The sequence below is a fragment of the Moschus berezovskii genome, chromosome 15 (genome assembly GCF_049115385.1).
Source record: "Moschus berezovskii isolate FMDL1 chromosome 15, NW_MosBer_1.0, whole genome shotgun sequence".
Taxonomy (NCBI): domain Eukaryota; kingdom Metazoa; phylum Chordata; class Mammalia; order Artiodactyla; family Moschidae; genus Moschus; species Moschus berezovskii.
Genome location: NC_142474.1, coordinates 85,951,796 through 86,239,850, shown reverse-complemented (window position 1 = coordinate 86,239,850; position 288,055 = coordinate 85,951,796). Strand labels below are relative to the sequence as shown.

General features: G+C 42.7%; 1 protein-coding gene, 3 long non-coding RNA genes and 1 pseudogene across 4 annotated transcripts; 2 read left to right on the top strand and 3 right to left on the bottom strand.

Moving 5' to 3' along the window:
• Positions 1-37,967: 37,967 nt before the first annotated feature.
• On the top strand, positions 37,968-51,835 carry LOC148775507 (uncharacterized). The gene is made up of 3 exons (XR_016039250.1): positions 37,968-38,104; positions 51,091-51,187; positions 51,807-51,835. It is a non-coding gene; the product is annotated as an uncharacterized LOC148775507 (long non-coding RNA).
• Positions 51,836-74,241: 22,406 nt separating this feature from the next.
• On the bottom strand, positions 74,242-254,364 carry LOC148775505 (ankyrin repeat domain-containing protein 26-like; annotated as a pseudogene).
• LOC129544163 (uncharacterized) lies at positions 151,716-184,056 on the top strand. Its single transcript, XR_016039220.1, has 3 exons — positions 151,716-151,964; positions 157,447-157,519; positions 183,932-184,056. It is a non-coding gene; the product is annotated as an uncharacterized LOC129544163 (long non-coding RNA).
• On the bottom strand, positions 190,990-195,542 carry LOC148775506 (uncharacterized). The gene is made up of 3 exons (XR_016039218.1): positions 195,405-195,542; positions 194,161-194,375; positions 190,990-192,918 (listed from the first exon to the last, which is right to left on the bottom strand). It is a non-coding gene; the product is annotated as an uncharacterized LOC148775506 (long non-coding RNA).
• A 749-nt stretch (positions 254,365-255,113) lies between the features above and the next one.
• LOC148775504 (ninein-like protein) lies at positions 255,114-263,909 on the bottom strand. Its single transcript, XM_088843671.1, has 6 exons — positions 263,835-263,909; positions 262,334-262,492; positions 261,551-261,664; positions 258,429-258,599; positions 257,124-257,237; positions 255,114-255,364 (listed from the first exon to the last, which is right to left on the bottom strand). The coding sequence occupies exons 1-6, from the start codon at positions 263,907-263,909 to the stop codon at positions 255,266-255,268; spliced, it is 732 nt and encodes a 243-aa protein (XP_088699797.1). The 3' UTR covers positions 255,114-255,265.
• Positions 263,910-288,055: the final 24,146 nt, after the last annotated feature.

Genomic DNA, 288,055 nt, shown 5'->3' with positions numbered 1-288,055 from the left:
CAAATGAGTGCCAACTAATGATAACCCCCAAAATTAAGATTCTGGGGATAAGATTTCTCAGGATAGATCTAAAGAGCCAACACTGCTTGGCAGGGGTTGTACTCCAAAATAGACAGAAGATAGACCCCTGAACAAGAAGAGACTTGAATCTCATCTTGAATGAGATGTGTTGTTTCTGGCAAATATCTCCAGATAAGATAAAGAACGGAATGCTGGGCTGGAAGAAGCACAACCTGGAATCAAGATTGCTGGGGAAAATATCAATAACCTCAGATATGCAGATGACACCACCCTTATGGCAGAAAGTGAAGATGAAATAAAAAGCCTCTTGAGGAGAGTGAAAAGGTTGGCTTGAAGCTCAACATTCAGAAAACGAAGATCATGGCATCTGGTCCCATCACTTCATGGGAAATAGATGGGGAAACAGTGGAAGCAGTATCAGACTTACTTTTTGGGGGCTCTAAAATCACTGCGTATGCTCATTGTAGCCATGAAATTAAATGACATTTACTCCTTGGAAAGAAAGTTATGACCAACCGAGATAGCATATTAAAAAGCAGAGACATGACTTTGCCAACCAAGGTCCGTCTACTTAAGGTTATGGTTTTTCCCGTGGTCATGTATGGATGTGAGAGTTGGATTGTGAAGAAAGCTGATCGCCGAAGAATTGATACTTTTGAACTGCGGTGCTGGAGAAGACTCTTGAGAGTCCCTTGGACTGCAAGGAGATCCAACCAGTCCATTCTAGAGGAGATCAATCCTGTGTGTTCATTGGAAGGACTGATGCTGAAACTGAAACTCCATTACTTTGGCCACCTCATGTGATGAGTTGACTCACTGCAAAAGACTTTGATGCTGGGAGGGATTGGGGTCGGGGGGAGACGGGGACGACAGAGAATGAGATGGATGGATGGCATCACCAACTAGATGGACATGAGTTTGAGTGAATTCCGGGAGTTAGTGATGGACAGGGAGGCCTGGTGTGCTGTGATTCATGGGGTCGCAAAGAGTCGGACACGACTGAGGGACTGAACTGACTGACTGACTGAAGTTAAAGAAAGTCTCACAGTCCTCCAGAAAAAACATACAGGATCTCAACGAACGAGCTGCAGAATTCTTGGGGTAGCTGCAATCTCTCTTTGGGGGCTCTTCTCCTGGCAATGGGGAATTTGGATTTGGCTAATGATCTGATAGATAGAGTGCCTGATGAACTATGGATGGAGGTTCGTGACATTGTACAGGAGACAGGGTCCAAGACCATCCCCATGGAAAGAAGCACAAAAAAGCAAAATGGCTGTCTGAGGAGGCCTTACAAATAGCTGTAAAAGAAGAGAAGTGAAAAGCAAACGAGAAAAGGAAAGATATAAGCATCTGAATGCAGAATTCCAAAGAATAGCAAGAGGAAAACAACAGAATACGAAAGGCAAGAGATCTCTTTAGAGCTACCAAGGGAATATTTCATGCAAAGATGGGCTCCATAAAGGACAGAAATGGTATGGACCTAACAGAAGGAGAAGATATTAAGAAGAGGTGGCAAGAATACACAGAAGAACTGTACAAAAAAGATCTTCACGACCAAGATAATCACAATTGTGTGATCACTCACCTAGAGCCAGACATCTTGGAATGTGAAGTCAAGTGGGCCTTAGAAAGCATCACTATGACAAAACTAGTGGAGGTGATGGAATTGCAGTTGAGCTATTTCAAATCCTGAAAAATGATGCTGTTAAACTTTTGCACTCAATATGCCAGCAAATTTGGAAAACTCAGCAGTGGCCACAGCACTGGAAAAGGTCAGTCTTCATTCCAATCCCAAAGAAAGGCAATGCCAAAGAATGCTCAAACTACCGCACAATTGGACTCATCTCACACGCCAGTAAAGTCATTCTCCAAATTCTCCAAGCCAGGCTTCAGCAGTATGTAAACCGTGAACTCCCAGATGTTCAAGCAGATTTTAGAAAAGGCAGAGGCACCAGAGATCAAATTGCCAACATCCGCTGGATCATGGAGAAAGCAAGAGACTTCCAGAAAAACATCTATTTCTGCTTCATTGACTATGCCAAAGCCTTTGACTGTGTGGATCACAGTAAACTGTGGAACATTCTGAAAGAGATGAGAATACCACACCACCTGACCTGCCTCCTTAGAAACCTGTATGCAGGTCAAGAATCAACAGTTAGAATTGTACATGGAACAATGGACTGGTTCCAAATAGGAAAAGGAGTACATCAAGGTTGTATATTGTCACCCTGCTTATTTAACTCATATGAAGAGTACATCATGAGGAATGCTGGCTGGAAGAAGCACAGGCTGGTCAAGATTGCTGGGAGAAATATCAATAACCTCAGATATTCAGATGACAACACCCTTATGGCAGAAAGTGAAGAGGAACTAAAAAGCGTCTTGATGAAAGTGAAAGAGCAGAGTGAAAAGGTTCGCTTGAAGCTCAACATTCAGAAAACAAAGATCATGGCATCTGGTCCCATCACTTCATGGGAAATAGATGGGGAAACAGTGGAAACAGTGTCAGACTTTATTTGTTTGGGCTCCAAAATCACTGCAGATGCTGATTGCAGCCATGAAATTAAAAGATGCTTACTCCTTGGAAGGAGAGTTATGACCAACCTAGATAGCATATTAAAAAGCAGAAACATTACTTTGCCAACCAAGGTCCGTCTAATCAAGGCAGTGGTTTTTCCCGTGGTCATGTATGGATGTGCGAGTTGGACTGTGAAGAGAGCTGATTGCCGAAGAATTGATGCTTTTGAACTGTGGTGTTGGAGAAGACTCTTGAGGGTCCCTTGTACCGCAAGGAGATCCAACCAGTCTATTCTAAAGGAGGTTGGTCCTGGGTGTTCATTGGAAGGACTGATGCTAAAGCTGAAACTCCAATACTTTGGCCACCTCATGCGACGAGTTGACTCACTGGAAAAGACTCTGATGCTGGGAGGGTTGGGGCCAGGGAAAGGGGATGACAGAGTATGAGATGGCTGGATGGCACCACCGACTCGATGGACATGAGTTTGAGTGTACTCCGGGAGTTGGAGATGGACAGGGAGGCCTGGCGTGCTGCGATTCATGGGGTCGCAAAGAGTCGGACACGACTGAGCGACTGAACTGAACTGAACTGAATGCCCCTACTAATCCCTGTTATCACCATATTAACACTGCCTATAATTGCTCCATGTATTATTGATTATTTAACCCTTTTTGTCTCTGCCCAGGTCAACAAACTGCAACATGCAGTGCCAGTTCTACAAGGATATATAAAACTACACCCAACCATGGAAAACATCACTCACTCTTAGATGGACACCACTATTAGGACTCTGAGGCTTCAGACTAGCAAGAGAGGAAGGCCCATTGCCCCTCACCATCCCAACTCATCAGGAAGTAGCCAGAGAGAGCTTGATGCCTTTATTCCCAAAGAAATGGGCCTCCCATCTCTTGAGGTAGGAATGTTAGTTAGAATAGGAAAAAGGAGTCCAAAATGGTGGTGGCTAAAAGACAAAATAAGGAAAAAGCACACAAAAATGGAACAAAAATAATCTGAGGACCAGAGTAAGAACCTCAGGTGAAACAAACAGCCCCCCTGGCTAGCCCAATTTCCTAGGGCAGGCTTAGGGGCAAGAGACAAATGACTAACAAGAGGAAACCAAGATGGATCGAGGCCTCCCCTTTGGGGTGGGCCCACTCTCACACCTCGAGGGTGTATATTCCTTTGCTTGCTGAATAAAACTCTGAGCTGTAAGCGTGCTGTAACACTCGTCCACTGTGTTTCAAATCTTTGCTGTGGAAAGACAGAACCGAGGAAATTACAGACATATCTATACATTATATCTATTACCACAATAAAAAATTTTTTAGAGTTTTCTAATAAAACTGTTTTACCTGTAGCATGATACAATTGCAAATAATATGATTAGAAGTTATGCCAAGTGAAACAAGGGGACCATTGTCATAGAATTTGCCTCAAATTCCAGTTGTCTAGAAAGTGATATAGAGGACCTTCCACAAAAATATATTCAGGTAAAGACCTTTCAATTTTGATATTGTGTGTCTTACATGTGATATTGAAACACTACAGCTTATTGATTTAAACATTAAAATTCAGTAAAAAAAAATCAATAATATGGATTATGATTTTAGAATAAGAGGGTAATGAAGATTTGCTGCTTCCCACAAATCTCTGGCATGTTTTTCAAACTTTCTTTCAAAAATCTAAAGTTTAAAACTCCTGAATATACAAACTCTGAATCTTACACGAAACTGTGAAAGCATTAATAACTGTGACGTTATGACTTTTTCTAAACTTCTATCAGGTTTGTTATGTGTTACTGTTCTCATTGCCCAAACAACATTTCAGAAAGGCTTGAGTATTAAAAGGCTTTTTTTCCAGAATGTGTCTTCTCACTTTCACCAGGTTTATTCAGAGTATTAGGTTTGCCAGCCAAAAAATTACTGAAGAGATAATATGTGCCTGGCACTATGCTATAATTTACTTTTAAAATGTTCATCTTTCTTTCTCAAAAACATCACGAAAATTTTGTTTAAAGTTTTGTTTTTTTAATTCCAATGAACTCCAAACAAAGTTTAGAGGGCTCCCAGAAACAGCAAAGGCTTACTGGAGGTAAGAATTTCAGGCTAATTTGACCAGAAAACTAAACCTGAAGATCAACGTCTGTACTGAACGGACCTCCAGTGAGAATGTACGACTTGTTTTTAACCAGCATATTCCGTCCGTCCGTCCGTTCCATCGCTCAGTCGTGTCCGACTCTATGCAACCCCGTGGACTGTAGCCTACCAGGCTTCTCTGTCCATGGGATTCTCAAGGCAAGAATACTGGAGTGGGTTACCATTTCCTTCTCCAGGGGATCTTCCCAACCCAGGGATCGAACCCGGGTCTCCCGCATTGGAGGTAGACACTTTAACCTCTGAGCCACCAGGGAAGCCTGCATATTACCAAGGATTTAAGATTTGTGGCATTCTTTTTTTTTTTTTTCACATCTTATCTCTTTTTACTTAAAAAAAAAATTATTGTAGTATAGCTGCTTCACAATGTTGTGTTAGTTTCACGTGTGCAGCAAAGTGAATCGGTGATACACATATCCATTCTTTTTTAGAATCTATTGTGGCTTTCTTCAGTGTGCTATTTTAAGAAAGTTGGATTAAGGATCAAATAAAGCAGAGCACACCTAGCTTCCAGTTGAGGACTCTATCTGATAATCTTGGAGTGCTGCTGCTCTGGTCCTTGGAACAAGTCTTCTTATCCTTCCCACCTTCTCCTGGCCTCCTTATTAACCCCAGCCACTAGGTACCTTGATCTTCTTCAAGGCCAGACTCTTTTCAAGGCTGCCAACCTTCATCAGGAAATGGTCATCCACACCTTGCTATGTTCATTTTCATCTCCTTCACCTGTCTTCAGGTAGTACTGCAGCCACAGGGCTTCGGCCTGGAAGAGTAACTAGCTCAAACCCATACTCTCGCCTAAGACAGTTCTACCTAGGACGTTGGCCAGGTAGACGATCTGGCCGGCTAGGCTGTAGATGGGAAAGGTGATGGTTTTCAGGTTGAGGCCCCTGTTCCTTTTCCAGGCGAACAATAATGTGTTGGGGAGACACCAGAGCTGGTTCTTAGTGCACACCTTACTGTAGGGGATCTGGGTTCTGCTGTCCTGTGTCACAGTCAAAGCCTGCACCGCGCCTTCCACCTTGCTAATTTCTCCTAAGATTTCCGGCTCCAGTGGTGCCTCGGTGTTGGAGACCACTAGGATGGAGGCATAATTGACCTCGGTGCTCTTCCTGGAGATGGAGAAGATGAGAGAGTCATTGGCAGTGAAATGTTCCTGCACAAAGCATTGCTCAGCCTTGGCAGGGCTCCCTACTGGGGGTGTACTGCTCTTCGAGGTTTTCTTCATCCTGGTAAATCAGGCCAGAGCCAAGAATGGCCATTAACACCATGGACAGCAGCAGGAAGATCCATGGGTGTGAACCCAACTTCCAGCCCAACTGCCTGAAGTTCCCAAGACAGCGGTGCCTCCAGGCAGTCTGTATAGCAGCGGGGCTGCTGGGCCAGTTGGTTCTCAGACTGAGACACTGGTGGAGGTAGTGGAGCCTCGGCCGCAACTCGGGAGGGGCTCTGTGCTCTGCCCCACCACCCAGCCAAGCCCGGTTCCCAGTTTTGACCCAAAGCTGAGTGCGGCTCAGGCTCTAAGCCAGGCCCTGTGCGGGAACAAATCTCTCTCTCCAGGTCAGGTCCCGACTCTGATCTGGGTCCCTGGGACTCGGGCATAGGCTCTTTCCCTGCCTCCCGCTCTGCCTCTGGTGCAACCTTGAGGGATTAAAGCTCATTTCCAAGAATAAAGACCACGTTCTCAAACAGCACAGAAGATCAGAAAGGAACTGTTGGACAGAGCGCCCCTCTCCACCACCCAACAGTTTCCTGGAGAAGTTCCAAGCGAGTCTGTTTGAACCCAGGCTGCTTCAGCCCGAATGCCAGAGCGTCCTTGGTGATCACGTGGTAGCCTCAGTTCAGTTCAGTTGCTCAGTCATGTCTGACTCTTTGCGACCCCATGGATTGCAGCACGACAGGCTTCCCTGTCCTTCACCAACTCCCTGAGCTTGCTAAAACTCATGTCCATTGAGACAATGATGCCTTCCAACCATCTCATCCTCTGTCATCCCCTTCTCCTCCCACCTTCAATCTTTCACAGCATCAGGGTCTTTTCAAATGAATGAGTTCTTCACATCAGGTGGCCAAAGTATTGGAGTTTCAGCTTCAGCATCAGTCCTTCCAATGAATATTTAGGACTGATTTCCTTTAGGATGGACTGGTTGGATCTCCTGGCAGTCCAAGGGACTCTCAAGAGTCTTCTCCAACACCACAGTTCAAAACCATCAATTTTTCAACACTCAGCTTTCTTTATAGTCCAACTCTCACATCCATACATGACTACTGGAAAAACCATAGCTTTGACTGGACAGACCTTTGTTGGCAAAGTAATGGCTCTGCTTTTGAATATGCTTTCTAGGTTGGTCACAGCTTTTCTTCCAAGGAGCAAGTGTCTTTTAGTTTCATGGCTGCAATCAACATCTGCAGTACTCTCACTGTTTTCATCGTTTTCCCATCTATTTGCCATAAAGTGATGGGACCAGATGCCATGCTCTAACTAGCCCCAAATTTGTCCCTGGCACCCATCCTCTCAGGATTTAGTTAATACAAGAAGCACTTCTTAAAGGCAAATGAAATGAGTGCTTACGTGACTCACAATTGACTGGGAGAATCAGACTTGTTCACAGACACACACACACACACACACACACACACACACCCGCACACAAAAGGCACAGATTTTTCCTGTGTTTTAAGTGGCAGATTTTACCTTTGAGGGGATCATCCAGAAGCATGGTTCTCATGTAAGGGTTTGGTGAACCTGGTACACCTCATTTAGTTAATTTTATTCTTTACAGACATAATGCTCTCCTTGTAAAAATTTCGAAGTAAGTGCATAAAATAAAAAGTGGGAATAGAAGAACCCAAAATGCAGTCATAAAACTTCCTTCTATAACGTTCCTCTTCTTAATGGAAGTGTTAAAAAAAAATGGGAGTTCATCCTTAAAAGCTGTTTTCTTTGCATTTGCAAGCATGTCCAGATATATGCAAGGGTATCATTTACATAAATATTATTGCATTATCTGTGTATGTGAGATCTGGGTTCAATCCCTGGGTTGGGAATATCCCCTGGAAAAGGGAACGGCTACCCACTCCAGTATTCTGACCTGCAGAATTCCCTGGGCTGTATAGTCCATCCAGTGTCAAAGAGTCAGACGGGACTGAGGGAAGAAGAAAAAAATAATAATCTCTGTATACAAATTACATTTTTCACCAAATACATCAAAGGATCATAACATGTGACTCTATATAGATCTATCTTATTCTTTTTAATAGCTTTGTTTAGCCATAATGCTATTCAGAGATCTGTAGTTTTTTTATTACCTAAGTAATTTGCCTAGGATCACACTCCCATTGTTTTTTTTTTTTTTTTTAGCCATGTGGCACACTGCATTTTGCACACTGATTAATTTCCATTGTCTCCAAAAGACAAACTTTTGCCTCCCTTTTTAGAATCCGTGTTTCATGGTGGAATAAGATCAAATATCACGGTGCATAGATTATGGCCTCACATAATGTTCTCATCCTATGGAGTCCTGTTTCTATGGTATCAATACTTCCAAATCCTCATTCCTATAAACTAAGCTAAGGACTCTAAAGTCAAATGCTCCTCCATTCATCCAAGAACTAGTTCTTGATCTTCACCTATGTGCATCTTTGTATTTTAGGGCCCTTCACACAGAGAGGGAGAAAATTTTAATTTTCCCCTGCTGCTGCTGCTGCTGCTGCTAAGTCACTTCAGTAGTGTCCGACTCTGTGCGACCCCTTAGATGGAAGCCCACCAGGCTCCCCCGTCCCTGGGATTCTCCAGACAAGAACACTGGAGTGAGTTGCCATTTCCTTCTCCAATGCATGAAAGTGAAAAGTGAAAGTGAAGTCGCTCAGTTGTGTCCGACTCCCAGCGACCCCATGGACGGCAGCCTACCAGGCTCCTCCATCCATGGGATTTTCCAGGCAAGAATACTGGAGTGGGGTGCCATTGCCTTCTCCGTGGTTTTCCCTACAAAATATATATCTCCTTAGAGATCAGATAAATATCACCCTTTCTAATCAGATCTACAACTGCTTACTGGGTATGGTGTTTCTTTGGTAAGATGAAGAGTTCTGGAGAAGGTGATGGTGGTGATGGCTCTATGACACGATGAATGTTTTGAATACACTCAATGGTATGTGTACTCAGTCACTCAGTTGTGTCCGACTCTTCTTGATTCTGTAGACTGTAGCCTGCCAGTCTCATCTGTCCATGGTGTTTTACAGGCAAGAAAAATGGGGTGAGTTGCCATTTCCTTCTCCAGGGAATCTTCCTGCCCCAGGGATAGAACCTGCATCTTAATTAACCATCATGAGGAACGCTGGGCTGGAAGAAGCACAAGCTGGTATCAAGATTGCTGGGAGAAATATCAATAACCTCAGCTATGAAGATGACACTACCCTTATGGCAGAAAGTGAAGAGGAACTAAAAGGCCTCTTGATGAAAGTGAAAGAGCAGAGTGAAAAGGTTCGCTTGAAACTCAACATTCAGAAAACAAAGATCATGGCATCTGGTCCCATCACTTCATGGGAAATTGATGGGGAAACAGTGGAAACAGTGTCAGACTTTATTTTTCGGGCTCCAAAATCACTGCAGATGCTGATTGCAGACCTGAAATTAAAAGACGCTTACTCTTTGGAAGGAAAGTTATGACCAACATAGATAGAATGTTAAAAAGCAGAGACATTACTTTGCCAACAAAGGTCCATCTAGTCAAGGCTATGGTTTTTCACGTGGTCATGTATGGATGTGAGAGTTGGACTGTGAACAAAGCTGATCACTGAAGAATTAATGCTTTTGAACTGTGATGTTGGAGAAGACTCTTGAGAGTCCCTTGGACTGCAAGGAGATCCAATCAGTCCATTCTAGGGGAGATCAACCTTGGGTGTTCGTTAGAAGGACTGATGCTAAACCTGAAACTCCAATATTTTGGCCACCTCATGCGAAGAGTTGACTCACCAGAAAAGACTCTAATGCTGGGAGGTATTGGGGGCAGGAGGAGACGGGGACAACAGAGAATTTGATGGCTGGATGGCATCACCGACTCGATGGACATGAGTTTGAGTGAACTCCGAGAGTTGGTGATAGACAGGGAGGCCTGGCGTGCTATGATTCATGGGGTCGCAAAGAGTCGGACACGAATGAGCGACTGAACTGAACTGAACTGAACCACAATTGGAAAAAAAAAAAAAGAAAACAAAATCAGGTGTAAAGAATTAATAAGTATGTATTGTGGAGTTTTAAAAGGAAACAGTTGAATACAAAATGTATGTCCCTGCTCGAGGCCCTGAAAATAGAGGCAAAATATATGTCCCATGTCTTCTAGATCTGTACCATGTAGAGATATACATGGGCTATATACATAGATGTACCAAGCCTCCTAGATCTATTCTGGATACTTCTGCCACTCTACAAACGTTACATTTATTCTCCACACTGCTTATAATGTGCTGTTGATTATCATGAAATAGCACAAATAAAATATACCAAACTTAACATCAAAGTTCTTCATTAAGTACACAAGAACTTCCTTAAAAAAGTCACATTTCCATGTGAGCAATTAAATAAGAATAGATTTCTTCTGACAAAGGATTTTAACCAGAAACTGGTAATAGTGACTGCCCTGCCCAGAAGCCAACTAGGAGGCCAGGGCACAGAATTTTGGGTCCTGAATTTCCCCATGGTACAAATACAGGAAAATCATTCCCTTACTGGACCAAGGCCTGTTCAGTCACCTCCTAAAAAGGTGTGTAAACTGCTCTCCTTTCCCCTAGCCTGGCTCATCCCTCTTGTCACCTGTATGACCACCAGCCTCCCACTCGATCCCACCATCTACTACCCACAAGGGGTCAGGGTGGTCAGAACACAAACATGCCACCACCAGCCCAACATGCTCAGAAATCTCCCTTGGTGTCGCCCTCGGCCTACTCACTAACTTCCAGCCACACTGGCCTTCGGGAATGACCAGGTCCCTGGGCATCCCACCATCTTTCAAGACTCAGGGCCTTTGCACATGCTGTTTCCTCCAACAAGAATGCTCTCTGCCCACAGTTACTTCCTCGCTAAAACCCACTTCCTCAGGCTCCAGCTGAAGAGTCTCTTCCTCGGAGAGAATTTCCAGTATTTCTCAATCTACCAATATTTTCAGTGCATGACTCTCTCTCCCAGTGTGGTGTTTTCCTTCACAGCAGGTACTCTGGCCTGGTTTACCTGCATTTAACATCTGCCTTCTGCATGACACTCTTGAGGGCCACAGGGGCAAACCTCTTGATTCTGCTGTTTACAATTGGAACAATAGTGCCCTTTATCAGATCATAACTGCTGAGTGCATATCTGTTGCATGAAGAAATGAAGGACTTGGGAACCTGAGTGCAGGACTTTCCATTTCCCTTACATTCACTGCAGACCTCTTGCAGATAAGTTACTCATTCATCAGTATCTATCCTTAAACACAGTAGCTGCAAAGTGTTCCTACTGTTCTGTGTACTCCACCAACCCTAACAGCACACTACTGATTTCTATGTCCAACTAACTGATGAAAACACTGCCTAACAAGGCCAGGCACGAAACCTCAAGTTGCAGATATATTTCTCTCCAGGATGAGCTCTCAATAACTCAATTTTCCTCCAGCAGTCAGGAGTCTTATGTCTTGTTCTTCACCCAATCACAGCTTCCTCTGAAGTCTGTCATTCAGCTCAAATTCTCCTCTGTGCCAACTACCATGCTAGGCTCTAAACAGTCTGCAAATCCAGAACCCTCTAGCCTACCAAGCTGTAGTGTTCCACAGCACGAGTTCCCAGCCAACTTCACTCGAGCTTTCAGAAGTCACTGCTACTCCTGCTAAATTTGCAAACTGCCTGTTCTCCTTTTAAACCCACTAAGGCCTCACCTGATGAAAACAAGCAGCGGAAACAACACACTTCACTCGTTATTTATGTTACTTGCTCCTGTTTCATCTCTTTTGCGTCCACCCTAATTCCTTTCAAGTCATACCAGTCAAACAAGAAGTATTTATCGAACACCTACCATGTGTCAAGAACAATTTTATCCCTAGAGACCTAACATTCATTAACACAAATCCTTCTAGTTTTGTATAGGTAGGGTATGATCAGGCTCACAGAGAGTTAAAAAAAAATCATATCTAAAAACTAATGTTAAGATGATCTGACATCAGTATCTTATTTCTTAAACTGTTTTAAAATATCAACTTACCAACTTACACATGAGGTAGGTTTTGCTTGTATAAACCTTTCATCTCCTCCAAAACTTGCCTCAGTCCATCCTCCTGGAACATATAAAATTATACTCATAATGCCCCCACCAAGTTTGTAGCAATACTCTATGCTTATGTAACTCGTAAAAACCAGTAGTCATTCCACACCTACTAAGATGGCTATAATGACAAGTGTTGGAGGGGGTGGGGAGAAACTGGAACCTTTGTCTAATGCAGGGAGGAACGTAAAATGGTACAGCCCTATAGAAAACAGCCTTGTGGGTCCACAAAAAGTCAGATTTTGAAGTCCCGTATTATCCAGCAATTCCTCTTCTAGGGATACACTCAAGAGAACGGAAAAACCTATGTTCATACAAAGTATGTATATTCAATGGAATATTACTCAGTCAAAAAAAGTGCTGATACATACAACAACATGAACTTTGAAAACACTGCTTAATGAAACAAGCCAGACACAAAAGTGCAAATATTGTATGATGCCACTCATCTGAAATGTCTAGAATAGGCAAACTCACAGAAACAAAGCAGATTAGAGGCTACCAGCCTGAGAGGGGAGAAGGGTGGGTAGTTACTGCTTAAAAGCCATACAGTTTATCTGGGGCTATAAAAAAGCTTTGGAAACAGGGGTGATGGTTGCACAACAATGGGAATATAATTAATGCCACTGAAGTGAACACAGAAGAATGGTTAGAAATGTCAACGTTTACGTTTTGTATCATTTACCACAATTTAAAAAAATAAAAAATGAATTACTAACAAAACACACAGTCAACATAGTCATTAAGCATAATCCTAAAGAAACTCCATTACTTTGGCCACCTCATGCGACGAGTTGACTCACTGGAAAAGAGTCTGATGCTAGGAAGGATTGGGGGTGGGAGGAGACAGGGACAACAGAGAATGAGATGGCTGGATGGCATCACCGACTCGATGGTCATGAGTTTGAGTGAACTCCAGGAGTTGGTGATGGACAGGGAGGCCTGGTGTGCTGTGATTCATGGTGTCGCAAAGAGTCGGACACGAATGAGCGACTGAACTGAACTGAACTGAAAGACGCTGTATTGAGAAGTCAGACAGAAAGGAGTACACACTCTATACTTCTAATTGGCCCTGTACAGAAAAGTTTGCAATTGCTGGTATGCTGACTCCAGAAATACAACAAAAAAGACAAATATAATCCTTAGGGGAAAGAAAATCCTTGGCTGCCTAAGGCTGCATTCCACGGTCCAGCCTCGGCAGAGTCCAGGGGTACCCTCTGGATGAGCGGCGTTGGCAAGAAGAGAAAGAAAAGAACAGCGAGTCAAGTCTTGGTTGAGTGTAGAGTCAAGACTGCTTTATTTTTCTACATCAGTGCTTATATACCCTAAAACCAACAATTCTAAAAAGGGAGGAGGAATTGTCTTGATAAAATTGTGCCAGAAATGCAGTCATAAACCATCTTCCAGAACAGTCAGTACCTTCCTGCATAACTCTTAAACAACGGACTCTTAAGACAGCAAGGCCACAAGGCATGAAAAAATGGCTTTATTTGTGTATCAGTTAGTCAACTCTAAAAACTATTAGAAAGCCTTATCTTGGGAGCCTCAGTTCTGGGCAGACTTTGTGACTCCCTAAGTAGTATGGTATCTGTTTTGGGGCTCGACCCCCACACATCTGCAGAGACAATTTTTTACACTAATGCTATATGGTTATTCATTTTGTTATCAACCTCTATCTCTGTGTTTTCTTCTAGTGTACTCCCAGGCACACCATAGACAGGGGACAATGAGACATACCAACAAGCACTGTTATGTGACCTTGATGGCCAAGAGTCTCACGAGCTCCCTACAGATCTCACCCTAAGGGGCCCTTCTAAACTCATGAAAGGTTCCAAATCTATTTTGCTTGTGGAGTGTTTAGGCCTACTGTTAGCAGACTTAGTTTTATGCCAGTGGCGCTTTGTGCAGTCCTGAGCATTCCAAATTCTAAATTGACATTTATAACCCTAACAGGGCCAGAAGGGGTAGGATGTTCTGTTTAAAAATATTTTCTTCATTCCTGGCCTGTTTATAGGGCCTAGGGGCTTCCCTGGTGGCTCAGAAGTTAACACATCTGCCTCCAATGTGGGAGACCCGGGTTCGATCCCTGGGTCGGGAAGATCCCGTGGAGAAGGAAATGGTAACCTACTCCAGTATTCTTGCCTGGAGAATCCCATGGATGGAGAAGCCTGATAGGCTACAGTCCATGGGGTCGCAAAGAGTCGGACATGACTGAGCGACTGAACAGAACAAAACAGAACAGAACACCCTCAGGGACAGTATTCCTGCCATGCAAAGGCTTCAAGGGGGATATTTGAGCAGGAGTCAGAAGAATTCTTAGAAAGCACAGAGGACTACCAAGCCTCAGAAGAAGGAAAGACAGAGGCCCGGGAGTGGACGATGGGGCGGCCCCGAGAAATCCCCGGAGGTCTGGATGGCCTTGCGTGCCAGCTCTTCGAACCAAGACCTTGTCATGGGCGGGGTCTCTCTTGCCGGCTCCCGACAGCTGCAGATGGGAGGTAGCCAGTGTCACAGAAGAGAAAAGGGAATCCTTGGGATAGCAGAAATCTTGGTTGGGTCTCTGGTTACAAGGACTGTATCAGTTCAATTCAGTTCAGTTCAGGCTTTCAGTCGTGTCCGACTCTTTGTGACCCCAGCACGCCAGGCCTCCCTGTCCATCACCAACTCCCGGAGTTCACTCAAACTCATGTCCATCGAGTCGTTGATGTAAGGTCGGACCTCAGTGGCCGTTGTTGGACTTCTCCTCCCCCTCTTCCCTTTCCCACCGGTGGGAAAATGTCCCGCCGGACTCTGACTATTGTGCTCTATTCTCTCTTTCCCTCCCCCACTACTGGAGTGTCCTGGTAGAAATCAACCCTCTCCTAACCTCCCCCTCCTAACCTCCTGTCCAGAAACAGCATTCTGCTCAGAAACAGCAAGAACTATTCCTCTGTGTCAGCACAACCTTGAGCAGACCAGGAAACCAACCCAATCTTGCTCCCTGGCTAACTGACCTATGAGAGACAACCACTCCAAATCTTGCCTAAAGTTATATAAGTTGCCTCTTGCCTTTGTTTGCTGCGGACTTTCCTGACCTCACTCTGTTAGGTCCGGGAATCCCGCCCGGGGGCACCTAGCCATTAAAGCCTGTTACATTATCTATTTGGTGTCTGGGTTCTTTTATTTAACATCATTGGGCCATTTTGACCTTACATTTGGGGCCCAATGTGGGGCTCGAGTTGAAAGCCCATTCCACTGGCTGCGGGGTCTGTGGCTCCCTCGGGTCCGACCTGTGCCCCGGGCTGATTCATCACCTCGATAGGACTGCTCAACCGTCTGGCAGCATACGGAGTAAGTCCCTCATTTTGGGTCTTGGGGCAGGCCTCCCCTTTGGCGATAAGTCCTAGGGGTTCTGGTATTCCTTGCAGGCCAGACCCGCCCCAAAATCGCGGCCACGTCCAGGTCCCTCCTCCCGCAGGCCAGGACTGCTCCTTGGCTCCAGTCAATTCGGAGAGGTCCGTCTTGACTGTGGCAGCCCTTCTGTTCCTCGCTGGGGTGTTGATTCATCTGGGGACGCCTGACTGACTCAACTCCATAGTCTTTTCCCATTCGCCATGGGGACCACCACCTCCAAAGCTGACCAATCCTGGTCAACCCCATTAGAGTGTCTCCTTGCCATCCTCAAAGCCCTACGCCTTTCTCGAGAAATCCACTGTAAGCGATTGACCTCTCTGTGCTCTGAGGCTTGACCTCAATATTCTCTTGACAATGGCTCACAGTGGCCACCAATGGGGACATTCGATTTTAATATCCTCCGTGATTAAAAGACGGAAAAGTGGTCTGAGGTACAGGCTTTTTGGCTGCTGTGCTTCTGCCCCTCCCCCTATACTTTCTTCCCCCACCTCACCCCTCCTTATCGACTCCCCCTTCCCCCGCTTCCCTAACCCCTCCTTCATTAACCCCTTCGATGCCTTCTCCACAGCCATCCCGCTGGAGAGATAGATCCCCAGAAATTCACTTGGAGGCTTCCTCAGTCTGGTCGCTATATTCGCCCCTCCCTAAACTTCTTTGTCCTTCCCCTTCTGGCCCCTCTCTGTCAGCCAAAACATCGTCCACACAGACCGAAGTAAACTCCGCCCCCAGCTCCATGCAAGCAGCTGCAGAAGCCCTCTGCTCGCACAGCTTGGCGCAGCGCCAGCAGCTGACCGAGGAAAATTCCGCTGTCATGGTTCCTCCAGAAGACTCATCTGCTCCTGCTATTCCCTCAACTCCCTCTTCCCCAGCTTCCCTAACCCCTCCTTCATTAACACTTTCAGTGCCTTCTCTGCAGCCTTCTCACTCAAGAGATGGCTCCCCGGAGGCGCCACCGGGGGGCTCCCTCTGTTCTGTCACTCTACCCACCCCAGAAGAGAGGCAGGCCATCTGGGCGGCAGCCAAAATGGTAGCTGACCAGCGACAACTGGCAAATCCGGCAGATCCTGCCCAACCCCCTGGGGCAGCTGCCATCCCAGATGTTGATCCAGGCGGAGACTAACAGGAGGGGCAACGGGGGAGGGCCAATATCCAATACATGCTGGAATGTTTGCTGGAGGGTACAGAAAATACTTCTCTCAAGATTGTTAACATGCTAAAACTAGATAAAGTAACCCAGAGCCCTGATGAAAACCCTGCAGCCTTCCTCAATAGGCTGACCGAGGCTCTCACCTGCATCACCCCCGACTGTCCAGAAGGCGTCAGCACCCTGGCTAATCGGTTTATATCTCAGTCAACTCCAGACATCAGGAAAAAGCTGTCCAAGGCTGAGGACGGACCTCAGATCCCATGCCGAGACCTGATAAAAATGGCCTTTAAAGTATATAATGACAGAAGACATAGCCGAAGCCAGTTATAAGGCAATTCAGTTCAGTTCAGTCGCTCAGTCGTGTCCGACACTTTGCGACCCCATGAATCACAGCACGCCAGGCCTCCCTGTCCATCACCAACTCCCGGAGTTCACTCAAACTCATGTCCATCGAGTCGGTGATGCCATCCAGCCATCTCATTCTCTGTCGTCCGCATCTTCTCCCACCCCCAATCCCTCCTAGCATCAGACTCTTTTCCAGTGAGTTAACTCGTCGCATGAGGTGGCCAGAGTATTGGAGTTTCAGCTTTAGCATCAGTCCTTCCAATGAACACCCAGGACCGATCTCCTTTAGAATGGACTGGTTGGATCTCCTTGCAGTCCAAGGGACTCTCAAGAGTCTCCTCCAGCTCTACAGTTCAAAAGCATCAATTCTTCGGTGATCAGCCTTCTTCACAGTCCAACTCTCACATCCATACATGACCATGGGAAAAACCATAGCCTTGACTAGACGAACCTTGGTTGGCAAAGTCATGTCTCTGCTTTTTAATATGCTATCTCTGTTGGTCATAACTTTCCTTCCAAGGAGTAAGCGTCTTTTAATTTCATGGCTGCAATCAGCATCTGCAGTGATTTTGGAGCTCAAACGAATAAAGTCTGACACTGCTTCCACTGTTTCCCCATCTATTTCCCATGAAGTAGATGCCATGATCTTTGTTTTCTGAATGTTGAGCTTCAAGCCAACTTTTTCACTCTCCTCTTTCACTTGCTTAAACAAAAGGCCAAACTGCAGGCCAACCTCCTTGAGAGACACACCCAGACACTAGTAGCATCCCTGCGACCAGCCATGGGACAAAAGGTGGGTCCCCAGAAGCCACCACCGGGAGCCTGTTTCAAATGCGGCTGTGAAGGTCATTGGACCCGTCAAAGCACAAATCCCCGACCTCAAACTAGGCCATGCCCTCGCCGCAGGCAGAGGGGACATTGGGCGAGCAACTGTCCCCGGGCAGCTCAGGCCTCAACCTCATCCGGCAGGGACTTGGGTTCCCAAAAGGTTGCCCCGCCCTTGTCTCCTGCCTTGGAACTCCTCTCCTTCGACGCAGATTGATGGCACCCAGACTCGGGGACCCCCATAACCCAAGCTAAGCCCAGGGTAATGCTTCAAGTGGTGGGTAAGTCTATCAATTTCTTGATAGATACGGGGCTACTTACTCTATTCTTCCCTCTTACGGGGGCACTCTACTCCCTTCCCAGGTCTCGGTGGTGGGTATAGATGGCAAACCCTCACACCCCCTACAGACTGGACCACAGCCTTGTCAGCTCGACCATCACCTATTCACCCACTCCTTCCTAATACTTCTTTCATGCCCCACTCTTCTATTAGGACGAGACATTCTAACTAAGCTCAAAGCCACCATACATCTGCCCTTCTCACGCCCTTAATACCCCACACTACTGCTACTCCTTTGTGCCTCTGAATCTTCTGTTATAGACCCCACAATATGGGACACCGAGACCCCACTTAAGGGAAGTAAGATGTGTATGTTCAGTAAAGAATGTATGAGGAATAAAGTTACATTATATGGAGGGAAAAGGAGGTAGGTCTGACTTACAGGTGACTGTTCCAGGATGGGAAAACAAATGGGTACAGAAAGTGATAAGAAGGTCTGATGGCAAACCACTTCAGTATACTTGCCTTGAGAACCCCATGAACAGTGTCAAAAGGTAAAATGATAGGATAGTGAATGAGGAATTCCCCAAGTTTGTGGGTGCCCAGTATGCTACTGAAGATCAGTGGAGAAATAACTCCAGAAAGAATGAAGGGTTGGAGCCAAAGCAAAACAAATACCCAGTTGTGGAAGTGACTGGTGACTGAAGCAAGGTCCGATGCTGTAAAGAGCAATATTGCATAGGAACCTGGACTGTTAGGTTCATGAATCAAGGCAAATTGGAAGTTATCAAACAGGAGATGACAAGAGTGAACGTAGACATTCTAAGAATCAGTGAACTAAAATGGACTGGAATGGGTGAATTTAACTCAGATGACCATTATATATACTACTGTGGGCAGGAATCCCTTAGAAGAAATGGAGCAGCCATCATGGTCAACAAAAGAGTCTGAAATGCCGTACTTTGATGCAATCTTAAAAACCACTCAGTATTACAGTAATCCAAGCCTATGCCCCAACCAGTAATGCTGAAGAAGCCGAAGTTGAATGGTTCTATGAAGACCTACAAGACCTTTTAGAACTAACACCCAAAAAAGATGTCCTTTTCATTGTAGGGGACTGGAATGCAAAAGTAGGAAGTCAAGAAACACCTGGAGTAACAGGCAAATTTGGCCTTGAAGCACAGAATGAAGCAGGGCAAAGGCTAATAGAGTTTTGCCAAGAGAACTCACTGGTCATAGCAAACAGCCTCTTCCAACAACACAAGAGAAGACTCGACACATGGACATCACCAGATGGTCAACACCGAAATCAGATTGATTATATTCTTTGCAGCCAAAGATGGAGAAGCTCTATACAGTTAGCAAAAACAAGGCCAGGAGCTGACTGTGGCTCAGATCATGAACTCCTTATTGCCAAATTCAGACTTAAATTGAAGAAAGTAGGGAAAACCACTAGACCATTCAGATATGACCTCAATCAAATCCCTTATGATTATACAGTGGAAGTGAGAAATAGATTTAAGGCACTAGATCTGATAGATAGAGTGCCTGATGAACTCTGGACGGAGGTTTGTGACATTGTACAGGAGTCAGGGACCAAGACCATCCCCATGGAAAAGAAATGCAAAAAATCAAAATGGCTGTCTGAGGAGGCCTTACAAATAGCTATGAAAAGAAGAGAAGCGAAAAGCAAAGGAGAAAAGGAAAGATATAAACATCTGAATGCAGAGTTCCAAAGAATAGCAAGGAGAGATAAGAAAGCCTTCCTCAGCAATCAAGCAAAGAAATAGAGGAAAACAACAGAAACGAAAAACAAGAGATCTCTTCAAGAAAATTAGAGCTATCAAGGGAACATTTCATGCAAAGATGGGCTCGATAAAGGACAGAAATGGTATGGACCTAACAGAAGCAGAAGATATTAAGAAGACGTGGCAGGAATACACAGAAGAACTGTACAGAAAAAGATCTTCATGACCAAGATAATCACGATGGCGTGATCATTAACCTGGAGTCAAACATCTTGGACTGTGAAGTCAAGTGGGCCATAGAGAGCATCACTACAAACAAAACTAATGGAGGTGATGGAATTCCAGTTGAGCTATTTCAAATCCTGAAAGATGATGCTGTGAAAGTGCTGCATTCAATATGGCAGCAAATTTGGAAAACTCAGCAGTGGCCATAGGACTGGAAAAGGTCAGTCTTCATTCCAATCCCAAAAAAAGGCAATGCCAAAGAATGCTCAAACTACCGCACAATTACACTCATCTCACACGCTAGTAAAGACATGCTCAAAATTCTCCAAGCAAGGCTTCAGCAACATGTGAACCATGAACTTCCAGATGTTCAAGCAGGTTTTAGAAAAGGCAGAGGCACCAGAGATCAAATTGCCAACATTCGCTGGATCATGGAGAAAGCAAGAGAGTTCCAGAAAGACATGAATTTCTGCTTCATTGACTATGCCAAAGCGTTTGACTGTGTGGATTACAACAAACTGTGGAAAATTCTGAAAGAGATGGGAATACCAGACCACCTGACCTGCCTCTTGAGAAACCTGTATGCAGGTCAGGAAGCAACAGTTAGAACTGGACATGGAACAACAGACTGTTTCCAAATAGGAAAAGGAGTAAGTCAAGGTTGTATATTGTCACCCTGCTTATTTAACTTCTATGCAGAGTACATCATGAGGAACCCTGGGCTTGTTGAAGCACAAGCTGGAATCAAGAGTGCCGGGAAAAATATCAATAACCTCGGATATGCAGATGACAGTACCCTTATGGCAGAAAGTGAAGAGGAACTCAAGAGCCTCATGATGAAAGTGAAAGAGGTGAGTGAAAAGGTTGACTTGAAGCTCAACATTCAGAAAACAAAGATCATGGTATCTGGTCCCATCAGTTCATGGGAAATAGATGGGGAAACAGTGGAAACAGTGTCAGACTTTATTTTGGGGGGTTCCAAAATCACTGCAGATGCTGATTGCAGCCATGAAATTAAAAGACGCTTACTCCTTGGAAGGAAAGTTATGACAAACCTAGATAGTGTATTAAAAATCAGAGACATGACTTTGTCAACAAAGGTCCGTCTAGTCAAGGCTATGGTTTTTCCCGTGGTCATGTATGGTTGTGAGAGTTGGACTGTGAAGAAGGCTGATCGCAGAAGAATTGATGCTTTTGAACTGTGTTGTTGGAGAAAACTCTTGAGAGTCCCTTGGACTGCAAGGAGATCCAACCAGTCCATTCTAGGGGAGATCAATCCTGGGTGTTCATTGGAAGGACTGATACTAAAGCTGAAACTCTAATACTTTGGCCACCTCATGCAACGAGTTGACTCACTGGAAAAAAGTCTGATGCTAGGAGGGATTGGGGGTGGGAGGAGACGGGGATGACAGAGAATGAGATGGCTGGATGGCATCACCGACTAGATGGACATGAGTTTGAGTGAACTCCGGGAGTTGGTGATGGACACGGAGGTCTGGCATGCTGCAATTCATGGGGTCGCAAAGAGTCGGACACGACTGAGCGACTGAACTGAAATGAAACCATAAGGAAAGAGTTTTTATGTATATATAAAAGTTTTCTTGAAATATTGAACTGCAATTGATAATGGATTTTAAGTTTCTTTACATCTGGAGTGATCTGTTCTATGTTTACCTTTGAAATCTTCTTTGTTACTTTGACTAAGTGAATATATTATTTCACAGTATCTACATGATTCTCTCTGACTGAGTGTTATAAACCCTTTTGATATTTATTGACAAAACTGCCTAAATAGCTACACTTCTACCTGACTTTGGGATGCTTCAGATGGCCCCAGAGACATCACAGAGAGCTATTAAACTACCTGAGTTCATCTGACATGTTAAATTGCATGGGAAATATTGTTGGAGTTGTGATGAGTCTTCTCAAGATACTCCGTGGGTAATGATACTTATATAGATACACTTGAAATTATGTGAGATGAGTGCAATTGTGCAGTAGTTTGAGCATTCTTTGGCATTGCCTTTCTTTGGGATTGGAATGAAGACTGACCTCTTCCAGTCCTGTGGCCACTGCTGAGTTTTCCAAATCTGCTGGCATATTGAGTGCAGCATTTTCACAGCATCATCTTTCAAGACTTGAAATAGCTCAACTGGAATTCCATCACCTCCACTAGCTTTGCTAGTAGTGATGCTTTCTAAGGCCCACTTGACTTCACATTCCAAGATGTCTGGCTCTAGGTCAGTGATCACGTTATCGTGACTATCTTGGTCGTGAAGATCTTTTTTGTACAGTTCTTCTGTGTATTCCTGCCACCTCTTCTTAATATCTTCTGCTTCTGTTAGGTCCATACCATTTCTGTCCTTTATCGAGCCCATCTTTGCATGAAATGTTCCCTTGGAATCTCTAATTTTCTTGAAGAGGTCTCTTGTTTTTCCTATTCTGTTGTTTTCCTCTATTTCTTTGCATTGATCACTGAGAAAGTCTTTCTTATCTCTCCTTGCTATTCCTTGGAACTCTGCATTCAGATGCTTATATCTTTCCCTTTCTCCTTTTCTTTTCGCCTCTCTTCTTTTCACAGCTATTTGTAAGGCCTCCTCAGACAGCCATTTCGCTCTTTTGCATCTCTTTTCCATGGGGATGGTCTTGGTCCCTGTCTCCTGTACAATGTCACGAACCTCCGTCCAGAGGTTCATCAGGCACTCTATCAATCAGATCTAGTCCCTTAAATCTATTTCTCACTTCCACTGTATAATCATAAGGGATTTGATTGAGGTCATATCTGAATGGTCTAGGGGTCTTCCCTACTTTCTTCAAGTCTGAATTTTGCAATAAAGAGTTCATGATCTGAGCCACAGTCAGCTCCTGGTCTTGTTTTCGCTAACTGTATACAGCTTCTCCATCTTTGGTTGCAAAGAATATAATCAATCTGATTTCGGTGTTGACCATCTGGTGATGTCCACGTGTAGAGTCTTCTCTTGTGTTGTTGGAAGAGGGTGTTTTCTATGACCAGTGAATTCTCTTGACAAAACTCTATTAGCCTTTGCCCTGCTTCATTCCGTGCTCCAAGGCCAAATTTGCCAATTACTCCAGGTGTTTCTTGACTTCCTACTTTTGCATTCCATTCCCCTATAATGAAAAGGACATCTTTTTTGGGTGTTAGTTCTAAAAGGTCTTGTAGGTCTTCATAGAACCGATTAACTTCGGCTTCTTCAGCATTACTGGTTGGGGCATAGGCCTGGATTACTGTAATATTGAATGGTTTGCCTTGGGAACAAAGAGAAATCATTCTGTGATTTTTAAGATTTCATCCAAGTACTGCATCTCGGACTCTTTTGTTGACATAATTGCGCTCATCTCACATGCTAGAAAGGTCATGCTCAAAATTCTCCAAGCCAGGCTTCAGCAGTATGTAAACCGTGAACTCCCAGATGTTCAAGCAGGTTTTAGAAAAGGCAGAGGCACCAGAGATCAAATTGCCAACATCCGCTGGATCATAAAGAAAGCAAGAGTTTCAGAAAAATATCTATTTCTGCTCCGTTAACTATGCCAAAGCCTTTGACTGTGTCGATCACAATAAACTGTGGAACATTCTGAAAGAGATGGGAATACCAGGCCACCTAACCTGCCTCTTGAGAAACCTGTATGCATGTCAGGAGACAACAGTTAGAACTGGACATGGAACAACAGACTGGTTCCAAATAGGAAAAGGTGTACGTCAAGGTTGTATAATGTCACCTTGCTTATTTAACTTCTATGCAGAGTACATCATGAGGAACGCTGGGCTGGAAGAAGCACAAGCTGGAATCAAGATTGCCGGGAGAAATATCAATAACCTCAGATATGCAGATGACACCACCATTATGGCAGAAAGTGAAGAGGAACTCAAAAGCCTCTTGATGAAAGTGAAAGAGGAGAGTGAAAAGGTTGGCTTGAAGCTCAACATTCAGAAAACAAAGATCAGGGCATCTGGTCCCATCACTTCTTGGGAAATAGATGGAAAAACAGTGGAAACAGTGTCAGACTTTATTTTTTGGGGGCTCCAAAATCACTGCGGATGCTGATTGCAGCCATGAAATTAAAAGACGCTTGCTCCTTCGAAGGAAAGTGATGGCCAACCTTGATAGTATATTAAAAAGCAGAGACATTTCTTTGCCAACCAAGGTCCGTCTAGTCAAGGCAATGGTTTTTCCCGTGGTCATGTATGGATGTGAGAGTTGAACTGTGAAGAAACCTGATTGCCGAAGAATCGATGCTTTTGAACTGTGGTGTTGGGTAAGACTCTTGAGAGTCCCTTATACTGCAAGGAGATCCAACCAGTCTATTCTAAAGGAGATCGATCCTGGATGTTCATTGGAGGGACTGATGCTAAAGCTGAAACTGGAATATTTTGGCCACCTCATGTGACGAGTTGACTCACTGGAAAAGACTCTGATGCTGCGAAAGGTTGGGGGCGGGAAGAGAAGGGGAGGACGGAGAATGAAATGGCTGGATGGCATCACCGACTCTGTCGACGTGGGTTTGAGTGTACTCCGGGAGTTGGTGATGGACAGGGAGGCCTGGAGTGCTGTGATTCATGGGGTCGCGGAGAGTGGGACACGACTGAGTGACTGAACTGAACTGTACTGAGAAATTATGTGAAATTCATGAAAATCTGATATGTCCTGGTAAAGTGTTGTCAGTTATAATTCTAGTTATCATGTTAAAGTGTTACAAGTCACAGCAATGACAAGGTTAATTTGTAAATTATAATTTAATTAGATTTTAAACATGCCTTGTATGGTTTCGCTCTCATGCCTGTTGAAAAATACTGCTAGTTCTTCAAGATTTATGGGAAAGACTTTTCTAAGGTTAACTGATAAATTTTGTTTGTTGGCTATCTGGGAAATTGGTAACAGACTGGAATTTAGTCTACTCTCTGTGTTAAGAGAACAAAGTTTTCTTAGAATGAATCTTTCAATAACAGATTATGAATTTCTTTTCCTTTAAGTAATTCATATTTGTTTTTAAAATCTTGTGTTACTTTAGTAAATTAAATGAACGTTATTTAAGATTATGGTACATTTAAAAGCTCATTCTGCTTATAATATAAGCTCTGTTAGACTTGTGCTATCCTAATGTCCTTAAACCATGACAACAGCCTACTCCTAAATTGGGGAATTAAAAATGGGTGAACAATAACTGAAAATCAGAGTCAGGGTTATGGGAAATCCAAGACGGCCACCTGGCTTTTCCCAGCTCTCTGACAAACCTCATTTTTATTTGATGGGTTAAAGCCTTCCTGGCTACAGGATTAATGCCTCCATAATTGAAGAGGAACTGAAAAGCCTCTTGATGAAAGTGAAAGAGGAGAGTGAAAAGGTTGGCTTGAAGCTCAACATTCAGAAAACAAAGATTATGGCATAGGGTCCCACCACTTCATGGGAAATAGATGGGGAAACAGTGGAAACAGTGTCAGACTTTATTTTGGGGGGCTCCAAAATCACTGCGGATGCTGATTGCAGCCATGAAATGAAAAGACACTTACTCCTTGGAAGGAAAGTTTTGACCAACCTAGATAGCATATTAAAAAGCAGAGACATTACTTTGCCAACAAAGGTCCGTCTAGTCAAGGCTATGGTTTTTCCCATGGTCATGTATGGATGTGAGAGTTGGACTGTGAAGAAAGTTGATCGCCGAAGAATTGATGCTTTTGAACTGTGGTGTTGGAGAAGACTCTTGAGAGTCCCTTGGACTGCAAGGAGATCCAACCAGTCCATTCTAAAGGAGATCGGTCCTGGGTGTTCATTGGAAGGACTGATGCTAAAGCTGAAACTCCAAGACTTTGGCCACCTCATGCGACGAGTTGACTCACTGGAAAAGAGTCTGATGCTAGGAGGGATTGGGAGTGGGAGGAGATGGGGACGATAGAGAATGAGATGGCTGGATGGCATCACCGACTCGATGGACATGAGTTTGAGTGAACTCCGGGAGTTGATGATGGACAGGGAGGCCTGGCGTGCTGTGATTCATGGGGTCGCAAAGAATCAGACACGACTGAGTGACTGAACAGAACTGAACTGAATGAAAAATCACTGAATATTAAGTTTTGTAAATTTTTAAACTAAGTTTCTAGTTTTGTTAATTAAAGTCTAGTGTTTACTTAGACTCACTGCTGAGACAGTTCCTTGTTACGTGATATTGCTAAAAGATTTAATTAAGTTATTAAAAAGGACACTCTAAGTTTGTTTCTAAGGCTTATCTCAGTAACCAATCTTCAGATAAAGATCAGATGCTCCATAATGTACAACCAGGAGATTGAATCCCAGGGACAGTGGAGCCTGGTTGGATGTCGTCTATGGGGTCACGCAGAGTCGGGCATGACTGAAGGGACTTAGCAGCAGGAGCAGCATAGTCATTTAACAAATGAAGTCAGATGACTTGGGGTATGCCAGGCTTTACCTAATGAAAGTTCTTGACTTATAATTCTTACTTATGACTTTACTAATAACTGCTAGCTATGGCTGTATTATTTTCTATGTCACTTGTTTCAGAAGATTATTTCTTACTTTAACAAATGTGTGACTGAGCCTGTCATATAATGCTGATATGCAGTTCCATATGAGATCAATGATTGTAATAATGTAACTCTAGATATGGGAAGAAGCAAAAAGAGGGAATATTTTCCTGGACCAAGAGGCTAGTAAGACAGTGGTCCAGAGACTTTTGCTACTTACAAGGCCTGGTCCAATTTTAGCACACTGAGTGGCCCATCGATGGAATCTTCCCTAGACCTGTGAGTGAGCCTTCCAAGCAACGTGGGACACAATGGCCATGAAATGACCCCCAAACATGGTCAAATACGTGGCTATGAAGGGACCCTGCTGACTGGAAGTTGGTACTTGCCAGCTACCTCTACAAAGATTACATCATGACCACTGCAAGCTGCTGACCTTCAACACCCCCTGAAAGTAGTTTAGGGTGGAGATCAGAAAAAATGTACTCAGTGCTCGGGGAAAAACCCAGGAGAACAAGCCTTCAGACAGTCAGATATTTTCAGGTAAAGATTTTATGAGCCCACATTCTTGCATCTTCTCATACCTAGAGAAACATTAACGTCATGAACGTCTGGTCCTGGTTCTCCTGGTAGCCCCTGAGCAGCTTTTCTACTTCTATTAATTGCTGGGCCACGTACATTTAACTTTCTTGTTAAGTTTGTTTCTTCCAGGATGCAACAAATCTCCAAGTGGTATTATGACAAGAATATTCCCTGACCAACACCTAGACAATGCTGAAACTAGTCACCTTATCATTCCAAGGACTCTCATCTCCCTCTGTAAGTGCACCCTGGCAGAGAGCAGGCAAAGGGAACCCAGAACTCCACGACGTCCCTTTTTCAGCAGGAAGTAGTCAGAGACGACAATGTCGCCCCCTATCCTATCAAAAGTGTCGGAATGTAAGGTTGGACTTCAGTGGCCATTGTTGGACTTCTCTTACCCCTCTTCCCTTTCCCGCTAGAGGGGAAAATGTCCCGCCAGACGCTGACTATTCTGCTCTATTCTCTCATTCCCTCCCCTACTACTGAAGTGTCCTGGTAGAAATCAACCCTCTCCTAACCTCCCCTGGCTAAGTGACCTGTAAGAGACCATCACTCCAAATCTTGCCTAAAGTTATATAAGTTGAATCTTGCCTTTGTTCAGCGTGAACTTCCCCGACCTCGCTCTGTTAGGTCTGGGAATCCTGCCCAGGGGCGCCTAGCCATTAAAGCCTGTTACATTATCTATTTGGCATCTGGGTTCTTTTATGTAATATCATTGGGCCATTTTGACCTTACAGTTGATGCCATCCAGCCATCTCATTCTCTGTCGTCCCCGTCTCCTCCTGCTCCCAATCCCTCCCAGCATCAGAGTCTTTTCCAGTGAGTCAACTCATCGCATGAGGTGGCCAAAGTCTTGGAGTTTCAGCTTTAGCATCAGTCCTTCCAATGAACACCCAGGATTGATCTCCTTTAGAATGGACTGGTTGGATCTCCTTGCAGTCCAAGGGACTCTCAAGAGTCTTCTCCAGCACCACAGTTCAAAAGCATCAATTTTCGGTGATCAGCTTTCTTCACAGTCCAACTCTCACATCCATACATGACCATGGGATAAACCATAGCCTTGACTAGACGAACCTTGGTTGGCAAAGTAATGTCTCTGCTTTTTAATACACTGTCTAGGTTGGTCATAACTTTCCTTCCAAGGAGTAAACGTCTTTTCATTTCATGGCTGCAATCAGCATCCGCAGTGATTTTGGATCCCAAAAAAATAAAGTCTGACACTGTTTCCCCATTTATTTCCCATGAAATGATGGGACCAGATGCCATGATCTTTGTTTTCTGAATGTTGAGCTTCAAGCCAACCTTTTCACTCTCCTCTTTCACTTTCATAAAGAGGCTCTTTAGTTCCCCTTCACTTTGTGCCATAAAGGTGGTGTCATCTGCATATCTGAGGTTATTGATATTTCTCCTGGAAATCTTGATTCCAGCTTTTGCTTCTTCCAGCCCAGCGTTCCTCATGATGTACTCTGCATAGGAGTTAAATAAGCAGGGTGACAATATACAACCTTGAAGTCCTCCTTTTCCTATTTGGAACCAGTCTGTTGTTCCATGTCCAGTCCTAACTGTTGCTTCCTGACCTACATACAGTTTCTCAAGAAGCAGGTCAGGTGGTCTGGTATTCCCATCTCTTTCAGAATTTTCCACAGTTTGTTGTGAAACACAGTCAAAGGCTTAGGCATAGTCACTGGTAGTTAGAATAGGAAAAGGGATTCCAGAATGGCCGTGGATAAAAGACAAGGAAGAGCAGAGCCCGCAAGGATAGAACAAAGGAAGGTCCGAGGACCTCAGAGGACCTCAGATAGAACAAACAGCACTCCTGGCTAGCCCAGTTTACATGAGCAAGCCCAGGGGGAGGAAAAAAATATATATAAAAAGAGAAGCCAAAGGGCCGGGGGTCTCTCTCCCATGCGTGTGCGCTCTGTCTCTGTCTCTCTCTCTTCCTCTCTTCTCTTTGGGTCTTTTGGGTCAGCACGTCCAAACATCCAGGATGTATTTTCCAAATTCAACTGAGCTGTAACACGGAGCTGTAACACTGTCTGAGAGCTGTGATGCGCCAAGTGCTTTAATGTCCATTGTTTCAAATTTTTGCTGTGACAAGACAGAACTGAGGAAATTACACACTCCCCTGACAACCTTAGTAGATAAAGAAAAGGTGCATATTGGAGTGGTGTTTCTGACAGCGAACTACATGCTCCATCAGCTGTGCAAGTCTCAGCTGCCAGAAAACAGAGAAAGCAAACATGGTAGAGAAGAAGCCCAGAGCACTCAGCCCTGGGCCACCTGGGCACTGACATTTCCAAAATTAGATGTTGTGGCAAAATCTACCGTGTGCTGACTCCTTTTCTGCCACCTACAACCAAACAGTATTTCTCAGAAAGGTGTGTGCATTCTTCCTCTGACCATAGTAAGACGATACATGACAAAGAGACTTCGGAGAAAGTAAATTTCCTTAGGCTAGCATGTAGCACAACTGAGAGTGGGTTGCAGGAGTAAATTTAGGATTTTGCTTCTAGTTGGGAGACCCAGGTAGACATCTAGAGATTGCCTTCTCAGAATGTGGCTTCCTAGCTATATTTTCCCATAGCTCTGAATTCTTAAGTATTCGTTATAATATATATTCAGTATGACTGCAAGAGTCCCTTTGAAGCCAGATGCTAAAATATTTCTTGTGTTTTCTATGACTTTATATATTTTAGAATTGGCTAAATTCTATCCCAGTGATAATGGGAGTCATAGGAAATTTGCTACATAGTACCTCCTCAGTTGCATCGGTCTAATATATCAACTTGTTTTATTTTTTGTAATGAATTAATAATTTAGAAGGAATGTTGGTTTTAAGGAGTGCTGTATCATTTAAAAGCAGTATATAGAAAAGCAATTCTTATTCTATTGGGATGCCCAGTCTATTGAGTAACCACATCAAATATGTGTTGTCCATAAATACCAGTTAAGTTAGTGCCTTCAATCAGTCATACGATCAGGGCTATAGTAAGAAATCATACGCTGCTTCTTTTTTCACTCCTATCGTGTTTTTTGTTTTTTTTTTTTTACTTTTCTTTCCTCACCTGTAGAAGTTACCTTTGCATTTACAAAAGATTCTCCGTTATCTCCTAGAATAGTGACTACAAGCTATAAACTCAAAGTGGTTTTTTTTTTGTGTGTGTGTGTTTCACACCTCTACAAGTGACTTGTTTGCTCTTGTTTCTCAATGAGCTTGGTAGGTCCAAGAGGCAGAAATTCAACTAAAACACCTACACGAATCCTTTCAACACTGGAAGATGTGACATAGGAAAACCACCAAATAAATAGAAGCAACTTCAGACAGTTCATGCAGATCATTTCTCTTCTCAGTTGATAGAAGAACCGGCAGAGTCTACTCCTTCAGGGTCCCAGGGTTTGTACATGTACTGATTTCATAAAGATTTATTCTGTACTCAACCCAGAAAGTTTTATATCCTAAATATTTCTGGAAACACTCCCCTAGTTCAGGCCGGCATCCCCCCCCCTTTTTTTTTTCCATTATTAATGCTTTCATATTTTTCTCCCTCCATTTATTTGTATGCCCTTCAAATTCCATCTCCTGTAGTGTTTCGAGTCACCTGTCTCAAAAGCACATGTGACCATGAACCACTCATCCAATCATATTAATATCTAGACATCGAAAAGTGATGCATGATGCTTTCATAATCTGACTTCTGCCTGACTCTCCACCTCTCATCCTTTCTGTCCTTTGCTCTGGAATCCTGAACTACTGCTGATGCCCTCCTCACCTGTCCCTGTACTCTGGACAAATATTTATCTTCTCGTGTGTGTGCCTCTCTCCCCGTCTTGCTGCAGGCTTCCGTGTTCTCCCTCACCTTCCCTCTCTTCCCTTGAAATGCCTAAGTCTGCGCTCGGGCAGTATCTCTAGAAAAACCATCCCTGACACATTTATTTACATTTTTGCTTAAACTCCAGTGTCTTGTACTGAGCAGGAACCCAAAAAATAATTATTGAGTAAAAGAACTGAAGACTTATGTATACCAGGGTGATTTTTTAAGAGTTTGTCCTCTGCAGTCTAAGAGTCAAGAAGGTAGACATGTGAAGAAATAATTTACATTCAAGTGATGAAGATACACCTGAAAAATCTATAAAATCCTCAGGTAGCTACAAGGAAAGAGATACCTGTTTATCTGGGGAAAGACAGCTGTCATCAAGGACAACTTTACAAAGCAGGCTGAGACTTAAAAGGTGAAAAGTAGTTTGTTGGGAAAGAAGCATTTCAATTTAAGAAATTGAGAAAAGGAAAAAAAAGTAACAGGAATTTTGTAAACCATGAATAGTGCTGCAGCTGAAGCTTGGCGTGTTGTTATAAAAGGTCCTGTTATGAAGTAGAGAAGAGAAGATATTGTGGCCTTATATGTCTGTCCTGTGTTTTGAAATTTTGTTTGGTTTCTGATTGTTTTTTTCACTGCTGTTTGGATGAATTTGTAAATGAATCCTTGAGATGTTTGTGTGCCTGTAACCTGATGAATTCTGGTATTTCCCAAAAGGTTTCTTGAAGTTTTAGATCATTGGAAGTATTTCTTAAAGAAGTAAATATTCAGCTGAAGATTAAGATTGATATCAGCTGTCATTTGATACAATGTTTTAAATCTATGTTTTGAATATTCTGTCTTTTATCTAAATATTCTAAGTAATTTTAACAAAACTTACAGATTTGTCAGCGGAACTGGACTTAGAAATGACATGAGAGGAAGAACAAGAAAAATGTGATGGAGATGAAAAGAAACATTCACAGGTATGTAAAAACGTAAATTTAAATTTCTGGTTTAATATTGCTTTCTATTCTTTAACAACATAATACAGTTTGCAGCAGAGTTCATAACAAATAAAATTACCTTTCAAAAGTAGCCTTTTAGATTCAACAGATGATCGCTTAAGTTTTTATATCACGTCAATGAGAAAACTTAAAATATTGTTAGAATCCATTATAATTTATAGCTTGTCTTTGGAATTGAAGCAAAAAACTCTCCTGACTGTTGTTTTCTTCTTCCATTTTTGTAATTTCTTTACATGATGAAGAAGGTGAGATCAAATACTGAATCATATAAGATTAAAGAGTTGAATTTATGAACAATAGAAAAATGATAGTCCCTGACCTAGATACATGTAAAGAGAAATCACTGCCACTGGTCAAGGTTTTCTGTTGAAATTGCCAGTCACTGATGCCAAGACCAAAGATTCATTCTGTCTGATATCTTGGCATAGTTGACTTCAGTTCAGTTCAGTCGCTCAGTCGTGTCCGACTCTTTGTTACCCCATGGACTGCAGCATGCCAGGCCTCCCTGTGTGGCACCAATTCTCGGAGTTTACCCAAACTCATGTCCATTGAGTCAGTGATGCCATCCAACCGTGTCATCCTCTGTCGTCCCCTTCTTCTCCCGCCTTCAGTCTTTCCCAGCATCAGGGTCTTTTCAAATGGGTCAGCTCTTCGCATCAAGTGGCCAAAGTATTGGAGTTTCAGCTCCAACATCAGTCCTTCCAATGAACACTCAGAACTGAGCTCCTTTAGGATGGACTTAGGGATGAACATTCAGCTACAGAGTAGGTCATAGAATCAGCCCAACTGCCTATTAAAAGAAATGAACCTTCCGGACTGGACCTTTGTTGTTAGGGTACAAACAATAACTTTATAACTTATTTCCTTTCCAGGTGGGAAATCAGTGAATATTATTTAAAATGCTTTATCCACTCTCATCTGTGGCTGTTAGGATTTAATCTAACTGAATGTAGGGGCTTCCCAGGCAGCTCAGCTGGTAAAGAATCCACCTTCAGGGCAGGAGACACTGGTTCAATTCCTGGGTCAGGAAGTTCCCCTGGTGAAAATGATAGGATACCCAGTCCAGTATTGTTGGGAGACCTGGGTTCAATCCCTGGGTTGGGAAGATCCCCTGAAGGAGGTTGTGGCAACCCACTCCATGTTCTTGCCTGGAGAGGCCCCATGGACAGAGGATCCGGGCAGACTACAGTCCTAGGGGATGCAAAGAGTCACAGACAGGACTGAGCACACACGTAACTGAATGTCAGCAGGTAATATGTATCGATGTGTAACATTATCATAATATATAATTTGCATTAATTTACAAATTGGTTCCTCTTTCTGATTGGTGTTAATAGATTTTGGCTCCTAGTAATATAAAGTTTGTCTGTTCTCCAGATTTTATCCTTAGAAAAGAAAAAATAAAAAGCTTTCAAATGTGCTGTAGGGACTCCCTGATCAAGATATAGTGAGGGGAAATATTTTTAAGGGGAGCCAGCCTTTATAGCATTAAAAATCATTTCCTAATTCACTTTTGGTAGATGTGATATACATGATTTAATTCAAACATGCAGGGACAAAATTGGGTTTTAAGTTCATGTTTTTCTCCTATTTTAGGGTAAGGCAAGTTATTTTTTACTTAACCGGGAAAGGGTAAGGTGAGGACGAGTGCCTTTGGCCAGAAATCATTTCAACGATTTGGAAGCGGAACTGTAGCGAATACACGTAAACAGCTCCATAGGCGCAATTTCCTGGGACAGGCAATGGAGAACTGGATGCTAACTGAAGAAGAATGGGGAGTTCAAAGGAGTTTCTTGTTTTATATTCAGAGGGTAGCTATTAGCGTGTATATGCTGTTGGGAATGAGCCAGCAGAGGACGTGTTTATTGAGTTGAATCTTGTTTCCATTTCCAATACTAGAAAGCTTATTGACTCTGTGGCATTATCTTTAAACTATTACAGTAAACTAATTGTACATAATACCTCTGTTCATGTATAGTTTTATGGTAAGGACTTGTTCATTGGTTCTGAAGTGTAATATTCTTATGTAATTGAATATGCAGATGATTACTTCAATTAATTCTATCATACATAGATTTTTAAAAATTATAGAATCATGAATATACAAATACTTTGGCTACACTAAATAGGATTGAATCATTCCTTGATGATTCTGGATGATCGTATCATCGTGAGTAGCTACGGTTTTGTAAGGTACTCTGAAACATCACAGCATATTAACTTCATGTTGTTTATAGATTCCTGGAAAAGGGAGAAATTTTTGCTTATATTCAGTAGAAAAACCTATTGACAATCTTTCATTAATTATTATTTTTGGATCATACAGTTCTAAATGACTAAAACCATCCTTTCCACACTCAGAGTGTCGTTAACACATTTTGTCTGCTCAACAAGTGCATGTCAGATGCATGAAGAAACAGAAGGATGGTTCCATGAATGTCTGTTGATGAATTTCTTTACAAAAAGGGAGTCCTTATTGCGAGTAGATATCCAATATTGCCTCCATGGAAAGATGTTTGATTTTTTTAGAAATATGTTAAGATTCGGAAGTTATTATTTATAGTTATTGGTAGACATGGAATAATAATATAGATTCATCTGTTATCATATTACTTAGAAAGATTTATTTAAATCTTACTTTCTCAGTATGTTTTGGCACCGCAGTGTTGAGGCCAGATTGCCTGGGTTTGAATTCTGTGTCTGTTGGTGACCTGCTGTGTGGGCGTGGGCAAGATCCTCAGCCTTTCCGTGCTCCATTTCTCCCTAAGTAGAGGGCCTAATGCATTGCCTATCTCCGAGAATTACTGTGAGGATTAAAAATGCCTTAAGACATGTCAAGTGCTTATAATAATGCATAGCAGTTGCCTAGGAAGTCCTCAGAAGGCTAATATCATGGTTACTATGGTTTTCTTAAAAATGGATTTCTTTCTTATAAAGAATGAAGGAATACATCCTAGATAAGTTTTATTGCCATAAAAGGTAGTTCTTATTGAAAATGGCAACAGCCAAAAACCCTGGTATACTGCTTCCTATCAAATAACACAGGTAACGTTATGTTTTTCCTTTTCGTTTGATCTAAATTCAATGCTTTATGAGTATTATTCATATATTTTCTTTGTCCATTAATGCTACTCTTATTTATTATTTAACTCTTCAGTAAAAAATTACTTCCCAGTGCAAAGGTTTTATGTAAAAAGGCAAAGTTTAGGTATTGTTTGTATTTTTAAGTATTTAATATTAGCCTGAAAAGAATCATTTGTCATTTTAGGGCTGTATAAGAAAACATCTAATGAGAACACGGTATAATACAAAAGTTAATTATAAAAAATATTCTCCTAGGAAAAAATATTTTGTAAAAGAAATAGTGGCAAAGCAGAAAATCTTCATTTGTTGTAGAGACATACACTTTGAGAACTTAATTTAGAAACACTCTTGATCAAATTATCCTTTTGATAAAAATCTGTCCTTTTAAGAAGTGTCTGTTTTTCATTTAATGACCAGCAATTTATCACCTTTGTAGTTAGTATATTTTATAAATAGGTTAAGGACACTGGGAAACAGGATTATTTATGTGTAGGTCAAAGCACAGATTAATGCCGTGAGCTACCTGAATGACTTCACTCAGTCATCTGAAAGTGCTTCCCAGGATGGTGATGTCTTTACTCTAAGAATTCCACGTTGCAAGTGGAACCATTTGGCTTGAGGTGTAAAGCTAGGACCGTGGTGTGAATATCAATATGGAGCCTGTTTGTGTATAGTGTAGTAATGCATGCTCACCTTGTCTAGCACTGCTCTAGAGCTACGGATATATTACGGTGCTGTGCATCTTGGAAATATGTTTTGTGTTGAAAGAGTGACAGAGAGTGTATCCGCTGAGCCTCTGATTGTCCTTGCTGTACCTGAATTTATAATGATTATATGTACATGTTTGTGATTATTTTATTTGTCTTTCTCTTCTGCTAGACTGCAAGCCAAACAAGAGCCAGGGTCGTCTGTTTTATCTGGAGAGCTTCCAAAACTGTCTTCCACGAGGTCGACACTCAGTCTTTGCTCAGTGTATGGAGGCGTGACCATGAAAGGCGCATCGTTTATGCTCAGAGATTGCTCACATCAGTGGGTTGCTATTTCTGTGTGTTTTCTTCTTGTTGCAGATTGTGTTAGCTTGTGGAAAATTCGGGATGCAATTCTTTGGTGTGAAAGATAAATGGAACTTTAAAAAAGCCACTGTGAACTACTCAGAGGAGAAATTAAAAAACTGGAGAATAAGGTTGGCGAGCTTCAGAAAGAACCGTCCCAAAGAAAAGAGGTGAGTCACAGTTAGGGATCAGAAAGTGGAGTGGCAACGAGGACTCGGCAGCTGGAGGTACTGCACATTCTTAGTTTTAATGATATATTTGAACTGTTATTTACTTTGATACTGCAGAGACGTAGCTGTGTTATAATTTTTAACTTACTTTCTGGGATTTTACAGGGGAGAACACGTTGTTAGTATTGTGGAGTGTGAAATACATGGAATTAATGTAAGTTCTTAACAGTGAATGCTTCTCATGACTTAATGTATATTATTCCAAATCCTCATTTTCGTGATCATACAGAAGTCCACCATAAGGGAAACCTCATTCATGATTCAACAGATTGACTTTCGGTTGCTTTTCACTTTTCTGTCTTATGTTTAATAGTACAAGGAACATCTTTTCTACAGATTCATTTCTACGTTTCTAATGATTTTGAATTCATTTTCTTTAGTTATAGTGTATTATTTGTTAAAGTATGAGAACGTTTGGAAACAGTCTTTGATCCATATTTCTAAACTATTCTTAAGAGAGTTTAGATTGCTTTTCATTCCCACCCACAGAAGTATGAAGTAGCCATTTTTCTCAAGACAGAAAACAAAAATTTATGCTGTTTTATTCTTAACCCTCTGCATGAAAACAGTGATCATTCTTAAGTGTTCTTCATTGTATTTCCACCCATTTTACTATTTTAAACATTACGAAGAGGGAATGAAAGTTACTGCAGCAGCGAATAGTCTCATGTTTTTTTAAGAAGAGCTCTAAATTTTGCAGACTGACCTTCAAGCAAGAAGAAGAGAATAGAAGCAATGCTGATATGTTATATGAAAATATTAGGGAGCAGTTAGGAAGAAAGGAAGGCCGATATAGTAAAGAAGTTGAAATGAAACAGCAACTTGAACTCACTCTCAGAGCACTAGATGGAACTGAAGACGGAGAAATGATCTGAATCAGGTAGAGTAATCGTTGGTGAAACTTTCAAATTTCTGACACTATTTCATCTATATTATTTATACTATCCCTTTTATTTAATATGTATTATTTAGATTTCAAACAAAATGTTATCTCAACCTAGGTATGAACTGTGACATTCAGAGTTTAAGTGATTAGATTCTTGCCATTCTTGGCTTCCAGTAGATGCTCTGTATGTGTTTTCCGAGTGGAGGAATGGATGTGCTGCTGAAGCTAAGTCGCTTCAGTCGTGTCCGACTCTGTGCAACCCCAGCCCAGCAGGCTCCGCAGTCCCTGGGATTCTCCAGGCAAGAACACTGGAGTGGGTTGCCATTTTCTTCTCCAATGCATGAAAGTGAAAAGTGAAAGTGGAGTCTCTCAGTCATGTCCGACTCTTAGCGACCCCATGGACTGCAGCCTACCAGGCTCCTCCGCCCATGGGATTTTCCAGGCAAGAGTACTGGAGTGGGTTGCCATTGCCTTCTCCGAGGAATGGGTGTAACTTGAGCTTAATTATTAACATAATGATTGGCACTTTTGATCCCTTAGACAAAGTAATCTTCTTAATTCCAATCCATGTATTAATTTTGGCTTTTTTAATGTTAAAAGAGGCTAACTTGCCTTGAGACTGTGAAGGAACTAGTTAAATGCTTTGTAAAGAAATTTCCTTTCACAGTACTATATCTGCATGGTTTTGCTCTGTGATAAATTTATCTGACATTTAAATTAAGATCCAAGTTAATCACATGGGATAAAGATCCCTGTGCTTTAAAAGGCTACTTCCTTTATTCAGTTTTATTTCATTGTATATTCTAAGCTTTTAACTGTTTTCTCTTTTTCTTTTAATGGTATGGGCCCAAAAACTTCATATAGTGCCTCTCCAGGTTATGGAAGAGTGACATATGACACTGAGAAGCAGCTTTCTGGAGAACGGAATGCAAGAATCTTACAGGAGGGAATCCTGGCCAATCAGCTTGCCAAACAGAAGCAGAAAGAAATGGCTAATAAGGAAATGAACTCTGAGGTATTTTCTGTAGTCATGTACGTGTGTGTATGTATCTGTGTATGTATGTATGTTATAAACGAAGAGTATGTACCATAGAAAGTATAGAGGCTTGCGAAAGCCCATACATCTATATTTTGAGGAGGGATGACATTTTTCATGTGTCAGATAAAGTAACATTTGTAATTCTGATCGATTTGTCTACAGCGGTCAGGTAGGGACATACGATGAGCTCATCCAAGGAGAGGCCTTTAATATTTTTCGTAAGAATTGATCTCAAAATTCTTGCAACTATATCGGAGGAGCCGGCACCCTCCTCCAATTGCACTTTAGTCCAGGAAGACGGCGTGTGCTCCCCCCCCCCCCATCGACTGCGCTACACACCCAAGTCCCTCTGCTTTGCAGTGAGCGTGTGCATCACTCCGTGCACGTCCTCACCTTCAGTGTCTAACCCAGTGTCCGTTCTTGGCTCCACTGTCATTTCTTTAACTGATGCCCTGTCAATGACCTTTGCACATCATTTACAGTTTTCCAATTTGTAAAAACTGCAAGATCAGTTGTAAAAGCATTTTTGAACACTAAAAAGTAACTTCTTCAGAATAAACTTATACAAGTCCCGCCTCCTCTGCTCCCCGCCAAGGAAAACCACGCCTCTTGCTCCTAGCAATAGATACTTAGTTTTTGGCAGTGATTTCCTTCCTTGATGGATCATTGGGGTGTTTTGTAAGTCTTGCTGATGGTGAGGAGGGAGCGTCTGGGTGGTTCAGAGGCTGTGCTGTGGATCCCGTTCTCATGAGAAAAGCAGCACTGTGCTCTCTGTCATGTCCTATTTCAGTGCAAGGGACTTTTGGAAACAGTGATGGATGCGACATAATATGTATTTAGTGACAAGTAGTAAGTGTTTTTCGTTGTCTTTCGCCCTATCTTACTATTGTAAACATTATGAAAAAGTATTGAAAGTTATGGCAGCAGCAAATAATCTCATGCTTGTCTAGGAAGTGCTCTCTAAATTTTACCCATCTCCCATGAGTGTCTGCACCGTGAGTGAAGGTGGAGGCTTATTTTGGATTGATATATTTGTTCTAGAGAAGTGAGTGTGGTTTGATGCAAGAGGACTAGTAGAGTCAGAAGACCTGGTGAAAAGCCTGCAGCTCACTTATATTTCTAACTTCTTCCTTTCCGGACTCATTATAACTAATGAGTTAATTGATGTTTGTAGAAGTGCTTAGGGCAACTATCAATAGGTATAATTCTTGTAGTGGACTATTACAATGTTAGAAAGGTAGCATATTCTCAAGAAAAAATTTTTTTACAAAATTTAATCCGTTTAGATATGTACAGACATGGGGTCGCAAAGAGTCGGACACGACTAAGCGACTGAACTAAATTGAACTGAACTGAAGCCTCTTTTTTGGGGTAGCTGTATAGGTTAGGTATCAGATGTATTTTTTTTAAAGCTAAGAAGCAAGTGATGATGTTTATTGCAGGTATTTGTCATATTTCTTGGGATAATTTTTTTTTTCTTCATGTCAATTTAATTTGGGAAATATTTCAGCCTTGAATCATTTATTCTTATGGCCTGTCAACTGTTTAAAGGCATCTACTTGTCATTCACTCATAATTAGGGTCTCAAGTGGTGAGCTTTACAAAAACACTTCTTGATTTACTCTTCCATCTGCTATTTATGATTTACTTAGAACATTTTTGCAAACAATTTGCTCATAATTGTGATTTTCAATTCAATCACTTCAGTTCAGTTCAGTCACTCAGTCGTATCCGACTCTTTATGACCCCATGGACTGCAGCACACCAGGCCTCGCTGTCTGGCACCAACATTTGGAGTTTACTCAAACTCATATCCATTGAGTTGGTGATGCTGTCCAACCATCTCATCCTGTGTCGTCCCTTTCTCCTCCTACCCTCAATCTTTCCCAACGTCAGTTCAGTTCGGTTCAGTAACTCAGTCGTTTCTGACTCTTAGCAACCCCATGAACCGCAGCACGCCAGGCCTCCCTGGCCATCACCAACTCCCGCTGTCTGCCCAGACCCAGGTCCGTCGAGTCGATGATGCCATTCAACCATCTCATCCTCTGTCATCCGCTTCACCTCCCACCCTCAATCTTATCAAGCATCAGCGTCTTTTCCAATGAGTCAGCTCTTCGTGTCAGGTGGCCAAAGTGTTGGAGTTTCAGCTTCAGCATCAGTCCTTCCAATGAATATTCAGGACTGATTTCCTTTAGGATGGACTGGTTGGATCTCCTTGCAGTCCAAGGGACTCTCAGGAGTCTTCTCCAACACTACAGTCCCAAAGCATCAATTCATCTGCGCTTAGCTTTCTTATAGTCCAACTCTCACATCCATATATGACTACTGGAAAAACCATAGTCTTGACTAGGACAGTGTAATGTCTCTGCTTTTTAATATGCTGTCTAGGTTGGTCATAACTTTCCTTCCAAGGAGTAAGCGTCTTTTCATTTCATGGCTAGAGTCACCACCTGCAGTGATTTTGGAGCCCAAGAAAATAAAGTCAGCCACTGTTTCCCCATCTATTTGCCATAAAGTGATGGGACTGGATGCCATGATCTTAGTTTTCTGAATGTTGAGTTTGAAGCCAACTTTTTCACTCTCCTGTTTCACTTTCCTCTACAGGATCTTTAGTTCTTCTTCACTTTCTGCCATAAGGCTGGTGTCATCTGCATATCTGAGGTTATTAATATTTCTTCTGGCAATCTTGATTCCAGCTTGTGCTTCCTCCAGCCCAGCATTTCTAATGATGTACTCTGCATATAAGTTAAATAAGCAGGGTGACAGTATGCAGCCTTGATGTACTCCTCTCCCAATTTGAACCAGTCTGTTGTTCCATGTCCAGTTCTAACTGTTGCTTCCTGACTGCATGCAGATTTCTCAGGAGGCAGGTCAGGTGGTCTGGTATTCCCATCTCTTTAAGAATTTTCCACAGTTTGTGGTGATCCACACAGTCAAAGGATTTATCATAGTCAATAAATCAGAAGTAGATGTTTTTCTGGAACTCTCTTGCTTTTTCAGTGATCCAGAGGATGTTGGCAATTTGATCTCTGGTTCCTCTGCCTTTTCTAAAGCCAGCTTAAACATCTGGAAGTTCACGTTTCACGTAGTTTGAAACCTGGCTTGGAGAATTCTCATTTGAAGGATGAATAACTATCGTTTGGATACTCGCATGTCCACTAAGACTGAAGGGTGGCAGGATTTGAGAGCAGCAGGGATGGAGTGAGTCAGGGAGTCAGCTGTAGGGGCTGCGGTCCAGAGGGAGGTGGAGGCCAGGTTATCGAGGCTCCTTGAAGACCATGGGAGAAACCTCATTTTTTAAATTTCATTTTTCTTTTATGTTAGAATGTACTTGATTTGCAATTTTGTGTTAGTTTCTGATGTACAGCAAGTTGATTCAGTTATATGTATACATATATCTCATCTTTTTAAGATCCTTTTTCCCATGTAGGTGAGCACAGAATATTGAGTAGAGTTCCCTGTGCTATGCTGGTCCTTGTGGTTATCCAAGGGCAAAGGTGGGGAGGAGGGATAGATTATGAGTCTGGGATTAACATAGGCACACCACTAGTTATAAAATAGATAAGCCACAAGGGAATGTCCTCATTTTTTCATGGAGATAGGAATCTATTGGAAAGATTTGAGCACTGGATAGAATATATGACTATCTCTGAAGTTTATCAAATCTCTAATAAGAAGGGCAAAATGTTCCACAGTGTGGAATTTTCCACCACTTGTCCAACTCTCACATCCGTACATGACTACTGGAGAAACCATAGCTTTGACTAGATGGACCTTTGTCGATAAAGTAATGTCTCTGCTTTTTAATAATGCTGTCTAGGTTTGTCATAGTTTGCTTGGAAGAACCAAGCGTCTTAATTTCATGGCTGTCGTCACCATCTGCATTGACTTGGAGCCCAAGAAAATCAAGTCTGTCACTCTTTTCAATGTTTCCCCATCTATTTGCCATGAAGTGATGGGACCGGATGCCATGATCTTAGTTTTTTCAATGTTGAGTTGCAAGCCAGCTTTTTCACTCTCTTCTTTCCCTTTCATCAAGAGGCTCTTTTGTTCCTCTTTGCTTTCTGCCCTAAGGGTGTTGTCATCTGCATATCTGAGGTTACTGATATTTCTCCCCAAAATCTTGATTTCTGCTTGTGCTTCCTCCAACCCGGCTTTGGCATGATGTCCTCTGATCTAAGTTAAATAAGCGTGGTGACAACATACAGACTTGATGTACTCTTTTCCCAGTTTGGAACCAGTCTGTTGTTCCATGTCTAGTTCTAACTGTTGCTTCTTGATCTGCATACAGATTTTTCTGGAGGCAGGTATGGTGATCTAGTATTCCCATCTCTTGAAGAATTTTCCACACTTTGTTGTAATTCACAGAGTCAAAGGGTTTGACACAGTCAATAAAGCAGAAGTAGATGTTCTCCTGGAACTCTCTTGCTTTTTCTATGATCCAGTGGATGTTGGAAATTTGATCTCTGGCTCCTCTGCCTTTTCTCAATCCATCTTGAACATTTGGAAGGTCTCGGTTCACGTACTGTTGAAGCCTGGCTTGGAGAATTTTGAGCGTCACTTTGCTAGCGTGTTAGATGAGATCAAAGTACATATGTTGGCGTTGTGTATTATTAACATCACATAATAGTAAAGTGATTTATAAACTCAGTGACAGAGCATCTTATTAGGCAGTTGTGAGACAACTCTGACAAGAACTGGCTGACACCCTAAGAAAGCAGCTATTTTGGGGGCTTCACTTTAGGTCACGTCACGTTACTGTCCTAACTTAGAAGTTGAGGCACAGGGTTTAAGGAACAGCTGACTTCAACTCACAAGTCAGGTAGGTGTGAAATTTGATGTGTCAGCGGTCAACACATAGGATAAAGGGTTTTAAGACACTGATTTTCTTTGTATTTTCATTACAAGTAATTTACTACACTTTCATTATCTTTAAATGCACTGTTTCTTAAACTCTGACTTTCATCCTGCCGTTTGCGCTATATCTTTTTTTCTTATATTACATACCCTTAGAAAAGTTGGGAATTGTGCCTCATTCTTCACAGAAGTTGATAGACGTTTTTTAGTGATAGCCATATTACCGTGATAAAGCAAGCCAGATAAAATCAGAGGATAATGTTTAATGAAATGTTCCAGAAAATTGTCATTTTGCATCTTTACTGTTGTGAAGGCTGTAGAATTCTGTATATATTTATTTTGTGCAATTAAGAATAACTTGTGCAGAAAAGGTATTAAGCAAATCAGTTGAAGTCAGGCATTGCCTTCTTTTCTTTTCATTTTATAAATATTATAAAGGCATGGAGGTACTCAGATGGTGTATAGTATGTTCATCCAAACTGGAGAATTAAGAAGATTATCTAGATCCTTCCACTGAAGTGTTTTAAAAAGCTGTTGAGATATAATTCAGGTATCGTGGAATTCACCCCCTCATCATGTGTAGTTCAGTATCTCTTAGTCTAGTTGGGTGTCACCTGTGACCACAGTCAATTTTAGAGCATTTCCCTCAGCCCCCATCAGAAACCCTGCATCCCATAGCCACCACCTATGCCCCGCCCCATCTTCCTCAGTCCCAGGCAACCCCCAGGCTATCATCCGTCTCTGGAGACGAGCCTGTTCTGGATATTTTGTGTAAATGGAATCATACAGTCTGTGCTCCTTTGGGATTATCTTTTGTCATTTGGCGTCATGTTTTCGAGGTTCATCCATCGTGATGAACTCCTGGGGACCCCTGGATGGGTTCTCCAACTAGTTTTGCATTTTCCAGAATGTCATATGAATAGAATCTTGTATCTTGCTTTTTGTTTTTTTAAATATTGTCATCCTTTATATAGATTTTGTTTCTCTCAGGTAAATACCTTGGATGGGTTTCTTCAATCGTAAGTTAAGGGTCTATTTGCCTTTATAAGATAATGCAAAACTGTTTTCCAAGGTGACTCTACCCTTTTGCATTTGCATTAGCCTTGTGTGAGGTGTCCAGTTGTTCTTCATGCTCATCTGTACTCGGTATTGTCAGTTTTAAAACAAGTGGATATTCTAATCTGTGTGCGGTGCAGTCTCAGTGTGGGCTTAGAAATGCTTCTAAATCTGAGTGCGACCGGACAGTCTTTGTCTTTTCTTGACTCATATCACTAAACGCAATGTTGTCAGGGTTCATATGTGTTGTCACAAATGCAGAATTTCCTTCTTTCCTGTGGCTGAATAATATTCCATTCTGTGTATTAATACATATGCCATATTTTTCTTCATTTGCTGATGGATACAGGTTGTTTCCATGTCTTGGCTTTTTTGATTCATGATTCAGTGAACATGGTACTGATTTCTTAGAGGACTTGATGTCATTTTACTTCTGTATATACTCAGAAGAGGGTTTTCTGGATGGTAGTTCCGTTTTTAATTTTTTGAGGGTCCTGCATTTGGACTGTTGCCCATAATGGCTCCCAGTTGCCATTCACACCAATGATGCACAAGTGTTCTCTTTTCTCCAGATCTTGCTAACACATATTTTCTTTCATTTATTGGATCACAGCCATAGTAACAGGCTTCCCTGGTAGTTCAGACAGTAAAGAATCTACCTGCAATGGAGGAGACCTGGATTTGACCCCTGGGTCCCAGAGATCCCCTGGAGAAGGGTATAGCTACTGACTCCAGTATTCTTGGCTGGAGAATTCCAGGGAGAGAGGAACCTAGTGGGCTACAGTCCATGCGGACACAAAGTCAGACAGGACTGAGTGACTACCACAGTCATACAGCCATAGTAACAGGCAGGAGGTGCTATCCGATTACGGCTTTGGTTTGCATTTCCTTGATGGTGAGCTGGTAATTTTGTATGTCTGTTCAGAAGCTTCACCTGTTTTTCAACAGTCAGGTTGTTTTGCTGTTTACTTGTATGAGTTTCCTATATATTTTGGACCAGATTGATGGCTTGCAAATTATTTCCTCCCAGGCCATAGGTTGCCCTTTCATTTTATTGCTTCCTGTTATGACTACCTAGACAGCATATTAAAAAGCCGAGACATTACTTTGGCAAAAAAGGTCCATCTCGTCAAGGCTATGGTTTTTCCAGTGGTCATGTATGGATGTGAGAGTTGGACTGTAAAGAAGGCTGAGAGCTGGAGAATTGATGCTTTTGAACTGTGGTGCTGGAGAAGACCCTTGAGAGTCCCTTGGACTGCAAGGAGATCCAGCCAGTCCATCCTAAAGGAGATCAGTCCTGGGTGTTCCTGGGTGTTCACTGGCCACCGGATGCGAGGAGCTAACTCTTTTGAAAAGACCCTGATGCTGGGAAAGATTGAGGGAAAGTGGAGAAGGGGGTGACAGAGGATGAGATGGTTAGATGGCATCACCCATTCAGTGGACATGAGTTTGAGTAAGCTCCAGGAGTTGGTGATGGACAGGGAGGCCTGGTGTGCTGCAGTCCATGCAGTCGCAAAAAGTCGGACACGACTGAGCGACTGAACTAAAGTTGCTGCAAAGAAGCTTTCTATTCTAGTGTAATCCAATTTACCAGTTTTTCTTTTGTTGCCTGTCTTTCTAGAGTCCTGTCTAGAAAATAATTGCCCACACCAGTGTCAAGTTCTTTGTCTGTTTTTTCTGTTTTCTAGATTTAGGTCTTACCTAAAATCTTTCCTTTGAGTTAGCTTTTGTATATGGTGTGAAATAGGGTCATTTTCGTTCATCTGCATGTGAATACAGTTTTCCTAGCATAATTTGTTAAACTAATCTTCCCCATTGTATGCTCTTGGAAGCTTTAGTGGAGATTATTTGAATATAAAAGTGTGTATTTATTTCTGGAATCTCGATTCTGCACCACTGGTCATTGGTTTTCATGTCTGTACCATGCTGTTTTCATTACTATACCTTTTAATATAATTTGAAATCACGCACAGTGATGCCTCCAGCGTTGTTCTTTTTTGGAGGTTCTTTGGCTATTCGGCATCTTTTGCAGTTCCACACAAAGTAGATATTTTTTTCCATTTCTGTGAAAAACACCACTGAAATTTTGATAACAATTGTTCTGAATTTCTAGATCACTGTAGGTAATGTGGGCATTTTTAACAGTATTAGTTCTTCCAGTCCATGGATGTGGATATCTCGCCATTGATCTTTGTCTTTCTCATCAATCTCATAAAGTTTTGAGTGCATAGATTGTTCACTTCCTTGGTTGAATTTGTTCCTCGGTATTGTGTTCTTTTAGGTGCTATTAGAGATCAGATTGTTTTCCTCATTTCCTTTCCAGATAGATTGTTGGTGGTGTAAACGAATACAACTGCTTTTTTTGCGTTTTTTGGCATGTGGATTTGTATCTTGCAACTTGATTGGATTCATGTATCCTAATCCTTTTGTGTGTGAAGTCTTCAGGGTGTTTTATGTATAGGATCATGACATCTGCAAACAGAGATAGTTTTACTTCCTTTGTTCCGATTTAAATGTCTTTATGCCTTTTTTTTTTTTTGCTAGGACTTCTAGTACTGTGTTTAATACAGTTGACAAGTAGCAAAGCTTTCAGTTTTCCCCATTGATTATGATGTTAGCCATGGGCTTTCATGATCTTAGCCTTGGGGGCCTCCCTGTTAGCTCAGTTGGTAAAGAATCCACCTGCAATGAAGGAGACCCCAGTTCGATTCCTGGGTTCGGAAGATCCACTGGAGAAGGGATCGGCTACCCACTCCAATATTCTTGAGATTCCTTGGTGCTCAGCTGGTAAAGAATCTGCCTGCAGCGCGAGAGACCTAGGTTCTATCTCTGGGTTGCGAAGATCCCCTGGAGAAGGGAAAGGCTACCCACTCCAATATTCTGACCTAGATTATTCCATGGACTGTATAGTCCATGGCATAACAAAGAGTCAGACACGACTGAGCGACTGTCACTTTCACTTTTCGTTCTTTTCATAAGTGGTCTTTACTATATTGAAGAAATTTCTTTTCTATTTTATTGAATTTTTTTTTAAATGATGAATGGGTTTTGAATTTTGTCAAGTGTTTTCTCTGCATAGTCTTACTTTTAATTTTTACATGAATTTTGGTAGAATTGAGCTTTGAATCCATTTGGTCCTAAGATGGAACGCTGGGCTGGAAGAAGCACAGGCTGGAATCAAGATTGCCGGGAGAAATATCAATAATATCAGATATGCAGATGACACCACCCTTATGGCAGAGAGTGAAGAGGAACTAAAAAGCCTCTTGATGAAAATGAAAGAGGAGAGTGAAAAAGTTGGCTTAAAGCTAAACATTCAGAAAACTAAGATCATGGGATCTGGTCCCATAACTTCATGGGAAATAGATGGGGAAACAGTGGAAACAGTGTCAGACTTTAATTTGGAGGCTCCAAAATCACTGCAGATGCTGATTGCAGCCATGCTTACTCCTTGGAAGGAAAGTTCTGACCAACCTAGATAGCATATTAAAAAGCAGAGACATTACTTTGCCAAGAAAGATCCATCTAGTCACGGCTGTGGTTTTTCCAGTGGCCATGTATGGGTGTGAGAGTTGGACTGTGAAGAGAGCTTATCGCCGAAGAATTGATGCTTTTGAACTGTGGTGTTGGAGAAGACTCTTGGTCCCTTGGACTGCAAGGAGATCCAACCAGTCCATTCTAAATGAGATCAGTCCTGGGTGTTCATTGGAAGGACTGATGCTAAAGCTGAAACTCCAATACTTTGACCACCTCATGCAAAGAGTTGACTCACTGGAAAAGACTCTGATATTGGGAGGGATTGGGGGCAGGAGGAGAAGAGGACGACAGAGAAGGAGATGGCTGGATGGCATCACCGACTCGATGGACGTGAGTCTGAGTGAACTCTGGGAGACGTTGATGGACCGGGATGCCTGGCGTGCTGTGATTCATGGGGTCGCAAAGAGTCAGACACGACTGAACAAGTGAACCGTACTGAACTGAAGCTAGTTGTGTTGTTGGTTTTTTTAAATTAATATTTAAATCTCCTTATTTGTTACTGGAATGTTGAGTTTTTCTTTTTTTCTTGTTTTAGTCTTTACAGGGTGTATGTTTCTCAGAATTTATCTATTTCCTCTAAGTTTTCCAATTTGTAATTGTTCATCAGTAATAATGGTTTCTTATGATTATGCTTCTTTATTTCGAAGGTATCTGTTGTAATGTCGCTTTCCTTTCTGTGTTTATTTCAGTTTCCTCTCTTTCCTTCTTACCTTAGGTAAGGATTTATTGATATTGTTTGTTTCTTTTGAAAAATGCACTTCCAGTTCTTGCACATGCACACCAGGTATTCTGGCCCATGGGCAATGTGTTTAGAGGTGTCGCTTAGCAACGATCATTCTGGGATGAACGATTCCAAACCATTGAACTTCCCAGCTGGGAGGTTGTGGCGGGCCGGCTCTGGCTTACCTGTAGGGTTTAGGGGACTGTGAAGAGCCGAGGGGGAGGTGAGGTGTGTTGGAGCCCATAGGCTCTGCGATGAGGAAGATTTGGGGCTACAGGAGTGAGAAGAGCATATCGACCTTCAGTTCCTCCATCAGCCCAAGGAGAGACAGAGGTCATCCTATGTACAAACCATTTTGCATTGTTTAAGTAGCAATGGGGCTTCCCTGGTGGCTCAGATGGTAAAGCGTCTGCCTACAACATATTAGACCAAGGTTCAATCCCTGGGTCAGGAAGATCCCCTGGAAAAGGAAATGGCAACCCACTCCAGTACTCTTGCCTGGAAAATCCCATGGATGGAGGAGCTAGACAGGCTACAGTCCTTGGGGTCGCAAAGAGTAGGACACGACAAAGCGACTAAACTGAAGTAGCAGAGCAGAGTGCCTTTATGGCAGCCGTACTTGAGGTAACAGAAAGTAACGATGCCCTGTTTGAAGGTGGAAGCTATGGAAGGAGATAGGAAGGGCCTGATGTCTTCGTTGCTGGCAGCCACTGCCTGGTGATCCAGCAGTGTATGAAGTCAGCATCCAGGTTCTGTGGATGCTGTGAGATCTTGGCAAAACCTGTCTTAACTGGGTTAAATGTAGGCAGTTTTTAAAAGTAGGGTATTTTCTTAAGAAGACATTAGGAAAGCTTCATGGAACTCACTATTCATTTTAACAGAGTATCTCTGAGTGCATTCCACAGAAGTTTGTGGATCATTTATCTGGAGATCAAAGAGGAAAAAATATATTAAATGGACAAGTAGACAGTAAGAACTGTATTTTATAGAAAAGTTATTTGACAGAACATTGATTTAAAATGGGAATATTTTAACAGGCAATAAAGACAAAAAACAAGAAGCACCTGTCACATGTGTAGTGAGGCAAAAGACGAGAAAAGGAGGGAAATTGTGTATCTCATAGGGGTCAGCCACAGATTAAATTGAGAATCCAGTTTAAGGAGCTAAGTTGTTCGTTCCTGGACTTCTTCGATGTCCACTTGTTAAGACTGTCCAGTGCAGGGGTGTAGGTTTGATCCCTGGTCAGGGAACTAAGATTCCATGTGGCACATGGACAAAAGAAACAATTATTAGTTCTGTTTCAAGATACTCTACAACCAAAAGAAGGCCGAGAAATAAGAGGAAAGAGGAAATGAACGATGAGAGAGGCAGAGGACACAGGGAGGAAATGAAGGAAAAGGAAGGCCATAAGAGAGGTCTTTAGAAAAAGGGAGCATATTTGACACGGACGGTGAATATGAGGTGAGCTTCCAGCACCAAAACGTGTCAGAGAAGAATAGCAAAGATCCCCCCTCTTCTTGTTGACTCGTTATTAGGAAGACATTCAGAACTACGGTCCCCGGGCCTGCAGAGCGGTGTGTCATCCTCTGGGGGAGTGTGGGTGTAGGTGCTCAGCTGTAATGTGTACAAGTTGGTGTCACATGAAGTGTTGCTGCTTTCCAGGATGGGGTCACATGGGACAAAACAAGAGAGCTGGAAAGAAGGAGAATGCAGGGGGTGTGATGGGGAGACCAAGGCACCCACAGCCTCATAGAAAGTCCACTGAAAGGTTTCCAACTTCTAATGCCATTTCAGTTTGGGGGGATGTGTTCGTGTGAGAAAATGGAGGCTGAATTTCAGAAGAATGAATTAAGTGGAAGTCATGTAGAAGCAGACTCCGTATAGACCAGAGTTTCTCAAATTTTAAATAGTCTGGGGACCTTGTGGGAAATGCACATGCTGAGCAGGAGGTCTGAGAGTTTGCATTTCTAAAAAGCTGTATGAGTAGCAAGGGTGTAGCCTTGCGTTTAGAGAAATCTGGAAGAAGAGCATTGGCTAGTGCAGGCCTAACAGGATCAAGGAAAAGCATTGTTTTGTGTTTCTTTCAGAGCATGTCTATAGCCAGAGGGAAGCAAAGAATTGAAGTAGCATTATAGGCGTGAGCTACCATCCCTAAGCAGAGAGGGAGAAAGCAGTGGTGGGGATGATCCACAGGATAAGTGTAAAGGGGAAGAATTCAGACCACGGAACCAGAGATTCCACTTCACAGAGAAAGGATCTAATGAAAGGAAAAAGGTGGGAAGCAAGGCCTCAGGTGAGTTTGGAGTTGATGAGGAACCTTGAGAAAACTTCCAGAGGCTTCCGTGTATTTGCACTGAAAAGAGATAAGATCACTGTTGCTCCTGACAATACTACGGGAGGCAGGAGGGGGTGCTAGAAGTAGGGTCAACCCCAGCTACTCCAAGTAACTATAGACATCAAAGATGTATGTTGTACTGGTATTTGTGATTCAAATTAGATTAATTTGAATATGGAGGGATTGACTTTTTTTAAGATAACTGATTTTTTGACAGTTGTTTCACAGAAATCCTTTTAAGCATTAGCGTGATGTACCCAACCAAACTAAGTTTTGAAACAAAACAGATTGATAGGGTTCATTCCCTAAATGCTAGAATTGCTATTTTCAATAAATACCTACACTGATTTTAAAACATGCAATATTTTTAACATCTAATAATTCTGTGGCAATTGATTGCTTCCTTTTTGATCATTGTATTTCAATGTTGAGAATTTATTGTACATTATTTCGTAGGTGTGTCTTATGTCTTCTTGCATGAGTGGATCGAGAAACGTTAAGATGGCTAAACTAGAGGAGCCAAGACATGCAGGCATACCAGTAGCCCACATGGGTATGGAAAAAAAAATGAATATTTTTTTGAACCGTTTTTCTACAAGTGTATATGCGAGCTACTCAGTTCATTACTCTTTCTCTGATGAGAAATGAATTATACATTGAGCTGAAATGTCATCCCAACTGTGCACTTCTTAAATGACTGGACAGATTGAAGAACATGTTAAATCCCTGTAGTATAATGGTGTAAATGGTACTGCTGTGTTGCATTCAAGATACACTGTTGCATTTTGCCATCAGCTTTCACATTTGTCTTCTTGGGGTCATGGTTTGCTCCTCTGATTAAGATCCATTTTCTCCTCATCAGTCAGCATGTTCACATCGGTCTGTGTGCTCTTTGATATTTTCTAAAGTCATTGAAAACATGATGTTACTTTTGAAATCTTATTGCCTGTTTTGGTAAACCTGTATTCCTAATTTTTCTTCACTATCTATAATGGATTCATAGGTCTGTCTTGCCGGTGTCCTAACATCCCCCTAAAAGCAAGACACTGAAACCAAATGCATTCAATGTCAAGGCTGAGCATGAGGATTCTGCTCGGTACTAACTCTGCATGAATGTACAGGTTGCTTTCATATTTACATGTAATTAACTCTATGTCCCTTTTGCCTTTTAGATTCTCCTGAGAAATGTCTTAATGTGAAGGTAAAAACGTTTATGCTTTTATCTTGAATTGTGAACTGTGGATTGTATCATATGTACATTATTTATTAATCAACTTGTTTCCAAACCCATTCAGCTCGCAGTCGGAGTGAAAGATTCTGTTCATAATAAAACAGTCGGAATGAAGGATTAAGAAACATCTCCTTCAGGTAAATTTTGCGATACACACTTAACTCTGGCTCCTGCATTGCAGGCAGATGCTTTACCATTGAGCTATCAGGGAAGTCCCTTCTGAAAGAGGGACACGGAAATATTTGAAATGCTAGCACTTTGTACTCCTAACTTCTTTTTGCAAATTTAATTAAAGAATTGGACATACATAAGGCAAATGTAATCACAGAAAACTAGTCCATCTGATCACCTGGACCACAGCCGAATGTGGTCCACTGGAGAAGGGAATGGCAAGCCACTTCAGTATACTTGCCTTGAGAACCCCATGAACAGTATCAAAAGGCAAAATGATAGGATACTGAATGAGGATTCCCCCAGGTCGGTAGGTGCCCAGTATGCTACTGGACTGCAAGGAGATCCAACCAGTCCATTCTAAAGGAGATCAATCCTGGGTGTTCATTGGAAGGACTGATGCTAAAGCTGAAACTCCAATACTTTGGCCACCTCATGCGAGGAGTTGACTCACTGGAAAAGACTCTGATGCTGGGAGCGATTGGGGGCGGGAGGAGAAGTGGACGACAGAGAATGAGATGGCTGGATGGCATCACTGACTCGATGGACAGGAGTTTGAGTGAACTCCGGGAGTTGGTGATGGACAGGGAGGCCTGGCGTGCTGTGATTCATGGGGTCACAAAGAGTCAGACACGACTGAGAGACTGAACTGAACTGAACTGAAGGGAAATGTTATCGTTGGTATCCATGTTTTGCAAGAAAAGATATTTGCAAGCATATGAAAAAGAAATTTTTAAAATGTAAGCTTGAACTCCAGATGTTTTGGTATATGATTCGATACCCTTACGTGCTCAGTTTGGAATCTCTATTCTCTCAGGAATTTTCAGAGATTAATTATTAGATCCTGAGAGTTTTCCAGTGTCCAAAAATTCTTATTTGAACTCTGACCTTTACTTCGATTAAAGCTTGACTTGCTAACGTGTCAGCTGTATTTCAACTTATAATAATTTGATTTTAGTGTTGTTACACAGATGAATCTAGGCCAATCAGATGTTTTGATTAGCAGACTCTGTGTGTGTGTGTGTGTGTGTGTGTGTGTGTGTGGTGTCTTTGATTATTAGAAGTAGGAGAAGTAATCATACTTTAGATTCGATAGACATAATCTTTTAAAACAGTGATTCTGAAAGTTGTTGGCTTTAGGATGCTTTTATACTTCTAAAAATTATTGAGCATTCCAAGGAACTTTGTTTAAGTCTATTGTTGTTCACTGTATTGGAAAATAAAAATGAAAAACTTAAAATCCAAGCACACACAATCATAGTTGCTAATTCCATTAGTCCTCAGTGATGTGATAGCACATATCGTGTCTCTGAAGTATTCCACTGTGCTCTCAGAACAGAATGAGAATGGAAGGAATGTTTAGTGTTGTTGTGAAAATAGTTCTGACCTCTTGGACCCCCGACCCTATGGGTCTCTGGACTTCAGCGATTCTGAGGGGACACTTGAGAACCATTGTTTTAAACCATTGAAATGATTGGATGTGACATGATAAAGGGGCCCTTGTGTTGACACAGGGTTTTGAGTTTCCCTTTTACACTTCTTGCTTGTTCCTTTGACTTCTCAAGAATTTTAGATCTGACAGTTTTAGTTTTTTGTGGTGTATTCATTCCTGTCTCATGGCCTTCTGTGCTCTTTGGATCCAGTGTGGTCTTAGACTTACCTATTTTCACACGAAATAATTAGTCACACACCGGGCTATCATTTCTTATATAAGTTTATGACGTTTTTGTTTAGTCGCTAAGTCATGTTCGACCACTGCGACCTCATGGACTGTAGCCCGCCAGGATCCTCGGTCCAAGAGATTTTCCAGGCAAGAGGCAAGAATGCTGGAGTGGGTTGCCATTTCCTTCTCCAGGTTATGATGTTTATCCAAGGCTTTAAAAATGAGTGAAGACATTTGTCCATTGAGGAAGGACCGTCTCAGTGAAATTAAAATGGTTGTTGGTGGTGGTGGTGCTCAGTCGCTGAGCCATGCCCGACTCTCTGTGATGCCATGGACTGCAGCCAGGCCTCTCTGTTCCTCACCAGTTCCCGGAGTTTGCCCACGTTCCTGTCCATTGAATCAGTGATGCTGTCCAACCGTCTCATCCTCTGCCGCCCCCTTCTCTTCTTGCCCTCCCCTTCTCATCGTGCCCTCAGTCTTTCCCAGCATCAGGTGCTTTTCCAGTAAGCCAGCTGTTCGCATCAGGTGCACCAAGTATTGAAGGTTTAGCGTCAGCATCAGTCCTTCCAATGACTATTCAGGGTGGATCTCCCTTAGGATTGACTGGTTTGATCTCTTTGCTGTCTAGGGGACAGGGGACTCTCAAGGGTCTCTCCAGCACCACAACTTGAAAGCATCAATTCTTTGCTGCTCAATCTTCATCATGGTCCAACTCTTACATGTGACTACTGAAAAAACCAGAGCTTTGCCTGTACGGACCTTTGTTAGCAAAGAGATGTCTTTGCTTTTTAATATGTTGTCTAGGTTTCTACGATTAGTTAAAGTAGTACTACTCATTAAAAGTGTTTTTAAAACCATGGTCTCTAGAACACACAATATTGTAATGGAAAATTAAATGTAAAATAAATTAGAGATGAATTTTGTTAATAAAATATTTTTGTGTTGTAGGAAAATAATAAGTTCTAATGAAATACAGAGTATGTAATAAAAATTGAGTGAATCAAAGTAATACTAGAAAATAAAACATAGAACAAATGAGACACGCTAGTTAACATTTCTTCATGAATGACAGTGACATGTGAGATGGAGTAACCTCTGAAGGAGTAGTGAGTTTGAGGGGAAGGAGGACGTGGAACTGATTCTCTGAAGAAAGACTTTGTACGAGGTAGTCAGTGTTGTATTCTTACTCAGATCCTGATACATGGAGACTTTGTTTTCACATTTTTCAGATTGAGATTCGACTAGTTCGAGCTTCAATAGTGAGACTTGTCAAAGAGCCGGCATTTGAAAGTTGATGATCAGCGTCTGCTGGTGTCCCAATCACTGACCAAAAATCAGTCAGCACCCACAGAACTCGGACAGAAGACCGTAACACATAAAGAAAAGATGAAAAAGTCAGCGGTGTTTCTGGTAGAGAATTCCATGCCCCGTTACCCGTGCCAGTCTCTGCTGCCAGAAAACAGAGAAAGCAAAGAAGGTAATGCAGAAGCCCAGGGCACTCAGCCATGCGACACCTGGGCTTGGCCTTAATGTCCTTCTGACGGTTCCGGATTAGATTTGTGGCAAAACCTACCTTGTGCTGACTCCTTTTATGCAACCTGCAGCCAAGCAATACCTCTTAGCAAGGTGTTTGCATTCTCCGTCTGACCAGAGTAATATAATAAATAACAAAGAGAGTTTGGAGGAAGCAAGTTCTTTTAGGGTAGTATTTAGCATACATCTGAGAGTGGGTAGCTGGATTATATTTAGAACTCTGGGACTCTTTGTGAGTCCTCGGTAGACAAGTAATTATTGAAAAAAATAAAGAATATTTATACTAAGGTGATTTTTAACAGCTTGTCCTCTGCAGTCTTGAACCCAAGAGGATTGACATGTGAAGAAATAATTTACACTTCAGGTGTATATCTATCCCTGGAGAAGTCTATAAAGATACCCTAGAAAAATCTACAAAGTACTCAGGTAGCTACAGGAAAGGGACAGCTGTTTATCTGGGGAAACATAGCTGTAATCAAGGGCAACGTCACAAAGCAGGTTGAGTCTTAAAAGATGAAGAGTAATTTGTCTGAAGAGTACAGGGAAGCATTTCAGATGAAGGAACTGAAGAAAGCATAAAAAGTAAGCAGAATTTTGTAACTAAGAATAATAATGCAGTTGAAGCTTGGCGTATTGTTCAAAAGGTACTGTGATGAAGTAGAGAAGAGAATATACTGTGACTTTATCTGTCTGTCCTGCATTTTGAAATTTTGTTTGGTTTCTGATTGTTTTTTTCACAAATGCATGGATGAATTCATGAATGAATCTTTCAGGTGTTTCTGTGCCTGTATCCTGGTGACATCTGGTATTTCCCAAATGGTTTGTTGAAGTTTTTGATCATCGGGAGTATTTCTTAAAGAAGTAAATATTCATCTGAAGACAAAGATGAACTTAAGCTGTCCTTTGATACAATCATTTAAGTCGGTGTTTTAAATAAAGATTATGGCTTTTATCTAAATATAATAAGTTCAGTTCAGTTCAGTCACTCAGTCGCGTCTGACTCTTAGCGACCCCATGAACCACAGCACGCCAGGCCTCCCTGTCCATCACCAGTTTCCGGAGTTCACTCAATCTCATGTCCATTGAGTCGGTGATGCCATCCAGCCATCTCATTCTCTGTCGTCCCCGTCTCCTCCTACCCCCAATCGCTCCCAGCATCAGAGTCTTTTCCAGTGAGTCAACTCGTTGCATGAGGTGGCCAAAGTATTGGAGTTTCAGCTTTAGCATCAGTCCTTCCAATGAACACCCAGGATTGATCTCCTTTAGAATGGACTGGTTGGATCTCCTTGCAGTCCAGTAGCATACTGGGCACCTACCGACCTGGGGGAATCCTCATTCAGTATCCTATCATTTTGCCTTTTGATACTGTTCATGGGGTTCTCAAGGCAAGTATACTGAAGTGGCTTGCCATTCCCTTCTCCAGTGGACCACATTCGGCTGTGGTCCAGGTGATCAGATGGACTAGTTTTCTGTGATTACATTTGCCTTATGTATGTCCAATTCTTTAATTAAATTTGCAAAAAGAAGTTAGGAGTACAAAGAGCTAGCATTTCAAATATTTCCGTGTCCCTCTTTCAGAAGGGACTTCCCTGATAGCTCAATGGTAAAGCATCTGCCTGCAATGCAGGAGCCAGAGTTAAGTGTGTATCGCAAAATTTACCTGAAGGAGATGTTTCTTAATCCTTCATTCCGACTGTTTTATTATGAACAGAATCTTTCACTCTGACTGTGAGCTGACTGGGTTTGGAAACAAGTTGATTAATAAATAATGTACATATGATACAATCCACAGTTCACAATTCAAGATAAAAGCATAATGTTTCCTCAGAAACAGTCTCAGAAGACTGAGTTAAGTCATCCAGGCTGTTCACGTAATTAATTTGTTTTTTGAACTACACAGAAATAATACTGTCTCACAATGTCCTTAAAATATATGTAAAATATATTAAGTGTACAGAGATGATAAATCTCTTTCTCAAAGCAAAAACAGACACTTCTTTAAAGAACAGATTTTTATCAAAAGGATAACTTTATCAGTAGTGTTTCTAAATGATATATTCAAAGTAAAGTTTTCTACAACAAAGGAAGATTTTCTATTTTGCCACTATTCCTTTTACAAAGTATTTTTCACTAGGATAATATTTTTTGAAGTTCATTTTTCTTTTCTTTTTTTTTTTTACTATACCTTCTTCTTTTCATACGGTGTTTTTCTCGCAGGCCTAAAAAACAAATGATTCTTTTCAGGCTAATAGTAAATACTCAAAAATACAAACAATACCTAAACTTTTCTTTTTTAGATAAGCTCTTTGCATTGGTAAGTAATTCTCTATAAAAGGATGCAACAATTAGTAAGAGGAGCATTAAACGACAAAGAAAATATATCAGCAATAGTAATAAAGCATTAAATTTAGATCTAATGAAAAACATAACGTTACTTGCGTTATGTGATAGAAAGCAGTATACCAGGGTTTTTCACACCTGTCATTTCCAATAAGAACTAACCTTTATGGCAAAAAAACCTATCTGGGAGATATTCCTTAAGTCCTTCTAAGAAATAAACCCATTTTGAATAAACATAATATTAGCTTTTTAAGGACTTCCTAGGCAACTGCTATGCATTATTATAAGCACTTGACATGTCTTAAAGGCATTTTAATCCTCACAGTCATTCTGGGAGATAGGTATAAGAAGAAACGGAGCACAGAAAGGCTGAGTAAGTTGCCCAAGCCCACACAGCACATCACCAAGAGACCCAGGATTCAAACCCAGGAAATCTGGCTTCAAAACTGCTCTTCCAAAATATGCTGAGAAAGTAATATTGAAACTCTTTTTAAGTAACAGGATGGCGAATGAATCTATAGCATTATTCCAGGTCCAGCTATAACTATAAACAATAATTTCTGGATCTTAAAACGTATTTCTCAAAAAATAAAAAGACTTCAGATGTAGGCAAGACTGGAAATCTACTTTCAATAAATATTTGTTTTTCATAAAGAAATTCATCAATAGGCATCCATTCACCCATTCTGCTGTTTCTTCACGCATCTGACATCCACTTACAGAGCACACAATATGTGTTAATCACACTCTTAGTACAGGAAGCATGGTTTTTTGTCATTTAATCTTTATCATCCAAAAGGAATAATCTGTGAAAGATTGCGATCAATTTTTTTTCTATTTTATATAAACAAAATCGTCCCCTTTTCCCTGGAATCTATAAATAACAATGAAGTTAATATGATGTAATGTTTCACAGTACCTTACAAAATCGTAGGTACTCACGAAGTTACTATCAACTATAATCATCAAGGAATGATCAAATCCTCTTCAGAATAGCCTGTTTGTAAATTCACAATTATGTGATTATTGAAAATCTATGTCTGATAGAATTAACTTAAGTAGTCATCTGCATATTCAATTATATAGGAATATTACACTTCAGAACCAATGAACAAGCCCTTCCCATAAAACTACATATGAGCACAAGTATTATGTACAATTAGTTTACTGTAATAGTTTAAAGATAATGTCATACATTCAATAAGCTTTCTACTATTGGAAATGCAAACAAGATTAAATAAACACGTCCTCTGCTGGCTCATTTCCAAGAGCATACACAATCTAGAAGCTCCCCTCTTAACATAAAACAAGAAACTCCTTTCAACTCCACGTTCCTCTTCAATTACCATCCAGTTCTTCATTGCCTGTCCCAATAATATTCCCTATGGAGCTGCTTACATGTATTCATTACAGTCCAGCTTCCAAGTGGGCTATTTACTGAAACGACTTCCGGTCGAAAGCACAGGTCCTCTCCATAACCTTTCTGTGGTGTTTATCCAGTAGAGTTGAGGATTCTCTTCTCTTGGCCTGTATACTATATTATGCTGCTCTATTTCCAGAAGAAGTATTCAGTGCTAATATTTCTTCCCTTAGAAATAAAGAATCTGTCCGTGTTACCTGCCATCATCTTGATCCACTTTCCTCAAAATGCTGTCATCATTCACATGCAGCAGACCACCAGTCAGTGAATTGGTCTTTCCAAATATTGGTGCAATCACACATTCTTTTTGTGTCCATTTGCCATTGTTCTTTTTCTCTATTTCCTTCCTGGGCACGCCAGGATCGCTACTTTAAAAAATCCACAAAAAAGCCAATGTTTTCAAATAGTTCAACTAATAAAGAATAACAAAACAATTCTTGTAAAATTCCAAATCTTACCCATCTTAAGTCATTGATTAATTCACAAAACAGTTATGAAGTACCAACCATATGCAAGAAAACAAATTCTTCCTTCAAACAGATATACAATTATGATACAATATGATATGTAAGAGTTGACATATGAAAGTGATAAGTGAAATAAGGAAGGATTCACAGAAGAAGTGAAGAGAGGAGGCCAAAAGGAAGAGAAAAGCGAGAAATCATTCCACTGGGAGCTTAGAATGTGAGCACACAGGTCAGGCACAGGGCATCTAGGTTGTTTCCTAGGAACCTGGAAGGAAAAGTACAAAACACATGAAAGAAAGTAGAGAGAAGCATCTGGAAAGACATTGGGAAGAACCTCAAGGGCTACACTGAAAACCTGGAGTCCACTGGCTAAACACAATGATTCTTAGACGTAGGAGCCAAAATTAGATTTACACTGTATTTTTTGTTTTGCTTTTAAATACAGTTAGAAAAACCAAGACCAGGAGCTGACTGTGAATCAGATCACGAACCCCTTATTGCCAAATTCAGACTTAAATTGAAGAAAGTAGGGAAAAACACTAGACCATTCAGGTATGACCTAAATCAAATCCCTTATGTTTCTACAGTGAAAGTGAGAAATAGATTTAAGGGACTAGATCTGATAGAGTGCCTGATGAACTATGGACGGAGGTTCCTGGCATTGTACAGGAGATAGGGATCAAGACCATCCCCATGAAAAAGAAATGCAAAAAAGCAAAATGGCTGCCTGGGGAGGCCTTACAAATAGCTATGAAAAGAAGAGAAGCAAAAAGCAAAGGAGAAAAGGAAAGACATAAGCATCTGAATGAAGAGTTCCAAAGAACAGCAAGGAGAGATAAGAAAGTCTTCCTCGGCGATCAATGCAGAGAAATAGAGGAAAACAACAGAATAGGAAAGATAAGAGTTCTCTTCAAGAAAATTAGAGATACCAAGGGAACATTTAATGCAAAGACGGGCTCGATAAAGGACAGAAATGGTATGGACCTAACAGAAGCAGAAGATATTAAGAAGAGATGGCAAGAATACACAGAAGAATTAAAAAAAAAAAAAAAAAGATCTTGACGACCAAGATAATCACGATGGTGTGATCACTCACCTAGAGCCAGACATCTTGGACTGTGAAGTCAAGTGGGCCTTAGAAAGCATCACGACGAACAAAGCTAGTGGAGGTGATGGAATTACAGTAGAGCTATTTCAAATCCTGAAAGGTGATGTTGTGCAAGTGCTGCACTCAATATGCCAGCAAATTTGGAAAACTCAGCAGTGGCCACAGGACTGGAAAAGGGGAGTTATCATTCCAATCCTAAAGAAAGGCAATGCCAAAGAATGCTCAAACTACCAAACTATTGCACTCATCTCACACGCTAGTAAAGTCATGCTCCAAATTCTGTAAGCCAGGCCTCAGCAATACGTGAACCGTGAACTTCCAGATGTTCAAGCTGGTTTTGCCATTCTCCCAAATCAACCCACCCTTGCCCTCTCCCACAGTGTCCAAAAGACTGTTCTATACATCTGTGTCTCTTTTGCTGTCTCGTCAAGACAGCAAAAGGTTGTTGAGTGTTATTGTTATCATCTTTCTAAATCCCATATATATGCATTACTATACTGTATTGGTGTTTTTCTCTCTGGCTTACTTCACTCTGTATAATAGACTCCAGTTTCATCCACCTCATTAGAATTGATTCAAATGTATTCTTTTTAATTGCTGAGTACTACTCCATGGTGTATATGTACCACAGCTTTCTTATCCTTTCGTCTGCAGATGGACATCTGCAAGCTGGTTTTAGAAAAGGCAGAGGAACCAGAGATAAAATTGCCAACATCCTTTGGATCATGGAAAAAGCAAGAGAGTTCCAGAAAAACATCTATTTCTGCTTGATTGATTATGCCTATGCATTTGATTGTGTGGATACAATAAAGTATGGAAAATTCTGAAAGAAATGGGAATACAAGACCACCTGAGCTGACTCTTGAGAAAACTATATGCAGGTCAGGGAGCAACAGTTAGAACTGGACATGGAACAACAGACTGATTCCAATAGGAAAAGGAGTACGCCAAGGCTGTATATTATCACCCTGCTCATTTAACTTCTATGCAGAGTACATCATGAGGAACGCTGGGCTGGAAGAAGCACAAGCTGGAATCAAGATTGCCGGGAGAAATATCAATAATCTCAAATATGCAGATGACACCACCCTTATGGCAGAAAGTGAAGAGGACCTAAAAAACCTCTTGATGAAAGTGAAAGAGGACATTGAAAAAGTTGGCTTAAAGCTCAACATTCAGAAAGCTAAGATCATGGCATCTGGTCCCATCACTTCATAGGAAATAGATGGGGAAACAGTGTCATACTTTAATTTTGGGGGCTCCAAAATCACTGCCGATGTTGACTGCAGCCATGAAATTACAGGACGCTTACTCCTTGGAAGCAAAGTTATGACCAACCTAGATAATATATTTAAAAGTAGAGACATTACTTTGCCCACAAACGTCTGAGTCAAGGCTATGGTTTTTCCAGTGGTCAGGTATGGATGTGAGAGTTGGACTGTGAAGAAAGCTGATCGCCGAAGAATTGATGCTTTTGAACTGTGGTGCTGGAGAAGACTCTTGAGAGTCCCTTGAACTGCAAGGGGATCCACCCAGTCCATTCTAAAGCAGATCAATCCTGCGTATTCACTGGAAGGACTGATGCTAAAGCTGAAACTCCAATACGGTGGCCACCTCATGTGAAGAATTGACTCATTGGAAAAGTCTATGATGCAGGGAGGGATTGGGGACAGGAGGAGAAGTGGATGACAGAATACATAATTAAAGTGCTATAAAAACTATTAAGTTATTATCTAGCAATTCTAAAAGGGTAATTTTGAAAGTCATTTTACTTGTTATGGACACTGTTACACACTGCATTGTGCTGCTAAAGCAGAGAAAATGGTATTAAACCAGTAATTTCAATTTATACTTTTACTTACCTGTGAATGGTTCCTTTCATCTCCTTCAACTTTTTCTTGTTCTTCCTCTAATATCACTTCCAAGTTTAGTTCTCCTGACAAATCTGCATGTTTAGGTAAAATTACATTGTACAGGAGACAGGGACCAAGACCATCCCGATGGAAAAGAAATGCAAAAAAGCAAAATGGCTGTCTGAGGAGGCCTTACAAATAGCTGTGAAAAGAAGAGAAGCGAAAAGCAAAGGAGGAAAGGAAAGATATAAGCATCTGAATGCAGAGTTCCAAAGAATAGCAAGGAGAGATAAGAAAGACTTCCTCAGTGATCAATGCAAAGAAATAGAGGAAAACAACAGAATAGGAAAATCAAGAGATATTTTCAAGAAAATTAGAGATATCAAGGGAACATTTAATGCAAAGACGGGCTCGATAAAGGACAGAAATGGTATGGACCTAACAGAAGCAGAAGATTTTAAGAAGAGGTGGCAAGAATACACAGAAGAACTGTACAAAAAAGATCTTCACGACGAAGATAATCACGATGGCGTGATCACTCGCCTGGAACCTGACATCTTGGTATGTGAAGTCAAGTGGACCTTAGAGAGCATCACGACGAACAAAGCTAGTGGAGGTGATGGAATTCCAATTGAGCTATTTCAAATCCTGAAAGATGATGCTTTGAAAGTGCTACACTCAATATGCCAGCAAATTTGGAAAACTCAGCAATGGCCACAGGACTGGAAAAGGTCAGTCTTCATTCCAATCCCAAAGAAAGGCAATGCCAAAGAATGCTCAAACTACCGCACAATTGCACTCATCTCACACGCTAGTAAAGTCATGCTCAAAATTCTCCAAGCTAGGCTTCAGCAATACGTGAACCGTGAACTTCCAGATGTTCAAGCAGGTTTTAGAAAAGGCAGAGGCACCAGAGGTCAAATTGCCAACATCTGCTGGATTATGGAAAAAGCAAGAGAGTTCCAGAAAAACATCTATTTCTGCTTGATTGACTATGCCAAGGCCTTTGACTGTGTGGATCGCAATAAACTGTGGAACATTCTGAAAGAGATGGGACTCCCAGACCAACTGACCTGCCTCTTGAGAAACCTGTATGCAGGTCAGGAAGCAACAGTTAGAAGTGGACATGGAACAACAGACTGGTTCCAAATAGGAAAAGGTGTACGTCAAGGTTGTATATTGTCACCTTGCTTATTTAACTTCTATGCAGAGTACATCGTGAGGAACGCTGGGCTGGAAGAAGCACAAGCTGGAATCAAGATTGCCAGGAGAAATATTAATAACCTCAAATATGCAGATGACACCACCCTTAGGGCAGAAAGTGAAGAGGAACTCAAAAGCCTCTTGATGAAAGTGAGAGAGGAGAGTGAAAAAGTTGGCTTGAAGCTCAACATTCAGAAAACAAAGATCATGGCATCTGGTCCTATCAGTTCATGGGAAATAGATGGGAAAACAGTGGAAACATTGTCAGACTTAATTTTTCTGGGCTCCAAAATCACTGTAGATGCTGATTGCAGCCATGAAATTAAAAGACACTTGCTCCTTGGAAGGAAAGTTATGACCAACCTTGATAGTATCTTAAAAAGCAGAGACATTTCTTTGCCAACCAAGGTCCGTCTAGTCAAGGCAATGGTTTTTCCCGTGGTCATGTATGGATGTGAGAGTTGGACTGTGAAGAAGGCTGATCGCCCAAGAATCGATGCTTTTGAACTGTGGTGTTGGAGAAGACTCTTGAGAGTCCCTTATACTGAAAGGAGATCCAACCAGTCCATTCTAAAGGAGATCAATCCTGGGTGTTCATTGGAAGGACTGATGCTGAAGCTGAAACTGCAATACTTTGGCCACCTCATGCGACGAGTAGACTCACTGGAAAAGACTCTGATGCTGGGAAAGGTTGGGGGCGGGAGGAGAAGGGGACGACGGAGAATGAGATGGCTGGATGGCATCACCGACTCTGTGGACATGAGTTTGAGTGTACTCCGGGAGTTGGTGATGGACAGTGAGTCCTGGCGTGCTGTGGTTCATGGGGTCGCGGAGAGTCGGACACGACTGAGCGACTGAACTGAACTGAACTGAACTGATCGTTTTATTCTTGAAGACTGATGATTTTCCAGAAGAGCTGGAAACTGTAACTTCAAAATGTCTGCACCTGGATTCAAAAAATCAAGTTTTTCAACAGGAGTTATTATCTATGAAACTAATGCAAAAGAAATGTAAAAAACTAGAGAGAAGAAAAAGAAGTTGGAGCAAGAAGTTGTGACACTCACCAGTCATATAGAAATGAGTGTGATAGAACACCGTCAAGTAGAGCAGTATCAACAGGAGATTGAAGAGAGAGCGAGACAGGATCTCGTAGAGAAATTAAAAGAAGTCAACCTATTTTTCAGGTTAATTCGTTGATCTGTCATGTGCTTGAAATCAGTTTCACTGTACATTACATTTTAGATGTATACAGTTTATGTGTTTCCTCTACCTCCCTTACAGCAGTTAGTTTTGTAGATTTCTGGAAGGAAGGGGCACTTGTTTTCCCTTTAAATATTTCAGTTTCCATCACAGTTAACACTAAATTGACCTATCAGAATGATTCTCACTAGAGAATCCTTTTACTTATAAGACCAATTGGTATCAAACAAGACAGTTAGGAAGAAAAGAAAACACTGTGGTTTAGGACTAGTACCATCCTCTTGAATCATTCTTAAGTTGTGTTGTTCAGTGTTTACAATTTTAAGTTGATCCTCTTATTCTTTGAATTGTCAGGTTATATAAGTACTACTATGACAACGATTCCGCTTTAACTTTATAATTCAGATTTAATTCACTTCACATTGACGATAATTGCTTTAAACTCCCGCTCTTTTTTTTTTTTTTTTTACCTTTAAACCCACTCTCTGAATCACTGACTCAAAACTAAAGCGAACAAGTATAATTTTCCAGGTTAATGATTATTTTAAAAATTTTATCTTTTTCATTTTGCCTTAGACACAAGCTAGATCTCAACAGATGGAACTCAGAATTAAAGACTTGGAATCTGAACTCTCCAAAATGAAAACTTTGCAAGAAGATTCTAATAAAGAAGAGTTCAAAAAATATAAGCAACTCTACCTAGTAGAATGTGAAGTCAGAAAGTCATTGCAAGATAAACTAGACAAGTAAGTCAAAACACAGAATCACAGAAACTAAATTTAGTTCATTAATTTGTCTCTAAAGCCTAATTTTTATAGAGTAGGGTACATGATATTAGTAGGAAGTGAAAGCTAACTAGATGGTCTCTGCTAAGGGGGCGCCTGAAAACAAACTATTCGTACTGTATCAAGTTTTTCCACACTATGTAAAGGCATACTTATGAAATAGGGGGAAATTAACACATGGATTAAAGGCAGGGTAAATCAGAAAGTGGCTAAAGATAATGTAGTGACCTGACTGAGGGGAGGTGTGGAGGACGGAAAGGGCAGATCCCACCTGCAGTGCCTAGTCCAGGTGTCCCCACTGTCTGAAAGCAGAGCATTCCTAGAAAGCCTAAGCCAAAACAGCATACAGCAAAGAAGCAGGTACCCGAGGACACGTGGTGCTAGTCGATGCCTAAAATAAGTGTACACATGGGCAGCACAGGTACTCAGAGAGGGTTCAGAGCTGTGGAAACTTGATGCTGGGACGTGGACTGTGACTTCCGGGAAAGGAGCTTGGTGGGGCTGGTCTCCCTGCTTGGGGAGCGTGAGGCCTCTCACTGTAAAATGTACACTGAATGCTGCTTAGAGTTTTGGTTTTTAAATGAGACCAGAAATCGTCTTCAGATTTTTTTTTTTTTTTCCGATCATCAAAAACAGGTACTGACTGACATAGGCCCTTTGTAGAAGTGAAGTAACATAAAGTGAACTTTGGAAAAGCAGGGGATACTTGTCATTGTTCCTGGGGCTGTTTTAGCCCTTTTGTCACCCATTGACTTCCTGTCCTCCCCTCGAGATTGTGGCTCTAGGTGATTCCTCAGAGCCAAATGCTTAATTTCTCCGAGAGAAACGTATATACAAGGGTAGTGAAAGGAAGCACTTGAGAATGGCTTTGTGGGATGGCGTGTTTCTTCATCCCTTAACTGTTTCCTGGAGGCAAGTGTGTCCCAGAGGCAGCAGGTGTCACTGTGAGGCCACCTCCCTTTCTCTCTGATACCCTTTCTCTCCTCTCACAACTGTGACTTGTTACTTGAGGACCCCAGATACATGTGTACTTCTTGAGAACAAGATTACAACTGTTATTGTTTACAGTAGGTCTGCTCTGTGTTTTCGGTGTTCAAACCGTTTAATGGGAATTCCATTTACTATATGGCAACTTAAAAAATGTAAGTCATTTAGGGAAGTATGAATGACATTGGTGATTTCCATTTTCCCCAGGACTCATGACAGGCTGGCAGAGATGAGCACCAAACTTGAGGTGGAGAAACAGCAGAACAGACCTTTACTCAGCACTCTTAGAAGGAGGCCAGTCCTCGAGCCTTCTTTGGTTGGAAATTTCAATCCTACTTCAGGGTTCAATGCAAATCTTATTTTAGGAGCAAACGTAGGGTTTTCTACCTCAATTCAAAGCCCTTCAAATGACAGCATGGAGACTTACTTGACCAAGGTTAGTTCTATTCTGTTTTTTTCATTGGGTTTCAGATTTCTGATATAAATGATCCTTGTTCTTTTTTTTTTTTATTGGAAGCTAACTACTTTACAATATTATATTGGTTGGTTTTGCCATACATTCACATGAATCTGCCCCAGGTGTACATGCGTTCCCCATCTTGAACCCCCCTCCCACCTCCCTCCCCATGCCATCCTTCTGGTTCATCCCAGTGCACTAGCCCCGTGCATCCTGTATCATGCATCAAGCCTGGACTGGTGATTCGTTTCACATATGATAATATACATGTTTCAATGCCATTCTCCCAAATCATCCCACCCTCACCTTCTCCCACAGAGTCCCAAAGACTGTTCTATACACCTGTGTCTCTTTTGCTGTCTTGTATACATGGTTAAGGTTACCATATTTCTAAATTCCATATATATGTGTTAGTATACTATATTGGGTGCTTTTCTTTCTGGCTTACTTCACTCTGTATAATAGGCTCCAGTTTCATCCACCTCATTAGAACTGATTCAAACGCATTCTTTTTGATGGCTGAATAATACTTCATTGTGTATATGTGCCAAAGCTTTCTTATCCATTCGTCTGCAGATGGACATCTAGGTTTCTTCCATGTCCTGGCTATTATAAACAGTGCTGCAATGAACATTGGAGTACATGCGTCTCTTTCAATTCTGGTTTCCTCGGTGTGTATGCCCAGGAATGTGATTGCTGGGTCATATGGCAGTTCTATTTCCAGGAATCCAGTTCTATTTAAGGAATCTCCACACTGTTCTCCATAATGGCTATACTAGTTTGCATTCCCACCAACAGTGTAAGAGGGTTCCCTTTTCTCCACACCCTCTCCAGCATTTATTGCATATAGACTTTTGGAGAGCAGCCATTCTGACTGGTGTGAAATGGTATCTCATTGTGGTTTTGATTTGCATCTCTCTGATTATGAGGGATGTTGAGCATTTTTTCATGTGTTTGTTAGCCATCTGTATGTCTTCTTTGGAGAAATGTCTGTTTAGTTCTTTGGCCCATTTTTTGATTGGGTCGTTTATTTTTCTAGCCGAAGCAATCTTGAGGAAGAAGAATGGAACTGGGGGAATTAATCTGCCGGACTCCAGGCTCTACTACAAAACCACAGTAATCAAGATGGTATGGTACTGGCATAAAGACAGAAATATAGATCAATGGAGCAAAACAGAAAGCCCAGAGATAAATCCACACACCTATGGACACCTTATCTTTGACAAAGGAGGCGAGAATATAAAATGGAGAAAAGACAGTCTCTTTAACAAGTGGTGCTGGGAAAACTGGTCAGCCACTTGTAAAAGAATGAAACTAGATCACTTCCGAACACCATACACAAAAATAAACTCAAAATGGATTAAAGATCTAAATGTAAAACCAGAAACTATAAAACTCCTAGAGGAGAACATAGGCAAAGCATTCTCCGACATAAATCACAGCAGGATCCTCCATGACCCACCTCCCAAAATATTGGAAATAAAAGCAAAAATAAACAAATGGGACCTAATTAAAATTAAAAGCTCCTGCACAGCAAAGGAAACTATAAGCAAGGTGAAAAGACAGCCTTCAGAATGGGAGAAAATAATAACAAATGAAGCAACTGATAAAGGATTAATCTCCAAAATATACAAGCAGCTCCTACAGCTCAATTCCAGAAAAATAAATGACGCAATCAAAAAATTATCCTTGTTCTTAATGTGGTGAACTTCTGAGTTGTTTTTTTGACTTATGCACACTAAGTAAAACCATAATCAACTGTGATCATCAAGGAGACATTTAATGATTTTTTTTTTTTGTCCTAGATGTTTTGTTTTTAGGAGATATTTCTTAAATTCTTAAATTTCTTGAAAAGCTGCATTGAAATTCTACTTTAGAAATGAAATCTTATTCTCTAGTAACCGAAAGTGTACTTTCAGAAGTTTGATTGACTTTCCAATTGGTTTCATTTAGTAGTGGTTCATAATCATTTCCAGGCTCTGCTGCTCCCACCGCAGTTTTTCTCCCCCTAAGCATAAGTGACTGACTGGCACCTAAACACTAACGACATATGGATGTTTTTTATTTGAAGGAATCCTAGATAAATACTTTTTTATACATTAAACAAACTTGTAATACTTAATCAAAAGATTAATGTCTGGTTTTTGGTTAACATTTTTTGTTATTTTCTTATACATAAGTACATCTTTAATTGCTATTTTACTCACAGAATTTTGATTTAAATTTCTAAAACATATCTTGCTGAGCAGTTGTAGAATGTTTCTAAGTTTGTAGTTAAAACAAATATTTAACACTTGTAAATGAAGCTCACTTTTGTCTCCGTCTTGACATCACCTGGATGAATGATGACTGAGATAGCAATGATGGGGAGTCTTTAAATTGCAGCTAGTTTTCATTGTGATTAAAATATCCATTTCAGTCAGTGCACACGGGTTTATGGTTTTGATGGTGTTTTTATGATGTTGGTCATGCAGAGAAAAGTAGCCCTTGTTCAATGCAGTCTCAGCCTGTTTTCTCATTTGGCTTCTTGCCATCACAGAAGAGCAACCTGAGGTTTCTTTGACAGCACTGCGGCTATGTTGGGTCTTAGTTCTTGAGAACCATGAACCTGGAGGACATGCTTTAGCTGTGCAGTCACAGTGGGCCTCCAAACACTTCATCCCAAGTCAGACACTTCCGCATGCAGGCCTAAGAGGAGGAAGCAAATGCTTGATCCTCGTCCCTGGGTCAGGCTGCCTATTGCAGACCCAAGTTCACGGTGCTGTTGGCACATACATCTTTTCAAAGAGGAGATTGGGAACCAAGCAAGCACTTCGTTCCTTCTCCCAAACTCACCCGTTAGGTAAATCTCTCTTCTCATGAGGAGGTTAGGAGTATAAGTCCTCCCCTTGAAACTTCAGGCTAAGGAAATGAAGTTCAACTGCAATTTCTGACCAGATTTAGATTATAGTTGAGATTACGCTCATGCTTTTTGTATATACCAACTAATGATGAGAGCTTGGATAGAAATATGCTAAATAGTAAAGAGAGATCTGTTGTGTGTTTTAAATTTTGTCCTCAATAACCCAAAATGTGAATAATTCATTGTTGAGTTATTTTAGCAAGCCAGATTTTATCTAGAGGAATTGAACATCCTTCTAAGGTTGAATCTCTTCATTTTTAGCCTGCTTGATTCCACTAAAGATTCTCTCCTTCAAGTTCCCTACCCTGTGTTTAAAAAATATGTATGCTTTCTAAATTAACTATATCGACTGCCACAAATAGGAATTTGATATTGATTTATTCTTCATGTATTTCAAACACATAGTTTGCTTAGAAAGTCATGTCACACCACAAGCATTATTCAACTGAATAACAAGGTTTTGCATGTTCATTTTGTCTATGTTATAGTTAAAACTCTATGTGTTTCTTTCTTAATCTGAGAAAGTAGCTGGCCTAGAACTCTGGACTCACTCAGTAAGAAGGACATGGCCTTTGATACTTCTTTTGTCGAATTAGGAACTTGGACTGAATCAATGACTCTCATACCTTTAAAAAAAGTTTGTTTTTTTTCCCAAAGAAAAGAACCTTTCTCTGAAAAAAAAACTTCTGCAGGGAACCGTGTTATATAAAACGGAGACAAGTATAGAGCCTTTTGGCTGAAGAGTGGCCAGAGGCCCTGCAGCTGTGACTTCTCTGTTCCTCAGCCCTGCTGTGACCCCTGTGGGATCCTCCCCTTCTGTGGGGTGTAGTTCAGAAACTAACACTTAGGAGAGACTCCCTCTCACTAAACACCTTCAGAACTGAAACTTGTAGGACACTGTTTCTTGTGTGTAAATTTTCTCACCTCTCTGTCCTTTTGTTAAATGGAAAAGTTTAAAGGAAATCATAGATGTGTTCTCCTTCTTAACATTCGACTTCAGACTACTTCCACAGTTTGAACAGGACCCTCACCTAGAAATCAAAATAAAGGTTTCAGAAATACATATTTAGGGCAGGAGCTATTAGGGGAGAAGATAGTGATCTTGTGGGTCATTCTTAGGATTATGGGTCATTCCGTAATTCTTTCAAATTATGTGTACTCGATAGCCTGATGTTTATTGTGCTTTTTATCAGATTAATCGAAATAGCATTCCATAAATATGCTCTATTATCTATAAGCAGAATAAGTAGGAATTCATTTTCTTTTATTTATGTGATTTTTTTTCTACTGAAGTAATCTTGAACTTAGGTCTAGTCTCTAAAAGTACTATAAAAGTCACATTTAGTAAGTTTTATGTCATTCCTATGATAGTATCCCTTGTTTATCTTAAACATAAATAATATTTGAGTTATTTCAGATGCGGCGGGAGTTGGAAAGTATATAGTTTACAGTTTACAGCTCGGCAGTTTACAGCAGTTGCCACAACCTCTCAGCTGGGAAGCTCAACGGTTTAGAACCTTTCATCCAAGGATGATCGCTTGCTAAAGCAACAGCTGGAAACACATTGCTCATGCACATAGGGGCTTGGCGAGCCAGCCTGACAAGTGTGCATGTCCAAGGGTCGATGCATGTTACAGGATGCTCGGGGCTGGTATGTGGGCATGACCCAGAAGGAGGATAAGGGGAGGAGGGAGGGGGGAGGGGGGTTCAGGATGGGGAACTCATGTACACCCGGGGCGGATTCATGTCAATGTATGGCAAAACCAACCAATATAATATTGTAAAATAATTAGCCTCCAATAAAAATAAAAATTAAAAAAAAAAATAAAGGTGACACAAAGATGAATATAAAAAAAAAAAAAAGTAAGTTCATTTTCTGAAAGAAACAAACAATATCAATAAACCCTTACCTAAACGAAGAAGGAAAGACAGGAAACGGAAATAAACACAAAAATCAAAGCAGCATTAAAACTATATAACTGTCAAAATAACTGTACTACCCAAAGCAATCTACAGATTCAGTGCAATTTCTATCCAATTGCCAATGGCATTTTTCATAGAACTAGAACGAAAAATTTTACAGTGTGTATGCAAACAGAAGACCCCAAATAGCAAAGCCAAAGCAATTGTCAAAGCACTCTGGAAAAAGAAAAGCAAGAGTTGACAGAATCAGGTACCCGGACCTCAGCCTACTCTGCAAGCTTCAGTAATCACAACACTGGTCCCAGCACAAAAACAGAAATATACTGAATGATCAATGGAACAAGACAGAAAGTTCAGAGAGAAACCTAAGCACCTATGGTCAATTAACCTAGGATAAAGGAGGCAAGACTGTACAAAGGAACAAAGACAGCCTCTTCAATAAGTGGTGCTGGGAAAACTCAACAGCTACAGGTGTAAGAAGGAAATCAGAACACTCCCTAACATCATACACAAAAATAAACTCAAAATGGACTAAAGACCTAAATATAAGGACAGGCCCTATAAAACTCTTAGAGGAGAATATAGGCACAACACTCTCTGACCTAAATTACAGCACTATCTTTTTTCATTCACCTCTTAGAATAATGAAAATTAAAAACGGAAAGCAGCAAATGGGATCTAATTAAACTTAAAAGCTTTGGAACAGTGCAGGGAATCATAAACAAGACAGACGACAACCCACATAATGGGCAACACTATTTGCAAATGATGCAACTGACACGGGAGTAATCTCCAACATATTCAAACAGCTCAAAGAGCTCAATATCAAAAACAAACAACCCCATCACAAAATGAGTGTAGGCTCTAAATAAACATTTCTGTAAGCAACACCCACAGATGATCAAAAAGCACATGAAAGGATGCTCCTCGTCACTAATTATTAGAGAAATGCAGCAATACTACAGTGAGGTATCATTTCACACCAGTCAGAATAGCCACCATCAAAAAATCTATGAACAATAAATGCTGGAGAGAGTGAGGAGAAAAGGGAACCCTCCTACATGGCTTATGGAATGTAGCTAGTACACCCACTGTAGAGAACTCGATGAGGTTTCTTTAAAAACTAACTATAAACTTGCCATATGATTCAGCAATCCCAGTCCTGGGCATATATCTGGAGAAAACCATAATTCAAATAGGTACATGCACCCCAATATTCACTGCAGAACTACTGACAATAGCCAAGAAGTGGAAGCAACTTAAGCATGGATAAAGAAGATGCAGTGTATACACACACACACACCCCACACACAAAATTGAATATAACTCAGCTATAAAAAGAATGAAATAATGCCATTTGCAGCAACACAGAAAGATCTCGAAATTCCAATACTAAGTGAAGTAACTCAGAGAGAAAAAAACATCACATCACTTACGTGTGGAATCTAATCAAAATAAGCTTATTTACAAAACAAAAACCAACTCACAGATCTCAAAATCAAATTGTGGTTATGAAAGAGCAAACATGAAGGGAGGGATAAATTAGGAGATGGGGGTTAAAACACAGACACTATATTCCAATAGTGATGTACGGATATATGAGAGTTGGACCATAAAGAAGACTGATGGCTGAAGAATTGATGCTTTTAAACTGTGGTGTTGGAGGAGACTCACGAGAGTCCTTGGACTACAAAGAGATTAAACCAGTCTATCCTAAAGGAAATCAATCCTGAATATTCATTGGAAGGACCGATGCTGAGGCTGAAGCTCCAATACTTCAGCCACCTGATGTGAAGAGCCAACTCATCAGAGAAGACCCTCATGCTGGGAAAGATTGAAGGCATCTATAGATGACAGAAAACAAAATACAACATTACAATTATATAATCAGCCCAGCGTCCCACATGTGGCTGAGTATCAGAGTTTCTGGTTTTCTCATTCTTCATTCATTTACTCAATAACTATCTGCTAAGGTGCTGTGATTCATGCGGTCGTGGAGAGTCAGACACGACTGAGCGACTGAACTGAACTGAACTGAACTGAAGGTGCTGTGACAAACACTGGAATTACAAGATGAAGGTGACCCAGTCTACCCTGAGAAATGATAATGCCATAAACTGGAAAAACAGATGAACAGACAATTTCCACAGGAGTCATAAATACTAAGATAGGTATACAAGACAGCACAAGGAACATTGAGAAGGGACCGCCGGCTTTGTGTCAATCCTGCCAGCTTCTTGGTGGAGGTGCTGTGGAAGCAGATATCTGAAGGACAGGAGAAAGCACAGGAGATGGAGGGGAGAAGCACGGACAAAGACCGGCAGTGAGGAAGCGCACCTATGGGATCCCACACAGTCTGGTTGGTTAGATGCAGAGCTGAGGGGCAGAGGAGGGTGGTAAAGAGATAAGGCCGCCTACTTTGGCAGGACCCAAATTGATGCTGGTATTTGGAGCTTTTCCTGTGGGCAAGAGATAAACTAGTGACAAAGTCAATGACACAGAAATTATCAAGTCACCCACCGAGTGACAGCTACACAAACATGACTGCTTGAGTCTGGGTGTTCTAGCCTTAACCACTACCAGACACTTGAGACATTGATGAACTCCATGCATTCTGAGAACGGTGTCAGGGTGCAGATGACAGCTCCATAGCGATGGCAATAGTAAAGAAATGATACAGCCAGAAATAAATAGAAATACATAGACTTTTTGAGATTATGTTAAAACTATGGAACATGATGAATAAATGAAGAAGAAGAAGATTTGTCACTATGACTGCTAATGCTTCCACGTTTTTCACTAGCTATGTATAAGAAAAAATATTTAACATAGCATCTGTTATCCAAACAATGGAAAGAGATGCCATTTATTGTTTAAAGTGTATTTCAGAAATCAATGTCTAAATTTAATTCATACATTTTGGCAACATACCTTCTCTTAGTTCTCTAGTTATACTCCTGGCCAACTCCTGCTGCATCTGAAATAAATAAAATATTATTTATCTTTAAGTTAAGCAAGAGATATTATCATAGGAATGTTATACAGCTTACTAAATGTGACATTTAAATAATACTTTTAGAGACTAGACCTAACTTGAAGATTACTTAAGTAGAAAAATAATACATAAATAAAAGAAAATGAATTCCCACTTTTTCCGCTTATAGATAACAGAGAACATGTGTATGGAACATTATTTAATCTGATAAAAAGTACAATAAATACAAGTCTATCGAGTACACATAATCTCGGAGAATTATAGAATGACCCATAATCCTCGGAATGACCCACAAGATTACTATCTTCTCCCCACTAACAGCTCCTGCCATAAATACATACTTCTGAAACCTTTATTTTGATTTCTAGGTGAGGATCCTGTTCACATGGGGGAAGTAGTTTGAGTCGAATGTTAATAAGGAGAACACATATGCACTTTTCTTTAAACTTGTCCGTTTAACAAAAACACAGAAAGGTGAGAAAATTATACACAAGAAAAAAATGTACCAGCAAGTTTTTATTCTAAAGGTGTTTAGTGAGAAGGATTATCTCATAACTGTTAGTTTCCAAACTATGTCCCATAGAAGGGGAAGGTCCCACAGGGGTCACTGCAGGGTTGAGGGACAGAGAAGTCACAAGTGCAGGACCTCTGGCCACTCCTTTGGCTAAAAGGCTTTATACTTGTCTCCGTTTTATATAATATGATTCCACACAAAAATTTGGTTTTTTTTTAAAGAAAGGGTGTTTTCTTTGAAAAAAGAAAAAAACTACTTTTTTTAAGGTATGAGAGTCAAGATTTAGGCAAAGTTCATAATTCTACAAAAGAAGTAACAAGGCAATGACTTTCTTACTGAGTCCAGAGTCCTATGCCAACCACTTCCTCAGATTAAGAAAAAACACATAGATTTTTAACTATAACATAGAGAAAATGAATATGTAAAATCTTCTTACATAGTTCAATAATGCTTGTGGCATGACATGACGTAGTAGCTTTCCAACTAAATCATGTTTTAAAGGCAAGAACAAGAATAAATTATTGTCAAACTCTTATATGTAGCAGTCAGTTGATATAGTTAATTTATAAAGTATAAATTTTTTAAAAACACATGACAGGGAACTTGAAGGAGAAAAGGTTCAAGGTGAGGACTTCTACTCCTACCCTCCTTATGAGAGGTGAGGAGATTTACCTAACGGGTGACTTTGGGAGTTCTCCCAAAGTGCTTGGTTAGTTCCAAATCTCTTCTTTGAAAACATGTGTGTGCCCACAGCACCGTGAACTTGGGTGTGCAGTAGGCAACCTGCCCCTGGGATGGGGTCAAGCATTTGCTTCTTTCTCTTAGGCCTGCGTGGGGAAATATCTAACCTGGGTTGAAGTGTTCAGAGGCCTGTTGTGACTGCATAGCTAAAGCACGTCCTCCAGTTTCACAGCTCTCAATACTAAGACCCAACGTAGCCACGGTACTGTGGAAGAAATCTTAGATTGCTATTCTATGATGGAGAGAAGTCAAATGAGAAAACAGGTTGAGACTGCATTTAACAAGGGCTACTTTTCTGCGCATCACAAACATCAGGAAAACACCGTCAAAACCATAAACCTGTGTGCACTGACTGAAATGGATATTTTAATCACAATGATTAAACAGTAAAAACTGGTTGCAATTTAAAGACTCCCCATCATTGCTATCTTAGATATCATTCATCCAGGTGATGTCAAGATAAAGTGAGCTTCATATATAGTTTTCAAATGTTTGAATTAACTACAAATCTAGAAATAGTCTACAAATGCTCAGCAAGATTTTTTTTAAATTTTAAATAAAAATGCTATAGGTAAAACAGCAATTAAAGAAAATGACAAAAATGTTATTTTTGTAAGAAATGACAAAACTTATGTAGGAAAATGACAAAAAAGGTTAAGCTAAAACTAGAAATTAATTTTTTGGTTTAGTATTATAAGCTTAATTCATAAAAAGGATTTATCTAGGATTACTTCAAACAAAAAGCACCCATATGTGGTTAGTGTTTAGATGCCAGTGATTCACTTATGCTTAGAGGTAGAAAAACTTCACTGGGTACAGTAGAACTTGGAAATGATTATGAACCATTGCCAACTGAAATCAATTAGAAAGGAAATGAAACATCTGAAAGAATACTTTTGGATACTAGCCAATAAGATTTCATTTCTAAAGTGGAATTTAAACGCAGCCTTTCAAGAAATTTAATAATTTAGTCAGTATTTCTTAAAATCAAGAACTCTGGGGAAAAAAAATCATAAAACTTCTGTCTCCTTTATTAGCACAGCTAATTATGACTTTTACTTAGTGTGCATTAAGTCAAATAAACAACTCAGAAGTACACCAAATTAAAAACAAGGATCAATCACATCAGAAATCTGAAACCCAGTGGAGAAAACATAATAGAACTAACCTCGGTCAAGTAAGTCTCCATGCTTTTATTCGAAGGGTGTGGAATTGAGGTAGAAAGCCCTACGTTTGCTTTTGGAGTAATATTTCCATTGAGCACTAAAGGATTATTGAAATTTCCAACACAAGGGGGCTCCAGGACTGGCCTTGTACTAAGAGTGCTGAGTAAAGATTTGTTCTGTTCTTTCTCCACTTCAAGTTTGGTGCTGATCACTGCCAGCCTCCCATGAGTCCTGGGGAAGATGCAAAACACAGACTTTATTCGTATTTCCCAAAATGATTTGCATTTTTAAAGTTGCCATATAGTAAATGAAATTCCCAATACACTGTTTGAACACTGAAAGCACAGAGCAAACCTCCTGTAAACAATGATAGCTGTATCCTTGTTCTAAAGAAGCACACATGCGTCTGGGGCTCCTCACGTAACAAGTCACAGTTGGGAGAGGAGAGAAAGGGCGTCAGAGAGAAAGGGAGTTGGCCTCACATTGACACCTGCTGCCTCTGGGACACACCTGCCTCCAGGAAACAGTTCAAGGATGAAGAGACACGCCATCCCACAAAGTCACGTTCAAGTGTTTCTTGTCACCACCCTTGTACATACGTTTCACTCATGACCTCGGACAAATTAAGCTTTTGACTCTGAGGAATCATCTAGAGCCACAATCTCAAGGGGAGGACGAGACAGTGAATGGGTTAGACTGAAAAGAGTGAAAACAGCCCAGGAACAATGACAAGCATCCCCTGCTTTTCCAAAGTGCACTTTATGTTACTTCACTTATAGGAAAGGCCTGTTTTTGATAATAAAAAAAAAAATTTTTTTTTTTGAAGAGACTTTTTGGTTTCATAGAAAAAGGTTCAGTGTACGTTCTACAGCGAGAAGCCTCGTGCTCCCCAAGCAGGGAGACTGGCCGCACCGAGCTCCTTCTCCGGAAGTCACAGGCCACATTCCAGCATTAAGACTTCACAGCCCTGAACCCTCTCTGAGCACCTGTGCTCCCCGTGTGCACACTTATTTTAGGCATCGACTAGCAGCATGTGTCCTCGGGTACCTGCTCCTTTGCTGTATGCTATTTTGGCTTATGAAAGGCTTCCTAGGAATGCTCTGCTTTCAGACAGTGGGGAAACCTGGACTCGGCACTGCAGGTGGGATCTGCCCTTTCCATCCTCCACACCCCACCCCCCCAGTCAGGTCACCATACTATTTCTAGCCACTCTGTGAATTATCCTGCCTTTCACCCCTGTGTTAATTGCCCCCAATGTCACAAGCATGCCTTTATGTGGTGTAGAAAAACGTAAAAGGACACAGTATTAATAGTTTGTCTTAGGGCACCCTCTAGCAGTGACCATCTAGTTAGCGTTCACTTCCTACTAAGCTCATGAACTGTGCTCTATAAAAATTAGGCTTTAGAGACAAATTAACCAACTAAATTTACTTTCTGTGATTCTGTGTTTTGACTTACTTGTCTAGTTTACCTTCCAATGACTTTCTAACTTCTAGTTCTACTAGGTAGAGTTGCTTATATTTTTCTAACTCTGCCTTATGAGAATCTTCTTGCAAAGTTTTCACCTTGGAGAGTTCAGATTCCAAGTCTTTAATTCTGAGTTCCAGCTGACTTCTTATGGAAGCATTATTCTTCTCTTGTAACTGCTCTAAGTTCTCCTGAGACGCTGCTTGTATCTAAGGGAAATTTAAAAAGATAGCATTTTAAAAATAAACATTAACCTGGAAAATGATATTTGCTCCCTTTAGTTTTGAGTCAGTGATTCAGAAAGCTATTTTAAAGATTAAAAAAAAAAAAAAGAGCAGAAGTTCAAAACAATTATCGTCAATGTGAAGTGAATTAAATGTGAATTATAAAATTAAAGAGGAATTATTGTTATATTGATGCCTAGAATAAGAGGATCAACTTAAAATTTTAAATATTGAACAAGACAACTTAAAAGCAATTCAAGAGGATGGTGCCAGTTCTAAACCACAATATTTTCTTTTCCTCTTGGTAGTCTTCTTTTATACCAATTGGTCTGATAAATGAAAGGGTTCTCTAGTGAGAATCATTCTGAAAGGTCAATTTGCTGATAACTGTGATGGAAACGAAAATATTTACAAGGAGAAACAAGTGCCTCCTTCCTTTCAGGAAACCACCAAACCAACTGCTCTAAGGGAAGTAGATTTGGGAGAATGGCATTGAAACATGTATGTTGTCATATGTGAAACGAATCACCAGTTCAGGGTCGATGCATGTTACAGGATGCTTGGGGCTGGTGTGTGGGGATGACCCAGAGGGAGGATAAAGGGAGGAGGGAGGTGGGAGGGGGGTTCAGGAGGGGGAACTCATGTACACCCAGGATGGATTCATGTCAATGTATGGCAAAACCAACCAATATAATATTGTAAAATAATTAGCCTTCAAAAAAAAAATAAATAAAGTTAAGTTTGAGACTCCCTAAAAGTCTCAGCAAAAAAAAAAAAAAATCCAAAACGTAATTTACAGTGAGGTGAATTCAAGCACATGACAGATGGACAAATTAACCTGCAAAAATAGGTTAACTTCTTTTAATTTCTCTACGAGATCCTGTCTCTCTCTTTCTTCAGTCTCCCGTTTATACTGCTCTACTTGACTGTGTTCTATCCATATTTATTTCTATATGACTTTTGAGGGTCACTACTTCTTGCTCCAATTTCTTTTTATTCTTCTCTAGTTTTTCACATTTTTTTGCATTCAATTCAGTTCAGTTCAGTCGCTCAGTCGTGTCCGACTCTTTGCGACCCCATGAATCACAGCACGCCAAGCTTCCCTGTCCATCACCAACTCCCGGAGTTCACTCACACTCACCTCCACTGAGTCGATGATGCCATCCACCATCTCATTCTCTGTCGTCCCCATCTCCTCCTGCCCCCAATCCCTCCCAGCATCAGAGTCTTTTCCAGTGAGTCAATTCTTTGCATGAGGTGGCCAAAGTATTGAAGTTTCAGCTTTAGCATCAGTCCTTCCAATGGACATACAGGACTGATCTCCTTTAGAATGGACTGGTTGGATCTCCTTGAGTTTCATAGATAATAACTCCTCTCGAAGAACTTGATTTTTTTCTATCCAGGTGCAGACATTTTGAAGATGCAGTTTCCAATTCTGCTGTAAGATCATCAATCTTCAAGAATAAAATAATACTGTCTGGTAATGAGGCAAGTGGACTGAGCACAGCCTAACTCAAGCCCAGGATCAAATACATACGATGGTGTCTGTATTGTAGAATGAAGGGCCAGGGATTACTCAGAGAATCCAGAAAGAAGTTCAGACCACCAAGAGCCACAAAAGACATACTTCACTGTCATCATCTTTGTCACACAGCAATTGTACCTGATTTCACACTCTTTTCTATTGTTTCTCCATAAAATGAATACAGGTCACCTCTTAGTAGAATGTCTCTTACTCCTTCCCCCCATCTTAATGCCCCATGTTTTAAAGAAGTTTGAGGGATACTGTATTGAGTTGTCTAGGGCTGAGTTAATAAATGCTTCCTAAAAGAAGACTGTGAAAATAAGTCTCTAATTAATAAATCTTATAAATATAGATTCTAATCCCATAAGTCTTTTTCTGAACTATGAACAGTTTTTGCTAATTTGAACTGCATTCTAAAGAAAAATAATTTGAAAGGTTAAAGAAATCCCATCTCCTAATAGCTTAGTGAGATGATCCATACATTTTTCTGAATAACAGCAACAAAAAATGCCTCATTCTTCTAACCATTTGTTACTTTTCACAGAACAGAATATACCAAACAAAACAACAAACAAAATTTGCGGGAATTTCAGTGACACGGAGTTGGAAAGAATTTTCCTTTAAACAGAATGATTACTCGGTAAGTTGAGGTGAGTGGAGGTGGTGGTATTGAAACTGTCTACAAATTCTTTGACAATTTTCTCTGAAATTCCCTCCCCTTAAATATGTGCTGGCCTCAGTAACTGATTTCTATTGGACAGAGTCTGGGGAAACTGACTTTTGCTCCGTGGGAAAGCCCACCCTTAGCATCAGTCACCACGCTGCGAAGAAGCACAGACCACATACTGAGCACCTTGTCAGTGTGCCCACTGACTGCCCCCAACTAATGTCCCATCCAAAAGCCAGCTCCAACTGCCAGACCTGTGCATGAACTAATCTTCAGATGAGTCTCGTCCCCACCTTCACGACACCCCAGCTGATGCCGACTGGAAAAGAAACGTGCTGGCCTCACCCACTGAGCCTTGCCCCAACACAAATTTGTGAACAAAGTAAATGTTGTTTTAAGCCACTAGGCTTTGACATGGTTTATTATACAATTTGCTGGCAATAAATACCTGGCACAGATACTGATATCAAAAATTCCAATAAAAAGAAGTAAAAGATATGAGAATGCCTTTCAACCTGGAGGTAGGTGAGACCTGAATGGATGCAGAGAAATAAATTAAAACCCAAAGGGCTTCACGACATTGTAAACTGAATTCTGATGGCCCTTAAAGAGGCTGCTGGTTACAGCTTCTAAGCAAGAGAAGAAAATGACACTGAAACACAGGGGAAAGGAGACTCTTGCTATGAACCAGCTGAAAGTAACATCAATGAGAGGGATAAGCAATCAAAAAAAGGGGGGAGGACTATTAAATACATAGGAGCCAGGCTCAGTTATACTTGGGTTCAGTATCTGTATCTCCTTTACAGCATCTCCACATGACCAGCTGTCACGTGGCACTAAGAGAGCAACAGCTTCTGGGCTAAGATCAAATCTAGGGTGCTGCCAGGAAAACATTGTCTCAAGGTGAAGCCTGTAGATTGTAAAACCCTTCATTAAGACCCTGGAAAGACTTAAGGTGGTGCCTCAAATTCCTTTAAAGATCTTAAGGGCATAAAGAATTTTAAAGGCATCATCCTCAAAGCTTCACAAGAAGCCCAAGGCGCAGAGCTTCTCTCAAAAAAGATTTGTGAGGGTAGCCTCTCCAATGATGTGAAACCCAATCCAATTCACAGGACACCAAAAGCTTTAAAGAGAACCTTGGCAGCAAAGAAACAGTGCTTTGCCTAACAGAGATGAAGACACACAAATGAGAATACACCTTCGGGATTTTCTTAGAAGTTCAATAAGGAGGAAGCTGGCTTAAGAAACATGACTCAGCTACAGACACAGGTCATTTCTTATGAAAAGGACAGCACACAGAGCTCAGAGGGTAGAGCAAAGGAGAAGCACTCCTATGGGCAGGTCCAAGTCCTCATCAAAGAGCTGGCAGCATCAAACTGGACCTCAGAGCTGCTATGCACTACAGTGCCTCCCGTTTCCCATTTCTGAACTGGAGAGTCTAGTCATCCAGCAGAATGGTGGGGGTGTGGGTGGCAGATAACTTGTCCCTTTACTTCTCAAGTCTTAGTACTGACAGGGTTGTGCTCACAGGGTCACACTGTAGAAATCACACCCAGAAACCTCATCCCCATGTGCCATCTGTACCTGATGAAGATGGTAAGACCTCGACTTGAGCCTGGGCCTGACACTGTAACCACTGAGACTTGGGAGGGAATGGGTAGGGAGAAGGGTATGTTTCATTGGAAGGAATATAGACACTGTGGCCAGTGAGTCACTGTGTTAGTGTTTCAATGCACCCACGAGCTTTAACAATTTATTCTGTAAAAAAGGCAGACTATAGGCCAAGTGTAAGCGACTTGCTCCTACTGAACAGAAGATGATGAAAGTGATGCTGTGTGCACTGTGAAGTGAGGTTAGACAAGGCAGCAGAGCTTCTGCCTGGCTTTCAACCTGGGAACCAGGCTCCATGTTGCGAGTAAGCCCAGGCTGCAAAGCGAGCCTAGGTGTCCAGGGTAGGTGTTTCACTTGTCTGCCTTCACCAAAGTCCAGCCAACCACAGATACCAACTATCAGACGTGGGAATGAACACACCTTCACCGGATGCCAGCCCCCAGCCCTCAAGCTGCCCCATCTGAAGCCAAGGGGATGAGAAGCCAGCTGTCCTGGCCACCTTTTCCTAAGTGTAGATTTTGAATGAAACCAATGTTGTTTATTGAAGTCATTAAACTTAAAGCTGATTAGGAAAAAAACAGAAAAATGGATTTTTGAAAAAGAGAAAATAAAGAAGCATAACTTAAATGCAGATAAAAACTGTTCTCCTATAAACTGGAATATAATAAAGGGTGAGATTTTTAATGACAAACAATGTTGATGAGAAGAAGCATATAACTAGAAGAAAGACTTAAGAACTATTCAGGAAGAAGTTTTTCAGGGTTCCCTTCAATTACAATTTCTTACAAATTGGGAATTGTGTCTCCTACCTTGAGACACTTGAGAATTTCTGCTCAAGTTTGAAAACAATGAAGACTAGTAAGCAATGAGACATATGATTTGAACTATAAGAAATAACTAGAAATACTTTAATTACCAAAATCAGACTTTTGACCTCATCTCAATTTACTGAAATTCTAAAAGATTTACGTAGCTTTGAGTAGTTACTAATCCAGAACTCAATCTTCACTGTCCTCTCCTCAGAGAAATAAAACACCACGAGATGACACTTCATACTTGCTAGGATGGCTATACTCATAGAGACAAGTAATGACTAGTGTTGACAGGAATGTATAGAAATTGGAACATTTTACGTACTTTGCATAAAAATGTAAAATGGTGCAGCCATGCTGGAAAACAGTATGTCAGGTCCTCAAAAGGTTAAACAGAGTTGCTGTGCAATACAGCAATTCTATTCATAACTGTATTCCCAAAAGAAATGAAAAAATATATTCACATGAAAACCTAGACATAAATGTTCACAGCAACATTACTGACATTAGCCAAAAAGCAGAAACAACCCCAACGGTCCATCAGATGATGAATGGATAAATAAAATGTGGTTCACCCATACAATAGAATATTATTGAGCAATAAAAAGCAAGCAAACACTGATACATGTTAGATGTACCTTGAAACTTATGCTAAATGAAAGAAGGCAGTCACAAAGGATCCCATACTGTGTGATTCACTGACACAAAATGTCCAGAAAAGGGACATCTACACAGTCAAGGAGTGGAGTTATGGTTCCCTCAGGCTAGGAAGATCAGGAAGGGAAAACTGGCACAGAGTGATTATGAAAAGCTGTAAGGTTTCTTTGGAGGGTGAGGAAAATGTTCTAATGTGGTAATGCCTGTTTAACTCTTTAAACACAACAGCTACTGAACTGTAGAGTTTAAATGAGTGAACCTCATGGTATGTTCATTAGATTTCAACAAACCTGTCACCAAAACAACGGATGATTTGGGGTCATTAATGCTGTCCTGCTCAGCTTCAGACCACCAGCCAGGGTTCAAGACAGAGAGAGTCAAGAGTGTGCCCTTTTTATCTAAAAATGGTATAGGGAAAAGCTGTCTTTTTCACTGGTGTCCAACCTAAAAAATTAATAGACAAATCTGTGTTTCACTGCTCAAAGCATGGAATGATTTACATTTCCCCAAATTAAGTGATTTTGGGGTTCTAAAACTGATTAAAAATTACCTTATGTTTTAGCATATTAATTTGAATAGCCATTTCAGTTGGACTGGTTTTTAAATCTCCATGGAAACTAAACTCTCCATTTTCATATTCATTTAACTTCCTTCTTGTCATTTTTAAGAGTTTCTTAAATCTGTAGAAATGTATAAAATGAGTAAGTTCTTTAAGAGCAGATATTTAATAATTAAACAGATATATGTTCTATCAGATAAAACAAATAAATCTATAAATTATAATCCTTTCTCATTGTTCAAATTTAATATTCCTTGAAAGCATAATAACTAAATTCTAATCTTAGATAAATATTATGAAGAAAAGTTTTGTCACATTTCAATATACTGTGTGTGATATATGTAATGTATGAGTTCTTATAAATAAGTTAACGTCAATTTTTAGTATGCTAGTGTGAAATATTAATTGTTATTAAATATTAGTTATAAACCAGAGAGAAGTATTCAGAAGAGATATGATATATGAATGTTTTTTGAAAAGACACAAGACACCTTTGTTCCTACTGACCATAGCCTCTACAAAAAGAAAAAAGAGTAGATACAAAAAATCCACCAAGATTCTCACTCAAAATTGAAAAAGAAACAAAAAGTCTTTGGAGCCTGAGTTAAGTGGGAAATAACCCATGATGAGAGTTTTAGAAGGAAGGAAAACAGAAGAGAGAGAGAGTGTCTCAGTCTCTTCAAGACTGTTTTAAGAGATGTAGAAATCTTGCCCAGCATATTGTTAACAAAATGCAAAGCAATGTAGAGAAAATTAAAAGAAAAATATTAATGAGAATCAGAGAAGAACCCTTTGTATAATCATCCCTTGGCATCCACAGAGGATTGGTTCAAAAATCCCCCAACACTCCGTGGATACAAAATCCACGAATGCGCAAGTCTCCCTACGCACATCTTCCCTATACTTTCAGTCATCCCTAGATCACTTACATTAACTAATACAATGTAAACGCTTTGTAAATAGTTATAAATACAATGTAAACACTATGGAAATAGTTGCCAGCTTCAGACCAATCCAAGTTTTGCTTTTTGGAACTTTCTCCAATGTTTTTCCCCGAATACTTTTGATCTTGGGTTGGCTGAATCTGTAGATGATGAGGGTTAACTTACTCAGCAAAAAAACAGAAGCAGTTTTTTATCTTACTGATCAAAACATGGTCACTAATTTTATTATTCTTTAAGTTACACATAGATTTCTGTATGTACATTTTACAACTAAAATTTGGGGGCAAAAAGAAAATATAAGCCAAATCAAGATACTGTTTAATGTTGTTCAACAATAACACAGGTAGGTTTTTAGATAATAAATTACTTGAATGATGAAGGGAAGGAACACAATTAAAAGAAGACAGGATTACCAAAAAGAACAAAGATAGTTTGCAGAAGTAAAAATTCAGCATAGATGATGAGGAACACAGTGACATTACTATATGCAGAGGCACGGCTGTTACGGTTTTAGAAAACATTACAGGTAACTATAACACTGCTGCACTCAAACACATTTCAGATTGTGCTGACTTTCCACAGTAAACTTCGAAATAGGATAATGTGTTTAATTATGAAAATACACATAAAAAATAAATTTGTGTCTAAGGTTTTAATAAAATAAAATTATACTTTAATTAACAGTTGAGATTATCAGAAGTATTAAAACCTTACCCAGTAATCTCTTTTTCTATTCTCACTATTTTTCTTCTTTTCTTGGTCCAAACTATTTTCCAGTGATTGCTTTAATTCAATATATTTCTTTAATTGTTCCTTTTTGTCCTCAGAGTCAGAAAAAAAATTTAAGAAAATTATTTGTAAACACCTAGAGAGACTTATTCTTTCTTAAAAATATTATTTCTCATGAGTTCACAAGTTAATATGAATTTATAGTAAACATAGTTTTTAAACCTAGTTGATGCCAATAACATATTTCAAAATGGATGACTTTTCTTAAAACAACTTAAAATGATTTTTCATTTCATCATTTTTCTGGAATTTAAATTCCCAACATTTTTTGGTTAAAAACAGAGACTTTTACACATAAAATACTAAATGTTAATGAAAGTTTTTAAAAGAGTGCCTATATTTACATTTTACTTTCTAGAGATGCTCTAAAATAATTTTCATCAATGGTTCAAGATATTCCAGGTTTTGTTAAGTCACATCTTAGTAAAATAATCTTTGAAAAATTCCCATGCAACCCCCAACTCTAAAAAAAAAAAAAAAAATCCAACAAATGAAAAATACATTCGTTCAGAAAAATGGTTCTGTACAGATGGAGTATTCATTCTTAATGAAGAGAACAAACTACAATATTTAAAATGATTCATTCTCAAAAATGTCACAGAAAGATTTGGATTACAAAAGAAACTCAAAATTCTCAATCAAATCATTACTCAAATTTCTGGACTCAAATAGATGTCTGTGTACCAATGTTCAAAGCAGCATTATTAACAGTAATCAGAAGGTGGAATTCCATTGACAGAGGAGTGAACAAACAAAATGTGGTCTATATAAAATATTGCTTTTGGACTGTCACAATTTTTTAAATTAAAATCTTACTATAAAAATCATTAATTTTATGAATTCAGTCGACTTATTCTATAAAGAGGAATCACAGTACTAGTAGCAAGCAGTATCAATAAAAAATACTATAAGCTAATCAATGAGACTTTTCACATTGTCCAAAATAGTCTTATATATTACTAGTAAAAAAATTAAAATCCTTTCTCAGTATGACAGAAATTAAGATGTTGACTTACCGATCTTGTACTTAACAGGTTTTTCTGAAGCTGTTCAATTTTGCCCTCTTGCTTTTTGACTGTAGTTTCTAACTCGACATTTTCCATTTCAAGCCTAAAATGCATATTTTAAAATAATTATTTTTATACATAGGGGTTTTTTTTAAGATTTTTTTTTTTTTGGATGTAGACCATTTTTAAAGTCTTTATTGAATTGACTACTATATTGCTTCTGTTTCATGTTTTGGTTTTTTTTGGCTGTGAGGCACATGGGGTCCTAGCTCCCCAACGAGGGATCAAACACACACCGTCTGCCCTGGAAAGCATAGTTTTAACCCCTGGACTGTCACGGCATTTCTTCACACATAGATTTTGAAAATACCACACTGTTTTTGAACAAATATCTGCTGGTTCAATTACACAGGTTCTTAGCATTTTGAAAAGTAGATGATTTGGCATCTGTACTGTTTTTCTATTTGTGACTAATCGCCTTCCCTGGTGGCTCAGATGGTAAAGAATCTGCTGACAACACAGGAGACCCATGTTTGATCCCTGAGTCAGGAAGATCCCCTGGAGAAAGGAATGGCAACCCACTCCAGGATTCTTGCCTGGAGAATTCCATGGACAAAGGAGCCTGGAATGCTGTAGTCCATGGGGCTGTGAAAAGTCAGACATGACTGAGCAATTAACACCTTCACTTTTCACTTGTGGATAATGTGCAAAATATGGAAATAATGGGGGGAAATTATCGATCTCAAAACAGCTCAAAGCTGAAACGTTACACAGCTTCACGATAATGTGTCTATTATCACTATTGCTCTATTCTCATATTATACTGTTTATCTGCTTTATACTTATTTTCTACGCTGCTTTAAATCGTACTTTTCGACGTGATCCTGTGTTTTCTCAGCACATCTCACAGCCTCTGTAAGTTGATCCTGCACTTCTTACAACTAAAAAAAAAAAAGAAAAAAGAACTGTTTTAACTACTAATAACCTAGTAAATCCACCATCATTGGTTTTTGTCTCTTTTGTCTGCATATGGTAAACAGCTGCTTTCCTGACATACAGCAGAAATGAGTTGTTACAGCAGACACCTTGCAGTTCACAAAGTGAAAATATTTCCTGTCTGCCCTCTACAGTTTACTGACCTCTCCTCTAGCACTCAAACACAATATCATCCATGCTTTAAATCAGATTTTCTCAAATGAACACACACATTTGTAAACTACTCAAATGGGGAAAGACAGAAAACTACCATTTTGTTTTAATCCAGGCTCCACATCTGCCATCACTTTAAATATCCACATATCTAAATGACCACAGATCTTCCAGTGGTTAAGAGAGCTAACACTGCTGTTGGTGACAACCGGATGCTTCAGGAACTAGTGTGAGAGGCAGTAGCTACACAGGAGCCAGAATGCGTGGGCCTGTGTCACAGTTCCATCAGTTCTGAGCTGTGTGTCCTGGAGCAAATCACTTAACTTTTCTGTATCTCAGTTTCTCCATCCATAAAATGGAGATAATGGTAGCAACAATCTCAGTGGAATCTTTGGAAGATTATACTGCGAAGTTTACATAATGTACTTTGGAGAAGGAAATGGGTCCAGTATTGCCAGAAAGAAACCCACTCCAGTATTCTTGCTGGAGAATCCCATGGACAGAGGAGCCTATTGTGTGGCTGTTCATGAGGTCACAAAGAACTGGACATGACTGAGTGACTAACCACATACATAAACTATTTAGAAGAGGACGTGGCACAGAATAAGAACTGTTTGTAATTGGCCTTATTACAGTCGCTGGATTTTATCTCCAAAACAATTTGATATATCAGGCAGATGTCATGCCAACAGAAGTGGTCTTCAACACAAGTCACACTGAAATCACTCTCCATCCCATTGCAAGTGGCAGTAAGGGGGAGCATGAGGCCCAAAACATATGTATCCAGTACTTCAAAAATGTTCACTGACTCCACTAACCAAGTAGCAGTATTCTCCACTTATCATAATTTGCAACTTACTTCCTCTACGTATTACTCAGTGGAAAACAACCACGGGTTAATATGCAAATAGCACCTCCTGGATGGAGTGGTACAGAACTTACATGACCATCAGAGTGAAGTCACTGCCATGGAAATATTCAGTTCAGTTGCTCAGTCATGTCCGACTCTGCGACCCCATGAATCCCAGCACGCCAGGCCTCCCTGTCCATCACCAACTCCCGGAGTTCACTCAAACTCATGTCCACCGAGTCGGTTATGCCATCCAGCCATCTCGCTCTCTGTCGCCCCTTCTCCTCCTGCCCCCAACCCCTCCCAGCATCAGAGACTTTTCCAGTGAGTCAGCTCTTCACATGAGGTGGCCAAAGTATTGGAGTTTCAGCTTTAGCATCAGTCCTTCCAATGAACACCCAGAACTGATCTCCTTTAGAATGGACTGGTTGGATCTCCTTGCAGTCCAAGGGACTCTCAAGAGTCTTCTCCAACACCACAGTTCAAAAGCATCAATTCTTTGGCGATCATCTTTCTTCACAGTCCAACTCTCACATCCACACATGACCACTGGAAAAACCATAGCCTTGACTAGACAGACCTTGGTTGGCAAAGTCATGTCTCTGCTTTTTAATATGCTATCTAGGTTGGTCATAACTTTCCTTCCAAGGAGTAAGCATCTTTTAATTTCATGGCTGCAATCAGCATCTGCAGTGATTTTGGAGCCCCAGAAAATAAAGTCTGACACTGTTTCCCCATCTATTTGCCATGAAGTGATGGGACCAGTTGCCATGATCTTAGTTTTCTGAATGTTGAGCTTCAAGCCAACTTTTTCACTCTCCTCGTTCACTTTCATCAAGAGGCTTGGTGGACAAACCTGTATTGAAATGATACAAATTGATCCTTAAAATGAGAATTATGAGGAAAGTGTTTGTTAAAATGCTCTAAGTAAATAGCATAAATAGCAGTGGGAAGATTAAATCAGGAATAATTTGGCTAAAGCTCACCACTCAAGTCCCAAATTATGATTCAGTGACAAATAGATGCCTTTAAAGAGTTGAGAGGCCATAAGAAAAAATGATCAAGGCTGAAATTTTCCCAAATTAATTCAAATTGGCATGAATAAAACTAAAATTATACCAACAAATATGACAAAAAGGTATGACAAGCTACTGAAGCCAAAGTACAATATATAAAATATAGCATCTGGGAAACCTGGAATTGAGTGTCAAGATAATCCATGTAACTGAATCTTAATTTCAAAATATTTATTTTAGGTTTGAGCATTTCATTTATCTGCTTCATTATGATATTAAAATGTGATAACATAAATATTAAAATGATTATAATAATAGTAGAAGAGTAAATTACTAACACTGGAAATGGCAACCCACTCCAGTGTTCTTGCCTGGAAAATCCCGTGGACAGAGAAGCCTCGTAGGCTACAGGCCAGGGGGTCGCAAAGAGTCAGACACTACTGAGCGACTTCACATTCACTTTATCTATATTAATAATTTAGAACTGAATCTCTTAACATTGCATAAGCAATACGATGTCTCTACTCAAAGTAAAGCATCTCTTGGGTCTAATTTTTATTTGCTGGATACAGGTGTGCTTTTAAACTGGTTTAAAGACCATAGATTCACAGCCTATGTATTTTTTATATTCAACTAGATTCAACATTTAGCCAGAATCAAGAATCACTTTTAACTTTCTTTCAGGAAGTCTGAGAATTTCTTCTTCTGGATACTCACTTCTCTTTCTGCTTTCTCATTTTTGTACTGATACGTTCTCTCTTTTAAATGATTCCATTACTTGATTAACTCCTCACTTCTCTCCTACAGCATCAGACCTTGCCTTCAAAATATTTATTTTCCTTTTCCTGGTTCTGATTTTTCATTGCACCTATCTCCAGGTTTAGCATGGCAATTTCATCCTGCAACATGTGGCTTTTGAGCAACAGATCTTTTGCCTCTTCACAACTATCAGAAACCTAAGTGAAACAAAGGAGACTTCTAGCTAGTACTCAATAAAGTGACATTTCATGATTTCCTCTGAAAGACTAACCTCTATGTTTATACAATGGAAAGACTGCACCAAGAATGTCTCCAACTGGAAAAATAAGGTTCGATACAATTCTCAGACTTTATACCAGCAAATACCCATTCAAAAATTTAATTGAAGACAATAAATCCGTGAAAGTAAAAAAGAAACCCCAAGAGACTTTTCAAGAAGTTCAGAACTGGAGAGGCTTTTCTTTGAATTAAAAGGACCTTGGGAAGACTTAAATAAAAGATGTATAGATCTGACTACACTTAAAAATTGCATCTGCTTTTCTAACCACAATGCAGTAAGATTAGATTTCAATTACATGAGAAAAACTATTAAAAATGCTAACATATGGAGGCTAAACAACACACTGCTGAATAATGAACAAATCATAGAAGAAATCAAAATATGCATAGAAATGAATGAAAAGGAAAACATAACAACCCAAAACTTCTCAGTTCAGTTCAGTTCAGTCGCTCAGTCGTGTCGGACTCTTCGTGACCCCATGAATCACAGCACGCCAGGCCTCCCTGTCCATCACCAACTCCCGGAGTTCACTCAAACTCATGTCCATCGAGTCGGTGATGCCATCCAGCCATCTCATTCTCTGTCGTCCCCTTCTCCTCCCGCCCCCAACCTTTCCCAGCATCAGAATCTTTTCCAGTGAATCAACTCGTCGCATGAGGTGGCCAAAGTATTGCAGTTTCAGCTTTAGCATCAGTCCCTCCAAAGAACACCCAGGATTGATCTCCTCTAGAATGGACTGGTTGGATCTCCATGCAGTAAAAGGGACTCTCAAGAGTTTTCTCCAGCACTACAGTTCAAAAGCATCAATTCTTCGGCGATCAGCCTTCTTCATAGTCCAACTCTCACATCCATACATGACCACAGGAAAAACCATAGCCTTGACTAGACTGATCTTGGTTGGCAAAGTCATGTCTCTGCTTTTTAATATACTATTAAGGTTGGTTATAACTTTCCTTCCAAAGAGTAAGCGTCTTTTAATTTCATGGCTGCAATCCGCATCTGCAGTGATTTTCGAGCCCCAAAAAATAAAATCTGACACTGTCTCCACTGTTTTTCCATCTATTTCCCATGAAGTGATGGGACCAGATGCCATGATCTTTGTTTTCTGAATGTTGAGCTTCAAGCCAACCTTTTCACTCTCCCCTTTCACTTTCATCAACAGGCTTTTGAGTTCCTCTTCACTTTCTGTCATAAGGGTGGTGTCATCTGCATATCTGAGGTTATTGATATTTCTCCCAGCAATCTTGATTCCAGCTTGTGCTTCTTCCAGCCCAGTGTTCCTCATGATGTACTCTGCATAGAAGTTAAATAAGCAGGGTGACAATATACAGCCTTGACGTACTCCTTTTCCTATTTGAAACCAGTCTCTTGTTCCATGTCCTGCTCTAACTGTAGCTTCCTGACCTGCATACAGGTTTCTCAAGAGGCAGGTCAGGTGGTCTTGGATTCCCATCTCTTTCAGAATGTTCCACAGTTTATTGTGATCGACACAGTCAAAGGCTTTGGCATAGTCAATGAAGCAGAAATTGATGGTTTTCTGGAACTCTCTCGCTTTCTCCATGATCCAGCGGATGTTGGCAATTTGATCTCTGGTGCCTCTGCCTTTTCTAAAACCTGTCTGAACATCTGGGAGTTCACGGTTCACATATTGCTGAAGCCTGGCTTGGAGAATTTGGAGCATAACTTTACTAGCGATTGAGATGAGTGCAATTGTGCGACAGCTTGAGCATTCTTTGGCATTCCCTTTCTTTGGGATTGGAATGAAGACTGACCTCTTCCAGTCCTGTGGCCACTGCTGAGTTTTCCAAATTTGCTGGCATATTGAGTGTAGCATTTTCAGAGCATCATCTTTCAAGGTTTGAAATAGCTCAACTTGAATTCCATCACCTCCACTAGCTTTGTTTGTAGTGATGCTTTCTAAGGCCCACTTGACTTCACATTCCAAGATGTCTGGCTCTAGGTCAGTGATCACGTTATCATGACTGTCTTGGACGTGAAGATCTTTTCTGTACAGATCTTCTGTGTATTCTTGCCACCTCTTCTTAATATCTTCTGCTTCTGTTAGGTCCATACCATTTCTGTCCTTTATCAAGCCCATCTTTGCATGAAATATTCCCTTGGAATCTCTAATTTTCTTGAAGAGATCTCTTGTTTTTCCTATTCTTTTGTTTTCCTCTATTTCTTTGCATTGATCACTGAGGAAGGCTTTCTTATCTCTCCTTGATATTCTTTGGAACTCTGCATTCAGATGCTTATATCTTTCCTTTTCTCCTTTGCTTTTCACTTCTCTTCTTTTCATTGCTATTTGTAAGGCTTCCTCAGACAGCCATTTTGATTTTTTGCATTTCTTTTCCATGGGGATGGTCTTGGTCCCTGTCTCCTGTACAATGTCACGAACCTCCGTCCAGAGTTCATCAAGCACTCTATCAGATCTAGTCCCTTAAATCTATTTCTCACTTCCACTGTATAATCATAGGGATTTGATTAGGTCATATGTGAATTGTCTAGTGGTTTTCCCTACTTTCTTCAATTTAAATCTGAATTTGGCAATAAGGAGTTCATGATCTGAGCCACAGTCAGCTCCTGGTCTTGTTTTTGCTAACTGTATACAGCTTCTCCATTTTTGGTTGCAAAGAATATAATCAATCTGATTTCGGTGTTGACCGTCTGGTGATGTCCATGTGTAGAGTCTTCTCTTCTGTTGTTGGAAGAAGGTGTTTGCTATGACCAGTGCGTTCTCTTGACAAAACTCTATTAGCCTTTGCCCTGCTTCATTCTGTGCTTCAAGGCCAAATTTGCCTGTTATTCCAGGTGTTTCTTGACTTCCTACTTTTGCATTCCAGTCTCCTACAATGAAAAGGACATCTTTTTTGGGTGTTAGTTCTAAAAGGTCTTGTAGGTCATAGAACCATTCAACTTCGGCTTTTTCAGTGTTACTGGTTGGGGCAAAGGCCTGGTTTACTGTAATATTGAATGGTTTGCCTTGGAAACGAACAGAAATCATTCTGTCATTTTTAAGATTGCATCCAAGTACTGTATTTCGGACACTTTTGTTGACCATGATGGCTACTCCATTTCTTCTAAGGGATTCCTGCCCACAGTACTAGATATAATGGTCATCTGAGTTAAATTCACCCATTCCAGTCCATTTTAGTTCACTGATTCCTAGAATGTCTATGTTCACTCTTGCCATCTCCTGTTTGACCACTTCCAATTTGCCTTGATTCATGGACCTAACATTCCAGGTTCCTATGCAATATGGCTCTTTACAGCACCGGACCTTGCTTCTATCAACAGTCCCATCCACAACTGGGTATTGGTTTTGCTTTTGCTCCCTCCTTTCATTCCTTCTATAGTTATTTCTCCACTGAGCTCCAGTAGCATACTGGGCACCTACTGACCTGAATATTGGAAATAAAAACAAAAATAAACAAATGGGACCTAATTAAAATCAAAAGCTTCTGCACAGCAAAGGAAAGTATAAGTAACGTGAAAAGACAGCCTTCAGAATGGGAGAAAATAATAGCAAATGAAGCAACTGATAAAGGATTAATCTCCAAAATATACAAGCAGCTTCTGCAGCTCAATTCCAGAAAAATAAATGATGCAATCACAAAATGGGCCAAAGAACTAAACAGACATTTCTCCAAAGAAGACATACAGATGGCTAACAAACACATGAAAAAAAGCTCAACATCCCTCATAATCAGAGAAATGCAAATCAAAACCACAATGAGATACCATTTCACACCAGTTAGAATGGCTGCTCTCCAAAAGTCTACATGCAATAAATGTTGGAGAGGGTGTGGAGAAAAGGGAACCCTCTTACACTGTTGGTGGGGATGCAAAGTAGTACAGCCACTATGGAGAACAGTGTGGAGATTCCTCAAAAAAAAAAAAAAAAACTGGAAATAGAACTGCCATATGACCCAGCAATCGCACTCCTGGGCGTACACACCAAGGAAACAAGAATTGAAAGAAACACATGTACTCCAATGTTCATTGCAGCACTGTTTATAATAGCCAGGACATGGAAGAATCCTAGATGTCCATCTGCAGACGAATGGATAAGAAAGCTTTGGTATATATACACAATGGAATATTACTCAACCATTAAAAAGAATGCATTTGAACCAGTTCTAATGAGGTGGATGAAACTAGAGCCTATTATACAGAGTGAAGTAAGCCAGAAAGAAAAACACCAATACAATATACTAACGCATATATATGGAATTTAGAAAGATGCAAATGATAACCCTGTATACGAGACAGCATAAGAGACACAGATGTATAGAACAGTCTTTGGGACTCTGTCGGAAAGGGTGAGGGTGGGATGGTTTGGGAGAATGGCATTGAAACATGTATATTATCATATGTGAAACGAATCACCAGTTTAGGGTTGATGCATGTTACAGGATGCTCAGGGCTGGTATGTGGGGATGACGCAGAGGGAGGATAAAGGGAGAAGTGAGGTGGGAGGGGCGTTCGGGAGGGGGAACTCATGTCAATCTGGGGCGGATTCACATCAATGTATGGCAAAACCAACCAATATAATATTGTAAAATAATTAGCCTCCAATAAAAATTTAAAAAAAATTGCATCTGATGTGGTATATTTATACAATGAAATAATACTACACCATAAAAAAGAATAAAATGCTATTTGTAGCAACAGGGATGTTGGACCTAGACATTATCACACTAAGTGACTAAGTCAGACAAAGACAAGTATATCATACTGCTTATATGTGGAATCTAAAAATGAACTTATTTATACAACAGAAAGAGCTTCACAGACATAGAAAACAAGCTAACGGTCACTATAGGCTAAAGGGAGGTATGGGAAGGGAGAAACTAGAATGTTGGGATTAACATATACACACTAGTTTATATGAAATATAAGAATTGATGCTTTTGAACTGTTGTGTTGGAGAAGACTCTTGAGAGTCCCTTGGACTGCAAGGAGATCCAACAAGTCCATCCTTAAGGAAATCAGTCCTGAATGTTCATTGGAAGGACTGATGGTAAAGCAGAAACTCCAATACTTTGGCCACCTGATGGAAAGAACTGACTTATTTGAAAAGACCCTGATGCTGGGAAAGACTGAAGGTCAGAGGAGAAGGGGACGACAGAGGATGCGATGGTTGGATGGCACCACCAACTCAATGGACATAAGTTTGAGTCAATTCTGGGAGCTGGTGATGGACAGGGAGGCCTGGCACGCTGCAGTCCATGGGGTCACAAAGAGTCAGACATGACTGAACTGAAACTGAACTGATACATAAACTAACCAACAAGGATCAACATAAGGAACTAAACATAATATTCTATAAGAAAAATCTGAAAAGGAATATGTGTGTGTGTGTTATACTGTGCATGTGTGTTAGTCACTTGGTCATGTCTGACTCTTTGTAACCCCCATGGACTCTAGCCCATCAGACTCCTCTTCCCATGGAATTCTCCCGGTAAGTATACTGGAGCGGGTAGTCATTTCCTTCTCCAGGGGACCTTCCCAAACCAAGGATGAAACCCAGGTCTCCTGTATTGCAGGCGGATTCTTTATAGTATGAGCCAGCAGGGAAGCCCTATATATGTGTGTGTGTATATACACACACACATACATATACATAAACGTATATAGCTGAATCACTGTGCTGAATACCTGAAACAACACAATACTGTAAATCAACTATAATTTAATAAACAACACCACTTTAGCTTTAAAAACACTGCATCTGATACCTAACCTATACAGCTACCTCACAGTAAGAGCCTTAGCTCTATATATATTTAAATAGACTAAATTTCATAAAAAAATCTTTAAGACTATGCTACTTTTCTGACATTTTAACAGTCAATTAGAAGAATTATACCTATTGATAACTGTACTAAGCACTTCTACAAACATCAACTAACTCATTAGCTATACTTCTGGAAAGGAAGAAGTTAAAAATATAAATAAGCTGCGGGCTTTTCGCCAGGTCTTCTGACTCTACTAGTCCTTTTACATCAAACCACAGTCACTTCTCTAGTACAAACATATCAATACAAAACAAGCCTCTAACTTCACTCACGGTGCAAACACTAATGGTAGATAGGTAAAATGTAGAGAGCTTGTCTCAGAAAATCATGAGATTATTTGCTGCTGCAGTAACTTTCTTTATCTCTCCATAATGTTTAAGATAGTAAGATGCAGGAAATACAATGAAAAACACAATAATTATCACTAATATATGTTATGCATTATCTATTACTGTTTTCAAAAGTTCCCTGTACTGAAATAGGATACTCACAGAGCAGAGTGCTCATTTTCTCACAAGTAGAAGAATGACATTCAAAATGTGGTCTCTGAACTGCCTAGTTTCCTCCTTACCATCAGGGGAAGTGATAAACTAACCTAATGATCTTTCGAGGAAATGACATCACTACCAACAACCAGCATATCTATTGTTAGTAGCAAAAGTTTGTTTTCTTTAGAGGGGGAGGGGAGACTTTTATAAGTTTATTCTAAAGAAACAACTTTTTACGGTGTTCAAAAGTGTTTTAACAACGATGACACAGTTTTTACAAATTGAAAACCTGTAAATGATGTGAAAAGATCTTTGATAGGGTATCGGTTAAAGAAATGAAAGTGGCGCCAAGAATGAACTCTGATTTAGACACTGAAGATGATGACGTGCATGGAATGACAGACACGTTCAGTCCAAAGCAGAGGAACTTGGTCGGGTAGCGCAGTCGATAGTGGAGCACATACGGTCTTCCTTGCCTAAACCACAATCAGGTCACCGGCTCTTCCAAGATAGTCACAAAAATGTTGAGATCAATTCCTATGGAAAATATTAAAGGCCTCCCTTGGATGAGGCCATCCTATGTCACTACCTATCCGCAGCAGACAAACGGATTTTAATTACAAATATTACTTCATCCAAAAGATGGAAAATGTTTCCCTCCTCAAAACATAGATACATAGACTTTCAAAATCCTCTACACTTGTTATGATATATAGTGTTGGTTTTTAAATATATACATACACAGAGACATACACACATATTTGAAAATGACTACAGAAAATACCTCAGAGTTCATTTCCTTATTAGTCATTTCTATCTCCTTTTGTTCTCCTTTTGTTTCTTCCATCCTGTAAGATTCTGGCATTCCGTTCTCGAGAAAGCTGCTTCTGAGTGTCATTTCACTCTTCTATAACCTGGAGAGACATTTTATGAAGTTTTGGGCCCATACCATTAAAAAAAAAAAAAAGTTAAAATCTTCGGAGAATAATTTAAAATGAAAAAAACTGTTTAAAGGAAGTAGCCTTTTTAAGCACAAGGATCTTTATTCTCACATGAATAACTCAGATATTAATTTAAATGCCTGCTAAATTTATCACAGAGCAAAAACATAAGCAGACAGTACTGTGAAGGAAAATTTCTTTACAAAGCACTTAACTAGTTTCTTCACAGTGTCAACGCAAGTTAGCCTGTATTTTAACATGAAAAAGCCAAAATTAATACATGGTTTGGAATTAAGAATACTACTTTGCCTACTGTATCAAAAATGTCAATCATTATGTTAATGATTAAACTTGATTTATGTCCATTCCTCTACTCAGCAGACATACAGAGAGCATCTATTAGAAGCCAACCATGGCAAGAAATTAATAACTTAAGCACTAAATGTCACAGTTCATACTTGAGATAACAATTTTGTTCTAAACCTAAATAAGAGGCTGAAACAAGATGGCGGAGGAATAGGACAGCGAGACCAGTTTCTCCCCCACAAATTCATCAAAAGAACATTTGAACACTGAGTAAAGTCCATAAAACAACTTCTGAATGCCAGCAGAAGACATCAGACACCCATAAAAGCAGCCCATTGTCTTCAAAAGTAGGTAGGAAAAAACATAAAAAATAAAAAGAGAGACAAAAGAAGTAGGGACGGAGCTCCATCCTGGGAAGGGAGGCATAAAAAGAGAGAAGTTTCCGAACACCAGGAAACACTCTCACAGGCGAGTCTGGCGAGGCTTGGAACCTCAGAGGGCAACACAACCAGGAGAAAAAGAAATAAATAATTAAACCTCACAGCTTTCGAGTCCAACGGTAACTCCCAGCGGAGAAGCAGAGCAGATGCCCTCATCCACCATTAACAAGTCGGGGCTGGGCAGGTAGGAGCCGGCGGAACTGCTTAGAGGGAGGACCGGGCCTGAATGCTGCGAGGGCAGTCTGGGGGAGCTGACTGGAGATAGCAGAGCAGACTGTTGGGTAGCTACCCTGCGAAAAGGTGAAAAGCCCTAACTTTGGACTCCGCCAGCCCTGCTCACAGAACAAAGGACTGAGCAGAGCTAGCTGGCTGTGTCCGGCCCGTCCCCCACCGACACAGGCAGGGGAGGGCAGCCAGAGCCAGAAGGGGGCAATCGCGGCACCAGAGAGGCATCCGATACCAAACTTTTTGGGTTTCTGGCTGGTTAACATCCACCTGAGAAGGTGCACCAGTTGTATACACAGAAAACCGAGCAGGAGGGACCAGGGAGGTGATAAGTTGCAGCAACTGCACTCACCAAACACCTGGTCACTTGAGCTGCTCGGTCCAGGGAAGGCACAAAATGCAGGCCCAACCAAATCTGCACCTTTGTGGAGTACCTGAGAACCTGAACTTGAGCGGCTTAGACCTGGGAAATGCATACTACCCAGTGCCTGCCTCAGACAGTTACTGGCAGAGCAACCTAGAGCCTGTGCAGTGTAGACGGGGACAGCACACATGCCGTGAGTGGGGGCAAATCCAGTGTGGCCAGAACACTGCAAGCACTCCCCACAGACGCCGGAGATATTTCTCTGCAGCGTTCCTCTCTTCCCAGAATAGGACTCAACAAGTGAGCCTTAAAAAGTGTCCACCACCACCCCCTACTGTCAGGCAGAAATTAGACACTAAAGAGACCAGCAAACAGAAGCTAAAACAGAGGGAACCACCTTGGAAGTGACTATACAGGTTGTCCAAAGTCATTCCAAACCTACTGACATCTCATAACTCATTACTGGTCACTTCATTGTACTCCAGAGAGAAGAAATCCAGCTCCATCCACCAGAACACTGACACAAGCTTCCCTAACCAGGGAACCTTGACAAGCCACACATCCAACCTCACCCATAGCGAGGAAACTCCACAATAAAGAGAACTCCACAAACTGCCAGAAGACGGAAAGTCCACCCCAAACACAGCAATATAAGCAAGATGAAGAGGCAAAGAAACACCCAGCAAATAAAGGAACAGGATAAATGCCTACCAATCCAAACTAAAAAGGAAGAAATAGGGAATCTACCTGATAAAGAATTCCAAATAATGATAGTGAAATTGATCCAAAATCTTGAAAGCAAATTGGAGTTACAGATAAATAATCTGGAGACGAGGATTGAGAAGATGCAAGAAAGGTTTAATAAGGATCTAGAAGAAATAAAAAAGAGTCAATATACAATGAATAATGCAATAGATGAGATCAAAAACACTCTGGAGGGAACCAACAGTAGAATAACGGAGACAGAAGATAGAATGATAGTAATAAATGAAGCAGAGAGGAAAAAAGAAAAATGAATTAAAAGAAATGAGGACAATCTCAGAGACCTCTGGGACAATTTTAAACACCCCAACATCCGAATCATAGGAGTCCCAGAAGAAGAAAAGAAGAAAGACCATGAGAAAATATTTGAGGAGATAATAGTTGAAAATTTCCCTAAAATGGGGAAAGAAATAATCACCCAAGTCCAAGAATCCCAGAGAGTCCCAAACAGGATAAACCCAAGGCAAAATACCCCAAGACACATATTAATCAAATTAACAAAGGTCAAACACAAGAACAAATATTAAAAGCAACAAGGGAAAAGCAACAAATAACACACAAGGGGATCCCCATAAGGATAATAGCTGACCTTTCAATAGAAACTCTTCAGGCCAGGAAGGAATGTCAGGGCATACTTAAAGTGATCAAAGAAAATAACCTACAGCCCAGATTACTGTACCCAGCAAGGATCTCATTCAAATATGAAGGAGAAATCAAAAGCTTTACAGACAGGCAAAAGCTGAGAGAATTCATCATCAACAAACCAGTTCTCCAACAAATGCTAAAGGACCTTCTCTAGACAGGAAATACAGAATGAGTGTATAAACTTGAACCCAAAACAACAAAGAAAATGGCAACAGGATCATACTTATCAATAATTACCTTAAATGTAAATGGGTTGAACGCACCAACCAAAAGACAAAGACTGGCTGAATGGATACAAAAACAAGACCCCTGTATATGTTGTCTACAAGAGACCCACCTCAAAACGAGGGACACATACAGATTGAAAGTGAAGGGCTAGAAAAAGATATTCCACGCAAATAGAGACCAAAAGAAAGCAGGAGTAGCAATACTCATATCTGATAAAATAGACTTTAAGACAAAGGCTGTGAAAAGAGACAATGAAGGACACTACATAATGATCAAAGGCTCAATCCAAGAAGAAGATATAACAATTATAAATATATATGCACCCAACATAGGAGCACCACAATATGCAAGACTAATGCTAACAAGTATGAAAGAGGAAATCAACAATAACACAATAATAGTGGGAGGCTTTAATACCCCACTCAAACCTATGGATAGATCAACTAAACAGAAAATTAACAAGGAAACACAAAAGTTAAACGATACAATAGACCAGTTAGACCTAATAGATCTCTATAGGACATTTCACCCCAAAACAATAAATTTCACCTTCTTCTCAAGCGCACACGGAACCTTCTCCAGGATAGATCACATCCTGGGCCATAAATCTAGCCTTGGTAAATTCAAAAAAATTGAAATCATTCCAAGCATCTCTTCTGACCACAATGCAGTAAGACTAGATCTCAATTACAGGAGAAAAACTATTAAAAATTCCAACATATGGAGGCTGAACAACACACTGCTGAATAACCAACAAATCATTGAGGAAATAAAAAAAGAAATCAAAATATACATAGAAATGAATGAAAACACAACAACGCAAAACCTGTGGGACACTGTAAAAGCGGTGCTAAGGGGAAGGTTCATAGCAATACAGGCATACCTCAAGAAACAAGAAAAAAGCCGACTAAAAAACCTAACTCTACACCTAAAGCAACTAGAAAAGAAAGAAATGAAGAACCCTACATTCAGTAGGAGGAAAGAGATCTTAAAAATTAGGGCAGAAATAAATACAAAAGAAGCAAAAGAGACCATAGCAAAAATCAACAAAGCCAAAAGCTGGTTCTTTGAGAGGGTAAATAAAATTGACAAACCACTAGCCAGACTCATCAAGAAACAAAGGGAGAAAAATCAAATCAATAAAATTAGAAATGAAAAGGGAGAGATCACAACGGACAACACAGAAATACAAAGGATCATAAGAGACTACTATCAGCAATTATATGCCAATAAAATGGACAACTTGCAAGAAATGGACAAATTCTTAGAAAAGTATAACTTTCCAAAAATGAACCAGGAAGATATAGAAAATTTTAAAAGACCCATCACAAGCATGGAAATTGAAACTGTAATCAGAAATCTTCCAGCAAACAAAAGCCCAGGTCCAGATGGCCTCACAGCTGAATTCTACCAAAAATTTAGAGAAGAGCTATCACCTATCCTACTCAAACTCTTCCAGAAAATTTCAGAGGAAGGTAAGCTTCCTAACTCATTCTAAGAGGCCACTATCACCCTAATACCAAAACCTAACAAAGATGCCACAACAAAAGAGAACTTCAGGCCAATGTCACTGATGAACATAGATGCAAAAATCCTTAACAAAATTCTAGCAATCAGAATCCAACAACACATTAAAAAGATAGTACATCATGACCAAGTAGGCTTTATCCCAGGGATGCAAGGATTCTTCAATATCCGCAAATGAATCAATGTAATACACCACATTCTGTTCCATTCCGTTCTGTTCCATCGCTCAGTCGTGTCTGACTCTTTGCGACCCTGTGGACTGTAGCCTATCAGGCTTCTCCGTCCATGGGATTCTCCAGGCAAGAATACTGGAGTGGGTTACCGTTTCCTTCTCCAGGGGATCTTCCCGACCCAGGGATCAAACCCGGGTCTCCCGCATTGGAGGAAGATGCTTTAACCTCTGAGCCACCAGGAACAAATTGAAAAATAAAAACCATATGATTATTTAAATAGATGCAGAGAAAGCCTTTTACAAAATTCAACATCCATTTATGATCAAAACCCTCCAGAAGGCGGGAATAGAAGGAACATTCCTCAATGTAAAAAAAGCTATATATGACAAACCCACAGCAAACATTATCCTCAATGGTGAAAAACTGAAAGCGTTTCCCCTAAAGTCAGGAACAAGACAAGGGTACTCGCTCTCACCACTACTATTCAACATAGTTCTGGAAGTTTTGGCTACAGCAAGCAGAGCAGAAAAAGACATAAAAGGAATCCAAATTGGAAAAAAAGAAGTAAAACTCTCACTGTTTGCAGATGACATGATCCTCTACACAGAAAACCCTAAAGACTCTACTAGAAAATTACTAGAGCTAATCAATGAATATAGTAAAGTTGCAGAATATAAAATCAACAAACAGAAATCCCTTGCATTCCTATACACTAATAATGAGAAAATAGAAAGAGAAATTAAGGAAACAATTCCATTCACTGTTGCAACGAAAAGAATAAAATATATAGGAATATATCTACCAAAAGAAACAAAAGACCTATATATAGAAAACTATAAAACATTGGTGAAAGAAATCAGAGAGGACACTAATAGATGGAGAAATATACCATGTCCATGGATTGGAAGAATAAATATTGTGAAAATGAATATACTACCCAAAGTAATTTATAAGTTCGATGCAATCCCTATCAAGCTACCAACGGTGTTTTTCACAGAGCTAGAACAAATAATTTCACAATTTGTATGGAAATACAAAAAACCTCTCATAGCCAAAGCAATCTTGAGAAAGAAGAATGGAACTGGGGGAATCAACCTGCCGGACTTCAGGCTCTACTACAAAGCCACAGTCACCAAGACAGTATGGTACTGGCATAGAGACAGACATATAGATCAATGGAACAAAATAGAAAGCCCAGAGATAAATCCATACACGTATGGACACCTTATCTTTGATAAGGGAGGCAAGAATATTGAATGGAGAAAAGACAATCTCTTTAACAAGTGGTGCTGGGAAAACTGGTCAACCACTTGTAAAAGAATGAAACTAGAACACTCCCTAACACCATACAAAAAATAACTCAAAATGGATTAAAGATCTAAATGTAAGACCAGAAACTATAAAACTCCTAGAGGAGAATATAGGCAAAACACTCTCTGACATAAATCACATCAGGATCCTCCATGACCCACCTCCCAGAATATTGGAAATAAAAGCAAAAATAAACAAATGGGACCTATTTAAAATCAAAAGCTTCTGCACAGCAAAGGAAACTATAAACAAGGTGAAAAGACAGCCTTCAGAATGGGAGAAAATAATAGCAAATGAACAACTGATAAATGATTAATCTCAAAAACATACAAGCAACTCCTACAGCTCAATTCCAGAAAAATAAATGACCCAATCAAAAAATGGGCCAAAGAACTAAACAGACATTTCTCCAAAGAAGACATACAGATGGCTAACAAACACATGAAAACATGCTCAACATCACTCATCATCAGAGAAATGCAAATTAAAACCACAATGAGGTACCATTTCATGCCAGTCAGAATGGCTGCTATCTAAAAGGCTACAAGCAATAAATGCTGGAGAGGGTGTGGAAAAAAGGGAAGCCTCTTACACTGTTGGTGGGAATGCAAACTAGTACAACCACTATGGAGAACAGTGTGGAGATCCCACTGCTGGGCATCCCACTGCTAGGCATCCCATAGCAATCCCACTGCTGGGCATACACACCGAGGAAACCAGAATTGAAAGAGACACACGTAATCCAATGTTCATTGCAGCAGTGTTTATTATATCCAGGACATGGAAGCAACTTAGATGTCCATCTGCAGATGAATGGATAAGAAAGCTGTGGTACATTTACACAATGGAGTACTACTCAGCGATTAAAAAGAATACATTTGAATTAGTTCTGATGAGGTGGATGAAACTGGAGCCCATTATACAGAGTGAAGAAAGTCAGAAAGAAAAACACCAATACAGTATATTAACACATATATATGGAATATAGCAAGAGGATAATGATAACCCTGTATACGACACAACAGCAGAGACATGGATGTGTGGAGCAGAATTTTGGACTCTGTGGGAGAGGGTGAGGGTGGGATAATTTGGGAGAATGGATTGAAACATGTATATTATCATATGTGAAACGAATCTGACGTGGTTGGGGGCTCCCCACCTCAACACTCTGTGGATTTAAGAGGCCGTTCCTTCCAGAAGTGTATAAATTAGCCTGGGATAGAACCTGCATGCTGAATTTACTAATTAAGAAATGAGAAACCAGAACTATAAAGGTGGCAGAGAAATACAAAGAACTATTCTTAAGTAATCTTTTAAAACTTTGAACAGAGTTACAGATTTTACCATTTGTTATAAACTGGTATATATAATTTAACCAGAACAAAAAGAAAATTAGTATTGTGTGAATTCTGAAGCACTTTCAGCATATAAAATAACTTAATGTAGCTTTTTACAACTGTTTATTCTATAGCATTTTTTCATTTGGTGAAATTTTAACTGTTAACGTTTTTGGCATTGTGCTTTGTACCATTTATTAAATAAAAATTAAAAAAAAAAAACCTAAATAAAGCATATTAAATTAAAGGGATACTTTAAATAATATTGTCAGAAATTTGAAAATTTCACCAAAGATTGCTCTACCTGATTCAGATCATTCCTCACAGTCTTCAGTTCCATTTCGAGTGCTCTGAGAGTGAGTTCAAGTTGCTGTTTCATTTCAACTTCTTTACTATATTGGTCTTCTTTTCTTCTTGCTGCTGCTGCTGCTAAGTCACTTCAGTCGTGTCCGACTCTGTGCGACCCCATAGACGGCAGCCCACCAGGCTCCCCCGTCCTTGGGATTCTCCAGGCAAGAACACTGGAATGGGTTGCCATTTCCTTCTCCAATGCAAGAAAGTGAAAAGTGAAAGTGAAGTCGCTCAGTTGTGTCCAACTCTTAGCGACCCCATGGACTGCAGCCCACCAGGCTCCTCCGTCCATGGGATTTTCCAGGTGAGATTACTGGAGTGGGTTGTTTTTTCATACAACATATCAGCATCTCTTCTCTGCTCTTCTTCTTGCTTTAAGGTGAATCTGCAAAATTTATACAGCTCTTCTTAGAAAATCACGAGATTATTCCCTGATGCAATAATTTTCATTCCCTCTACATAATGTTTAAAATAGTAAACTAGGGGAAAATATAATGAAAAACACTTAATAATTCTCAAAGTTTTCATGCAGAGGGTTAAGAATAAAACTGCATAAATTTTTTTTTTCCTGTCTTGAGAAAAATGACTACTATATACATCTGTGTGTGGGAATGTAAAGTAATATAAACTTCTTTAAGAGTAGTTTAGAAATACAGATCAAAGACCTTTTTAAGTTCTCATACTTTGACCAAATAATACGATATTATTAAAGAAAATGCATTCAAAATAATTAGAAAGGTTGAAATGAATTTATAGAAAAAACGTTTCTTGTAGTACTCACTATAATACAGAAAAGTGAAAAACAACTGAAAATCAATTTGCTAAATAATTAATAAGGTTTCTATTATGGTGGACTTTGGTATGGACATGAAAATGATGATTTTGAAAATTATGCATTAAGTTATTAGAAGCATTCACTGTGAAGAACTTGCTATATTATTTCCAAGAAAATCACACTCCACGATACTAATGACGTTTTCTCCCCTGTAAAATCCCAGAGGGCAAATTAGTAATTATAACACATCTATGTCACTGCAGTATTAAAGTAAGTAACAGTTCAACTATTTCTTTAAAAGCGAGATGTACAGTACCTCAGGCTGCCGAGCTCTCGTTCCCACTCCACTTTCTGATGCTCTATGATTTCACTTCTTTTGTTTCTGACCGCTCTTTCTGTAGCCCACTAACCTTACTTTCCATTTTTTTTAATCTTTCCTCTAAGCAGTCCACAGTGGCTTTTTTTAAGTTCTACTAATCTTTCATATGAAAGAACTGTATCCCGGATTTTCAACAAGCTTACATAGTCCACATGATGAAGAAAACAAAGAGAAAAACAAAAAAAAATTTATGTGAGTAATTTTAGTATAAAGGACTGTGACTTTCACGTTCACGCACCCACGCCTCGAACAAACATTAAGTGTCTATAATGTGGAAGACATTATTCTAAGCTCTGCAGATAAACAGACGCCCCTGGCTCTTGTTTACCTTGAAGTCTAGTAGAAGAGAAAGATAAATAAAATAATTATGAACTCAGAAGGATACTCTAAGAAAAGAGAGTTCTATGATCACATAACAGAACTTGACACAGACTGGGTCCAGGAAAGATTTCCCTAGGGAAGAGATGTCACACTGAGAAATGAAGGAGGAGCAGGAAGTAGTAAGTGGAGCAGGAGGAACAACCCTGTGGACAGTCTCCAGCTGCCATATGTTTCTAACCAAGACAGAGGGAACAGCTACCGATTTACCTTCCTGAGTGCAGCGAGCAAACACAACGCCGACAAAAGACATTAAACAATGATTTTCATGACAAAGGACTTCAGGGACTGAAGGACAATGATCCTGGAAACACAGGAGGTTAACCTAAGGAACGCTCCAGCTCACTGCCTGGAGAGAATTTCCAGGCCCCAACACGGGGAGAAGGAACAGAAGCTGAGTCAGCCAGACTCCCTGACAGGAGGTGATGAAGCTGACAGTCTGGTGAAACCAAAGTGGGCAGAGATCACAGATCAGAACCGCGGAGAGGAGAGAGTGGAACAGGAAAAAAGACCCTGGAGATCTGAGGAGGAGCCCCTCGGGTATTCAGCAGAGGAGCGAACAGCGCCCATCGGGGAGAAACCACCTGAGACCATCTGAAAAGACTACAGGAACCTGTGCCTGGTGCTCACTTAGTCCCAGGAATTCTATCTATTCTTATGAGCCGGGCTGGAAAAACATCTCCTTACAGTAGAACGAACAAGGTAGTCATTAAGGTCTTGCCTCCAAGGCAGGAAATAATCAGCCCTAGCCCCAGGGTCCCTCTGGATGCACCTAACAAATCATAAGAAGCAAGAGCACAGAAGGATCTCTGGAAAACTCTCAATATTTGGAAACGAAACCACACGGATCTAAATAACCCTTGGATCAAAGAGGTAATGAAAAGAAGAATTAGAAAGTATTTTGAACTGAATGAAAACGAAAACGTAAGACCAGCAGACATTTTAGGAAATTGACACGCTGATTCTAAAATTCCTGCGGAAAGAAGGGTAAAAAATAAAACAAGATGAAGCTAGACAATTATGACCTTTAACCATGAAGCAAAGAGAAGCAACAGCTGGGATTTAAGCAAAGGGGTAACATGATGAGATCTGAATTTTTAAAAATAGATAATAATTATAGTTGCTGTGTGGACTGAAGTCCCGGGAGGTAGAACGGCAGGGAAAGAAGTTCTGAGATTATTTCAGTTATTCTAGGAGGAAAGTGATGCTAACCTGACCTTGGGTGAAGGCACAGGAAAGAAGAGTCAACAGAAGGTTCAGTGAGTGAGAAGGATCATAGGTCGGTGGCTCAGAGTATACACGCACTTTCATGTTCTTTTAATACAGAACCTACTTCTGAGATGCATAGCAGTATCACGTATCCGTGGCTCTAGACAAGCTGTACATATATTACTAGTACACCATACACAAACAGGCACTGTATTTATATTTACACTGCAGTCCTACCTTTACACCCCATGTCAAGTTGTTCAATTAGCAACATGGACTTCTTACAGTAAAGCAACTCGCCATCCTCGGAAGCTGTTTCAGATGACTGAGTTAAGTCATCAAGGTCATCCACAGAATTAATCTGTTCTTTGACCTACACGTAAATAATACTATTTCATAATGTCCTTAAAATATTTACAGAACATACTAATTGTACAAAGGTGATAAATATCTCTTCATTAAAGCAAAAACACACTTTTTAAGAGGACAGATGTTTTTATCAAAAGGATAACCTTATCAATAGTGTTTCTAAATTAAGTTGTCAAAGCATATGTCTCTACAACAAAGGAAGATTTTATATTTTACGACTATTCCCTTTACAAAGTATTTTTTGCTAGGGAAATATTTTTTATAGTTAAATTTTTGACTCTACCCTGTTATTTTCATTAGATGTTTTCTTTGCAGGCCTGAAAAAGCAAATGATTCTTTTCAGGCTAATATTAAATACTTAAAAATACAAATACCTAAACTTTGTTTTTTATATAAAACCTTTGCGTTTGCATTGGTAAGTAATTTTTTATAAAAGGATTAAAACATTAAAGGACAAAGAAAATATATTTATAATAATAAAGCATTGAATTTAGATCAAAGAAAAGGAAAAACATAGCATTACTTGCAGTTGTCATTTTCAATAGGAACTATGTTTTACAGCAATAAAACCTATCTGGGAAGTATTCCTTAAGTCCTTTGAAGAAAGAAACCCATTTTTAATAACCATGATATTAGCCTTCTGAGGACTTCCTTTGCAACTGCTATGCATTATTATAAGCACTTTATATGTCTTAACGGCATTTTAATCCTCACAAACATTCTGGGAGATGGGTAATACATTAGGTCCTCTACATAGGAAGAAATGGAGCACTGAAAGGCTGAGTAAGTTGCCCAAGCCCACACAGCAGGTCACCAACAGACCCAGAGTTCAAACTCAGGAAATCTGGCTTCAACACTGCAGTTCCAAAATATGCTGAGGAAGTAATATTTAAGTAAGTCTTCTTAAGTAATATGATGGCAAATGAATCTATATTATTATTCCATGTCCAGTTATAACTATAAATAATAATTTGTGAATCTTAACACGTCTCTCAAAATATGAAAAGACTTCAGAGGTAGGCAACATTGGAAATCTACTTTCACTAAAGACTTGCTTTTGTAAAGAAATTTATCAGCAGACATTCATTCAACCATTCTGCTGTTTATTCATGAATCTGATATACACTTATTAAGCACACGATACGTGTTAATAACACTCTTACTATGGGAAGCATAGTTTGTCTACTTTAGAACTTTATAAACCAAAATTAATAATTTGTGAAAGATTGTTAGTAGTTTTTTTTTCTATTGAATGTAAATAGAAATGTTCCCTTTTCCTTGGAATCTATAAACAGCTATGAAGCTGATATGATGTAATGTTTCAGAGTACCTTACAAAATCATAGCTACTCACGATGTGACTATCAACTAGAATCACCAAGGAATGAACAGATCCTATTCAGTATAGCCTAAGTGCTTGTAAGTTCACGATTATATAGTTTTTTTAAATCTACGTAGGATAGAATTAACTGAACTAATCATCGACACATGCAGTTACATAGGAATATTACACTTCAGCACCAACAAACAAGCCCTTACCATAAAACGATATATGAACAGAAGTATTATGTACAATTAGTTTACTGTCATAGTTTAAAGATAATGTCAAACAATCAATAAGCTTTCTAATAGTGGAAATGCAAACAAGATTAAACTCAATAAGCACATCCTCTGCTGGCTCATTTCTAACAGCATACATACTCTAAAAACTCCCATCTTAACATACAACAAGAAACTCCTTTGAACTCCACATTTCTCTTCAGTTACCATCTAGTTCTCTATTGTCTGTCCCAGCAAATATTCCTTACAGGGCTGTTTACATGTATTCACTACAGTTCAGCTTTCAAGGAGACTATTTACTGAAACGATTTCTGGCCAAAGGCACTGGTCCTCACTTCAATCTTCCAGCAGTGTTTGTCCACTATAGTTGAGGAATCTCTTGGCTTGGCCTGTACACTATATTATGCTGCTTTATTTCCAGAAGAAGTATTCAGTACTTATTTCTTCCTCTAGAAAATAAAGAAGTTGTAGATATTACCTGTCATCATCCCGATCCACTTCACTTAAAATGCTGTCATCAAGAAAATGCAGCAGACCACCAGTCAGTGAATCGGTCTTTTCAAATATTGGTGCAATCACACATTTTTCTGGTGTCCATTTGCCATTGTCCTTTTTCTTTATTTCCTTCCTCTGCACGCCAGGATCGCTACTTTTAAAAAATCCACAAAAAAGCCAATGTTTTCTAATAATTAAACTGATAAAGAATAAAAAAACCATTTTTGTAAAATTCCAACTCTTGCCCATCTTAAATCATTGATTAATTCACAAAATGGTTATGAAGTACCAACCATATGCAAGAAAACACAAATTCTTGCCTCAAAGACAGATAGATATACAATTATGATATGATGTGATATGTAAGAGTTGATATATGAAAGCTCTCAGTGAAATAAGGAAGGCTTTACAGAAGAAGTGAAGAGAGAAGGTTACAAAGAAGAAAAAAGGGAAAAAATCATTCTACTTGGAGATTAGAATATGAGCACAAAGATCAGGTACGTGGCATCTAGGTTATTTCCTAGGAACCTGGAAGGAAAAATACGAAACACATGAAAGAAAGCAGAGAGATGCATCTTTGGAAAGACATTGGGAAGAACCTCAAGGGCTACACTGGAAACCTGGAGTTAACTGCCTAAACACAATGACTCTTACCCATGGGAGTCATAATTAGATTTACACTATATTTCCTGTTTTGCTTTCAAATACAATAATGCTTAATTTAGGGATTTCCCTGGTGGTCCAGTCCTTAGGAGTCTGCCTGCCAATGAGGGGCAGTGGTTTGATCCCTGGTCCAGGAAGATCCCACATGCCATGGGGCAACTAAACCCGTGCTGCACAACTACTGAAGCCAGCTCACTAGAGCCTGTGCTCAGCATCAAGAGAAGCCACCACGATGAGAAGCCCAAGCATGGCAGCAGCAAAGAACCAGCACAGCCAAAAGGAAAAAAAAAAAAAAACAACTCAAAGAAAAGAGTAACGCTTAATTTGGATGACTTTTTAAATGACATGAGGCTCATATACCATGAAAGAAAAAATCAAGGAAATATTTAGTGGCGGGGGGCGGGGGGGGCAGCGAGGCAGCTTACTTTTAAACCACCCACATGATGGGGTGATTTCAGCATTACGGCTGAAAGACAAGTACCTCATCTGTTCCCCCACCAATGATAACAATTTGGCTTCCATCCATGGACATATTCAAAACGATATGAGGGAAACACCTGCCAACCAAGAATACTCTATCCAGAAAATTTATGTTTCAGAAATGAAGGAGAAATAAAAAATTTCCCAGAGAAACCAGAGCTGAGGGAGTTCCTCACCACTAGACCTGTCTCATAAGAAATGCTGAAGGAAGTCCTCAAACTGAAATGAAAAGATGTTAAGTAGTGACATAAAATATATTTAAATATACCACACACTGGTAAAAGCAAGTAGGCAGTCAAATGCAGAATACTCTAATACTGTAATATGGTGGTATGTTAAGAAATTAACTTTAGTATGATGGCTAAAGGACAAAAGAATACAAATAACTATATCCCTAGCAAAATGTAACATGTGATAATCACAACCATTAGCTCAGCTCAGTTCAGTTCAGTTTCTCAGTCGCGTCTGACTCTTTGCGACGCCATTAACCTCAGCACGCCAGGCCTCTGTGTCCGTGACCAACTCCTGGAGTTTATCCAAACTCATGTCCATTGAGTCACTGATGCCATCCAACCATCTCATCCTCTGTCGTCCCCTTCTCCTCCTGCCCTCAATCTTTCCCAGCATCAAGCCCTTTTCCAATGAGTCAGCTCTTCGCATCAGGTGGCCAAAGTATTGGAGTTTCAGCTTCAATATCATTCCTTCCAATGAACACCCACGACTGATGTCCTTTAGGATGGACTTGTTGGATCTCCTCGCAGTCCAAGGGACTCTCAAGAGTCTTCTCCAACACCACAGTTCAAAAGCATCAACTCTTCGGCGCTCAGCTTTCTTCACAGGCCAACTCTCACATCCATACATGACCACTGGAAAAAACATAGCCTTGATTAGACGGACCTTTGTTGGTAAATATGCTATCGAGGTTGGTCATAACTTTCCTTCCAAGAGGTAAGGATCTTTTAATTTCATGGCTGCAATCACCATCTGCGGTGATCTTGGAGCCCCCCAAAATAAAGTCTGACAGTGTTTCCACTGTTTCTCCATCTATTTCCCATGAAGTGATGGGACCAGATGCCATGATCTTAGTTTTCTGAAGGTTGAGCTTTAAACCAATTTTTTTCGCTTTCCTCTTTCACTTTCATCAAGAGGCTCTTTAGTTCCTCTTCACTTTCTGCCATAAGGGTGGTATCATCTGCATATCTGAGGTTATTGTTATTTCTCCCGGCAATCTTGATTCTAGCTTGTGCTTCTTCCAGCTCAGCATTCCTCATGATGTACTCTGCATAGAAGTTAAATAAGCATGGTGACAATATACAGCCTTGACATACTCCTTTTCCTATTTGGAACCAGTCTGTTGTCCCGTGTCCAGTTCTAACTGTTGCTTCCTGACCTGCATATAGGATTCTCCACTGCTGCCCTGTAAATAAAGTCTTCAGTACTGTTTTCCTAGATTCCATATATATGTGTTAGAACACAATATTTATCTTTCTCTTTCTGACTTACTTCACTCTATATAATAGGTTCTAGGTTCATCCACCTCATTAGAACTGACTCAAGTGCGTACCTTTTCGTGGCTGAGTAATATTCCATTGTGTATAGGAACCACAACTTCTTTATCCATTCTTCTATTGATGGACATCTAAGTTGCTTCCATGTTCTAACTATTACAGCAGTGCTGCAGTGAATGATGGGATACATGTGTCTTTTTCAATTGTGGTTTCCTCAGGGTATATGCCTAGGAGTGGGATTGCTAGGTCATATGGTAGTTTTATTCCTAGTTTTTAAGGAGTTCTCCATACAGTCTTCCATAGTGACTGGATCAATTTACTTTCCCACCAACAGTGCAAGCGTGTTCCCTTTTCTCCACACCCTCTCCAGCATTTATTGCTTGTAGACTTTTGGATGATGGCCATTCTGACTGGTGGGAGGTTATATCTCATTGTAGTTTTGATTTGTGTTTCTCTAATAATGAACTGAATAATGAGCGATGTTGAGCATCTTTTCATGTGTTTGTTAGCCATCTGTATGTTGTCTTTGGAGAAATGTCTATTTAGGTCTTTTTCCCACTTTTTCATTGGATTGTTTTTCTGCTACTGAGTTGTATGAGTTGCTTGTATATTTTGGAAATTAATCCTTTGTCAGTTGTTTCATTTGCTATTATTTTCTCCCATTCTTAGGGTTTCTTTTCACCTTGCTTATAGTTTCCTTTGCTGTGCAAAAGCTTTTTTAAGTTTAATCAGGTCACACTTGTTTACTTTTGTTTTTATTTCCAATACTCTAAGAGGTGGGTCACAGATGATCTTGCTTTGATTTCTGTCAGCGAGTGTTCTGCCTATGTTTTCCTCTAAGAGTTCTATAGTTTCTAGTCTTACATTTAGGTCTTTAATCCATTTTAATCCAATCGAGCTGGAGAAATCAACCTTCCTGACTTCAGATTATCCTACAAAGCTACAGTCACAAAGACAGTATGGTCCTGGCACAAAAACAGAAATATAGACCAATGGAACAAGACTGAAAGCTGAGAAACAAACCCATGCACCTATAGGTACCTTATTTTTGACCAAGGAGGCAAGAATATACAATGGGGCAAAGACAGCCTCTTCAATAAATGGTGCTGGGAAAACTGGACAGCTACACGTAAAAGAATGAAATTAGAACCCTTATTAACATCATACACAAAGATAAACTAAATGATTTCTTCAAAGCCCCTAAAGTGGCATTCCCTAGCATTTTATCGCACCAAAAGAGATGATAAAATTCTGTAACCTTGAATCTGATAAATTACCAAATGAATTCATCAAATGAATCAGATAAGTTAAAAGCGTGACTTTGCCCAAGTAATTTAATGCCTTAGCTGGGGATAGGGCTGATCTCCTTTTTCTTTTAAAGGAGAATACCTACAGATTTTTGTCTGTTGTTAAAACTCAGTCAAGGCACCTCTTACACAAAAGAGCAAACAAGCAAACAAAGAAATTTAAAAATGTATTACTGGAAGGAAGAAAAATCTCACAGCATCTCAATACTCAGTTTTCTCCTTTGGAGAGAAGACTTAATTTTTGAGGGCTCGGAGTTTATACTACCTACGTGACAAAATCACATGTGTCAAAACATACTACATTTTAGTCAACAACATAATGGAAAAGTCTGTCTCAAAAGAAACATCTGCAAGTGATGGTTAAAGAATATGTGGGAGTATATGTGAAAGTTAAAGTGAAAGCCACTCAGTTGTGTCCAACTCTTTGCAACCCTATGGGCTATATGGACCATGGAGTTCCCCAGGCCAGAATACTGGAGTGGATAGTCTTTTCTTTCTCTAGGGGATCTTCCCAACCCAGGAATCGAGCCCAGGTCTCCTGCACTGCAGGCAAATTCTTTACCAGCTGAGTCACAGGGAAGCCTTATACATGTATTGAGAAGGGAGTACATGTATTTGTTATTAAAATTTTTATTTTTTTAATTTGTTCTGTATTCTTTATTCTATTGTTTATTTTATGTATTGTTATTAAATTTGTTATTAAATACATAAAGGGAAGGGAGTACATGTATTTGTCATTAAAAATATCCTGAAGTGTCCATGTTGGAAATCTAAAATTTATTAAAATTTAACTCTTAAACTTCTTAATCTATGCTTAGCTACTCACCAATGACCGGATCACAAGTAAGAAGTGAAAAATAACTTGCCTTAGCCTAGTTCAGTTCAGTTCAGTCGCTCAGTCGTGTCCGACTCTCTGCGACCCCATGAATCACAGCAGACCAGGCCTCCCTGTCCATCAACAACTCCCGGAGTTCACCCAAACTCATGTCCATCGAGTCGGTGATGCCATCCAGCCATCTCATTCTCTGTCGTCCCCTTCTCCTCCCGCCCCCAACCTTTGCCAGCATCAGAGTCTTTTCCAGTGAGTCAACTCATCGCATGAGGTGGCCAAAGTATTGGAGTTTCAGCTTTAGCATCAGTCCTTCCAATGAACACCCAGGATTGATCTCCTCTAGAATGGACTGGGTGGATCTCCTTGCAGTCCAAGGGACTCTCAAGAGTCTTCTCCAGCACCACAGTTCAAAAGCATCAATTCTTTGGCGATCAGCCTTCTTCATAGTCCAACTCTCACATCCATACACGACCACGGGAAAAACCATAGCCTTGACTAGATGGACCTTGGTTGGCAAAGTAATGTCTCTGCTTTTTAATATACTATCTAGGTTGGTCATAACTTTCCTTCCAAGGAGTAAGCGTCTTTTAATTTCATGGCTGCAATCACCATCTGCAGTGATTTTGGAGCCCCCAAAAATAAAGTCTGACACTGTCTCCACTGTTTTTCCATCTATTTCCCATGAAGTGATGGGACCAGATGCCGTGATCTTTGTTTTCTGAATGTTGAGCTTCAAGCCAACCTTTTCACTCTCCTCTTTCACTTTCATCAAGAGGCTTTTGAGCTCCTCTTCACTTTCTGCCATAACCTAAAATAGGGGAAAAACATGAACTCACAAACCCAATTTTGTCACTGTTTGAATTAAGTAATTCATATATGTTAAATCTACTAAAAATTAATTAGATGATTTTTAATGTTATAAAGGCGTCCTCACTTAAAAATAGTTCACCTCACTATATCTTAAATAGGGAGTTTGTAAGATTTTTTTAAGGACTAATACGTGCAAAACAGACAAACTTTATATTCAGTTCAGTTCAGTTCACTCACTCAGTCGCGTCCGACTCTTTTCGACCCCATGAATGACAGCACACCAGGCCTCCCTGTCCATCACCAACTCCCGGAGTTCACCCAAACTCATGTCCATCGAGTCGGTGATGCCATCCAGCCATCTCATTCTCTGCCGTCCCCGTCTCCTCCCACCCCCAATCTCTCCTAGCATCAGACTCTTTTCCAGTGAGTCAACTCATCGCATGCGGTGGCCAAAGTATTGGAGCTTCAGCTTCAGCATCAGTCCTTCCAATGAACACCCAGGATTGATCTCCTTTAGAATGGACTGGTTGGATCTCCTTGCAGTCCAAGGGACTCTCAAGAGTCTTCTCCAACACCACAGTTCAAAAGCATCAATTCTTCGGCGATCAGCCTTCTTCACAGTCCAACTCTCACATCCATACATGACCACAGGAAAAACCATAGCCTTGACTAGACAGACCTTGGTTGGCAAAGTAATGTCTCTGCTTTTACTAGGAGCCAAAATCAAATTAACAACAATCAGAAAGAGGAACAAATCCCTAAATTTTAATGTAAATTATATATTATGATATTGTTATTCATCAACACATATTACCTGCTTACATTCAGTTATGTGTGTGCTCAGTCATGTCTGACTCTTTCCATCCCTAAGGACCGTAGCCCGCCAGGCTCCTCTGTCCACGGGGATTCTCCAGGCAAGAATCCTGGAGTAGGTTGCCATGCCCTCCTCCAGGGGATCTTCCCAACCCAGGGATTAAACCTAGGTCTCCCACATTACAGGTGGATTCTTTACCATCTGAGCCACCGGGGAAGCCCAACAATACTGGAGTGGGTAGCCGAACCCTTCTCCAGGGGAATTTCCTGACTCAGGAAATGAACGGGGTTCTCCTGCATTGCAGGTGGATTCTTTACCAGCTGAGCTACCAAGGACGCCCCTACATTCCGTTATATTATATTCTAATATCTACCAATGAAAGTGGATAAAGCGTTTTTAGTAATATTTACTGATTTCTCACCCCCAAATGAGATAAACTAGAAAGTTATTACTTGTGCCCTAACAACAAAGATTCAATCTGGAAGCTTCGATTCTCTCAATAGGTAACTGGGTTGACTCTATGACCCCACTCTCTCCCTGAATGTACATTCCTAATCAATTACGCCGAGATCACAGACAGAATGAATCTTTCATCTTGGCATCACTGTGACTGGCTAATTCAATGGAAAACCTTGAACCATGGCGAATGACTTCTCTCTACATGTATCTAGGTCAGGGATCATCATTGTCATATTGTTCATAATTTCAACTGTTTACTCTTGCAATTCAGTATTTGATATCACCTTCATAATCATGTAATGAAGTTATAAAAATGGAAGAAGTAAACAGTAGTCAGGAAATTTTTTTTCACTCAATTCCAAAAACAAACTATAAATATAATAGATTCTAGCAATATTTGAAGTCTTATAGTTAAGGTGCCATCAAAACTATTAAATTATTTTCTATTGACTCTAAACGGCTAATTTTGAAAGGTAATTTTATTTGTTATGACCTCTGTTACACACTGTATTATGCTGTTGAAGCATAGGAAACAGTATTAAACCAGAAATTTAAATTTACATTTTTACCTAGCTGGGAATGGTTATTTTCATCTCCAACAGGTCTTTCTTCTTCTTCCTATGATGTCATTTCTAAGTCTAGCTCTGCCGACAAATCTGTATGTTTAGTTAAAATTACTTAGCATATTTAGATAAAAGACATAATTTTGATTTAAAACATAGATTTAAAACACTGTATCAAGTGACATCTTAAATCAATCTTAATCTTCAGCTGAATATTTACTTCTTTAAGAAATACTCCAATGATCTAACATGTCAACAAGCAATTTGGAAAACACTAGATGTCACCAGGATACAGGCACACAAACAGCTCAAAGATTCATTCACAAAATCATCCAAACATCAATGAACAAAACAATCAGAAACCAAACAAAATTTCAAAATACAGGACAGACATATAAAGTCACAATGCATTCTCTTCTCCACTTCATAACAGTACCTTTTTAACAACATGCCAAGCTTCAACTGCAGCATTATTCATGGCTTACAAAATTCCTCTTACTTTTTATGCTTTTATCCACTCCTTAATCTGAAATGCTACCCTGTATTCTTCTGACAAATTACTTTTCATCTTTTAAGACTCAACCTGCTTTGGGAAGTTGTCCTTGATTACAGCTCTCTTTCCCCAGATAAACAGCTATCCCTTTCCTTGTAGCTACCTTAGTACTTTATAGATTTTTCGAGTGTATCTTCATCACCTGAATTGTAAATCATTTCTTCACATGTCTCTCTTCTTGGTTCCTTAACTGCACAGGACAAGCTCTTAAAAATCACTTTTGTATAAATAGTCCTTATTCATTTTATTCAGTAATTATTTATCAGCTTTCTGCTCTGTACTAGACACTGGAGCTTAAAGAAAAATGTAGATAAAAGATGTCAGGGAACGCTTTTCTAGAGATAATGCCTGAGCGGAGACTTACACAGTTCACGGGAAGGAGAGGGAAGGCATGCAAGGCTGTAACAAGACAGAAGACAAGAGAGAAGCACACACACAACAGGGTAAATATCTGTCGAAAGGACAGAGACAGGTCAGGAGGGCATCACCAGCAATTCAGAATTCCATAGCAAACGACAGAAAGGGCGAGAGACGCAGAGTCAGGCAGAAATCAGATTATGAAAGCCTCACGTGTCACTTTATGATCCCTGGACATTAATGTGGTTTGAAGAGTGGTTCACAGTCACACTTGCTTTTGAGAGAGGTGACTCTAAATGCTACAAGAGGAATCAACTCTTGTATACAAGGGCATACAAACAAATGGAGGGAGATGAATCTGAAGGCATTATTAATGGAAAAAAACAAAGGTGATGCAGGCCTGAACTGGGGGAGCATTTCCAGAAATATTTAGGATATAAAATGTTCTGAGTCCAATATAGAATAAATCTTTATGAAATGAATAAATGTACAAATCCGGGGACCCCGAAGGAGTAGACTCTGCTGGTTACCTTATAAAAGGTATCATCTGAGATGAGAAACGATCTACATGAATGGTCTGAAGTTGCTTCTATTTATTTGTAGTTTTCCTATTTCACATCTTCCTCTGTTGAAGGGACTGGATAGGTTTTATCTGAATTTGTGTTTTGTGGACATACCAAGCTAATGGAGAAATAAGGGCAAACAAGTCACTTCCATAGATTAAAAGAAACAAAACACTTCAAGTTGATAGCTTGTAGTCACTATTCTAGGAAATAACAGAATCTTTTGTAAATGCAAAGTTAACCTTATAGGTGAGGAAAGGAAAGAAAAAACTAGGAGTGAAAAAAAGAAACAGTATATGATTTCTTACTATATCTCTGGCCATATGACTGATTAAAGGTGCTAAATTAGTTGGTATTTATGGACAACACATATTAGACATGGTTACTCAATAGACTGGGCATCCTAGTAGAATCAGAATTGACTTTCTATATACTGCTTTTCAATGATACAGCACTCTTTCAGTATTGCTATGAAGTTACATGTTGAGAAGGCATTCTCTAAGATGTCTCCCAACTAGTCCCAGAGTTCTAAACATAATCCTGCTACCCACTCTCAGGGGTATGCTAAATACCAGGCTAAACAAACTTACTTTCTCCTAACTCTCTTTGTATTTGTTGTATTACCATGGTCAGAGGGAGACTGCACACACCTCACTAAAAGGTACTGCTTGGCTGTAGGTTGCATAAAAGGAGTCAGCGCAAGGTGGGTTTTGCCGCAAAATCTAATCTGGAACCACCAGAATAACGGTTAGGCCGTGCCCAGGTGGCGCACGGCTGAGTGCCCTGGGCCTCTACATTACCTTGTTTGCTTTTTCTGTTTTCTGGCAGCTGAGACTGGCACAGGTCATGGAGCATGTAATTCCCTACCAGAAACACCGCTCCAATAGTCATATTTTATCTATTACAGTCATCTGTCCACATTCTGTGGATGCTGACTGATTTTTGGTCATTGATTATGACACCAGTGGACACTGATCAACTTTTAAATGCCCCGCTCTTTGATAAGTCTCATTGTTGAGGCTCAAACTAGGAGAATCGGAATCTGAAAAATCTGAAAACAAAGCTTCCATGTATTAGAATGTCAGTAAGAATACTACTCTACCTAGCTTGTACAGTCTTTCTTCAGAGAATCAGTTCCATGTCCTCCTCTCCCCTCAAACTCACTTGTCCTTCAGAGTTTATTATATCTTACACTTCACTGCCATTCATGAAGGGACCTTAACTAGTGTCTCATTTTTCCTACTTGCTAATTTTCTAGTATTACTTACTTTGATTCACTCAATCTCTATTACATATTCTGTATTCCATAAGAACTTTATTAATAATTATTTTTCTTCAACATACAAATATTTTATTAACAACATTTATGGCATTTATTTTACATTTAATTATGCATGACAATATTGTGTGTTCTAGAGACCATGGTTTTAAAAACACTCTAAATGAATGGTACTGCCTTAATTAATGGTACAAACCAAGACAATGTATTAAAAAGCAAAGACATCACTTTGCCGACAAAGGTCTGTACAGTCAAAGCTATGGTTTTTGCAGTAGTCACCGAGGGATGTGAGAGTTGGACCGTAAAGAAGGCTGAGTGCCAAAGAACTGATGCTTTCAAACTGTGGTGCTAGAGAAGGCTCTTGAGAGTCCCTGGAGAGCAAAGAGATCAAACCAGTCAATCCCAAGGGAAATGAACCCTGAATACACACTGGAAGGACTGATGCTGAAACTGAAGCTCCAATATTTTGGACACCTGATGTGAAGAGCCAACTCACTGGAAAAGACCCTGATGCTGGGAAAGACTGAGGGGAGGAGAGGGGGACAGCAGAGGGTGAGATGGTTGGATAGCATCACTGATTCAGTGGACATGACTAGGTGAACTCAGGGAGACGGTGAGGGACAGGGAGGCCTGGTGTGCTAGTCCACAGGGTCACAAAGAGTTGTACACGATTTAGCGGCTGACCACCACCAACAACAACTACTTTAATTACAATGAGACAGCCTTTTCTCCTTGTATCAATATCTTCAGAGCCCATTTTGTAAGCCTTGGATAAACATCATAAACATATAAGAAATGATAGGTTTGTGTGTGACTAATTGTTTCCACGAGAAAATAAGATAAGTCCAGGACCACACTTGATCCAAAGAGCACAGAGCCTGAGACAAGAATGAATGCAACACAGAAATATTTGCTTCAAAAACAAAAAGCTGTCAGGTCTAAATTTCTTAAGAGAAGGCAAAGAAACAAGCAAGAAATGCAAAAGTGAAACTTAAAACCCTGTTTCAGCTCAGTTCAGTTCAGTTCAGTTCAGTCGCTCAGTCGTGACCGACTCTTTGCGACCCCATGAATCCCAGCATGCCAGGCCTCCCTGTCCATCACCAACTCCCGGAGTTCACTCAAACTCATGTCCATCGAGTCGGTGATGCCATCCAGCCACCTCATTCTCTGTCGTCCCCTTCTCCTCCCGTCCCCCTCAAGGCCCCCTTTATTATTTCACATCTAACCACTTCAACAGTTTAAAACTGTGGTTCTCAAGTGTGCCCTGAGAATCCCTGAAGTCCAGAGACCCATCGGATCAGGGGGTCCAAGAAATCAGAACTATTTTCACAACAACACTAAATGTTACTTCCATTCTCATTCTCTTCTGAGTGCACAGTGGAGTTCTTCACAGACACAATATGCGATATTATAACTCTAATGACAAATGGAATCAGCCATTATGATTCTGTGTTCCTGTATTTTAAGTTTTTCAGCTTTGTTTTCCAATACAGTGAACATCAATAAATACAACCTACTTAAACAAAAGTTCCGTGGCAGTCTCAATGATTTTTAGAAGTATAAAATGATCCTAAAGCCAAAACTTTCAGAATCACTGCTTTAAAAGATTATATCTATCAGAAAGTTATTAAAGTATGAGTACTTCCCCTACTTCTAATAATCAAAGACACCACAAACCCAATAGACACACAAAGTCCGCTAAACAGAACATCTGGTTGGCCTACATTCATCTGTGTAACAACACTAAAACGAAATAATGATAAGCTTAAATACAACTGACATATTAGTAAGAGAAGCTTTTCTCTAGGTAAAGAAAGGTCAGAGTCAAATAAGCATTTCTGGACACTGGAAAAATCTTAGGATCTAATAATTTCTGAGAATCCCTAAGAAGCATACAGATTCCAAACTGAGAACTTCAGAGTATCGAAACATATAAAGAAACATATTGAGTTCAAGTTTCCATTTTAAAAATTTCTTGTTCTTGTGCTTGCACATATCTTTTTTCCCAAAACGTGGATACCAATAATAACATTTGCCTTATGTATGTAAAATGCTTTAATTAAATTTGCGAAAAAAAAAAAAAAAACAAACTTAGCAGTATGAAGACTGAGCATTTCAAATACTTCAGTGTCCCCCCTCTTTTCTGAGTTACGTGTGTATTGCAAAATTTACCTGAAGTGGATGTTTGTAAATCCTTAATTCCGACTATTTTATTAGGAACAGAGTCTTTCACTAAGACTGTAGGCTGCATGGGTTTGGAAATAAGTTCATTAATAAATAATGTACACTTGATACAATCCACAGTTCATAATTCAAGATAAAAACATAAACATTTTTACATTCACGTTAGGATATTTCTCAGGAGACTCTAAAAGGCAAAAGGGACATAGAGTTAATTACATGTAAATATGAAAACCAGCTGTACATTCATGCAGAGTTAGTACCGAGAAGAATCCTCGCACTCGGCCTTGGCACAGAATACATTCAGCTTTAGTGTCTTCTTTTGAGGGGGGTCTTAGGACTCTGGTAAGACAGACATATGACTCCATTATAGATAGTGAAGAAAAATAGGAATACAGGTTCACCAAAACATGCAGTAAGATTTCAAAAGTAACATCGTGTTTTCAATGACTTTAGAAAATACCAAAGAGCACACAGACCGATGTGAACATGCTGACAGATGAGGAAAAAATGGATCTTAATCCGAGGAACAAACCATGACCCCAAGAAGACAAATGTGAAAGCTGACGGTAAAATGCAACAGCACATCCTGAATGCAACACAGCAGTTATCATTTCCACCATTATACGCTAAGTATTTCTCGTGATCTTCAATCTGTCCAGTCATATAAGAAGTGCACAGTGGGGATGACAGGTCACCAGAATGTATAATACATTTCTCATCAAAGACAGAGTAATGAACTGATTAGCCTGGATATGCACTTGTAGAAAAATGGCTCATAAAATATTCATTTTTTTCCCATATCCATGTGGCCTACTGGTATGCCTACATGTCTGGCTCCTCTAGTCTAGCCGTCTTAAAGTTTCTCAATCCACTCATGCAAGAAGGTATATAAGACACATCTAGGAAATAATGTATAATAAATTGTACAATAATTTGTATAATAATAAATAATGTATAATAAAAAAAGGAAATAGTACATTTAATTGCTACAGAATTATTAGAAAGTAAAAATCCTTCAGGTTTCAAAATCAGTATAGTATTTATTAAAAGTATTTCTAGCCTTTAGGGAATGAACCCTATTAATCTGTTTGGCTTCAAACTTTAGTTTGCTTTGGTACATCACGCTAATGCTTCAAAGGATTTCTATGAAACAACTTTCAAAAAATCAGCTATCTTAAAAAAAAAAAAAAAAAGGCAATGCCTCCTTTTTCAAATTAATCTAATTTGAATAACAAATACCGGTACAACATATATATCTTTGATGCCTAAGAGCTACTCGGAGGGGCTGCGGTTTCCCCATTTCGAGCACCCCATCCCACCTCCAGGATTCTCTGGGGCAATAATGATCTTATCTCTTTTCAGGGTAAATACGCTGAAGCCACCTAGAAGGAGTTCTCTCAAGTGTCCTCATCACCTCCAAAATCGCCTCCCGAAGGCCTCGCTTTCCCCCTTTGTCCTTTCACTAGTCTCTCCTCTCTAAAGGGGAATCTCTGGATCTGCGGACTTAAATCTTCCCCCTTGACATCCTTTCTGTGGATCATCCCCACCACTTCTTTCTCCCTCTTTGCTTAGCAAACTGCTACTTCAACTCCTTGCTTCCCTCTGGCTATAAACACGCTCAGAAAGAAACACAAAATAACGCTTTTCCTTGATCCTGTTAGGTCGTGCACTAGCCAATGCTCTTCTTCCAGATTTCTCTAAATGCAAGGCTACACCCTTGCTACTCGGAGAGCTTGTTAGAAATGCAGAATCTCAGACCTCCTGCTCAGCATGAGAAAAGCTGGTCTACAGGGAGTCTGCTTCTACATGACTTCATCTTAATTCATTCTCCGGAAATCTCAGCCTCCGTTTCCTCATGCGAACACATCCCCCGAAACTGAAATGGCAGTAGAAGTTGGAAACCTTCCAGTGGACTCTCTATGAGGCTGTGGGTTCCTTGGTCTCCCCGTCACGCCCTCTGCTCTCTCCTTCTTTCCAGTTCTCTTGTTTTGTCCCATGGGACACCATCCTGGAAAGCAGCAACACTTCATAGGACACCAACTTGCACACATTTACAACTGAGCACCTATGCCCACGCTCCCCCAGAGGATGACAACCGCTCTGCACGCCCAGGGACCGCAGTTCTAAATGTCTTCCTGAGAATGAGCAAAACAGGAAGAGGGGAGAACTTTGCTGTTCTTCTCTGACAAGTTTTGGTGCCAGAAGCTCACTTCAAATTCATCGTCCATGTCAAATACTCTCCCTTTATCTAAAGACCTTCATTACTTATTGCCCCCTTCCCCCACAGACCTGTGCTTCCTTTTCTTCATTCCCTCCCTGTACCCTCTGCCTCTCTCATCCTTCATTCCCTCTTGCCTCTTATTTCTTGACCTCCCTTAGGTTGTAGAGTATCTGGAAACAGAACTAATAATTTGTTTTCGGTCATGTGTCACATGGAATCTTAATTCCCTGAGCAGGGATCGAAACTGCACCACCTGCATTGGAGAGTCTTAACCGGACAAAGTCTTAAGCATTGGACTGCAAAGTAAGTCTAAGAACTAATAACTTAGTTCTTTAAACTGGATTCTCAATGTAATCTGTGGTAGACACCTGATAAGATGCAAAAGTGCCCTCTTTTTCTCATCTTTTTTCTCACTACCCATCCCACAGGTGATTTTCTTTGCCTATTAGAATATATCAACATTCCCATTTTCAATCAACGTGCAGTCAAATGATTTTTCTCTAAAACAGAGTTCTTACCTTCTACTTTCTCATTTAATGTCTTTTGTCCTCTTTGACCAGCAGTTCCAGGTAAATGATCCACATATTTCTGTGGGAGGCTCTCAGAGACACTCCGCTAGAATGAATGATAACCATGAGTTGCATGAAGGGTTCCTAATCCCTTTGGAAGAAAGTACCCTACTTTTAACCTGGGTAAGGCAGGTTTTGCCAAGATCCCACAGTGGCTATGTGACAGAACCAGGATGCTGAATTCAAACAAACACGATGCTGCATCACCAAGCAGGGGCTGCCGCATCTAAGAGATCAGGCCCTTCTTATCTCCTTCCATAGCTGCCTCCTTCAAACAGGGCACCGTTACTTTACATTACTTCAAGTACGGCTGCCATAAAGGTACTCTGCACGTGCTACTTAAGCTATCCAAAATGGTTTGCACTTACTAAAACATCACTAAAGCTAACTGCTGTTATTATAGCCCCACATATTGATTACCATTTCCCATACTTTCCTTTCTCTTGAAATGTTCCTTGCAGATCAACCAGACAATCCAAATGTAGCTTCAAGCACTATCTGGTCAACGTCGATGTGGTAAAAAAAACCACAATCGAAATGAAAATCAAAACTACAATGAGGTACCACCTCACACAAGTCAGAATGGTCATCATCCAAAAGTCTGCTATTGCTGCTGCTCTTCAGTCGCTTCAGTCGTGTCTGACTCTGTGCGACCCTAAGGACTGAAGCCGGCCAGGCTCCCCTGTCCATTGGCTTCTCCAGGCAAGAATACTGGAGTGGGTTGCCATGCCCTCCTTCCCGACTCAGGGATCAAACCCAGGCCTCCCGCTGAAGGCAGATTCTTTACGGCTCAGCCACAACGAGATACCACCTCACACCAGTCAGAATGACCATCATCAAAAAGGCATAAAAAGCATTTAAATTGCAACAAAGGAAGTAAAGCTATCTCTGTTCTCAGATGTCATGATTCTATATGCAAAAAACCCTGAAGACTTCACACACAAAAGGATTAGGATACATGTATCCAATCAAGTTGCAGGATACAAATCCACATGCCAAAAAACGCAAAAAAGCAGTTTTATTTGTTTACACCACCAACAGTCTATCTGAAAAGGAAATGAGGAAAACAATCCGATCTATAATAGCACCTAGTAGAACACAATACCTAGGAACAAATTCAACCAAGGAAGTGAACCATCTTTGCACTGAAAACTTTATGAGATTGATGAGAAAGACAAAGGTCAATGGAGAGATATCCATATCCATGGACTGGAAGAACTAATACTGTTAAAAATGCCCACATTACCTACAGTGATCTAGAAATTCAAAGCAATCGTTATTAAAATTTCAGTGGCATTTTACACAGAAATGGAAAAAAAAAATCTAAACTTTGTGTGAACTGCAAAAGATGCTGAATAGCCAAAGAACCTCCAAAAAAGAACAAAGCTGGAGGCATCACTGTGCCTGATTTCAAATTATATTAAAAGGTATAGTAATGAAAACAGCATGGTACAGACATGAAAACCAATGAGCAGTGGTACAGAATCGAGATTCCAGAAATAAATACACACTTTTACAGCCAAATAATCTCCACTAAAGCTTCCAAGAACATACAATGGGGAAGATTAGCTTAATGAATTATGTTGGGAAAACGGTATTCACATGCAGATGAATGAAACTGACCTTATTTCACACCATATGCAAAAACTAACTCAAAGTAAAGATTTTAGGTAAGACCTGAATCAAGAAAACAGAGAAAACAAAAACAAAAAAACCAAACGACTTGACACTGGTGTGGGCAATTATTTTCTAGAGAGGACCCTAAAAAGACAGGCAACAAAAGGGAAAATTGATAAATTGGATTACACCAAAATTAAAAGCTTTTGTGCAGCAAGTTCAGTTCAGTCGCTGAGTTGTGTCCAACTCTTTGCGACCGCATGGACTGCAGCACACCAGGCCTCCCTGTCCATCACCACTCCCGGAGCTTACTCAAACTCATGTCCGTTGAGTGGGTGATGCCATCCAACCATCTCATCCTCTGTCTTCCCCTCCTCCACCTTCACTCAATCTTTCCCCGCATCAGGGTCTTTTCAAATGAGTTAGCTCCTCGCATCAGGTGGTCAGTGAACACCCAGGAACACCCAGGACTGATCTCCTTTAGGATGGGCTGGCTGGATTTCCTTGCAGTCCAAGGGACTCTCAAGAGTCTTCTCCAACACCACAGTTCAAAAGCATCAATTCTTCGGCGCTCAGCCTCCTTTACATTCCAAATCTCACATCCATACGTGACTACTGGAAAAACCACAGCCTTGATGAGACGGACCTTTGTTGGCAAAGTAATGTCTCTGCTTTTTAATATGCTGTCTAGGGTGGTCATAACAGGAAACAATAAAATGAAAGGGCGACCTATGGCCTGAGAGGAAATAATTTGCAAGCCATCAATCCGGTCCAAAATATATAGGGAACTCGTACAAGTAAACAGCAAAACAACCTGATTATTGAAAAACAGGTGAAGCTTCTGAACAGACATACAAGATGACCAGCTCACCATCAAGGAAATGCAAACCAAAGCCGTAATCGGATAGCACCTCCTGCCTGTTACTATGGCTGTATGACTGTGGTAGTCACTCAGTCCTGTCTGACTTTGTGTCCGCATGGACTGTAGCCCACTAGGTTCCTCTCTCCCTGGAATTCTCCAGGCAAGAATACTGGAATTGATAGCTATTCTCTTCTCCAGGGGATCTCCGGGACCCAGGGGTCAAATCCGGGTCTCCTGCATTGCAGGTAGATTCTTTACTGTCTGAACTACCAGGGAAGCGTGTTACTATGGCTGTGATCCAATAAATGAAAGATAATATGTGTTAGAAAGGATCTGGAGAAAAGAGAACACTTGCGCATCATTGGTGGGAATGGCAACTGGGAGTCATTATGGGCAACAGTACAAATGCAGGACCCTCAAAAAATTAAAAATAGAACGACCATCCAGAAAACCCTCTTCTGAGTATATATACAAACAAAATGATATCAGGGCCTCTAAGAAATCAGTACCGTGTTCACTGAATCATGAATCACAAAAGCCAAGACATGGAAACAACCTGTATCCATCAACAAAAGAAGAAAAATGAGGCATATGTATTAATACACAGAATGGAATATTATTCGGCCACAGGAAAGAAGGAAATCCTGCCATTTGTGACAACACAGGTGAACCCTGAAAACAGCGCATTTAGTGATATGAGTCAGAAAAAGACAAAGACTGTCCGGTCGCACTCACAGGTAGAATTATTTCTAAGCCCACACTGAGACTGCACCACACACAGATTAGAATATCCAGTTGTTTAAAACTGACAATACCGAGTACAGATGAGCATGAAGAACAACTGGACACCTCACACAAGGCTAATGCAAATGCAAAAGGGTAGAGTCACCTTGGAAAATAGTTTTGCATTATCTTATAAAGGCAAACAGATACTTACGATCGAGCAAACCCATCCAAGGTATTTACCCAAGAGAAATAAAACCTAGATAAAGGACGACAACATTAAAAAAAAAAAAAAAAAAGCAAGATACATGATTCTATTCACATGCCATTCTGGAAAATGCGAAACTAGTTGGAGAACCCATTCAGGGGTCCCCAGGAGTTCATCACAATGGATAAACCTCGAAAACATGACACCAAATGAGAAAAGTTAATCCCAAGGGAGCACAGATGGTATGATTCCATTTATGCAAAATACCCAGAACAGGCACGTCTCCAGAGATGGATAATAGACTGGGGGGGTGCTTGGGACTGAGGAAGATGGGGCGGAGCATAGGTGGTGGCTACAGGATGCAGGGTTTCTGTAGGGGGCTGATGGAAGTGTTCTAAAATTGACCGTGGTCACAGGTGACACCCATCTAGACTAAGAGATACTGAACTACACATGTTGAGGGGGTGAATTCCATGATACCTGAATTATACCTCAGCAGCTTTTTTAAAAAAATTCAGTGGCGGGATCTAGATAATCTTCTTAATTCTCCAGTTTGAATGAAGGTAATATACACCACCTGAGTACCTCCATGCCTTTACAGTATATCTAAAATGAAAAGAAAGGAAGGCAATGCCTGATATCAACTGCTTTGTTTAAAACGCTTTGTGCACAAGTTATTCTTAATGGCACAAAATAAATAGACACAGAATTCTGCAGCCTTTCACAACAGTGAAGACGCGAAATGACAGTTTTCTGGAACATTTCATTAAACATTATCCTCTGATTTTATCTGGCTTGCCTCATCACAGTTACTCTAAAAAAAGTCTATCAACTTCTGTGAAGAATGACGCACAATTCCCAACTTTTCTAAGGGTATCTAATCTAAGAAAAAAAGATACAGTGCAAATGGCAGAATGAAAGTCAGAGTTTAAGAAACAAGTGCATTTAAAGATAATAAAACTGTAGTAAATTACTTGTAATGAAAATACAAAAGAAAGTTGTCCATGAAAATCCGTGTCTTAAAACACTTTATCCTATGTGTTGACCGCTGACACATCAAATTTCACACCTACCTGACTTGCGAGTTGAAGTCAGCTGTTCCTTAAACCCTGTGCCTCAACTTCTAAGTCAGCACAGTAACGTGACGTGACCTCCAGTGACGCCTCTGAAATAGACTGCTTTCTTCTGGTGTCTGCCAGTTCTTGTCGGCGTTGTCTCACAACTGCCTAATGAGATGCTCTGTCACTGAGTTTATCAAATCACTTTACTATTACGTTATGTTACTAATACACAATGCCAACATATTTACTTTGATTTCATCCCACACGCTAGCAAAGCGATGCTCAAAATTCTCCAAGCCAGGCTTCAACAGTACATGAACCGAGACCTTCCAGATGTTCAAGCTGGATTGAGAAAAGGCAGAGGAGCCAGAGATCAAATTGCCAACATCCACTGGATCATAGAAAAAGCAAGAGAGTTCCAGGAAAACATCTACTTCTGCTTTATTGACTGGGTCAAACCCTTTGACTCTGTGAATCACAACAAAGTGTGGAAAATTCTTCAAGAGATGGGAATACTAGATCACCATACCTGCCTCCAGGAAAATCTGTATGCAGGTCAAGAAGCAACAGTTAGAACCAGACATGGAACAACAGACTGGTTCCAAGTTGGGAAAAGAGTACATCAAGGCTATACGTTGTCACCCCGCTTATTTAACGTAGATCAGAGGACATCATGCCGAAGCCGGGCTGGAGGAAGCACAGGCAGAAATCAAGATTTTCGGGAGAAATATCAGTAACCTCAGATATGCAGATGACCACACCCTTAGGGCAGAAAGCAAAGAGGAACGAAAGAGCCTCTTAATGAAAGTGAAAGAAGATAGTGAAAAAGCTGGCTTGCAACTCAACATTGAAAAAACTAAGATCATGGCATCCGGTCCCATCACTTCATGGCAAATAGATGGAGAAACAGTGAAAACAGTGACAGACTTGATTTTCTTGGGCTCCAAGTCAACGCAGATGGTGACTGCAGCCATGAAATTAAGATGCTTGCTTCTTCCAAGAAAACTATGACAAACCTAGACAGCATTATTAAAAAGCAGAGACATTACTTCATTGACAAAGGACCATCTAGTAAAACCTATGGTTTTTCCAGTAGTCATGTATGGATGTGAGAGTTGTGTCATCAAGAAAGTTGAGCACCAAAGAACTGCTGCTTTTGAACAGTGGTGTTGGAGAAGACTCCTGAGAGTCCCTTGGACTGCAAGGAGATGCCACCAGTCAGTCCTAAAGGAAATCAGTCCTGAATATTCATTGGAAGGGCTGATGGTGAAGGTCCAATACTTTGGCCACCTGAGGCGAAGAATTGACTCATGGAAAAGACCCTGATGCTGGGAAAGACTGAAGGCAGGAGAAAAAGGGGATGACAGAGGATGAGAGGGCTGGATGGCATCACTGACTCTATGGACGTGAGTTTGAGCAAGCTCCTGGAGTTGGTGATGGACAGGGAGGCCTGATGTGCTGCATACAGTCCAGGGGTTGCAGACAGTCAAGGCATGACTGAGCGACAACTAAACTGAACTGATGGACTTTGAAAACAATCACCACAGACATCTCCTCACCTTCTTTCCCTCCTCACTGAAGCTGGTTACAGACACAGAAGGGGCCACCCTCCGGCCTTCCCGATATTAAGTTACTCAGAAAAAAGATGCAGACCCGGTGTCCACACCCTGCCCCTCCCTATAAATCTGCAGAGCTTCACCACCTCATGTCCAGAAAGAAATAGGTGTGAATGTGGGACAAGTGGTGGGAAATTCCACGCTGTGGAACATTGTGCCCTTCTTATTAGAGGTGTGATTAACTTCAGAGATGGTCACATATTCTATCCAGTGCTCAGACCTTTCCAACAGATTCATATCTCAGCAAAAAAATGAGGCCATTCCCTTGTAGCTTATCTAGTCATGTGTCTCTGCTAATCCCAGACTCCTGATCTATCCCTCCTCCCCACCTTTGCCCTTGGATAACCACAAGGACCAGCATAGCACAGGGAACTCTACTCAATATTCTGTAGTCACCTACATGGGAAAAAGGATCTAAACAAGATGGGATATATGCATACAAATAACTGAATCAACTTGCTGTACATCAGAAACTAACACAAATTTGCAAATCATGTACATTCCAACATAAAAGAAAAATGAAATTTAAAAAATGAGGTTTCTCCCATGGCCTTCAAGAAGCTTCGATAACCTGGCCTCCACCTCCCTCTGGACTGCAGCCCCTTCAGCCCACTCCCTGACTCACTCCATCCCTGCTGCTCTCAAATCCTGCCGCCCTTCATTCTTAGTGGACACGCGCGTATCCAAACGATAGTTATTCATCCTTCAAATGAGCATTCTCCAAGCCAGGCTTCAAACTACGTGAAACGTGAACTTCCAGATGTTCAACTGGCTGTAGAAAAGGCAGAGGAACCAGAGATCAAATTGCCAACATCCGTTGGATCACTGAAAAAGCAAGAGAGTTCCAGAAAACATCTACTTCTGCTTTCAGTTCAGTTGCTCAGTCGTGTCCGACTCTTTGCGACCCCATGAATCACAGCACACCAGGCCTCCCTGCCTGCCTGGAGCCAGCGAGGGAAATCCTACCCATGGCAAAGGTCAATTGGGGAAGAGGCCTGACGGGCAAAGGCTAATCAGGACTCGAGGAACCCCCTGGACTTACCTGAGCATCTACCCCAAAGAAAACCGGAGTCTGACTGCCTTACTATCTTACGTCTCTTACCAAGTCCTCTAATACTTATGGGGGATTCCCCCCCAACCACCTTTCTCTGAAAACATTAATTCAGAGCTGTAGTTAAAAAGTTCTCCTCGGCTTAATAGGAGTGTTCCAATCCAAGCCCCTCCGATAGCTTTCTAACTTTCCTGACAAGTTTGTCCGGGCTCTTACAACTACGAATGTGACTGTTTACAGCCTCCCAGCCATGTAAGGACAGAAAGCCTAATATTCTAAAACACAGGAATTTGTTGAAGAAGTACTAAAAAAGATTTCATTGTTGAATCAATGCTTGCTGCAAAGTTTCCATATTTTCTATTTTATCCTTGGAAATATATTAATCACATATAGAGAAAATAAGTAGTAGCCTCTGATTTAACCACATCAGATCTTAAGTTAACAAATTCCTTTCTTGTAGCTCACTACACCCTTGCCTTATAGGAATGTAACCTTGTCATGTTTCTTTGGAGAATAGCTCCTGACTTAGGAAAATCACCTTGAAAGAATATAAGCCTTTTTCTAGCTAACTAACCTTTGTTAGGAGAGAGGGCCATAAACTTTTAGCAGGCCTCCTGGCCAGAAGATGATGTAAACCACCTAAAACTTTTGTGTATCATGACACATACCAAAATAAGCCCTGATCGTGATAAGGGTCAAGATTACTGATCCCACGTGATTTTGGCGTGATTCTATACCTCTCTTTCACTATTTTTTATGTGCACAACTTAGGGTATAAAAGCAGCACTGGAAAATAAAGTTTTCGGCCTTGCTCACTGAAGCTTGGTCTCCCCGTGTCGTTTTTTCTCTTTTTCCATCCTTTTGTCTATTCTCCTTTTTCTGGTTGAGATCCTTGGAGCACTGGGCCCTCTGCGTTTACTTATCTGCCTGGGTTTCTAAGACCCACTCAAGGGGGTGCCCTGGTGGGGTGCCTCCAGTGATTCGAGAGGGCGTCTGCAGCCTACGTAAACAGAGCAAACCCTGTGCTGGGGTTTTATTGGTTTCCTGCGTAAACCAAGGAATTATCAGCCCCTTTCTCTCTCTCTCTCTCGCTGACGCCGACACCGTTCATCTCAAGGATACCCTGGGTCCATATCGAGGCATGTCGCCGATAAGTGATGCCCGAACAGTCCGATACCTGTCCATCACCAACTCCTGGAGTTCACTCAAATCCACCTCCATTGAGTCGGTGATGCCATCCAGCCATCTCATCCTCTGTCGTCCCCTTCTCCTCCCGACCCCAATCCTTCCCAGAATCAGTCTTTTCCAGTGAGTCAACTCTTTGCATGAGTTGGCCAAAGTATTGGAGTTTCAGCTTTAGCAACAGTCCTTCCAACGAACACCCAGGATTGATCTCCTTTAGAATGGACTGGGTGGATCTCCTTGCAGTCCAAAGGACTCTCAAGTGTCTTCTCCAACATCACAGTTCAAAAGCATCAATTCTTCGGTTATCAGCTTTCTTCACAGTCCAACTCTCACATCCATACATGACCACGGGAAAAACCATAGCCTTGACTAGACGGACCTTGGTTGGCAAAGTCATGTCTCTGCTTTTTAATATGCTATCGAGGTTGGTCATAACTTTCCTTCCAAGGAGTTCAGTTCAGTTCAGTTCAGTCGCTCAGTCGTGTCCGACTCTCCGCGACCCCATGAATCAAAGCACGCCAGGCCTCCCTGTCCATCACCAACTCCCGGAGTACACTCAAACTCATGTTCACAGAGTCGGTGATGCCATCCAGCCATCTCATTCTCCGTCGTCCCCTTCTCCTCCCTCCCCCAACCTTTCCCAGCATCAGAGTCTTTTCCAGTGAGTCAACTCGTCTCATGAGGTGGCCAAAGAATTGGAGTTTCAGCTTTAGCATCAGTCCCTCCAATGAACATCCAGGATTGATCTCTTTTAGAATGGACTGGTTGGATCTCCTTGCAGTATAAGGGACTCTCAAGAGTCTTCTCCAACACCACAGTTCAAAAGCATCGATTCTTCGGCGATCAGCCTTCTTCACAGTCCAACTCTCACATCCATACATGACCACGGGAAAAACCATTGCCTTGACTAGACGGACCTTGGTCGGCAAAGTAATGTCTCTGCTTTTTAATATACTATCAAGGTTGGTCATAACTTTCCTTCCAAGGAGTAAGCGTCTTTTAATTTCATGGCTGCAATCAGCATCTGCAGTGATTTTGGAGCCCAAAAAAACAAAGTCTGACACTGTTTCCATTGTTTTTCCATCTATTTCCCATGAAGTGATGGGACCAGATGCCATGATCTTTGTTTTCTGAATGTTGAGCTTCAAGCCAACCTTTTCACTCTCCTCTTTCACTTTCATCAAGAGGCTTTTGAGTTCCTCTTCACGTTCTGCCATAAGGGTAGTGTCATCTGCATATCTGAGGTTATTGATATTTCTCCCAGCAATCTTGATTCCAGCTTGTGCTTCTTCCAGCCCAGCGTTCCTCATGATGTACTCTGCATAGAAGTTAAATAAGCAAGGTGACAATATACAACCTTGACGTACACCTTTTCCTATTTGGAACCAGTCTGTTGTTCCATGACCGGTTCTAACTGTTGCTTCCTGACCTGCATACAGGTTTCTCAAGAGGCAGGTCAGGTGGTCTGGGATTCCCATCTCTTTCCGAATGTTTCACAGTTTATTGTGATCCACACAGTCAAAGGCTTTGGCATAGTCAATGAAGCAGAAATAGATGTTTTTCTGAAACTCTCTTGCTTTCTCCATGATCCAGCGGATGTTGGCAATTTGATCTCTGGTGCCTCTGCCTTTTCTAAAACCTGCTTGAACATCTGGGATTTCACGGTTTACATACTGCTGAAGCCTGGCTTGGAGAATTTTGAGCATGACTTTACTAGCGTGTGAGATGAGTGCAACTGTGCGGTAGTTTGAGCATTCTTTGGCATTGCCTTTCTTTGGGATTGGAATGAAGACTGACCTCTTCCAGTCCTGTGGCCACTGCTGAGTTTTCCAAATCTGCTGGCATATTGAGTGCAGCACTTTCACAGCATCATCTTTCAAGACTTGAAATAGCTCAACTGGAATTCCATCACCTCCACTAGCTTTGTTCGTAGTGATGCTTTCTAAGGCCCACTTGACTTCACATTCCAAGATGTCTGGCTCTAGGTCAGTGATCACATTATCGTGACTATCTTGGTCGTGAAGATCTTTTTTGTACAGTTCTTCTGTGTATTCCTGCCACCTCTTCTTAATATCTTCTGCTTCTGTTAGGTCCATACCATTTCTGTCCTTTATCGAGCCCATCTTTGCATGAAAAGTTCCCTTGGAATCTAAGCGTCTTTTAATGTCTTTGCTGCAATCAGCATCCGCAGTCATTTTGGAGCCCAAAAAATAAAGTCTGACACTGTTTCCACTGTTTCCCTATCTATTCCTCATGAAATGATGGGACCAGATGCCATGATCTTAGTACTTCTGCTTTATTGACTATGATAAATCCTTTGACTGTGTGGATCACCACAAACTGTGGAAAATTCTTAAAGTGATGGGAAGAGCAGACCACCTGACCGGCCTCTTGAGAAATCTGTGTGCAGGTTGGGAAGCAACAGTTAGAACTGGACAAGGAACAAAAGACTGGGTCCAAATTGGGAAAGGAGTACAGCACGGCTGTATATTGCCACCGTGCTTATTGAACTTAGATGCAGAATACATCATTAGACATGCTGGGCTGCATGAAGCACAAGCTGGAAACAAGATTGCTGGAAGAAATATTAACAACTCAGATATGCAGATGACACCACCCTTATGGCAGAAAGTGAAGAACTAAAGAGCCTGTAGATGAAAGTGAAAGAAGAGAGTGAAAAGGTTGGCTAAAGCACAACATTCAGAAAACGAAGATCATGGCATCCGGGCCCATCACTTCATGGCAACTAGATGGGGAAATAGTGGCTGACTTTAATTTTTCGGGCTCCAATATCACTGCAGATGGTGATTGCAGCCATGAAATGAAAAGATGGCTTACTCCTTGGCAGGAAAGTTATGACCAACCTAGACAGCATATTACAAAGCAGAGACATTACACTGCCAACAAAGGTCCGTCTAGTCAAGGCTATGGTTTTACCAGTAGTCATGTACGGATGTGAGAGTTGGAGTATAAAGAAAGGGAAGCGTAGAAAAATCGATGCTTTTGAGCTGTAGTGTTGGAGAAGACTCCTGAGAGTCCCCTGGACTCCAAGGAGCTCCAACCAGTCCATCCTAAAGGAAATCGGTCCTGAACATTCATTGCAAGGATTGATGCTGAAGCTGAAACTCCAATACTCTGGTCACCTGATGCGAAGAGCTGACCCATTGGAAAAGAGCCTGAAACTGGGAAAGATTGAGGGCAGGAGGAGAAGGGGACGACAGAGGATGAGATGGTTGGATGACATCATCGACTCGATAGACATGGGTTTGGGTGGATGCCGGGAGTTGGTTATGGACAGGGAGGCCTGGTGTGCTGCGGTTCGTGGGCTCACAAAGAGTCAGACACGACTGAGTGACTGAACTGAACTGATGCTGGGAAAGATTGAGGGTAGGAGGAGAAAGGGATGACAGAGGATGAGATGGTTGGATGGCATCACCAACTCAATGGACATGAGTTTGAATAAACTCCAACTGTTGGTGCCGGACAGGGATGCCTGGCGTGCCGCAGTCCGTGGGGTCGTGAAGAGTCGGACACAACTGAGTGACTGAACTGAACTGAACTGATTGAATTGAAAATCACAATTATGAGCAAATTGTTTGCAAAAATGTTCTAAGTAAATCATAAGTAGCAGATGGAAGAGTAAATCAAGAAGTGTTTGAGTCAAGCTCACCACTTGAATCCCTAATTATGAGTGAATGACAAGTAGATGCCTTTAAACAGTTGACAGGCCATAGAGTAAATGATTCAAGGCTGAAATATTTCCCAGATTAAATTGACATGAAGAAAAATAAACATCCCAAGAAATATCAAAAATACCTCCAATAAACACCACCACTTGCTAGCTTTAAAAAAAAATACATCTGATACCTAACCTATACAGCTACCCCAAAGTAAGAGCCTTAGCTCTGTACATAGCTAAACAGATTAAAGTTTGTAAAAAAATTTTTCTTGAGAATATGCTACCGTTCTAACATTGTAATAGTCCACTAATAGAATTATACCTATTGATAGCTGCACTAAGCACTTCTGCTGCTAAGTCACTTCAGTCGTGTCCGACTCTGTGTGACCCCATAGACGGAAGCCCACCAGGCTCTCCCGTCCCTGGGATTCTCCAGGCAAGAACACTGGAGTGGGTTGCCATTTCCTTCTCCAGCACTTCTACAAACATCAATTAACTCGTTAGCTATAATGATTCTGGAAAGGAAGAAGTTAGAAATATAAGTAAACTGCAGGCTTTTCACCAGGTCTTCTGACCCTACTAGTCCTCTTACATCAAACCACAGTCACTTCTCTAGTACAAACACATCAATACAAAACAAGCCTCCACCTTCACTCACGGTGCAGACACTCATGGTAGATGGGTAAAATTTAGAGAGCTCTTCCTAGACAAGTATGAGATTATTTGCTGCTTCCGTAACTTTCAATACATTTTTGTAATGTTTAAAATAGTAAGACAGGGCGAAAGACAACGAAAAACACTTACTAATGATCACTAAATACATGTTATGTCACATCCATCATTGTTTCCAAAAGTTCCTTGTACTGAAATAGGACACTACAGAAAGCACAGTGTTGATTTTCTCACGAGAACGGCATCCACAGCACAGTCTCTGAACTGCACAGACGCTCCTCCTCACCATCAGTGGAAGTCATAAACCACCCTAATTATCCATCAAGGAAGGGAAATCACTGCCAGAAACTAAGAGCATCTATTGCTAGTAGCACGAGGTATAGTTTTTCTTGGGGGGCGGGGAGCAGAGGAGGCAGGACTAGTATAAGTTTATTCTGAAGAAGTTACTTTTTAAAGTGTTCAAAAATGCTTTTACATCTGATCTTGCAGTTTTTACAGATTGGAAAACTGTAAATGATATGCAAAGGTCATTGACAGGGCATTGGCTAAAGAAATGACAGTGGTGCCAAGAACGGACGCTGGGTTAGACACTGAAGGTGAGGACGTTCACGGAGTGACCCACACGCTCACTGCAAAGCAGAGGGACTAGGTGTGGAACGCGGTCAATGGGGGAGCACACGCCGTCTTCCTGGCCTAAAGTGCAATTGGAGGAGGGTGCCGGCTCCTCCGATATAGTTGCAATAATTTTGAGATCACTTCCTATGGAAAATATTAAAGGCCTCTCCTTGGATGAGCTCATTGTATGTCCCTACCTGACTGCTGTAGACAAATGGATCGGAATTACAAATGTTACTTTATCCGACACATGAAAAATGTCATCCGTCCTCAAAATATAGATGTATAGGCTTTCACAAGCCTCTATACTTTCTACGGTACATACTCTTCCTTTATAAAATATATACGTACACAGATACATACACACATACATGACTACAGAAAATACCTGAGTTCATTTCCTTATTAGCCATTTCTTTCTGCTTTTGTTTGGCAAGCTGATTGGTCAGGATTCCCTCCTGTAAGATTTTGGCATTCTGGTCTCCAGAAAGCTGCTTCTAAGTGTCATATGTTGCTCTTCCAAAACCTGCAGAGACACTATATGAAGTTTTGGGACCCATATCATTAAAAGAAAAAAAAAAAAAAACAGTTAAAAGCTTAGAAGAAGAATATAAAATGAAATAAAACTGTTGAAAGTCAGTAGCCTTTTAAAACAAGGATCTGGAATAGAAGGGACATATCTCAACATAATAAAACCTATATATGAGAAACCCACAGCAAACATTATCCTCAATGGTGAAAACCTGAAAGTGTTTCCCCTAAAGTCAGGAACAAGACAAGGGTGCCCACTCTCACCACTACTATTCAACATAGTTTTGGAAGTTTTGGCCACAGCAATCAGAGCAGAAAAAGACATAAAAGGAATTCAAATTGGAAACGAAGAAGTAAAACTCTCACTGTTTGCAGATGACATGATCCTCTACGCAGAAAACCCTAAAGACTCTACCAAAAAATTACTAGAGCTAATCAATGAATATGGTAAAGTTGTAGGATATAAAATCAACACACAGAAATCCCTTGCATTCCTATACACTAATAATGAGAAAATAGGGTAATTAAGGAAACAATTCCATTCACCGTTGCAATGAAAAGAAGAAAATACTTAGGAATATATCTACCTAAAGAAACAAAAGACCTATATATAGAAAACTATAAAACATTGGTGAAAGAAATCAGAGAGGACACCAATAGATGGAGAAATATATCATGTTCATGGATTTGAAGAGTCAGAGAACGATTCAGATCATTCTCAGTGTTCAGTTCCATCTAGTGCTCTGAGAGTGAGTTCAAGTTGCTGTTTCAACTTCTTTACTATATTGGTCTTCCTTTCTTCTTAACTGCTCCCTAATTTTTTCATATAACATATCAGCATTGCTTCTATTCTCCTCTTCTTGCTTGAAGGTCAATCTGCAAAATTTATAGAGCTCTTCTTAAAAAAAACATGAGACTATTCGCTGCTGCAGTAACTTTCATTCCCTCTTCATAATGTTTAAAATAGTAACATGGGGGGAAATACAATGAAGAACACTTAAGAATGATCAGTGCTTTCATGAAGATGGTTGAGAATGAAACAGCATACATTTTTTGTTCTTTTCTGTCTTGAGAAAAATGGCCACTTCATACTTCCGTGGGAGCGAATGAAAAGTTATCTAAACTTTCTTAAAAATATTTTAGAAATATGGATCAAAGAACGCTTCCAAACGTTCTCATACTTTAACCAAATAATACACTATTATTAAAGAAAATGAATTCAAAATAATTAGAAATGTAGAAATGAATCTGTAGAAAAGATGTTCCTTATAGTATTAAACATGAGACAGAAAAGTGAAAAACAACCGAAAGTCAATCTGTTGAATCATGAATGAGGTTTCTGTTATGATGGACTTCTGTAAGATCATGAAAATGAAGATTTGAAAAAATATACATTAAGTCATTAGAAGCATTCACTGTTAAGAACTTATATTAATTCCACGAATTTCACACTCCACAATACTAAGGACGTATTCTCCCCTGTAAAATCCCAGAGGGTAAGTTAAAAATTATAACACAGCTACATCTCTGCAGTATTAAAGGAAATAACAGTTCAAATATTTCTTTAAGACTAGGATGTGCAATACCTCAAGCTGCCGAGCTCTCGTTGCCACTCCACTTTCTGATGCCCTGTGATTCCCTTCTTTTCTTTCGGACAGTTCTTTCTGTAGCTCACCAACCTTATTCTCCAGTTTTTTAATTTCTCCTCTAAGTAGTTCAGCTATTTCAAATCCTGAAAGATGATGCTGTAAAAGTGCTACACTCAATATGCCAGTAAATTTGGAAAACTCAGCAGTGGCCACAGGACTGGAAAAGATCAGTCTTCATTCCAATCCCAAAGAAAGGCAATGCCAAAGAATGCTCAAACTACCGCACAATTGCACTCATCTCACACGCTAGTAAAGTCATGCTCAAAATTCTCCAAGCCAGGCTTCAGCAGTACATGAACTGTGAACTTCCAGATGTTCAAGCAGGTTTTAGAAAAGGCAGAGGCACCAGAGATCAAATTGCCAACTTTCACTGGAACATGGAGAAAGCAAGAGAGTTTCAGAAAAACATCTATTTCTGCTTCATTGACTATGCCAAAGCCTTTGACTGTGTGGATCACAATAAACTTGGAACATTCTGAAAGAGATGGAAATCCCAGACCACCTGACCTGCCTCTTGAGAAACCTGTATGCAGGTCAGGAAGCAACAGTTAGAACTGGACATGGAAGAACAGACTGGTTCCAAATAGGAAAAGGAGTACGTCAAGCTTGTGTATTGTCACCCTGCTTATTTAACTTCTATGAAAGAGTACATCATGAGGAACACTGGGCTGGAAGAAGCACAGGCTAGAATTAAGATTGCCAGGAGAGATATCAATAACCTCAGATATGCAGATGACACCACCCTTATGGCAGAAAGTGAAGAGGAACTCAAAAGCTTCTTGATGAAAGTGAAAGAAGAGAGTGAAAAGGTTGGCTTGAAGCTCAACATTCAGAAAACGAAGATCATGGCATCTGGCCCCATCACTTCATGGGAAATAGATGGGGAACAGTAGAAACAACGTCAGACTTTATTTTTTTGGGCTCCAAAATCACTGCGGATGCTGACTGCAGCCAAGAAATTAAAAGACGCTTACTCCTTGGAAGGAAAGTTATGACCAACCTCGATAGCATATTAAAAAGCAGAGACATGACTTTGCCAACTAAGGTCCGTCTAGTCAAGGTTATGGTTTTTCCCGTGGTCATGTATGGATGTCGAAGAAAGCTGATCGCTGAAGAATTGATGCTTTTGAACTGTGGTGCTGGAGAAGACTCTTGAGAGTCCCTTGGACTGCAAGGAGATCCAACCAGTCCATTCTAAAGGAGATCGATCCTGGGTGTTCATTGGAAGGACTGATGCTAAAGCTGAAACTGCAATACTTTGGCCACCTCATGCGACGAGTTGACTCACTGGAAAAGACTCTGATGCTGGAGGGATTGGGGGCAGGAAGAGAAGGGGATGACAGAGAATGAGATTGCTGGGTGGCATCACCAACTCGATGGAGGGGAGTTTGAGTGAACTCTGGGAGTTGGTGATGGACAAGGAGGCCTGGCGTGCTGTGATTCATGGGGTCGCAAAGAATCAGACACGACTCAGCGACTGAACTGAACTGAACTGAACTGAAGTAGTTCACAGTGGCTTTTTTAAAGTTCCATTTATCTTTCACACCAAAGAATTGCCCCCCGAATTTTCAACAAGATGTCACACAGGGTCGGACACGATGGAGTCGACTTAGTAGCAGCAGCAACACAATCTGCAGCAAGAAGAAAACACACAGAAATAGAAACCCACTGATGTGAGCAATCTCTGCACATAAAGGATGCGCCTTTCATGGTCACGCCTCCATACACTGAACAAACACTGAGTGTGGATCACGTGGAAGACAGTATTGGAAGCTCTCCAGATAAAACAGACGACCCTGGCTCTTGCTGAGCTTGCAGTCTAGTAGAAGAGAAAGAGAAATAAAATAATTACATACCTATATATATAATCATTATAAATTCAGGTACAGCAAGAATGATCAGAGGCTCAGCGGATACACTCAATGTCACTGGCTCAGCGGATACACTCACTGTCACTGTCTTTCACCACAAAACATATTTCCAAGATGCACAGCACCGTATTATATCCGTAGCTCTAGAGCAGTGCTAGACAAGGTGAGCATGCATTACTACACTATACACAAACAGGCTCTGTATTGATATTCACACCACGGTCCTAGCTTTACACCTCAAGCCCAGTGGTTCTACTTGCAACATGGAATTCTTAGAGTAAAGACATCACCATCCTGGGAAGCACTTTCAGATGACTGAGTGAAGTCATTCAGGTAGCTCACGGCATTAATCTGTGCTTTGACCTACACATAAATAATCCTGTTTCACAGTGTCCTTAAACAATTGATAAAATATACGAACTGTAGAAAGGTGATAAATAACTCGTCGTTAAATGAAAAACAGACACTTCTTAAAAGGACAGATTTTTATCAAAACGATAATGTGATCAATAGTGTTTCTAAATTAAGTTCTCCAAGTGTATGTCTCTATAACAAATGAAGATTTTCTGTTTTGCCACTATTCCTTTTACAAAATATTTTTTACTAGGATAATATTCTTTAGAATTAACTTTTTTTAATTATACCTTGTTCTTTTCATTAGATGTTTTCTTTGCAGCCCTAAAATGACAAATGATTCTTCTCAGGCTAATATTAAATACTTAAAAATACAAACAATACCTAAACTTTGGATTTTTCCATAAAACCGTTGCACTGGGAAGTAATTTTTTACTGAAGGATTAAGCAATAAATAAGAGTAGCATTAATGGGGAGAAGGCAATGGCAACCCACTCCAGTACTCTTGCCTGGAAAATCCCATGGGCGGAGGAGCCTGGTAGGCTGCAGTCCACGGGGTCGCACAGAGTTGGTCACCACTGAAGCGACTTAGCAGCAGCATTAATGGATAAAGAAAATATATGAATAATACTAATAAAGCATTGAATTTAGATCAAAGGAAAAGGAAAAACGTAACGTTACTTGTGTTATTTGATAGGAAGCAGTATACCAGGGGTTTTGGCAGTTGTCATCTTCAATAAGAACTACCTTTTATGGCAATAAAACCTATTTGGGAGGTATTCCTTAATTCCTCATAAGTAAGAAACCCATTTTTAGGAAAACCATAGTAACCATGATATTAGCCTTCTGAGGACTTCCTATGCAACTGCTACGCATTATTATAAGCACTTGACATGTCTTAAGGCGTTTTTAGTCCTCACAATAATTCTTGGAGATAGGTAATACATTAGCTCTTCTACATAGGGAGAAATGGAGCACGGAAAGGCTGAGGATCTTGCCCTCACAGCAGGTCACCAGCAGACCCAGAATTCAAACCCAGGAAATCTGGCCTCAATACTGCGGTTCCAAAACACGCTGAGAACGTAAGATTTAATAAGTCTTTGCAACTAATATGATAGCAAATGAATCTATATTATTACCGCATGTCTACCAATAACTAAAAATAACTATTTCTGACTCTTTACGTATTTCTAAAACAATCAAACATCTTTCCATGGAGGCAATATTGGAAATCTACTTGCAATAAAGACTTGCTTTTTGTAAAGAAATTCATCAATAGGCATTCATGGAACCATTCTGCAGTTTCTTCATGCATCTGACATGCACTTATTGATCAGACAACATGTGTTAACGACACTCTGAGTGTGGGAAAGATGGTTTTAGTCATTTAGAACTTTATGATCCAAAAATAATAATTAATGAAACATTGCCAATAGCTTTTTCTACTGAATATAAACAAGAATTTCCCCTTTTCCCAGGAATCCAGAAACAACATGAAGTTAATATGCTGTGATGTTTCAGAGTACCTTACAAAACCCTAGCTACTCACGATGATACGATCATCTAGAATCATCAAGGAATGATTCGATCCTATTCAGTGCTTGTATATACATGATTCTATAATTTTTAAAAATCTAGGTATGATAGAATTAGTTGAAGTAATCATCTGCATATTCAATTACACAAGAATATTACACTTTGGAACCAAAGAACAAGCCCTTACCATAAAATTATAGATGAACAGAAGTATTATGTACAATTAGTTTACTGTAATAGTTTAAAGATAATGTCATACAATCAATAAGCTTTCCAATATTGGAAACGGAAACAAGAGTCAACTCAATAAACACATCCTCTGCTGGCTCATTTCCAACAGCATATATACGCTAAAAGCTCCCCTCTGAATATAAAACAAGAAACTCCTCTGAACTCCCCATTCCTCTTCACATACCATCCAGTTCTCCATTGCCTGTCCCAGGAAAGAGAGAGAGACAGAGACAGTGCACTCACGCATGGGAGACAGACCCCCGGCCCTTTGACCCCTCTTTTCACAAGTTATTTTCCTCCCCCTGGGCTTGCCCCATGTAAACTGGGCTAGCCAGGAGTGCTGTTTGTTCCACCTGAGGTCCTCACTCCAGTCCTCGGACCTTCCTTTGGTCTATCTTTGCGGGCTCGGCCCTTCCTTGTCTTTTAGCCACCGCCATTCTGGACTCTCTTTTTTCCTATTCTAACTACCTAACAAGGCCATCTGTCCCAGTTCTGTGGATGCCGACTGATTTTTGGTCACTGATTGTGAAATCAACAGATACTGATCATCAACTTGCAAATGCCTGGCTCTTTAACAAGTCTCACTACTGAGGCTCAAACTAGTAGAATCCCAACGTGAAAAACCTGAAAACAGAGTCTCTATTTATTAAATATGAGGAAGAACACAACTCTGACTACCTCCTACAAACTCTTATTTCAGAGAATCACTTCCACGTCCTCTCCCCTCAAACTCACTACTCCTTCACAGCTTATTGTGTCTTACACGTCACTGCCATTCATGAAGAGATGCCAACTGGTGTGTCTCATTTTTTCTGCTTTTACTTTTCTAGTATTACTTACATGGATTCACTCAATCTGTTCCCTATTCTGTATTCTACAAGAACTTTATGAATAATTTAATTGCCACAGAATTGTTAGGTATTAAAAATCTTGCATGTTTCAAAATCAGTGTAGTATTTATTGATAATAACTATTCTAGCATTTGGGGGATGAACCCTATTAATCTGTTTTGTTTCCAAAGTTTGGTTTGCTACATCATGCTAATGCTTCAAACCATTTCTGGGAAACAACTGCCAAAAAAACAGCTATCTTAAAATAGAAAAAACAGTCAATGCCTTCCATATTCAAATTAATCTACCTCGAATAACAAATACCAGTACAACACACAGGTGATGCCTGAGAGTTGCTTGGAGTGGCTGGGGTTTCCCCTACTTCTAGCACCACAACCCTTCTCCCCCACCCCCAGGATTCTCTGGAGCAACAAGGATCTTCTCTCTTTTCAGTGTAAATACACTGAAGCCATCGAAAAGGAATTCTCTCAAGTGTCCTCATCAACTCCTATTCACCGCCCTAAGGACTTACTTTCCTCCCTTCCTCCTTTCACCAGATTCTCTCCTCTCCAAAGGGTAATCTCTGGATCTGTGGTCTGAATTCTTCCCCCTTTACATTCTTTCTTTGGATAATCTCTCCACTTCTTTCTCCCTCTTTGCTTAGCAATGGTATCTTACACCTGTAATTGCTACTTCAACTCCTTGCTTCCCTCTGGCTATAAACACTCTCAGAAAGAAACACAAAATAAGGCTTTTCCTTGACCCTGTTCTGTCCTGCACTATCCAATGCTCCTCTTCCAGATTTCTCTAAAGGCAAGGCTACACCCTTGCTACACAGAGAGCTTGTTACAAACATGGAATCTCAGACCTCCTACTCAGCAAGTGCACGTCCCACAAGGTCCCCAGGCAACTAATTCAAATGTGAGAAACTCTGGTCTACACGGCATCCTCTTCTACATGACTTCAACTTAATTTATTCTTGTAAAATCTTAGCCTCAACTTACCCTCCGGAGAAGGCAATGGCAAGCCACTCCAGTACTCTTGCCTGGGACTCTTAGCAGCTAAGTCACGTCAGTCGTGTCCGATTCTGTGTGACCCCATAGACGGAAGCCCACCAGGCTCCTCCGTCCCTGGGATTCTCCAGGCAAGAACACTGGAGTGGGTTGCCATTTCCTTCTCCAATGTGTGAAAGTGAAAAGTGAAAGTGAAGTCGCTCAGTCATGTCCGACCCTTAGTGACCCCACGGACTGCAGCCTACCAGGCTCCCCCATCCATGGGATTTTCTAGGCAAGAGTACTGGAGTGGCTTGCCATTGCCTTCTCCAGGAACCTACCTTCACTCTACCCTCAATTGGGAGACACACCCTCCAAACTGAAACTGCATTAGAAGTTGGAAACCTTCCAGTGGACACTATCACGCTGTAGGTTCCTTGATCTCCCCATCACGGCCCCTGCTTTCTCCGTCTTTCCAGTTCTCTTGTTTTGGCCTACAGGACACCATCCTATAAAGCAGCAGCATCTCATGTGACATCAATCTGCACACATTTACAGCTGAGTACCTATGCCCGTGATCCTGCACAGAGGCTAACACAGCTCTGCGTGCCCAGGGACCTCAATCCTGAATGCCTTCTAACAGCCAGGAAAACAAGAAGACGGGGAATATTCTGCTGTTCTTCTCAGACAAGCTCACTTCAAATTCATCGCCCATGCAAATACTCTCCCTTTTTCTAAAGACCTATCTTGTTTCTTGCCACCTTCCCCCATAGACCCGTGCTTCCTGTTCCTTCATTTCTTCCCTGTACCCTATGCCTCTCTCATCCTTCATTCCCTCTTTCCTCTTATTTCTCAACCTTCCTGACGTTGTAGAGTATCTTGAAACAGAACTAATCATTTTTTTTTCTTTCGGCCATGGATCACACTGACCAGGGATCGAAACTGCACCCCCTGCATGGGAAACCGCACAGAGTCTTAACCATCGGACCAGACCTCCAAGGAAGTCCAGGAACTCATAATTTAGCTGCTCAAATGGCATTCTCATTTTAATCTGTGGTTGACACATGATAAGATACACTACTTCCCTCCTCGTAGTTTTCGTCATTAGGCATCCAACAGGTGATTTGCTTTGGCTATTAGAATAGGTCTGCAGTCTCCTCTTAATTCAACGTTCTGTCAAGTGACTTTTCTATCAAATCCAGTTCTTACTTTCTACTTGTCCATTTAATGTATTTTTTCCTCTTTGACCAGCAGCTCCAGATAAACGATCCATATACTTTTGTGGAAGGCTCGCAGAGATACTCCGTTAAAATTAATACTGAGTTGCATGAAGAGTTCCTAAACCCTTTCTAAGAAAATATCCTACTTTCAAAAACTGCCCACATTTACCCCAGTTACGACAGGTTTTGCCAAGATCCCACAGCCGCTAAGTGTCAGAACCAGGATGCTGACTTCAGGCACCGTGCTGGATCACCAGGCAGCAGCCGCCTGCAACGAAGAGAGCAGGCCCTTCCTATCTCCTTCCATCGGGGCCACTTTCAAACAGGGCACCCTTACTCTCTGTTACTTCAGGTTCGGCTGCCATAAGCCGTACTCTGCACGTCCAAAATGCTTTGCGTTATTAGCGTCAAAGTGAAAGTCGCTCAGTCCTGTCCAACTCTTTGCCACCCCATGCACTGTATAGTCCATGGAACTCTCCAGCCCAGAATACTGGAGTGGGTAGCCTTTTCCTTCTCCAGGGGATCTTCCCGACCCAGGAATCGAACCGGGGTCTCCTGCATTGCAGGCGGATTCTTTACCAACTGAGTGATCAGCGAAGCCCTTGGTAAAACATCACTAAAGCAAACTGCTGTTGTCAAAAGCCCACATATTTCCCGCTATCTGCCATGCTCTTGCGTCTCTTGAAATGTTCCTTGCAGATCAACTTGACAAGCCAAACACACTAATACTTTCAGGTTTCGAGAACTATCTTTTTCAAGGCCGAAATGGTAAAAAAACAACCACAATTCACCCTGTTTCTCTCTGACGCTCTCTAGCAGTTTTACACACACACAGGTACCAAAGAAACATAGATTTGGTTGGGAGACTGGGACTGACACACACACACTATGCACTATTGTGTATGAAATAGATAACTAATGAGGACCAACTGTATAGCACATGGAGCTCAACATTCTCTAACAGCCCATATGCAAAAAAATGCTTTTAAAAAGAGCAGATATACATATACACACATAACTGATTCACTTTGCGGCATACCTGGCACTAACACAATACTGTAAATCAACTGCGCTCCAATAAAAACCGAGGGGAGAACGGAAGGAAGAGACACAAACTTTTGGCTATAGACTCACCTGCAATAATGCAGCAATGTTTAGATAACTGTCACTTCAGAACCCAAAGTGTTGGGTAGAAAAATCAGGATATTGGCATTATCCTCAAATTAAAAACAATTAGTAATAATAAACACTTCGTCTTTTTGTATTGCTTTTTTTTTTATCACAATAATAGAAATATAACATCATATATCACTGTAAAACACATTTCCACATAAATGCTGATAAGCACAAAATATTTTTCATCATTTACATTTTAACTGTAATAATGTATGGCAGAATTAAAGCTGCATCCATCATGTGTCTAACTCACCTTGCTGTAATGAATTTTTAAATGTAATGGTTTCTGTCGCAAAGTAAAATCGTACATAATGTCTCGTGACACAGTACGCTGGTGGATGGGTGGATTTGGAAAATGGAAATGCAACTTCATTTTTAATTAGATTTATAAAACATGAAAAAAAAAAGAAATAAATGGTTTTGCAGCACTGAAGAGATTATAGAAAGAAATAAGCTAGATCAGACCTGTTTTATGTAGTAATTTTATAGTTTATTTTAATTATTTCAGTTGTAAAATATTGTTATACTGTTAAATAGTTCTGATTGTTCATATTAAACTATTGTAATGCAAAAAAATAAATAAATAAATAAAATTAAAAAAAAAAATAAAATAAAAACAATTAGGAGCCCAGTGGTGGCGGGACGCACGCACTGGCCAAGCCCACCGCTGGCGCCTCGCGGGTTTCTCCAGGCTCCCCGCAGGCCCCACGCGGAGGGGGCCCGGGTTCGACCACCAGTTGCCCTCCCCTCAGGCCAGACTGCAGTCCGTGAGGTCGCTAAGGGTCGGACACGACTGAGCGACTTCACTTTCACTTTTCACTTTCCACTTTCACACATTGGAGAAGGAAATGGCAACCCACTCCACTGTTCTTGCCTGGAGAATCCCAGGGACGGGGGAGCTTGGTGTGCTTACGTCTATGGGGGTCACACAGAGTCGGACACGACTGAAGTGACTTAGCAGCAGCAGCAACAGCAGCAGGCCAGACTGTGACCGCCCGCCCTCGCGGCTCACAGGGCCCTGTGCGCGGCTCACAGGGTCCTGGGGCGCCGGCGCGCGTTTCCCACCCTCAGGCCCCATTTCCGGCTCACACGCCCCCTGCGCGCTGCCCGCCCTCGCAGGGGCCCGGCCTAAGCTCTCCGCCCCGCGCGGCCGAGGGAAGGCTGCCTGAGGCGGGGCGCCGTGAGGGCGGGGGCGGGCGGCGCCTCCCCTCCCGGGGCCGCTGCTCTGGGGCTGCACAGCCGCGAGAGGGACGGCGGGTGTGCCTGTGGATCCCCCTCCGTGGCTGCGGGCAGGTGGGTTTCGGCGGCTTCCCGCGCGGGGGGTCGCCGCCACTTCCTCAGCGCCGCCCGCCGCCCCGCGCCCTCGAAGCCTCTGCGCGCGCGGGCTGCGCGGTGGGCGACTCGCCCCGGTGATGCGCGGAGAGACCGGGAGACGGGCGGCTGGAGCTCAGGTGCGCGTTACACCGGGGAGGTGGGGACGGGGTCGCCCGGGCGTGAGGGCCGCGTTGAGTGTAGCCCCACCGGGGAGCCGGCCATGCAAACACAGTCCCGTCCCCGCCGGAGAAGGGCGGGCAGCAAGGGGGCTCTGGCGCGGGAAGCTCGCTCTTCACTCACAAGGCATTTCAGAGGCGCCAGGGGATTGCTCTGTGTTTAGATAGCTGTGGCAGCGCTGGTGGCTCATGTGCCTGCAATGGCGAGACCTGGGTTCAATCCCTGGGTTGGGAAGATCCCCTGGAGAAGGGAAAGGCTACCCACTCCAGTGTGCTGGCATGGACTCTCGCAACGAGTCAGCCTGAGCGACATTCACTGCAGCAATTAAGGGGCTTCCCCACTAATCAAGGGGCTTCCCTCATAGCTCAGTCGGTAAAGAATCTGCCTGCAGTGCAGGAGACCCGGAATCCATTCTTGGGTTTGAAGATCCTCTGGAGAAGGATATGGCAACCCACTCCAGATTCCTGCCTGGAGACTCCCATGGCCAGAGGAGCCTGGCAGTCTACAGTCCATGGGATTGCAAGAGTCGGAGACGATTTAGGGACTAAACCACCACGCAGCCCTTTGGGGAATGGATCGGATAGAAGAAAGACTGGTTCTGAGTGGGTTATAATAGACAGCAGGAGAGATGGATGCGGTCCACAGCCCGGTCGGGGGTCGCTGAACACCGCGACCTGAGGCGACAGGACTTGTCGGTACAAGGACAGGGGTGGAGAGGAGAGGAGTAGCCTGGGAGGGGAGGGGACCGCGTCTCTGGAGGCTTCTCTCAGGAGCAGAGTAAACATCTGGGGGTCAGCAGGAAGAGCCTTTGGGTGAGTAAGTTTTGTTTTGAAACTTCAAGAGCACTTAGTCTGACTCTTGGGCCATTTAACAGATAGGGAAGCTGAGCCACTGGAATTAGGGATCACGTTAAAGGGCTTGTCTGAACTTGCAGCTGTTGGAAGCGGAGCCCCCACTTGAACAGTCTTCTTCGGTTCCGGTCCGTTATTCTTGCAACTTCAGGCAGTTACCTTATCTAAAAAGTTAGGAGACCACGGTGGGAGGTTCACTAGAGACGCAGAACTCAGAAGGGTTGCCGTTGTTCAGTCCCTAAGTCATGCCCCAGTCTTTATGACGGCATGTACTGAGGCACGATGCCAGGCTTCCCTGTCCTTCCCTATCTCCCTGATTTTGCGGATATTCATGTCCATTGGGTCAGTGATGTCATCCACCGTCTCACCCTCTGTCGCCCCCTTCTCCTTGGTCATATCCTCAATCTTTCCCAGCATCAGGGTCTTTTCCAATGAGTCAGGACTTTGCTTCAGGTGGCCAAAGTATTGGAGCTTCAGCATCAGCATTGGTCCTTCCAAGGAATATTCAGGGTTGGTTTCCTTTAGGATTGACTGGATTGATTTCCTTGCTGTCCAAGGGACTCTCAAGAGCCTTCTCTAACACTACAGTTCAAAAGCATCAGTTCTTTGGTGCTCAGCCTTCTTTATGCTCCAACTCTCATATGCGTTATGACTACTGGAAAAACCATAGCTTTGACTATAGGGATTTTTGTCTGCAAAGTGGTATCTCTGCTTTTCAAAACGCTCTCTAGGCTTGTGATAGCTTTTCTTCCAAGGAGCCAGGGTCTTTAAATTTCATGGCTGCAGTCACCATCCGCAATGATTTAGGAGCCCAAGAAAATAAATTCTGCCACTGTTTTCATTTTTTCCCCATCTATTTGCCATGAAGCGATGGGACCGGATACCATGATCTTAGTTTTTGAATGCTGAGTTTTAAGCCAGATGTTTGAGAGGGATGGAGGCTTTCCAATAAGTCCCCACAAGGTTGGGAAGACTAGGTGGCTACAGGGGAAGAAAGGAGTCCAAAGGCACAGACAGTGCCCACAGGTGCTGGCTTTTCAGACTGTGAGTCCAGCTGTCTATTTCGCTCAGACCTGAAGTGTTGGTTTCCCACTTTGGGAAGCGGCAGGGTGGAAGGGGGTTAACAGGAGTGAACTTAGACGTGTAACATCACTGCACCTTTTCTTGCAGTCCTGGCTGCCTTTGGGGGCTGGCCACTGGGACAGCTGAGCTGGGTTAGACTAAGAATTGGTCTTGATCTGATCGACCCCTCACACCCTGGACGCACACATGCTTTCGAGAATCATTCCTCCCTGGCAGATGGTAGCTGGGTTAGAGCAGGGACTCTGCCTTTTTCATTCCAGAATCCCTCATGGTTAGGTGCTGTGTTTGACAAATCGGAATGATGCACTTTGTATCTGGAGAACTGCTAATCGTTTGAGTCTTTAGGAAAATTATCTTGAGTTCCCAGGGGCTTACAGCTGGAGGTGGGAGCACAAAATGATGCAATTCCCAGTGTAAATTTTAAAAAATTAAGTCTTAAAAGAATAAATAAATATTTAAATCTGAAAACTCAGTTGTATCTTTACAAGTTTATTTCATACTAGTCTTTTGTATACCTGCCGGTCTCCTAATCGTGCAAGAGTTTCATCTGTGCCTTAAAATAATATTTGGGATAAAAGGAATATTTAAGTGAATTCTAGTAAATCAAACTGTTCCATGATATCTTTTTAACCAGTTGATGAAAGAGTAGGTAGAAGTCATGCTTTCTTTTTTCATTAGAAATCATTTCTTCCATCCAAGCAGCATTAAATAGTGTAATTTTGTAGTTATACCCGTACTGTTAATGCATTTATTTTGGCTCTGACAGTAGATTGCCAGGGTCTAGCCTCAGCAGAGCCCAGGGATACCCTCAGGATGAGTGGCGTCGGCCAGAAAAGAAAGAAAACAAGGCGAGTCGAGTCTTGGTTGAGTGCAGAATCAAGGCTGCTTTATTTTTTTACCTCAGTGCTTATTTATATACCCTAAAACTGGCAATACTAAAAAGGGAGGAGGGATTGTCTTGATACAATTGTGTCAGGAATGCAGTCATAGACCATCTTTTAGAACAGTCAGCACCTTCACGCATAATTCTTAAACAATGGGCTTTTAAGACGTCAAGGGCACAAGGCATGAGAAAATGGCTTTATCTGTGTAGCAGTTCCATTCCGTTCCGTCACTCAGTCGTGTCCGACTCTTTGGGACCCCGTGGACTGTAGCCTACCAGGCTTCTCCGTCCATGGGATTCTCCAGGCGTGAATACTGGAGTGGGTTACCGTTTCCTTCTCCAGGGGATCTTCCCGACCCAGGGATCGAACCCAGGTCTCCCGCATTGGAGGCAGACGCTTTAACCTCTGAGCCACCAGTTAGTCAACTGTAAAAACTATTAGCAAGCCTTATCTTGGGAGTCTCAGTTCTGCGCAGACTTTGTGATTCCCTAGGTAGCATGGTATCTGTTTTTGGGCTCTACCCCCAATACATCTGCAGAGACAATTTCTTATACTAATACTATATGCTTATTTATTTCGTTATAAACCTTTATCTCTATGTTTTCTTTTAGTGTACTCCCAGGCACACCATGTTCAGGGGGCAGGGAGACACATCAGCAAGCACTGGTATGTGACCTTAAAGGCCAAGAGTCTCATGAGCTCCCTCTAGATTTTACTCTTTAAGGGGCCCTTCTAAACTCATGAAAGGCTTTGTATCTATTTTGCTTGTGGAATGTTTAGGCCTATTGTTAGCAAACTTAGTTTTCTGCCGGGGGCTCTTTATGCAGTCCTGAGCATTCCAAATTCTAAATTGACAATTATAACCCCAACAGGGCCAGAAGGATTAAGATGTTCTGTGTAAAAATATTTTCTTCGTTCCTGGCCTATTTATAAGGCTCATATTACTGCCACACAAAGGCTTCAAAGGGGATATTTGAGCAAGAGTCAAAAAAAATTCTTAAAAAGCACAGAGGACTACCAAGCATCAGAAGAATAAAAGACGGAGGCCCAGGAGTAGATGATGGGGCGGCCCCAAAAAATCCCTGGAGGTCTGGACGGCCTTGCGTGCCAGCTCCTCAAGCCAAGACCATGGGCTGGGTCTCTCATGCTGGCTCCTGACAGTAGATGGGTTGCTTACCATTGTTTTGAGGGTTTTATTTTTTATTTTTTGGTTGTCATTGTTATAGCATTATTGGGTTTTCTTTGGTAAAAATTTTAATTGAAATATAGTTTATTTACAGCGTTTCAGGTGTAGGGGTTGCTTGTTGACAGACATTGTGTAGCATTTATGGATTTTATAATTCTAATGTTTTTATCCTTCCAAGGGAAATTTTTTAAATAAATTTGCCAAAGTAGAAATGCGGAAAAACTCCTTTGACCTTTCTGTTTTCTATCCTCGCAGTGTGTAGGGTTTTTTTTGTTTTTAGTAGTAACTTTTAAGATCCTTTTCCAATAAAAAATAAGTTATTTACATGCTTTTGTCATGTGTTACTACTTCTGTAGGCTATTGGGTTTTTGTCATTAGTTTTATAGAGGTATAATTTATGTACAACACAATACACATTTTAAGAGTTTTGACAAGTGTATACAATCCTTGTAACCAGCAACCCAAGATTCCTGCTATCCCAGGGATTCCCTTTTCTCTTCTGTGGCACTGGCTACCTCCCATCTACAGCCATAGGCAGCCAAGGAGTTTTTTTCCCCCTACAGATTATATTTGTCTTTTTTATTGTATTTCTGGAGTCAGCATGTCAGCAATTGCACACTTTTCTGTACAGGGCCAGTTAGAAGCATACAGTGTGTACTCCTTTCTGTCTGACTTCTCAGAACAGTGTCTTAAAGATTATCCTTAATGACTATGTTGATTGTGTATTTTGTTGGTAATTCACTCCTTTTTATTTTATTAAATTGTGGTAAACGATACAAAACTTAACCGGTGCCATTTCTAACCATTCTTCCGTGTCCATGTCAGTGGCATTAATTCTATTCCCACCGTTGTGCAACCATCACCTCTATTTCCAAAGCTTTTTCATAACCCCAGATAAACTCTATAGCTTTTAAGCAGTAACTACCCACTCTTCTCCCCCCTCAGCCTGGTAGCCTCTAATCCGCTTTGTTTCTATGCGTTTGCCTATTCTAGACATTTCAGATGAGTGGCATCATACAATAACTGCCATTTTAAGGTGTCTGGCTTATTTCACTAAGCGGTGTTTTCAAAGTTCTTGTTGTTGTATGTATCAGCACTTTTTTTGGACTGAGTACTATTCCATTGAATAGACATACTTTGTATGAACATAGGTTTTCAGTTCTCGAGTGTATCCCTAGAAGAGGAATTGTGGATAGGATGGGACTTCGGAATCTGACTTTTTTGGACTCACAAGGCTGTTTTCTATAGGGCTGTGCCATTTTATGTTCCTCCCTGAATTGGACAAGGGTTCCAGTTTCTCCCCATCCTCTTCAACACTTGTCATTAGAGCCATCTTAGTAGGTGTGGAAGGACTACTGGTTTTTCATAAGGTACATAAGCATCGAGTATGGCTATGAACTTGGTGGGGGAATTATGAGTGTAATTTTATATGTTCCAGGAGGATGGACTGAGGCAAGTTCTAGAGGAGATGAAAGCCTTATAGGAACAAAACCTACCTGATATGTAAGTTGGTAAGTTCATATTTTAAAACAGTTTAAGAAATATGATATTGATGTCAGATCACCTTAACATTAGTTTTCAGATATGATTTGTTTTTTTTTTTTAATTCTCTGTGAGCCTGATCATCCCCTAGCTATACAGAAGTAGAAGGATTTGTGTTAATGATTGTTATGTCTCTAGGGACGAAAACAGTGCTTGGCTCATGGTAAATGTTCGATAAATACTTCTCGTTTTACTGGTATGTCTTGAAAGGAATTAGGGTGGATGCAAAAGAGATGACCCCGGAGCAATAACAGACCTAACGAGTGAAGTGTATGGTTTCCGCTGCTTGTTTTCCTCAGGTGAGGCCTTAGTGGGTTTAAAGGGAGAACAGGCGGTTTGCAAAATTAGCAGGAGCTGCAGTGACTTCCAAAAGCTTGACTGAAGTTGGCTGGGAACTCGTGCTGCAGGACACTACTGCTTGGTAGGCTAGAGGGTTCTGGAGTTGCAGAGTGTTTAAAGCCTAACAGGGTAGTTGGCACAGAGAAGAATTTGAGCTGAATGACAGACTTCAGAGGATCCTGTGATTGGGTGAAGAACAAGACACAAGACTCCTGACTTCTGGAGAAAACGGAGTTATTGGGAGCTCATCCTGGAGAAAAGTATGTCTGCAACTTGAGATTTCGTCCCTGGCCTTGTTAGGCAGTGTTTCCATCAGTTAGTTGGGCATAGAAATCAGTAGCGTGCTGTTAGGGTGTGTGGAGTACACAGAACAGTAGGGACACTTTGCAGTGACTGGGTTTAAGGATAGATACTGATGAGCGAGGAACTCATCTGCAAGAGGTCTGCAGTGAATGTAAGGGAAATGGAAAGTCCTGCCCTCAGGTTCCCAAGTCCTTCATTTGTTCATGCAGCAGATATGCACTCAGCAGTTACGAGCTGATAACGGGCTCTGGTGTTCCAACTGTAAACAGCAGAATCCAGAGGTTTGCCCCTGTGGCCCTCAACAGTGTCATGCAGAAGGCAGATGTTAAATGGAGGTAAACCAGGCCAGAGTACCTGCTGTGAAGGAAAACACCACACTGGGGGAGAGAGTCATGCACTGAAAGTATTGGTAGATGAGAAATCCTGGAAATTCTCTCCGAGAAAGAGCCTCTTCAGCTGGAGCCTTAGGAAGTGGGTTTTAGCGAGGAAGTAACTGTGGGCAGAAAGCATTCTCGTTGGAGGAAACAGCATGTTCAAAGGCCCTGAATCTTGAAAGAGGGTGGCATGCCCAGGGACCTGGTCATTCCCAAAGGCCAGTGTTGCTGGAAGTTAGTGAGCAGGCCGAGGGCGACACCAGGGGAGATTTCTGAGCATGTGGGGCCGGTGGTGGCATGTTTGTGTTCTGAGGACCACCACGCCCCCTTGTGGATACCTAAGGCTGAGTCCCTTAGCTGTGCACCAGAAACTGTCACAATATTGCTAATGGGCAACACTACAACAGGCTCTAGAAAACAGGTGAGAAAAACCAAACATCGACCACAAAGGGAAAAAAAAAAACCGATAGGCAGGTTGCAGAGTAGATCTCCTTTCCCACCAAGTGTGGTATGATGCAGAAACACCCCTTCTCTACAAAATCAGTGAAAACTCCTGGACAAAATCGGCCTAAATAGTTTTTCAATGCTTCAGCAGGATGCTGGGAAGAAGAGCTGAGTAAAGAAAATAAAGTAACGAGATTCAAATTTTTCATGTAATGAGATAGGCAAAATGTAGCTGAAAATAATATGTCCAAGCGTAAGTCTTGAGGAATACAACTCTCTTTATTAGTCTAACTTTTACTTAGACTAATCTTCCTCCTTTGGTTTCAAATTGTCCTGATCCTCTTCTTAAGATATTAACTCTCTACGCCCTTCATGTGTGGATAGTTTTAACTTTTAAAAGCAGCTGGACGAAATAAATATGGATCTGTGAAGAACAGGTTATATACATAATAAATATGCCATGTCAAGTTTTCCTACCATTTACTGACTTGTTAACTGTCCTTTTAAAAAAAATGGTACAGTTGGCACCAGAACACTGAAAAAACAAGGAGATGACATTGCTGAGTCTGAGCATGAGTCTTCAGGCTTCTCATCCTTTATAACTCCTCTGAAGGTCATTAACAAGATTATTCTTTTACTCGCTGGCCATGCTTTGCCACTCTGCATCTTTACTGGAGGTTTGTGAATGTTCATAATCTCCTTGCTTAACAACTATCATAGGAAGCAAATTCTGTTCACTCCCCATCAGTCAGGGCCCAGGCCATGTCCCAGCCCCTCCCAGAGCTGTCCTTCTCTCCCGACCATACTGGCTCACATCCACACACCGTCTCCTAAATTCCTGAAACTCTCTCTTTGGTATCACTGAAAATTCAAAACTTACCACTTGACATTGTCATGTATATATACGTATTAAAAGCAAACATATATAAAGTAGGTAAGTGATATGTAAAATATACTATATAAAAAGTATAGAGAGTCCCACGGAATGAAGAATTCCATTGAATTGATTTCAGATGACTTGGTGTATTTTTTCTTGTCCTCTACCTGTATGATATTCATCTGAAATTCAATTGCTATTATTAGAACTACAAGAAATAGACGAATAGGATCTTACCTCCTGGAGTTCCCTGTCAGTACTTTAACCCATGTTCCCTGGTCTCCTGCTCCCTTGAGCTCTTTCTCTTTTGTCTCCAAATTTTTATTCTTTTTATAAGTTTTTCTCCAGTATTTTCACTTTACCTTTTTTTCTGAACTATGTTTCATTACTTCCATTCTTTACTTGTATAATCTTTCTCAGAAGCACAAGTACACACACACAAGTTCCCACATCAGTTCTGTGTTTAGGTGCTGTTTACTGGGCTGTCTCTGTGTTTGACTTATATTTTCATATTCCACAATGTTACAACATACCAGGAGAGGCAACTATTTTCCTGTCTGCTTCTCATTTTGACCCACATCACACAAAAATGTAGCAAAAGAAAGGGGAGCAGACAGACCATATGAATGGTTTAAGATGCTATCCTTTTCTAGAACTACCTTGAACAAATTGTTTCCTGCTGTCAAAATAACTATCCTACCCAAAGCAATCTGCAGATTGAATGCATCACCTTCCCAATGGTGTTTTTCACAGAACTAGAACAAAAACTTTTACAGTGTGAATGGGAAAAAAAGACTGCAAACACCCAAGCAATCTTGAGGAAAAAAAAGCAAGAGCTGACAGAATCAGGTTCCCTGACTTCAGACTACATGCTAAAGTAGTCTGGCACAAAAACAGAAATATATTGCATAGAGCAATGGAACAAGATACAAAGTCCAGAGAGAAACCAATGCACCTAGGGTCAAGTAATCTAGGACAAAGGAGGCAAGACTATACAATGGAGAAAAGACAGCCTCTTCAGTAAGTGGTGCTGATAAAAATGGACAGCTACAAGCATAAGAATGAAATCAGAATACTCCCTAACACCATACACAAAAATAAACTCAAAGTAAAGACCTAAATATAAGGACAGATGCCACAATACTATTAGAGGAGAACATAGCCAGAGCACTCTCTGACATAAACCACAGCGGTATCTTTTTTGACCCACCTCTTAGAGGAATGAAAATAATAGCAAAAATAAGCCAATGGGATCTAATTAAACTTTGCTTCTTCACAGCACAGGTAATCATAAACAAGACAGACGAGAACCCACAGAATGGGGGACAGTATTGGGAAATGATGCAAATGACAAAGGAGTAATCTCAAAAATATTCAATCAGCTCAGGGAGCTACATATCAAAATACAACAACCCAATCAGTAAATGAGTTTAAGATCTAAGTAGATTTTTCTGTATGGAATACTGACAGATGATCATAAAGCACATGAGCGGATGCTCAGAAAGGATGCTCCACATCACTAATAATTAGAGAAATGCAGAAATACTGCAATGAGGTATCATTTCACACCATTCAGAATAGCCACCATCAAAAAATCTACAAATAATAAATGCTGGCGAGAGTGTGGAGAAAAGGGAACCCTCCTACACAGCTTATGGAATGTAACTAGGTACACCCACTGTGGAGAACTCTATGGAAGTTTCTTTAAAAACTAAATATACTTGTGCCATATGATTCAGCAGTCCCACTCCTGGGCATATATGCAGTTCATTTCAGTCCAGTTCAGTTCAGTCGCTCAGTCGTGTCTGACTCTCCGCGACCCCCTGAATCACAGCACGCCAGGCCTCCCTATCCATCACCAACTTCCGGAGTACACTCAAACTCATGTCCACAGAGTCGGTGATGCAATCCAGCCATCTCATTCTCCGTCGTCCCCTTCTCCTCCCGCCCCCCAACCTTTCCCAGCATATGAGTCTTTTCCAGTGAGTCAACTCGTCGCATGAGGTGGCCAAAGTATTGCAGTTTCAGCTTTAGCATCAGTCCCTCCAATGAACATCCAGGATTGATCTCCTTTAGAATAGACTGGTTGGATCTCCTTGCAGTATAAGGGACTCTCGAGTCTTCTCCAACGCCACAGTTCAAAAGCATCGATTCTTCGGCGATCAGCCTTCTTCACAGTCCAACTTTCACATCCATACATGACCATGGGAAAAACAATTGCCTTGACTAGACGGACCTTGGTTGACAAAGTAATGTCTCTGCTTTTTAATATACTATCAAGGTTGATCATAACTTTCCTTCCAAGAGCAAGCGTCTATTAATTTCATGGCTACAATCAGCATCTGCAGTGATTTTGGAGCCCAGAAAAATTAAGTCTGACACTGTTTCCACTGTTTTTCCGTCTGTTTCACATGAAGTGATGGGACCAGATGCCATGATCTTTGTTTTCTGAATGTTGAGCTTCAAGCCAACCTTTTCACTCTCCTCTTTCACTTTCATTAAGAGGCTTTTGAGTTCCTCTTCACTTTCTGCCATAAGGGTAGTGTCATCTGCATATCTGAGGTTATCGATATTTCTCCCACAATCTTGATTCCAGCTTGTGCTTCTTCCAGCCCAGCGTTCCTCATGATGTACTCTGCATATAAGTTAAATAAGCAAGGTGACAATATACAACCTTGACGTACACCTTTTCCTATTTGGAACCAGTCTGTTGTTCCATGTCCAGTTCTAACTGTTGCCTCCTGACCTGCATACAGGTTTCTCAAGAGGCAGGTCAGGTGGTCTGGGATTCCCATCTCTTTCAGAATGTTCCACAGTTTATTGTGATCCACACAGTCAAAGGCTTTGGCATAGTCAATGAAGCAGAAATTGATGTATTTCTGAAACTCTCTTGCTTTCTCCATGATCCAGCGGATGTTGGCAATTTGATCTCTGGTGCCTCTGCCTTTTCTAAAACCTGCTTGAACATCTGGGATTTCACGGTTTACATACTGCTGAAGCCTGGCTTGGAGAATCTTGAGCATGACTTTACTAGCGTGTGAGATGAGTGCAATTGTGCGGTAGTTTGAGCATTCTTTGACATTGCCTTTCTTTGGGATTGGAATGAAGACTGACCTCTTCCAGTCCTGTGGCCAGCGCTGAGTTTTCCAAATCTGCTGGCATATTGAGTGCAGCACTTTCACAGCATCATCTTTCAAGACTTGAAATAGCTCACCTGGAATTCCATCACCTCCACTAGCTTTGTTCGTAGTGATGCTTTCTAAGGCCCACTTGACTTCACATTCCAAGATGTCTGGCTCTAGGTCAGTGATCACGTTATCGTGACTATCTTGGTCGTGAAGATCTTTTTTGTACAGTTCTTCTGTGTATTCCTGCCACCTCTTCTTAATATCTTCTGCTTCTGTTAGCTCCATACCATTTCTGTCCTTTATCGAGCCCATCTTTGCATGAAATGTTCCCCTGGAATCTCTAATTTTCTTGAAGAGGTCTCTTGTTTTTCCTATTCTGTTGTTTTCCTCTTTTTCTTTGCATTGATTGCTGAGGAAGTCTTTCTTATCTCTCCTTGCTATTCTTTGGAATTCTGCATTCAGATGCTTATATCTTTCCTTTTCTCCTTTGCTTTTCGCCTCTCTTCTTTTCACAGCTATTTGTAAGGCCTCCTCAGACAGCCATTTCGCTCTTCTGCATTTCTTTTCCATGGGGATGGTCTTGGTCCCTGTCTCCTGTACAGTGTCACGAACCTCCGTCCAGAGTTCATCAGGCACTCTATCTATCAGATCTAGTCCCTTAAATCTATTTCTCACTTCCACTGTATAATCATAAGGGATTTGATTGAGGTCATATCTGACTGGTCTAGTGGTTTTCCCTACTTTCTTCAATTTAAGTCTGAATTTCGCAGTAAGGAGTTCATGATCTGAGCCACAGTCAGCTCCTGGTCTTGTTTTCGCTAACTGTATACAGCTTCTCCATCTTTGGTTGCAAAGAATATAATCAATCTGATTTCGGTGTTGACCATCTGGTGATGTCCATGTGTAGAGTCTTCTCTTGTGTTGTTGGAAGAGGGTGTTTGCTATGACCAGTGCATTCTCTTGACAAAACTTTATTAGCCTTTGCCCTGCTTCATTCCATGCTCCAAGGCCAAATCTGCCTGTTACTCCAGGTGTTTCTTGACTTCCTACTCTTGTAAGTCTTTATAGAACCGATTAACTTCGGCTTCTTCAGCATTACTGTTTGGGGCATAGGCCTGGATTACTGTAATATTGAATGGTTTGCCTTGGAAACGAACAGAAATCATTCTGTCATTTTTAAGATTGCATCCAAGTACTGCATTTTGGACTCTTTTGTTGACCATGATGGCTACTCCATTTCTTCTAAGGGATTCCTGCCCACAGTATTAGATATAATGGTCATCCGAGTTAAATTCACCCATTCCAGTCCATTTTAATTCACTAATTCCTAGAATGTCGACGTTCACTCTTGCCATCTCCCGTTTGACCACTTCCAATTTGCCTTGATTCATGGACCTAACATTCCAGGTTCCTATGCAATATTGCTCTTTACAGCACCGGACCTTGCTTCTATCACTGGTCACATCCACAACTGGGTATTGGTTTTGCTTTTGCTCCATCCCTTTATTCCTTCTATAGTTATTTCTCCTCTGAGCTCCTGTAAGATACTGGGCACCTACCGACCTGGGGAATTCTTCATTCAGTATCCTATCATTTTGCCCTTTGTTACTGTTCATGGGGTTCTCGAGGCAAGTATACTGAAGTGGTTTGCCATTCCCTTCTCTAGTTGAGCACATTCGGCTGTGGTCCCTGTGATCAGATCGGCTAGTTTCCTGTGATTATGATTTCAGTTTGTCTGCCCTCTGATGCCCCCTAGCAATGCCTACCGTCTTATTTGGGTTTCTCTTACCTTGGTCGTGGAAAATCTCTTCACAGCCGCTTCAGCAAATTGCAGCCGCTGTACCTTACCTTGGACGAGTAGTATCTCCTCAAGGCCGCCCCTCCTGACCTTGAACACGGAGTAGCTCCTCTCAGCCCTCCTGCGCCCACGCAGCCACCGCCTGTTGGACGTGGGGTAGCTCCTCTCGGCCACCGGCCCTGGCCTCAGGCGTGGGGTAGCTCCTCACGGCCGCACCTCTTTGTGTGGTTCGTTGGCATATATCCAGAGAAAACCATAATTTCAAAAGATGCAAGCACCTCAATGTTCCAAATTGGGAAAGAAGCACATCAAGGCTGTGCATTGTCACCCTGCTTATTGAACTTCTATGCAGTGTACATTTTGCCAAATGCCAGACTGGAGGAAGCACATGTTGGGTTCAGGATTGCGGTGAGAAATATCAGTAACCTCAGATACTCAGATGACACCATCCTTATGGCAGACAGTGAAGAACAAAAGAGACTTGATGAAAATGAAAGAGGAGAGTGGAAAAGTTGATTAAAACTCAACGTTCAAAAAACTAAGATCATGGCGCAGTGACAACCAGTAACAACCAACAAGAAAGGAGAAGCCACATTTTGTTTGTTTTTGCATCTGTAACATCCAGCGCAGAGACAAGACTCTGAAATTGGTTGGCTTTGGTTGTGTGGCTTTTGAAGGACATGATACACACTGAATATCTGAGATGGGGGAATATGACACACAGATTATTTCAAGAAGAGAGATTTTTTTTTCAACATTTAAATTATGTGTTTTTTTTTTTAAGTTTTAAAATGGAACTATAGTTGGTTTAAAATATTGTGTTAGTGTCAGTTCTACAGCATAGTGATTCAGTATTTTTGCAGATTTTACTCCAATACAGTTTATTATAAATACGGGTATAATTCCTTGTACACAGTGTATCTTCATTGCTTATCTATTTTATACCTAGTAGTTTGAACCTGTTAATCCCATACTCCTAATTTTTGTAGACTTCTCAGCCTAGGTGAGATAGGAGTGAAAAGCTCCTAACCAGGCACCTTCCCTCCGCCGCTTGAATCTTAAAAATAAAGGAGGACACACTAAAAAGAAGAACTAATGGGAATGGAGTTGGACCCTGTGGGTTCCTCCCCATGGCCCCTCCCACTTGTTTGTAGAAAAGCTTTAGCCTCCAAGGCTTTGCCAGAGTCCCAAAGAGCAAACGTAATCAAAGAAGAGAGAAGATGCTGAAACAAATGAAAACAGTGGAGCGAGACAAAATAACAAGCTAAACCTTCAACCAAAGTCAAGGACCTTTGATTCTTCCTCAAGGGCTGCAGAGAACTTCCTGAGCCATATCCGTGAGTTCTTCTGCAGATACTGACACCCACACCAGGTAGAAGAAGTTAACTGCATGTTGGCTACACCTATGCTGACCCCAGACCAGTTGAAACCTGGTCACGGTTGATGATACTGACTCCTAAAACCACCCAGTTAGCTCACCACCAACCAGTCCAGAAGGAGGTACACCAGCTGTCGGGCACCTCACACCCGTACCCCTAACGTTGCCTTTCAAAGCCCTCCCCTGATTTGGGAGAGAAGAGATCCATGTGTGAATATGGCGGAGTCACTCGCTGCGTAATTATCACTGCTGAAACTATCACCCTTTCGTCCACTGGCTCTACTCCAACAGAAAATAAGTATTTTGAAAAATGGGTCTGTCCTTAGGAAACCTAAATCGCATATTTTTCTTCATTGTACGTTATCAAGAACTGCATTTATTTTTTCAAAAATACTCTATCGGGAAAGGTTTAAGATTTTGCTAATTCTCTCATAAACCAGCCTACCCTCCTTGGAAAGAAAACATTAACTGTTTAACATAAAACTTGGGGACATATTTTTCTATACTGCTATCTGTATGGAGAAGGCAATGGCAAGCCACTCCAGTACTCTTGCCTAGAAAATCCCATGGATGGAGGAGCCTGGTAGGCTGCAGTCCGTGAGGTCGCTAAGGGTCGGGGACATGACTGAGCGACTTCACTTTCACTTTTCACTTTCCACTTTCACACATTGGAGAAGGAAATGGCAACCCACTCCAGTGTTCTTGCCTGGAGAATCCCAGGGATGGGGGAGCCTGGTGGGCTTCCGTCTATGGGGTCACACAGAGTCGGACACGACTGAAGTGACTTAGCAGCAGCAGCAGCAGCTATCTCTATACCTACTCCTGTGTGTGAGTTTATGTGTGTCTATATCTAGCTGTTTATCCCTACTGCAAATACGCTGTGCAACATTTTGAAGCTTGCCCTGCTTTAACAATAAGTCACTGACATTAAAAACATCATCAACGGCAACAATAAAACCCTTCCCTGGAAGCCATCAGAGAGCTTGTGTCTTTGGAGAAGGAGCCCTCTGTTCTCCTTGCCTGTCCCCGCATTGGGCACCTTGGAATAAACACCACAATTTCCTTCATCACAACCTGGTGTCAGCAGATTGGTCTGACTGTGCATTGGGCAAATGGACTCGAGTTTGGTTGGGTAACAAACTCTAACCAAGTCCTGCAGAAAGACAGGAGGCAACGTATAAGTTATGTGCTAGGTTCTCCACAAAACCCAGCCAAGCACTGGAGAAACACTAGACGATTTCAATATTCTCCTTAAGATTGAGAGTTAAAATAACTGGCTAGTGTGAGGGTTAATTTATGTGTCGATTTGGTTCTTATGACCCCAGCTGTTTGGTCAAATATCAGTTTTGATGTTTTTCTGAAGATATATTTCAGATATGATTAGTATTTAAATCTGTAACTGAAATGAAAAAAAAGTGCAATTCAAGAAAGAGATTCAGGTTAAATATGAAAGTCTTCTGAGAAAGAGAAGCGAGGGCTTACAGAGACAAAAAGCCACAGGTTGTCAAAAACTGCCTGATGAGAAAGAACTGTGATGCTCATACGAGTCAGGAAATATTTGGCCTTACGGAATCACAAGATATACAGGGCAGGGGTGGTCCGAGAAGTAGCTTGAATTTCTGGCAGATGTTCTGGAGGACTTCAAAGTGGAAAATAAATGATCTGAAGCTCAGACTCCCTCCAGGCTGAGACGTGCATGTGTCACCCTCCTTAATGGCCTCCTGGCTCTGTTTCAGAGAGCTCTTTAGGGAGCACTGCTGTCATCCCGTCACTAAGTCATGTCCACCTCTTTGCAACTACATGGACTGCAGTGCACCAGGCTATCCTGTCCATCACTATCTCATGGAGTTTGCTCAAATTATGGAGGATTACTGACCCCATTTGGAACCAGTCTGTTGTTCCATGTAGAGTTCTGACTGTTGCTTCCTGACCTGCATACAGGTTTCTCAAGAGGCAGGTCAGGTGGTCTGGGATTCCCATCTCTTTCAGAATGTTCCACAGTTTATTTTGATCCACACAGTCAAAGCCTTTGGCATAGTCAAGAAGCAGAAATAGATGTTTTTCTGGAAATCTCTTGCTTTCTCCATGATCCAGCGGATGTCGGCAATTTGATCTCTGGTGCCTCTGCCTTTTCTAAAACCTGCCTGAACATCTGGGATTTCACGGCTCACATATTGCTGAAGCCTGGCTTGGAGAATTTTGAGCATGACTTTACTAGCGTGGGAGATGAGTGCAATTGTGCGGCAGTTTGATCATTCTTTGGCATTGCCTTTCTTTGGAATTGGAATGATGACTGACCTTTTCCGGTCCTGTGGCAACTGCTGAGTTTTCCAAATTTGCTGGCATATTGAGTGCAGCACTTTCACAGCATCATTTTTCAAGATTTGAAATAGCTCAACTGGAATTCCATCACCTCCACTAGCTTTGTTCGTACTGATGCTTTCTAAGGCGCACTTGACTTCACATTCCAAGATGTCTGGCTCTAGGTCAGTGATCACGTTATTGTGACTCTCTTGGTCGTGAAGATCTTTTTTGTACAGTTCTTCTGTGTATTCTTGCCACCTCTTCTTAATATCTTCTGCTTCTGTTAGCTCCATACCATTTCTGTCCTTTATCGAGCCCATCTTTGCATGAAATGTTCCCTTGGAATCTCTAATTTTCTTGAAGAGATCTATTTTTCCTATTCTTTTGTTTTCCTCTATTTCTTTGCATTGATCACTGAGGAAGGCTTTCTTATCTCTCCTTGCTATTCTTTGGAATTCTACATTCAGATGCTTTTATCTTTCCTTTTCTCCTTTGCTTTTCGCTTCTCTTCTTTCACAGCTATTTGTAAGGCCTTCTCAGACAGCAATTTTGCTCTTTTGCATTTCTTTTCCATGGGAATGGTCTTGGTCCCTGTCTCCTGTACAATGTCACGAAACTCCGTCCAGAGTTCATCAGTCACTCTATCAGATCTAGTCCCTTAAATCTATTCCTCACTTCCACTGTGTAATCATATGGGATTTGATTTAGGTCATATCTGAATGGTCTAGCGGTTTTCCCTACTTTCTTCAATTTAAGTCTGAATTTGGCAATAGGTTCCAAATAGGAAAAGGAGTACGTCAAGGCTGTATATTGTCACCTTGCTTATTTATCTTATATGCAGAGTACATCATGAGGAACGCTGGGCTGGAAGAAACACAAGCTAGAATCAAGATTGCTGGGAGAAATATCAATAACCTCAGATATGCAGATGACACTACCCTTATGGCAGAAAGTGAAGAGGAACTCCAAAGCCTCTTGATGAAAGTGAAAGAGGAGAGTGAAAAGGTTGGCTTGAAGCTCAACATTCAGAAAACAAAGATCATGGCATCTGGTCCCATCACTTCTTGGGAAATAGATGGAGAAACAGTGGAAACCGTGTCAGACTTTATTTTTTTGGGCTCCAAAATCACTGCAGATGCTGATCGCAGCCATGAAATTAAAAGACGCTTACTCCTTGGAAGGAAAGTTATGACCAACCTAGATAGCATATTAAAAAGCAGAGACATTACTTTGCCAACCAAGGTCCGTCCAGTCAAGGCAATGGTTTTTCCCATGGTCATGTATGGATGTGAGTGTTGGACTGTGAAGAAAGCTGATCGCCGAAGAATTGATGCGTTTGAACTGTGGTGTTGAAGACTCTTGAGAGTCCCTTGTACTGCAAGGAGATCCACCCAGTCCATTCTAGAGGAGATCAATCCTGGGTGTTCACTGGAAGGACATCTGTATTGAAACTGCAATACTTTTGCCACGTCATGCAACGAGTTGACTCACTGGAAAAATCTCTGATGCTGGGTAAGGTTGGGGGCGGGAGGAGAAGGGGTCGACAGAGAATGAGATGGCTGGATGGCATCACCGACTCTGTGGACATGAGTTTGAGTGAACTCCAGGAGTTGGTGATGGACAGGGAGGCCTGGCGTGCTGTGATTCATGGGGTCGCGGAGAGTCGAACACGACTGAGCGACTGAACTGAACTGAACTGGACTGACTCCATGATTTTTATTCAACGGAAGGCACTATGAAACCTGTCTCTGACTTCTTCTGGAGTGAACAACTGTAACAGGGAAGACCCTTCTGTGTTCTCTTACGCGTGCACCACTACAGGGCTGTTGTCTGTGAGCTTCAATCACACACAGCGGCTCAGCACTGGGAGCCCCGCTTCCCACACAATGAGCATTAAGATAAAGCACCTGTGTTTAGCTCCGAGGAAACATCCTGACCAAGCCCGGCTGTTGCTGGTGCCAGCCGGCAAAGAGAACAGGTCTGGACCGCAACGACGTAGAAGCCTGAGAAAAGAATGAAGGAGTAAAGAATGGGGTCGAGAGGACTGAATGCTCGTGAGGCAAATCAGCGACTTTATTGAAAAGGGCCAGGGTTTTATACAAAGTGAGACTGGGAACAGGGTACATAAAAATACCAAGCCATTTACCAGGTTAGTTATTGCATCTATAGAAGATTACAAAGGCTTGTTTGCTTTCTAAGACAAGCTTGGCATTTAGACTAATGCTCACGAGATAAGAAAATCTAGTGTGCAGGCTATAAAGATTAGGAGTACATTCTTAATCTATTTTAAGAGATAAGGAAAACATACCTACATAAATCTGGGGGAAAAAACAAGAAACCTAGCCAAGGGTTATTTGCTGTGTTTTTCTCAAGGAAGAACAAATAAGGCCTGGTAAACATTTTATGACTCTCTTAAGGGGTGGCGGGACAGGGAACAGCACTTACAAGGCATTCCCAGGGCCAACATTTGGGGCCTTGTTCAGGCCGGCTCCCCGCATCTCTCCCTTTTTTTTTTTTTTTTTTATTAAGAAAAGAAAAAAGACCAGCCTCTTTGTTTTATTTTATGACAAAAGGCAGTCATTTTTTAGTAATATGTGAAAATATCATGATTTTTTTAGTAACTAAATTTATAATACATTGCAGGAAACATGGTCTACAACAAAGGAGACAAAGTATAATTACACATATTATAAGTAAGGTTTTTTACCAATTACTATGGAACCAGGATTTAACTTGTTTCCAAAAGGGGGGAGAGGGATCTTGCATAGATCTGATCTGATGCTGTAAGTCATCAACAGCATCAGATATATTGGAGGACAGATCAGGAATATAAACACAGCACTCTACTTTTATAACAGCACAGGTCTCTCCCTGAGCAGCTTTAAGAATATCTAGGGCCATTTGGTTTTGTAGAACAGCCTTACGCATTTGTTTTTGTTTTTTATTTAATGTTTTTATAGTCTTTTTTTGTGTCTAGTAACGCCTGCTGTGTAAAATTTGTTAAAGCGTCTACATGGGCCGTTATATCTGTTGTTTTAATAGAAGGGACAAATACTGCCGCTAAATAATCATACCAGTGGAACACAGCTCGAGACCAACGTGTTTTTAAAAGGGGAAGATTAGCGGGGTTTTTTATAGGAGAGCGAGTGATTTGGCTAGGAGCAAATACAAATCCAAGGCTACAGTGTCCCACTCAACCAATGGGAAGCCAGGGCCAAACATTAGAGCCACAAATTCATTTTGTCCCGTTAGGAGCCACCCATTTTATACCGGGACTGTTTTTTCAGTCGGATCTTGGCCAGAGGGTGGGAGCATTATAATTAAAGGTTACATTAGTCACCTGACTATACATAGAAATAGGGGTAATACCCAAATGTTTTAACAAATGTTTGCCAAAATCTTTTTTCCCAAAACGGGGTTGATGTTTTTGTTGTTTTCAGCAAATGTCCACTTGTCTCAGTAACTGTCTTTTTTTGGGGGTCATCTAAAAGTACTCAAGTGCAGCCGCTGTACCTTACCTTGGACCGCCTGTTGGACGTGGGGTGGCTCCTCTCGGCCGCCAGCCCTGGCCTCAGGCTTGGGGTAGCTCCTCACGGCCGCACCTCTTTGCGTGGTTCGTTGCGCCGGGGCCAGCGTCTCTCGTGTCACGTCTGCGCCGCCGGGGCTGGCGTCTCTTGCGTCGCGTCTGCGCCGCCGGGGCCGGCGTCTAGCGGCTGCACTTTGCTGGAGCGTCTGTGAAGAGATTTTCCACGACCAAGGTAAGAGAAACCCAAATAAGACGGTAGGTATTGCTAGGGGGCATCAGAGGTCAGACGCACTGAAATCATAATCACAGGAAACTAGCCGATCTGTTCACAGGGACCACAGCCGAATGTGGTCCACTGGAGAAGGGAATGGCAAACCACTTCAGTATACTTGCCTTGAGAACCCCATGAACAGTAACAAAGGGCAAAATGATAGGATACTGAATGAAGAATTCCCCAGGTCGGTAGGTGCCCAGTATGCTACTGGAGCTCAGAGGAGAAATGACTATAGAAGGAATAAAGGGATGGAGCAAAAGCAAAACCAATACCCAGTTGTGGATGTGACCAGTGATAGAAGCAAGGTCCGGTGCTGTAAAGAGCAATATTGCATAGGAACCTGGAATGTTAGGTCCATGAATCAAGGCAAATTGGAAGTGGTCAAACAGGAGATGGCAAGAGTGAACGTCGACATTCTAGGAATCAGTGAATTAAAATGGACTGGAATGGGTGAATTTAACTCGGATGACCATTATATCAACTACTGTGGGCAAGAATCCCTTAGAAGAAATGGAGTAGCCATCATGGTCAACAAAAGAGTCCGAAATGCAGTACTTGGATGCAATCTTAAAAATGACAGAATGATTTCTGTTCGTTTCCATGGCAAACCATTCAATATTACAGTAATCCAGGCCTATGCCCCAAACAGTAATGCTGAAGAAGCCGAAGTTAATCGGTTCTATGAAGAACTACAAGACCTTTTAGAACTATCACCCAGAAAAGATGTCCTTTTCATTATAGGGGACTAGAATGCAAAAGTAGGAAGTCAAGAAACACCTGGAGTAACAGGCAAATTTGGCCTTGGAGCACGGAATGAAGCAGGGCAAAGGCTAATAGAGTTTTGTCAAGAGAATGCACTGGTCATAGCAAACACCCTCTTCCAACAACACAAGAGAAGACTCTACACATGGACATCACCAGATGGTCAACACTGAAATCAGATTGATTATATTCTTTGCAACCAAAGATGGAGAAGCTGTATACAGTTAGCGAAAACAAGACCAGGAGCTGACTGTGGCTCAGATCATGAACTATTTATTGTGAAATTCAGACTTAAGTTGAAGAAAGTAGGGAAAACCACTAGATCATTCAGATATAACCTCAATCAAATCCCTTATGATTATACAGTGGAAGTGAGAAATAGATTTAAGGGACTAGATCTGATTGATAGAGTGCCTGATGAACTCTGGACGGAGGTTCGTGACATTGTACAGGAGACAGGGACCAAGACCATCCCCATGGAAAAGAAATGCAGAAGAGCGAAATGGCTGTCTGAGGAGGCCTTACAAATAGCTGTGAAAAGAAGAGAGGCGAAAAGCAAAGGAGAAAAGGAAAGACATAAGAATCTGAATGCAGAGTTCCAAAGAATAGCAAGGAGAGATAAGAAAGACTTCCTCAGCGATCAATGCAAAGAAATAGAGGAAAACAACAGAATAGGAAAAACAAGAGACCTCTTCAAGAAAATTAGAGATTCCAAGGGAACATTTCATGCAAAGATGGGCTCGATAAAGGACAGAAATGGTATGGAGCTAACAGAAGCAGAAGATATTAAGAAGAGGTGGCAGGAATACACAGAAGAACTGTACACAAAAGATCTTCACGACCAAGATAGTCACAATAACGTGATCACTGACCTAGAGCCAGACATCTTGGAATGTGAAGTCAAGTGGGCCTTAGAAAGCATCACTACGAACAAAGCTAGTGGAGGTGATGGAATTCCAGGTGAGCTATTTCAAGTCTTGAAAGATGATGCTGTGAAAGTGCTGCACTCAATATGCCAGCAGATTTGGAAAACTCAGCAGTGGCCACAGGACTGGAAGAGGTCAGTCTTCATTCCAATCCCAAAGAAAGGCAATGCCAAAGAATGCTCAAACTACCGCACAATTGCACTCATCTCACACGCTAGTAAAGTCATGCTCAAGATTCTCCAAGCCAGGCTTCAGCAGTATGTAAACCGTGAAATCCCAGATGTTCAAGCAGGTTTTAGAAAAGGCAGAGGCACCAGAGATCAAATTGTCAACATCCGCTGGATCATGGAGAAAGCAAGAGAGTTTCAGAAAAACATCTATTTCTGCTTCATTGACTATGCCAAAGCCTTTGACTGTGTGGATCACAATAAACTGTGGAACATTCTGAAAGAGATGGGAATCCCAGACCACCTGACCTGCCTCTTGAGAAACCTGTATGCAGGTCAGGAGGCAACAGTTAGAACTGGACATGGAACAACAGACTGGTTCCAAATAGGAAAAGGTGTACGTCAAGGTTGTATATTGTCACCTTGCTTATTTAACTTCTATGCAGAGTACATCATGAGGAACGCTGGGCTGGAAGAAGCACAAGCTGGATTCAAGATTGCCAGGAGAAATATCAATAACCTCAGATATGCAGATGACACTACCCTTATGGCAGAAAGTGAAGAGGAACTCAAAAGCCTCTTGATGAAAGTGAAAGAGGAGAGTGAAAAGATTGGCTTGAAGCTCAACATTCAGAAAACAAAGATCATGGCATCTGGTCCCATCACTTCTTGGGAAACAGATGGAAAAACAGTGGAAACAGTGTCAGACTTAATTTTTCTGGGCTCCAAAATCACTGCAGATGCTGATTGTAGCCATGAAATTAAAAGACGCTTGGTCCTTGGAAGGAAAGTTATGACCAACCTTGATAGTATATTAAAAAGCAGAGACATTACTTTGCCAACCAAGGTCCGTCTAATCAAGGCAATTTTTTTTCCCGTGGTCATGTTTGGATGTGAGAGTTGGACTGTGAAGAAAGCTGATCGCCGAAGAATCGATGCTTTTGAACTGTGGTGTTGGAGAAGACTCTTGAGAGTCCCTTATACTGCAAGGAGATCCAACCAGTCCATTGTAAAGGAGATCAATCCTGGGTGTTCATTGGAAGGACTGATGCTGAAGCTGAAACTGCAATACTTTGGCCACCTCATGCGACGAGCTGACTCACTGGAAAAGACTCTGATGCTGGGAAATGTTGGGGGCGGGAGGAGAAGGAGACGATCGAGAATGAGATGGCTGGATGGCATCACCGACTCTGTGGACATGAGTTTGAGTGTACTCCGGGAGTTGGTGATGGACAGGGAGGCCTGGCGTGCTGTAATTCATTGGGTCGCGGAGGGTCGGACACGACTGAGCAACTGAACTGAACTGAAAAGTACTCATTTCAGATCTGATAATAATTTCTAAAAAATCGACTCGTACGAGTCTTATTTTTGTTGGTATTAGAATAAGTGCGGTATGTATCTTCAACAGCCTTATAACTCGCATTAACGTTGAACTGTAGCGAGGAACTCGCCTTTTGATTACCCGTGTCGTTACACTCGGGAAGGGCAGAGATATTTAGAGTGTTGAGACTTTTGTGAGTTTGTTTATACTGGGTTAAAATGTCACAGACTGCAGGAAAATGTATTTGCTGTATAGGGGATACCCACCAAGGAAACCCATGGACTACAGACAAAGGCATAGCAGTACAAACCCAGCAGGCGGAGCTGTTGTGAAAATCAGCATAAGAATGAGCCCAGGATAGAAAAACATTTTTTTCAGCTCGGGGAAATGCTTGATTTATTACTGCACAGGCTAGTGCAAGCACCAAATAGGATAGAGAAACGTGTGGTTGGGTTGTATTAACTGTAATACGCCTTGCTTGCTCTACAAATTTATGTAATTGTTGATTTCTCGGCAGGACGTTTTTTTTTTTCCTATTTGTAGCCACCTCATCTGAGCCGTCAGGTGTGTTTTTCGCCTAGCGTACCAACCTCTCTGGGAGCCAGCGCGGCGCTTTGGCATCTTGTGGAAAAATATAAACATGCCCCCGTCCCCATATTAAAACAGGATCGGGGCCATGCCATTGTTTAGAAATGGGGTCTTTCCATTTTACGAGGGGTTTGTTGTAGGTCATGGGCGTCCAAAATCATTGTGCTGCGTTTTTTTTTTTTTAATCTAAAATTTAAAAATTAAGAATGAAAAGAGCATGATGCAAATAATTATAAGGTGTCAGGGGGTACAATTCCCCCTTTTCTAATTTTAAAAGTTGATGTTTTAGAGTCTGATGGGCGCATTCTACTATGCCTTATCCTTGAGGATTGTAGGGAATACCTGTTTTTAGAGAAATGGACAAACGAGAACAAAAATTAAGAAACGTTTGCGAAACTTAGCCAGGTCTATTGTCTGTTTTTATGAATTAAGTAGTGTCCATAACAGAAAAAGCCACAAAGCAATGTGCAATACAATGTCGAGCAGCTTTTTTAGTCTGTAAGGAAGCAAAAATGTAACCAGAAAAGGTATCAATATTAACATGTACATATTTTAATTTTTCAAACGATAGGACATGCATAACATCTATTTGCCAGAGGTGATTAGGCAGAAGTCCCCGGGGGTTAACGCCGTAGTGAGGGACAGAAAGAAACTGAGGACAGACAGGACAGCGTTTAACAATTTGTCTGGCTGTCTCTCAGGGGATTTTAAATTGTAACCTGAGGGTATGACTGTTTTGATGATGAAGCCGATGAGACTGTTTTGCCTTTTGTGTTTGGGAAAGAAAGATATGATTAGCAGAATCAGCCAGTTTATTTTCTGACGTCAGGGGTCCAGGCAAGCCAGAATGAGTTCTGATGTGGCCAAAAAAACATTTGTAAGTCCTATGCTGTAAAAGGATTTGAATATCTCGAAAGAGCTATTGAATTACAGAATTAACAGTGTGTATGAATGGAACAGTTTTTACTTGATTAAGTGCCTGAACAACATAGTGACTGTCAGAAAAAACATTTAAAGGTTCAGAATGAAATTGTTGCAAAACAGCAAATACGGCACAAAGTTTTACTTTTTGTACAGAAGTACAGCCTGTAAACCAAGAGGTAATTTGTTTACTGACAACATATGTAGCTTTTTTATTTGAAGATCTATCAGTAAACACAGTTACACCGTCTGCAAGAGGTTGATTAACAACGGTGGAGGGAAAAACAAACTCATGTTGGTTAGCAAACAAACTCATGTTGGGAAATGATTTTTTAGGCGACCAGCAAAATGAGCCAGGGCAGCATTTTAAGCATCACTAAACTGGTGGCTCAGAGGTTAAAGCGTCTGCCTCCAATGCGGGAGACCCGGGTTCGATCCCTGGGTCGGGAAGATCCCCTGGAGAAGGAAATGGTAACCCACTCCAGTATTCTTGCCTGGAGAATCCCATGGACGGAGAAGCCTGGTAGGCTACAGTCCACGGGGTCGCAAAGAGTCGGACACGACTGAGCGACTGAACAGAACAGAACAGAACAAACTGGAATAACCAGTTTTGTTGCTCTTTAGTATAAGGCAGGCAGATAAAATGAGGGTCTCTACCAAGTAATTTCCGAGACTCTTGTCGACCTTTGGCGATGAGGGAATTGATTGAGTCGAAATAAGGAGTTAGTACTCGGGCGGGGGAGGCAGGCAAATGTATCTAATACACTGGGGAATCTTGGAAAAGAACAGCAGTAGGGGAGTGTTTGGAAGGAAAAATATATAATCTCCATTTTTTGGTGTAATTATAACGGGAACTGTTTTGAGAGGCTAAAGCCTCTTTTACTATCTGTAATGCTTTGCGTCCCTCATCAGTTAATGATCTGTGGGAGGTCGGATCTGCTGGTCCTTTAAGGTTTTAGTTTCCTTGTAGTAATTTTTAAATAAGGTCGAATCTAATTAATGTCTCCTAGTAATTTTTGAAAATCATTAAGTGTTTTTAGATTATCTTATTGAAGTTCTAATTTTTGAGCTTTAAAACATTCCCCCTCCAGCCGGAATCCCAGATAGGAATATGGAGGACTACGCTGAATTTTTTTGGGTGCTATTTGAAGACCATAATGTTGCAAATCTGCTTGTAAACCAGAAAAGGCAGATAATAAAACACTTTCATTATCATGGGCTAACAAGATGTCATCCATATAATGAACCATATACAGTGAGGGATATTTTAAACGTGTGGGTTTTTAAATCTTTGGCAACAAATTTTTGACATAAAGTAGGGCTATTAGCCATGCCCTGAGGAAGAACTTTTTAATGATAACGCTTCATGGGTTGCTGGAAGTTATTAGAGGGAACGTTAAACGCGAACTGGGGGCAGTCTTGGGGTGCTAGGGGAATAGTATACAAACAATCTTTTAAGTCGATAATTAATTTAAATGTCCCTTTTGGGATAGCAATGGGGTAAGGTAAACCAGGCTGTAAAGGACCCATAACAACCATAGTTTTATTAACTTTTTTGAGATCTTGTAACAGCCTCCATTTTTTAGATTTTTTTTTTATAACAAAAATAGGAGAGTTTCAGGGGGAGTTAGAGCTCTCAATGTGACCAAGTGCCAATTGTTATTGCACCAATTTTTTAGCGGCCATGATTTTTTTTTTTTTTTTTGTAAGAGGCCATTGATTGACCCACATGGGGACGTCACTTTTTCAAGCGATTGCATCTGCATGAGCCGCAGGAGATGCAATGGCCTCTCTTAAAAATACCCAAGACCTGATCGATGAGGCAAGGACTTAATTTGATCATGCAATGGATTTCTTTTTCCGTTTTTTTTTAATCCCTGCTTTGGCAATAAACCTTGATCCATTGGCATCCGACCTACTGTGTCATTAGGTGTAAAAATATAGACTCCCATTTGTTTTATAACATCTCGCCCCCATAAATTAACCGGGATATTGGGTAAAATATAGGGCTATATATGTCCTTCATGTCCCTCAGCATCTTTCCACAGAAGCAACTCAGAGCTTTGTTTAGGATTATGGGATTTACCTATTCTTCATAAAGTGGATATAGTTACCTGTTTTGCCCAATTTTTTGGCCAGTCATCTAAAGAAATCACTGAGACATTGGCCCCAGTATCTAGAATTCTAATAAATTTATGACCATTAATAATAAGTTCCAGTTCAGGACGTGTTTCTTTTATATTTTGAATCCAATATACATCTGAGGAACCAAAACAAGCACCCTCTCTAGGCTGAGCTGTTTTAATTTTGTCAATAGGTATAGTTAGTAGTATGATTAATTGAGCTATGAGCTATTTGCTGTCCTGAGGGGATACTGATGATATTTTGGGGGCGCAGGCCATTATTTTTATTTTTCTTGTGAAATCCGAATCAATTACTCCGGGGGCAATCTGCAAACCTTTCATAGTCTAGCTGCTTTTTTCTAATAATAACCCTATTGCATTTTGAGGCAGCGGCCCATGAACTCCGGTGGGCAAGGCTTGCATGCCCATTTCTGGAGTTAATACTGTATAGGAGGAGGAACAGAGGTCCAATCCTGCGCTGCCTGAGGTAGCTCTGTGGAGGTCTCTAACTCTAGGTTTGCCATCATCTCTAGGTGATTTTTCTGGAGTGCCCCATAGCATTGTTTTGGGACCTGGGGCTGGCCCCTCACCCAGTTACCCGACATAGGCTCCAGAGTTTTTCCATTGATATCAGTTTTAGACCTGCAATCTCTAGCATAATGACGACCTTTTTTACATCTCGGGCAAATTTTGGGACCTTCATTTTCTTGTCAAGTATCCCCTTTTGTTGTTGGGGGCATTGTATGGCTCGATGTCCCATCTTACCACAAGAAAAACAACTCCTGGGGGGGCCCATTAATTCTATTTTTGATTCTTCCTTTTGCAGCTTGTTGGTATAAGATTTCTTTTACCGTCTTTCCCTGCAAAGCAGCTGCAATGGTTAAGCCTTGCATATAAGATGGCCCAATATCGGCACAAATTCGAATGTAGTTGGCTATTCCCCCTTTTTTCTGGTAAGGCCTCAAAGCCGCTTGACAAGCAGAATTAGCATTGTTATAGGCCAATTGTCGAGTTATTACCATACCGGCTTTTTCATCTCTTATGACTTGTGAGACTGATTTTAGCAGTCGAGCCACGAAATCTTGATAGGGTTTATCGGGGCCCTGCCTTATTTTTGAGAAATCTTTTGATTTTTTATTAGATGTGGGCAGTTTTTTAGGCAATTAACGCTGCTTTATTAATCTGGGGATATGCCTCAGGGGGGTAATTTAATTGTTGATTAGTGACCCTATATACCCCTTTTCTCATAAGCATTTTAAAGCTTATCTGTAACCCATTTTTTTTTGTTTTTGTTTTTGCCAAAATCCCACATTGTTTTCCAGATTTTGAATTCCATAAGAGATAATCTCCTCCTGTGAGACAGGCTCGAGATACTTGTGTCCAATCATTGGGCGGCAAGTATTGGCTATTTAAAGCTTCAATGATGGACACTGTAAAAGGGGCAGTTGGCCCATACTGAGCACAGGCTTGTTTTAATTTCTTTATCTGTTTAAATGGTAGAGGCTCATAATATCTCTTCTGTTGAGCATCCTCAAGGACAGGGAATAAAATAGGAAAACCTTTTAACGTCTGTCCATGCTGTCTCGCCTGCTGAACGGTGAGCTGTAAAGGGGAGAGAGTCTGGGTAATAGGGGCCGGATTTTTGTTAGTGGGAACCAAAAAAGGAGCTTCTGGTTCCTTAATTAAACCCATTGATGGTGGAGCTAATCCTGCTGTGACTGAAGGAGGCTGTGGGGGCGCAGGATCAGAGAGGAACGTAGGTTGGGGGGGATAATTAAAACTGAGGGTATCAAGACGTTTAGTTATAGTGGTAAGCAATTTTTTAATCTCTGAGAAAGGGGATGTATTTATGGTGTTTTCAGCTGTGAATACTTCCCATGGGTTTTTTTCAGAGTGATGGGCCACAGCTTCTTTTAAATCTGCCTGATTGGCAGATTTTGACTCCGAGATGGAGCCAGAAAGGGATGGAGCAAGAGGTTTTTTAGGTGTATCATTAATATGCTCCAAGGCGGGGGGGGGGGGGGGGGGCAGTGGGCAAAGTTGTAGGCCTGTTGAAAATGACCTTTAATGTGGCCTCTAGTTTTTTACTCTCATGTTTAGGATTTAAGCAATCTCGAATTAAGGTCCACAGAGATTAAGCATCCAAAGGTACATTATCAGCTCCATGTAAAGAATAATATTGCTGAATTTGTTCCCCCACCTTTTTTCAGGTCTCAATATTAACAGTACCATCTTCTGGGAACCAGGGGCAAACTTTTTCCACAAATGATAGAAACTTTTCTAATTTGTTTTTAGCGACAGTTATCCCTCTAACTTTTAGCATGGTTTTAAGCATAGCTACAAAATGTTGTCTACTATTACCTTGACCCATAGTTTATACTCTCGACTGAAACCCTCTCCGCCCTTTACAAAAACTTTTAACTTTACCTCTTTTTATTTTATGTTCCGGGATCCCCTGGTACTCATGGTTCGCGCGGCTGTGACTACGTAGTCCGAGCAAGTCCCTGTTCGGGCGCCACCTGCCGGTGCCAGCCGGCAAAGAGAACAGGTCCGGACCGCAACGACGTAGAAGCCTGAGAACAGAATTAAGGAGTAAAGAATGGGGTCGAGAGGACTGAATGCTCGTGAGGCAAATCAGCGGCTTTATTGAAAAGGGCCAGGGTTTTTATACAAAGTGAGACAGGGAACAGGGTACATAAAAATACCAAGTCATTTACCAGGTTAGTTATTGCATCGATAGAAGATTACAAAGGCTTGTTTGCTTTCTAAGACAAGCTTGGCATTTAAACTAATGCTCACGAGATAAGAAAATCTAGTGTGCAGGCTATAAAGATTAGGGAGTACATTCTTAATCTATTTTAAGAGATAAGGAAAACATACCTACATAAATCTGGGGGAAAAAGCAAGAAACCTAGCCAAGGGTTATTTGCTGTGTTTTTCTCAAGGAAGAACAAATAAGGCCTGGTAAACATTTTATGACTCTCTTAAGGGGTGGTGGGACAGGAAACAGCACTTACAAGGCATTCCCAGGGCCAACATTTGGGGCCTTGTTCAGGCCGGCTACCCGCAGGCTGTCAGTGACTGCAGCAAGGGAAGTAACACAACACCTTCAGAGGCTGATGGGAACCAAGAAGGGTTTGACTTTACTCTTTCCCCTTTTAGTGTAAAACAAGCCTGAATTCTAACCCAGCGACGATGGTTCTTGGGGACATGAGTCCACCATTTTACCTTGATCTACCAGCTTTCCAAACAAAGTTGCTATTGCTTGCCCCAACAACTCATCTCCTGATTTAGCGGCCTATCCTGCAGGAAGCGGTGCGGCTGGGTAACACAATGACCCGACCTATGTCTAAGGCCTTCAGGTGAGCATCAGCTCACTGGCTGGTGCTGCTGTATGGATCACAGTTTGCCAGAGATCTCTTCCTTGCAGACGAGACAAAGCCTGTGCCAGCTGTAAATTAGCATAGCTCCCTGGACTCAGGTGTGTGCGCTGTTGAGGAGGGCAAAAACTTCACCCTTCTAGATTCATCTGGTGAATTAAGAATCAACTTAACATGAGACAGATTAACAGGAAGAAAAGCAAACAAAAGGTTAACAACATATATACTTCTGTACATATGGGTGAGTCCCAGAAAACCTGAGTAACTCATCAGAATGGTTGAAACCCTCACCTTCAATGCCATCTTCAGTTAGAGACAAAGGAGGATGTTGTGGGTAGTGGTTTGGGAATTCAAAGTGGAGGAAGGTGATTCACACGGAGATGGAAAAGCAAGTGTTTGGAGCTCTCTGGAAAGATCTGCAGTTCCCCTGACCACCGCTGGCCCACATCCTTTTCTCGGTATCTCTGGTAGCTCTCTTCCTGGGCCAGCCGCTTTATCTAAACTATTCAACAGTTAGGAAGGTAGTCAAAAGAAAGACTTTGAGGCTTTTGCTTCTTAAAAATACTCTGACTAGAGTCATCCTCTTGACAAAGAGACACATTTTGGGGTGACAAATTTTGCTTCGTTACAATGCCCTGGATGCGGTAGAAAAGGTTAATACGGAACCCCAAGGAGGAAGCCACCTGCTTCCTAAAATAGTCCTGAAAGTTTTGGGGGACTTGCTTAGATGCCTGAATCTAAGACTTGGGGGACTTTAGCTGAGACCAATTTCTTTTGCTAGATAAGGGTCTTGCTGATAAAATGTTGCCTCAGTTCAGTTCAGTTGCTCAGTCGTGTCCGACTCTTTGCGACCCCATGAATCACAGCACGCCAGGCATCCCTGTCCATCACCAACTCCCGGAGTTCATTCAAACTCATGTCCATCGAGTCGGTGATGCCATCCAGCCATCTCATTCTCTGTCGTCCCCATCTTCTCCCACCCCCAATCCTTCCTAGCATCAGACTCTTTGCCGAAGACAAGCCAAAAGGATTTGGTGCCCATCAACTTCAAGTTTCCTTGGACTGGTTACAGTGGCTGAATTGCAGCCTAAAACTCTTCTCGGAACAAGGGGGGAAATTGTGGGAAAATAAACTTCCCTGGGATTTCTCAGAGGCTCTTTGTCTCTCACATCTCCAGCCACTCATCTCATTAATTGCTCCAACCTGAAAGGATTCATAGTCTCATCTCCCCAAGGAGACTAAATATTATAGTTTAGGGTAGGTCCCCCGAAGGCGCTCCGTCTCATTAAGAATTTATATTCAAGGAGGGATGAGGCCAAGATCTAGCTCCTTGAGAGTATTTGTTACCAGAAAAGTCTATGAACAGTTACCAGGTTTAATAAAAATAAAAGGAAAGAAAAAAACCAACTTAGGAATAAAAATACTAACCTCCTTTCCCTTGTGCTTAGGTTTCTCTTGCTCACAGGGTGATACCTGCAGAGGCCTTGCTCCCAGCCCTTCAAAGACCGCAGTTCCTGGTGTGCACCTGCTTGGCCGACGCTCCTGCTTGGGGGAGAGGGGCCGTGTGCATAGACGCTGCACTGGACACCTTAATGCAAGATGGCAACGAGCCCTGTGAGCCCCCTTACCTGGAGCAGCTGCGCCTGTCTCTGCTCCCAGAGTGCTCCGACTCCACCCCCGCCCTACTGAGGAAAGCCCTGTGGAGCAGCCCCGCCCGAGTCCTATTGGAGAGCATGGGCTGTACAGCAGAGCTCCCACCTTTCAGTTCCTTTGCTTCTCAACACAACTCATTCCATTGGCAGAGCGACACTGGGCAGAAGGACCCTTTTGGGGTGGGTAACAGCTTTACTTATATATCAAAGGCCGAGTAACGAGGAAGAGATCCTACCCAGGAGAGGAAAAGGCCCTGCAGAAGCATCAAGGACAAGGTTTCCTGCCGTCCTGCACCTGCTGGTGTGGAACAACTGACCTGCTCTCAACACACGGCCCCAGGTGCAGTCCTGGGCGAGGGGGCAACACCTGTATGTTTACTGTGAGATACTTAATAAGCACTGTCTCTGATCGCAATAACCTGTCCGTGCCTTCAGGATAAAAGGAATGAATACTGAAAGTCCAGCCAAAAGAGTGTCTCAAAGAGGTGAGTGACAGTGAACGCCAAGAGGAAGGAGAAATTCAGACAAACAAGGACTGGAAAGGTGTGGCTTTGATTCAGCGACGTGGAGGTCATCAGTGACTTGGGAGCCGTTCTGAGGGAAAGAAAGGGAAGACAGTCTAGAGTTGCTAGAGATACAGGCAAACCTTTCAAGAAGTTTGTCGTGGGACCTAGATTGTCTGGAACAAGTGAGAGGGGAAGATCAGGGTGAGAAATCTATAGAAAGGAGATTTGAAATCATCATGAGAAGATACAAAGTAACGACATAAAGCAGCAGGAGCACGGGGCAGTGCAGCACCGAGTCGCCTGGAGAGAGTGAGGGGGAAGGATCAGCAGTCTCACATGAAACTGGAGTTCTGCCAAGTCAGACACTGAGGGGACAGAAGGAAAAGGGGATCAGGATTAAGTGAGCATTGGTAACTTGTCAGCTCTTGGAATTGTGGAGGAAAACACTTCCTCCACCCTCTTAGGTTCAGTGTTCGGGAATCTGCAAATTAAATTGTTAAAAGCAGATAACCATGAGAAAAAACACTTAATAGCTTTCTAGCAGTCATGTACACATGTGACATTTGGACCATAAGGCTGAGCACAGAAGAATTCATGCTTTCAAACTGTGGTGTTGGAGAAGACTCCTGAGAGTCCCTTGAACATCAAGGAGAACGAACCAGTCAATCTTAAACCAACCCTGAATATTTTCATTGGAAGGACTGATGCTGAAGCTCCTATACTTTGGCCACCTGATGTAAAGAGTCGACTTGTTGGAAGAGACTCTGATGCTGGGAAAGATTGAGGGCCGGAGGAAAAGTGGGCGACAAAGAATGAGACGGTTCGATGACATCTTCGACTCAGTGGACATGAATATGAGCAAACTCTGGGACATGGTGACAGACAGGGAATCCTGGCGTGTTGCAGTCCACGCGGTCACAAAGAGTTGGACACAACTGATCGACTGGACAATTACAACAACATGCAAAGCTTCATACAGAAATGTGACTTGAAGGGGAGGCTACAAGTGGGAGTTGCTATACTACTCAATAAAAGACAGGGAGTAAGAGGTAAAGGCATCTTCTGGAAAACAGGTGACGTGGGGGAGGAGGGGCACTTATGGGAGAACAAATAACATTTCGGAAAGATAAATGGTACTTTAGGAGGATATACGGGAGATAGGGGAGTTTTGTGAAAATGTTTGTCTGGCGCTTGGAATTTTTCTCTAATTTTAAGACTGTTTCCAAACTCAAACAAAAATAGATAGGTTGATAGGTAAAGAAAAGGTGAAAAGGAACTTTTCTCTAATTTTAAGACTCTTTCCAAAAGTAAATCAAAAGTCAATTAGCACTGACTCAAATGCATTCCTTTTTAGAGCTGAATAATACACAACTTCTTTATCCATTCATCTGTTGATGGACATTTAGGTTGCTTCCATGCTGTAGCTATTGTAAATGCTAGGAAATACATAGAACGAAAAGAATGAAAGAAATCAATAGACATTTCAGATTTTTTTAAAGCTATGGACATAACTGCAATGAACACTGGGGTACATGTGTTTTGTTTTTTTTTTTTGGAATTTGCTGTATGATGCAGAGAACCCAAAGCCGGTGGTTTGTGACAAATTAGAGGGCGGAGAAGGCAATGGCAAGCCACTCCAGTACTATTGCCTAGAAAATCCCATGGATGGAGGAGCCTGGTTGGCTGTAGTCCGTGGGGTTGCTAAGGGTCAGACACGACTGAGCGACTTCACTTTCACTTTTCACTTTCACACACTGGAGAAGGAAATGGCAACCCACTCCAGTGTTCTTGCCTGGAGAATCCCAGGGACGGGGGAGCCTGGTGGGCTTCCGTCTATGGGGGTCGCACAGAGTCGGACACGACTGAAGTGACTTAGCAGCAGAGGGCTGGAATCCGGAGGGAGGTGGGAGGGTGGTTCAGGAAGGAGGGTTCATATGTATATCTATAGCTGATTCAGACTGATGTATGGCAGAAACCATCACAATATTGTAAAGTAATTATCCTCTGATTAAAAATAAAAAATTAGGAAAAGTTAATTCATTTAAAAGGCAAAAACTCAGGCAAATCTTATTTCCCCAAGAGGAAAGATCTATGAATCAGTGTTTAAAGGTACATATAGTAAGTTTTATGCCACTATTAACAGTTATACCTCAAAACATTGACAGTAGGCATAACAGCAGTAGCTAAATCTTTAGGTCTATCAGTTCAGTTCAGTTCAGTTCAGTTCATTTCAGTCGCTCAGTCATGTCCGACTCTTTGCGACCCCATGAATCACAGCACGCTAGGCCTTCTTGTCCATCACCAACTCCCAGGGTTCACTCAAACCCACCTCCATCGTGTCAGTGATGCCATCCAGCCATCTCATTCTCTGTCGTCCCTTTCTCCTCCTGCCCCCAATCCCTCCCAGCATCAGAGTCTTTTCCAGTGAGTCAACTCTTCCATGAAAACGGAAAATACAAAAAAGCTATCAATCAACACCACTAAATAGTAATGACAAGTTTGGTTTTTTGGGTGCTGTTTAAACAGCTGGTATTAGTGCTCACTTTGAGTTTGTAAAGGGCGTCTCTGGTGGCTCTTACGGTAAACAATCCAACTGCAATGCAGGTGACTCCAGCTGATCCCCGGGTCGGGAAGATCCCCTGGAGAAGGGAATGGCTCCCCAATCCATTATTCTTGCCTAGAGAATTCCAGGGACATAGGAGCCAGGTGGGCTACAGTCCATGGGCTCGCAAAGGGTCACGACACCTTCACTTTGAACATGGAAAACTCAACACTGCTGATGTTTCTGCTTAAAAGTAAGTTAGATGCAGAGAAACATGGCTTAAAATGCCATCTAAATTTTCATGATACACACATAATACAAAAAGAGTTTCCTTTAATAAAGATTTTCTCATCATGTTTAACAGGAAACAACTAAAATCTCATGAAAACAGTCCAGTAGGGAAATTTTTACTATTGAGTTTTCAAATCATATATTTTTTTTCTTCAAAATCTGTATATATTATTTGATGTTTTCACAGGTAGGTCCTGATACAGATTTGATCCAGTTCAGTTCAGTTCAGTCGCTCAGTCGTGTCCGACTCTCCGCGACCCCATGAATCACAGCACGCCAGGCCTCCCTGTCCATCACCAACTCCCGGAGTTCACTCAAACTCATGTCCACAGAGTCGGTGATGCCATCCAGCCATCTCATTCTCTGTCGTCCTCTTCTCCTCCCGCTCCCAACCTTTCCCAGCATCAGAGTCTTTTCCAGTGAGTCAACTCGTCGCATGAGGTGGCCAAAGTATTGCAGTTTCAGCTTTAGCATCAGTCCAGATTTGATCCACCTCTAGCTAATAGAGAGGAAAATCTAGAGAATTCATATTCACATTCAGCAGCACCTGGAAAGAGACAGAAGTATATTGTTTATCTAAAATTCTTGAGTTAGCAAAGTGTTAGCTAAAACAAAACAAAAAACACCTGAGACCTTTCCTAGTGTTCTGAAGAATGAAACATATCTATACATGACATGACACAAAACACAAGAGGGCTGCATTATCTGCCCACGGTTGAACGTGTGGCTGAGCATCTGAGCTGCTGGCTTTCTCACTCTTCACTCATTCACTCAGTAACTATGCGCAAAGGTGCTGTGACAAGCACTGGAAGTACACGATGAAGGTGACCCAGTGCACCCTGAAAACGATAGGCTATCAAGTGGAAAAATAGATGAACAGGCAATTTCCATACAGAGTCATAAGTACTAAGACATACAAAAGATGGCACAAGGAACACTAGAAGGGACAGCCAGTTTTTGTCAATCCTGCCAGCATTTTGGTGGAGGTGCTGTGGAAGTAGGTACCTGAAGGACAGGAGAAAGCACAGGAGATGGAGGGGAGAAGCGATACAAAGACCGGCGGTGAGGAAGCGCACGTGTGGGATCCTACACAGTCTGGCTGCTTAGATGCAGAGCTAAGAGGCAGAGGATGGTGGTAAGGAGATAAGGCCGCCTACTTTGGCAGGACCCAAACTGATGTGGGTGTTTGGAGTTTTTCCTGAGGGCAAAAGATAAACTAGTGAGAAAGTGAATGACAGGGAAATTTTAAAGGCACTCACCAAGTGACAGCTACACAAACGGGATTGCTTGAGTCTGGGTTTCCTAGCCTTAACCACTACCAGACACGAGACGTTGATGAACTCCACGTTTTCTGAGAATAGTGTCAGGGTGCAGGCTGACAGTTCCACAGGGATGGCAGAAGTAGAGGAAGGACACAGCCAGAAATGAAAAGAAATACACAGACCTTTCCAGGTTTTTTTAAAGCTCTGGAACATAGTAAATAAATAAGGAATAAGGATATTTTTCACTATGATTGCTCATGTTTTCACATTTTTCATTAGCTATGTATAAGGAAAAGTATATAACATAGCATTTGTTATACAAGCAATGAAAAGAGATGCCACTTACTCTTTACAGTATTTCAGAAATCAATGTCTAAATTTAATTCATACGTTTTAGCAACTTACCTTCTTCTAGTTCTCTAATAATACTCTCCATCAACTTCTGCAGCGTCTGAAATAAGTCAAATATTATTTACGCTTAAGTTAAACAAGAGATGTTATCAGAGAAATGATACACAACTTAATACATGTGACATTTAAATAATACTTTTAGAGACTAGACCTAACTTGAAGACTACGTAGCAGAAAATGATCACATAAATAGAAGAAAATGAATTCCTACTTACTCTGCTTTTAGATACCAGAGAACATATACATGGAATGCTATTTAGATTAATTTCATAAAAGTACAATAAATGTCAGTCTATCGAGTACACATCATTTCAGAGGTTACGGAAATACCCATAATCCTAAGAACGACTCACAAGATCACTAAATTCTCTTCTAACAGCTCTTGCCCTAAATATGTACTTCCGAGACCTTTATTTCAATTTCTAGGTGAGCGTCGTGTTGAAATGGAGGAAGTAGTTTGAAGTTGAATGTTAACAAGGAGAACACATCTGCAGTTTTCTGTAAACTTTTCCATTTAACGAAAACACAGACAGGTGAGAAGATTATACACAAGCAAACAATGTACCAGCAAGATTTAATTCTGAACACGTTTAGTGAGAAGGATTCTCTCACAAGTGCTAGTTTCCGAACTATGTCCCACAGAGGGAGAAGGTCCCACAGGGGTCACTGCAGCGCTTAGGAACAGAAGTCACAGCTGCATGTGCTCTGAATGCTCCTTATCTAAAGGGCTCTATACTTGTCTCCGTTTTATGTAATATGGTTCCACACAACAGTTTTTGTTGTTTTAAAGAAAGGTTGTCTATTTTGAAAAAAAAAAAAAATTTTAAGGTATGAGAGTCATTGATTTAGTCAAAGTTCCAAACTCTACAAAAGTAGTAACAAAGCCAATGGCCTTCTTACTGAGTCCAGAGTCCTATGCCAACTACTTCCTCATATTAAGAAAAAAACACATAAATTCTAACTAAAATATAGAGAAAATGAATATGTAAAACCTTATTATATAGTTCAATAATGCTTGTGGCATGACATGACATAGTAGCTTTCTAACTAAATTATATGTTTTAAAGGCATGAACAAGAATAAATTTTTATCGAACTCCTATTTGTAGCAGTCGATATAGTTAATTTATACAGCATAACAGTTTTTTAAACAGAGGACAGGGAACTTGAAGCAGAAAATCTTTAGTTGAATCAAGCAGGCCAAAACTGAAGACATTCATTCATAAAAGGATGTTCATCTCCTCCAGATTAAAAAAAAACAAAAACAAAACCTGGCTTATTAAAATTTGTCAACAAATGAATTTTCCACATTTTGCATTATTTAGGACAAAATATAAAACCCAAAACAGATCTCTCTTTACTGTCTAATATACTTCTATCCAAGCTGTCATCATTAGTTCAGTTCAGTTCAGTTCAGTCCCTCAGTCGTGTCCGACTCTCCGCGACCCCATGAATCACAGCACGCCAGGCCTCCCTGTCTATCACCAACTCCCGGAGTACACTCAAACTCATGTCCACAGAGTCGGTGATGCCATCCAGCCATCTCATTCTCCGACGTCCCCTTCTCCTCCCGCCCCCAAACTTTCCCAGCATCAGAGTCTTTTCCAGTGAGTCAACTCGTCTCATGAGGTGGCCAAAGTATTGCAGTTTCAGCTTCAGCATCAGTCCCTCCAAAGAACATCCAGGATTGATCTCCTTTAGAATGGACTGGTTGGATCTCCTTGCAGTATAAGGGACTCTCAAGAGTCTTCTCCAACACCACAGTTCAAAAGCATCATTAGTTAGTATATACAAAAATGTATGAGCATAATTTCAACTATAATCTAAATCCAGTCAGAAACTGCAGTTGAACTTCATTCCCTCAGCCTGGAGTTTCAAGAGGATGACTTATACTCCTACCCTCCTCATGAGAAGAGAGGAGATTTACTTAATGGGTGAGTTTGGGAGAAGGAACGAAGAAGTGCTTGCTTGGTTCCCAATCTCCTCTTTGAAAAGATGTATGTGCCCACAGCACCGAGAACTTGGGTCTGCAGTAGGCAGCCTGCCCCAGGGACAGGGATCACCCATTTGCTTCCTCCTCTTAGGCCTGCGTGGGGAGGTGTCTGACTTGGGGTGAAGTGTTTGGAGGCCCGCTGTGACTGCACAGCTAAAGCACGTCCTCCAGGTTCACGGCTCTGAAGAACTAAGACCCAACATAGCCGAAGTGCTATCAAAGAATCCTCAGGTTGCTCTTCAATGATGGCAAGAAGCCAAAAGAGAAAACAGTTTGAGACTGCATTTAACAAGGGCTCCTTTTCTCTGGATGTGAGAGTTGGACTATAAAGAAAGCTGAGCGCCAAAGAATTGATGCTTTTGAACTGTGGTGTTGGAGAAAACTCTTGAGAGTCCCTTGGATTGCACAGAGATCTAACGAGTCCATCCGAAAGAAAATCAGTCCTGAATATTCACTGGAAGGACTGATGCTGAAGCTGAAACTCCAAAACTTTGGCCACCTGATGTGAAGAACCGATGCACTGGAAAAGACCCTGATGCTGGGAAAGATTGAAGACGGGAGGAGAGAGAATGGGACGACAGAGGATGAGATGGTTGGAAGGCCTCACCAGCTCGATGGACGTGAGTCTGGTTAAGCACCGGGAGTTGGTGATGGACAGGGAAGCCTGGCGTGCTGCAGTCCATGGGGTCGCAAAAGTCAGACACGACTGAGTGACTGAACTGAACTGAACTTTTCTCTGCATCACCAACATCATGAAAACACCATCCAAACCATAAATCCGTGTGCTCTGACTGGATATTTTAATCACAATGATTACACGATGAAAACTACTTCCAATCTAAAGACTCCCCGTCATTACTATCTTAGTCATCATTCATCCAGGTGATGTCAAGACAGAGACAAAAGTGAGCTCCATTTACAAGTTTTAAATATTTGATTTAACTACAAACTTAGAAACATTCTACAACTGCTCACCAAGATATGTTTTAGAATTTAAATCAAAATTCTGTCAGTAAAATAGCAATTAAAGATGTAAGAAAATGACAAAAAATGATAACCTAAAACTAGAAATTAATCTTTTGATTTAGTATTACAAGTTTGTTTAATTCACAAGAAGGATTTATCTAGGATTCCTTCAAATAAAAAATCACCCATGTGGCCTAGTGTTTAGATGCCAGTCATTCACTTAGGCTTAAGGGCAAAAAAACTGTGGTGGGTGCAGCAGAGGTCAGAAATGATTATGAACCACTGCCAAAGTGAAATCAATTAGAAAGTAAGTCAAACATCTGGAAGTATACTTTTGGTTACTTGGCAATAAGATTTCATTTCTATAGTAGAATTTAAATCCAGATTTTCAAGAAATTTAAGAAGTTAATAAGTATCTCTCAAAAATGAGACATCTAGGAGAAAAAACAATCAAAATATTTAATAATTATGGTTTTTACTTGGTGTGCATAAGTCAAATAAACAACTCAGTAGTTCAAATTAAAACCAAGAATCATTCATATAAGAAATCTAAAACCCAAGGAAAAGAAAATAATAGAACTAACCTCGAGCAAGTGAGTCACCATGCTGTGATTTGAAGGGACTGGAACTGAGCTGGAAAACTCTACGTTTGCTCTTGGACAAAGATTTGAATTGAATTTTACGGTATTCCTGAAGTTTCCACTGCAAGGCGGCTCCAGGACTGGCCTCCTGCTATGAGTACTGAGTACAGATCTGTTCTGCTGTTTCTCCACCTCACGTTTGGTGCTCATCTCTGCCAGCCTCTCAAGAGTCCTGCCGAAGATGGAAAACGCCGGTTTCATTCATGCTTCCCTAAATTATTTGCATTTGTTAAGTTTCCGAACAGTAAATGGAATGTCCCATTAAACTGTTTGAACCCAGAAAGCACAGAGCAGAGCTCCTGTAAACAATGATAGCTGTATCCTAGTTCTAAAGAGGCACACACGCGTCTGGGGCGCCTCACGTAACAAGTCGCGGTTGGGAGAGGAGAGAAAGGGCGTCAGAGAGAAAGGGAGGTGGCCTCACAGTGACACCTGCTGCCTCTGGGACACACCTGCCTCCAGGAAAAAGTTCAGGGGTGAAGAGACACGCCATCCCACAAAGTCACGTTCAAGTGTTTCCTGTCACCACCCTGTACATACGTTTCATTCATGACCTCGGAGACATTAAGCATTTGGCTCTGAGGAATCACCTAGAGCCACAATCTCGAGGGGAGGACGAGAAAGTCAGTGGGTGACAAAAGGGCTAAAACACCCCAGGAACAATGGCAAGTATCCCCCGCTTTTCCAAAGTTCATTTTATGTCTACGAAGGGCCTATATCGGCCCCTGTATTTCATAATAAAAAAAAAAAAATCTGAAGAGAATTTTTGGTTTCATTTCAAAAAGCAAAAACTCTAAACAGCGTTCAGTATATGTCTTTACAGTGAGAGGCATCGCGCTCCCCAAGCAGGGAGACCGGCCCCACCGAGCTCCTTCCCTGGGAGCCACACCCCACATCCCAGCATCAAGTCTCCACAGCCCTGAACCCTGTCTGAGCACCTGTGCTTCCCATGTGTACACTTATTTTAGGCATCGACTAGCACCACGTGTCCTCGGGTACCTGCTTCTTTGCTGTATGCTGTTTTCACTTAATGAAAGGCCTCCTAGGAGTGCTCTGCTTTGGCGGGGAAACCTGGACTCGGCACTGCAGGTTGAATCTCCCCTTTCCAGCCTCCACACCCCGCCTCCGTCAGGTCACCATGTTAGTCTCAGACACTTTGTCAATCACCCTGCCTTTCACCCCCGTGTGAATATTCCCCTAGTTCACAAGCATGCTTTTACTTACATGGAGAAGTAAGGAAAACTTACAAGGATATAGTATTATTACTCATTTTTCTTAGGGTGCCCTCTAGCAGTGACTATCGCGTTAGCTTTCACTTCCTACTAATCTCAGGAAACAAGCTGTATAAAAATTAGGCTTCAGAGACAAATTAATGGACTAAATTTATTTTCTGTGATTCTGGGTTTTGACTTACTTGTCTAGTTTACTTTCCAGTCCCTTTCTAACTTTCAGTTCCTCTAGGTAGAGTTTCTTATATTTTTCCAACTCCGCTTTATCAGAATCTTGAGAAGTTTTCATCTTGGAGAGTTTCGATTCCAAGTCTTTAATTCTGAGTTCCATGGGACTTCTTATGGAAGCAATATGCTCCTCTTGGAACTGCTGTAAGTTTTCTTGAGATGCTGCTTGTATCTAAGTCAAATTTTAAAAGATACATTTTTTTAAGGATTATAACCTGAATAATTATATTTGTTACATTTAGTTTTGACTCAGTAATTCAGAGAGCGATTTTATTTTTTTTAATTTACTTAATTGGAGGCTAATTACTTTATATTATTGTATTGGTTTTGCATACATTGACATGAATCTGCCCCGGGTGTACATGTGTTCCCCATCTTGAAACCCCCCTCCCCATCCCATCCCTCTGGGTCATCCCAGTACACCAACCCCAAGCATCCTGTATCGTACATCGAACCTGGACTGGCGATTCGTTTCACATATGATAACATACATGTTTCAATGCCAGTCTCCCAAACCATCCCACCCTCGCCCTCTCCCACAGAGTCCAAAAGACTGTTCTATACATCTGTGTCTCTTTTGCTGTCAGAGAGCGATTTTACATGTGAAAATAAGAAAAGCGGAACTTTAAAATAATCATCAATGTGACATGAATTAAATCTGAATTATAAAATTAATGTGGAATCAATGTTACAGTAGTACTTAAGGAACCGGATAATTCAAAGACTAAGAGGATGAAGTGAAAATTTAGAAACTGAACAAGACAACTTAAGAATAATTCAAGAGGATGGTGCCAGTCCTAAACCACATTTTCTTTTCCTCCTCATAGTCCTGTTTTATACCAACCAACTGGTCTTATAAGTAAAAGGATTCTAAGTGAGAAGCATTCTGAGATCAACTGTGATGGAAACTGAAATTTTTACAAGGAGAAACAAGTGCCCCCTTCCTTCCAGAAATCTATAAAACACACTGCTCTAAGGGAAGTAGAGGAACGACATAACCTGTATACACCCAAAATGTAATTTACAGTGAAGTGAATTCAAGTACATGACAGGTCAGCAAATTAAGCTGCAAAAATAGGTTGGCTTCTTTTAGTTTCTCTACGAGATCCTGTCTTGCTGTTTCTTCAGTCTCCCGTCTATACTGCTCAACTTGAGTGTGTTCTATCATATTCAGTTCTATATGAGTTTTGAGTCTCACTACCTCTTGCTCCAACTTCCTGTTCTCTTTCTCTCATTTCTCACATTTCCTTTGCCTTCCTTTCATTGACAATAACTGCTGTTGAAGAATTTGATTTTTTGCATCCAGGTGCAGACATTGTGAACATGCAGTTTCCAGCTCTGTTGGAAGGTGATCAATCTGCAAGAATAAAACAATACCATTTGTTTTCAAGATTTTGGATCATTTTCACTATCATTATTAGAAAAGGGAACCCTCTTACACTGTTGGTGGGAATGCAAACTAGTACAGCCACTGTGGAGAACAGTGTGGAGATTCCTTAAAAAACTGGAAATACTGCCATATGACCCAGCAATCCCACTGCTGGGCATACACACCGAGGAAACAGAATTGAAAGAGACACATGTACCCCAACATTCATCGCAGCACTGTTTATAATAGCCAGGACACGGAAGCAACCTAGATGTCCATCAGCAGATGAATGGATAAGAAAGCTGTGGTACATATACACAATGGAGTATTACTCAGCAATTAAAAAGAATACATGTGAATCAGTTCTAATGAGGTGGATGGAACGGGAGCCTATTATACAGAGTGAAGTAAGCCAGAAGGAAAAACACCAATACAGTATACTAACGCATATACATGGAATTTAGAAACATGGTAACGATAACCCTGTATGCGAGACAGCAAAAGAGACACAGGTGTACTGAACAGTCTTTTGGACCCTGTGGGAGAGGGCGAGGGTGGCATGATTTGGGAGAATGGCACTGAAACATGTATATTTTCATATGTGAAACGAATCGCCAGTCCAGGTTCGATGCATGATACAGGATGCTTGGGGCTGGTGCACTGGGATGACCCAGAGGGATGGGATGGGGAAGGAGGTGGGAGGGGGGTTCAAGAAGGGGAACACCTGTACACCCGGGGCAGACTCATGTCAACGTATGGCAAAACCAATACAATATTGTAAAGTAATTAGTCTCCAATTAAAATTAAAAAGAAAGAAAGAACAGCAACAACAAAAAACAATACCATTTGGTTCTGAGGGAAGTGGACTGAGCACAGCCTAACTCAAACCAAGGATCTGATACATACGATGGTGTTTGTATTGTAGAATGCAGGACCTGGAATAACCCAGAGGATCAAGAAAGAAGTTCAAACCACCAAGGGTCACACAATACACTCTTCACTACCACCTTAGTCTCACGATATCTGCACTCGATTGCACACGCCTTCATTGTTCCACAGTAATGCTTTTCTATCTTTCCTCCGTAGAATGACTGCAAGTCACCTCCTAGCAGAATGTCTCTTATTCCTTCCCCCCATCTTGTCCCATGGTTTTTAAAGAAGTTTGAGGTATCTTGTATTGAGTTGTCTAGGGCTGAGTTAATAAATGCTTCCCAAAAGAAGATTGTGAAAGTAAGACTCTAATTACTAAATCTTGTAAATATGGATTTTAATCCAATAAGCCTTTTTCTGAACTACAAACAGTTTCTGCTAATTAGAATTGCATTCCAAACAGAAATGATTCACAAGGTTAAAGAAATCCCATCTCCTAAGAGTTTAGTGAGGTGATCCATACATTTTTCTGAACAACAACAACAAAAATACCTCATTCTTGTAACCCTTTGTTACTTTCCACAGAAGAAGAGAACATACCAAAGAAAGGAAACAAAAAATATTTCCTGAACGATCAGTGACAGTGAGTTGGAAAGAACTTTCCTTTAGACAGAATGATTACTCTTTAAGTCGACGTGAGTGGAGCTGGTTGTTTTCAAACATGTCTACAAATTCTTTGACACTTTTCTCATGAAATTCCCTCTCCTCAAGTATGTGCTAGTCCTAGTAACCGATTCCTCCTGGACAGTGTCTGGGGAAACTGCTGTGTGAGTTTTAAAGCTAAATAGCTTCTGAATTTTGCTCTGTGGGGAAGCCAACTCTTTTGCTGTGCAGAAGCACAGCCCACATACTGAGCACATGTCAGTGTCCCCACTGACCGCCCCCACCTAATGTCCTCTCCAAAAGCCAGCTCCAACTGCCAGACGTGTGCATGAACAAGTCTTCAAATGACTCTGGTTCCCCCCTTCACGACATCCTGGCTGATGCGACTGGAGAAGAAATGAGCTGGGCCCACTCACTGAGCCTTGCCCCAACGCAGACTTGTGAACAAAGGAAATGCTGTTTTGAGTCACTAGGCTTTGAGGTGGTTTCTAACGCAATTTGTTAACAATAAATAACTGGTACAGCTACTGATATTAAAAATGGGGTTCAGTTCAGTCACTCAGTCATGTCTGACTCTTTGTGACCCCATGGACTGCAGCACGCCAGGCTGCCCTGTCCACCATCAACTCCCAGAGCTTGCTCAAACTCATGTCCATCGAGTCGGTGGTGCCCCCAGTGAGGTACTGCCATTAAAAAAGAGCTGAAACATGTCAGAATGCCTTTGAACCTGAAGGTCGGTGGCAATTGAATGGCTGCAGAGAAAGAAATGTAAACCCAATGGGCTTGATGACACTGTACACAGAAGCCTGACGGTCCTTGAAGAGGCTGCCGGTGACGACTTCTAGGCAAGAGAAGAAAATGACACTGAAACATGGGGGGCAGAGACTCTTGCTATGAAGCAGCTGAAAGTAAATCAATGAGAGGGATAAGCTATCAAAAAAATTAAAAAGTGCTACTAAATATAAAGGAACCAAGACTCACTGGGTTCAATATCTGTATCCCCTTTACAGCATCTCCACATGCCCAATTGTCACATGATGCCAAAGGACAGAAATGGCTTCTGGGCTAAGATCAAATCTAGGGTGCTGCCAGGAAAACATGGTCTAAAGGTAAAACCTGTAGACTGTAAGTGTAAGACCCTGGAAAGACTTAAGGTGGTGCCTCAGATTCCTTTAAGGATCTTAAGAGCAAAAGAACGTTAAAGGTGTCATCCTGCAAAGTTTCACAGAAAGCCCAAGGTGCAGTGCTTCCTTCAAAAAAGATTTTTGAGGGTAACTTTTCCAATGGCATGAACCCCAGTCAAATTCATAGGACACTAGAAGCTTTAAAGAGAACCTTGGCAGCAAAAACCCTGCTTGTTTGTTTGACCTAACAGAGACCCAGTGTGAGTTGCGCAGTCATGTCTGACTCTGTGACCCCATCTTCTGAAGCCCACCAGGCTCTTCTGTCCACGGGATTCTCTGGGAAAGAACCCTGGAGTGGGTTGCCATTTCCTTCTCCAGGGGATAGGGCTTCCCTGATAGCTCAGTTGGTAAAGTATCCGCCTGCGGTACAAGAGATTTCTGGTTTGATCCCTGGGTCAGGAAGATCCACTGGAGAAGGGATAGTCTACCCACTCCAGTATTCTTGGGCTTCCCTTGTGGCTCAGCTGTTCAAGAATCTGCCCACAATGCAGGAGACCTGGGTTCGATCCCTGGGTTGCGAAGGTCCCCTAGAGAAGGGAAAGGCTACTCACTCCAGTATTCTGCCCTGGAAAATTCCATGGACTGTATGGTTCATGGGGTCTCAAAGAGTCAGACACGACTGAGCCACATTCATTTTCACTTTCTCCAGGGGATGTTCCCAACCCAGCGATCAAACCTGTGTCTCCTGCATTGCAGGCAGATTCTCTGCTGTCTGAGACACCAGGGAAGTCCAACCGAGAGACCAAGACATACAAAAGGAGAAGAGGCCATGGGATTTTTTTAGAAGTTCGATAAAGAGGAACCTGGCTTAGGAAACATGACTCACCTAAGGACAGAGATCATTTCTGTTTGTAATTGGCGTTATTACGGTCACTCTATTTTGCCTGCAAAACAATTTGGTATTTCAGGCAGATGGCATGCCAGCAGAAGTGGTCATCTACACAAGTCACAGGGAACTCACTCTCCATACCGTTGCAAGGGGCAGTAATGGGGAGCATGAGGCCCAAAACACACGTGTCCAGTACTTCAAAAACGTTCACTGACTCCACTAACCAACTAGTACTTTTGTACTTTTCTCCACTTACAATAATTTGTAACTTACTTCCTCTCTGTACTACGCAGTGGACAATGACCATCGGTTAATATGCAAATAGCACCTCCTGGACAGAGTGGTACAGAACATTACACGACCGTCAGAAGAAGGGTGAGGTCACTGCCATGGAAATATTACCCGACTGCTAAATGAAAGTTCTGAATCAATTCATTCCCAGCAACTGTTAATGCCAAGAAAGTACTCGGATGAGAAGATGAAGGTTACCAGATATGCATATCAGAGAAGTCATCTCCAGAACCTGAGGCTGGGAAGATTAGAAATCCACTGGGGCCTGAAAGGCAAGATAGCCGTAAATCAAACTTCTGTCTGCATAATGAAGGAAGGCAAATTTACATTTTACTACCAGAATCAGGGCATTAGATCTCGTTTCTCACTTTCAGCCTGAAGCTTTCTCACGATCTGCTGAAACTGGTCTCGGATGCTAATGACCGTCTTCTCTTTACTGTTGGCTCTGTTTCGTGCATCATCCAGCTGCTGTTGGAGCAACATGTTTTCACGCTGGAGTTGAGATAATCTCTCTTCTAAGGATTCCTGCTTTCCAAGGTATTCATTCACTTTGCCTTGTTTGCTCTGATACATGTGCTCGATATCCTGCTTTTGACACTCTGCTTGGCATAAGTCTGTCTGGACACGTTCTAACATCAAAGTCTTTTCTCGGAGATTATCTCTCGTCTGATGCAGCTTGATTTTTAGCTTATCGAATTTATTTTTCACTTTAGAAAGTTGCTGGGAAAGCATCTCATTGTTACTTTTCAGCTTAGCCATACTGAACTCCCTTCTGGGAGGCAAGTTCCAGGTCTCTTTGTGATGTCTGACCTTGATGATGATCGTGCCTGGCAGCAGCCAGTCTAGAATGGTAGGATTCCACTTCTGTTTCCAGGCTTTGTGTGCTTTGTTTTGCGTTCTCCAGCTCAGAGTTTAGCACTGTATTTTCAGCTATCGGAACGTTAAACTGGCCGGTATGCTGGAATGTGGTAATTGTCAGCGCTTCCTTGTTCAATTTTATTGCCTTTTGAGGATAATCATTCTCTCCTTTTACAGTTTCAATGTCCTCAAAAGATTTCTTTTCTTTTTCCTGGTTTTGGTTTTTCACTGTGTCTCTTTCTAGTCTTGGCATGGCAATTTCATCCTGCCTGTGGTTTTTGCGCAACAGAACTTTTGCTTTTCTACCACTATCAGAAACCTAAGTGAGACAAAGGAGAGTTTCAGTTAGTACTCAATAAAATGACAGTCCATCATTTCCTCTGAAATGAAAGACTAACCTGTATGTTTATCCAGTGAAAAGACTGCACCAAGTGGATCTCCAAATGGAAAAAATAAGGTTCGATACCAACCTCAGACCTTATACAAGCAGAAATTCCCAAAGGTCCAAAAATTTATTTGAAGACAATGAATCCATGAAAGGAAAAAGAAAGCCCAAGGGACTTTTCAAGCAGCTCAGAACTGGAAAGGCTTTTCTCTGAATTACAACAAACCCAGAAAGCTTAAAATAAAAGATTTATAGATCTGACTACACTGAAAAATTGCATCTGATGTGGTCTACTTATATAATGGAAAACTACGAAGCCATAAAAAAGAATAATAATGCTGTTTGCAGCAACAAAGATGGACCTAGAGCTGATCACACTAAGTGAAGTCAGTCAGACCAAGACAAGTCATACCGCTTCCATGTGGAATCGAAAATGAACTTACTCACAAAACAGAAACAGACCCACAGACATAGGAAACAAGCTGAGTCACTGGACGGGAAAGGGGGTAGGGGAAGGGATTAATCAGGAGGTTGGTTTAACATACACCATTTTATATAGACAAGTGTGTATAAAATAACCAGTAAGGATCTACTGTACAACATAAGGAATTACATTTAACATTCTACAAGAAGAATCTAAAAAGGAGTGTGTGTGTGTGTGTGTGTGTGTGTGTGTGTGTGTGTTAGTCAGCCATGTCCAACTCTTTGCGACCACATGGACTGTAGCCTGCCAGGCTCCACTGGATTCTCCAGGCAAGAATACTGGAGTGGGTTGCCATTTCCTCCTCCAAGGGATCTTCCCGACCCAAGGATCAAACCCAGGTCTCCTGCATTGCAGGTGGATTCTTTACTGTCTGAGCCAGCAGGGAAGCCCCATTTATATAATATACACACACATACACATATATCTCTGAATCACTGCGCTGCACACCTGAAACTAACACAATATTGTAAATCAACGATAATTCCATTACACCACCATTCGCTCCCTTTAAAAACACTGCATCTGATACCTCCTATACAGCTACTTCACAAGAGCCTTAGCTCTGTATATACTTAAATAGATGAAATTTCATACAAAAATTGTTTTCCTGAGAATACGCTACCTCTCTAACATTTTAATAGGCAATTGCAAGGCTTATACCTATTGACAGCTGCACTAAGCACTTCTACAAACATCAGTTAACACATTAGCTATAATGATTCTGGGAAGGAAGAAGTTACAATCATGTAAGTACACTGCAGGCTTTTCACCAGGTCTCTGCCTCGACTAGTCCTCTTACATCAAACCACAGGCACTTCTCTAGAACAAACATATCAGTACAAACAAGCCTCCTATTTCATTCTTGGTGCAGACACTCATAGCAAATAAGGAAAGGTTTAGAGAGCTCTTCATAGAGAATCATGAGATTATTTGCTGCTGCGGTAACTTTCATTACCTCTTCATACTGCTTAAAATAGTAAGATGGGGGAAACATAATGAGAAACACAATAATTATCACTGAAGGTCTACGATGGCGTATCTATCACTGTTCTCAAAAGTTCCCTGTACTGACACAGGACACTCCACAGAGCAGAGGGTCATTTTCTCACAGGCACAAGAATGACTTCCAAAGCATGGTCTCTGAACTGCCCACAGTTCCCGCCTTACCTTCCGTGGAAGTGATAAACTAACCTAATCATCCACCAAGGAAGGGAAATCACTACCAAATACCAGAATAGCTACCGTTAGTAGCGAGAGATTTTACTTTTTTTTCCCTTGGTGGGAGGGGGACTTTTATAAGTTTATTCTAAAGAAACTACTTTTTAAAGTGTACAAAACTATTTTTACAACGGATGTCGCAGTATTTACGAATTGACAAACTGTAAGTGATATGAAAAGGCGGTTGATAGGGTACTGGTTACAAAAGTGACAGTGGAGTCAAGAACAGACTCTGATTTAAACACTGAAGATGATGACATACGTGGTGTGACCGACACGCTCACTCCAGAGCAGAGGGACTTGGTCGGGTATCGCAGTCGTCGGTGGAGCTCATACGGTCTGCCTGGCCTAAGCCATAATTAGGGCCCCGGCTCTGCGAGACAGTCGCAAAAATTTTGAGATCAATTTCTATGGAAAATATTAAAGCTTTCACTCTCCTTGAGTGAGGCCATGGTGTGTCCCTACCCGACTGCTGTAGACAAATGGATTTGAATTACAAATACTACTTTCCCAGTTCTTCCCAAGAGCTTTTCGTTGTGGCAGATCTGCGACTAGGAACTCGGGGATGGGACCCAGGCCGTGTTTGAGAGGGACATCGGTTGGGGGAGTGAACTCCTCTGCTCTGAGATGCCACTCGAGAACTCTGCAGAATGAAGGACAATCAACTTCAAGACTGTCTGGCTTCTACCAACTGCTGGAAAAAATCCACGGGGAGCATTCCTGCACCTCTCCAGGATGCCAGTTAACCACACCCGGCCTGGAGGACTCTACTGTGAGGGAGAACTCAGCTGGGAAAGCTGGAGCCAGCTCTGAGCTGTTCACGGGGCAGGTGGACTGGAGGGCTGACGGGCACAGAGGGAGGGGTGCACGACCCTCAGCCACCTGCCAGATGGCAACGGGGAATTTTTAGAGGAAAGCATGTCGCCATCCTCGGAAGCAGTTTCAGATGACTGAGTTAAATCATCAAGGGAATTCAGGTGATGACTTTGTTCTTTGACCTACACATGAACAATACTGTTTCACAATGCCCTTAAAATATGTATAAAATACACCCAGTGTACAAAGGTGATAAATCCCTTTATCAAAGCAAAAGCAGAGGCTTCTTAAAAGAACAGGTTTTATCAAAAGGATAACTTCATCAAAAGAGTTTCTAAATCATGTTTTCAAAGTAAATGTCTCTTCAACAAAGGAAGATTTTCTCTTTTGCCACTATTCCTTTTACGAAGTATTTTTTAGAGAATAATATACGTTAAAAGTTAATTTTTTTCATTTTACTATACCTTCTTCTTTTCATATGCTGTTTCCCTTGCAGGCCTAAAAAAACAACAACAAATGATTCTTTTCAGGCTAAAATTTAATAACTCAAAAACACAAGCAATAACTGAATGTTTGTTTTTTATATAACATCCTTGCATTCATAAGTAATTTCTATAAAAGGATGAAACAATAAAAAAGAGTAGCATTACAGGACAAAGAAAATATATTTGTAATATTAATAAAACATTAAATTTAGATCAAAGGAAAAGGAAAATCCTAACATTACTTGCGTTATGTGATAGAAGTAGTATACCAGGGTTTTTTTGCAGTTGTCATTTTTAATAAGAACTAACTTTTATGGCAATAAAACCTATCTTGGAAGTATTCCCTATGTCCTTATAAGAAAGAAACCCATTTTTGATCACGATGTTATTAGCTTTTTGAGGGCTTATTTTGCAATGGCTATGCATTATTACAAGCATTTGACATGCCTTAAAGGCATTTTAAGCCTCACGGTCATTCTGGGAGATAGGTAATATATTAGATCTTTTAGCTAGGAAGAAACGGAGCAAAGAAAGGCTGAGGCACTTGCCCAAGACCAAACAGCAGTTCACCAACACCCCTGAATTCAAACCCAGGAAATCTGGCCTGAATGCTGCTGTTTCAAAATATGCTGAGAAAGTGATACTGAAAATTCTTTTTATTTATTTATTTAATTGGCTTGAGCTTGAACTTTTATTTTTTTGGAGGCTAATTACTTTACAATATTATATTGGTTTTGCCATACATTGATATGAACCCGCCCCGGGTGTACATGTGTTCCCCTTCTTGAACCCCCCTCCCACCTCCCTCCTCCCCCTATCCTCCCTCCGGGCCAAGTCTTTTTAAGTAATATGATACCACATGAATCTATATTATTATCTCATGTCTAGCTATAACTACAAATGATAACTCTGAATCTAAAAACATATTTCTAACAAAACAAAAAGACTCTAGATGTAGGCAATATTGGAAATCGACTTTGAATAAAGATTTGCTTTTTGTAAAGAAATTCATCAATACACATCCATTCAAGCATTCTGCTATTTCTTTACACTTCCGACATACACTTGTGGAGCACACAGTATGTGTTAACGACTCTTTCAGTACAGGAAGCATGGTTTTTCTCATTTAGATCTTTATCATCTGAAGTAATAAAGTGTACAAGATTGTTAATTGCTTCTACTGAAAATAAAAAAAATCCTCCCCTTTTGAAAGAAGTTAACATGATGTGATGTTTCACAGTACCTTACAAAATCGGAGCTACCCTCGATGATACTATCAACTAGAATCATCAAGGAATGATTAAATCCTATTCAGTATAACCTAAGTATTTGTAAATTCATGATTGTATAATTTTAAAAAATCTATGTATGATAGAATGAACTTAAGTAATCATCTACATATTCATTTACATAAGAATATTATGCTTCAGAGCCAATGAACAAGCCCTTCCCCAAAACTACATAGGTACAGAAGTACATATGTACATAATAAAGCATGTACAATAATAATAATGTACAGTTAATTTATTGTCATAGTTTAAAGACAATGTCATACAATCAATAGGCTTTCTAATATTAGAAATGCAAACAAGATTAAACTCAATAAACACTTCCTCCGCTGCCTCATTTCCAACAGCATACACACTCTACCAGCTCCCCTCTTAATATAAAACAAGAAAATCCTTTGAACTCCACATTTCTCTTCAATTACCATCCAGTTCTTCATTGCCTGCCCCAGTAAATATTCCCTACGGAGCTGTTCACGTGTATTCACTACAGTCCAGCTTCCAAGTGGGCTATTTACTGAAACAACTTCCGGCCAAAGGCACAGGTCCTCTCCGTAACCTTTCTGTGGTGTTCATCCAGTAGAGTTGAAGATTCTCGTCTCTTGGCCTGTATACTATATTATGCTGCTCTATTTCCAGAAGAAGTATTCAGTGCTAATATTTCTTCCCCTAGAAATAAAGAATCTGTCCGTGTTACCTGCCATCCTCTCGATCCACTTTCCTCAAAATGCTCTCATCATTCACATGCAGCAGACCACCAGTCAGTGAATCGGTCTTTCCAAATATTGGTGCAATCACACATTCTTCCTGTGTCCAGTTGCCATTGTTCTTTTTCTCTATTTCCTTCCTGGGTACGCCAGGATCGCTACTTTAAAAAATCCACAAAAAAGCCAATGTTTTCAAATAATTCAACTAATAAAGAATAAGAAAACAATTCTTGTAAAATTCCAACTCTTACACATCTGAAGTCATTAATTAATTCACAAAACAGTTATGAAGTACCAACCATATGCAAGAAAACAAATTCTTCCTTCAAACACAGATATACAATTATGATACAATATGATATGTTAGAGTTGACATATGAAAGTCATAAGTGGAATAAGGAAGGATTCACAGAAGAAGTGAAGAGAAGAGGCCAAAAGGAAGAGAAAAGCGAGAAATCATTCCACTGGGAGATTAGAATGTGAGCACACAGGTCAGGCACACGACATCTAGGTTGTTTCCTAGAAACCTGGAAGGAAAAGTACAAAACACATGAAAGAAAGTAGAGAGATGTATCTGGAAAAACATTGGGAAGAACCTCAAGGGCTACACTGAAAACCTGGAGTCCACTGGCTAAACACAATGATTCTTAGATGAGGGGCCATAACTAGATTTACACTATATTTTTTTGTTTTGCTTTTAAATACGGTAATGTTTAATTTCAGAATTTCCCTGGTTCTCCAGTGCTGAGGAATCTGCCTGCTAGTGCAGGGGGCACAGGTTCGATCCCTGGTGAGAGAACATAGCACATGCCATGGAGCAATGAATCCTGTGCTCCACAACCACTGAAGCCAGCACCCTAGAGTCCATGCTCAGCATCAAGAGAAGCCACCACAATGAGAAACCCAAGCACTGCAGCTGCAAAGACCCAGCGCAGCCAAATAAATTAAAAAAAAAAAAAAACCCTCAAAGAGAAAAGTAAAAATTTAGATGATTTTTAGCATGACATGTGGCACAACCACCATGAAAGAAGAAATCAAATTTAGCGGGGTGGGAGTCAGTTTACTTGTAAACCACCCACATGGGTGATGTCAGCATCAGGGATGAAAGGCAGGTGCCTCGTCAGTTCTCCTGCCACCAACAACAGTTTGGCCTCCATCCATGGACACACTCAAAGTGCTAGGAGAAAGCTGCCAAACAAGAGCACTCTGTCCAGAAAAGCTGTGTTTCAGATGAAGGAGAAATAAAAACTTTCCCAGACAAAGCAAACCCGAGGGAGCTCATCACCACTAGTCCCGCCTCATAAGAAATGCTGAAAGAAGTCCCCAAACTGAAATGAAAGGATGTTCATTAGTGACACGAAATAAATTTAAACATACAACACACTGGTTAAGGCAAGTATGCAGTCAAATCCAGAATACTCTACTACTGTAACATGGTGATATGTTAACAAAGTAACTAGTATTAAGGCTAAAGGATGAGAGGATTCAATATAACCATCTCTCTAGTAAAATATAAAATTCGTCAATCACAAGCATTAGCTCAAGTTAGAAATGATTTTACAGGAAAATAACAAATGACCTACTGTTGCATATTGATAGAGGCTTCCCTATCAGAACCTTCATTCTGCATGGCAGGAAACTCCTGCTTGTGGTTTCCTCCACTCTTTTGCTGCTGAATCCATCGACTCTCTGCAGCAGCATCGCACACGCTGTCTGATACTTCCACTTCACTACTTCTGTGCTTCTTTTCTTCTTCAACCTTTAATGAAAGTTTGACACTAAGAACAGTTGTTGTGACTTAATTCTAAAGATTCTGTTTTCAATTTATTATTTGACTCAGCATTTGCCCTGATGTTAAGTGATAAAGATATTTTTGTGCTTACATTAATTTTATCACTTACAAGTCTCTGAAATTTTTGTAAAACGTGCTTCTTTCTGTTTGAGGGAAAGAAAGGAAATTCCCAAAATTTCAACAAAGGCATTCTTAATAAGATACAATTATTCACATCCAGTCTTCCCTATCTGAATGGCAGAGATAGAGACATAAACACACACAACATCTATCCTCTTCGGTCTTTTCCACCTGGATTTTCCATGAAACAGTCAGATGTAGAGGATGTGACACCTTAGTGCCTCAGAGACAAAAAGGAATCTTTCTACTTTCTGTACTAAAGCTATTCCTTTCCCACTGCCTTTTTCATTTCTTTTTTCTTTGGGATCCAGGCGATAGCAATAACCTGATGGTGTTCACTGAGATATACGAACCAAAGCTTACCAAAACACAAGGAGCAGAATGAAACTGAGGAGGTCTTAGTTAGTGTGGAATTCTGGAATATAAGTAATGCTTCCCAACTCCACATTCAATAACCATCAAATTTTATAGCTTGCCCTACTATTTACCAATAACAGCTTTAAAATAAAAAATGGTTAAATGATTTGTTCAAAGCCCCTAAACTGGCATTCCCTAACATTATATGGCACCAAAAGAGATGATACAATTCTGTAATCTTGAATCCGATAAAATTACCAAACGAATTCCTCAAATGAATCACGTAAGTGAAAAGCGTGATTTTGCCAAAGTAATTTAATTCGTAAGTTGGGGGTAGGGTTTATTCTCTTTTTTCTTTAAAGGAGAATAGCTACATTTTCCTGTTTTTTTGTCTTACACGAAAGAGCAAGCAAGTTTAAAAATCTGTTATGGAAGAAAGAAATATCTCACAGCATCTCAAACATCCGTTCTGTTTTTTTTTTTTTTTGGAGATAAATATTTGATTTTTTTTCTTTTTTTGGTGAGGGTTGATACTACCTTGGGCTTCCCTGGTGGCTCAGATGTTAAAGAATCTGCTTTCAATGCAGGAGACCTGGCTTCGATCCCTGGGTTGGGACGATCCCGCGGAGAAGGGAATGGCTATCCACTCCAATGATATTCTGACCTGGAGAAATCCATGGACAGGGGAGCCTGGCCAGCTACAGTCCATGGGGTCACAAAGAATCAGAGACGAATGACCAACTCTCACACACACATATACTACCTATGTGACAAAATCACACATGTCAAAACTTACTATATTTTAGTAAACAACATAGTGAAGAGGACTCTCTCAAAAGAGACATCTGAGAGTGGTGATTAACGCATAGGTGGGAGCACATGTACTGGTTATTACAAACATCTTGAAGTGGCCATGTTGGATATCTAAGTGCCCAGGGACTGAGGAAAGCAGAGAAGGTCACGCATATTCAACCACAATGAAGAGATTAGTGGAAATGTGTGTTTCTGTCCCTTCTTGCAGTTTCTGCTTTCTTCCCATTCTGTGGAAATGCAACTTATATTTAAGCCAACAAAGTTAAAAAGAAAAGATAAAAACACTGCAAAACCCTAGTTGATCACTGTCCTTAAACACTTTCCTCGGTGCTTATTCTGGCTCAGGACGTTACGTGGTGTGTAGCTACACGAGTTTACCAGTCCATATGAAAGACTGACAGAGACAGAATTAGACTGAATGAAAGACTAAAATTGAAGAAAGTAGGGGAAACCACTAGACCATTCAGATATGACCTAAATCAAATACCTTATGATTATACAGTAGAAGTGAGGAATAGATTTAAGGGACTAGATCTGATAGATAGAGTGCCTGATGAACTCTGGACGGAGGTTTGTGACATTGTACAGGAGACAGGGACCAAGACCTTTCCCATGGAAAAGAAATGCAAAAAAGCAAAATGGCTGTCTGAGGAGGCCTTACAAATAGCTGTGAAAAGAAGAGAAGCGAAAAGCAAAGGAGAAAAGGAAAGATATAAGCATTAGAATGCAGAGTTCCAAAGAATAGCAAGGAGAGATAAGAAAGACTTTCTCAGTGATCAATGCAAAGAAATAGAGGAAAACAACAGAATAGGAAAAACAAGAGACCTCTTCAAGAAAATTAGAGATTCCAAGGGAACATTTCATGCAAAGATGGGCTCGATAAAGGACAGAAATGGTATGGAGCTAACAGAAACAGAAGATATTAAGAAGAGGTGGCAGGAATACACAGAAGAACTGTACAAAAAAGATCTTCACAACCAAGATAGTCACGATAACGTGATCACTGACCTAGAGCCAGACATCTTGGAATGTGAAGTCAAGTGGGCCTTAGAAAGCATCACTACGAACAAAGTTAGTGGAGGTGATGGAATTCCAGTTGAGCTATTTCAAGTCTTGAAAGATGATGTTGTGAAAGTGCTGCACTCAATATGCCAGCAGATTTCGAAAACTCAGCGTTGGCCACAGGACTGGAAGAGGTCAGTCTTCATTCCAATCACAAAGAAAGGCAATGCCAAAGAATGCTCAAACTACCGCACGATTGCACTCATCTCACACGCTAGTAAGGTCATGCTCAAAATTCTCCAAGCCAGGCTTCAGCAGTATGTAAACCGTGAACTCCCAGATGTTCAAGCAGGTTTTAGAAAAGGCAGAGGCACCAGAGATCAAATTGCCAACATCCGCTGGATCATGGAGAAAGCAAGAGAGTTTCAGAAAAACATCAATTTCTGCTTCATTGACTATGCCAAAGCCTTTGACTGTGTCGATCACAATAAACTGTGGAACATTCTGAAAGAGATGGGAATACCAGACCACCTGACCTGCCTCTTGAGAAACCTGTATGCAGGTCAGGAAGCAACAGGTAGAACTGGACATGGAACAACAGACTGGTTCCAAATAGGAAAAGGTGTACGTCAAGGTTGTATATTGTCACCTTGCTTATTTAACTTCTATGCAGAGTACATCATGAGGAACGCTGGGCTGGAAGAAGCACAAGCTGGATTCAAGATTGCTGGGAGAAATATCGATAACCTCAGATATGCAGATGACACTACCCTTATGGCAGAAAGTGAAGAGGAACTCAAAAGCCTCTTGATGAAAGTGAAAGAGGAGAGTGAAAAGGTTGGCTTGAAGATCAACATTCAGAAAACAAAGATCATGGCATCTGGTCCCATCACTTCATGGGAAATAGATGGAAAAACAGTGGAAACCGTGTCTGACTTTATTTTTTTGGGCTCCAAAATCACTGCAGATGCTGATTGCAGCCAGGAAATTAAAAGACGCTTGCTTCTTGGAAGGAAAGTTATGACCAACCTAGATAGTATATTAAAAATCAGAGACATTACTTTGCCAACCAAGGTCCGTCTAGTCAAGGCAATGGTTTTCCCCGTGGTCATGTATGGATGTGAGAGTTGGACTGTGAAGAAAGCTGATCGCCGAAGAATCGATGCTTTTGAACTGTGGTGTTGGAGAAGACTTTTGAGATTCCCTTATACTGCAAGGAGATCCAACCAGTCCATTGTAAAGGAGATCAGTCCTGGGTGTTCATTGGAAGGACTGATGCTAAAGCTGAAACTGCAGTACTTTGGCCACCTCGTGCGACAAGTTGACTCACTGGAAAAGACTCTGATGCTGGGAAAGGTTGGGGGCGGGAGGAGAAGGGGACGACGGAGAATGAGATGGCTGGATGGCATCACCGACTCTGTGGACATGAGTTTGAGTGAACTCCGGGAGTTGTTGCTGGACAGGGAGGCCTGGTGTGCTGTAATTCATGGGGTCGCGGAGATCGTACACGACTGAGCGACTGAACTGAACTGAACTGAACCGTTATCTTTGTGACTTTTCTAAGCTATTTTTGCAAAGTGTGTTCTGTTTTGTGCATGGTGACTGAAGTTTCCATCCTGCTATGTCTGCACTCAGTCAGTGACCTGACAAAGGTCTCCCCCGCAACGTCTTGCAGTTTGTCTTAGCCTTCAAGATGCTCTGAGGGCTTCCCTTGTGACTCAGTGATAAAGACCCCACCTGCCAATGAAGGAGACACAGGTCCCCTGGGTCAGGAAGATCCCCTGGAGAGGGAAATGGCCACCCACTCTAGTATTCTTGCCAGGAAAATCCCATAGGCAGAAGAGCCTGGCAGACTACAGTCCATGGGGTCACAAAGAGTCGGACATGACTGAGTGACAAAACAGCAATAACAGAGATGCTCTGAGGGAAGCTATTGTAGCCCAAGGAAGCCGGCCCCAAGGCCAGAATCTGCTCCAGGTCCTCAGTCACCAACAAAACACATAGTCCCAGATTTTGGGTGACATGATCCAGATTGCCCGCTCTGGCTCCAGCCAAAGGACTCTGGGCCGCTGTCCTCATGGCTTCGGTTCCCACGGCGTCGAGAGTAGTGACTGGCTCCTGCTCTCTTACAAAGATCAGCAGCCTGTTTTCATCACGTTGCTGTGTCTGATCTGGTTCTAGAGTTACAAATAGTTCCTTCCAGTCCCTCTTTATGGATCAATTTTGCTCTGGTGGAGTTTCCTCCCCTGCCACTTTGCATGACGTCACCATTCCCCACTGTTTCTCATTTAAACGTCTTTTTTTTTTTTTTTTATGGCCTTGCTATGTGGCTTGTGCCCCCTACATTAGGAGTCTTAGCCCCTAGACCACCAGGGAAGTCCCCCCCCAACAACTGTTTTTAATCATACATTGGTGATCTGTACCCTATCCGCTATGACACGAGGGATTCAAAGTTGTATTCCAGTTCTGTCATTTCTTTTACACTGTTACTGGCTATTTTTAGTAAAGAAGAGAAACTATTGCTTTCTTTATGCTATAATTTTCTAGTAGAATCTAAGGTAGAAGCTGATACTGATACTGAGAGTAAGGTCTTCTGTATTTGCATACATACAGTGATGCACATAGAGAAGCTCATTTTTATATGTGGGACCTTATGTGGATAACTTCATGTATATAACCAACTAATCATGTAGATGTTGTATAACCACTGGGCCTATGGCTATAATCCCAGCACGAATATAAGTACATGTGATTATAAAAATCTTTAGGGAGACTTCCCTGGTGGTCCAGTGGCTAAGACTCTGCTCCCAGGTCCAGGGTGCCTGAGTTCGGTCCCTGGTCAGGGAACTAGATCCCAAATGCTGCAATTAACAGTTCCCACGTGCCACAACTAATACCTGGTGCAGCATTTAAAAAAAAATCTTGAGGAAGCGTGAAGGTTTTGTCCAGTCTAAATGGCTACTTTGTAGGAAGAGCAGAGACTACGTTAATCGCCAGTTAAACGATGCATCAGCCTATTTTTATATTGTTGGGATTGGAAAATCCCTTTGATACAAGTGATGGCCTCTCAAGCTTTATCACTGAGATAGGGCTGACCTTGGCAAAGTAAGTAAATAGTATACGTTTTGAAAAATAAGGGAAAAAATCCATGAAAACAGCTAATGCAGAGATTAATCCTTAAAGCTCAGAACTGCTGAAGTGTGAAGTTTGATTACCAATCCTGAGGCTATTTGACATGGTGCCCAGACCTGCTCTTCTGGAACCCAAGGCTGGGCTTCAGTACTTAGTCAGAGTTGTAACATTTTTCCAGATACACAACATACCATCTAGAATGCGACCTCGGTGCTGCTTGTTCTGGGTCAGCATGCTTTTACAGGGTGGAAAACCTTGTTTTACAGGGTGGAGGACTTTGTTTGGAGTTGTTCTGGGTTGCGGTGCTCTGGTTCCACACAGCACACCCAGCTGCTTGTGAGAGGCCATAGTCCTTCTCCCAGTCTTGATACCCAGCAGGTTTCCAGGGCCATGGATTCAATTCCTTCATCGCTATGCATCAGTTAGATGCAAACCTACACCTTCCCTTGTGGCCTCCAGAGGGCTGCATGGTCCTGCAGAGCACTGGTCAACCACGTTTGTTTCTTGACCGGTAATTCAGTTTGTTTGAGGGCAGGTTTCTCTCCCCAGGATGAAAACAGGGTTTTGCCTCACCTGATAGCAAAGTTTATGCTCCAATTTTAAAGTTTTATAGCATTCAAATTACTGAGAATCTACAGATTCCAACTTCAAAAGAATCAAACCATGATAAGACAAGGGCTCCTCTTTATCTGGAACATTGAATGTGGCTGGGCTTTCTGGCGGTTTCCATGTGCGGACATTTATGTATTTGTAGAATCCAGAAAGGATTAAATACTTTAATTTGGGTGAAGAGAGAAACTGAAGAGGGCCTTGGACGTTTTATTATTTATAATGACCACTTGGCTGTGAGGCCTACACTTCACGGGTGAGTAGGCCTAGGTGCCAAGGGTGGGCAGTGCAGGACACCGGACCCTGCCTGAGGGTTCCCTCTGTCTCCCTCCCAGGGTCCTGCGTGGGGATTCTAGGGGACAGCGTTCTCTGCCCCCATACACAGGCTGGAGAGTTGGAACAGAATTGGGGTTAATATACTCCTGGCTCCCTGCTGGGAGGGACAGGGTAAAGCCCTTCTCCTCACCTTCTTGTTCTGTGTTTGGATTGATCCCTTTTCCCCATCGGGAGGCAGGGAGGGGAAACATTTTTGGAAATAGGATTTGAGCACCTGGGAACCTGGGGAGCCATGTGCAGGATGGTGATTCTGCTGTCATTCGTGGTGTGATGAGCACAGTAGAAAAGATGTCATAGTTTCAAGGTGTTCAGAGTGTCCAGTGACTTGTCCAGCCGTTTTCTGGGACTCGCGAGTCCTGGGGAGGCCAGGGGCATCAGCGTGGTTGTGGTGCAGACCTGAGCCCCGGTGTATATCCCAGGTGGAGGCACTCTTTCAGTTTTTCCAAACCTTCCTGGCCCATCTCAGCGCTGAGGTTTGCCATGTTGAATCTTGGCTGAAAAATGACCCCCATCCTGGGGCGGAAGGAAGGCTCCCATGACCAGAAGCAGCGACTCCTTTCTGCCAGTATTTTCCCCAGCGTTTTGAAAGCAGTATTGTGCTGTGCTTAAGTCACTTCAGTTGTGTCTGACTCTTTGTGGCCCCTTGGACTGTATGTAGCATGCCAGTCTCCTCTGTCCATGGGGATTCTCCAGGCAAGAATGATGGAGTGGGTAGCCATTTCCTTCTCCAGGGGATCTCCTCAACCCAATACACATCTCATAATTATATCTCCTGCATTGGCAGGCGGGTTCTTTACCATTAGCGTCACCTGGGAAGCCTAAAGCGAGCATAAGGAGCCGGGCAGTGGCACCCCACGAAGCGAGGAAGCAGGGAGGCGATCACCAGGAACCCAGCTGACCTTCCCGGCCTGCAGCGAGGACAGTTGATCGCCCACGCTCGGTCCCTCGAGGGGCGCAGCACGCTGTGGGGGCGTGGAGGGACGAGGAGGTGTCCCCCTTCACAGATCCCCTCCCCGGCAGCCGGGGAGCAGGGCCAGGACACCAGCCGGTCTGGCCCTTATCTTGGGTGGAGGTTAGGAAGTGTCCTAGCTGAGGGCACCTGGAAGATCTTTTGTGCCTGACCTGTAGAATGCTGGTCTGAATCGCACCGCTGGTGTATGCCTGGATGGCCGAAGACAAAGCACCTGCTCTTTTGGGTCAGGGTCTCAGTTTCCTAGGGATGAGGGAAAGGAGAGGAAAAGAAGTGTTTCTGAATGGCCAGGACTCAACTGTGACGGGCAAAGCTGGCATGCCCAGGGTGGCAGTGGGCCAAGGGTGGGGGCCCTCGCCCCTGAATCAGCCTTTGAGTGGAACTGGGAGGGGGCTGCATTCCAGCAAGCTCTCCCAGGATGGGGCTGGCCTGTCACTGCTCTTGAGAGGGCCTTCGGTGCCCTCTGACCTCCAGCCCCACACCTGAGTTCTGCCCAAGCCTGGAATCCTAGGGCAGGAGTGGCAGGCATCCAGCAGGTCCTGTGTGTAAGTGCATAGAGGAAAAAATAGACTGACTATTTGCCAAAATAGTAATAATGATATTTTTTTAGCTGATGAAATTTCAGATGACTTTGGTCCTCTTTATACTTACCTGTTTTTTTTTTTTTTTTTCTGATTATTCTATATCAGGTACTTTCTTTTTTTAAAACAGAACAAAGCAATTCTGGTTTTTCAAGCCAGTAAAGGAGGACGGGTTCCCTGTGAACACGTTTCTAGCCTCACTGACTTCCTCCAGCCTCACATACCCTGAAAGGACCCTGGTGCCCACACCCCAGCTCCTACCCTGCCCTGGACCACACCGCCCGGCACCTCGGGACAGTGCAGGGAGGCCAGGGTCAGTCCGACGGTGCGGCGTCTCCCTGTCCTCCATGCGGCCTGTGATGGGATGGACACAGAGGAGGAGGACCACTACGTTTCGCAACTTAAGGACATCTACAGCAGCTGTGACTCCACGGGGACAGGCCTCCTGGACCGGGAGGAGTTGACCCAGCTCTGCCTGAAGCTCCATCTGGAAAAACAGCTGCCTGTCCTTCTGCATACACTTCTCGGAAACAACCAGTTTGCCAGGGTGGGTACTGGACTTCATTCTCGCAGAGAAAAGCATGGAGAGCCTGTGGTGACAGCTGTGGGCACCTGAGAAACACCAGTTGACTAGAGATACTCATCAAAGGAAAGTTAGGAGGAAATGGGATGCTGTTTTTCCTTCTATGGAACTCCTGTGTTGTAGAAAGAGGTTTCTTGAGATTGCCCTTTTTTAAGCGTAGTAACTTCCAGAGATTTGTTTGTGTTCCGTTTTTCCAAAAAGATGTTTAACGGCTGATTTGTCCGGGGAGTGGAAGTTTGGTGTGGATGATTCAAAAAACACAGGGTTCTGTGTAGCTCACGTGTTGGGTCATTCAGCGGCAGCTTCGAAGTACCTCGAAGGCAGATTGTCTCATAACATTGCCCAGCATGAATTTCGTCCAGCAGCTGGACAAAACATCACACATTGCTGTTTCAGGAACCAAGGATCCCTGCCTTCAGAGGTGCCCTCTGAGTGCATCTGTCCCAGATAGGAAGAAAAGTGTGCGCAGAGTTCTTTTCTCTAGGAAGTTCAAGGTAGCCTCGAAAGGTCATCTGGAGCCTGGACCACGTCTTGCTTTCCTGACAGGAACACTGAGAAGCTGCTTAGTGTTCCTGTTTCTTAAATGTGTCCAGATGTAAGATATTCATTCAGTGCTTTCAGTTAATGAAGTTTTTTAGGGGTTGCCCTCAGTCGTTGCTGCGTGTAGGCCTTCTCCAGCTGCAGCAAGTGGGGGCTGTTCTCCGCTCCTCACTGCAGGGACTTCCCTTTGGCAGAGGCCAGGCTCGAGGGTGTAGGCTCATTAGTCGTGGTGGTTGGGCTTATCGCTCCGCAGCCTGAGGGGTCTGCCCAGACCAGGGATCGAACCCCATGTCCATTCCATTGGCAGGCGGATTCTTAACCACTAGACCACCAGGGAGGTACACATGTTCACTTTAAACACAGTGCCTGGGAATTCCCTAGTGGTCCAGTAATTAGGAATCTGGGCTTTCACTGCCAGGGGCCCGGGTTCAATCACTGGTTTGGAAATTAAGATCCCACAAACTGCAAAAAGAAACAGAAACAAAAAAGCAGTGCCCATAATTGTGTTGGTCATCTTACCTTTGAAGGAAGAGTATTTTTCCCCCCACAGAACTCAATAAAACTGGTCTCATTTTGAATGAGAAAAAAAAAATCTATCCTGGAAAGATTCCTGAGTTGGTTCTTCAGTTCAGTTGCTTAGTCGTGTCTGACTCTTTGCGACCCCATGAATCACAAGATGCCAGGCTTCCCTGTCCATCACCAACTCCCAGAGTTCACTCAAACTCATGTCCATTGAGTTGGTGATGCCATCCACCATCTCGTCCTCTGTCGTTCCCTTCTCCTCCTGCCCCCAATCCCTCCCAACAGCAGGGTCTTTTCCAGTGAGTCAGCTCTTCGCATGAGGTGGCCAAAGTATTGGAGTTTCAGCTTTAGCATCAGTCCTTCCAGTGAACACCCAGGACTGATGAATGGACTGGTTGGTTCTTGGGCAGAAACAAATGAAGAAGAACTTAAAACCCCTCCATGCTGGCCCCTGGGGAGCTTCTCTGTGAATCTGACTCCTGTTACTTCCCCCAGAACCCGTGTGGCCGGTGCTGTCAGCAGAGCTTCTTCTGCAGCGAGGAAGAGTCTGCCTCACACACCCACCTCACCCAGCTCGGTCACTGTCCCCTCTACTGAGTTTTCTCTATAGACCTAAGACTCAGGTGTGGGAAATTCCCTCGTGGTCCAGTGGTTAAGACTCCGTGCTTCCACTGCAGGGGGAACTTGTTGCATCCCTGGCTGGTGAACTAAGATGCCACATGCCATTCGTGGTGTGGCCAGAAAAAAAATCGGGTGTGATTTTGATCATTCATGTCCTAGCCCCTCTTGATATCACCTGGAATTGTATTTGAGGGCTAGTGAGCAAAAGGCACATTTGTGAAAATCAACACTGGTTAAAACAGCTTAAACAGGATATCTGGTTTCCTTGATGTTTTTTATCCTGGCCCTTGCTCCTTCTGTGAGCTGTGATGGGAGAGGACACAGAGACACAGTCAAATGGTATCAGATAAAACAGCAGCACACTCAGCCATCAGATTCCCTCCTGGTTTTCTTTGTTGGTTTGTTTGTTTGTTTTGGTAACGCTACACAGCTTGTGGGATCTTAGTTCCCCAGCCAGGGATTGAACCTGGGCTCTTGGCTGTGAGAGTGCAGAGTCCAAACCACTGAACCACCACACAATTCTCAAATCCCCTCCTGTTTGATGGCTCAGAAGAAAGCTGGTAAGTATTATCAAAGACACAAAAGAAATCTGAAATTGGATCAAATAAAATGGCCATTTCATTCTGCTCCCATATAGTCAACAAGTTGTTTTTTTTTTTTTTTTAATATTTATTTATTTAGCTGGACCAGTCTTCCCTGCGATGTGTGGCATCTTTAGTTGTGGCGTTCGAACTCTTAGCCGCGGCACGTGGGATCTAATTCCCTGACCAGCAGTGGAGCTGGGTCCCCTGCATTGGGAGCTTAGAGTCTTAGCCACTGGGCTACCAGGGAAGTCCCTCAATAAGTATTTTTGAGCACTTATTTTGTGCTAGGCAACATCTAGAAGCTTGGGATGTAAAATGAAAGCAGTACAGTATCTCTGTGAAATGAAAGCTATGCAAGAATATTCTTTCTAGGATGATCCACATGGCAAAAGTCTGGACACAGCCTTTTCAATATAAGATTAGTTAAGGTCCATATAGTCAAAGCAGTGGTTTTTCCAGCAGACATATATGGATGTGAGAGTTGGATCATAAAGAAGGCTGAGTGCCAAAGAATTGATGCTTTTGAATTGTGCTGGAGAAGATTTTTGAGTCAAAAGGAGATCAAACCAGTCAATCGTAAAGGAAATCAACCTTGAGTATTCATTGGAAGGACTGATGCTGAAGCTGAAGCTCCAATACTCTGGCCACTGATGGGAAGAGCCAACTCATTGGAAAAGGCTCCGATGCTGGGTAAGGGTGGGGAGGAGAAGCAGATAACAGAGAATGAGATGGTCAGATGTCATCACCGACATGACATGAACTAGGGCAAACTCTGGGAGATGGTGAGGGACAGGGGAAGCCTGGTGTGTTGCAGTCCATGGGGTCGCAAAAAGTTGGATATGACTTGTGACTGAACAACAATAAATTAATAGATCCACCTGATTGAAATTGATGCATCACTCTAAAAAAGAGAGAAGAGGCTTCAGACATTGTCCTATGAGCAGTTTAGCAAATGCACGCCCATCTTCCAATGAGGGCTAGTAGAATGGTAAGCCCATACAGCACAAGGAAGAGTAGCCCCCACTGGCCACAAATAGAGAAAGCGTGCATGCAGCAATGAAGACCCAGCACAGCCAAAAATAAAGAAGTAGGTTTTTTTTTTTTTTTTAAAGAAGAAAGGTGAGAGAATGTCTCCTTGAGAAGGTGATCTGCTCAGTTTTGAAAGGACATGGAGGCCAACATATCCAATAGACATTTGTTGGGTATTTACAATGTGTCAGCCATGAGACCACGTGCTAGCTGGGAGCCAGAAGGTAAACACACATGTTAGTAGTTCACCTCCAAGCCTGACGCATGTGTTACCCAGGCAGAGGTGTTCCACAGGCCGCAGCTGCGTTCAGTGCTCAGAGGCTGCACTAGAAACGTGCTCATTCACGTCCTGTGCCAGTTGTGGGAAGCACGGTTGGACCTACAGCCCCAGGCCTGCTTTCCTGGCACATACCGGTGACATTTTCACCTACAAGGATCTCTTGCGCTGATTTCTTTCTGTGTGCCGCTCAGTGAACATCCATTCCAAGCATACCTGGGCCCCCAGCATCCTGCGTCCCTCCTCAGGTGTCCCTGTGGTCCCTCTGGCTCCAACAGTTACCACTATCTTGATGAGAACAGCATAGGTTTGTTTGCCTGTTTCTGCACTTCATGCAGGTGGATATATACAGCACATGCTCAGTGCATACTCTGGTTCTTTCACTCAGAACTGTGTCTGCAGTCTGCATTCAGATAGTGTAGGTCAGTGTCAATCTTTTGTCTCTGTCAGTGTTTCCTTTCCCCTGTTGTCATCTTTCATTTTCTGACTGAATCACAGTTTCTTTACCCGTTTTCTTTACGTACATCTGGGTCATTTCCAATATTCTTTTAATATGTCATGTCTTTGCTGAAAAAAGAATCAAAGTGAAATTAAAACATTTCAGACATCAGACTAAAAGAGCTTCAGTTCAGTTCAGTTCAGTCACTCAGTCGTGTCTGACTCTTTGCGAGCCCATGAATCACAGCACGCCAGGCCTCCCTGTCCATCACCAACTCCCGGAGTTCACTCAAACTCGTGTCCATCGAGTCGGTGATGCCATCCAGCCATCTCACTCTCTCTCGTCCCCTTCTCCTCCTGCCCGCAGTCCTTCCCAGCATCAGACTCTTTTCCAGTGAGTCAACTCATCGCATGAGGTGGCCAAAGTATTGGAGTTTCAGTTTTAGCATCAGTCCTTCCAATGAACACCCAGGATCAATCTCCTTTAGAATGGACTGGTTGGATCTCCTTGCAGTCCAAGGGACTCTCAAGAGTATTCTCCAGCACCACAGTTCAAAAGCATCAATTCTTCTGCTCTCAGCTTTCTTCACAGTCCAACTCTCACATCCATACATGACCCCAGGAAAAACCATAGCCTTAACTAGACGGACCTTTGTCAGCAAAGTAATGTCTCTGCGTTTTAATATGCTATCTAGGTTGGTCATAACTTTCCTTCCAAGGAGTAAGCGTCCTTTAATTTCTGGGCTGCACTCAGCATCTGCAGTGATTTTGGAGCCCCCCAAAATAAAGTCTGACACTTTTTCCACACCTTCCCCATCTATTTCCCATGAAGTAATGGGACCAAATGCCATGATCTTTGTCTTCTGAATGTTCAGCTTCAAGGCAATCTTTTCACTCTCCTCTTTCACTTTCTTCAAGAGGCTTTTGAGTTCCTTTTCACTTTCTGCCATAAGGGTGGTGTCATCTGCATATCTGAGACTATTGATATTTCTCCCGGCAATCTTGATTCCAGCTTGTGCTTCTTCCAGCCCAGCGTTCCTCATGATGTACTCTGCATGTAAGTTAAATAAGCAGGGTGACAATATACAGCATTGACATACTCAAGAGCTTAGCACCAGCATACTTAAGAAAAATGTAAGTCTCAAAGATCTATCTCAAATAGATGGAAAATTATCCCAGGCAGAAGATTAGAAATGAAGGAAGAAATGAAAAACGAAGTGGCAAATATTTGAATAATTCTAAATGAACATTGGCTATATAAATGATAACAAAGGCACAAAGTATCAGACAGGCTTTGTGTTGTGCTTGAAGAGGGTAAAACTGGTTGTTATGAAACTTTTAAGGTTCATAAGAAAGCTGGTCTCTAGAGTAAAAAGCATTACTGAACTGAAGAGGGTCAGCATTGTATAGTGACAAAAGATTCAATTTACCAAGAGGATATAAATCTATATTCTGTGACCCAGCAATCCTATTCTCAGGAACGTATACTCCAGAGAAACTCTTAGGACATATGTGAGACTGTTCATAGCTTTTTTTCCCCCCCAATGTAGGGGCGGGGGATTTAATCAGGAAAGGAACCTGGGTGGAGGACTAGCCTAGGTGCTGGCATGTTCTTTCTTGGTAGGTAGTGAAGGCATGGATATTTCTTTATGTGTTAAGGTTTGTGGTCATCAGACACCTCCTTTCTGCACTGTTTTCTACTATGTTGTCTAACTTCATTTATGGAGTTGTTAATAGTGTTTTGTTGTGAAGGGCTTATGATTCACTCTTCATTGCCTTACTATATCTTCAGTGTTTTAAAACCTTAAGTAAATATTTGAAAAAATAAATGTCCTCAGTGCTGAAGGCAACATAAGGTCTTCCATCTAAGAAAACCCCAAAGGACAGTGTGTTACGTATGTGGCCTGTAGAAAGCAGTGTTGACCGCTTTTCTAAAATTCACAGGTTAACTTCAAGGAATTTAAGGACGGTTTTGTGGCTGTGTTGTCATCACAGGCTGGTCTTGCCTCCTCACATGAAGATAGCGGGTCTTTGGAGTCAGGTAAGAGGCCTTTCTGGTCTTCTTTTTGTCTCTTTCCGTGATTCTGTGACTTCTGGAGTATGGTGTTGTCCCTGAACAATGCAGCAATTCTGTGTTCCCCAGCTGCATGGCCTGGGACCAGCACCTGGGTTTCCCTTCTCTGGCCTCCTTATTTGTTCAGTGGCTCTGGGGAAACTCTTGTATTCTCCTCTGCGGTGCACAGAATCCTCTGAATACCCTGCACTTCTGGTCACTAGATCTGTCTAGTTTCCCCCGCACCAGGCCAGTTTGCAGCACCAGCTGGGTGCCCTGCAGTTCAACTCCATTCTGACACTGTCTGCCTGGACACAGCTGCAGACCCCACAGGCTAAGACCGCACTGCCTTCAGACAACAATCTCAAGTCCAGCTTCTTGTCCTTGTGCTTCTGTCCCACTGGCTAAAGATCGGAGGTGCCCACGGCCTCCTCAGGTTCAGTTAATTTGCTAGAGCAGCTCAGGGAAACCCATTACTGGATCAGCGGTTTATTCCAAAAGGATGTGACTCAGGGTGAGCGATGCATTGGCTTGTGGCAAGAGGCTCAGAGTCCCCACGCCCTCTTCAGGCCTCAGTCTTCCCCAGTCTCCCCGTGTTCACCAACCCAGAAGCTCTCTGAATGCCGTCCTTTTGGGGTTTATGGAGGCTTCATTGCACAATCATGACTGATCCAGTGATGGGGCATCAGTGATTGAACTCAGCATCCAGCCTCTGACCTCCCTAGAGGTTAGGGGTAGGGCTGAAAGTTCCAAGGTCTAATCACATCCTTGGTTTCCCGGGCAACCATCCCATCTCACGGTGTGGTTCTCAAAGTCACCTTATCAGCATAAACTTGGGTGTGGTTGCTCTCATCACTTAGGAAATTCCAGGGTTTTAGAACCTGTGTAAGGGATGGGAGGAAGACCAAATTCACATTTATTATAAGGCACAATCTCACAAATGTCAAGTCATATCTAGTGCTGTCCTTCCAGGGAAGGGTGTAGACAAGATAAAGTGGGTGTGGAGAGGTGGAAGAATTTGATCTTCCAAAGCGCAGTGCAGGTGTCAGGTGCGGGCCAGGCTGGGAGGCTGGTGGAGCAAGCAGGATGCACCAGCTGAGGCAGCCCTCTGCCTGTCTTCTTTCTCAGGCAATAGTGCTCTGTGCTCCTCGGACTTGTTAGAATCCTGGTTTCCAGTGGGGCCAGTGGAACAAAGGTACTATTTCAAAGCAAGCGAAGAGGGGCTTTGAAACTGGTCAGGAGGTGGAGGGAGAATTGTGGAGGGAGACCCACTTGGAGGTATGGACTGTGGGTCCTGTGGAAGGTGATAGCGGACGTGCTCCTTAGAAAATGGGCCAACTCCCGGGCTGGCAGCGCCTTCCGTGCTCTGGCCGGGTGACCGTTCGGGGCTGCATCTGAGTAGTGCTAGGCGGGAGAGTGCAGTGGCCAGCGGGTCCCTCCCTCCCCCACGGGCCAGGGGTTCGAGGGGTGTGCCCCACACAGGCCCCTGGTCTGCTCCCACAAACCGGGTGGTGCCTTGGTCAGGAGCAGGTGCGTGACTGGGGCAGTGGGTGCCATTGGGAGGTTTGGGGGTTATGTACCTTTCATGTAGATTCCAGTGAGCCCCGCCCCCCCCACAGCGGCCCCTGCCCCCGAAATCCTGTGGCTGATTCTAGCCATTAGTCAGGTGAGATTTTCTAATCTGGAGCTAGGCCCTTGTGGAAGTCCTTGCGGCCTCCCCTGGGGGTGAAATTGGTTGGAGAAGCGAAAAGCAAAGGAGAAAAAGAAAGATATAAGCATCTGAATGCAGAGTTCCAAAGAATAGCAAGGAGAGATAAGAAAGCCTTCCTCAGTGATCAATGCAAAGAAATAGAGGAAAAAAACAGAATAGGAAAAACAAGAGATCTCTTCAAGAAAATTAGAGATTCCAAGGGAATATTTCATGTAAAGATGGGATCGATAAAGGATAGAAATAGAAGGGACCTAAAAGAAGCAGAAGATATTAAGAAAAGGTGGCAAGAATACACAGAAGAACTGTACAAAAAAGATCTTCATGACCAAGATAATCACGATAACATGATCACTGACCTAGTGCCAGACATCTTGGAATGTGAAGTCAAGTGGGCCTTAGAAAGCATCACTACGAACAAAGCTAGTGGTGGTGATAGAATTCCAGTTGAGCTATTTCAAATTTTGAAAGATGATGCTGTGAAAGTGCTGCACTCAAAATGCCAGTAAATTTGGAAAACTCAGCAGTGGCCACAGGACTGGAAAAGGTCAGTCTTCATTCCAATCCCAAAGAAAGGCAATGCCAAAGAATGCTCAAACTACCGCACAATTGCACTCATCTCCCACACTAGTAAAGACATGCTCAAAATTCTCCAAGCCAGGCTTCAGCAATATGTGATCCGTGAACTCCCAGATGTTCAAGCAGGTTTTAGAAAAGGCAGAGGCACCAGAGATCAAATTGCCGACATTCGCTGGATCATGGAGAAAGAAAGAGAGTTCCAGGAAACCATCTATTTCCGCTTCATTGACTATGCCAAAGCCTTTGACTGTGTGGATCACAATAAACTGTGGAAGATTCTGAAAGAGATGGGAATCCCAGACGACCTGACCTGCCTCTTGAGAAACCTGTGCAGGTCAGGAAGCAACAGTCAGAACTGTACATGGAACAACCGACTGGTTCCAAATAGGAAAAGGAGTGCGTCAAGGCTGTATATTGTCACCTTGCTTATTTAACATATATGCAGAGTACATCATGAGGAACGCTGGGCTGGAAGAAGCACAAGCTGGAATCAAGATTGCTGGGAGAAATATCAATAACCTCAGATATGCAGATGACACTACCCTTATGGCAGAAAGTGAAGAGGAACTGAAAAGCCTGTTGATGAAAGTGAAAGAGGAGAGTGAAATTGTTGGCTTGAAGCTCAACATTCAGAAAACAAAGATCATGGCATCTGGTCCCATCATTTCATGGGAAATAGATGGAAAAACAGTGGAGACAGTGTCAGACTTTATTTTTTTGGGCTCCAAAATCACTGCAGATGCTGATTGCAGCCATGAAATTAAAAGACGCTTGCTCCTTGGAAGGAAAGTTATGACCAACCTTGATAGTATATTAAAAAGCAGAGACATTACTTTGCCAACCAAGGTCCGTCTAGTCAAGGCTATTGTTTTTCCCGTGGTCATGTATGGATGTGAGAGTTGGACTGTGAAGAAAGCTGATCGCCGAAGAATCGATGCTTTTGAACTGTGGTGCTGTAGAAGACTCTTGAGAGTTCCTTATACTGCAAGGAGATCCAACCAGTCCATTCTAAAGGAGATCAATCCTGGGTGTTCATTGGAAGGACTGATGCTAAAGCTGAAACTGCAATACTTTGGCCACCTCATGCGACGAGTTGACTCACTGGAAAAGATTCTGATGCTAGGAAAGGTTGGGGGCGGGAGGAGAAGGGGACGACAGAGAATGAGATGGCTGGATGACATCACCGACTCTGTGGACATGAGTTTGAGTGTACTCCGGGAGTTGGTGATGGACAGGGAGGCCTGGCGTGCTGTGATTCATGGTGTCGCGGAGAGTCAAACATGACTGAGCGAATGAACTGAACTGAAAGCAACTGTTATTATAACCCCACGTATTTATCACTATTCCCCATGCTTTTGCGTCTCTTTAAATGTTTCTTCCAGATTAACCTGACAATCCACACACAGTAACACTTTCCAGTGTCAAGCACTATCTTGCAAGCTACAAGTGATAAAAAACCAATTTTCAACCTGTTTCTCTCCGACCCTCTCTAGCAGTTTTACACGTGCACATGTCCATACATTTGGTTGGGAGACGTGGACTGACAGAAACACACTGCAGACTATTGTGTATGAAATAGATAACTAATGAAGACCTACTGTATAGCACAGGGAATACTACTCAAAATTCTGCAATGGCCCATATGGGAAAGAATCTAAAACAGAGGCCACACACACACACACACAAATATACATACACACACACACAATAAAAAAGAGGCAATACACACACCCATACACACACACAGAGATATAAAACAAAGATACATTTGGCCATGGACTGACCTGAAATAGTGTTTCAATTTTCAAATAAATATAACTTCAATGGATTCCATATGATCTCTAAGCCTTGGTTTCTGTACTACGCTGACTTCATTAGGTGAACCTTGCAAATGAACAAAAGTATACTATGTGCTAGTATTTAGCACAGAAGTATTTTACTTAATATAGGTTAAAAGTAAGAAAAGAGTTTCGATGGGGAAATGCAAAGGTGAGAAGTCACAGCATCTCCCGTTTTCATGTTCTTACATTACTCAGGGCTTACATTTCAAAATAATAATAGAAGACAGTACCTCAGAATCCCAAGGTGATTCTATATCTTTCTCGCCTCCCAGTCCTACGGCTGACATCATGTCTGTAAAATGCAGTCACAGATACATTAATGACAACAGTCAATACTACGAATTTTAAAGACACGTATAAGTCTATCTCTATCCACAAATATTCCCATAAAATAAAGCAGTGGAAAAGAATTTCAGAGGGTTGAAGCATTTTCAGGAAGAAAAACTTGGTGGTAGGTGGGACACTTCTGAAGAAAGAGAGCAATAGGAATGTACTTAAAATGAAATGGATATCGCATTTGGATCTATACCCTTTACATGTCTTTATATTTGTTTTTAAGTATAGAAAACATTCACAGGCATTCACTGACTTACCACTTCTATTATTTTTGTGTGCTCTATCAACAGAAGTCAAATGGTCATGATTTGCTTGCTCTTGGGGAGCCCTTTCAATAATATCAGCATCACTTTCTTTTTCAACAAGTTTTGGCTTTGTGGCTCCTTCCTATAAAAACAAGACAACATAAAACAAAAACCCAGCTTCAGAAAACATATTCATTCGGTCCTTCACGCTGTCAGTGAGACGACAAACAATCACTGTGTCTACGACGTCCTGTCGGGTGTCCTGGGAGAAGTTAGAATTGTAAAGAAAAGAAGGATTCTGCTCTGTGTCTAGGCGAGGCAGAGACATATGGAAACAAAAAGAGGAGAAGAGTATCCTCCGAAAGCTCTGCAGCTGAAGCGGACAGAGCACAGGAAGGGCACCAAGGAGAGAGGAGGCAGGTGTACCTGCGAGCTCAAGGACTGCTGTGACAAAGGACTGTGTCTCAGAAGATGGAGAGTGTAGAGCCGGGGGGGTGAGGGGATTCTAGAAGGGCGGCCCGAGCCAACAGATGAGGTGCGCAACAACGTTAACAAGTCACGTGGAAAACCAGATCACAGGTACTGGGAACTGAATAGAGACAAAACTGGAGGACCAGGTTCAAACAGGAAAAAGCAAGTGTCATCTTCTTCCTTCCGGTGACAGGGATCTACTAAACAAGGCATCACATCATCACAAACATATTTTATTTTCGGTGGTGCCACGCTTTTATTCAAATGACGGGAAAGACTCCACTGCACTAGGAAGTAGCAAGTTCAGTTTAGTTCAGTCATTCAGTTGTGTCCGATTCTCTGTGACCCCATGGACTGCAGCACGCCAGGCCTCCCTGACCATCGCCAACTCCCAAAGTTTACTCAAACTCAGGTCTGTTGAGTCGGTGATGCCATCCAACCATCTCATCCTCTGTCGTCCCCTTCTCTTCCTGCCTTCAATCTTTCCCAGCATCAGGGTCTTTCCGAATGAGTCAGCTCTTCGCATCAGGTGGCCAAAGTTTCAGCTTCAGCCTCAGTCCTTCCAATGAATATTCGGGACTGATTTCCTTTCGGATGGACTGGTTGGGTCTCCTTGCAGTTCACGGGACTCTCAAGAGTCTTCTCCAACACCACACTTCAAAAGCATCAATTCTTTGGCGCTCAGCTGTCTTTATAGTCCAACTCTCATATCCATACATGACTACTGGAAAAATCATAGCTTTGGCTAGATGGACTTTTGTTGGCCAAGTAATGTCTCTGCTTTTTAATGTGCTGTCTAGATTGGTCGTAACTTTTCTTCCAGGGAGCAAGTGTCTTTTAATTTCATGGCTGCAGTCACCATCTGCAGTGATTTTGGAGCCCAAGAAAATATAGCTTGTCATTGTTTCCTCTGTTTCCCCATCTATTTCCCATGAAGTGTTGGGACCGGGTGCCATGATGTTAGTTTTCTGAATGTCGAGTTTTAAGCCAGCTTTTTGACTCTCCATTTTCACTTTCATCAAGACGATCTTCAGTTCCTCTTTGCCTTCTGCCATAAGGGTGGTGTCATCTGCATATCTGAAGTTATTCATATTTCTCCTGGCAATCTTAATTCCAGCTTGTGTTTCATCCAGCCCAGAATTTCTCATGATATACTACTCTGAGTATAAGTTAAATAAGCAGGGTGACAATAAACAGCCTTGATGTACCCCTTTCCCGATTTGGATATTTGGCCTTGGAGTACAGAATGAAGCAGGGCAAAGGCTCATAGAGTTCTGCCAAGAGATCGCACTGGTCATAGCAAACACCCTCTTCCAAGAACAGAAGAGAAGATTCTACACATGGACATCACCAGATGGTCAGTACCGAAGTCAGGTTGATTATATTCTTTGCAGCCAAAGATGGAGAAGTTCTACACAGTCAGCAAAAACAAGACCGGGAGCTGACTGTGGCTCAGACCATGAACTCCTTAGAGCCAAATTCAGACTGAGATTGAAGGAAGTACAAAATATGACCGTATTTTACAAGAGAGCATTAAAAATACAATTAAAAAAAACCTATAAGCAATGCTCCAGAGTGGACAGTAAGCACACTAGACCCTGTACATCACCCAAAGTGTCCATGAAACTGGAATTAAAAGGCAAATTTGGCTTTAAAAACAGCCAAATAAAAATGGTAACAGTCATTCTAAAATAAACTGCAGAGCCAGGAGGAATGAAAAGATTGACAAGTATATTTTACAAAGGTTACTCTGGCAGCAACGTAAAAAAGAACTTCAGGGTAGCAAAACTAGAAAGGAATATTTAAAGATTATAGGGGAGACAGTGAGTTATGCCAATAAGATATGACAAATGATAAGCAGGCAGAAAATACTGAACTTCCTGAGTGACTGGAGGTGGTATTTTCAAGGAAGTTTGCAGTCCAGGATTTTTCCTGCTGTGATGCTGTCTACTAGGATGGGGAGGACAGATGAAGGGATAGCTTACAAAGAGTCAGGGATGACGGAAGCGTCAGGGACATTGCCTTCAGTTTGGGGTGTAATAAATTACTTTGAGGCGTGCAAGGGACTCAGAAGAAAGGAGTTGGGTAAATACATTTGAATTAGACATAGATAAACTTATTCACGTAAAACATATACTGTAAAGATAATTATTTGTAAAAGATACTAACCTGGTATAATTAATGCAAACCTAGGCAGAATTCTGAACTTTTGAAAATAAAACAATACCAGGGGAAGAAATCTGTGAGGCTAATTGTCAATTATATATTACAACATGTTTCAAGGATATAAAAATATACTGTTATAAATATATGCAAATACTTGTTTCTGTTATATTACCATAATAAGCATTTTTAAGTTTAATGAAAAGGTTTAATTGTACAACACCAATTCAAGATGTGACAAGAAGACACTCTTTTAAAATTGACTTTAAAAGACAAGTTTTAATTTGTCGAAGAGAAATGCTTATGTGAGGATGGAATTATGAGGCAGTTTAAAGTGCTACTATGACATAAGAAAGAAATAGAAAGCCTATTTGAAAAGATCCCATTCAAAATGGAGGGAGAAATCAAAAGCTTTACAGACAAAGCAAAAATTAAGAGAAATGAGCACCGCCAAACCAGCCTTTGTGGCTCAGCTGGTAAAGAATCTGCCTGCAATGCAGGAGACCTGGGTTCAATCCCTGGGTTGGGAAGATCCCCTGGAGAAGAGAAAGGCTGCCCACTCCAGTATTCTTGTCTAGAGGATTCCATGGACAGTCCATGGGGTCACAAAGAGTCGGACACGACTGTGTGACTTTCACTTTCACACTAGCCTCACAACAAACACTAAAGGGATTTACAGCCAGTAAACTCAAGAAAGGAAAGACCTACAAAAGCAAACCCGAAACAATTCAGAAAATGTCAACAGGAACACATATATTGATTATTACTTTAATGTAAGTGGATTCAATGCACCAACCAAAAGATATAGAATAGCTGAATGAATACAAAATCGACAGCCAAATATATACTGCCCACAAGAGACCCGCTTCAGACCTAGAGACACATACAGACCGAAAGTAAATGGATGGAAAAAGATATTCCATTTGAATGGTAACCAAAAGAAAGCCAGTGTGGCAATCCTTATTTCACACAAAATAGACTTTAAAATAAAGAATATTATAAGAGACAAAGAAGGACACTACATAATGACCAAAGGATCAATCCAAGAAGAAGACATAACAACTGGAAATATTTATGCCCCCAACATAGAAGCACCTCAATGCACAAGGCAAACACTAACAGGCATAAGAGGGGAATTCAAAAGCAACACAGTCATAGTGGGGCACTTTAACACCCACCCTTACACCAATGGACAGATCATCCAAACAGAGAATCAATAAGGAAACCCAAAACTTCAATGAAACATTAGACCCAATGGACCTAACTGATATCTTCACGACTTTCCATCCAAATGCAGAAGAATACACTTTGTTCTCAACTGCACATGGAACATTCTCCAGGATAGACTGCATCTTGGGCCACAAATCAAGCCTCAGGAAATTTTAAAAACTGAAAATATATCACGTATCTTCTCTGGCCACAACACTATGAGAACAGAGATCAACTACAAGAAAGAAATGACAAAAAACACAAACTCATGGAGATTAAACAATTCATTACTAAATAACGAAAAGGATATTGAAGAAATAAGAAGGGAAATCAAAAGATTCCTAGAAACAAATGACAAGGGAAACACGACCACCCAAAACCTATGGGATTCAGTAAAAGCACTTCTAAGACCAACCTAGATAGTATATTAGAAAGCAGAGACATTACTTTGCCAACCAAGGTCTGTCTTGTCAAGGCTATGGTTTTTCCCGTGGTCGTGTATGGATGTGAGAGTTGGACTGTGAAGAAGGCTGATCGCCGAAGAATTGATGTTTTTGAACTGTGGTGCTGGAGAAGACTCTTGGGAATCCCTTGGACTGCAAGGAGATACAATCAGTCCATTCTAAAGGAGATCAATCCTGGGTGTTCATTGGAAGGACTGATGCTAAAGCTGAAACTCCAATACTTTGGCCACCTCATGCGACGAGTTGACTCAATGGAAAAGACTCTGATGCTAGGAAGAATTGGGGGCGGGAGCATATTTTATATGCTTTTATTAATATATAAATTATGCATCTATAATGTTCTTCAAATTTCATGAAAATATCAACATACATTTACATGAAACATATTTAAGACAGAGGCTTTGGTTCATAATATAGCCCTTGTATACCGATCTGTATTACTCTGAAAGTTTTTGTTTGTAAACACTACTGCATTAGAATGGAATTTTGCCACTATAAACAATGTCACTCGATTGGACCCACATGGTCATCAGTCTGTACCTGAATGTTGTAAAGTATTACTTGAGAGAGAGAAAAATTGATTAACAAATATTTTTAACTATTCACTGGGAAAATAACTGGTAATCAAAATTCTGAGGAGGACATATGGCTTGAAAAGAAACATTTAACGGAACACAAGATGGGGCTAAAAAGGTAAAAAATTTTAACCTAAAATTCTCATCTCACAATTGGTGGACACTGAAAAAAATACTGCAACCCTTTACTTTTCACGTATTTCTTCTTTATTTCCTTGTTATTCAGGACCCCCTTCCTCAACATAACTCAACTGAACTGTTACCTGTAACATTATATAGGATACCATTTGTCTATTCATTTATTCACATTCAAAAACTATTAACATGGTTCTTACACTCGAATCCTATGCTACATGCTCCAGGAGTGCACAATTGTTTCCTGAACTCCACTAGCTTACACTGATACGGGGCTGTAAGATGAATACTTAAATCACAGTAATAGAAAATGTCTGAAATCTGAAGTTTTAGAATGTGACACAAGGACTTGGAGTAGGTTTTTTTTAAACTACAATAGAAAAAAAAATCTCAAGTTGTAAGTTTTATCTTATGGTTACTAAAAGTCTCTGCTTTTATGAAGTGAAAGTCACTCAGTCGTGTCCGACTATTTGCAACGCCAAGGAGTATACGGTCCATGGCATTCTCCAGGCCAGAATACTGGAGTGGGTAGCTGTTTCCTTCTCCAGGGGATCTTCCCATGCCAGAGATTGAACCCGGGTCTCCCGCATTGCAGGCAGATTCTTTACTGTCTGAGCCACAAGAGAAGCTGCTTCTATAGCTGGTGATTATTTCAGGCAAACATGTATTCTTCAGCGAGATGAAGAACTGTGAATATACTCTTAATGGAATGCTTGAGAAAACACAGTGGAATCCCTTTATAATATGGATTTTGCAGAAACAGAATTTAAATTTCTAAATCTCCATAATTTCAACTTTTATTTTAGTCTTAATGTAGAGCCACGACAGAAACAGAGAAAGACAAAAAAAAAAAAAAAAAAAGGCCCTCCTAACAACTCTAAGAAACGAAAATAAAGTCCGGGGGTCATGGGTAGGGGGCAAAACTGGATAATATATGCTATATAGTTTTGGAACTGAAAGGCTCCAGGAAGATTCCAAGATTATTAAAATAAGTAATTATATCCACTAAAGATATCACTATGAGTATTGCAAAAGTCATGTCCTTATGGTTTAAAATTCACAGGACGACTCTTTATCCTTGACCAAAATTCCTATTTCCTTTATTGTGGGAAAACCTTTCCCAATAACATTTTCCTGTCACTATATTTTCCAGCCCATTGTTTTCTTCACCCCACCTTCAGTATTTACCAAAGTTAAAAATTCAAAAAATCAACTAGTCATATTTTTATAAAATAGTTTGCTCTGAAGGACTTTCCATTACAAACTAAAACAGTAAGACGGATACCACTGCTGAATTTAAGAGTAAATACTACATGAAACTAAATTCAGAGCACGAAAAGTAACTTCAGAAGAGTGCACTTTACCTTGGTTTCAAAATCTAAGACTTCATCATTTGATGTAAGCCTTGAACCAACACGAGGTTTGCTGGAAAGCCTTTAGAGCAAAAACATACAACAAAAATGAGTGAGTTCATTTCTTTAAACGAAAAAAAAAAAAAAAAAAAAGCAAGTCTGGCTATCTATGTAGTAAACAAAGTTTCTTGACATAATTAAAATTTGACCTGCTTTAAGACATTTTAAGATATTTTGATGTGGACCATTTTTAAAGTCTTCATTGAATTTCTTGCCATGTTGCTTCTGTTTTATGTTTTGGCTTTTTGACCCCAAAGCATGTGGGATCTCGGCTCCACCGACAGGAGATTGAACCCACACCACCTGCATTGAAAGGAGAAGTCTTATTAACAATCTTATCACTGCACCACCAGGGAAGTCTCCAAAACAGATTTTAGTTACCTATTTCTACTTCCGTCTCTCCCAGCCTAGGACATATGTAGGTTTAAGACTCATTCTTAGTTTCCATAACAAAGACTGACAGCCAATATATTGGCTGCTGCTGCTGCTGCTAAGTCGCTCCAGTCGTGTCCGACTCTGTGCGACCCCATAGACGGCAGCGCACCAGGCTCTGCCATCCCTGGAATTATCCAGGCAAGAACACTGAAGTGGGTTGCAATTTCCTTCTCCAATATATTGGCAGAGCCTGAAAATAATATGTTTTCACCAAGTCCTAATAGCTGAACTGAAAATCTAATTGATGGACTGACATAACTTTTGCTTGCCCAAAGTGGAATAAACCTGATGACTTAAAGCAGGAGGACATGCTGCTCCTTCTCCATTGCCTGTCCCTGGTTCAGAGACTAATCTGAGTTCAACAAGAATGGCAGTCTTGGTCCTTCAGCAGGGAAATCACTTATGGAGAAGGCCCCATTCCTCCCCTTTACTGTAGAGGGAGTACAGGAGTGCCCCGCAATGTCTGAAACTTAAAATGGACACAGGTCAAAGAACTAATTTATATGTTTCACTGATATGCTGCACGGGTACCTCTCAGTCTCTGCTGAGGGACACGAGCGTGGATGTTGCAGCCAGGCAGGCCAGCTGTCAAATCACAGGTCAACTCATTTTAACCATGGAATCATGGGTCAATTCATCAACCTCCCCGAACCACAGTTGCCTAATTAAGTAAAAGTAGGACACAGTTACTTTCCAAAGCTGCTCCGATGACTCCATGCGGTCACAAATGGTAAGCACATAATGCAGTCTCTAACCGAGGGTAGAACACTCAGCAAACATCAGCTTCTCTTCTCTGCGTGTTCTCTTAGTAACTCATGCAATTTTTAAAAATCTGTCAAATCCTACCTGCTTAAACAGTCTTCTTCAGAACTCTTATCCACTATTAAATAAAAAAGTAAGACACATTTTAAATCAACAAAAGAAACATACAGACTATTAAAACCTCAAGACCGATGTTGTGTTTAAAAGTATTCCTTTAGGACCACACCTGGAGCCCACACTAGAGGGAATACTGATTGTACTACACTCATGGGCCATGAATGCCTAAGAACCATTCCTCTCCTTTACAGTCATCAAATGTAGAACAGAAAAAAGGACAGACCTGCTGTGGACAATGACCATAACCCTAACCAAACTCCAGAAGACGGACAGAAAATGACACGACACCATTAGAATCAGCACTGTCAGCTGACAAGGGCACACGTGAACAGCACAATGTTTCTGGACTCCCATTCCCTGAGCAGAGAACAGAGCCTGCAGGTGTCTTGCTGGGACATGACACAAATTCTCTGGCTCCTCAGTTCAGGATGAAAACGCCCTATCACAAGGAAGCCTGGTCTACAGGCGCTGAACTTCAGAGCGTGGTAAAACATAGGAAACAAAGTCTTCCTGGTCTTCTTTCCGAATGTAATGCAGCTTACCCGGCTCTTCCGTCCATTCGATTCCCCAGGCAAGAATACTGGAGTGGGTTGCCATTTCCTTCTCCAGGGGATCTTCCCGATCCAGGGATCAAACCAGTATCTCAGGCATTGGCAGGCGGATTCTTTACTACTGAGCCCCCTGGGAAGCCCCCTTTGATGAGATAGAGGTCTACTAAGTTGAAAGGTGTTCTCAGACACCTCGTACAATGTGCGAGATGCCACATCAAGCGGACATAGTGGTGTTTTTGCTAATGTGAAGTGTTTGCACTCTTTTACTAGAATCTACAGAGTCCCAAGTTGATCTATTTGAAAATCTATTATGATACTCTTTTAAATAATGGCAACAGAACATGTTGTTCTTACAAAACTATACTATCATGACAGTTATGCAACACACAGAAGAAAACATTTGGGTCTAATAAAGTCAACCTATCTCACTCTTTTTGGATCTGTGAGGAATAAAGTTGGCAATAGAGACCTTGTTGGTACAACAGGCAAAATAACCGGTGCTTCTCAACTAGGCATTGCTTTTCTGATCTGTAGTATTAGAAGGTATTTTTCAAAAGTAATCTCTTCCTGGTATGCTGCACACTGGCTCAGCATGGTAGTTCTTTTTGTTTTTTTTTTTTTTTTACTAATTATTATAAATAGTTAGCACAGTGCCATAAACATTAACAGTTAAAATATCACCAAATAAAAAAGTACTATAGAATACACAGTTGCAAAAAGCTACATTAAGTTATTTTACAACTGTCTCAAGCTGCAAAAAGAAAAAAAAAACCCAATGCCTTCCCTAAGTTATCCCTCTCTCAAAATAATGCCATTTATATTATAAACCATGAGCTCCCCATCAAAAGACGGGAACTGCTTTTGTTAATTCATATATATATATATGTATATGACTGTATCACTTTGCTATACACCTGAAACAAACACAACACTATAAATAAAATATAGTACATTATAAAATAAAAATAAGTAACACATCTTTGGGGCTTTACTCTGAGTTAGAGTTCCTATCAGGGGGATAACAGCACCATAACCACACTGAATCCTCATAAAGAAGGCACACGAATGACGGGGTTACAAGAGTTACAAATATGAGAGCTGCTGATTTCCCAGAAACTACAGCTCACAGAAAACCAACAAAGGCACGAGATACAGACCATTCACTTATGAATGGGTAAGTATGGCAGTTCTTATTGTTTATCATTAGTTATCCTACCAGGAAGGGATTGTTGAGTGAGGTTCCCAGTTTAAACTACGGTAGCTTTTTCAATGAGACTAATCACTACACAGTAACTAATAACTATTCATTCACTAAATGCAAACTATAAAAATTAAAGTTCCACTTTTATAAGAAGTCCAATTTGCTATAATATGATTATAGACGAAATATATATCATGCTAACAAACATTTTTTTCTGATTTACACCAAAATCTAACACAGGATTTTAGGGGCCGTGATTAAAAACATGGAATTTTTTCCAGACAATACTGTCTCTGATGTTAAATTACACAATTAACTTCTTTAACAATTCTGAATACTAGACTATTAAGAAATTAATTTAAAAATAAAACACACATGCAATTTACACTAACTTTATCATAGTTCTTTCATTATTGAAACTTCCTCACTCCTAGTTTATCTATGGTAGAATCACCAAGAGTAATTCATTATTATCAGATGACGTACCTGGGTTGCTCTTTTCGGGAGCAGTTTTAGGCCTCTTTTCTTTATACTCAGAGATCAGTTTGCAAATGCTATGTGTTAAAAATGTGATAAATAATATTTTAACACTAATATGAAGAACAACTACCAAATATGTTAAATTCTTAGATTATTTCAGACAGACAATGTCAGCGATAATGTCAAAACTACAACTGTGCCCTACATTTCACGTTTCTAAGTTCTACAGCGTTTCACTCACCATGGATTTAGAGGAGGAAGGAAAGGCAGAGGCAGCAGTCATCCACTGAGGGCCATACAGCTCAGTGGATTCACTGGGTTTGGCTTGGCGCACGAACACCCTTTCAGACTCGCAAAGCCCCGCTCTGCAACCAGCTGCTCTGTGTTCCTGGAGAAGCTGCTTCTCTTGAGTTCAGAGTCTTCCTCTGCCTTATTTCACAAGGGGATTAAGAGGACTCATTGAGGCAATATATCCCCAAATGCTTGCAGAGACAGCCAAAGAAAGGAATGGTTCTTGAACTTTATTGCTGGAACTACTTTGAAATCCCAACAAAGCCAATGTCTGTTTTCTTCTATGTTTAGCATTCAAGGGTTGCAGGAAACTGTGACTAATTACGGTGACTAGTTGTTCTTTGTGGTTTGTTGTTTAGGGAATCTCAGCCCTTATATAATTGGTACCTAAATTTATAAGATATGAACTCACTACACTAGAGAACATAATTATCCCCCATTACTGCAGGTAATTACACCAAGTTCAGAAAACTAATCACAATCAAGACCTGGCCTGGACCACTACTCACCCTTCTCCACCTACTCAAACTCTCAACCAGCAGATCTTTCTGACAGTGATGCTTAATCTCCATGTGCATCTCCGATTCACTTGGAAGACATAACCCTACTCTTACAATGGATGCTGGCAAGTCCTAGGCAGGGCTTACCTCTCCAAATTCCTCTCTGAACTAACTTACGTGAGATTTAAGGATTTCTGGTGAATGGGGCAGACTCAGAAAACATTTACAGTTGAGGCAGATAAATCCTTTGGAAGATTTTCATTATTACAGGAAACAGATCCCATAAGGGGGCCAACTGTAACTATGGAATCTCAGGCAAGCTGACACCCACTACTCTGGAAAGGATGACAGGGAACCTATGACCTAAGGAAAGGTGCCCCCACAGGATAGAAGCTGCCTGCACCAAACAGACAACTCTCACTGGTCATGGAACAAGTAACAGTTAAAATTCTTTTTTGGCTGCACTTTAGTGAGAACTGGCATTTTAATGTGAACACTTACATTTTAAAACCACTCATAGCAGCTTATTCTTCTGCGGTCCATCCAAAGAGATCTCGAGAAAAGACGTCAGCACCTCGCTGAAGGAGAAGAAGGACTACATCCATACATTCAGAATTGACAGCAACCATGAGGGCGGTTCTAAAACAACAGTGAGATAACGTCACTCTCAGGAAGTTGAGTTAACTTCCAGAAACAGCTCATTTGACATGCTTTGCCAAGTTAACATCTTGCCCTTCCATGAAGAGCGGACCATTTACATGTTCAAGTGTACACCATCGTAAATTACTTCCAAGGTTAAAATGAAGGGATGGAAAAGAAGCCTCCTGTCCCACTGCGATGGTACGTAGCAGCATTTACTATTTCAAAAGTCCCTGATGAGGACTCCCCTGGTGGACTAGGGGCTACGACTCCAGGCTCCCAATGCAGGGGGCCCAGGTTCCATCCCTGGACATGGAACTTCATCCCACATGCCGCAACTGAGAGTTTCCACAGCTCGGACCCCACGCAGTCAAATAAATAAGTGCTTTTAAAAAATAGTAACAAAGTCCTTGATGGACGAGAAACTATGCTGAGGTCGCTTATCTGAGGCAGGTGAGTATTTAAGGGACGAATCCCCCATTTCCTCCTTAGTCTGATACATTATATTTCAAAGTCAGCTAGAGGTTGGGTTAAGCAAAGGCTATTTGCAGGCTTAAAACAAAAATATTAACAATAATGGAAATAAAAATAGTCACCATGGCACTTATTGATGTTGACAAGCATGTGCTCTTCACTAAAGGAAATACTATATATACACACAGCCACTTTTGAAGGATGTGTTACTATTTGCCTTTTTGTGTCAGGAAACTTATTTGCTGATGATGAGTTGTGTGCAGAAGGTCATAACCCTAACAGGTAGGAAAGCTAGGAGTTGAACCCAGTCTGAATCTAAAGCCCATCATTTTCATCTGCATCATCCACCTCTGACTTATCATTGTTAAAGGAACGGTTTATCCAATTAAACCTATCATTCTTCCTTCTACATTCACTGAAAATGAAAACATCAAAATGTACTAGAAATGAAAAAGGATAAAAACTGATGACCCCACAGTGTCTGGGGACAGTGATTACTAATCACTGTTTTGTTGTTGTTTAGTCACTAAACTGTGAAGGACTTTTCTTCAATTTAATAACATCAGTATCTTTCAGAGAAAGTAACTGAAAGCAAAGAGTCACCCAAAAGACAAAATCAAGTCCTTTATGTTTAGTATGCATCTTTTAAGGAAAAACAGATACGAAGTAGAGGTGAAACAATCATTATAAAAGCATTAAGAAACTCGATACCGTCATAAGGTAAACTAAAAAGCAGAATCCATATTTTATAAAGCTAATGAAACTAGTATGAAATCCCTCAGCTACTCCAAGATCAACCAGAAACAGGAACAGGTTGCATATGACATCATTCAATATTAAAAAGGAATATGAATCCTGCTATATATTTCTGCTATATAGTTTTTCACGATTCCCGGTCAGAATAATTGATTTTCTACCTAACTGATGAAGTGTTGATCACAAATGAAACCTCTTATTAATTTAATCTTGATGTTAGCACCAGAGAAAGGCACTAAGGTTTTTAAAAAGAAAAAGAACAACTGTACCTTTTCATGTTATCAACTGCGTGTATTTCTGCTTCTTTGTTTACTAAAAATTCCACTATTTGCTGTTTCCCTTCACTTATGCCAAATAAGAGTGGTGTGAGGTCATCCTGTAAAACGGGAAAAACCATTTCTAATGTACATAGTTAACCTATTTCTAAGCTGAACTGAAAATCATGCAACAGATTCTCTGAACTTAAACATACAACTCAGAAAGTAAAAAAAAAAAAAAAAAAGGAGCCCTTCCTCCTCATCCCCTGGGGCACCTTCTATCTCTTCAAGAGGCTCCTCCTTCTGGCCTTCCCTGGGGGTCCAGGGGCTAAGACCTGAGCTCCCAAGGCAGGGGGTCCAGGTTCCATCCCTGGGCAGAGAACTAGATCCCACGTGCCGAAACTAAAGATCCCACGTGCCGAAACTAAAGATCCCACGTGCCACAACTAGACCCAGTGCAGCCAAATACGTCCCTTGAAAAAATAAATAATAAAATGCTCCTCCTCTACCTCTTCTAAAGATGAACCACAGAGTCATTCTCTAAAACTCACTTTCAACATTTACTGGTTCCAAGGATCTTTCCTTCTATCATAATATTTCTCAGGAATATTGTAGTATTTACTTGCTCTATTACTAGTCTCAACACTCCTCCAGAGAAAATCAATTACCTACTAAATCAACTACATATTTTAGGAACAGTGCTGAGGCAGGAATATATAATATTATCTGTAGCATGCATAACCTGTCCAAGGATGACCAAGAGTAACCTCAGGAGGTTACAGACATTCCAGTGGGAATATTATCCTCTACATGAACATGCAAAGAGAAAAGTTATTTTGTTTTTTTTTTTTTTCTTCCAAAACACCAACTGTGGGCACCGTGTTTTTCGGCTTTCTCAGCAAAGTCTCCTGAAATTTAATCTTACTCGTTCTCCCTTGCTTGTTCCTTCCCCCGCCCTTAAGTTAAACTGACGGGTCAGCATTAGTTAGACGCCATTTTGACGCAGAACAACACCGCTTATCTTCAAAGACCTTTCTTGAGGACTCACGTGATTACCTCCAGACCTCCAGGAGGAAGCTGCCTTAATCCCAGAGTTCTGGTCTCTGTCTTGCTTTACTGCTCTTCCTTAAAGATTACGAGGTGAGCTACCAATAAATATGCACTCAGCGTTTTCTCGGGGATTTGCTCTTCCATGAACTCTCCCTGCGCTCTCTCATAATCCTGTGTGTTTGGGAGGCTCATTCAGTGTGAAACCGCCACAACCAACTTAAAAATTCTAATTTGAAAAATTCAATCCCATCCTTAAGAGATTCTTTTAAAATATGAAATCAATTATAGATTAACTAGACTGTCTTTAAAACCTTGAAAGAGTTATCAAAATAAACTATAAAACAAGAATTGGAAACTCAAATGCTTATGGAGGGAAAGCTGGTGACGTGAGTAAGTGAAAAAGCCAGGTGAGGCTGGCAAACCAGCAAACACACGCCCCGTACAGAAGGGGAGGCCGCCACATGCAGACCAAACAGTAGAATGGGCTCAGCGGGGACCAGATTTAGTTCTCTGAGAAGCCTGAAATGCAGACTTCTGCATGAGGTTGCTAAATTTTTAATGCTGACTCAGTTTGTGGAGGTAGGTAAGCGAAACATATGCAAGGACCACATTTGGTCTGTAGCCCACTTGTGGTTTTACATTCTGCTGTTTCCAAACAGGTGGGTATAAAGCAAATATTTGTATGTGAAAGCTTTCCTTTCCTTAGTATCATGTGTTTCACAAGAAAAGTGGGTCTCAGTATGTAATAAAAGTTGCTCTGGACTCATAATTCTGTTAAAATAAATTTAAAAAACAAGACTCAAAATTCCCACTTGAAGAATGTTTCCACTGCTTGTTAAAAATACACTCTGTTTCTAGGATTCTCCCAGATTATTAACCAAATGGATAATGAGTTCCTGAGACTGCTGAAACTAAATGACTAAAACAATACCCATCTGTACTAACTTCATGGGTTCTGATGTTTAAAGCTATCATCTTGCTTATGCCAGGGCTCAGCAAATCTAGCAGACTCACTGCAAGAGTCTGTCCTGCTGACACCAAAAGAAGGCTCGTGAATTACTGTTACTGCACTCAGGAAAACCCTGTTGGTAACAAACATCTGTTGACCTAATGACCTGGTTGATAACAGAAGGTGCAAAAGTCTTAAAGGGTCAGACTCCAGATGAAGTAACTTCGCCATGACCAAACCTCTAAAGACTCTTGGCGTGTCACTGAATAATTAGTGGTTGGAAGGCAAAGGAGTTATATCATTCAAGCCAATAGATATTGCCAAAAATATTCCTTTTAACTTCTCCATCACAGAGGCAGAGGAAAAAGTCAGGCTAATATTGTTGCAGAGGAGGGAGCTGATGGAAGTAGCTGGCACTGATCAAACTCCAACTCTTCTATAGATTACTTATTTTAGAGATAGGTGCACTTATAAATTATACTTAATCACTCCATAGTTCTTCACCAAGGATAGTATCAGAATCTCATGGAAATATTTCTAAAGACACACGTCCAGGCCTTCCTCGATTTATTCCATCAAAACCTTCAGGGAACAGCCTAGGCTTATAAATGTTTTTATAAGCTTTCCCAAGTGACTGTGGTTTTCACCATCACAATCTAGCTGAGAATTAGCGCAGTAAACATTCCAGTCTCATCTCTCACCCACATGGCCAATTCCTTCTCTTACTTGAGGATTTGAAGAAAAAAGAAAAGCGTGAGACATAAGAGTCATCAAAACTGCATTAAATTTTCCTGGGTAAATAGTGGTAGAACAGGGACTAGTAAACACAAAAGGCAACCTGATCTCATTGTTTATAAACCCCTTACTTTCTATCCAGACCCAGATTGAGAGCAGAGTCTAGACTCTTATCTAACTGGGTGTTTCTGCCAGAATAGGATGATATTTCTGTTAAATATTTGTTCTTCTCTCTTCTTTCCAACTTAATCACCACCTTTTCACTGCTGATCTGATTTCTGCAGAGTCTTCCTAAAATTGATACCTAGGCAAGTCTCCAATTCACTCAATCTCTTTCTCAAAATAACAACTATTATCCCTGACACTGAAAAGCACCTTACCAAAATATATAAAGTGAAGGGGAAAAAAAAACAAAAACAAAAACCAACAACTCAGGACTTCTGTGGTGGTCCAGTGTCTGGGTCTCAGTGCTCACAGTGTAGGGGGTCTGGGTTCCATCCCTGGTAGGGAACTAGATCCTGCATGCTGAAGCCAAGACCTAGCACAGCCAAATAAATATTGAAATGAATAAATTTTTAAAAAATTAGCTAAAAAAAAAAAACAAACCTCTTCTTGGCATACCCCAACTGCCAAAATTCCACCTTGATCTGCATTTTTCACCTGCTTGCTCCTTTGCCTGTCCTTTTAGCCTCGGAAGCCTTGAGCAATGCGAGAGAAATCACTTTTATATAAATCATTTTTTCATAAAATTGGAATGTGTTAACAGCAGCAAGATTTCTATGATGTTGTCAAATGCGTGTTTGAGTTTTAAGACAAAGTCTATTTCTAAGGCAAATTTTGCTTTACTGTGTTATTTTAGACTAATTAGAAAAAAAGCAATTTTTTTCAGTAAGGGAAAAATACTTGGAAAAAGTTTTTCCTTTAACAAGTGCAGTGTTATCACAGATATGTGCCATAAACACAAAAAAGAACGCTTTACTCTCTAATGCTTCTTGAGTAATATCGTGATTTAAAGTGACATGTTAGACAATCAAGTGCTTCCGAAGTATTTTCACTCAGGGAAGGCTGGAGCTTCCACACAGTGAAAACTGAGCCCACCTGTGAGAGTGGGGGAGCTCTCTCTGCAGCTCCTGGCGGGGCTGCAGCCACAGGAGAAAGACCGGGAGGGGCAGCTTCACCATCACCAGCTCCCCTCACTCAGCTGCAACCCCACCAAGCAGCCTCCCAGGGCTGAGCGTGGGAGACCCGAGGTGTGTCCCTGGCAAGCCAAGTGGTCACCAGCACAAGTGACTGCCCTTGCTGGATGTCACACGTGACCTGAGCCACTTGACCGGATCTCAGAACCGGGGTCCTGGAGGGCTCAGGGCTGCAGGCCCGCTGCCTCCCCCGCCCACTTGCGCTGCCCCAGCTTGGGTGCTGGGTCTCCTTCCTCCCACCCCCATACCTCCCCAAGCAGCTGCACCCATTCCCTGAGCCTCTGGAAGCAGCCACCCACCACGTCACTGCACTCCCCCGAGGCCTTCACTTTTTGTTGGACTTGAGCCTACCACCCACTCCTGAGCACGTTCTAGTGGGAAAATCTTCCTTCTGGGGTAGAAGGGTGGCTGAGAAAGAGCACTTGGCCCTTTCTGTGGGCTCTGACATTTTCCACCCACCCCGACTTGGCTTTGGAGTTGTTTCCATGGTAACAGGGCCTGCTGGACACTACTCAGTCTACCTATTTACATACTGTTATCAGTAAAACACATCGAGTTTAAAAAAATGCTTGGCAAATATTTGGTCAGTAAAGTTAGTTGAGCTATACCTCGTTCCTGGCTTCTATATTGGCGTCATAGGAAAGCAGCTTTGCTGCAAGTGAGACATTCTGGTAAAGGACAGCGTAGTGGAGAGCGGTGTTGCCATAGACGTCCACGACATTCGGGTTGGCACCATGCTCCAGCAGAAGAGTCGCACACTCCTCCTGTTGGCATTCTATGGCCTGTCAGTGTCGTGCCAAGAAAGAGAGTGTAAATTCTAGGAATTCAAAGGAAACAGTCCACAAGCTTCACCAGTTCCCTATATTTCAATGATATAAATTCATTTTTAGTCTCAGTAGTTAAATCACATCCCCCTCACGGGGATATAGTTCGCTGCCCCATACCTTCATCAGCGCGGTCTTGTTTTCAGCGTTACAGAGGTTCAGCAGGCATTTTCTCTCCAGGAGGAGAGCTACCACCGCTGCATGACCATTGGCAAAGGCCAAGTGAAGCGCCGTCCTACGAGAGCAAGAGCAGTTTTCAGGAAACTGCCGTGTAACTGTTCCAAAACAAACAACTCTTCATGTGATTGAAAACACTCAGCAGCATGGTACTCCCTTCCCTCTAAATAAATATTTCGTTTTCTTCTGGAGAAAGAGCAGCATATATTAGCTTTAGCTCCCCTTACACAGTAATGAAAGAACAGTCTACTTGAATGGAATGTGCAAGACCTGGAGACTCAGCTCGATGCGGGTCTGACCTTGACTTTCACTCTGTCACTCAGTAGATGCCACTCAGCCTCTCTGTGCCTCAGTTTCCTCATCAGCAAAATGGAGAGAGAGTAGCAGTTATCTCACAGGACACCGCTGCGATGCCTCACTGAGATCCATGCACAGGGTTCAGAACGGTTCCTCGCACAGATAACAGCTAGTAACTGTTAAATTATATTACCATACTTACTACTGTTACTACTCTCTTACAAGGACAACATCTAAATGAAGTCAAAGGATATTACACCTCCTTTGCAGACCTGTTTTGAGGATTAGAGACAACACTGTACTTTGAGGATTCTAATATGCTCATTTTCTCACATTTGAACGTCTCTGACATTGGAATATAATTTAAAACTCACAGTCTTTACAACTATAAATTGTAGCATTTTTGTTTGTTCATTTCTCATTTTTCCTGTTGGTCTAATTCCCATGAGGTGTTTTCGCCTAAGGTTGCTTTAGAGATGATGTATGTTATATATTATGATATAAAACAGGTGCACAACACAGTGAGCCACAATTGTGAAAGGTTAGACTGCATTAAAGTGACTATAAAGTATGAGCTATATTCCCCATGTTGGACAATATATCCTTGTAGCTTGCAGGATTTTAGTTCCCTCACCAGAGATCGATCCCTGGGCCCAGAGCAGTGAGTCTTAACCACTCAACGGCCAGGAAATTCCCAAGATTCCCTTGACTTCTGATAAGGCTGAAAGTTGTCACAGGATACCAACCCTTACACAAACTTCCAAATTAAATTGAAAGTGACAAATTATTTGTATCTGTGCCACATTCCTATTAGTGACAGAAAGACAAGCCCTGTCTGCTCATCCGACTTCCCTACAGATAGGTTGATCTACAGAGATTTTTAAATTTTGGGGGGTTGCTATCAGATTTTTTTTTTTTTTGGGTGCCAAAACCCAGGAAACTCCAGAATTCTTGCCTTTGAAATCATTCTTAGAAAGGTCTCTGGGGTGGGATATATGTATACTTATGGACAGGGAGGCCTGGCGTGCTGTGATTCATGGGGTCGCGGAGAGTCGGATACGACTGAGCGACTGAACTGAACTGAACTGATAACTGATTTATGATGTTGTACAGCAGAAACCAACAGAACATGGTAAAGCAATTACCATCCAATTAAAAAAAAATTAAGGTTAATAAACAGTAGAACCAGAAAAAAAAGAAGGTCTTTGTCAGCACACAGAAAATGTATAGATAGTAATTTCATTTTCCTTCTGATACTTTTTTCACCCTGTGTATTTAAAATTTTTGATCCATACTCCATTTGAAACTTTTTGGTGATAAAAATCCAGTTACTTTTCTCTAAATAGTTACCAGGTTATTTCTCCACCATCTACACATAATTTATCTTTTCTGATAGAAAATGTCATCCAGCAAATTTTGACATCTAAAAGGGCAAATCTTGTCTACTATACAAAACTTTCATCACAAAAAATTAAAGACAGCATGTGTAACCCAAAATCTTCAAAATCACGATATGTTTATTTGGTTTAAATATGGAAAGACCATATATCCTAAGAAAATGTCTTCCTATTCAAAGACACATGGACATCACCAGATGGTCAACACCGAAATCAGATTGATTATATTCTTTGCAACCAAAGATGGAGAAGCTGTATACAGTTAGCGAAAACAAGACCAGGAGCTGACTGTGGCTCAGATCGTGAACTCCTTATTTCCAAATTCAGACTTAAATTGAAAAAAGTAGGGAAAATCACTAGACCATTCAGATATGACCTCAATCAAATCCCTTATGATTATACAGTGGAAGTGAGAAATAGATTTAAGGGACTAGATCTGATTGATAGAGTGCCTGATGAACTCTGGACGGAGGTTCGAGACATTGTACAGGAGACAGGGAACAAGACCATCCCAATGGAAAATAAATGCAAAAGAGCGAAATGGCTGTCTGAGGAGGCCTTACAAAGAGCTGTGAAAAGAAGAGAGGCGAAAAACAAAGGAGAAATGGAAAGATATAAGCATCTGAATGCAGAGTTCCAAAGAATAGCAAGGAGAGATAAGAAAGCCTTCCTCAGTGATCAATGCAAAGAAATAGAGGAAAACAACAGAATAGGAAAAACAAGAGACCTCTTCAAGAAAATTAGAGCTTTCAAGGGAACATTTCATGCAAAGATGGGCTCGATAAAGGACAGAAATGGTATGGAGCTAACAGAAGCAGAAGATATTAAGAAGAGGTGGCAGGAATACACAGAAGAACTGTACAAAAAAGATCTTCACGACCAAGATAGTCACGATAACGTGATCACTGACCTAGAGCCAGACATCTTGGAATGTGAAGTCAAGTGGGCCTTAGAAAGCATCACTACGAACAAAGCTAGTGGAGGTGATGGAATTCCAGGTGAGCTATTTCAAGTCTTGAAAGATGATGCTGTGAAAGTGCTGCACTCAATATGCCAGCAGATTTGGAAAACTCAGCAGTGGCCACAGGACTGGAAGGGGTCAGTCTTCATTCCAATCCCAAAGAAAGGCAATGCCAAAGAATGCTCAAACTACCGCACAATTGCACTTATCTCACACGCTAGTAAAGTCATGCTCAAGATTCTCCAAGCCAGGCTTCAGCAGTATGTAAAACGTGAACTCCCAGATGTTCAAGCAGGTTTTAGAAAAGGCAGAGGCACCAGAGATCAAATTGCCAACATCCACTGGATCATGGAGAAAGCAAGAGAGCTTCAGAAAAACATCAATTTCTGCTTCATTGACTATGCCAAAGCCTTTGACTGTGTGGATCACAATAAACTGTGGAACATTCTGAAAGAGATGGGAATCGCAGACCACCTGACCTGTCTCTTGAGAAACCTGTATGCAGGTCAGGAAGCAACAGTCAGAACTGGACATGGAAAAACAGACTGGTTCCAAATAGGAAAAGGTGTACGTCAAGGTTGTGTATTGTCACCTTGCTTATTTAACTTCTATGCAGAGTACATGATGAGGAACGCTGGGCTGGAAGAAGCACAAGCAGGAATTAAGATTGCCGGGAGAAATGTCAATAATCTCAGATATGCAGATGACACCACCCTTATGGCAGAAAGTTAAGAGGAACTCAAAAGCCTCTTGATGAAAGTGAAAGAGGAGAGTGAAAAGATTGGCTGGAAGCTCAACATTCAGAAAACAAAGATCATGGCATCTGGTCCCATCACTTCATGGGAAATGGAGAAACAGTGGAAACAGTGTCTGACTTTATTTTTTTGGGCTCCAAAATCACTGCAGATGCTGATTGCAGCCATGAAATTAAAAGACGCTTGTTCCTTTGAAGGAAAGTTATGACCAACCTTGATAGTATATTAAAAATCAGAGACATTACTTTGCCAACCAAGGTCCGTCTAGTCAAGGCAATGGTTTTCCCCGTGGTCATGTATGGATGTGAGAGTTGGACTGTGAAGAAAGCTGATCGCCGAAGAATCGATGCTTTTTAACTGTGGGTGTTGGAGAAGACTCTTGAGAGTCCCTTATACTGCAAGGAGATCCAACCAGTCCATTCTAAAGGAGATCAATCGTGGATGTTCATTGGAGGGACTGATGCTAAAGCTGAAAGTGCAATACTTTGGCCACCTCATGCGACGAGTTGACTCACTGGAAAAGACTCTGATGCTGGGAAATGTTGGGGGCGGGAGGAGAGGGGGAAGACCGAGAATGAGATGCCTGGATGGCATCACCGACTCTGTGGGCATGAGTTTGAGTGTACTCCGGGAGTTGGTGATGGACAGGGAGGCCTGGCGTGCTGTGATTCATGGGGTCGCGGAGAGTCAGACACGACTGAGCGACTGAACTGAATTGATTCAAAGACACAGCCAGCTTCCTACTTCAAAACTGTCTTCTAAGGTCCTTCAGCAAGGAACATAAACACAAAAGTTTACACTGATATAAAATGGATATTGAATTGTACTTGAAGCATTTTTAACCCAGAAGTTGACCTGTCATGGGGATTATTTTTCTCACTATGCAGTTTTCTGTAATATATAACATTATGGTATAAAAATGTGTACATTAAAAATAAGATGCCGACAACATCAAAAGTCTGTCCACTGCCAATATCCACAATGGACGATCCTTGAAGAAGAGTTTTCATCAATCACATGAGAAAAACAATGTGAGAGCCAGGGAGTTCCAGAAGATTTCTTGAGGGCTACAGAGCTTGAAACCTCTTACTCATGAGTACATCACGTTAACGCATGCATAATGACAAATGAAAAGGTGGAGGAAGAAGAAGAAACAAAGATGCTATTTATCTTTTATTTCAGTTCTGTGATTACTGACATTCAGTTAAATACCTTTAAAACGTCCAGTAAAGTGCTCTCAAAGGGGAATAATAGGCGGGTCCGAAACCAGCTAAGGCTTTTGCAGCCTATCAAGTCTGTGGGGCGCTGGGTCCCACAAAGGTATCTGCGAGCCTTGGGGGGAAAACTCACAGGAGGGACCCCTGCCAGGCCCTTCCTCCCCAATTACCTGTTCATCTTGTCCCTGTCGTGTAGGCCATTCTTTCCGAGCAGCAGAACCTGCTGCACTTTGGCTACGTTGCCTACGCTGGCAGCTTTGTGGACCTTTCCGAGGTCCTTGTTTCGGATGTGGTACCCGGGCTTGAAGTTGGTTCCATGATCACCTCCTCTGATGGAGAAGCCAAAGGGCCACATGCCCTTCTTACTCCTGAAGCCCCAAATCTTCTTCATCACAGAGCCTATGGGCTCCAAACACACTTCACCTCCCCCTCGGCTCTTCACAGTCCCCTAAACCCAACACGAGCACTATAGGTAAGCGAGAGCCGTCCCGCCACAACCTCCCAGCTGGGAAGCTCAACGGTTTGGAATCTTTCATCCCAGAATGATTGTTGCTAAGCGACACCTCTAAACTGCCCGGGTGCCAGAATGCCCGGTGTGCATATGCAAGAACTGGAAGTGCATTTTTCGAAAGAAACAAATAATATCAATAAACCCTTGCCTAAGGTAAGAAGGAAATAGAGGAAACTGCAATAAACAGAAAGGAAAGTGACATTACAACAGATACCTCAGAAGTAAAGAAGCATAATCATAAGAAACCATTATTATTGATGAACAATTACAAATTGGAAAACCTAGAGGAAAGAGATAAATTCTGAGAAACATACACTCTGTCAAGACTAAAACAAGAAAAAATAGAAAAACTTAACACTCCAGTAACAAGGAGATTTAAATATTAAAAAAAATAAAACAAAAACAAAAAAACCTCCCCAAAGCTAAAAGCTTAGGACCAAATGGATTCAAAGCTCAACTCTACCAAAATTCAAGTAAGAATTAAAAGCAAGAGTATGCATAAAAAACACTTGACAAAATTCAAAACCCATTCATGATAAAAAAAAAAAATTCAATTAAATAGCAAAAAATTTCCTCAATACAATAAAAGCCATTTATGAAAAGCACGAAAAGTGAAAGTGATAGTCGCTCAGTCGTGTCTGACTCTTTGCTATGCCATGGACTATACAGTCCATCAAATTATCTAGGCCAGAATACTGGAGTGGGTAGCCTTGCCCTTCTCCAGGTGGATCTTCCCAACACAGAGATAGAGCCTAGGTCTCTTGCAACGCAGGCAGATTCTTTACCAGCTGAGCACCAAGGAATCCCAAGAACACTGGAGTGGGTAGACAGCCGATCCCTTCTTCCTGACCCAGGAATCAAACTGGGGTCTCCTGCATTGCAGGTGGATTCTTTACCAACTGAGCTAACAGGGAAGCTAGTCTACATGGGAAAACAGCGTCTGATAGTAGGAACATCAGGGACCAAGAAGCTTTGACCAGGATGGCTACCATCTTTCAAAACAAAAAAGCCCTCTGTCCTGTGGCTGATTCATGCTGATGTTTGGCAGAAACTAACACAATACGGTAAAGCAATTATCCTTCAGTTATAAATTACAAAAAACAAAAGCACCTCTCCCTCAACTATGCTGCCCCCTTCCCCTGCAGTCTCAACGGTGCTCAACCCACAACCAAACACAGTGAAGGAGCTGCCAACGCCCCCCTCCCCCACGCTGTCCTCCTCGCCACAGCTTCGATTCTGCTCCCCACTCTGTGGAATTGTCCTCTCTGCCACCGGAGTGGAGAGGAGCGGAAAGCCAACGGCTTGCCTGCAGGTGAAGGGGGGAGAGAGAGCTCGCAGCACTTCAGGTCATGGGTGCTAGACGGTAAGGTTCAGAGAAAGCTGCCAGTGACGTTACCAAGGTATAAACATCACATGGAGAGGCCACGAGCTGGATCCTCACTGGAGAGAAAAAGAGCTCAAGACCCTCAGCACTGATCTGTCCCCATCGATGGGTGGGGGGCGGGGTGACATGCATGCAGTCACGGGCTGTTATCACTTCCCGGCGGGGAGGGGACTCCTGCCCTGTGTCTGTGTGCCTGACACCCTGTGCTCTGATTAAAGGTATCCCAGGAGTGGAGAACAGCTGGAGCGCATGTTCAACCTGCCTCAGCCTGGCTCCTAGGAAAGCGCAATGAGCTTTTTTCTCTTCCCAGGTAGTGGCTGAGGCTGGGAAGAAGCAGGAAGCACACATTTGCTCAAGAGCACATTCTCATCCAAACTCACAGTGTAGCGTCAACCGATCATTTCTGATCCCGCAGGACAGGCAACAGCCAAGCTGAAAGGTGGTGAAATTGGCCCAGGTCTGAACCTAGGTGTGTGCGGGGCTGAGAGAGAAGATTCTTTATCAGAGACACGGATGGGTCCTGGGGCTGTTTTCAGCCCGTGAATGAGGCTGAGGGATGGGAGAACTATTTCTCCAGGATCCAGGCAAGTGCAGCCGGCAGCAAGCAGTGTTTGGGCCACTGTGTCCACATCTGCTCCCTGGTTAGTTTCTGAAGCTGTCAGAGCACAAGAAATCTGTCTAAAGGAAAGTGGGATGCTGGCGTTCAGATGCTTGAATAAACCACATCTGTAGGAGGGCAGAACTCAAGGGCCATGTCTGGGCCCTCAGCTTTGAGAAGAGAGATCATAGTCGTATGTGGATAAGACAAAGCTCGGGATGCTGGAATCCTTTTGAATTACTACTCTGGCTCTGCCCCTAAATGAACCTCAGATGTTTCAACCGATTTATTTCCTCCAGCTTGTCTATCGATCAGTGTGTCTGTCTTCTGTCTACTGTGATCTCAGCCTGCAAATTAAACTGTTTGCCTGAGGAAGAAGAGGGATAGCTCTCACCCAGCAAGGCCGTTCCAGTACTGATTTGGCACTAATATAAACTAACTCCCACAGTGATAAAGAAAAACCAAGGGGTGCAGCAGAAAAGAGTCAGATTTTGGTGGCTGGAAGGCTGTGCATGTACAAACCCCAGCTCAAATACTAAGTTTAAACCCTCAGCCTCAATTGTCTCATCCAGCTTTATGAAGTTGTGGGTGTTTGAGGTTATCACGTAGAGTGAAGGGGCATTTTGTTAAGCGTACACGTGGCAGCGGTCATTACTCTTGTTAATTTGTGCGTTGTCACTGTTTCTGCAGAATCACGGATGCACTGTCACTAGGTGGAACGCTAGTCTCGTAAGGGTGGGCATCAGGTATAATCAAGGCAAGGCTGGGGAGGAAGGAGGGGTCCAGCTGCTCTGGAGAGTGGGCAGGAGGCCAGGAGGCAGTGGGCCTGGGACAGGAGGGCACCAGGCCCCAGACCCCAGGGTGGTGAGTAGAGGAAGGCTAATGAGGAAGGTTCTTGACTGAAGAGGAGCAGGACTCAGGCCAAAACACATCTGCCTGGACAAGACGAAGTCCCAGTGGACCAGGGCCAAGGAATGCGCTTCTGGGGAGGGGACAGAGGGGAACCCATCTCCCTGGTTCCTCCAGCAGGTGAGTAGCTGCTCCCCTCGGGGAAGGTTCAGTAACCTCACCAAAGCCACTCAGACAGTAAGTGATGGACCCACGGCTGAAAACTCAATTGTCTTTCCTACTGTATAGCACGGGCCACTCTGCTCAATGGTATATGGCAACCGCGGATGGGAACGGAGTTTGGAATGAACACTGGAGTATGTGTATCCTTTTGAGTTATAGTTTTCTCCAGATATATGCCCCAGAGTGGGACTTCTGGATCATACAGGGGGTCTCTTATATTTTCAGCTTTTTAAGGAATTTCCACACTGTTCTCCATAGGGGCTGTACCGATTCACAGTCTTACCAATAACGTTGGAGGGTTTCCTTTTCTCCACACCCTCTCCAGCCTTTATTATTAGTAGACTTTTGGATGATGGCCATTCTGACCAGTGAGATATGATACCTCATTGAAGTTCTGTCGTGCATTTCTCTGAAAATTAGTGATGTTGACCATCATTTCATGCGCCTACTGGCAATCTGTCTGTCTCCTTTGGAGAACTGTCTATTAAGGTCCTCTGCCCATTTCTACTTTTTATTTTTATTTATTTGTTTTGCCCATTTCAAAATCGGGTGTTTGGTGTCTTATTTTTGTGAGATACAGCTACATGAGCTATCTGTATATTTTGGAGATTAATCCCTTGTCAGTTGCTTCCTTTGAAAATACTTTTCCCTCTCTGTTAGTTTTTTATTTTGTTTATTGTTTCCTTTGCTGTGCAAAAGCTTTTAAGCATAATTAAGTCCCATTTGTTTATTTTTATTTTCAGTTCTCAAAGACATGGATCGAAAAGGATAGTTCTGCAATTTATGTCAGAGTGCTTTTTTATTTTTGGCTGTGCCATGCCACTGATGGGATCCTAGTTCCCTGACTAGGGATTGAACTCAGGCCCACAGCAGTCAAAGTGCCAAGTCTTAACCCTTGGATTCCCAGAGAATTCCCTCAAAGAGTGTTCAGCCTATGTTTTCCTCTAAAAGTTTCCATTTAGGTCTTTGATGCATTTTGAGTATATTTTTGTGTATGGTATCAGAGAATGTTCTAACTTCATTCTTTTACTGTAGCTGTCCAGATTTCCCAGCACCATTTATTGAAGAGGGTTTTCTCCACAGTCTATCCTTGCCTCCTTTGTCATAGGTTAAGCGACCCATAGGTGCATGGAGAGAAGAATCCACTCTATGTAGTTGAGTCCTGCTACCCCATATCTGACCTTTCCATCTATTCTAGCGGTTTAACGTTTTTCTCATTCAAGCACGTACAGTAAATGTGCAGACAGATGGAGGGGAGGGAGCATGCAGCAGCTTCAGGAGGGAGGTTGCCACCAGGAAGGGGAAAAGGTTGGCTGCAGTAGAACAGGGACTGGGCTTCTGTCCAAGATGCTGTAACAATGTCCTTAACACATCTGCATGTTTACGTAATACATATGAATGCCTCCTATAGAACTATTTTTCTATATCTTTGAAATATTTTAGTTTAAAAAATACTTAGAAGTTAATCAGTTTTAATAGAAATGGATTTTATTGCACATACAGTGACTTCATATTACAGTAGTTTATTCTGATAAACTAAATGACCATAATTTATGTATATCCTGGATATAAAACTATACATTTTTCCTTTTTTAAAAAAAAAACATATCATACACTTACCAGTGTGACGACATTTCACTGAGGAAAAGATTGCATTCATAATGGATACCATCCTCCCTGAGTTCACAGCCCTAAAATACCAGCACTGTGGAGACTCCCTCGTGGTGGAACAGGTCCTGACAAAAAGGCTTCCTTCCTCTATCCCTTATCGCCAGTTGAAAGTCACAGAAAGTGCAACGTTTCTGGAGTGTTTATATTGATCCAGCATCGAGAATGCTAGTGACTAACGATGCAATGGTAAAACTATAGAGCTCTGACTTTGCATTTGAATCTCTGTAGCCAAGATCAGAAGTGCAACATTAAACTTGCTTTATTTTACCATTTACCTTGCTGAGAACCCCATAATCTGTTTTGCTTGTCAGTAGCAAAATTAGGAATTTCACTCTGGAAGATACCCAAGGACCACTAAAAAAAAAAAAGCAGTCTTTTCCAACCTGTTTCTCCAGCATCTGGCACACAGACCTTCATTAAATGCTTGTGGGGTAAACATAATCACAATCCTCGTCTATCCAGGGATATACAGCCAGTGAGCCACAGTGGGCTTCCCTGATGGCTCAGAGGTTAAAGCATCTGCCTCCAATGCGGGAGACCCGGGTTCAATCCCTGGGTCGGGAAGATCCCCTGGAGAAGAAAACGGTAACCCACTCCAGTATTCTTGCCTGGAGAATCCCATGGACGGAGAAGCCTGGTAGGCTACATTTCACGGAGTCGCAAAGAGTCGGACACTACTGAGCGACAGAACGGAGCCATAGTAAGTTACAGCGTCACAGTGGTTTACTTTAAAAGATGTTCTTTCAAAATGATTCCAGGAAGAAAAGCAGTCTACACAGCGAGGGATGCTGTAGCGATCTTAATGAATAGTTTGTTGAGAGCTCTAACTTTTTCTTCCAAGCATCGGGATTTTTTCTCGGCACCTCATTGTTTCTCTTCAGTGACTTGAAGCGCTTTTGTCAGGTGAGCATTTTCCACATAGATCTCCTTGAGCAGCAGATCAGATCGGGTGTTCTTTTCAAACTGGAGAAGGGAGAAAGCCACAGTGTACTGCACGTCTAATGCAGCCACGCCACGCCACCAGCTCTCCCTTCCTATTCCTCCACACGCGTTCAGACTAGTTTGGGCAACCTTACAAATCAGAGACATGTTGGATGTAATGACAGGTTTTGTCATCCTGGCACAAGAGAGGAAACTGACGAACTATGTGGTAGAGAAAATCGAAGCCACCTTTGTACAAGTTGATTTACCACGAAATGAAGACAAGAAGACCCATATCTGGAGGCCTCCAAAAGACAGTCAGGAAACGGTCAAGAGTACCCAAAATGTTTGGCTTATCTCAGTGTGCTCTGCAGGCCCACCATGTCAGCCAGGACGCACCGAGGCACCTTGGGCACCACCCACATGACACCGACAGGGGCTTGAGAAATGGGGACACAGGATACACTAGTCAAGATGCAAAGATGCAGGGGTCCCGGCTTTGGGCTTTGAAAGTCCGCGCTGAGGACACTCACTGTGCAGCTCTGCCGGCCATTGCTGCCCGGCCACGGCCCTACTCCCACAGGCACGTGTCCTAACGGGAGGAGCCAGCAGAGCATGCAGTGTCCGGTGGCGTGTGAACAGAGAACCCAGGCGGGGGACACACGGCTGAACCTGAGGTGAACAGAGAGACCTGAAAGAAGCATGGGGGCCTTGGCGGAGGCTGCCTGGCGCAAACCTCCCGGGCAGAGGCCGGCACATGCGAGGGTGGCAGGAATGGCCAGGAGGCCTCTGAGAAAGGCAGAGCTGCCATGCCGGCGAGGCAAAGGGCCAAGGGGAGGGGACCAGGTCCTGCAGAATCTCCAGGCCCCCGGAGAAGCCGCTGTCTACTCTGAGGAAGGCCGGCAGCTCCAGCGTGTCTAAGGATGACTGCTGTGCTGAGGGGCTGGCAGAGGAGACGTGGAGCCCAGCTGCCAGGAGCCAAAAGGCGGGGCGCGAGGCGGGCGATGGGAGCTCTGCTCTGCACCGAGGGCCGCGCTGCAGAGTGAGACAGGCCCCTGGGCGGGCGGGCGGATGGGAGCAGACAGGTCAGAAGCGGTGCGTCAAGGCCACAGAGAACGTGCTGGGAGGACCAGAGCTCCGGAGGGCGGTGCAGAGGAGACCGGAGCTGGGGCGGCGGAAGCTGAGGACACAGCCATTTCTCTGGGACCTTCTGGTCTTACAGGGACACAAGCCCAAGTCCCAACTGAGAGGAGGGGAGAGGGCCTGGGGGTCGGAGGCAGAGCGCAAGGGCCCCCAAGAGAGGGGTGTGGGGGAAAGGCGGCGATTGGGACAGTCCACCCCTACCCGCCCCCCTAGCATGCAGGAGCCTCAGGATTTACTTGGGGTTGAGGTTTTGCCAAGAGTGACTTGGGGGGTAGGGGGGCCACCAAGAGTTTGACAGCTGGGAAGGGAAGTGAGGACCCGGGACCGAAAAGGTTGGAGGGTGGTGGTGCCCGCAGGGCAGGGGCTACACAGGTGGGCAGTGGAGTCTGGAGTGGGCAGCCTGCATGGAGTGACTCAAACTGGGGCCCCACGGCTCAGGGTGCTGTAGCTAAACCCCTTTCGGTCACTGTGGAAGAGAAGCTATTTCCACAGACGCTGACATTTCACTTCCTGGAGCACTAGGCAGTCCTCATAGGACAGCAAGGCCTGTCTCCCCTCTCCCTGCCCTCCTCAGCACTTCCCCAGGACACAAGGTTCTCTTGGGGCCTGTCTCCCTCATCAGTTACCCGGATGCCCACAGGCGGCGTCCCTGACTCACCTGTTCCTTCAGCTCTCCCACTTTCTCTTGGAGGAGCGCTTCCATATTCTTCAAAATCATCTCCACCTCCTCCACCAGCTCTTCTGTTGCCTTCAGCTGTGTTTCATGTGCTTCCTGAACAAGAGGAGGTTAGAGATCAACACGGTACATTTTAAAAAGAATCATCTCAGGGTTATTTACTTTACAGTGGAAATCTGCTGAAGTGTACAAAATCCGAGCATCTGGCTAACCTTTCATCCATAGGGAGGGATGCTTAGAAATGTCTCACAAGCCACAAAGCTGCATTTCTCACTGTAGTGTGAGCAGATAAGAGACGCTTTGTCCTACGATTTTAATCCTAGGTGACTCAAAGTTGAGTTTCCCTAAACATGGTAGTCTTCCTAGAGGATCTCTGACTAAATTTCCTTTGTCAATAATCTGTCCTAGCTTAAATGTCTCTCCAGCCCAATGTGTTTGCATAATGCTATAAGGCTGTTCTCTGTTAGAATTTGTGTTTTACAAATGTCAGATTTTACCCACCTTTCCAACCTTGCACAGCTTCTTTCCTCACGAAGGCATTTGGCCATCTGCCCCTCCTCACCCTCCCACTGACCCATGAACTTTGAGGACCCAAATGTGCTTCCTGGCTCACACTTTGAGGTGCTGACTCACTGATGCCTGAGAGACTGCTCTGAGGTGGGAACCACTGCCTCCAGAGGTTGAAAGAAGTGGAAACACGGAGAGTTAAATCACTCACTCAGTTAAATCACTTGGCTCAAGTGGTGGAGCCAGGATCCAGTCCCCTGCAGAGCACACTGAGCCACTGTTCTGCTGCTCTTTTAAGGCAGCAACTGTTTCTACATGAGAGCTTGGCACACAGCAGGCCTCCCCAAGTCCATGCTGACCTCATGTACAACCAGTAATCCCCACCCCTTGCTACTTTTAAACATGCCAAGCACAGCCCACCTCAGGACCTTTGCACCTGCCTACACTCCTGAATAGCTATACAGACAGGGACCCTGCACATCCGTCTCTTGTGGCCCTTCTATCACCACCTTTCAGACCTGGACGCAGGTCATGTGTATGGCTGGCTGCAGATATAAACGGCCCAGAAAACAGGCTGGGGGACTTCAGGGTCGGCTGCTCAACACCCACCAGTTCCCAGCGGAAGCCAGGTCCCGTGACTTCCACAAACATCCCACATGATGGGAGGGCTGTCGGGCCGTACTCCACTTGACACCTGGGCAGCTTGTGGCTAAGTCACCCGAGATCCTACTCACCCTCCCCGTCACCCTCAGTTGGCCCCTGCGCACTGTCCCCACTCACCCGGGCCTTCTCCTGGAGCCGCCGAGCTGCCTGCTGCTCCCCTTCCAGTAGCTGTTGCAACTCAGCCACATGGCCTGCGGGCACGAGCTGTGCCATCTCCTCCTGCAGCTGCCGCACCCGCTGGGCATGCTGGGACCTGGCCAGCCGCCGTCTCTGGGTGGCTCCATACAGCTGCCAGGGAAAAGGCACAGCGGTTGTGGGGTGACTGCCCACAGCTTCAGGGTCACCACCAGACACACAAAACTGTATCTCTACGTGGTAGGCCACCTCAGAGAGGAAGGGCGTGTCCAGCAAAGCCCACAATCTCTAAAGAGTCCGTTTATCTGATGCCCACACTCCATTCCCTGGTAGTTCAGACGGTAAAGAATCCGCCTGCAATACAGGAGACACAGGATACGTGGATTTGGTCCCTCAGTTGGGAAGATGCCCTGGAGAAGGGCATGGCAACCCACTCCAGTCAGTATTCTTGCCTGGAGAGTCCCACAGACAAAGGAGCTTGGCAGGCTAAAGTCCATGGGGTTGCAAAGAATCAGATAGGACTGAGCGAGTAACACAAGTCCATTCAGGGGCGCTTCTGCACCCTGAGCGCCTGGAAGGCCTCCCTGCAGCCCTCCCTGTGACCTCGTGCCGGATCCTGGAAGGATCAAGTTATTCTGTCCTGTTTACCTCCTGGGTTCTTCGCTGGGTTTAATTCCTTCAATAAAGGGACCCACACCACCCATGTACAGCAGCCTACCTCTAAGTGTAGAGCTCACGCTCCTGAGACGGGCTGTGGCCAGGGCCCCGGAGGTGGTTGCACAGTGTCTGGCGGGGCGTGGATGTGGACAGACTCGGCCACCTGCTCCCTGGGCACAGAACCCACGGGATCGCTGGCATCAGGCTCTCCAGGGCCTGGCCGCTTTCCCTGAATGGAGCGCCCAGGAGGCCATCTAGGGCTCCGGTGGCCTCCTCTGGAGCACACAGAACTGCCCTCTGAGACCCCGTGGAGGGGAGAGGTGGCGGCTCCACCAGGGCCCCTGCTGAGGGCAGGCCGGGGAGGAGGGCACTGGCCACTCCAGGCAGGGGTGAAACTTTGAGCCACAGCCCCACTCCCTCACTGCCCTGTGTCAGGGCGGGTCTGAAGGGCCACCCTGGGCAGTTTCCCTGGACAGACCCCCAGAGGCTCTCCATACACATGGGTCCAGCGGAGCAGCCGCCCCGCTCCTGGGATGAAGAGAGGCGAGGAAGGTTCTCACACACCCTCCACTAGAGGCAGCGTCCTCCCAGCAGCTTTAGAGTTTCGGATGATCACTATGCAGTCAATCCAGCCCATGTCTGAGTCCCGCACACCTGCCTGGGCACCTTGCCGCCTCCTGCAGCCAATGCTGTGCTAAGCCTGAAGCCTGACCACAGGCCTCGCCGTCCACTCTCCTCAGCACGGCCCAGCTGAGTGCCCCGAGGCCCTCCTTGTAAAGCAAGGCATGGATGGAGGGTGGGCCCGCTCCAGAAAGCCCTGTTCGACTGCCACGTGAGAAGGCAGAACTCCCCGAAAGAGAAGCGAGGCCACTGCAGCCAGGAATCCAGGGCCTCCGTGTTCTGGGTGCTGGGGTGGGACAGTGAACCCCTCAAGAGGACGGCAGACCTCTCCACCCTGAATCCAGGCTGGCCTGGCCAAATGTGGGGCAGTGATGCTAAGGAACCCCTTGGCACAGTGCTCAGGAGCCTGGATGCTTGTCTGCCCTTCCTGGGTGCTTGGTTGCCACATCTCATGGACCCGATGCCACAGAGAGGCCGGTGCAGGTGATCCCGCCCACAGCACGCCAGAACACCACCCATGTGAGAGCCCTCTTCGATTCCTGGCTCCTCTGCTGGCCCCGTGACCTCAGGATCACTCCCTCCCCACGGCTCTGGAGGCACCCTCACCTCTGCACCCCACTGAGTGTTCCTAGATGCCCTATAAGCGCCTTACACCCCTCTGCACACTTTCATCCAGGCGTGTTTCGGGAGGTCCTCATCTAACTCACCAAAGGTGATGCCAGCAGCTGCTCCTGCCCGTGACAGTGGTCGAGTGCTGGGCATCCCCCACCCCAGCGAGCATGGATGCCTCCAGCAGCCCAGCCCTGCTGCCCACGGGTGGATCTGTCTTCTTCACCTCAAAGGCTCAAACCAGTCCGGCAATTTCTCAAGGTTCCTTTTCACTACACATAGGGAAGGGAGCCCCCAATTCACAGAGACACCTTGGAGAATGTGCCTGCTGACAGTGGGGGGCTGGGCCCACAGGGGTCTGCCAGCCCCTCCTAAGACCCTGGACAAGGAGGAGTCCCACATGGAGACAGACCCTTCTGCAACCCAGGCCATCTGAGAAGTGACCTCTCACACCAGGTGTCCACAGCTAAGTCCAGGGGTCAGACCAGGGCCAGGTGGGGAACCTGATGCCAGGCTGAGCAGAGACACAAGGCTTAGAGACCCTCTCTCACAGCCCCTTCCCCCCGCAGACCCTGGCCCTCCAAGCGCACCCCTTCTCTGAGTCCACAGGGCCTGAGGCTCTCAGGGTACCTCACACCGGCACCTCCCTCCTCTCCTCCTGCTCAAGCTCCTCGGAAGAACCAGCCCTGCATCCCAGCGCCTCATGCTGGCAGGCACCCGCCACCCTTCCTGGGCCCGCTCTGCTCACATCTGTGTGTCCTAGCCCGCGGGCTCCTTGCCTCCCCACCGCACCTCTAAGCCTGGCAGGCGCCGGACAAGTGCAGGGCAGGGCAGTGGGCGGCACTGCCACACACATGCCACAGGGTGGTGACACCCGGGCTCCACCGTGGGCGAGGAGCTGGTGCCCTCGGGGGTTGCTCCGCCCGTGGCCTGGACCTTGGAGGCCACCTGCCGTGTTCCCTGGCTTCTCCACCCGCAGAGGGCACACCCAGAGGTGCTGCTATGGCCGCCTGCCCTCGTGAGGCACAGCCCTTCACACGGTCCACTGGCGTTCCACCTGACCCTGGACGGGGCCTGACTGCGTGCTCGGCCTGGAGGGCGCCCCCTAGCTGTGTGGCCTCAGCCAGCCCCGTAACGCCCTTGGCCGGACTAGTCCCACGCAGGCGGTCAGAGGCGAGGCTGACCCCTCTCAGCCCGGGACCGCCGTGCACACCCACCTGGTCCCGACTCTCTTCAAGGGCCTCTCTCAGATGTGACCGTGCCAGTCTCAGGCTCTGACGTTCCTGAGTCACGCGGTCAAGTTCAAGATCTAGTTTTAGGATTTGGTTACCCTGTTTTTAAATGTCGGTTTCACAAGTATAAGAACGTTAGCAACGTGATACGTGTTTAATGCAGAAACTTCAGAAAAGCAAGAATTACAAAATTTAAGTCAGCCGTGATCACAGCACGTGATCACAGCACACACCCAACGTGTTGTATCTCCTGGCCCTTCCTCCACACACACGCGTGCTGTCACCAGACATCGTAGGCCTTGCTTTCTCTCTTATAATGTCTACAGCATTAGACACTATTCAAAAATGTGGCTTTCAATGGCAGCACCATAATTTACTGAGTCAATACAGTTGATGATTCAAAGCTGATTCCAATTCTGCTGCTGTTATAAGCACCAGAGCGATTAAAATAGGTTCAGCTAAGTCCATCCACAATGCTCAGTAAAGTTCCCACAGCAGAATCATGAAGCCAGAGCACACCAACGTTCTTGACCGCTCTTGATGTATGTTTTGCCATAACGACCTCTAAAGAGGTCATCCCAATTTAGGCTCCTATCATCAGGATTTAATTCCTTTCTGCTACTTTCTCTAGAGATACCAGGCTTTGCAAAAGCTGCTAAAGTTCACACACTTTTCAGGGCTTCCTTGTGAAGCCCCTCGCTTTACGTCCAGGCACGTCAGGGCTGTCCCTGGTCTGTTTTAGGCCAGGCTGCCCGCCCCGCCATTCACCTGCAGCTCCTCCCGGAGTACAGCCTCCTCCAGTCTGTGTGTCAGCAGCTGGACGGTGACCTGATTCTTCTCGCTTTGGGCCTGGTGGGTAGAGGCCTCGTCTCCAAGCTGCAGGACCCTGTGGTTGAGCTGGGACAGTTCATCCCTACACTTCTGACTCTGGAATGAAAAGGAAGAAAACATGGGTAGACAAGTTATTTTTTTAAGCCAGACACCTTCTAGGGGTTCTCAGTCAGGGACACCCTTCTCCCCAGGTGATGCTTGGCAATCTTTGGAGACCATTTTGGTCATATCACAGTTGGGGGTGGGGTTGCTATTAGCCACTAGTGGGTGAGGCGCTTGCTCAGTGTCCCCAGAGTGATGGGCTCTCAGGCCACTGGGCGGAGGATGAACTCTGATCCATCCCCCAAGAACCAAATGCTGCACACCAGGAGTGCTTGCACCCCATCAACATTCCATCATCGCTCTGGAGAGCTGGCATGATTTTCTCATTTCTCTCACGGTTATTTCTGACATTATCTTACACAAGTTGAAGAAAAAAAAAAAAAAAAACCCAAACCCTGGCTACACCTGAGGCACGTGATTCTCTTAAACAATCTGCTCTTTCGTTAAACACAGCACACTGATGCAATACCCCTCTTGGCAGACCGTGGATGCTGAACTCCGGCGGTGCGGCCTGAGATAAGCAGCAGCCAGCAGGTGACACGAGGAAGCTCGTTATCTCCAACCGTGGGTCACATGCCTTTACACAAACCTTGTTTTGCTCCTCTGCTTTTCCCTAGAATTGCTCCGGAGGCTGAGGGTCTGAAGCCCTCTGTGCCTCAGAGCAGGGTTCACGCACAGCTATGCGGATGCATCACTGTTGCCCGAGGGTGGGTGTTCCCACCTTACCAGCCAGGCTCGGGGAGGCAGGCAGTAGTGGGAAGAGGCAGATGGGAACTGCGGGTCTCTCCAGGGTACAGAAGGTGACTGAGAAGCCAGAGGCAACAAAAGCACTCCCAGAATGAGTGGGAACTCAGCAAGGACACAAGGTATGCAGGTGAAAATCTACTATGCTTCTATGTCCTGACAGTGAACGTGTAGAAACCCACGTGAAAAACAAAAAACACCATTTCCGCTCTGGCCTGGAAAGAGCTTGGAGGTCGTCACTCCCACCCTCCAAACAAGAACAAAGGAAAAAGCTGAGTAACTGAAAGTCAACAACTCTTCTGAGGCCCATCAGAGAACTGAAGTCACAGGGCAAACCAATGCTCTGAAAACCAGAAAGAAAAACAGGTGAAGAGCGTCACCGCTCACCAGGAACCAAAGGCTGGAGGCCTACACAGAGTGGCTGCTGTGGGTAGAACCAGGTCCACAAAGTCCCCACTGTCTGGAGACAAGGCTGGCAGCAGGTAATTAAGGGTACGTGTGCTCGCAAGGTGGGGTCCTAATCCAATGGGACAGTGACTTTATAAGGAGACACAGTGAGAGGGGGCTCCCCACAAGCCTGGGAGAGCCTCACGGGAACCAAGCCAGCCCCGCCTTGAGAACCTTGGGACAACAAACTCCTGTAGTTTAAGTCGCCTGCATGTGGCATTCCGTATGGAGCCTGAGCAGACTAGGACTGCGACTGGTTTGAAGTACACAGAGCATTCTGCTCTCTGTCCTCAAGGGAAACCGCATTCTTTACCAGAATCAGCGAGGGGAAGGCAATAGCCAAGTGGAGCCCCCTCTAGCTGCTCTGACTCAGTGTCACTCACCTACTGGAGTGGCTAAAATAAGAGTGACAACACCAAGTGTGCACAAGGATGTGGGGCAAATGGACCAGCAAACACTGCTGGTGGGAACACAAACCGTTAGCAGCCGCTCTGGAGAACAGCTGGGCAACTTCATATAGAACTAGACACGCAACTGCTGTACAGGTCAGCAATTGCTCTCTTGGGCATCTACCCGTGAAACGAAGACCATTCCCACAAAGACCTGCCTAGGAATGTTCACTGCAGCTTCTGTGACAGCCCGAAACTGGAATCCGCCCAGCCATCCTTTAAAAGGTGAGCATTAGGACAAGCTGGTTCCATATTGGGAAAGGAGTACGTCAAGGTTGTATATTGTCACCCTGATTATTTAACTTATATGCAGAGTACATCACGTGAAATGTCAGGTTGCATGAAGCACAAGCTGGAATCAAGATTGCCAGGAGAAATATCAACAACCTCAGATATGCAGATGACACCACCCTTACAGCAGAAAGAGAAAAGAAACTAAAACGCCTCTTGATGAAAGGGAAAGAGGAGAGTGAAAAAGTTGGCTTAAAGCTCAACATTCAAAAAACTAAGATCATGGCATCCGGTCCCATCACTTCATGGCAAATAGATGGGGAAACAATGGAAACAGTGACAGACTATATTTTCTTGGGCTCCAAAATCACTGCAGATGGTGACTGTAGCCATGAAATTAAAAGGCGCATGCTCCTTGGAAGAAAAGCTATGACCAACCGAGACAGCATGTTAAAAAGCTGACAAAGGTCCATCTAGTCAAGGGTATGGTTTTCCTAGTAGTCATGTATGGATGTGAGAGTTGGACCATAAAGAAAGTTGAGCACCGAAGAACTGATGCTTTTGAACTATGGTGTTGGAGAAGACTCTTGAGAGTCCCTTGGACTGCAAGGAGATCCAGCCAGTCCACCCTAAAGGAAATCAGTCCTGAATATTCACTGGAAGGACTGATGCTGAAGCTGAAGCTCCAGTACTTTGGCCACCTGATGGGAAGAACTGACTGATTGGAAAAGACCCTGATGCTGGGAAAGACTGAAGGCACGAGGAGAAGGGGACAACAGAGGGTGAGATGGTTGGATGGCATGACCAACGCAACAGGCATGAGTTTGAGCAAGCCCCGGGAGTTGGTGATGGACAGGGAAGCTTGGCGTGCCACAGTCCATAGGGTCGCAAAGAGTCGGACACGACTGAGCGACTGAACTGAACTGAAGACAAGCTGTGGGACATCAACGCCTTGGAATACCATCCAGTGACAGGAAGAAACTTGTGGACGCACAGCAGGGAATCATGCTATGTGAGGAAAGGCAATCCCAAAGAGCTCATTCTGTATGATTCCTTTTGTGTCACTTGTGAACTGATACAATTTTGGCTGTCCTCTTTCACTTTCATCAAGAGGCTCTGCAGTTCCTCTTTGTCTTCTGCCGTAAGGGTGGTGTTAGGGCTGGGATAGATGGGCAGAAAGACAGATGGCGGATGTAGTTATGAATGAACAATATGAAGGACCTTGTGGAGCTGGGTTGTGGAGACATGAACCTGCACAGGGAATAAAACCGTGTAGATCTGACACCCACATGGGTACATAAGTAAAGCTCCGGAAGCAAGTGGACCTTCTGGGTGGTCCTGTGGTTAAGAATCGGCCTTCCAAGGCAGGACACTCGGGTTCCATCCCTGGTTGGGGAACTAAGATGCCACGTGCCATGGGGCAACAAAGCCCCTCCCCCAAGGAAAAGAACAACCCCCCCCCCCGCCAAAACTGGGGAAGTAAGACCTACAGATTGCATCAATGTCAACAGCTTGACTGTGATGCTCATTAAGGGCTTGCCCTCACACCCCAATTCACATGCTGAAGCCCAAACCGCCAATATTGTACTGGAGTACTGCACAGAGGGACTGCAGTTGGAGATGGGGTCTCGAAAGAGTGATTAAGGTAAAGCGAGGTGACATGAATGCAGTATGATGGTGCCCTAATAACAAATGACGACCCAGACTCATCTGAAGGTGGACCCTGTGCGGACACAGGGAGGACAGCTGCATACAAACCAAAGAGAGAGGCCTCAGAAGCCCTGACCTTGAACTTCTAATTCTAAGGACTGTGAGGAAACAAACTTCTGTTGTATAACCTCCTCAGGCTGTGGTGCTTTGTTATGGCAGCCCTAGCAAACTAACACAGATCTAAAGTTTCATAAAACATGACCACTGGGGGAAACTGGACAAAGTGTATTTCTCTGTAATATATGTTTTATAACCCTGCGAGAGCCTGCAATTATCAGCAATAATTTCAATTAAAAAAAAAAAAAAAGAATGACACATCCAAGCTTTGTGAAGTGAAGTGAAAGAAGCTCAGTCGTGTCCAACTCTTTGTGACCCCATGGACTATATAGTTCATGGAATTCTCTAGGCCAGCATACTGGAGCGGGTAAACTTTCCCTTCTCCAGGGGATCTTCCCAACCCAGGGACCAAACCCAGGTCTCCCGCACCACAGGTGGATTCTTTAGCAGCTGAGTCACAAGGGAAGTCCTCCAAGCTGTGTGCTTCGGTACAAAAGCCAGTAAGTGAGACCAAGTACAGAAAACATTTATTCATGGGGAAAAGGGAGACCAGTGTGGTGGTCAGGGCTGAAACACAGTGAGAAGGGCATTCACGTGCAGGCTAAAGGGGACTGATCAAATGTCAGGGAATGTTTAACAGGAGGATTCCTGCCTGCTGTTTCTCACAAGTCCTTTGTTTCTTTTTAAGTGGAATAGCACACTGTTTCCAGGAACTAAGGTCATTGTGTGAGACAGGCTTGAGTCTCCTTTAGTAAACATTCTCTCTATAACAAAACTGCTTAGTTTTGATCCTCTTTCTTGAGATATGGATGGTCTCCTGACCTTGTGACCATTACTAACCCCTGGTTTCCTTGGTAACGGTTACTATACGCTTGGATTTTTGATCTTTATCGTTGTTGAAAGAAAATTCTTGTTCCGCACAGCCTATATATACTCACAGAGAAACCATTAAAGCACCTTTGCTCCATCAGAGCTTGGGTCCCCGTGTCTGTCTTTCCTTCTTTCTCTCTCTCTCTTTCTCTCTCCTCGGCTGACTCCTTAGAGCGTAGAGACCCGTCTTGCCCACTCTCCTGCCCGGGCTTCTAGGACTCTCTCGAGAAGGCGCCCAGTGCCTTCGTGGGAGACGCAAGTCCTGTGCCAAGGACTTTATTGGTTTTCTGCGTAAACTAGGGAGTATCAGCCTCTTTCTCTCTTTCACTCTCTTATCGTCGCCTCCAGACCACCAGGTCCCGGTCCATTAAAGGACCCCAACAATCAAACAGTAAGTTCATCCATTGAGGATGATGGAAACCAGGCTTTTCATTGCTAGAGGCCTAAGTTATACACACAGAAAGAGAGAAAGCTAGGATCATCCCTGTGATATGGGAACTGCAGAGTTTGAATTTATGATTTCTGGTAGAGAGGTGTATAAATAAATATACCTGAAACCATGCACATGTGAGCGTAATAAATATACACTCCCTAGTTCCATGCACTAACTGCATTTGGACACAGTGACGTCCCAGGAGCTGTGAGCACTCCCAGTACCCAAATCTTGGTCTCCAAGTACCATTCTGAGCTAAAAGTCACCCAGGATTCCTCGGAGAAGTGGCTGCTTCCAGGGCTGGGGCAAGGGAAGTACCAGATGAACCTGGACTATCGTGGGACACTAGAAAGTAAGGAAGTGCTCAAATAATGACCAGGACCTCTCTGGAGGGCCCAGAACTCACCCTGAGGGGGCTCTTTTTAGCCAAATCTGGGACAATTGAGCATGAAAACAAACACTGATGGCAACATATTATAACCCATTGAATAAACGGGGAGGACAACTGGGTGAGAGTCTGATGAAGAGCAAGACACTCACATCCTACCAAGGGATTTTCCCATAAAACGCTCAGGAATCACCAAGGGGAAAGTAACTCTGTGAAGAAGCCTGGCCAGCACCACCTGACCACGAGTCGAAGGACGTCACTAAAGCTTGCCTCCCCGGACAGGATGGAATGAGAAGGGGATAGTCCCACATAATCTGAATCCAATTATAAGCAAGTTCTAGACACACCAAAACAACTGCTTATAACCTTCAAAGGCACCAGGTCCTAAGAACAAGGACAGGCAGACTGAAGCCACACAAGGTCCCAGTTGTGGCTGATGGGGCCACAACCCATCATATCCACACTGATTTCCCAACTTGGAGTGGGAGGGGCTGATGGGCCAGCAACGGATGTTCTGTGTTTCCTTTCTGTAAGTTTGAGATTATTTCAAAACAATGGAAAAGGGAGGGTGGCATCCGTTTCACGCCAGGGGTCAATACTTAACCTGTGTGCAGAGCTCTTGCTTCTCAGAGCAGGCCTTTTCCTTGTCTCTCTTTAAAACCTCAATTTCCTTCCTGTTGAAGAAGCAAAGTTAACAGAATCATTGACCAGTCATTGCTCACGGTCACCATGGTGGCTGGTTTGTGCATCTGTTCTCGATACCCTACGGCCACTGGTCTGTCAGTGTCCTGCACTGTGACTGTTACTGGTCCAATTGGATCCCAGCCTGGGAACCAGAGGAACCCTGCCAGCACTAAGAACAAACCCTCCACGACATTACTCAGCCGCACAGCACGTGTTAATCTCTCTAAAGCAAGTGGGAGTGCTCTTCATACCCAGAAGCATAACCATGAACACAGCCTTACATTTGCTGACGTCTGCTGTCAAAAGGGTCCCAGCACCAAACTTAGGGAAAATGGTTCCTGGAGGGAAGAAACCTTTCGGATTGCATAATTGCTGTAACGGAGTAGTGATCGCTGGGTGACCATCCACTCTGGATTCCACACTTTAATCGTCAGGCACTTTTATCAAATCAATACCACATTCTCGGCAGTTTAGAGCTGAGCTCATTTAAATTAAAAAAAAAAAAAAGAAAAGAAAAGCCAAACCCTTCTGAGATAAGGCTCTCACAGTGAAAGCAGAAATCTACCGACAAGTATCCCTCCACAATACACACGGCTCCTGCCTCAGTGCTCAGGCCCCTGCCCTAGACCCCTGACTCTGACACACTGAAATCCACAGACCAGGAATGAACCTTGGACAAAAGCACAGCTGAAACCATTATCAGGACAAGAACAAACAGATTCTACTGGCCCAGGAAGGTTGTCAGAGGCCCTCTTGCCCCTACAGGACCACAGGATGCCTCCTCTGACCCTTGAGCACGCTATGGAGTATTCTGTAGGATGCCTGAGCCCTCCTGTGTCCATCAAGGCTGGTCAGAGGGCAGCACAGTTCTCTGCTGACTGTTCCTGGAACGTGGGTTATCTGTGAACACATCCCACTTTCTACAGTAATGCCCTCTGAGCTGCTTCTACAATGAGCAAACCGTGTCCAGGATGGGTGGTTGGGGTGGGACCACTGAGCCGGCCCTTACCTCTGTGCAGTCTCTGTCCTTTCTGAAGCTTCAAGCTCCTGTTGGATCCTCCCCAGCTCATTTTTCAAAAGTGTGTTTTCTTCAGAAAGCTTTTCCAACTCAATTCTGGATAACAAATTTTAAAAAGAAAGAAGAGTGGGAATTCCAGGAGCTGGTCACCTGACTGAGTCTGGTCTTGTAATGACCCCCAGCCACACTTTCCTTCCCTGGATGGGGACACAGGGCACCAATTCCTTCCCTGTATCCAGTGTGAACCTGCTCTGGTTTCCATCTCCCAAGAGATAAGCTACAGAAAAACAAAGCTTTCTTAGCTCCTAAAAGAGCCAGTGACTAGCATATTCAGAACCTTGGTTCTCTGTGTTTACAGCTGGCCTGTTCCTGCATCTCCTTACCTTCACTGAAATGTCAGCGTGCTCACAGCTGGCACCAATGCAAGATGCTGGATGAGAGTCCTCACGGAGTTGTTGCAAGGAAATCCCCACCCCCGGGGACTCCGAGCACAAAGCTGAGGAACACAAGGACTCGGGAAGCTGAATCCTATGGGGAGTGCCCCCTATCCCACAGCCTGAGGTCGGCACTGGAGCAAACTGGAAAGACGCCCACATTAGCAGACGGAGGGTGATCTGATGCAGTGTGGAACCTTCAGGAGGGAAAAACAAGTACTGACAGAGGCTGCCCTGGACCAGTCTGCCTGGAATCTTGGCTTCCGGTGCTCTTAAGAGTCTCCCTGGAAGGTAACTCCATTGATGTGCAACGGATGAGCCACTGGCCAATAAAAGTCACGGGGAGACAGCTTGAAACGCACACCTGCTGCCCAGAAAATCTATCCTTAGTATGTGTTGGTCTCACTGACATTTATTCCCGTAAACATTAGGTCTCTACCTGGCATTAACTTCTAGTTTTTTCAATCAAAAGTACTCAAAGCACATGACCTCATATGTTTAATGTGTTATTCTTATAATATCAAGCATAAGTATCTCCTTCATAGGCATAAGTACGATTTCATTTTTCTCATGAGCAACTAAAGAGAAAAATGAAGACATAGAAGTCAACGGAATTTCAAAAGATGGGAAGGGTTTCAAGGAAGAGAGTGATCACAAATGAGGTCAATTTGGAAAACCAAATTGATTCGATGTAGGTGTGTGTGTGTGTGTGGGTGGGTGGTGTGGGGAGTTCTGTTTCCAGTTTCCTGGACCTCGAATAAGATGGTGGTTGCCTTATCCCAGTCCTCCACATTCACCAGATAACCAGAGCCTATGCAAAGCTGATCATCTAACGTGTGGTGTCATCACAGAAGGTTAAAGAAACCACCAGGGGCCCCAATGCTGAAACCAAAACTTTGAGCATTAAGCAACACAAAGACGGCGTTACCCTGAGGCCAACACATACATCAGTGTGGAGAAACCACACCAGGGGTGCGTGTCCTGGGCTGGTTCCCTGGAATAGGTTAAAGTGGTCTCAGATTAAGAGGCTCCCAAGTCGTCTTGGCAAAAGCAAAACACATCCTTTCTGCAGGGAGAATGCTCTACGACAGCCCTCAGGATTCCTAGAGATAAACTTCATGTGAACATGAGCTCACAATCAAAGGTCACCACAACGTATGTGGGAAAGGACCACTTATGACAGTCAGAAGCCAAAACAACAGAATTAGATCCCAGATATTGGAACTGTCCGCCACAGACTTGGGATATATATTATTAAATGTTTAGTTAATTAAAAGATGGAAATTAAAAAAGGGACAAGCAAGCCACAAGAAGATATCAGAAACGATCAGGCAGAACCAAATAGAATGTTTGAATTTGAAAAAAAAAAAAATCAATATCAGAATAAATGCTCACTGGTAGATTATATATAGCTGAAGAAAGAATCACTGACCTGGACCACAGAGATATGGGAAAGTACCCAGAACGTGCCATGTACAGACAAGAAGCTGGAAGAAATGAAAGAGAGGTTAGGAAAAGGAGGAAAAGTGAAAAGATCTAGTACCATACATACACCTGAAAAGGCCACTGAGGGGAGAGGCAACATTTTACAAAGAATGGCTGAAAGACTTTCATGGAACACAAATCCATGCATTCAGCAGGCGTAATGTTTCTGAGCACAGTAAGTGAACAGGAAGCCGCCCCTGTGCCCTGCGGCTCAGCAACGCCAGCCTCAGGTGCACCAGCATGGAGAACAAAAATGGGCTCCCAGAGCCCCAGGGGCGAGCACCATCCCGACGCGGAGCAGCGACCGTGTGACGGGTGCCGGCACCACAGGCATGTACAATGCATCAGCAATGCTGCCGACTGTACACACGCGTGCATTGTGTGTCTGCATGTAACACTTCAATAACAAGGTAAAATGAAACAAACACACACCTGAACACCCCAGAGAAACGCACAAAAGATGGAGGAGCTCACAACAACCTGAGGACACAACTCAGATCGCCTGCTGTGGGAACAGAACAACAGCCCCTGAAAGACATCTGCACCCAGAACCTGCAAATGTGCTCTTCCATAGCAAAGGGGGACCAATGCAACAAACAAAAGGAAAGCTGCTAATCCACTGCCCTCAGATGGAAAGAGCATCCCAGACTGTCCACGAGGGCCCTCCACTGTGGAAGAGCAGGCAGAAGACTGGGAGTCAGAATGCAGCGCGAGGAGGATCAGCCCGTCACTGCTGGCGCTAGAGGAGGAAGGTGTGGGTCAAGAATGGGAGGCCTGCAGGTTTCCTCCCAAGCGTCCAGAAGGGAAGGCGGCTGCCAACCCTGAGACTCCCGCCCAGTAGTAGCCACTTCTGATTTCCAGGCTCAAGCACCGTGAAATCCTCAGTTGTGATGCTTTAAGCCTATGCCTTCCTGGTAACTCATCATCGCAGCAATGGAAAATGGATGCTCACACAGAGTAGCCTGCCCAAGTCAGAGGGCAGAGGGCACCCTTCAACTGCGCATCACAGTTTGTGCTTCTAGGAAGACCAGCCTTCAGAAATGGGAGAGAAGCTGAGACATTTTCAGATAAACAAAAACTGAGGGAATGTACTCCAAAGACAGTTTCACGAAAGGCCACACATCACAGTAAAGAAGATGGTCCCATAAAGAAGGCACCTAACCAGCCATCCAAGCTGAGGAGCATTCAGTAAAACGCCCAGTCTGGAGTTTTGAAAATCGTCCATGTCCAAATGCCTTGAAACAGTCTACCAGGACAGACCCAGGAGGAAACATAAGACCTGAACAGACCTGCAATAAGGGTTACAGATGCTGGACAATGGAGCCTTCTCCACCCACCCACCTGGGGCTGAAGGGTGAAAACACCTGTCTCACTCCCGGCTGCAGCCCCGGCTATGACAGCACGTGCCAGGTGCCCAGGAAACCCTGTCCAGTGATCCAGACACCACTGAGACTTGAACTGTGACGTTAGCCGTGGGGCCAACAAGCCAAGGTGTGCTGCAAGTCAGGAGAAGCAGAGAGGATCAGCACAGCCCGCCGGGCCCAGGGGCTGGGTGCAGGACTAAGACAGCACTGGGCTCCTGTGCCTGTCCACAGGGAAGTGCCCGAGACAGACGGCAGAGAGGGCGTGCGGCCACTGGGCTGCTCCCACACTGAAGGCCCCCGAGTCTGCCTGGGCCTGATGTGGCCTCGATGGTCCACTGCGCCCGAGCCCAGCCTGGGATCGCAGCCGCAATGGGAACGGCGGGTCCACGCGTCCCCCTGAGGCTCCGCCCCTGGGGAGGCCAGCACCACCTCTGCTCCACGGAACAGGGAATCCAGAAGCCAGCCCGCCACAACCAAGGTGCCATGTCTGAAGGGAGCCTCCAGAAGCTGCAGCACTAGGAACATACCTGCAAGCTTCGTGCTTAGAAGCAAAAGGCCCGGCTTGAAAAGTTAATGTCTAGAAGGTCTTCAAACCTGCCCAAAGCTCAGAGCACGTCTCGCAGAGGCCAATGACCTGTCCCTTGGGCAGCCTCTCGCCCTGGCTTCATCTGCCCCTGTGTGTGCTTCCCCACGTCTTTTCTGTTTCTGTGATATTTATTTGGCTGCTCTGGGGCTTGGTCGCTCGCTGCATGTGAGATCTTTTTAGTTGTGGCATGCAAACTCTTAGTTACAGCATGGGGGCTCTAGTTCTCAGACAAGGGTTGGAACCCGGGACCCTGCAATGGGAGTGCGGAGTCCTAGACAGTAAATCACCACAGAAGTCCCCGGCCCAAGTATTTGAAGGCAAATCCCAGCTGCCGTGTTCTCACCCCTGAGTGTTTCGTATGCACTCCTGACCCCAGTGCGACGATGGCCCTACAATCCAACAACGACATCCCAGTTCTGTCCCAAGTCTTCTGACGGCTGATTTCTTCAACTCAGCATCAATGCAGAGTCCTCCCTGGGCGTGTGGCTACTCCCCCCGAGTCGCTGGGTCAGCTCCCGCCCGCCCTCCAGTCCCCGCCCTCCTGCCCTTCCATCCCTAACATCTCCTGGAAACTGGAACTGAGCACCAAAGGCTAGTTTGGATGCAGGTTGAGTGTCATCTTTTTTCTTTTTTTCCCAGCAAAAACGACTCAAGGTGGGCTGTTTTCCATTCCGCCTCACATCAGGAGCCACAGGGGTCTTTGAGATGCAGACTCAGCAGCGAGTCTGGGTGACAGACGGCCAGGTTAGCCAGGTGGCTTACTGAGGTTTCTGAAGCTTTTCCAGAGAAACACCATTTGGGAGAGTGTTTGGGCACCTTGGGGTGCCCACAAAGAGCTCTCTTTAGATAAGCAAGGCTTCAAAGCAGAGCTCCCTCCATGCCCAGACTGCACCACCCTGCCCGACGCAGGACGAGGGTCACCTGCACCTGACCAGACTCCGGCTCACGCGGTCAGTGGTCTGGAGCTCTCCAGAGAGGAGTCATCTTGGCGTTTACTGTGATAACCCAACCAATAATCAGAAAGTCCTTTCCTGAGGAAAGCCAGGCCTCCATGCTCATGAACGATGCTGTATATCGGGTTGAGGAAAACACAAGGAAAGGGCCACTTCCAACACCCCTTCCAGCTTAAAACTTCTGAAAGTTCTATGGAAAAATGGAAAAACAGGGACTTCTCTGATGGTCCCATAGTTAAGAATCCACCTTGCAATGCAGGGGACTCGGGTTCGATCCTTGGCTGGGGAACTCAGATCCCACGTGCCATGGAGCAACTAAGCCTGTGCCCTGCAACTAGACAGAAACCTGTGCACTGTGATCAAAGATCCCAAATGCTGTATGAAGATCCTGCATGCTACAACTGAGACCTGACACAGCCAAATACATACATTTTGAATTTAAAAATAAATAAATAAATAAAGGCAGGAACCAGACAAAAGGAAAAGCAATTCTGACAGCAGGGTGTGTGTGTTCTCAGGGCTGGCAGAGAAGGTAAATAAGTCCTGTGAGGTCTGACGTTAGTGTCTGTGCATGAGTGTCAGTTCTAACCCGGATGGAAAGAAGAACCCAAGCAGTCTCTGGGCAGAGAGCCCAAAATCACTCAGTGAATAACCTCGCCGGAGCCCTTCCTCTCGTCCCCTAGATTGACTCTGAGTCCAGGGAATCTGGGAAGTGATTTTTGGACACAGAGAGGTCCATCTGCTTCATCCAGTAGCACAGACACTTGGCTCATTCGCCTGACTTCCCCACGCTGAGCGCTGAGCCAACAACAGCTTCGGCCCCTAAGGGCCACAGTCTGGACGATGCTCAGCACCAGTGCAGACCTCTCGCTCAGGAGCAGCTCTCGGTCGCTTCTGGTCTCCCGCTGGAGCCATGGTCCTGCACATTCTGCCCTGTGACACACGCTGGTGAGAGGCGTCCTTAAGGAACCCGCACACCCACATGCTGATGCACCCAGCTTTGCTAAGCACACCTGTGACTGCCTTCCGGGTGCTCCGCCAGGTTCCCAGGACCAGAGCCACGTCTCGCCCTCCACTTGGGGCACATGCAGGGCCTCTGCTGAGTGGGGAGGCTGCTGGCCCAGGCCTGGCACATTAGGAAGGAGTCCCCTGGCCCATGCCTGCCGGTCGGGAGGATGACTGTGACCCTAGCCAACTAGCTGCTTTCTTAGCCAGCGGCCCCTGCCCAAGGGTCTGACCTCAAGAATCTCAGAGCTGGGACCACCCAGGAGAAGGGCACCCCAGAGAGACCACCCACACTGAGCACCTCCCAGGAAATTCTCTTTCGCTGGCAGCCTGCTGCCTGACAGCCCAGCACTGACCAAAGGGGGCATTCACCACAAGGCCAGGCTTTACCTTGGGCTTCAAACAATTCATTCTGAGGCTCCTTCATGCTGTCGGCTTCTTCATCAGACTTGAGACTCTGGAAAAACAGAAAGAGAAGGACGTCAGCCATGATTAAGCTGCAGTGGGTGGATCTGCCCCATGGATGTCCTTTCTGACACCAAAGCCTGAAGGCTCCCGCAGTGGACAGCTCAAGGAGTCTCAGAGGGGCCCCGGAGGCATCATCACGAGCCCGCCAGGTTGTGCAGGGTGAGCCTTGGTCCAAGTGCTGGATGTGGCTGACCGTGGCTGTGGCACACCTGCCCTTTCCGCCCTCAGCCGGCTAACCTTCCCCTCCTCCTGCAGGGCCAGGGGAGGGTGGTGGTGAACAGGGGATGCTCTGAGGCCCCCTTTTCTGAAGGCGGATGCTCTGTGGCCAGAGCTTCCCTGCAGACATAGACCCAGAGACCCCTTAAGGCCAAATGTAGGTCCCCGAATAGCCCCTCTGCCAGCGATGAGATGCCCTCTCCCATCTTCCTGTGTCATATCAGGTGAGCAGTGACTGGGGAGGTGCCAAGGGGGGCTCCACCCACCTCCACGCTTTCTAGGGATGCCGAGCGGCGGAGCTGGCTCCTTGCACGGGGTCTGGCCGGCTGCTCCGGGAGACCTGGGGCTCCACCTGCAGCGCCACAGGGCTGAGGCTGGCTCCGATGGCCGTACCACTTAGAGCCGCTCACGTACTTTGGGGGCCCGCCTGGGAGGCAACCAGAAAGAAAATGGGAGGCGTGTGGGGCTCTTTAAAACAGACTCTTGGTCCACTTGTGCTTACAAAGATGCAGATTGGGAGGTGTGATGTGGCTCTCGGGGACAGACAAGGAAAATGCCAGAAGACCACAGGGAACGGACAACGAGGGGCTGGGGCTGAGACAGCTAGGCTGGGAGACAGCACTTTCCATCCTAAGCTCTCGCTGTTGTTTCAGTGTTTCCAAACAAAATGTGCTTTTGTTATGTGATAGAAAACTGATTTAAAAAAATAGCTTTTTACACAAAGAAATAACCTTCCAATAATCCAAGTGCTCTACAGACAAGAAGGTCATTTCCCACCCTCCCGAACCCACCCCACCTGGACAGGACACAGAGGCAAGGACCTCAGCACAGTCAGGGAGGCTCAGACTCCGCACGAGTCTAAATTCAGGGGCAGAGGCAGGTGTGGACTTCAGCTAGCGATTCATGAGGCTCCCTTAAGCCCTAATACACCCCTGCACTTCCTGCTTCCCTCCTTACCTGCCCACATCTGTGGAGCAATGGGGACTCCCCAAGCAGAGAAGAAATGACACAGGCTTTGCAGGAATCTGCCTGGCCAGAGAGACTGGGGAGTGGGGGTGCGGCCGGGGCTGTGACCAGGAGAGAACACGGGTTCGACGGGAAGCTCCCAGAAGGGGTCAGTTGGAGAGAAAGGCATAGGGTCCCAGGAAGCAAGGCCGGGCCAGGGAAACAGACCGTTTCACACAGGTGGGTCATGCTCCCAGGGACCGAGTACCACCTCCCTTCTCTCCTCTTCACCAGAAACTGGCCCGCCGCCCCTGACCTTGGGAGCATCAGAGGAGGAGGCTGGGTCCAACCGGGCCTCCAGGAGAAACAGGGATGCTGGCGATGCAGAGAACCTGAGGACGAGAGAGGAGTCTGGGGAGGAAGATGCCGAGTTCCCGGTGACAGAGGGCATCTAGGGCAGGCTGACCGTGTTCCTGGACCCTGTGAGGTTATCATGGGCAGGGTCTGGCCCTGTAAACTCTCCCCATGTGGGAACTCCCGGGGCTGCTGGAGAGGAGGGGGCTTTCCCACTGACAGGGAGGAAACGGGAGGCTTGAGCACCCCATGCAGGGAGCAGGGGCTTGCACGCAGGCTCCGCGCCTGCTCTGGTTTCTGTCTACACACGGGCTGAGGCTGGTTGCTGAGAGGGGAGCAGTGGGAAGAGAAAGGCCATGTCAGGTGGGAGTGGTCAGCGGGGACACACTCGGGAAACCAGGTGCGCCTGACAGCACGCAGACCCCTGCCTGGGGCTCAGCCACTCGCTGCTCACCGGAGTTCGTGAGCCAGCACCACATCTGCGCCCTTGGCCTGACTGGGGTCCTGCCCCTCAAATCCTGAGATTCCCCCGGCCCGCAACTGGAGGCCCACCTGCCCTTGATGTGGTCCCCACTTTCTTCATTTTATCGGCTTCTCAGCACTTTCCTCAGAGCAACGAGACGCCCAGAAATCACACACACTAGGACCGGTTCATAATGTTCTCCGAAAGTGTCACCTCCTCCCTCCACCAGGAGGAAATGCGTCTCCAGAAAAAGTGTCCATGCAGCAAATCAGGCCAGGAGGAGTCAGTGTCGCACCACCCACAGAGCACAGAGCTGTGGCCTCTCCCTGGAAAGCTCCAGGGGTCACGGCCAGTCCCCATCCGCTGCCCAGATGGCCGGCAGACCTCAAGGTCAGCCGCGCCCTGTGCCTCCTGTGTGTGCATACTTATTCATACGAAAAGAATGCCAAACTCTACAAGCTAAAAGTACGTCGGTTTAGGATCTCCCTGGTGGTCCTGTGGTTCGAACTCTGTGCTGCCAATGCTGGGGGCAAAGGTTCAATCCCCAGTCAGGGAACTAATATCTCAGCATGCTGAGAGGCATGGCCAAAATATTAAACAAGGAAAAAAAAAAAAAAGTTTGGTTATGTGTTCTGTGATGGCCTTCGCTGAAAGAGCAGAACTACTGAAACGCAGAATGTTCTTCAAAATCCCAGGCATTTGGCCCCAGGGTGCCATGCACATTCCTGGAGCATCAAAGCACATATTTTCAGTCATGTGGCGTGAGTTGGTGGGAAGGACCAGCAGGCAGAGTAGAAAGCCGGAGACAGGGATGCCGTGGACTGGCCGGGGAAGCAGGGCCTGCTGGCCTCTCACAACAGGGGCTGCCTCTGTGCACCGGCCCTGGCCGAGCCACCTCAGGCAGGCCTATGACTAACCACCAACTGCCTAGGTAATTGAGGAAAGCTCTGAAAATTGAAAGAATTGGAAAACAATACAAAACAAAACCGGGGTTGGAACGGAAAAGCACCAGTCACGAAGAGGACACAAGTTGCCGACTCTCAGGAGTTCCAGCACAGAAAAGGGAGCGATGACACGGGCATGGCCTTTCTCAGGCACCTTCATGCCCAGGGTCACACGATCACACTCCAAGTCGGGAAAGGCAAGTGGCCTTCTTCCCACCTCATGGAAGAGAAACGTGAGACAAAGCAACCAACGACCGGACCCTTCAGTTCCCAGGGTGGCCTTTGAGAAGCTGGCTCCCCCCCCTGGCTAGACTCCTCCCCCTGATCAGACTCCACCCATCAGGATCCTCCCCCTGGTCAGACCCCACCCCCGTCATACTCCACCCCTTTATCAGACTCTTCCCCGGGTCACGCTTGGCCCCCTTATCAGGCGCCTCACCCTGACTAGACTTCTCCCCCTGGTCAGACTCCTCCCCTGGTCAGACTCCATCCCCATCAGGCTCCTCCCCTGTCAGATTCCACCCCTTGACCAGACTCCTCCCCCGTCAGGCTCCTTCCCCTGTCAGACTCCACCCCCTTATCAGACTCCTCCCCCGGTCAGCCTTGGCCCCCTGACCAGACTCTGCCCCTGTCAAACTCCTCTCTCCCAGGTCAGGGCTCCCACGTGGCTCCAGCAGGAGGCGGTGGGACTCCAACCAATTTCACCCCCAGGGGAGGCCGCAAGGACTTCCACAAGGGCCTAGCTCCAGATTAGAAAATCTCACCTGATTAATGGCTAGGATCAGCCACAGGATTTCGGGGGCGGGGGCCGCTGCGGGGGGGGGGGGGCTCACTGGAATCTACATGAAAGGTACATAACCCCCAAACCTCCCAATGGCACCCAGTGCCCCAGTCACGCACCTGCTCCTGACCAAGGCCCCACCCGGTGTGTGGGAGCACACCAGGGGCCTGTGTGGGGCAGACGCCTCAAACCCCTGGCCCGTGGGGGAGGGAGGGACCCGCTGGCCACTGCACTCTCCCGCCTAGCACTACTCAGATGCAGCCCCGAACGGTCACCCGGCCAGAGCACGGCAGGCGCTGCCAGCCAGGGAGTTGGCCCATCTTCTAAGGAGCACGTCCGCTATCACCTTCCACAGGACCCACAGTCCATACCTCCAAGCGGGCCTCCCTCCACAATTCTCCCTCCACCTCCTGACCAGTTTCAAAGTCCCTCTTCGCTTGCTTTGAAATAGTACCTTTGTTCCACTGGCCCCACTGGAAACCAGGATTCTAACAAGTCCGAGGAGCACAGAGCACTATTGCCTGAGACATAAGACAGGCAGAGGGCTGCCTCAGCTGGTGCATCCTGCTTGCTCCACCAGCCTCCCAGCCTGGCCCGCACCTGACACCTGCACTGCGCTTTGGAAGATCAAATTCTTCCACCTCTCCACACCCACTTTATCTTGTCTACACCCTTCCCTGGAAGGACAGCACTAGATATGACTTGACATTTGTGAGATTGTGCCTTATAATAAATGTGAATTTGGTCTTCCTCCCATCCCTTACACAGGTTCTAAAACCCTGGAATTTCCTAAGTGATGAGAGCAACCACACCCAAGTTTATGCTGATAAGGTGACTTTGAGAACCACACCGTGAGATGGGATGGTTGCCCGGGAAACCAAGGATGTGATTAGACCTTGGAACTTTCAGCCCTACCCCTAACCTCTAGGGAGGTCAGAGGCTGGATGCTGAGTTCAATCACTGATGCCCCATCACTGGATCAGTCATGATTGTGCAATGAAGCCTCCATAAACCCCAAAAGGACGGCATTCAGAGAGCTTCTGGGTTGGTGAACACGGGGAGACTGGGGAAGACTGAGGCCTGAAGAGGGCGTGGGGACTCTGAGCCTCTTGCCACAAGCCAATGCATCGCTCACCCTGAGTCACAACCTTTTGGAATAAACCGCTGATCCAGTAATGGGTTTCCCTGAGCTGCTCTAGCAAATTAACTGAACCTGAGGAGGCCGTGGGTACCTCCGATCTTTAGCCAGTGGGACAGAAGCACAAGGACAAGAAGCTGGACTTGAGATTGTTGTCTGAAGGCAGTGCGGTCTTAGCCTGTGGGGTCTGCAGCTGTGTCCAGGCAGACAGTGTCAGAATGGAGTTGAACTGCAGGGCACCCAGCTGGTGCTGCAAACTGGCCTGGTGCGGGGGAAACTAGACAGATCTAGTGACCAGAAGTGCAGGGTATTCAGAGGATTCTGTGCACCGCAGAGGAGAATACAAGAGTTTCCCCAGAGCCACTGAACAAATAAGGAGGCCAGAGAAGGGAAACCCAGGTGCTGGTCCCAGGCCATGCAGCTGGGGAACACAGAATTGCTGCATTGTTCAGGGACAACACCATACTCCAGAAGTCACAGAATCACGGAAAGAGACAAAAAGAAGACCAGAAAGGCCTCTTACCTGACTCCAAAGACCCGCTATCTTCATGTGAGGAGGCAAGACCAGCCTGTGATGACAACACAGCCACAAAACCGTCCTTAAATTCCTTGAAGTTAACCTGTGAATTTTAGAAAAGCGGTCAACACTGCTTTCTACAGGCCACATACGTAACACACTGTCCTTTGGGGTTTTCTTAGATGGAAGACCTTATGTTGCCTTCAGCACTGAGGACATTTATTTTTTCAAATATTTACTTAAGGTTTTAAAACACTGAAGATATAGTAAGGCAATGAAGAGTGAATCATAAGCCCTTCACAACAAAACACTATTAACAACTCCATAAATGAAGTTAGACAACATAGTAGAAAACAGTGCAGAAAGGAGGTGTCTGATGACCACAAACCTTAACACATAAAGAAATATCCATGCCTTCACTACCTACCAAGAAAGAACATGCCAGCACCTAGGCTAGTCCTCCACCCAGGTTCCTTTCCTGATTAAATCCCCCGCCCCTACATTGGGGGGGAAAAAAAGCTATGAACAGTCTCACATATGTCCTAAGAGTTTCTCTGGAGTATACGTTCCTGAGAATAGGATTGCTGGGTCACAGAATATAGATTTATATCCTCTTGGTAAATTGAATCTTTTGTCACTATACAATGCTGACCCTCTTCAGTTCAGTAATGCTTTTTACTCTAGAGACCAGCTTTCTTATGAACCTTAAAAGTTTCATAACAACCAGTTTTACCCTCTTCAAGCACAACACAAAGCCTGTCTGATACTTTGTGCCTTTGTTATCATTTATATAGCCAATGTTCATTTAGAATTATTCAAATATTTGCCACTTCGTTTTTCATTTCTTCCTTCATTTCTAATCTTCTGCCTGGGATAATTTTCCATCTATTTGAGATAGATCTTTGAGACTTACATTTTTCTTAAGTATGCTGGTGCTAAGCTCTTGAGTATGTCAATGCTGTATATTGTCACCCTGCTTATTTAACTTACATGCAGAGTACATCATGAGGAACGCTGGGCTGGAAGAAGCACAAGCTGGAATCAAGATTGCCGGGAGAAATATCAATAGTCTCAGATATGCAGATGACACCACCCTTATGGCAGAAAGTGAAAAGGAACTCAAAAGCCTCTTGAAGAAAGTGAAAGAGGAGAGTGAAAAGATTGCCTTGAAGCTGAACATTCAGAAGACAAAGATCATGGCATTTGGTCCCATTACTTCATGGGAAATAGATGGGGAAGGTGTGGAAAAAGTGTCAGACTTTATTTTGGGGGGCTCCAAAATCACTGCAGATGCTGAGTGCAGCCCAGAAATTAAAGGACGCTTACTCCTTGGAAGGAAAGTTATGACCAACCTAGATAGCATATTAAAACGCAGAGACATTACTTTGCTGACAAAGGTCCGTCTAGTTAAGGCTATGGTTTTTCCTGGGGTCATGTATGGATGTGAGAGTTGGACTGTGAAGAAAGCTGAGAGCAGAAGAATTGATGCTTTTGAACTGTGGTGCTGGAGAATACTCTTGAGAGTCCCTTGGACTGCAAGGAGATCCAACCAGTCCATTCTAAAGGAGATTGATCCTGGGTGTTCATTGGAAGGACTGATGCTAAAACTGAAACTCCAATACTTTGGCCACCTCATGCGATGAGTTGACTCACTGGAAAAGAGTCTGATGCTGGGAAGGACTGCGGGCAGGAGGAGAAGGGGACGAGAGAGAGTGAGATGGCTGGATGGCATCACCGACTCGATGGACACGAGTTTGAGTGAACTCCGGGAGTTGGTGATGGACAGGGAGGCCTGGCGTGCTGTGATTCATGGGCTCGCAAAGAGTCAGACACGACTGAGTGACTGAACTGAACTGAACTGAAGCTCTTTTAGTCTGATGTCTGAAATGTTTTAATTTCACTTTGATTCTTTTTTCAGCAAAGACATGACATATTAAAAGAATATTGGAAATGACCCAGATGTACGTAAAGAAAACGGGTAAAGAAACTGTGATTCAGTCAGAAAATGAAAGATGACAACAGGGGAAAGGAAACACTGACAGAGACAAAAGATTGACACTGACCTACACTATCTGAATGCAGACTGCAGACACAGTTCTGAGTGAAAGAACCAGAGTATGCACTGAGCATGTGCTGTATATATCCACCTGCATGAAGTGCAGAAACAGGCAAACAAACCTATGCTGTTCTCATCAAGATAGTGGTAACTGTTGGAGCCAGAGGGACCACAGGGGCACCTGAGGAGGGACGCAGGATGCTGGGGGCCCAGGTATGCTTGGAATGGATGTTCACTGAGCGGCACACAGAAAGAAATCAGCGCAAGAGATCCTTGTAGGTGAAAATGTCACCGGTATGTGCCAGGAAAGCAGGCCTGGGGCTGTAGGTCCAACCGTGCTTCCCACAACTGGCACAGGACGTGAATGAGCACGTTTCTAGTGCAGCCTCTGAGCACTGAACGCAGCTGCGGCCTGTGGAACACCTCTGCCTGGGTAACACATGCGTCAGGCTTGGAGGTGAACTACTAACATGTGTGTTTACCTTCTGGCTCCCAGCTAGCACGTGGTCTCATGGCTGACACATTGTAAATACCCAACAAATGTCTATTGGATATGTTGGCCTCCATGTCCTTTCAAAACTGAGCAGATCACCTTCTCAAGGAGACATTCTCTCACCTTTCTTCTTTAAAAAAAAAAAAAAACCTACTTCTTTATTTTTGGCTGTGCTGGGTCTTCATTGCTGCATGCACGCTTTCTCTATTTGTGGCCAGTGGGGGCTACTCTTCCTTGTGCTGTATGGGCTTACCATTCTACTAGCCCTCATTGGAAGATGGGCGTGCATTTGCTAAACTGCTCATAGGACAATGTCTGAAGCCTCTTCTCTCTTTTTTAGAATGATGCATCAATTTCAATCAGGTGGATCTATTAATTTATTGTTGTTCAGTCACAAGTCATATCCAACTTTTTGCGACCCCATGGACTGCAACACACCAGGCTTCCCCTGTCCCTCACCATCTCCCAGAGTTTGCCCTAGTTCATGTCATGTCGGTGATGACATCTGACCATCTCATTCTCTGTTGTCTGCTTCTCCTCCCCACCCTTACCCAGCATCGGAGCCTTTTCCAATGAGTTGGCTCTTCCCATCAGTGGCCAGAGTATTGGAGCTTCAGCTTCAGCATCAGTCCTTCCAATGAATACTCAAGGTTGATTTCCTTTACGATTGACTGGTTTGATCTCCTTTTGACTCAAAAATCTTCTCCAGCACAATTCAAAAGCATCAATTCTTTGGCACTCAGCCTTCTTTATGATCCAACTCTCACATCCATATATGTCTGCTGGAAAAACCACTGCTTTGACTATATGGACCTTAACTAATCTTATATTGAAAAGGCTGTGTCCAGACTTTTGCCATGTGGATCATCCTAGAAAGAATATTCTTGCATAGCTTTCATTTCACAGAGATACTGTACTGCTTTCATTTTACATCCCAAGCTTCTAGATGTTGCCTAGCACAAAATAAGTGCTCAAAAATACTTATTGAGGGACTTCCCTGGTAGCCCAGTGGCTAAGACTCTAAGCTCCCAATGCAGGGGACCCAGCTCCACTGCTGGTCAGGGAATTAGATCCCACGTGCCGCGGCTAAGAGTTCGAACGCCACAACTAAAGATGCCACACATCGCAGGGAAGACTGGTCCAGCTAAATAAATAAATATTAAAAAAAAAAAAAAAACAACTTGTTGACTATATGGGAGCAGAATGAAATGGCCATTTTATTTGATCCAATTTCAGATTTCTTTTGTGTCTTTGATAATACTTACCAGCTTTCTTCTGAGCCATCAAACAGGAGGGGATTTGAGAATTGTGTGGTGGTTCAGTGGTTTGGACTCTGCACTCTCACAGCCAAGAGCCCAGGTTCAATCCCTGGCTGGGGAACTAAGATCCCACAAGCTGTGTAGCGTTACCAAAACAAACAAACAAACCAACAAAGAAAACCAGGAGGGAATCTGATGGCTGAGTGTGCTGCTGTTTTATCTGATACCATTTGACTGTGTCTCTGTGTCCTCTCCCATCACAGCTCACAGAAGGAGCAAGGGCCAGGATAAAAAACATCAAGGAAACCAGATATCCTGTTTAAGCTGTTTTAACCAGTGTTGATTTTCACAAATGTGCCTTTTGCTCACTAGCCCTCAAATACAATTCCAGGTGATATCAAGAGGGGCTAGGACATGAATGATCAAAATCACACCCGATTTTTTTTCTGGCCACACCACGAATGGCATGTGGCATCTTAGTTCACCAGCCAGGGATGCAACAAGTTCCCCCTGCAGTGGAAGCACGGAGTCTTAACCACTGGACCACGAGGGAATTTCCCACACCTGAGTCTTAGGTCTATAGAGAAAACTCAGTAGAGGGGACAGTGACCGAGCTGGGTGAGGTGGGTGTGTGAGGCAGACTCTTCCTCGCTGCAGAAGAAGCTCTGCTGACAGCACCGGCCACACGGGTTCTGGGGGAAGTAACAGGAGTCAGATTCACAGAGAAGCTCCCCAGGGGCCAGCATGGAGGGGTTTTAAGTTCTTCTTCATTTGTTTCTGCCCAAGAACCAACCAGTCCATTCATCAGTCCTGGGTGTTCACTGGAAGGACTGATGCTAAAGCTGAAACTCCAATACTTTGGCCACCTCATGCGAAGAGCTGACTCACTGGAAAAGACCCTGCTGTTGGGAGGGATTGGGGGCAGGAGGAGAAGGGAACGACAGAGGACGAGATGGTGGATGGCATCACCAACTCAATGGACATGAGTTTGAGTGAACTCTGGGAGTTGGTGATGGACAGGGAAGCCTGGCATCTTGTGATTCATGGGGTCGCAAAGAGTCAGACACGACTAAGCAACTGAACTGAAGAACCAACTCAGGAATCTTTCCAGGATAGATTTTTTTTTTCTCATTCAAAATGAGACCAGTTTTATTGAGTTCTGTGGGGGGAAAAATACTCTTCCTTCAAAGGTAAGATGACCAACACAATTATGGGCACTGCTTTTTTGTTTCTGTTTCTTTTTGCAGTTTGTGGGATCTTAATTTCCAAACCAGTGATTGAACCCGGGCCCCTGGCAGTGAAAGCCCAGATTCCTAATTACTGGACCACTAGGGAATTCCCAGGCACTGTGTTTAAAGTGAACATGTGTACCTCCCTGGTGGTCTAGTGGTTAAGAATCCGCCTGCCAATGGAATGGACATGGGGTTCGATCCCTGGTCTGGGCAGACCCCTCAGGCTGCGGAGCGATAAGCCCAACCACCACGACTAATGAGCCTACACCCTCGAGCCTGGCCTCTGCCAAAGGGAAGTCCCTGCAGTGAGGAGCGGAGAACAGCCCCCACTTGCTGCAGCTGGAGAAGGCCTACACGCAGCAACGACTGAGGGCAACCCCTAAAAAACTTCATTAACTGAAAGCACTGAATGAATATCTTACATCTGGACACATTTAAGAAACAGGAACACTAAGCAGCTTCTCAGTGTTCCTGTCAGGAAAGCAAGACGTGGTCCAGGCTCCAGATGACCTTTCGAGGCTACCTTGAACTTCCTAGAGAAAAGAACTCTGCGCACACTTTTCTTCCTATCTGGGACAGATGCACTCAGAGGGCACCTCTGAAGGCAGGGATCCTTGGTTCCTGAAACAGCAATGTGTGATGTTTTGTCCAGCTGCTGGACGAAATTCATGCTGGGCAATGTTATGAGACAATCTGCCTTCGAGGTACTTCGAAGCTGCCGCTGAATGACCCAACACGTGAGCTACACAGAACCCTGTGTTTTTTGAATCATCCACACCAAACTTCCACTCCCCGGACAAATCAGCCGTTAAACATCTTTTTGGAAAAACGGAACACAAACAAATCTCTGGAAGTTACTACGCTTAAAAAAGGGCAATCTCAAGAAACCTCTTTCTACAACACAGGAGTTCCATAGAAGGAAAAACAGCATCCCATTTCCTCCTAACTTTCCTTTGATGAGTATCTCTAGTCAACTGGTGTTTCTCAGGTGCCCACAGCTGTCACCACAGGCTCTCCATGCTTTTCTCTGCGAGAATGAAGTCCAGTACCCACCCTGGCAAACTGGTTGTTTCCGAGAAGTGTATGCAGAAGGACAGGCAGCTGTTTTTCCAGATGGAGCTTCAGGCAGAGCTGGGTCAACTCCTCCCGGTCCAGGAGGCCTGTCCCCGTGGAGTCACAGCTGCTGTAGATGTCCTTAAGTTGCGAAACGTAGTGGTCCTCCTCCTCTGTGTCCATCCCATCACAGGCCGCATGGAGGACAGGGAGACGCCGCACCGTCGGACTGACCCTGGCCTCCCTGCACTGTCCCGAGGTGCCGGGCGGTGTGGTCCAGGGCAGGGTAGGAGCTGGGGTGTGGGCACCAGGGTCCTTTCAGGGTATGTGAGGCTGGAGGAAGTCAGTGAGGCTAGAAACGTGTTCACAGGGAACCCGTCCTCCTTTACTGGCTTGAAAAACCAGAATTGCTTTGTTCTGTTTTAAAAAAAGAAAGTACCTGATATAGAATAATCAGAAAAAAAAAAAAAAAACAGGTAAGTATAAAGAGGACCAAAGTCATCTGAAATTTCATCAGCTAAAAAAATATCATTATTACTATTTTGGCAAATAGTCAGTCTATTTTTTCCTCTATGCACTTACACACAGGACCTGCTGGATGCCTGCCACTCCTGCCCTAGGATTCCAGGCTTGGGCAGAACTCAGGTGTGGGGCTGGAGGTCAGAGGGCACCGAAGGCCCTCTCAAGAGCAGTGACAGGCCAGCCCCATCCTGGGAGAGCTTGCTGGAATGCAGCCCCCTCCCAGTTCCACTCAAAGGCTGATTCAGGGGCGAGGGCCCC

Coding starts and splice junctions, on each gene's coding strand:
- LOC148775504 (XM_088843671.1), bottom strand. CDS start 263,909: ATGCCACATGCAGGCGACTTAAACTACAGGAGTTTGTTGTCCCAAGGT. Junction 261,665..262,333: donor TACTCCGGGAGGAGCTGCAG/GTGAATGGCGGG, acceptor ATTTAAAAACAG/GGTAACCAAATCCTAAAACT. Junction 255,365..257,123: donor TGGGAGAGCTGAAGGAACAG/GTGAGTCAGGGA, acceptor TCCCTTCTCCAG/TTTGAAAAGAACACCCGATC.